The 288,358-nt window shown below is 49.1% G+C and overlaps 2 protein-coding genes across 2 annotated transcripts; one reads left to right on the top strand and one right to left on the bottom strand.

Annotated features, from left to right (window-relative positions):
• Nucleotides 1-2,981: 2,981 nt before the first annotated feature.
• GABBR1 (gamma-aminobutyric acid type B receptor subunit 1) lies at nt 2,982-211,151 on the bottom strand. Its single transcript, XM_048487278.1, is given in 27 exon segments — nt 2,982-5,534; nt 8,384-8,527; nt 10,933-11,061; nt 12,745-12,872; nt 13,744-13,837; nt 14,864-14,971; nt 19,861-19,977; nt 21,125-21,257; nt 21,597-21,747; nt 22,610-22,687; nt 23,056-23,119; nt 24,396-24,638; nt 25,450-25,641; nt 26,576-26,641; nt 37,090-37,191; nt 44,446-44,607; nt 44,610-44,624; nt 45,877-45,942; nt 45,944-46,017; nt 46,911-46,926; nt 49,870-50,030; nt 68,448-68,480; nt 74,538-74,726; nt 78,686-78,889; nt 107,872-107,950; nt 144,367-144,446; nt 210,655-211,151. Coding segments are annotated over 26 exon segments (3,027 nt in total). The 5' UTR covers nt 144,400-144,446; nt 210,655-211,151; the 3' UTR covers nt 2,982-5,288.
• A 65,803-nt stretch (nt 211,152-276,954) lies between these two features.
• On the top strand, nt 276,955-288,115 carry LOC125427727 (zinc finger protein 567-like). Its single transcript, XM_048487280.1, has 4 exons — nt 276,955-276,978; nt 279,106-279,232; nt 285,572-285,682; nt 286,830-288,115. The coding sequence occupies exons 1-4, from the start codon at nt 276,955-276,957 to the stop codon at nt 288,113-288,115; spliced, it is 1,548 nt and encodes a 515-aa protein (XP_048343237.1).
• The last annotated feature ends 243 nt before the right edge of the window (nt 288,116-288,358 follow it).

The following is a 288,358-nucleotide window of genomic DNA, read 5'->3' on the forward strand; positions in this document are numbered from 1 at the left end:
GGGATATATTCACTTGTTAGTTGGCAAGTTATGTTTTGGGTCTGCTCTTAAATTGGGTTTGGGTCGGACGGTAATTTACTGAAATTTTAGACACCAGTAATCTGTATACAGGTATACAAGGAAGAATGATCAAAAATACAGTGCCTGGGAGGGGCGTTTGGACAATGGAAGCATTTTAGTCCATTGTCAGGAATGCTAAAAGCGCCAACCATCTTCTTTGCCCCCCCCCCTCTCATTTCTACTACTGCTGGGCACTTTCGAATGGCCTTCTTCAGGCTGACCTTAAGGTCCATTCATAAGTTTCCCTTCCCTATTCAGAAGTTTATTCTGCATTTCCTAATTTACCGAGATATATCAAGGCTGCCCAGTCCACAAAGCTGCTGTGAAACGAAAGCTTGTATGTACTGTCCTATCTTCCAACATGAAATGCCCCAAACAAAATACTTCCAGTTTACCTAGATCCCAATGTCATCAGGCTTCCTGCTTCCTGAGTCTAGCAGCCCTGAGCTCTTTTTATGTTACCGTACTTAATTCTAACCAGCCGATCCTGCTGCCGTATTGACTGTATTACGATTGGTGCAGAGCTTAGCACAGGCCATGCCTTGCACACATGTCCAGCTCTTGGCATCTTGGTATAGGTGGGAGGCAAAGGTAACTTTTCTGGTTAAAGATAAGACCGGTTTATTCTAAGTCTTTCTCGCAATGTTTAATCCAAGCACAGCTTTTCCTTCTGGGGCTGAACTCTGGAAAACTTGGTTTTGCAAACTGGCAGCAGAAAGCAACTGTGGGCATCATACAAAACTGTCTCAAGCCCTGCCCTCCCCGGAGCAGTTTTGCACATAAAAATGAATAAAGCAATGCATTGCTAACTAACATGCATATGCCAAGGCAGTACAGTACAGTAAACCTTTATTAGGCATAAAATATGCCAAGGCATAGAAGGAGGGGCCGAGCCAACTTGATGGGTGGATTGTATTTTGATTCTCTGCTCTGTTCATTTGTGAAATTCAAATGCCAAGAGGAATGCAGGCTCACACTGGAGCTGAAGAACCTGTTGTGGGTTTTATTTTTTTTATATTACGCTTGCCTTCTCCCATTGGAGTCTTGGGGAACAGGGCTGAGAAGTTCTTAGGTAGCATCTCAAGGCTTTTCCGCATATTTAACTTACTCATTGTCTTGACAGTTGATCCATAAGCACTGGAATCAGTTTTGGCAAAGTTCTATTTCATGTCTGTCTTCCCTGTACGTTGTCACAGTTGTGATCTCAGTTTATTTTTTTCCACACCTGCCTTCAATAATGAGGATTTTCAAGGGTGGGTGTCATCACTGTCAAAACACCCCACTCTCTTTTAAACAAGATTAAAATATCAATATATCACTGAAGCTTTGTAACAATAAGCTTTGGAAATTCTCTGAATTCCCTGCTTTCGTTTAAAAAATAAGAAATCAGTGTCCAAGCCAGGGGTCCTCAAACTATGGCCCTCCAGATGTTCATAGACTACAATTCCCATGAGCCCTACCACTTGGCCATGCTGGCAGGGGCTGATGGGAATTGTGGTTCATGAACATCTGGAGGGCCATAGTTTGAAGACCCCTGGTCCAAGCCATTCTCTTGTGGAGATAAGCCCTTTTCCTTCTATCTCCTTGAGGAAATGCCATTTTTTTTAAAAAAAATCACTCATCTGGGAGGGGAGGGAGTGGTTTGACTGAAAATTATTGAGAAGTGGGCAGTACAAAGAAAACTAACAGAAACTATGAGCATGAAGGGAAAAAGCCAAGTATCAGAATAAAAATGGTCTCAAAAGGACCAGGAAAAAGCTTGGGGAAGGGGAACAAAAAATCCGAAGTGAAGAACTAAAGGCACAATAGTGCACGCAGGAATCAGGGCATAAACCGAACCACTGCGGGGCTGGAACCTACTGAAAAATCCCCACGTGGAATAGCTCTCTGTTTTCCCAGTATCAATAAAAAGGTCAAAAGGTCAGCATTGCAGCACTGCTTAGCATAGACATCAAAGTCTTGAAAGGTGCTTCTCATTAGCTGGCTTCATATCCTTCATTGGTGCTACATGAGTGAATTACTTGCTTTCTCTGTTGTGGTCAACTGCAAGTTGCTATTCCATCCGAACCGATAACCTATGATCTGTGGTTGCCCTGCAAACCAGGATTGCAACCTGGGGATGCGCCGATTCACATGTAACAGCAGGCCATGGTTTGCCATGAAAGTGGAAGCAACTAACTAGGTTGTGGAGATTGAAGGGGTGTAGGGATCTCAAGAAGGAGCCGGCAGGGTTCCCATGACTCATTCACATCACACCAAACCATGTCTCAGCATTAGGTCTGAACCAAGCTATAAGGTCCCAGCTTCCAAGTTTTAGTAAAATAGTTTCCTGGAACAGGACTGGGAAGCCCACAAGCTGCTACAAGCCATGGATGAAGCAACAGACAGTCAGATGGTCAAATAATCAGATTTGGTATGAATTAGTTCTTTCTCAATGTTCTATCAGAAGTGCTTTGTCAGAACTGGTATTTTCTTTCATCTGAGAAGTTTCTTTGAAACTGCCCTCTAGCAGCACAAGCAAACAACTTATGCTGGGTGGTGGCCCATGGGTGGCTCAAAACGTTCTGATTTGCTACTCCCCAATGATGCCCATAATCTGTTATGCCTATGCCTCAGGGGTAGAACTGCCTCTTGTTTCTCATTCCTGTCCTCTCCAGCTTTTAACTAGGAGTACTGAGCAGAGAGAAGACAGACAGCAGTGGCTCTAATCTTAGGGCATTCCTTCTTTCTACTGCTGATTGCTTTGGGCATTCCTTCTTCCTATGCCCCTGATTGGTTTGAAGGGCATTCCTTCTTCCTATGCTCCCGATTGCGTTGAAGTCGTGCTGGCCACTCTGCCTCTACGGAGGGGACAAGAGCTGGAGAGGGGGTGCAGCGTACCATAAGACAAAAGCGTAATCCACAAAGGACAGGAGCCCAGGTTTCAGACTGTATTATTTTACTGGAGAATGTCTGTATGCTGGATGGGGAAGTCTGCCAGGAGTTGAGGCTCCCCCATCCTCAACCACGGCAGCACCTGTTATTACTCCCTCCACATTTACTGGGATGATAAAGTGCTCGAAAAGGGGGAAAGTGTGGGGAGGAACTGGCACCAATTACGTGCATGCACAATGCATACACATGCACACACGCATACACACGCACGGCTGAGGCAACTCCTCGGGCTCGGTGGAAGGTAGCTGCTGGACCAGCTGCTTAATGTTCATCTGTGATCCTCTTTGTCCTTTTCTCACTCTATTGACTTCAGCTCCCTGCATTCCTTTAAGGGGGAAGAGATGAAGGCATTTGTGGTGAGTATGTCCCTGCCCAATGGTCCAACTCGGGAGGGTCAGGCTTCTGAGAGAGAGAAAACGATGCTGTTTGCGCAGCTCAACAATCCCATTGGAAGTCTCTGTCCATCCCACACTCTTTGGAACTATGCCTTTCTTCTTCTTTTTTTTAACAAGGGAGACTGATGCTGGGATCTTTGCCTGATCACCACCTCTAAATGTAAAGCCAAGACAAGTCCCCTTCTTATTAGGGAAGCACCCCTGAACCTCAGTTCGAGAAGTTTGCAGCTACCTGGCGAGTATATATAGGAAGTCTCAAGATGGCAATGTGCCTTAAGCCTCATCTCTCTCTCCCCCGCCCCATCATTCCTGCGCACCGTGGATCCCATTTAATGTGCAAATTAATCTGTTTCGAGTCACACGGTCTAACTCGATTTTACTATTGCCCAGGAACATCAGGGGGTCCACACAAAGTCTGGCAAGTGGACAATGGGTGTGTGGGTGGGTGTTTCTGGTGGCCAGTGTGAGTCACCCAATCAGAGCAGGCACTAGTTTGACCATATTCAATTGCAGACGTGCCACATGTCCCAGTCTAGTTCTGCTACACCAAAGTGCTCCTTTCCAGTTGTGCTGTACAGCACGACTGTGCTTCAGACCAGTTCGGTCCACGACTGCAGGGAACTATTTACGCAGAGGGGTGTATCTCTGAGCTACAGTGTCTGTTCATTCCTGGCGACAGGCGATTGACAGTATGGCTGTAAGTACCTCAGTGTGGCTGCTATGCTACAACTCAATTGTACATGTAATTGGCAGGGTTGGGCACTCCATTCTAAAGCTGTGGGCAGACATACAGATGTTCAGCAACAGCCTCACTGCATGTCTGTAAGTTGTCTTTGCAGGATCAAGTTTGACAACCGGGAGAGTATGAGGGTGGTACTTTCAGAAGGAACCAGCTTTGTGCAATGCTGACTGAAAATCCCTAAATTGTCGCCCTTTTTCTCAAAGCAGTGCTGACTGGCATTTTTGTGTGTGTCCATCAGAAAGATGATTTCCCCGCATGTCGAAGCAGATGTCAAACACAAGAAGAGAGTAGCCATGCTGCTCTGCAGTGGCAGAGTGACATTCAAGTCCAGAAGCACCTTAGAAACTAACAAGTTTTTCAGACGGCAAGCCTTCAAGGGTACAAGCTTTTCAAATCTTATACCCCAAAAACCTTGTCGGTCTCTTGTGCTGCTAATGGACGAAAAGAAAAGAAAATGCCATTAAAAAAACACTTCCAAACAACCTTCACCATCCAAGTGCTTTTGAAACAAGACAAATGGACAAAGAGCTCATCCGACAGATGACGACATATGTCAGTGCAGAAGATGGAGAAAGCAGATTTGCCCTCACAGTTGCCTCTTCCACATCTGCACACATTTGGCTTCTGATTCTATCTATGTATGTGGCCTGGCTGCAGAAATCACTGATTATCTAGATAAATGCACAGAAAAAGAAACCACAGGAGGCCACATGCCAATGTCTCTCTCTCTCTCTCTCTCTCTCTCTCACACACACACACACACACACACACGCACACACAAACATGAAGAGCCGCAGAACCTTTCCCCTTGATGGACCATGTTTCCAATGGCTACCCCTTCCCTGATAGGAACACTTCAAAGTAGTCCAGCGTGCGTACATCAAGTAGGGGGTGACCCTGCAATCCACTACTTCTAAAATAAAGTCCTCCATAGAGTTGGTACCTGGATTCCAGGTTCCAGGGATAGGCAAGTTGATAGACACAAAGGTTATTTTACAAAGACCATAGGATGTTTTGGCTTTTTTGTTGTTGTTGTTTTTTTAAAAAAACTCCCCAGTCCTACCCACCAGCATCATGAGCCTTCGGCCTCCCTCCCCCCCAATCCCAGCTGTGCAGGCACCAGCCACCTTCTCCTTTGGCGCTTCCTGCAAGGTCCGTCACTTGTAGAGCAGGTGGACGCGGCTGCCGTCACAGTTGTTGCGCCCCAGCTTGTCCGCTTGTTCGGCCACGAGGCAGCGCACGAGAGGCAGGCTGGGCTGGTAGAGGTTGGGACCCGTGGCTGCCGAGGCCGAGGCCGTGTTGTTGAAGTGGTTGTCAGCTGCGCAGTTGGAGGAGCGTCGGCGTGACCGCAGCTGCTGCCGCTCTTTGAGTTGTTGTTGGAGCTCAGAGACGCGCTCTTGCTTCTGTCAGGGACAAAGGCAGGAGGAGTGAAACGGGGCTAACAAACCCCTGCAGCACTCCAGTGTGGGTGACACAGCCCAGAACTGGGGTGAGGAGGGGCCTGTTCTCTCTACAAGCGCAGCCAGGTAGTGGTTGCCTGGCAACCAAAGCAGGAGTCATTCTATTGGCCAGATGAGCATCAATCTGGGTAAAGGGATAGATACCCTAAAACAGTGATAGTGAACCTTTTTCAGACCAAGTGCCCAAATTGCAACCCAAAACCCACTTATTTATCGCAAAGTGCCAACACAGCAATTTAACCGGAATACTGAGGTTTTAGTTTAGAAAAAACGGTTGGCTCCAAGACGTGTGTTTCTCGGGAGTAAGCTTGGTGGTAGTCGGTGGCTTTTCTTTGAAGCAACCGTGCAACTCTTCCAACGGATGAATCACGGCCCTAGGAGAAGCTTTCATCTGTGAAGCAAGCCCCATTGCCAGCAACCTGAGCTTTACTCTCCAGGTAAAAGCGATGCAGCTGGTTAAGTTCTTCGATGAAAAATCAGTGGGTTTAACCAGCCGCTTAACAGGGGTTACGCTTCCACACTGCTTCCCCAAAACTAGGTCTTAGGTTTAATGCTAATAATCGAGCCCAGTGGCCCAGGCCAGCCTAGATGTGTGTGTGTGTGTGTGGGGGGGGGGGACTCTGTTTGCACGTGCCCACAGAGAGGGCTCTGAGTGCCACCTCTGGCACCCGTGCCATAGGTTCGCCACCACTGCCCTAAAAGATAGACAAACTAATGACAAAGAGGAGGCTGAGGGTAGGGAGTGTTAGCTCAAGAAAGCAAAGGGCTGGTATAGCGCTGCTGGTTTCAGGGTATAAGATGGGATGCTGACTGAAAGAAGTAGGTATAGTTAGCCCGGAGAAAAGAACTCGGGGGGGGGGGGGCGTGGTCACGCTCTTCAGACATCTGAAGGGCTGTTAACCTGGAAGAGGGAAAAGATTCCCTTCTCTTGCAGCTCCCAAAGGCAAGACTGACAGTCCCATCCAATGCCGAGGGCCAAAAGGGATTTAGGGAGTGATGCAGACACGCACTAGCTCATTTGCCCTTCCCCAAGGTGGCAGATGAGCCGGTGATCACCTTAGTGGGCTCCTTCCCAGGGTTTAGGGCTGGGAGCACTGTATCCCGCCACCTGGACTTACACCACCCTTTTGATGGTGCAAGTCTTGTAAGTGCTATGGTGCTCTTTGGCAGCAGGGGAGTTTTGGAGCACTGCCAGAATGCCCTCTTGGAGGCAGTGGGGCAGCACTGCATTGGCATTGTGTCCAGTGGTGGGATTCAGCAGGCTCGCACCACTTAGGCAGAACCGGTGGTTAAAATGGTGCTGGTAAACAACCAGTTGTTAAATTATTTGAATCCCACCACCGGAACCGGACGTTAAATTAAATTTAACAAGCCTCTGGCTTGGAATGGGCCTGCCCATCTAATGAGATGAAGTTCCAAGAAGGTGGATTTCAACTGAACGTTAGCAGAAACTTCTTGATTGCGAGAGCGGTTTGACAATGGAATCAAAAAGGTCAGTGCATGATGGGCTCTCCCTTGCTTAGAGGTCTTCAGAGAGCCACCTGTCAAACAGTCTTAGAGGTCTTCAGAGAGCCACCTGTCAAACAGTTTTGAGTTTCCTGCATTGGGGGGTGAGCTTCCAAATTGAGGGCTGAACATCTAGGGCAGGGGTCTGCAACCTGTGGCTCTCCAGATGTTCACGGACTACAATTCCAATCAGCCCCTGCCAGCATGGCATGCTGGCAGGGGCTGATGGGAATTGTAGTCCGTGAACATCTGGAGAGCCACAGGTTGCAGACCCTTGATCTAAGGTTCAACCTCTGGTGAACTCACTACAGGTTTGACTGCATCTTACATGGCTGCTGCCAGTCGAGTTCCTCATCTCACCCCTATCTTCCCAATAATATTTGGCCAGAGAAATTCATGGTGTGAGGGCACCATGATTACAATTTTTCTGCCCAGCTCATTGGCTTCAATTTGTAGGGGGCAGGTAAATGTTTTTGGGGAGATGTGTGTGCATGTCTGTATATGAACATAAGAACATAAGAACTAGCCTGCTGGATCAGACCAGAGTCCATCTAGTCCAGCACTCTGCTACTCGCAGTGGCCCACCAGGTGCCTATGGGAGCTGACATGCAGGATGTGAAAGCAATGGCCTGCTGCTGCTGCTGCTGCTCCTGAGCACCTGGTCTGCTAAGACATTTGCAATCTGAGATCAAGGAGGGTCAAGATTGGTAGCCATAGATCGACATATGGGGAGCAGGGGATCAGCAACAGCTAAGTGTCCCTGTAATTGGTAGTTTTGGCACAGGCTGTTCTAGGCAAACCCCCTCCTTCTCCCAGCCTTAGGTCCCAACCTGTAGCATTGTCATAAAGATGACTGAGATAATATATGCAAAGATCTTTGAACACTCAGGAAAAGAGTTGTACAAACTAACTTTACAAAGCCACAATGTACACTGAGTCATACACTATTTCTAAAAAGTCAACAAAACCACCCTCACAATCCTGGTCTTTACGTGGCACAAACTTTAGCTCTAGGAAAAAAAAGGGATAACAACAAATGCTAGGAAATGTAATAAGGAGCCACAGTTAGATAATCACAGACCTGGGAAAAACAGGTTCGAATTCCCACCCTATGATGAAGTCCCTCAGCCAGTTTATCTCTCTTATCCCACCTTACCTCACAGGTCTTCTTTGAATGACAAACAGAGGAAGGAAAAGAGAATGCACGCTGACCTGAGTATTGTGAAAGAAGCCTGTGATAGAAAGATGATAGGATATTCCCCTGACTTCCTCCCTCCCTTCCTCACCTCAGAGATAATCTTTTCCAGTTCGCGGTTCTCCTTCTCCAGTATCCGCGATTTCTCTTCCTCGTTGTTGTTGGTGGATGAGCCTGTCTTCATGGTGTCCTGTTGCTCGGACTGCCACTCGCCCCGGGTGATGAGGCGCCGCATCTGTCACAAGACCCAACACTCAGCTGTGTGTCCACTGCTCATTTGAAAAGGCAAGAGCCTGAGCCCAACAGTCCGTGGTAGGATACAACTGGGTCGCACTGGTTCGGTAGAACCGGTACCTAACTTTTTGTTGAGTTTGGCAAACTGGTTGTAAAAAGCGGCTGTCTGCTAAAAGCCCTGTTGTTCCCTCTACCAGAGAAGCCAAACAACCTGCCTTCAGGAGGAAGGAAGAAGGCCAAGAAGAAAGGTTCTGCTCTATTGGCAATGAGTTCTCCTTGGGGCTCAATAACAGCCCCCTTCTTAGCCTCTTCTTCTCCTTCTGTCTCCCATCCATTGGTCCTTATCATTTCCAGCTAGCCATGTTTACTTCCAGCCAGGCTGATAACGCCCCAGAGATGCTGACTAATCCTGGCAAACATTCTGCATAAAACCCTCTGCATAAACCTTTTCTTTTCTCCACTGGCTTTGAGTTTTATCCTGGGTCACTCTGAAGTGCTGGCAAAGACCCAAGTTCCCAACTGTGACTTTCTATATTACTTAAATAACAAAGGCTAAGAAACAGGAGACGTAACCTGGACAGCCTTAGGCTAGTCTGATCTTATGAAATCCCAGAAGCTAGGTAAAATTATGTTGGCCCTGGCTAGCATCTGGATGGGAGGCCCTCCAAGGAATACCAGGGGTATGATGAGGAGGCAGGCAATGGCAAACCACCTCTGAATGTCTCTTGCCTTGAAAACCCTACGGGGTCACCATAAGTCAACTGTGACTTGGGACGGAGGGAGGGAGGCAGGAAAGGAGACTAGGCATCCCTGTGACTGCATTTGTCCTTCAGACGGTAGTAGAGAGTGCTGTCAAGTTGAAGTCAACTTGTGGCAACCCCTCGTGGGCTTTTTAGTGCAAGAGGCATTCAGAAGAAATGTGCCATTGCTTTTCTCTGAAAAGGAACCCTTGACTTCCTTGGAGGTTTCCCATTCAAGTACCAACCAGGTTTGATCCTCCTTAGCTTCAGAGAACGGAGGAGATTCAGCTGGCCTGGGCCATCCATTCTTACTTGACTGCAGATAAATAAGTGGTAAAGTGGTGCTGGTTAACCTCAACTAGATGCCACTGTGACTGCTAGTTACCATACCATGTGGTTATTAGCTCCTTGTTTTTATATTGAATTTAATAAAATACCATATGGCGCCCCTGCTCGATTACATCTAGATTACCTTCCTATGGAGGAGTCCGGCTGCTCCCTAGGGGAGTGTTTTAAGGAAAAGGGTTTACCGGGCGCCTTCTATTTTGGTATTACCGCTGTTTTTAATGAAATTTAGTATATTTTAACGATGGAGCTTCGATGGATTGCTGTTGTTTTAATTATATAGTTTTGCTCCCGAACTTGTTTTGTATTAGTTTTGTTGTACACCGCCCGGAGCCCCTCAGGGATAGGGCGGTATAAAAATCCAAGTAAGTAAGTAAGTAAGTAAGTAAGTAAGTAAGTAAGTAAGTAAGTAAGTAAGTAACTAACTAACTAACTAACTAACTAACTAACTAACTAACTAACTAACTAACTAACTAACTAACTAACTAACTAACTAACTAACTAACAGGCTGGAAATGAGACACACAGATTGGAATAAATAAGAAAGCAATCCCTAGCCATGGTCACAGGCCCCTACATGTTTATTCAGAAGCAAGCACTGAGGTCAATGCAGCTTACTCTCAAGTAAGTGTACTTAGGTTCAGGGCTTCTGCCTCAGTATAACACAACTACATTATACAGCCCGTCTCAATAAACATTGGGGCTAGAAACTTGGTTTTGTTTGTATGACACTTGAGATTCTTAGGACTCGGGTTCTTCATTTTATTTTTTTATTTATTAGATTTGTTAACCGCCCCTCCCATATTTGGCTCGGGACGATGTACAACCCACAGTGTAGTACATAAAAGCTGTTCTGAATAAACCCATAATTTAAAAACAAAACAGTACCCAAATAAAGATAAAATAACCAACATAGTCCATAAAATCAGAAGTTAATAAACCGGATTACACTAAAAGCTGTTAAAAAAAAAAAGCAGAGAAGAAAACCTATCTATGGGCTGAAACACCTAGCCCTACGAGAGACTGGTCGTCAGGAATCAGAAACTGGCCTCAACGAAATGCCTGGCGGAACAGTTCCGTTTTGCAGGTCCTGTGGAATTCCGTGAAGTCCCACAGGGCCCTGATCTCCTCTGGGAGACTATTCCACCAGGAAGGGGCCAAGGCTGAAAAGGCCCTGGCCCACGTTGAGGCCAAATGGACCTCCCGTGGGCCAGGGGTAATAAGCAGACCCAAAAGTCCTTTCAGTTGCTGGATAGCATGCTACAAGTCAACCACTCCCAATTCACAGCTTGAACGCGGCTGTGATCCCCTCGATGGTTACCTTGGGCACAAAGAGCACGACCAGGGTGATGTAAGAGGAGAAAACGATGGCTAACGAGGCAAAAGCAAAGGATGCATCCTGTTTGCTCTTGAGGATCAAGGTCACGGGGGCCGTGATGAGACACAGCACCTGCATTAGGAAGAGAACCAGGAAGGCTGGAGAGTTTTGCACGTTGCATGCTGAAATAGCCATCAGGAGGAAGGGTGGGCAGCAGAGAGATGGCCACATGTGCAAATCAGTGTTTGTAATTGACTTTGCCTTGTAGCTCAAGACAGATAACAGCATTCCTCTTGTACCTCTCGAAGACAAAAGCCATGGAAGCAACTTATCATTGCGCTGCTGAGAATCGAGGCAAAGAAAGAAGGAATGATGTGCACAGGTGAGACAGGGATTTTAACTACCTAGCAACAGAACTGCTGGATCAGACCCCAAAGTCCATCTGGTCCAGCATCTTATTTTGCACAGTCCTCAGAAAGCCCACAAACCAAGAAAGGAGGTACACAGCTTAGCAGAGGTAGTCAACTTATGGCGCTCCAGATGTTCATGGACTACAATTCCCATCAGCCCTCGCCAGCACGGCCAGTTGGGCCAATTGGGCTGATGGGAATTGTAGTCCATGAACATCTGGAGCACCATAGGTTGGCCACCCCTGGCTTAGAGAGATCCCTTTGGAGCTCTATGCAGTATGCGTGAATTTTCCTCATCACAAACAATTTGCTGTTACCTGCAATCTTAGCCACTTTAGTATTCACCTCAACTCTCAGGTTATCTGCGATCTGTTGAATACAGGTGACCAAGATGAATGGACCTTATTCACATAGGTTCAGAATCCAGAAACACAACGCACACCCCCGAAAGTCAGGGATGAGGAAATGTACAGAAAATATGACATGAAAGAGGCTGAAACACAGGGCATAGCCACAGTGTGCTTTTGCTAAGGACTGGGAACACGGATGTACAGCCATGCAGGCAGTGGTGGGATCCAAAAATTTTAGTAAGAGGTTCCCATGGTGGTGGGATTCAAACTGTGGCGTAGCGCCAATGGGGCTGGGCAGGGCACAATGGGGGCAGGGCGGGGCATTCCTGGGCGGGGCTGTGGCAAGGACGCAGCCGCTGCGCCGGTCCTCAGGCAGGAAACGAATGCACGCAGGCGCAGGCTGCCACGCACGCCGGTGCACCTCCTGCTAGACTGCTTCAAGTTCTGCGCGCTACTGCTGAGAGGAGGGGCGTAACTAAGGCAAAAATCACATGGCAAAAACCACCAATTAGTAACCCCCTCTCGGCACACACAAATAATTAGTAACCTACTCTCGGGACCCTGTGAGAACCTGCTGGATCCCACCTCTGCATGCAGGTGCCCCCAGCACTGATCTCTACCAGTCCACACCTCAAGCCAGGAAAAGTGAAAAATCAGGGCAGTTTTCGTGTCTTTCCACAAGAAAAAAAGTTAGACAAAACCATGCCCTTTCCCCTCCCCCTGGAGACCTGGGGGTCAGGATGTGGCATTTTCAGCCCTGTGGCTAGGTCTGTGTTGGGAAATTCCTGAAAATTTCAGGGTGGAGCCTGGGAAGGGCATAGTCTGAGGAGGGGAGGGACCTCAGAGGGTATAATGCCACCCATCCCCCTTGCCAAAGCAGCCATTTTCCCCAAGAGAACTGATCTCTGTCAATGGGTGAGCAGCTGCAATTTGGGGAGATCTCTGGGCCCCACCTGGAGGATGGCAACTCTACCCATGGCCTAGGTTCAAATTCCCTCCCTAGTTATTAACCCAGACATTTCTGTCAGAGAGGCAAACGCCACCGAGCCACTCACAGCGACGTTGTAGATGGCCATGCCCACAGCACGGTGGTCGTTAATCTTCTCTGTAGAGACGCCCTTGGTCTCGTAGGCAAGGAAGATGCCGAGAAGCAGCAGCAGCCCCTTGAAGCCATAGAAGATACCTGCATGGAGGCAGAAAGGTGGACATCAGCGGCAAAGACCAGAAAGGAAATATGGCAGTGGAGGACGCTGGGTGGAGGTGCCTGGAGTTGGCACAATATCAGGCTACAGAAGCGGCAGATTTTGCACGGCAGGCAGGTGAGTTTCGCTGTCTGGGTCAATATGTAGAAGGAAACATCTGAATACACCAACCCCCATAATTCAGTGACCCTAATACAGCAAGGAACCTCCAATACTGCTGAGACAGTTGTTCAATATTAGCCTCACGGATAATTGAGGCTGTTAGTGCAAAATCAGGATGAACGCATGGCATTTTTAGTGCAAATTATACACAAGCCTCTCCATCATCTGCGCTGCGCGTATCCCACAATTCCATGAAACGGCCGGGCACAGAACATGACGTTGATTTAAAGAAAAGGAAAGAAAACAAGTTTCCACCTTATGGGAAATGCAGAAGCCAGAGGAACCGAGGAGAACTGGAACTATCAGTGGGTGGGCTTTCAGCTACCCTGTTGTTCCTTGACCCTTCCAACTGGCAACACGCATATACAAATGGTGTCGGTCAAACAAATCTATGCAGATTTGTTCCATTTGTGCAGAGGGCAAGATTCCGACTTTCCTGGCGAGAGGCTGTGGGATAGCTTGGTACTTTTCATTTTGATTCATTTTATTGCAGAGTTCTCACGTTCCCCTCTAGCATCAATCCCAGTTGGTAGCCAGCAGTAATGACTGCCGTCTGTCTTCCTTTTCACAGCCCTGACGGCCCTGGAATGGGGAAGGATGGGGTTGCTGGAGGAGAGGAAAGGCTGGAGGGCTTTAAATACTGGGGGGAGATGGACGTTGGAAAAAGCCCGACTCCCTCCGGAGGCTCACCCAGCCAGGTGTTCATCTTGCTGGAGCTGCAGTGCTCGAGTTGCGGCAGGATCAAGACGTCAATATCGCTTTTGGGCTCCTCTTTCGTGAATTCCTTCAGGAGATGTGATGGAGACGTTGGCAGAGGCCGGGCCAGGCAGCAAGCGAAACATGAGTTAATGATGAGTCAACAATGTTGGTTAGCATTGCATTACAACTGAGGAGAGTGGCGGCAGGCCCGTGCCTCAATTACACCCGGAGCAGGGTTGCGTTAGAGAGCTGCCATTTAAAGGGTGGGGCGGGGCACTTTTTAAAAAGCGGTTTATTGGCCCAGCTCAAGGCAGCTCACCCCATTAGAATCAGAATATCTAAAGTTAAAGCCCTTGGGAAGAAGGAAAGATTTAATGACTGTTCTTTTGTGCGATTCTCCCGATGGGCCCCTAAACTGAAAACAGCGGCGGCAGGACTGTGTTCTGCTCTGCTGGGGAGCACCATTAAAAGAGGATGCTGACAAACCAGTGCGGCTTCAAAACGGCACCAGCAGAAAGACAAAGGGTCAAGAGGAAGAGGATGAGAGGACTAGCAACCTGGCAGTTCAAGGTTTTTAACTGCAAACATGAAACCTCGTAAACCTTATCGAACAAGGAAGCTTATAAATGCCAGTGTCTGATGGATGATGGTTAATTACTGGCAAGATGAACTCCCAAAGTCTCTCACGCACCATGTTAACAAATGTCATGGCCACCTTCACACCCATTGGGAGGATGTACTTTCAATGCTCTTCAGCAATCACTTGCAACTAGATTGGAAAGCCCACTTGTAAACGATTGCTAATATACAATGAGAGTGCATTATGCAATATGTGTGAAAGTTGCCACGGCGAAGCATTGCCACAAACAGCATGTGTGTTTGGAAGGAGAGAGGATTCTTAGCAGTGAGCAGAAAGGCACTTTGCTTATTCTCAGAGGCCCTTCTCATTATTACTCCCTGTTCTTAAGGATTCAGTCCTGGTACTGAAAACTGATCCTACAGCTTAAGCCCTGGATCAAATGACGTACAAATATTTCATCTTAGGAAAAGTCACTCGATTAAATCCACTGAAGAGAAATCTTAAGTCTGCCCCGCTGTTCAAGGATGTTACCTCTATGGTACGTTGAAGAGGGTCAACAATTTGCCAGATAGCCAAGATGACAACGTCAAGCCCGACCAGCAAGCCAACGGTGGCATATAGCTTCCAAGGTTCCAGAGTCTGGAAGAAACAAGAGAACAGTTGGGGGAATGGGCTGCTCTGGCACCCCAAGGAGCTCAACGGGGTATTCTGGAACACAGGAAATGGGCCTCTTCCACAGGAAGTTACCAAAGGCCTTAAATTCCTGTGCTTTCTTAGACATCTGAATATTACCACAGGAGAAGTTCTGTTGATACCTCAGTTGAAATACATCATCTAATATAGCAGGACATGAGAACTCTCTCTCTCTCTCTCTCTCTCTCTCCATAAATATATATATATTCTCTCTCTAAATATCTATATATTTTCTCACGACCAGGACATAAAGAGGACAGCCCTCCCCGTTTTCAGACCCCAGAACTTGGCATGCAGAGTATGGTGTCTCTGAACATTTAGTTAGATCTATTCATTAATCTATCAGATGCCTTTGACAATCACCATATTCTGTGGCAGTAAATTCCTTAAGTTAACTCTGTGTTACACTAAGCAATTTTTTTAATTGCCACCTTATTTTTTTGGATGACCACCAATTCTCTAGTGTGCGAAAGAAGGAAAAACAACCCAAGCTGTATCAGCTGTGACTCTAGGGTCAATTCTGGATAGGACCAATGAACTTCATCCCCTCAAAAGCCATGAATGTCCTCTGTAGCACAGGAAGACACCTGTTACCACAGGACTGTGAGAACAGTTCCATTGAAAGACATAGTGTATGTGAGAGAGATCTACTCAGTGCCTTGAACAAATCAATTCTAACAAATCATGTGAATGAAAGAGGCACATACAAAGTAGGTCAGATCCAGCGCAGTGTTTCTTGCAATGCAAGGGCTTCTTCCGCCCACAGAGTGTGACATTCTGGGCTTCCCCCTCCTGTTTTCCAAGGGGCATTCCAGGCTGCCACTCAAGGGGAAGGCTGAGAAAGCTGCTCTCTGCAGGTGGAAGATATTGCGCCTGCGGAAACCCGTGTTTACGGAACGGAGATTCTTCCTCCAAAAATAAACACTGAGCCAAATTATTTTTAAAAATGGAGAAAAAGAAATATTAGCAGTACTGAGGGGTATAGGCCAAGCATTATTAACTCATGTCACGCACAAATCTAACATAACATCGTATTAGTCAACAACAATCTGGAGTTCACACTCGAAGCGCTGGTGTGAGACAATGAAGGGATTCTGCTAAAATCACAAATCGGGAACAAATCCCCCCCCCCCGTCCCTCCCACGCCTTCTAGGTGGTACATCGCCATGGATGTTAATCACCTTAAGGCTAGACAGGTTCTTCCTTTAACTAGAATTCATTATCAGATTCACAGCATGGCTAAGAATCCTGGCTACGGAGAAACCCATTTAGCAAGTCACAATTAACGCAAGGGGCTTATGTAACCCCTCAGGCACTGAAGTGGCAAAGAAACAGATTTCAGCGGGTTGGATCCCCGCTGCTTGTGGCGGTACTTTCCTCCAGAATGAGGAGTCTACCTTTGATCGAAGAGGCTGTTTTATGGGCAGAAAAGCCTCTTGAGCCAGAGGAAGATTCCTGGAACTGGAGGGAAGCACCACTGCCAGCAAAATAAATCTATGGAAGTTGACCCACTTTGTTTGCATTGGTTAATTGCTGGGCATGTCTGCTTTCTTTCCGCCCCCTGGCACGTTGAGATCCAAGACGTATGTCTTCAACTAACTGTGAATGAAAGCGCCTTAAGGAACGAGGGTTCTTTCCCCCCCCTGGAAACTGGGTTTCTTCGCCATTATTTTAATCCTGGTTAAGAATTCCAGTTGCTAGGAAAGAAGCCTGCTTTAGTTGGCAAAGACACCCAGGTAACAGAAAGAAGGAAAATTAGTCACAGAAAGCTTCAACCTCTCAACGCATCATTCCAGAAAGGATGATTAGCTGGGTTCCTGACCCATCGCAAACAAAGTTTGTTCATGACATATAGACAAAGCCTAAAGCCTCATTAAAGGTGGAAGGGGGTGGAATTTCCTTCGAGGGAAGGTCAATGGAATGCAAGGGCATTGTTGGTCTCGTAACCACAGAGCTCCCACACCCCTGCCATGTCTTCCCTTACCTTGAAAAGTCACATTTTCTCCCCCACACCACCCTGTCCCACAACACTAATGAACTTTCCCTACAGATCTTACATATTATGTTCTTAAACATTCCAACTTTCCGTTATTAAGAGCCCCGTGGCGCAGAGTGGTAAGCTGTGGTATTGCAGTCAGAGCTCTTCTGACGACCTGAGTTCGATCCCGACAGAAGTCAGTTTCAGGTGGCCGGCTCAAGGTTGACTCAGCCTTCCATCCTTCCAAGGTCAATAAAAGGAGTACCCAGATTGTTAGATGACTGGGGAAGGCAACGGCAAACCACGCCATAAACATAGTCTGCCTAGGACAGGGGTGGGCAATTATTTTTTCCATGTGGCCGCATAAGAAACAGAAAATATTGTGGAGGGCCGGGTCAAAAGGCAGGGGGACGAGGTGCTTTTGAAAGCCCCGCAGAAGCCGGCAGCCAAGGCAACCGGCTTCTGCGGGGCTTTCAAAGGCGCCTCGCTCCCCAGCATGGCAGGGGGGCCAGTCAGGGTCATCCGGCGGGCCGGATGTGGCCCACGGGCCGTATAATGCCCAGGTCTGGCCTAGGAGATGTGATGTGATATCACCACACAGGTAATTAATGACCCTGTGCTTGCATAGTGGACTATGCCGAACATCAATATGTTTATGAAAGCAAACCATCTCCTTAGAAACCAAGACAGCTGTATCATGGAGCAGTCTTAGTGGCCCAAAACTCAACACTATATCCATTAATTTAAAAGTCTTATGTCCCCCTTTATCTCAGTATACACACAAGGTCGCTAGCAAAGCAAAGCAACCGCATGTTGCAGACAAACCCCTCCCACCACAATATAACAATCAAGCATCAATGGGATAAGAGCAGCAGAGCCTATTCTAGGGTTGCCAACTCAAGGTTAGGAAATTCCTGGAGGTCTGGGGCTAGAACCTGGGGAGATTAGGATTTAGAGGGGTGTGTGTGTGTGTGTGTGTGGGGGGGGGAAGGATCTCAACTGGGCATGAGATGCCACAGTGCCCACCTCCAAAAACAGCCATTTCCCCCAGGGGAATTATCTCGATAGTGTGGAGATCACTTATAATTGTGGGGGGATCTCAAGGTTTTACCAAGTGATTGGCAACCTGAGTGCCAATCTCATAAAAACCATTTGACCTTCCACCAACAGTCTCTGAAATAAAACTGTTTTACAAGCTGTCACAAGCGTAAAAAAAAAAAAGGAAGGTGCTCTCTCTACCCACTCTGGTAAATCAGTCCCAAGGACCAATCCGAGCGCACAGAAAGCCCACAACCTGATTGTTACCAGAACAATCTTAACAGAGAGTAGCACAAAGAAAAGGCTGTCTCAGCAGCACAACGGGACCATGGATGTGTATCGATAGAGGAAAATGTAGAAAATGGCTGAAAACAGACTGTTTTGGCTTTCATCGTAGGATGGTGAGGACAGTCCACATTATGGGAAATAAACTTTTTTTTAAAAAACCCATAACCTTAATTCTACTTTCTGTTGAATTTACATTGCAATAACTGTTGAATAACTGTTGTTTGACTGTTGTTTCATCACTGAAACTCCAAATGTGACAGGCGAGTTTCCCTTTCTCCGATGCTCAAACAAACTAGCAACGAAGCCTAGAAGTGGAGCAATTCTTAAGCTTAGATGCACAGAGCAGACCTTCTGTTTTCCCAATGCCAACTCCAGAGCAAACTTTCCAAACAGGAAAGAAAAAAAACACCTAGTGGAAGGGGACTTTCTAATCTGGCCTGGTGAAAAGAATCACAGGAGCAGCAATTTCCTCTGCAGTACAATTTCCTCTGCAGTATAAGACACTAATCTCGCAAATACTCCAAAGCTGCATAAAGCAGTAAATCTCTTGCAAACAGTATCAAATGTGAACATACTGGGGTGGTGCTGACTTGCTGGGAAGATATTTGTGATATAATGATAACACTAAAGGAAGATAACAAAACTGTAGCTCATGTACTCAGCTGCTGTGAAAAGATGGCGCAGACTGAGTACAGAGAGAGGCACAGCTCAGTAGCCCAGTGGTTCTCAACCTTCCTAATGCCGCGACCCTTTAATACAGTTCCTCATGTTGTGGTGACCCCCAACCCTAACATGTATCCATTTTACAGATGGAGAACACTGATGCAGAGAGTTTTAGGCGACCCCTGTGAAAGGGTCATTCGACCCCCAAAGGGGTCGCAACCCACAAGTTGAGAACCACTGCAGTAGCCAAAATGATCTACTGGAGTTTATGCAAGAATTACAACATTAGTACAGCTAAAAACTGGTGGGAACACTGTCCAGAGAAAGTAATGGAAAATGAGAAGGTCAAGATCTTGTGGGACTTTCGAATCCAAGTGGACAAAGTGTTGGCACATAATACCTCAGACTTCACAGTGACTGAGGACACAAGGTGACATCAATACCTGGTGACAGCAGGTCGTTGAAAAAGAACACGAGAAGGTTACTAAATACCATGATTTGAAAATCAAGATTCAGAGACTATGGCACAAATCAGTTAAGGTTGTCCCAGTGGTAATCGGCATTCTGGGCGCCATTCCGAAAACACCAGGGCGGCACTTGAAACATCTTCAAATCGCCAAAATCAACATCTGTCAGATTTAGAAGGCAGCCTTGCTGGGATCTGCATGAACACTACACTGATACATTAAAAAACCCTAGAACCCTGGGTGAGGCTTGAGTTTTGATGAAAGGCCAGCAACAACGAGCTAAAGAACCGGCAGTAATAATAATAGTGGTTTTAAACCTCTGTATCTCCAGAACCCTTCTCAGTACTTACAGTACCAAATATATTCTGCTCCAGACAGATAGCAAACACACAATCCCTCACCTTCCGTCGGTCTTTCTTTTCTTCCTTCTTGGTGAAAACCGTATGCACCCACCAGATCTTGGTGAACATGCTGCCGTAGCCCAGGCCAAAACCTAAGCTCAGAAGCCAAAGGCGAGCCTGTGGGGAGAGACAAGACCCATTCAAAGAGCACCGTCTACTGCCAGATTTTACCTAGCGTTGCTAAGAACAGCCAAGTCTTCCCACAAAGCATCGGCCGGAAGCCAAGCTGGAAGACAGGATAGCAGACATTTGTAAAATATAATCAGTAGATAAGGTCACTTCCAAATGCATATAAAATGTGGGTGGGGGGAACCATGTTAAGCACAGAAGGGGGAAGATGAACCACACTCTCATCACACACACCCCCAAACGGTTTCACCATAGATTTCCCCCCCCAATGGAATTCTGATGCCAGAAGAAAATTCCATTGGGACGCAAAAAGAGGAAAACAGGCTCGTGGAGAAGGCCCAAACCTCCCCTGTCTCCCACCATCCTGCCTTCCATCTCGGAGCACAGCGTTTCACGATTTCCCCTTCCCCTTTTTATCCTCACAACAATCCTGTGACACAGACAAGGACACAAGAGCGTGACCGGCCCACGGGCGCACAGATGGCTTCATGGAAGACTAGAGACTTGAACTCGGGCCTCCTAGATTCTAACGCAACATCCTTAACCATTACACCACCCTTAACCATTACACCAGCAGTGGCGTAAGAGGTTAAGAGCTCATGTATCTAATCTGGAGGAACTGGGTTTGATTCCCAGCTCTGCCACCTGAGCTGTGGAGGCTTATCTGGGGAATTCAGATTACCCTGTGCACTCCCACACACGCCAGCTGGGTGACCTTGGGCTAGTCACAGCTTCTCGGAGCTCTCTCAGCCCCACCCACCTCAGAGGGTGCTTGTTGTGAGGGGGGAAGGGCAAGGAGATTGTCAGCCCCTTTGAGTCTCCTGCAGGAGAGAAAGGAGGGAATATAAATCCAAACTACTCCTCCTCCACCACCCTGGCTTTCTAACATAGCACTTATGACCCCGTGCTGCCATAACATACACTTTGCCTCACAATTTCAGCCTCATTCCAACCTTCCCCCTGTTCCATAACTCCTCCCCTCAGCCCCCAACTCTCTCCGTTTTGATTCTTCTCCCATCCTATGAGAGACATCTTGGTTAGTTAGAAAAAACCTTGTAAAGCACTGTAGGCCAGAGAGGCCCCTCATCGGACTCTAGAAGCCCACACCGCTCAACCTGGAGCAGCTCAAACGTACCTGGCATACGAAGGGAAAGAGCCCGATGCTGATGTGAAGGCCATCAAGTCCCAGAGGGAAGACGGCCGCCTGTGCCATGGCGCAACCCACTGCTGTCATATTGTTGAGGTACGGCTGCGAGTTCTGGATGTACCTGTGAAGGGATGGGAATCATCAGAGGCCCATCTGCAGAGGTTCGGGCCTAGCTGCCTTTGCTTTACCGATGCATGCCAATCCCTCACGCCCAAGTGACAAGAGAACACCAAACTGAGGTAGCTCCACAACCTTCTACACCTCAGATGCCACGTTGGCATTGAGAAACTGCAGCCAGGACCCTGCATAGCAGGCAGGGGCTGAGGGCCAGGAGAAGACCCAGCATGAAGGCCATCCCTGGAAATGACTTGAGAGTAGCTGCTAGCTTTCAAGGAGGGTGTGGGAAGAGCGGAGGCGTGGGAGGAGGGGGCCGAATGTGCCTGGGAGGGGAGTCACCCACCTGACATGTCCGTTGTAGATGTTGAAGGCCAAGCAGATGATGGCCAACAGGATGCCCAGACTGGACAGAACCGAAACAGAAACGAAGAGCTTCTGGGACAGGTACCGGAAAGTGACGATAACTTTTGTGTAATCAGAAGGCTGGCTACCCCCTGCAGGATGTTGGGGAGAAGAGAATCACTCAGGAGCTGCTCCATTACCCACCGCCGGATCCAAGAAGACTCTTGTTACTTGTTCTGGCTTCACTACTTGTCTTGGCAACCCTGGAAGACTGATTCGTTTTGGCCTAGGGGTCTGCAACCTGCGGCTCTCCAGATGTTCATGGACTACAATTCCCATCAGTCCCTGCCAGCATGGCCAATTTGTAGTCCATGAACATCTGGAGAGCCGCAGGTTGCAGACCCCTGGATTACCATCCATTGGATGTTTCTGCAGCATCCTCCTTGAACGTTTCAACAAGTCTTATGCTACAGCTGGTGGTGTTCTTCTTTACCATGCTTTTAATGTTTCTAAGGTTCAGGGATCTCTGGTGCACACCCAGCGAAGAGACTCCTCCTAATACCTTGTGCACTGTTGATCTAAGGGACCTCTCAGTGCCTCAGACTTATACTACACTCCCTGGTTCATCGCTACACTATGAAACAATTTACCGTACTCATTGATAAGATATTCTTGAGCACAGGCTTTGCCCAACGTTTATTAAGTCTCTTTCAGATGGTCTGAATCTGAGCTGAGATCACAGTTTGCAAACAACAAACCCCTGTGCCCTGACGTTCCCCAGTGATTTGGGTTAAGATCCCTAGCTGCAAAAATCCCCCTCCAGAAATTAGATGTGTGTTTATTTAAAACTTTCTGTTCGTCAAAGCAGCCAACACCACCATATCTAGATCTTCAAGCCACCTATGGAAAGAGACCTTCTCACCCTCAGATCTGTTCCATGGAGACTGAGTCCCTCCTGCCACAATTACCTTCTGCCTCTCGTCCCTGCATGCAGACATGCCCTCTGTCTCTTACCGATCCATTTGACATTGCTGTACCAGGAGAGGTTGTTCTTGGTGCTGTCATAATAGCCGATCTTCTTATAGACGCCATCTGTCGGCAGAGGGAGGGCATTTCAGAAAGGGGGAGGGTCAAAGGACACCGTCCCTCCCACCCTGAGCAAGGCCAGGTTGGGAAGAGGGAATGAATTACCAGCTGTCAACCCAATGAGTGGTGGAATTAGTAATCAAGCAAATTTAATAATAATAATAGCAGGACGAAGCGACAGGATAATTGTGGGCTCAGGAAATCACGCATGGTACAGCCCAGATATGTCGTAGCCTCTCAAAATCAAATAGCTGTCAACCGCACAACCAGATCCATGCAGATGGAGCCACCAAGAGTCACCCAACTGCAGAAATGTGCCAGGAAACAACTCCAGAAAACTCCAGAAAACTCCTGATACAATAACTGTAACTCACCTTGTAGCTGTTCGATGAGGGTCCAGGCCATTCGAGAGCCGCTAGCATCAAAGACCACGTGTCCCTGACAAGAGACATTAAAGGGAGGCGTGTTGATGTCATTTCTCAAAGGTTCAACCGCACAGCTGAGCGGGAGGAGTCTTGAATCCTCCACTCGCTCTCTCCAGAAGAAGCACCACAAAAGAGGAGGATGGTTTCTCATGCAGGACATCTCTGATTCTGCTCTTACCAAACGTTATGCACGTGTGCAGAGCCGGGGGGGGGGGGTGCTAAATGCAATTTTGATTCTTAAGACTCTCTGCTTTCATTTTAAAACTAAAGTTTAGGGCAAGACAAGGTCCTGCAGACGAATCAGGGCAACGTCCGACGTATTTCTGCCACAAGCCCCTACACCTCACACAAGCGCACACCCATCTCTCTCCTCTTGTTCTTTGCAAGCCCACCCATCAAAAACAAACCTGCATTGTGTAGGAAACACTGTGTGTAGAAAACATAGTCATTTACAGCAAAAATAGGCTAATTCTGCATAATTAAATTAGTTACATAATTAGGATGGGAGGGGGTAGGCACATCTATATCTGTCCTGTTGCCATTCTGTACCCAACTACCCACATTCTGTACCCAACTACCCACATTCTGTACCCCACCCACCCACAAAGTTCTGGTGCTGACCTTTAAGGCTCTGAGCAGTGTTGGGCCTACATATCTTTGAGACCGCATCTCCCCGTACAGCCCTCAAAGACCCCTCCATTCTTTAGAGAGGAATTTTCTGACGATCCCCGGCCCGAGAGATATCCGGTTGACTTTGACGAGAGCCAGGGCTTTTACGACCCTGGCTCCAGCCTGGTAGAACAAGCTACCGAGTGATGTCAGAGGCCTGCGGCTGCTGTAGCAGTTCTGCAGTGCCTGCAAGACATGGCTGTCCCACCAGGCCTTTCCCACCTAGCCAGCCAGATCAAATGGAACTAGATCATCTCTTTTTGGCCGGGGGGGGGGGGGGGGAACGAGGGAGGGAGAGAAGGGAAAAAGGTGATGATGGGGATTATTATTTATTAGCTACTGCAACTGGTTTCTGACACCTACCAACTATTTTGTATTGGAGCTTGTTTTATTGTTTTAATGGTATTGTTTCAATAGTTTAATATCGGATTGGTGTTTTTACTGTAATGATTTTAATCGGTGTATAATTTGCTGTTACATTGTGATTCTGCTCTTGTGGGGATAGGGCAGGATATAAATCCAATAAAATACATAAAATAAAATAAATGAACATTCTGCCATTTTGTACCCCAACCACCCACATGTATAAACCAGGAGATCAGAGTGAAGGGGCCACTCACTGAGACTCCTTCAAAGGCTGAGGAGTTGAGCGCTCGATAGATCTCATCCGTAATGGTCCGGTTATTGTAATTGAAGTCTTCCAGACGAAGGCCCTTTTTCACCAGCTCAGCAGAGGTTTTGTTCAGCGCGAGGGCCAGGGCCCAAATGGCATCGTAAGCCAGAGGTGCCTCTTGGAAGCCGCCTGTCTCCTCGGGAGATTTCTCCACACGCTTTGTCAGTTTCTCTATGAACTCTTGCGATGTCTGGAGGGAGCAAAAGATAAAGCGGTCAACCCTTTGTGCAGCGTCCCCTTTTTTGCAGGAGTCAGCTTCAACGCACGTCACAGAGGCAGGGATCTGTTTCCTTTGTAAAATGCCATATGCATTTATAGGCCATAGTAATACAGTGGAACCTCGGTTTTCGTTGGTAATCCGTCCAAAAAGAATCGATGAAAACCGAAACCGATGAAAACAGAGGCAAATTTCTCCATAGGAATCAATGTAAATCCAATTAATCCATTCTAGGCACTCCAAAAAAACATACCAAAAACACATTAAACATGGTGTTTAATGCTGAAAATGGTAGCAAACAATAACACTAGGACCAGCTTCAGAGCCAGTGGACCAATGTCGCACCAGAAAGCTGTCCAAAGAGGTCTGTTTCTGACGCCTCTTTAAGATTTGTCTGAAATGGGGCAAGACATTGTCATTAAACAAGTTGCAGACATGACCTGCAACAGCTTTGTCCGGGTGATTTTTCTCCACAAACCCCTGCACTTTACTGCAAATCGATGAAAACCGAGACAAATTTTTCACTGAAAAAACGATGAAAACCGAAACCGATGAAAACCAAAGGCAATGAAAACCGAGGTTCCACTGTAAATAGAGCATCTGACAGCGTTTCTCTTGCCACCAAACAGTTGCATCCAGTACTTACATACTTGAGAATGAAAAAGAAGACTTCCTGGACCTAGCCAGAGAGATTCACCTTCCAGACAGTCATGGGAATCTGCCACATTTCAGAAATAGAACCACCAGTATTCCCCAAGCTTCTGGTCCCGTGGACCTTCCTCACCATATTGGAGATGCTGCGGGTGTTCTCTGGGTTTAACATGACGATCTCGGTGGTGATGTGCCCCTCCACAGCCTCCCTCATCTCCTCCTCCGTGCAGTTAATATTTGCATCCTTGATGCGGAACCAGTTGTCAGCATACCAGCCAATCAGGAACCAGACATACTTCTTGCCAAACAAGCGTTCCTTATATACCTGTTCCCAGTGCCACAAAAGAGGACAAGAGAAGAGTCAAGCAAAGAACAGAGAAATGTAATCGAGGACAGTTGTTCACCACTGCCTGTTTGCCTGCCTGCTCTTCCCTCTTGACACTCAGAAGTTTCCCAGTGGTTTCTCCCCTCCTGCGTAATGGGAGAATGGAAAAAGAGGCTTAGGGGGGGTGCCTTAAACTGACTTCTGAATTGGATTTCTAGTTCATTCCTATCCAGGCCTTATGAAGGGGTGGTTTATGAATGCTGTAAATGGACAGAACGAAAAAGGAGGGAATACTAGCTAGGCATTATGGGTACTACCAGACTTTTCTCTCTCACCGCTGGCTATGTAGAAGAATGCCTACGCCAGCTTATGATTTCTCCCAGGAGTCTGTCCTCATTACTTTTTGAAAGGAAATCATGTGGTGGTTTGTCCCACTTTTCAAGACACTCGATTTCCAACGCGCGCGCGCGTGTGTGTGTGTGTGTGTGTGTGTGTGTGAGAGAGAGAGAGAGAGAGAGAGCGAGAGAGAGAGAGAGAGAGAGAGAGAGAGAGAGAGAGAGAGAGAGGCACCAGAACAGGAAATGTCTCTCAGGACTAACTAGAGAAAAAAAACCGTGTATAACAAAACCAAAATTGACATTTTTAAAGGAAAAGAAGCTGGGGGTGGGCTGCAATTTGGCAGGGGGAAGCAGCAAATGGGTGAGTATGTTTGTGTGCTTGAGGAAGAAAGGGGAAGGAGCCATCACATACTTAGAGAGGACAACTGAGTCAGGACATGACAATCCCTGAGGAAGTGCTCCGCTGGGAAGCCAATTTAGTGGGCAACAACATGCCTCCAGGGGCCCTGGGAGGAAGTAATTGAACAATGGCTCTCGTTGCATCCTCTGTCACTCTTGGAGGCAGCCTAACAAACTGCCACCGACTGAGCACTCACCTCACAGAAAACCTTCCGGGCCTCAGTCTCATAGAAGAGCCCGACAATGATGCGGGCATCCTGGCGCTAAAGGAAGAAAAGCAGATCAGATGGCCAGAAGACATCCCCACAGAGACAGACAGCTCCAAGGGCAATGAAATATTAACTATGAACATGTGAACATGCAGTTCTTCTGTGTCTCTTTCTCACACACACACATACCAGATATGTGTACTTGTTATATATAACAGAGAAGAACTGTTAGACATATATAACAGTTCTTCTCTCTCTCTCTCTCTCTCTCTCTCTCTCTCTCACACACACACACACACACACACACACACACACACACACACACACACACACACACACACACACTAATATGCCACTCTTCCCCATAGGGCTCAGAGCTGCTTACATTTAATAGATTACAATAAAATACATTAATAAAATACATTAAAGTAACAGTCCATTAAAGTAACCCTATAGCTGGCGGCGTTCCTCACAGCCCCCCTCCCCCCCCTTTCCTGAGGAGAGACTGACTGACGTTATGTTGGAGGCCAGTTGATGTGAAGGCCTCAACCAAATGCCTGGCGGAACAGCTCCGTTTTACAGGCCCTGCGGAAGTCTTTCAAGTCCCACAGAGCCCTGATGGAAGTAGGGAGAGCATTCCACCAGGCTGGGGCCAGAGCCATAAGAACCCTGGTCCCAGTTGAGGCCAGTCGCACCACAGAGGGGGGCCAGGGGTCGCCATTAGATTTGCCTCCACTGATCGGAGGACACGTGTGGGGCAATAGGGGGAGAGCCAGTTCCTAAGATAAGAGGATCCCAGCCTGCTAATGACCTTAAAGGTTAAAACCAACACCTTGAACCTGATTCGGAACTCCACTGGCAACCAGTATAACTCGCGGAGCACCGGGGTGATATGCTCCTGCAGCGAGACACCAGACAGGAGCCGTGCCACTGCGTGTTGAACCAGTTTTAAGTGCCGAATCAAGGATAAGGGAAGCCAGCGTAGATAGAGTTACAACAGTCCAGTCTAGAAGTGACTGTTTTATGGATCACTGTGGCCAGGTAGTAGCAGGAAAGATACAGAGCCAGCTGCCGTGCCTGGCGAGGGTAGAAAAATGCCACCCTTGCTGTATGGGCCACATGGGTCTTCATTGACAAGGACGGCTCCAGGTGGACCCCCAGGCTCTTGACTCAGGTGGCCGCTTTAAGGGCCACCCTGTCCAGTGTTGGCAGCTGTAACTCCACCAGTTCCCCCTTTCCCTGAGCTACCCACAGGACCTCCGTCTTTGCTGGATTTAGTCTCAAACTACTCTGCCTCAGCCAACCAGCTGCTGCCTCCAAACAGTGCTGGAGAACCGCTGGGGTGGCAGCTGGCCGGCCCTCCATCAAAAGAATTAGCTGAGTGTCATCAGCATACTCAGCCCAAAGCCCCGCACCAGCTGAGTAAGGGGATGCATGTAGATGTTCAATAACAGTGGGGACAAGAGAGCTCCGTGTGGTACCCCACATATGATAGAACTCCGTTGGGAGGTCCTGCCCCGCATGTCACCTGCTGTCTCTGACCATGGAGAAACGAGGCCAACCAGCATAAAACTGTGCCCCGAATCCCTGCGTCAGCGAGGCGGTGGGTCAAAAGATCATGATCGACCATGTCAAATGCTGTGGTAAGATCTAATAATACCAGCAGTGCTGACCCGTCTTGGCCAAGCAGTAAGTGGAGTTCATCTGTGACGGCAACCAGCACAGCCTCCGTCCCATGCCCAGCATGGAAGACAGACTGGAAGGGATCCATGTGTCGTCCAGGAATGTCTGTAGCACCTCTCTGTGTCATTCAGCACCTCTCAATTACCTTGCCCAGAAACGAAAGATTCATAACAGGGCAGTAACTGGCCGGATCACTAGGATCCAAAGAAAGTCTTTTCAAGAGTGAGCGGACCACTGCCTCCTCCAGCCAACCTGGGAACTCTCCTTGCTCAAGGAAGAGATTGATGATATCCAACAGGTGGCCTCATAGCCCCTCTAGACTGGCCTTTATCAGCCAAGAGGGGCACGGATCCAGAGGACAGGTAAGTAGATCTAACAGCAGCTACGAACCTGTCTACATTGGTCTGTGAGAGTAGAGAGAAATGTTCCAGGATTGAACTTGAAGACGGCCAAGGGGCCTCCAGTTCGCTAATTGTATCAATTGTGACAGGAAGATCTCGGCGGAGCGTGGAGATTTTATCTGTGAAAAAGCTTGAAAATGCCTCACAGCTTATGGCCAAACCCTTATGTTTTTAGCCCTCGTTTGGGGCGTTAATGACCGAATTATACAAAACAATTGTGCTGGGCGAGAGCATGCGGATGCAGTAGAGGAGGTGAAGTAATCTTTCTTGGCCTCCTTTATCGCCAACTCATAGGCTTTCATAAGCATCCATAGGTTTTCATAAGCACTGTTTTTGTCCGAGCGCTCATTTCCTTGAACACAACTCCTCTGTATACCAGGGAGAACGCCAGGGACGAGAGTGCAGAGGATGGTGGGGAGCAATTAACTCAATGGCATCCGACACCCTGGAGCAGAGGTGTTCAAACTATGGCCCTCCAGATGTTCAGGAACTACAATTCCCATCAGCCTCTGCCAGCATGGCCAAGTAGCAGGGCTGATGGGAATTGTAGTTCCTGAACATCTGGAGGGCCATAGTTTGAAGACCCCTGGAGTACCAGCCATCAACTTGTTCATCAAGGATGCCAATGGGCGTAGGGTCCCGCAGAGCATTCTGGAAACCAACTGGATCCGTAAGTCTCTGTGGGTGAGCTAAAATCTGCTTGTTGCCTAGACTGGGGTAGGACGGTAACTCCACCCGAACCCTCAGGGCGAAATGGTCGGACCATGGCACTCTATTAAGAGAGGATACAACCATATCTGTTTCCACCCCAAAAATCAAATCCAGGGTGTGACCTGCCTGATGAGCGGCACCAGTGTTGACAAGAGAGAGGCCTAGTGTCGCCATGGATGACACTAGATCCCCAGCCACAGGGCACGAGGCTGCATCCACATGGATGTTGAAGATCCACAGGACAATAAGACTGGGGAACTGCAACGTCCACTCTGAGACAGCCTCCAGCAGCTGGGACAGGCTGCCTGCCAGTGCGCTAGGCAACCGGGACACCAGAAGGACAGCCAGCCCCTCCAAGGCCCCCCACATCAGACCAGCACATGTTATCCTGGTGATTGATGGTACAGGAATCGCCTGAAAGGGAATAGAATTGTGGATGAAGATTGCCACCCCACTCCCCGCCCTGTGTTCAGCATTGGTGAAGGCACATGGAACAGGGGTGCAGGGAAGATTTGCTCTGAGCGTGCTCAGAGCAACTGTCTCGCCCTTCTTAATACAGGTTTCCGTGATGCAAGCCGGGTCCATTCACTGGTCCTCGAGAAAATCCCCAAGGAGACTGATCTTATTGTTGATCTTATTGTTAGATATCTAGCAGAATTCAATAACCTTACTGAGGCACGGTGGCAGAAAGTCACAGATCTGAATAAGAAATTCTGCACTATATACAAACAGGGAAGACACACAACTATCCTCACAGTCAGCACCCCGCCCCCCCCAAACATCAGGGATATGTATCTCAGGCTTTCTCTCCCCAATATGTTCCCAACTATAATGCACATATTCAGCCTTGAATCACATGACACACTGACGCTCAGAAAAAGAATTACCCTCCCATTAATCCAGATGCACAATCTACTGTCCATCTTCCGATAATCTTGGACACGCTTACTTGACTTACTTGAGTACACTCAAATAAGCATATGAGAGATAGTTAGGTTGCTTACACCCAAACAGGGATGCCAATCGCTACACCCAAGTTGCTTACACCTCCGCTTGCTTACACCCAAATAGGGTTGCAGGTTGCTTATGCCCAAATAGGGATGCCAATCGCCAGGTGGAAGCAGGGAATCCCCTGGAATTACAGCTCATTTCCAGACTGCAGAGATCAGTCTCTGGAGAAAATGGGTGCTCTGGAGGGTGGAGTCTGTGGCATTGCAACCCATTGAGGTCCCTGTTCCCCACCCCACCCCCCATGTTTAAGGTGACCAGATGGTCACCTTTGTAAACCGGGACAGGGTAGGTGGCCATGCGCGCAGCCGCAGGAGTGCACTGCCTTCTGGGGCTTGCCGTTTCCCGTCCTGTGACAGGGCAGGAAACGGCAAGCCCCAGAAGGCAGTGCGCTCCTGCGGCCGCGCACGCGCGAGGCTGCCACGCTGCCTTGCGCCCCAGAAGGCAGTGCGGCAGCCTCCCAAAAATCGGGACAATTTAAAGAACCCGCGGGATGCAGGACAAATTGTTTGAAGGCAGGACTGTCCCGCCAAAAGCGGGACGTCTGGTCAGCCTACCCATGTTCCACCCCCAGTATCTGACGTGCAAATGTCTAAGCTGGGTTTTTCTGACCGCAGAGTGTGCCAGTGCAAATAACAATAGATTCCAGAGAAACAAAAAACCAAAAAAACCAAACACTTTTCTTCACACAGTGCATAACAGACTTCAGAGTTGCCAACCCCCAGGTGGTGCCTGGTGACATTCCGCTATTACTGTTGATCTATAGACAACCAAAATCAATTATCCTGGAGGAAATGGCTGCTTTTGAGGGTGGGCTGTGTCTGGCATTAGACACAGCTGAAACCCCTCCCCTTCCAAAACCCCACCCTCCCTGAGCTTCACCCTCAACCTTTCCAGGTATTTCCGAACCTAGAGCTAGCAACCCTAAACTCAGTGCCTAAGACAGGTTGATCCTAGTAGCTCAGATGGCTTCTTAATTGACAGATTGGCAGAGGATTAATTTATTGATGGTTATAACGAAACGGAACCTCTGTAGACAGCGGCAGAAAACCTCTGAGTATCGCATCCCCAAGTCAAATAGCAGGGAATGACAAATAACTGGATGCCCTTGCTTGTGATTTTTCAAGGGAACCTGGTTTCCTCTATTGGAAACATGCTGGCCCAGATGGATATGTGGTTTGATTTAGCTTCCCAACCTGGATCTAGCAAACTTACCCCCCCGCCCCGAGGTGGGATCCAGCAGGTTCTCACCAGTTCCCGAGAGTGGGTTACTAATTATTTGTGTGTGCCGAGAGGGGGTTACTAATTGGGTCCGCTTTTCCATCACCACGCCCTCGCCTCCCCGAGAGGCAGACTGCCTTTGAACGTGAAGGTTCCATATAGCAATTGCGACTAATAATGTCACTCCCTGAACTGGGTGAATCCCTTTCAGGTACTGCAATTCATTGATTCTCAGCCTTTCGTACCTTTTATCTCACCAGTCTCTACCAAAGAACCTGTGTGTTTCACCATTGCTGTGTTCAGATTTGTGAGTTGGGGCATTTTCTATAATGTGATGATGATTTAGAAATGACCTGGTGCAAAAAAAATGTGGTGGGGTGGCTGCCCAGGGGCGGGGGGCATCTCAGGTTTTGCCCAGGGCTCAGGTTTGCCTAGGTACGCCTCTGCCCCCTTTGCTGAGGGGGGGCTGGCGAGGGAACCTGTTACTAAAATTTTTGGATTCCACCACTGCCCCCCCTTCCCCTGACAGTATCCAGGGGGAAACTGACAACCCTACACTCAAAGTACCATGCAAGTTATGCCAAAGCATTCTTTCATACACATGGGGGGCGGGGGGGCATGTATTACAACCTGCCAACATGTCTAAGTAACAAAAGCAAGGAAATATTGGATTATGATTTATGACCAAACACAGAAGATACTGAAAGTTAAGTTTGTATTAGATCCCAAAAGTGTGTTATTAACTGTTTTACCAAATAAATGCACCAAAAGTGTAGAATGAACTGTTTAAATATATACGGTGACAGCGACCAGAATTGTGTCTGCATCAAGATGGAAAGCAGCTCATCACCAGAACTTATGGAACAGCTGGACAAACGAACAGCATATTCAGCAATAGCCAAGTTAATATCCTTCCACAGAGTTTAGAAGAAGCTGGAAGGGGTTTGGGGGCTATACCGGGGGTAGGGAACCTTTAACACTCAAAGAGCCATTTGGACCTGTTTTCCACAGGAAAAGAAACACTTGGAGCCGCAAATAATTTTTGACATTTAAAATAAAGATAACACTGTATATATTGGGGTTTTTTACCTTTTACTCCGCTCATTCTGAGAAGCGCATGGGTACGTCCCGTTCTGCTGCCTGCAGGGCGGAAAGGATGGGGCCAGCAGCTTGGCCTCGCGGGCCGCCAGGAAAGCGCCCGCCCCGCTCAAACGGGGCGGGCGAGAGGGGAAGCCCGCGGTGTGGCCCAGCCGGCCGCGGGTATTTGGTGCGCCCCGCCCTGCTGCCTGCAGGGTGGGCAAGGATGAAACCGGTGGCTCAGCCTTGCCGGCCGCCAAGAAAGCGCCTGCCCCGCTCCAACGGGGTGGGTGAGAGGGGAAGCCCGCAGCGTGGCCCAGCCGGCCGTGGGCAGTTGGTGCGCCCGCCCTGCTGCCTGCAGGGTGGGCAAGGATGAAGCCGGCAGGTCGGCCTCACTGGCCGCCGGGAAAGCGCCTGCCCCGCTCCAACAGGGCGGGCGAGAGGGGAAGCCTGCAGCGCAGCCCAGCTGGGCGTGGGCAATTGGTGCGCCTGCCCTGCTGCCTGCAGGGCGGGCAAGGATGGGGCCGGCGGCTTGGCTCGTGGAGCCGTAGTGCAAGGGCAGAAGAGCCGCATGCGGCTCTCGAGCCACAGGTTCCCTACCCCTGGGCTATTCAAACCAAAGGCTCAGACAATTTGACACAATAAAAGTTATATCTATAAGCACAAAATGTTGAACTAAGATTTCAGATCCTATTTAGACTTGAACATTTTAACTGGAATTTAAGATGCTGTAAGATCAGGTGATAATATGTGTAAGCAAGCTTCACATATTATATTAATTGTAAACCCTGAATTTTAATTTTATGAAAATAAAAAAATATATAACAGGGATAAGAAAAATAGCAGTCTACTCTAGACCAGCCTTAACAACGACCCCAAGTACAGCTATAAGAAGAAAACTCTTTCTCTTCCCTGCTGGCCTGAATGTGTCACAGAAATCTCTGCGTGGTTTACTGTAGAAGGAGCATAAGCTATGCTTGACTTGTCTCCCAGAATTCTTTGTTTCTGCCGCCCAGCATGTGCGTTCTTAAACTGATAAACGGCAAGGTTGGCCAATATATCGATTCTGAGATGCTATCACAGCACAATGAACCAATGTGAGAACTGTCATGCTGATTCAAACCACATATCCATCTGGGCCAGCATATTTCCAACAGAGGAAACCAGATTCCCTTGAAAAATCACAAGCAAGGGCATCCAGTTATTTGTCATTCCCTGATATTTGACTTGGGGATGCGATACTCAGAGGTTCACTGCCGCTGTCTACAGAGGTTCCGTTTCGTTATAACCATCAATAAATTTATCCTCTGCCAATCTGTCAATTAAGAAGCTATCTGAGCGATTAGGATCAACCTGCCTTATGCACTGAATTTAGGGTTGCTAGCTCTAGGTTGGGAAATACCTGGAAATGTTGAGGATGAAGCCCAGAGAGGGTGGGGTTTCGGAAGGGGAGGGGCTTCAGCCAGTGGTGGGAACCAAAAATTTTAATAACAGGTTCCTGCTCGCCAGGTTTAATGTTATGCCTTCTGCCTTGTTACATGGCAGATTTAATAAGCAAGAAAAGGCTAAAAGATGTAACAATGGCTCAGTTGAAACTCTGGCCCACCAATTACTTCACTGTCTCAGATTCAAGGAAATCAGACCCAAGTATGTGAATCTTACTCCTTTACATTTACCCGATCTCCCCGATTTAATTAGATTACACTACTTGTTGGACAACCCTGATCCTTCTCTCTGTATGATAGTGGCAGACTTTCTCCTGGAAATTACTAAACGCCAGTAGATTACCTTCGATCTAACATGTATTTCCTGTATGGTATATGCTTTTTAAACTGTTTTTATTATTGTTGTACTGCTGAAACAATAACAGGTTCCGATGGTGGTGGGATTCAAACAGTGGCGCCGCCGCACACACACACCTCCAGTCCCTATTGGGCAGGGAGGTTGCTTTAGTAACCTCATCTTGGCACTCAGAACAAATTAGTAACCACTTCTAGAGAAGTGGTGAGAACTGGTTGGATCCCACCTCTGGCTTCAGCAGTGTCTAATGCCAGACACAGCCCACCCTCAAAAGCAGCCATTCCCTCCAGGATAATTGATTTTGGTTGTGTGGAGATCAACTGTAATAGTGGGAGAAGAAGGTTGGATTTATATTCCCCCACCCTTCTCTCCTGTAAGGAGACTCAAAGGGGCTGACAAACTCCTTCCCCTTCCCCCCCTCACAACAAACACCCTGTGCGGTAGGTGGGGCTGAGAGAGAATTGTGACTAGCCCAAGGTCACCCAGCTGGCCAGTGTTGTACAGGCTAATCTGAATTCCCCAGATAAGCCTCCACAGCTCAGGCGGCAGAGCAGGGAATCAAACTCGGTTCCTCCAGATTAGAGTGCACCTGCTCTTAACCACTACGCCACTGCTGCTCCTTGGTCGCCAGGTACCACCTGAGGGTTGGCAACTCTGAAGTCTGTTATACACTGCATGAAGAAAAGTGTTTTTGTTTGGAACCTATTGTTACTTGCACTGGCACGCTCTGCGGCACACCCAGCTGAGAAATTTGCACGTCGGGTACTCTGGAAGAAGCCCAGGAGCGAGACAGTCTCTTGTTTTTTTGTGTGCCGAGCTGGTGCTGATGAAACCGGCGTTTCATCAATGATTAATAAGCCACATTGTGCCTGTTTATCTGATACCATTATTATTAACTAGCAAAGCTGCCCAGCGAAGATGCTGGTCTCCTGCGGGGAGTGCCACACGTGTGCTCTGGCACCACAGGGTCCCCATCTAAGGACGGCAGGCAGCAGCACACCTGGAGCAACAGGCAGATTTTTGACCCAGCCAAACTGAGTTCCCTTGTCCTGGTTCTCTCCCAAATCTAGAGAGGAAATAAGCCCCATGATTCTGGGCTCCGCTGCCAGACACCTACGGGAACGTCAGCCCTCTGCCAAAGAAACGGCTGCGGCTGGTGATGTCATGCAGCTGGTGGCAGTGGCTCTCCCCAGGGCAGGATGGGAGCCTGCCCAAGTATTAGCTCATCTGCCACCAGAATGGTGGGCCCGGCAGCCAGCAGAGAGCTGCAATGGATGAGTGAATGGCGGCATGGAAGAATCTTTCCTGGCTGGGAGTGCAAGGCAAGGAGGAGCTGGCTGGCAGCAAAAGCCGGTTCTCTCTCTGGTCACCACCACTTGTACATGCACCCAATATCAACTGCTAGCAACTAGCAGAAGGCAGGGGGGTCCCTCCTTCTAGAGGCTAATACAGCCTCAGTGATTTCCAACCAGGATTCCATGGTACCATGGGGTGCCGTGAGCACATCCCAGGGGTACCACGGCAACACTACCGGCCCCCTTCACTTTTGCAGTGTCTTCTGCCGGTGCCAGCAAGGACATGGAGCTGGCCCAGGGGGCAGGACTTGCTGTAAGGTCAGCAGCCACTTCCTGCCCCACAGTGCTTCCCTTCACCCTGGAAGAAGGTAGGGGGGTGGTGGCAAGCAGGGGCACTGAGAGGGGAAGGTGGGGGGATGGCAGGGGTACCGTGAGATATGAAGAGTGAGGTCAAGGGTACCGTGATGTTGAAAATGTTGGGAAACACCGCTCTAGACCTTCAAGACCTTCATGCATGCTTAGCACAAACAGACACGCACCATGAACACACATTGAAAACTGACCCTCCCTCCAGTCACTCACCCTGCCCTGAATCACAAATTTGTTCCATCAAAATGTCACTGATATCCCCACCCTGCAACCGCCTGATGACTCAACACTGAATTCCAAAGGCCGGCCCAAACACCACTCTGGAAGGTTATTTGAGTTTGGACTTTGGGGAGTCTACAATAAGTAAACAGTTCTACAACAGAGAGCCAAGAATATCTTTTCTGTCCCAGCAAACAGGAATACTTCTTCTGCACCCTTCTTACCTGATCCATGGTGGGATCCAAAAATTTTAGTAACAGGTTCCCATGGTGGTGGGATTCAAACTGTGGCGTAGCGCCAATGGGGCTGGGCAGGGCACAACGGGGGTGTGGCCAGGCATTCCTGGGCGGGGCTGTGGCAAGGACGCAGCCGCTGCACCGGTCCTTGGGAGGGAAACGAATGCACGCAGGCGCAGGCTGCCACACATGCCAGTGCACCTCCTGCTAGACTGCTTCAAGTTCTGCGTGCTACCGCTGAGAGGAGGGGCGTAACTAAGGCAAAAATCACGTGGCAAAATCACCAATTAGTAACCCCCTCTCGGCACACACAAATAATTAGTAACCTACTCTCAGGAACCTGTGAGAACCTGCTGGATCCCACCTCTGCACCTGATGCATAGGTGACATGAATCGGAGGATCCTTCGGTGGGTCTTGGAGATTGTAATGGGACACAAGGGAAAAGCCCCCCCCTCTCCAAAGCCAGGCACATTTCTCGCACCTTGAGATTCTTGACAGGCACAGCAGGGTCCGAGAAGAAGCTCTGACGGAAGGTGATCTCGATGCCGGCCTCTTTGACTCGTTCTTCAAGGTCATCTAAAGTCTGTGGGAATGCAGAAGGAGGCATCATGACAGCATCGCAGTTGGCAGTGTGAATTCATTTCGGGAGTAATGTTCAAGCAAGGGAGACATCGCAGTTAGGAGTTATTTTAACACGTTTTTTTAATCCATGGTATCACATTCTCTGCTCTTCCAGTGAAGTAATTCAACACCTGTCAGAAAACGCTACATTCCAATAAACCTCAGTTTTCATCTGTGAAAAATTTCTTGGTCCCTCTGGCCATGAAAATCAGCTTGAAAATATGGAGGACTGGTTAGTAAATTTCGTGTTCTATTTTTCATGGCACCGGAGCTTTTGCATAACTTGGCAGAAAATTTGTACTGATCTTAAGTGCAGAATATACCTGCCCCAAGGTGACACATGCTTTTGCTTTAGTGGCAAAAATCATGCAGAGAGAGCTAGGATTTTGGATTCAGAGCGGGTGTTAGGGTGAATTAATGTTTTGGCCTGAGGCTGGGGGGCGGCCGGGGGAGGGGGGCAGTTCTGCTTTAAAGAAAACCGAACTGCACACTTGGAAAAAGCACACATGTCCGGCAGTTAGAATTAGTTAGGCAATTAGATCAGTAAAATGGAACTAGCAAGATAAATTTTGCAGACAGCAGAAGGGAACTAAAGATGGAAGGCACAAAACAGGGGAGACTTGGGGATAATTACAAACTGAAGAAAGGGGACCAGAGCTGCAGAGGGTGAAGATTCTTCCCATGACCACTGGAAGGCCGATCCTCTTCTGGTCCCCCCCCCCCCGCCCACTTGTATTTGTTTGGCAAGCAGAAAACAGCACATCTTTCAGCAGCAGAAGCTGCGAGGAATTAGGTGACAAAACCAGGTAAAAATAACAGACACGACAGGGATCAAAATGGACACGGCACTGGGAGGAGGTAGTGACTAGATCTCGCCACATTTTTAAAAATGCTAACATCAGTAGTTCAGACCCCTGTTTGAACTGAGGCAGACCCCTGTGTAATTCTGGCATCAAAAAACCCCTCTCCCCAACCTGCAATTTGTCTTAAAACATAGATGCCAAACTCGCGGCCCTCCAGATGTTATGGACTACAGTTCCCATCATCCCCTGTCAGCATCATGCTGGCAGGGGGTGATGGGAACTGTAGTCCATAACATCTGGAAGGCCGTGAGTTTGACACCTGTGTCTTAAGAGGTGAGAGTGCACTGGGCAGAGAATTAAGCCCCTTCTTCCTCCCCCCCGCCCCACCCCGCGCTGTGGCCTCCAATCCAAATATAGCCCCTGATCATTGCATTTTTAAAACAATGGATGAGTTCAGCCATGGATCTTCTAGTGTCTTTCCCGTTTTGAAGGAATGTATTGTAGCACACTTCTAAACAGACGGTGAAGACCCCCTCTGTGGCCCACGTTCTTTCTCTTTTCTTGCAGCCATAAGGACTAGACACTTGGGCCACCATCCAACATAAAAACGTCAACAGACTTCAAAATCAATGACACTGAGGGTACTTAAATCCGTGACGGGCTGTGACTAGAACAGTGTGAAACTGCCTTATATACCAGGCTAGAACAACAATCCATCTAGCTTGGTCTTCTATGAACATTGTCCAACAGCTGAGATGCTCTAAGGCAGTGATGGCGAACCTTTTCGAGACCGAGTGCCCAAATTGCAACCCAAAACCCACTGATTTATCGCAAAGTGCCAACACGGCAATTTAACCTGAATACTGAGGTTTTAGTATAAGAAAAATTGTTGGCTCCGAGGCACGCGTTACTCGGGAGTAAGCTTGGTGGTAGTCGGTGGCTTTGCTTTGAAGCAACTGTGCAACTCTTCCAATGAGTGAATCACGACCCTAGGAGGGTTTACTCAGAAGCAAGCCCCATTGCCAGCAACCGAGCTTATTCCCAGGTAAAGGATCGTGCTTTAGTTCTTTGCATGAAAATCAGTGGTGTTTAACAGCGCTTAAGAAGAAGAAGAGTTTGGATTTATATCCCTCCTTTCTCTCCTGCAGGAGACTCAAAAGGGCTAACAATCTCCTTGCCCTTCCCCCCTCACAACAAACACCCTGTGAGGTAGGTGAGGCTGAGAGAGCTCCGAGAAGCTGTGACTAACCCAAGGTCACCCAGCTGCCGTGTGTGGGAGTGTACAGGCTAATCTGAATTCCCCAGATAAGCCTCCACAGCTCAGGCGGCAGAGCTGGGAATCAAACCCGGTTCCTCCAGATTAGATACATGAGCTCTTAACCTACACTGCTTCTCCAAAACTAGGTCTTAGGTTTAATGCTAATAATCGAACCCAGCAGCCCAGGCCAGCCTAGATGTGGGGGGGAACTCTGTTTGTGCGTGCCCACAGAGAAGACTCTGAGTGCCACCTCTGGCACCCGTGCCATAGGTTCGCCATCACTGCTCTAAGGACAGAGCTGAAGACGAGGGACCCCTTTAAAGCAAACCTTGCTTTACTACTACCAAGCCATAGTAACCACAGAGACACCACCCAAACCCTTGGATTATGCTCCTGGGTCTTTGTTAAAAGCCACACTTCGTATCTCAGTTGTTAAAAGCAACTCCAGTCTTATTCATTCCTGAAAGACTCTGGTTAGGCCAAGAATTAAAGAACACGATTTAGCAATCGGAAGAATTGCTGAGCCCTGAGGGAGCCAGCGGAAATGTACCATGATGAGATGGAGGGCTACAGCCATTTGCCGATCACATACAAAAATAGCCTCATTTGCTTAACATTTGCATTAATGCGACGGACATTGGGAACACAGCTGGTAGAAAGACTCTACTTCTTCTCAAGTGGCATTTGTGCAATTTCCCTTGTCTGGAACTACAAATGGCAGCTCTTCTCAGGACATCTTGGAAAGAAGTAGCACTTAACTGTGATCTCCGATGACATTTATTAAGATTCAGTACGGAGAAAAAGGCCTCTCAAACGTGCATCTGAAAGAGAGCAATCCAGAGGCATACTAATGGCATCCCGTCCTTTCCTTCTGTTGCCTTATTTTTCTTCCCCAACCAATCCCTCCATCTGTTCCACCATCCCCTCTGCTGCAGCGATGGGATTCAAATAATTTAACAACAGGTTGTTTACAAGCACCATTTTAACAACCGGTTCTGCCGAAGTGGCGCGAACCGGCTGAATCCCACCTTTGCTCTGCTGTCTAGCTTCAGAATGTAAGCTCCTTGGGGCAAGGACTTTGCTCTTTTATTGGCTTATATTGCTCTTCAGAGCCCGGTTTCAGATGTTGGTCTGAAGAAAACGAGCAAGATTCAAGTCTAGTAGGATCTTAGGGACCTACAAGATTTCCAGGGTACAAACATTCAGGAGTCAAAATTCCCCTTCCCAGACCTTCGACTCTTTCAGGCTCATACCCTGGATATCTTGTTGGTTTTTAAGAGGCGACTGGACTCAGCTGTTTCTCTTAAGATGGCTACCAACATTGAAAGTCACGCCTAAGTCAAAATATTGGTCCCTCTGACTTAGCATCATATGCTCTTTTTGTCAGGAGTTCACCAGGTTGCAGGCAAAAAAGCTCATTTTCAGTACAGTGGAACCTCAGTTTTCATTGCCTTCAGTTTTCATCGATTTTTTCAGTGAAAATTTTGTCTCGGTTTTCATCGATTTGCCTCGGTTTTCATCAATTTGCAGTAAGGTGCAGGGGTTTGTGGAGAAAAATCACCCGGACAAAGCTGTTGCAGGCCGTGTCTGCAACTTGTTTAATGACAATGTCTTGCCCCATTTCAGACAAATCTTAAAGAGGCGTCAGAAACAGACCTCTTTGGACAGCTTTCTGGTGCGACATTGGTCCACTGGCTCTGAAGCTGGTCCTAGTGTGATTGTTTGTTACCGTTTTCAGCATTAAACACGATGTTTATTCACCAAAACATGTGTTTTTGGTATGTTTTCTGGAGTGCCTAGAACGGATTGATTGGATTTACATTGATTCCTATGGAAAAGTTTGCCTCGGTTTTCATCGGTTTTCGGTTTTCATCGATTCTTTTCGGACGGATTGCCAACGAAAACCGAGGTTCCACTGTATTCTGCCACTGAAGAACCTTTGGCTGGAGATGCCAAGAACTGAGCCTAGGAAACTTCTGCATGCAAAACATCAGCCCTATCTCTAAAATATAGTCACTCTGCGCATTTTTTGTTTTATATGGGTCAAGTTGTTCATTTGTACAATGATTCATCCTTAGCAGACGTCACGTTTACACAGGTCCTAATGAGAACTAGAACTTTCCCCTCAGGATTCTAGCACGGAACTCCAGACCTCAGGTATCACAAGCAACCACGTTGCCCAAGCATACATCCGATAAAGAGACAATAGTTAGAGGCGAGCTAACTAATAACCACACAAGCAGGATTCTGTTTCAGTGCCAAATCAAACAGCAACAGGAAGTTAACGAACAAACTTGCTAGCGTAGACGGAAGACAGGCCCTCACGCTGCGTGAGCTATACATTTCGAAATCCCGCTGAAGGCTCAGAGAGGATTCACCCAAATCATTTCGATTAGACTTAACAACCCCTCCTGATCTTTTAATCAGGACTGTGAGACCATGTAATGCGCGCTGGGGAAACAAACACTAATCTCCCATCAAACTAGTGTTTGCCCATGGAATAAATCAGCATGTATAATTTCTTTGGAGAACAAGACATGAGTTCGTGCCCATTTGAAACCTTCTGGCATGGGGGACTGGTGATAAAGATCAGGGAAAGAGGACAGAAGCGGCTTGTTGAGTTAGAACGAGGAAGAGGGAAGGAGTGTGGAGTCCCGGCATTGTTCACGAGAAGCCCTTCCAAGGTCACCTTTCATTTCTCAAACTTCAACAGACTCAGTTGCCCGTTTCTATTTTTTTTTCTTGGAAACCAGGAGAGCCAGTGACTTGAGAGTCACAAAAGAATCCCCTAACTTCCAACCTATCACGAAGCTGTGCCGATTGTTTATCGTTGTGACAATTGTTCATGCAGGCAAATGTGTATATGGCAGTTTGGCCTGTCTATTTCAAGAAGGTGCATGTGCGTGTCACATCTCTTTGGGTTCCTTGCGGGATCCCTGCCCACCTGTGCTGTGTGGTACAATTTCAAAGACGGGGGACCAACTGTGCCTTCAAAAGCAGCATCTTGCATAGCCTGCAGGGGGTGCAGCTTTTAGGCTAGCAGCATCAACATTTCAGGGTATCTTTAGGAGACTATCCTGATGATACCAGCCAGGTTTGGTGAAGTTTGGTTCAGGGGGTCCAAAGTTATGGATTCTCAAAGGTGTAGCCCCCATCTCCTATTAGCTCCCATTGGAAACAATGGGGGATGGGGGTACCCCTTTGGGAGTCCATAACTTTGGACCCCCTAAACCCAACCTCACCTAACTTGGGCAGCATCATCAGGAGAGTCCCCTGAAAACTCCCTGAAGTTTTGGTGCTGCTATCCTCAAAACTGCGCCCCCTGCAGGCCAAAAACTGAAAAACACTAAAAATACAAAAAACAAACCTAAACTTTTTGCTGCCCCCAGTGCACTGCGCACCCCCAGGCCCCCTTGTAATGAATAGCAGCCATTTATTTAGATGGGGTGGTGGTGGTGGAATAAAGGGGTGCACCCAGGGACACTATTGCTGTCAAAGCAAAGCTGTCCCAGCTCTTGGGGACCCCAAAATCTGAGGCAAGGGGCTAATTTAGCCACCTCTCAACTCTGCCCCAGGTTGCTGCAGTGTATTTGGTCAGCTGAGGAGCTGGTGGGGCTAAAGAATCATAGAGTAATTGACTGTGAAAGCCCCCCTCCCATAGCACAACAATATGGCGCTGCTCAGCTTGGGAGGGAGGGAGGGAGGGAGGGGGAATGTCACCCCCTGCTCACCAAGTCCTGAGTCTCAGAAAGCTATCACTGGAGCACAATTTTACATATTTATGGAATTTATATCCCACTTTTCTGCCTTCCAATTGTTCCATACCAGGAATCAAAGCAGGACGGAAGGGTATGTTAAGTACTGTCAAGTCGCTTCTGACTTATAGCCAACCTATGAATTAACAGCCTCCAAAATGTCCTCCCATTCACAGCTTGGCTCACGCCTTGCAAACTGAGGGCCACAGCTTCCTATATAGACTCAATCTATCTCATGTCGGGTCTTCTTTTTTCAACTTTCCCAGTATTAGTGTCTTTTTTAGTGACTCTTTTCTTCTCATGATGTGACCAAAGTACAATAGTCTCAGTTTGGTCAAGTTCGCTTCTAAGGAGAGTTCAGGCGTGATTCGCTTTGGAACTCACTTATTTTCTTTTTGGTGATCCATGGTATGCATAAAACTCTCTTTCAGCACATTTCAATGCAATCAACTTTCTTCCTGTCCACTGTCTGTCAGGGCAGAAGGGGGAGGGTTTTTTAAAAGCTCTCCTTCCCTATGCTCTCTTGGAGAATTGGGATGACAGGCAAGTGGGACCGGCATGTATACTTGAAGTCACAGGTGTCAAACTCGCGGCCCTCCAGATGTTATGGACTACAGTTCCCATCATCCCCTGCCAGCATGATGCTGGCAGGGGATGATAAGGAATCCATACATCTGAGGGCTAATGAAACCTGTATTCCTATGCACAGCATTATACCTTTTCACAGGTATAATTTTTCAGGGGCCGGGAGGTTAATGAGGATTGGAGGAGACCCTTTTCCTCTTATCATAATGCATTTCCCATTCCCACACTCTTTCCCTCCAAAAGGGTTAGAGAACCCCTAAAAGGGTGTCGTGTCCGGTAGATGCTGTGAGACATGAATATTGCAATCTTCATCCATTCCCCCCATGACACTTTAAGTGGTGCTGAATCATGCCAATTCTTTTTCATTCTCCACTTCTCCTGCACCTCCACCCCCTCCAGCCAACTGCCTTCAACATTCCGCTGGGGGCAATGAGCATGCTCAGTCCTTGTCGAACTTTTTTTTTTAAACAGTGTATGTATGCATGTTCCTTTCCTCTTTTAAAAGTTAGGAAGGCACTATTATTCTGCACTTAACACACAGACATTATCCTGCATACCCGGGGAATCCCCTGCATATGCAGAAGCCCCTGCCTCATCCACGGGTGGCCATGTTTCATAGATTCACTGATAGCCACAGTACGACCAAGAACACTATTAGAAGGAGTGACCAAATGCAAGAACAGTGAATAAATCCCCTGAGTTAGGGTGGGCATTACCAATTATAAGGTTGAGAACCAGCCCTCTAAATACAACTCAGGGCCCTACTGAACATCAGAGAATGCCTGAAAGGTTACTGAAAGGATGGGGGTCCATACCGAGGTGAAGACCTCTGTGGTCTGCTGGATGGTAGCGATCTTGGTCCAGCCCCACTGTTTGAAGAGCTGCACACGGGTGGGGTTGTGGAGTTAATGGCTGAGGATCGTCTTGGGAAAAGAAGGTAGAGCAGCTGGCGATGCATAGGAAAGCCCGATTGAAGCTTTGAGCCATAGGACAGCTGGAAGGGAAAGAGACCACAGCTGAGAAAGGAAAGGCGCTTAAGACACTCCCCACAGCGAGAGCCCTGCTCAGTTAAAGCCTGGGAGCCCATTGTCTGCGCTTCCTATAGTGCCAGCCCAGATGTTTCTAAAAGGCCACGCCAGAGATAGTTATAAAGACAACAGTCATCACCGGTTAAGCCTTCCGGGATCCAAGATTTCCCTACAGGCCTTTTCTCTTTATGCTAGTCGTTACATGCTTGGTCCTGCCCTGCAGATATGAACACGCAGCTGCAGACTGCTGCTTCGTTTCTACTGACACTGGCAGCTTCATGTAGGCGTAGCTAGGGAAAAATGGAGCCTGGTGCAAAATCCTGAGGTTCCTTTGGCTGCCCCTCATGTTCGTTTTGTTTTTGTATTTTTGAGTGTTTTTCAGTTTTAATAACCTGCAGGGAGTGGGTTTTAGGCTAGCAGCATCAAAATTCTCAGGGGCTATCTTTAGGAGACTATCCTGAAGTAATTACCAGCCAGGTTTGGTAAAGGATTTGGTTCAGTGGGTCCCAAAGCTATATGGATTCTCATAAAGTGTAGCCCCCCATCTCCTGGCCATTAGCTCCCATTGGAAACAATGGGGATGGGGAACACCCTCTTTGGGGTCGCAACTTTGGACCCCTGGCTCTAAACCTCCTGCTGGGCAGTATCATCCAGGAAGTCCTGAAAACTTCTTGAAATTTTGGTGCTGCTAGCTAACTTCTGCGCCTGCAGGCAAAAAACTGGAAAACATAAAATACAAAATAAACCTAAATTACATGCTTTTAGTGCCCAGTGCCAGTGCCCCAGGCCCCTTGTGGCTCCTTGCTCACCAGCTTGGCAAAGCTTTTTTTTACTCCTGGGACCAGGGGGGGTCTTTCAGATCACCTAGTGATTGATTCTTCAACTGGCGATGGCTGGGATTGAACTTGGCACTTCCTGTATGCAGAGCATGAACTACTATTAAGCCACAGCCTCTGCCTTTGAGGCCTGCTCCATTCCCTCCTCACCCTAAAACTGAACTGGGTTTTCTAGCTGGTTTGCTCTGGTCAATCCATCCCCTAAGAGTCTGCATTAACAGTACTATAGAATTCTGCACATGCTCCCAGGCATTCTCATGGTACAATTCCAGGAAAGAAATACTTTGCCTCACAGAGCTCTGACTGCAGTCTAGACTTGTGTGTCCCACATGCCCTCCACCATCACTGCATAAACACGCGTACACACGTGAGGAGTACTCACCACAATGAGGTTCCACATGCGTGCAGCCTCAGCCACCAGAATTGGAAAGCGGCTGCAGCCCGACATAGGACAATGAAATCTTGATAGGGTGGTTGTACAGCAGCTCATACAAAATTTGGTAGCTATTACGCCAGGGATTCGCTGCCAGGGGTTAGATAACTTGACAAATCACCTTTTAAGGACAGCAAGGTATCCCTTATGCCCCTCGATCCCCACACGTGTCACACTATGAACAAATCCAGGTGTTCCTAGAAAAGGGGCGTCAAGGCAGCTGATGTTTCTGCTACTTGTTAGTAAGTTTAGAGCCAACTGCATAGCAAATGCTATATAGAACACAGTGGCAATCTATATCGGGACAGGTAAATCTTATCAACAGGTAGTGCAGAAGAGACACAGAAGAGTTTGATGACCAGGGAAATTCGGGCATGATGAAATGCAACAAGATGCAGAAGGATTTGCTAGCAGGGGAGGAAGAATGAGCAGGTGACAGAGAGAGACACCAAGGAGCCAACCACACATTTATTTATTTATTACATCCTTCTCCCCACTTTTCTTCCCTTGAAGAGCTTCAGGTGCCGTGCAAGGGTTTTCCCAGTCAGTCTTTAGCCCAGGCAGGCTGGGCCAGATCCTAGCACGGGGGGCTCTACTGGCCTGTGGCTCTCAGATGTTATGGACTACAATTCCATCAGCCACGGCGTAACTGGCTGATGGGAATTTATCGAATCCTGGCTATCTGGAAGCCACAGGTGGAAACCTACCTAACTGGAGTGACCTAGAGTGAGGTGCCTTCCGCCCACACTGGGTGGTTAGCTTTCTTTTTTCCACAAGGACTGCGACCCTTCCGAGACTCTTGTCCATGAAGAAAAAATCAGTAAGAGGGATCTATGCCGATCCCCAGTTGACCTGAGGAGTGAGACTGGAACTGTTTGGCTCAGATGGATCCTCCTCCTATGAGTGAACCTGCCCCGTTCTAATCGATGGCACTGCTCAGATCTTGATTCCAGAGAGGCCCGGAAGAGTCCTCCTTCACTTACCTCCTACAGAGACAGTCTGCGGTGATACGCAAAAGGTCACTGACCCGAGAAAGAGAAGAGCGTGCGTAACATCCAAGGCTGGCCCACAGTTAGGCGGGGCAGCCATCAAAGGCGGAGTGGGTCAGCCTACCAAATAAGATCAAAAGGTCTCATCTAATATGGGCCAATTTCCCCAAAGAGTGGCCAGCCAGAGGCCTTGCCCCATAAAGCTCCAAAGCAGGGCATGATGGGGGATTACCCTCCCCGTTTGTCCCTGACATCTGCTATTGGAGATGCTGACTGGAAAGACGGAGATTCCATTCTTAGCTCTCATGGTTAATAGTCTCATTCTAATACTGTGGAGGGGGGGATACGGCAGAAGGCAACCCAAAGCACGGAAGAGATGATCTGCTGGCTTTCCCAACAGCGGGTAAGGGTGCTTGTGCCAATTCACCCTCCACCCCCTAGAGACCCCCCCCAACGCTTTTTAAAATGTCTCTCCTTTGCTCTGAAGATAGCCCCTGCCTCCCCACACTCCGACTGACCCCCTGCCCGGCTGTCTCTCTCTCTGGACCAACGTGCCAGCCACCCCACCCCACCCTCTCCTCTCCCACCTCCTTCCCAATACTGCTCCTGGCTGTGCGCCGCCACCACAAGGGGATGATGAATTATTCAGGGCATCGCCCGGGAAAGAGGATCAGTTTCCGCAAGCAGCCCCATCAGCAGCTGCCCGCAACCCTGTCAAGCGCCAGAGTGGGGGCTTCAATGATAAGGGGGGCCCTGGAATGCGGGATAGAGGGGTGACTGGGAAGCACAGAGTGGCAAAAGGGGGAAGGGGAGCGAGAGGAAAAGATCAGGCATGGCAAGGAAGGGGTGCACGCATGTGTGGGAGGAGGGACAGTTGACCAGATAGACTGACAGATCAGATAGAGTCTGTGATTGATGGACAGGTGGCTGGATTCAGGGACAGCAAGAAAGCTAGGGAGGGGCAGTCGGACTAGAGATGGAGAAGAAACAGAAGCGGTTGTGGAAACAGACACGGAGGACAAGGGAATAAAGCCAGGCACTGAAAAAAAGGGACATATTGCGCTTTGTGGAATTGGCACCTTGAGCAAGAGAGGAATGCTGGGATGAGGAAGCAAAGGAACGTGGGTAAAAGAAGACGCATACAGCACAGACAGCTGGGAACATGGAAGGGTGCAGAAATGCGGATTCGGGCAAGAACATGGGGGACAGCCAGAAAGAAAACAGGAGAGCACGTGTTTTTCGCCAGGATGGAAATATGACAAGATGGGCTTGAGAACCAGTTTGCCAAAGTCGGTACAAGGGTCTGAAGGGCAGGCATGTGCAGGGAAACTTGAGCTGCAAACTCAAGAGTGGTGACAAGTGGATAATTCTTGGAGTGCCCCCCACCCAAATACTCTTGAAGCCCAGTGTGAATGCAACCGATCCTCAGGTATCTGCCATCAAAAAAAGGGAAGCAGGCGAGTAACTTCTGAGCAAAGACTGCAAAGAGTCCCCATGTTCACCTGCATCAAAGGAAAATGATTTCCTGCCACAAGGAGACCCGGGAACTGCACTTTGACTGCCTTCAAGGAGATCAGAAAACCAGGAGTCAAAAGCTGAGTTTTAGCCCAAGGGTTTCAGATGGGGGGTCAACAGGTAGGAATTGGAGACCCACCAGGATCTATGGGGGCAAAGGCAGGCATGAACATGCAAGGGATAGTTCCAAAGCAGGCACAGAACAACAGTGTAAAGGAGGGAAACCAATAACGGAGAAGAAAGCAGGGGAAAAAATTGACAGGATGACCGCCATGTGGTTCATCTTCTGAATCTAGTCTGACAGAACTTGGTCATATTCCGAGGCTGGAGGCTGAGACCTGACCTCTCAGCCCTGTGACCACATCAGCTGCGGAAAGGGACTCTGGGGCCTGTTGTGCTATGTCAAAAGAATTGACAAAGTGCCATTTTGTCTCGGAGGCAGCCTTCAATTTTTACGCACCTCTGACTTGACAGACCTTACACCCCTCCATCCCCCACGTTCCTTAGACCCTTCCAGAGTGGTGCCGAGTGGATAATTCTTGGAGCCCCCACCCCACACCGCTCCCCCCCCCCCCTTGGATGCATGGATATCTCCTTATTAGTGCTCTCCAAAATCCCACCTCTCAACCCCCTCCCCCGCCCTTTCACGTTCACTCTCCCAATCTCTTGAGAACAGGCTCATCCCAGCGTCCAAAAAGCGCTCCGGGACCCTCTGTCCATGCTCGGAAGCATCTATGTGACTCCAGCAATCCCTCCCTCCTCGGATGGTCCTGCAGGCTTTCAGCTCACCTTCCGATCACGCTTTACAACAAACTCTTCTCATGCCGCCCGGCCCTGTTCACGCTTCCAGCGGAATCCCCCCTCCTGGGTCCCCTTCCACTTTCCTGTCACCTTGCCGTCTGTTGGCTCAGCGTCACCCTTGCCGGAACACGCTGCAATTCCCTGTTCCGATCCTCACCTTTTGCCCTGGGGGAGACCCCTTCCCCTCCTTCCCCTTCCCTGCCAAAGTCCCTCTCCCCAGGTCTTGCCACCCCTTCTTTGCCAGAGCAGAGAAGCCTGGAGCATCCTTGAGGAAAGGTGCAACCCCTCCACCACCCCAACCCCATCCCATCCCCTGCCGGAGCTCCTGAAGCTCATCTACCGCTGAATCCCTGTATTGTCTTTGGGGACCAGGACAAGTGGGGTGCTCAGCAAACAACCTCCAAAGTATTCCAGCAACCAGTCATTCCCTCACCTGGCTGTGGCTGGCCCCCAGAAACAACATTCCCACTCGGGCCACCCAGCTCTGCAGCCAATCCCCCCCAGGTGTATGAGGTGGTGCTTGCTTAATACCACTTCTTAGCTCCCAATCCCCTCTCCCCAGCTCTCCTCCTGCAATGCCCCTGGAGCCTGGTGCCTCCCTCCCCCCCAAGGGCGTGTGGGCGGGTGGGGGTCTCACCTCGCTGTCGCGGGGGTCGAGGCGCAGCTCGTAGTCGGGCAGGATGTCCCTGCGGCTGTTGACGTCCTCGAGGGCCATCTGGGCGGCGGGCAGGCAGGCTTGGCCCCCGGGCCAGCCGCCGGTCATGGGGAAGAGCGCGCCGATGTGCAGCCTCTTCTTGCCTGCGCCCAGCGGAGGAGAGAGCAAGAGCCAGCCCGTCAGCACCAGCAGGGCCGTCGGCGGGACCCCGGCGGGGCGCGGGCCGGGCAGGGCCATGGCGGGGCCGGGAGGGGGTCAGGGGCAGAAGCGCTGCTGCTGCTGGGGCTGCTGCTGCTGCTGCTGCTGCTGGTGTCGGGGGCAGCGGCCAGGGCGCACGGCTGCACTGCGCGGGGGAGCCGGCTCCTCCATGGCGCTGCCCGGCGTCGGTGCTGCAGTGAGCCAGCCAGCCAGCCACGGAGCCGGGCGGGCGGGGGGCGGGGGGGGGGGGGGGGGGGGGGGAGGGGCGGGGGGCTGATGTCAGCGCCGTCCAGGGCGCGCGGGGAATTGCAACCAGCCCACCGCACCACCCCGAGCCCAGGGGACAGAGGGGGGGAGGGGGGGGATGGGTAGAGACCCCGGGGGAAGGAGCGGGGAGGGGGAAGTGCTGGAGTTGCAGCGTGGGAGAGGAGGACAGAGGGGTGAAGGCACCTGGGGACGGAGGGGCAGTTGGCCAGGGGCTTTGGCACAGAAGGAAGGAAGGAAGGAAGGAAGGAAGGAAGGAAGGAAGGAAGGAAGGAAGGAAGGAAGGAAGGAAGGAAGGAAGGCAGGCAGGCAGGCAGGCAGGCAGGCAGGCAGGCAGGCAGGCAGGCAGGCAGGCTGGTCAAGAGGGATGAAAGGAAGGCAAATGAAAGGGGAAAGCATAGAAAGAAGAGTTCTGGGAAGAGATGGCACAGGGCAGGGGGCGAAAAGGACAGGCATGGCTGAAGAGGTGGTGGCCAGAAGATGGGAGGTCAGGTAGGGGGGAAACAGATGAAGGGAACAGAAGGAATGAGAGAGAGAGAGAGGAGAATGGGGAAAGGGACCCAGAGGGTCAAAAGGAGGAGATGGAGACACGGATGGGCTTTAGATGGTCCAGAGTATGTCCTTCTTCACTCAATGCGTTGTAGAATGCACTACTGGTGGGCATCATGATGAGATTAAAAGCGGTAACGATAATAATCAAGGGACGGTGTAAAGTTTAGGTGGAGGAGGCCATCGATGACTAAAGAGGACCTCCACATTCAGAGGCGGGAAACCTTTTAATGCCAGCGACAGGAGACAACATCAGGGGACAACCTGGGCCTTTATGTCCCATTTGTTGGCCTTCGAGGCTAACTTGTTGGCCGCTGCATTAAACGGGATGCTGAACTGGATGGGACAGTAAGTTCTAATCCACCCGGGCTGTTCTTATGGAGAAAGGGTGGGTCTGAATGGAAGACAGAAAGGGGCATATCTCAGACAGGTGGCTGATCCCTCGAGAATGGGAAGAAGAACAGAAACGGAGAGATGGGCAGAAACAGGGAGAATGGAGAAAAGAAAAACCAGTGGAGGAGCAGAGAAAGAGCCAACGGTGAGGTATGAGAGGAGAAAAGAATTGGCAGAGACAGGAGGCTAGACTTAGGCCCAGAGGTGAGGTGAAGGGAGGCAGGGAAGGTGCAGGAGCAGGGGTAGGGAACCTGGAAACCTCCAGATGTTCAGGAACTGCAAGGTATGGCTACCAGCATGGCCAATTGGCCATGCTGACGAAACTGATAAGGAGTGTAGTTCCTGAGCTATCTGGAAGAAGCCTGAATCCACCGAAAACAGAGGCACAGGTGTAAGAAGTATGACAAGAGGCGATGGGAGAAGGGCCAGGAGAACAGTGATGTGAAGAAAGAGGCAGGCCGAATGGGAGAAGGTTGCTTGTGGTGCTGGCAGGACGGAGGGGGAAGAAATGGAGACCAAGCTGACATGCAGGGTTGACGGCTAGAAAGACGGATGCGTTTGATAGCACCTCTGACCCAGAAGAAAGCACGGCTGCAGCGTCAGAAGGGCAGAGAGCACTGGCACAAGAAGGCAACAACAGGCACAGCTCATGCAAAGAGGGCAAACACAGTAAAAAGAAGGTGGAATGGTGGGGCTTCACCCAACCACTACGGCAGGGGATGAGTCATGCTCCAAGCAGCAGAGTGCAGAGGGAGCAGTGTCACAGGGTTGCTCTTCATGCTTCCCGGTCGCTCAACAGAAAACTCTAAGAGTTGCTGCGGTAGAGAGATAAAAGGGGCAGCCCTAAGACACTGAGCCAGGTCCGTCAATTAGTTTCGATCCCTGTTTGCCCGGGGCAGTTAGAGGAGGATGGAGCCAGGTTTCTGAGGTCTGTCAGAGAGGGCACCAGGAAAGGCAAAGATTCCCGGGTCGCTCTCTGAAGAAAGGCAGTTGGTTCAGAAGCATTTTTCCGTGCATGCTTTTTTTTTTTGGGAGTTAAGCCTTCAGTCCTCGGCTCTTTTCCCAGCTCTGGAAAACAGGGAGGAGGTGGTGTATGTCACCAGCTCCCCTCCCTGCTGCTTGCTGACATTTTCCTGGCACAGACACATGCGGAGGTGGCTGAGAAAGGAACGGAAACAGGGAACAAGAATGAAAGAGCTTCCCTGCAGATCAATGCGCTTTCCGCCAGCCTCTCACTCGCATCCACCTCCCTGCTGGGGTGCTGAGGCTTGGGGACAGGAAAGGGCATGCCAAAAAATAATAATAATTGTCATAATAGCAACCTGAACGGAAGCAGAAATTAGCCACTCTGGAATCTTGGCTCCCGGGAGCTGCCTGCTGCCTGCTGGATACCTTTCGATCCCCGGGTTTCACCCAGAGCTTTATCTGGAGGAACCAGGAGTCTGGGCTCTCTCGTGGCTTTGGCTTGGCATGGGATTAGCTCCCTCCCCTTGGGTTCCCCACCCCCAACCTTCTTCTCTCCAAGCTATAAATAGGACCTCTCCTTAGAAAGATGAGGAAGCATGTTTGTGTCCCAGAAGAAGATGAAGATTTGCTTTTTAGACCCCATTTTTCTCTCCTGTAAGGAGTCTCAAAGCAGCTTGCAATTGCCTTCCCCTCCCCACAACAGACACCTGGTGAGGTAGGTGGGGGCCGAGAGAGTTCCGAGAGAACTGCAACTAGCCCAAGGTCACCCGGCAGGCTTCATGTGTAAGAGCAGGGAAACAAACCCAGTTCATCAGATTAGAGTCCACTGCTCTTAACCACTATGCTACGCTGCCCACAGAATGATGACTGTGTTGGGATGGGAGGGTGGGAGCACAGAGCTGCCTCTGGCCATTTTGCAGCCGCAGGGTAAAGTTTTAAGCTGTCGGTCCCGAGCACATACCCAGAACACACTTGTTTGCCAAACCATCACCGTTCAATAAGGGTGATGACACCTTCAGTCACAAAGCATCCTGAGGACAGGGAGGAGATGGAGGCTGAACAACCTCTTGGGCCTTCCCATGTCTCCGAGGAGCATGGGGGTTGGGAAGGCACTACAATGGGGTATAATGCCATAGAGCCGTGGTGGCGAACCTATGGCACTCCAGATGTTAATGAACTACAATTCCCATCAGCCCCTGCCACCGAGTAGAGGGCCAAGAGTGGCCCATGCTGGCAGGGGCTGACAAATTATCGATCCATTAACATCTGGAGTCTCCTCGGGATTATACCACTGCCATCGAGTATACCTTCCAAAGCTCCAGGTGAACTGATCTCTATGCCTGGAGAACAGTTGTAAAAGTGGGAGATCTCCAGTCACCATCTGGACTGGTTGAAAACCCTGCGGGAGATGGAGCAGCTATGGCTGTTTCCATTCCTGGTCCTGTTGTCTGCCTCCAACTATTGGGCAGCTCCTCCATAGTCAACAGTATGAGTGACAGCAGCATAAAAACGTAAGAAAAGTCCTCCTAGCTCAAACCAGTGATCCATCTTGTCCAGCACCCTGTCTCACACAGTGGCCAACCAGTTACTCTGGAAGGCCAACAACAGAGCATAGAGGCTGAGGCCTTCTCCTGATGTTGCCTGGCACTCAAAGGTTTGCTGCCTAAAGTTGCCTCTAGTCACAATGGTCCTTGTCCACTTGTCCTTCATGAATCTGTCTAACACCCCTTCAAAGCTGTCTGTGCCAGTGGCCATCACTATATCATCTGGCAACAAATTCCTCAGCATCTTGCAGTACTGAGGGATGTATAGTTATGTGTTGGTCGTGGGGTACACAGGAGTAAGCCAAGAGTTTTCCCAAATGGTTAACTGTAGGTTTTCACATTGTATCACAAGGAACAGCCCTGAAGCGTGTGTATTTATTGGTTTATTGAAAGAAGGGTCAATAAACCAATAAACGGTCCTTACTAGCAGTCTTTAAGCTGGACAAACACATGTCTGAAGAAGAAGAGTTGGATTTATATCCCCCCTTTCTCTCCTGCAAGGAGACTCAAAGGGGCTTACAAACTCCTTTCCCTTCCCCCCTCACAACAAACATCCTATGAGGTGGGTGGAGCTGAGAGAGCTCCGAAGAACTGTGACTAGCCCAAGGTCACTCAGCTGGCATATGCTGGAGTATGCAAGCTAATCTGGTCCACCAGATAAACCTCCACAGCTCAAGTGGTAGAGTGGGGAATCAAACTCGGTTCTCCAGATTAGAATACACCTGCTCTCAACCACTACGCCACACTGGCTCTCTGGGGTGCTCTGGGCTGATCCTGAATTGACCAGGGGGTTGGACTAGATGGCCTGCACGTCTCTACCAACTACATGATTCTAAGGCTGTGCTTACTCATTCCTAGATGGAGATGGTAATTGAGCAGGAAATGCAGTGCCACGACCAATGGTGTGCTTTCAGAGAAGCCCATCAGACAGGCAACTATCCCATGAGAAAGAAGGAATGACCTCATCAGCGGTCTGATGTCAAGAAATGGATGGGCAGATTCAGTACGGTCTGGGGTACAAAAGGTCAGTCCGCTGACTTCAGAGCTAGTCAAAGTGTGCATTAGAAATGGAGCAGGAGAGAAAGGAGCTCAAAACCTTCCTGAGTGGTTTCCTGTCTCTTCCACAGGAAGGCCCGCCTCCTACTGCAAAGGATGCTGAAGCCTCTTGCCATTTCTTGCTTTACCACATGAATAGATTATTTCATTCCTGGGCAAGGCTGCTGCCAAAAGTGAAAGACCTGGTGCATATTTACGATGTGGAACTTAGAGACCTGGGGACACACTGACATTCCCAATGGGGGTGCCACTGCTGCAAACAGCCTCCCCCATGACAGATAATCTGTGCTGCAGCCATAATGAACATAGCTGTTTGCTACATGGAATACCACTGTCCATTTGCAAGTCTCCATAGGGATCTGACCAGTGGTGGGATCCAAAAATTTTAGTAACAGGTTCCCATGGTGGTGGGATTCAAACAGTGGCATAGCGCCAATGGGACTGGGCAGGACACGACGGGGGCGTGGCCGGGCATTCCGGGGGCGGGGCATTAATAATTTCTCTGTTACTGTAAAAAACTCTTACTGCAAAAAAAAAGTTCCTAATTTCCAGCTGGTATCTTTCTGTCCATAATTTAAACTCATTGCCAGCAAAGTCCTATCGTCTGCTGCCAACAGAAACAACTTCACTTCTCCTCCGAGATTGACTGCCTGTCAAATACTTAATACTTTCAAATACTTAATTTTGTTTCTAGAAATCAAAAGAAGGATACTTTCCTTAAACAAGGAACTTTACCATATTTCTAAAACATGTTTTTAAAACAGCCCAACAGGGAGAATTATCCCATTTTCTACCTTCACTAACCAGCCACACAGGAAACAACAGGACTTCATGGTTTTTGGACCTAATGGAATTTCTAACGGAAAAGCGGACCCAATTAATAACCCCCTCTCGGCACACACAAATAATTAGTAACCCACTCTCGGGAACTGGTGAGAACCTGCTGGATCCCACCTCTGGATCTGACCCACCGCAGTGACTGCAGGTGCTTGGAGTGACGGATGTGGCGAACAAGGTTGGGATGACAGCCCTCCACTTGCTGAGTCACCGGATACGTTGTGACTGGGACAGGGAGCTATTGTCTCGGGAAGGATGTTCCTGATAGGCTGCCTGCATGCTCTGACGAAGCACCTCTTATCAACAGATTCAAATGGACGGAGTCTGTTCTTGCCAGCACAGTCCCGTCCCAACAGCATTAAGGGTTAGAGTACCCAATAGAAAAGCATTCCTTATTTACAATGCAATTCTGGGCAGCGTTGTACCCTTCTAAGCACATTGGCTTAGAAGGGTGTACTCTCCTGAGGATAGCACTATCAATTCATTAGTCCCACGTGGTTCCTGCCAAGGAGGTCAACCTGGCATGCACAAAGCTCTTTTATTTTCCCTGTACAGCAATCCTGTGAGGTAGGCTGGGCTGAGAAAAAGAGGACTTCGGGCATTAAGTTTCACGGAGCGTGCCTTTACGCATTAGTTGAACCTACGCCTCCAAGATCCGAGATAAGAACCTCCTTTAGATGTCTCGCGTCAACTGCACATCTGCTACTTTACGCTGCTCCTTCCTAGGCCGGCACAATGGGAGAAGAGAAAGAATGAACGGGACGAATGGAGCTAATTATACGCACACAGTTCTGAGGGAGCCTATAATGGGTAGCTGTCAATGGTAACCATTCGTCGTAGAGTTGAATTTAGAATCCAGCTTAGGAAAGCCGGAACATAAGGACCCCCTGCGCGGCTCCCGATTCAACCTATTTTGCTCCTTTGTACAACCAGTGAGTCCTGCTACTCAGGGGTCCAAGAACCTCTGAATCAGGTCAGAATCTGGTTGAGCAATTAGAGGCTGAGAGGCTACAGAGGAAATGGAACCTTGCCAACCCCAGAAGAGGAGGTTGGCTCACTTGTGGTCACCGTACTGACCAGGGCTCAGAAGTTCATTCTTTGAGGTCTCCTCTGTATGATCTAAGAGCCCCGTGGCAAGCTGCAGAACGGCAGCCAAAGCTCTACTCACAGCCTGGGTTTGATCCCGAGAGAGGTTGGTTTCAAGTAGCCGATTCAAAACTGACTCAGCCTTCCATTTTTCTGAGGTCAGTAAAACGAATCCTCAGCTTGCTAAGGACAAAGTGTAGGTGAGTGGGGAAGGCAAACCCTGTAAACACGGTCATGATGTGATGTCAACCCCATGGGCCAGTAATGACCCAGTGCTTGCAGGGGGGACTACCTTTACCCCCATAAAACGATATAGAAACTTGAACCACCATTGGGGAGCATGAGATAAGATAAATGATCTAGTTGAAATGCCAATGAGGGCCTGCTTCTGCATGCATTGTTTTGGGAGCGGAGCCACCCAAATTCGTGATCAGAATGCTTGCCCGGAGCAAGCGGGCAAAGATAGTTGAGGAAGATGGAACAGGTATCCTTAAGCCGATCTTCACCTATACCAGTGATGGCGAACCTTTTCGAGACCGAGTGCCCAAACTGCAACCCAAAGCCCACTTATTTATCGCAAAGTGTCAACATGGCAATTTAACCTGAATACTGAGGTTTTAGTACAGAAAAAATGGTTGGCTCCAAGGCACGTGTTACTCGGGAGTAAGTTTGGTGGTAGTCAGTGGCTTTGCTTTGAAGCAACCGTGCAACGCTTCGAATGGGTGAATCACAACCCTAGGAGGGTTTGCTCAGAAGCAAACCCCATTGCCAGCAACCGAGCTTACTCCCAGGTAAAGGATCACGCTTTAATTCTTCCCATGAAAATCAGTAGGGTTTAACAGCACTTAACAGGGTTACCTACACTGCTTCCCCAAAACTAGGTCTTAGGTTTAATGCTAATAATCTCCCTGAAATAATTACACGATTATCACATGACAAACTCTGTGCATGTGTGCCTACAGAGAGGGCTCTGAGTGCCACCTCTGGCACCCGTGCCATAGGTTCGCCACCACTGACCTATACAGTTGAAAACAAGCTCATTTTGATCAGAGGTGGCCAGATCTAGTGCAAAAGGACATGTTTCAGAATGGACACAGCTACACTTTGATCTGCTCGCTGCAAGAGTAGCTAAGCTTTTCATTAAATTTGGACCACATGCAGAATAATGCACTTTCAATCCACTTTCAATGGGCTTTGCAGCTGGATTTCACTGTGCAAAATCCGTCTGCAAACAATTGCGAAAGTGGCTTGAAAGGGCATTATCCTGCATGTGCAAAAGTGCCCACTGTGCTCCAAGGTAGAAGAGAAAACTCTCCACCCAAGAGATCAAGTACTACGTGAGTATTTGAGTGTGTGTTCTCCAACACAGCACGAGTAAAGCTAGGCATGCCTGTGAATGCCTGCTTCCCCATTGCTACCAAGAATATCTAATCTCTGCCACTGAAATTGAATGACTGGCTGCTGCCAGAGTGACCCTACGAACCATCAAAGTCAACCTACTTTTTCATTTGCCGTTGCTAGGGTAGTGTGCTGTGGTGGTTAACAAACCGGTTAAATCCAGCCAGGATTGTGTGTGGTTTCTCTTGATTCTGTTGGAATCCTGAAAAGATCCTGGGGGTCTGTGAACGACTTAGAAGAGTTGAGCACAGTGTAAATCTTGTGCTTCATTTAAAAATTTCCAGAGCTTCTCTGGTAAAAATAGTTTTTGAGAGGAGGGTTGAGGGAAAATCTCGTCACGCAGTCAAGGGGGGTCTCATTTGTAGCTTCGTGGTAGAACCTTGGTAGCTGTGTGTGGGTGGACCAATTAGAGACTTCCTCAAACCCAGCAGGCTATTGAAGAAGTGGAATGTAACCCTGAAGACCACCCTTTGTACTACGGGGAGAACTAAGAAAAGACTAGCATGACACACAGCTTTCATCAACTTTTTCCCAAGCGAATGCTCCGGAGTAAGAGAACAAGGCTGGAAAGGCGGAACTGGTCCGCGAAAGCAGATTCCAGAATGAACCTGTTAGCTTTGGACTGGCCAGTTTTATCACACAGTAATGCAGCTAACTCTCCAGGATCTGCTGGATCCCTGTATCTCTGTGGCTGATGATGCAGGAGGCCCCTGCGGCACACTCACAACTGAACCCCGGCGTGGCAAACTTCCTTATACGAGGACATACAAGGAAGCTGCAATGCGCCTACTGCTCTTGCTCTGGCCTTTCCATGCAGAAAGCAAAAACACTTCAGGTGTGTACCTGATGCCATGGCAGGGCAGAGAGGAAGTAAACTCCCCTGTCCGTAATCGGCCTAGGTTGCTCAGATCTGTATCATAGGCCTATAGTGCTAGAGCAGTGGTGGCGAACCTATGGCACGGGTGCCAGAGGTGGCACTCAGAGCCCTCTCTGTGGGCACGCACAGAGTCAGGCCCCCCCACACATCTAGGCTGGCCTGGGCTGCTGGGATCGATTATTAGCATTAAACCTAAGACCTAATTTTGGGGAAGCAGTGTAGGTAACCCTGTTAAGCACTGTTAAACCCCTCTGATTTTCATGTGAAGAACTAAAGTGTGATCCTTTACCTGGTTGCTGGCAATGGGCCTTGCTTATGAGTAAACCCTTCTAGGGTCATGATTCACCCGTTGGAAGAGTTGCACGGTTGCTTCAAAGCAAAACCACCGACTACCACCAAGCTTACTCCCGAGTAACGCACGCCTCGGAGCCAACCGTTTTTTCTAAACGAAAACCTCAGTACTCAGGTTAAATTGCCGTGTTGGCACTTGGCAATAAATAAGTGGGTTTTGGGTTGTAATTTGGGCACTCGGTCTCGAAAAGGTTCACTATCACTGTACTAGAGACTTGCTGATATATCAGTAACAGATGCATGAATGGCAGCATGTGAACATTTGGACTGTCAACGTCCATGCTGACTGCTAAAAGCTCTCTGGAGGTGTCTTTTACATCACTTTTTAACTGGAGGTGCTGGGGATTGAACATGGAATCTTCTGGATGCAAAGCAGATGCTCTACCATTGGGCCATGGCCCCAGCCCTGGAACAGGGGCTGCTTATCTGCTTCTTCAGGGTGTGAACTGTGATCAAGGAATCCCTGTTGAGAACATTGCCCTTGCCATGAACTCACTGGGTAACTTCAGACAAGTCCCTGTTCTCTCATTGTGCTATCAAGAAAACAAGGATAATCCAGTCTGTTTCATTTGACTGCTGTGAAATCATGGGGATAAGTGTTGAAAGCACTTCACAAACGGTGAAATGTGCAATACAAATTAAGTATGACTGCGGCTTTTCAGAAATGTGCTGCAGATTGTCCCCATTTAATGTTACATGAAACCACCGAGTGAGATAATTCATGAACTCTGGAGTTGAGTGTCATCGATATGGGGATGACGCTCAGCTTGTAAGTCATTAAAGAACAGAACTGACGTTTAGTAGCCATGGTCAAGTGGAGGAGGCAGAATACATTGCAGCTGAACCCATACGAGCATGTGACTCTAGAGCAGGGGTCTTCAAACTATGGCCCCCCAGATGTTCATGAACTACAATTCCCATCAGCCCTGCCACTTGGCCATGCTGGTAGGGGCTGATGGGAATTGTAGCCCATGAACATCTGGAGGGCCATAGTTTGAAGACCCCTGCTCTAGAGTGAGACGCGGATGTTTTTGAGGAGATGGATTTAGGATAGAGAAGGTTATCATTTACATGTTTGATCAGGTTAAGCCCCCTGGGGTATTCCCAGATTCAGGACTATGTTTTGAGATACAAATAAGAGTTGAAGCCAAGTCTGCCTTTTCCCACCTATGCCTTATTTGGGGGCTCTTCCCTGTGCAGGTCAGATTGGGCCTTGTTGTGCTGATTCATGCTTCAGCCTCTTCAAGGACTGACTACTGCAACACACTCAATTTAGGGCTGCCATTGAAGACAGTTCACATGCTTCAGCTGGTGCAGAAAGCTACTGCCCACTTTTCATTTGTTATGATATAGCACAGCGATGTTCAACTGATTTCATGTCAGCTGTTCTGGCTTTCAATTCGCTTCTAGGTTTAATTCAAAATGCTGGGATTAACCTTTAAACCTCTTCATGGCCTCATGAACCACATACTTGAAGAACTATTTCTGCTTTATATGAACCCGCACGCAAAATCTGGCCAGCAGGCATTACAGCTTGATTCTCTCCATTTTTCATTTGTTTTTATTTTTAAAAGTCTCATCTGGAGCCTTTTCAATAGGTGCAACCACATCCTTGGGAAATGGCTTCCAGAGATGGCGAAGGGAAGCTGACTCATTGGTCTGCTTTTGCAAAGACATAAAGTTCTTTCACTCCATTAGCTTCTAAGCGGAATCTAACATGAATCAGGCTGCTTCGTACCCTACTGCATTTGTGCTTCTCCTGATATTTTATCGTTGTTTTTCTGCTTGCTTTAAAGTGAGCTTGAATGGAGGAAAAGCGGTACATCCCTCTATTCACTAAAAAAGCAGTACATCTCTCTGTACAATAATGTTCTCACTGGCAGGAAGTTTCGAGAAACTCTGGATTTTAAAAGCAGTGGATAGAAGAAAAAAGGAACAGCCACTGAAGGTGTGCTTCCTTGATTTTCAAGAGAGATTGTTGGAACAACTAAGATTGGCCAGCAAAGAGTTGTGAACTGATCAGAAGAAGCTCTCAGCCTGGCGTGATCACAACAGCCATCCCTAGAATCCACAACATATAGCGTCCAATGCTCTATAAAGGATGCACTAATGGCCGCGTAGGAAAGTGATCTAATAGCTTTTCAGACGTACCTTCTAGTAGGATTTTTTAATCTCGACTACAGGCTTGACATTTACCACCGCAAAGAAGATGATAGCATCAGAAAACAGAGGACAGAGTGGAACATGTGGTCCTCAACATGTTTGTGAATGAAGAGAGCTATCTTGGGAACCTTGGAACTTTAGAGATCCTGTTAGGGCAAGATTCCCAAGAGAGTGTTTTTAGTGTCATGACAAATGATGAACAATCCAGCCATTCGCTACATCCACTGGGCAAGGTAGTGAAGAGCTAACGGCATCTGTCACCTTCCTTTTTTTAAAAAAAATCAGTGCATCAGGGTTGCTGGAGAAAAAGGGACTTGGATGTCCCAGACTTTTTTTTTCTTCCTCAAAATTATAGCTTTTTGTTTGTTTGTACAACTATAAGAACATAAGAACGAGCCTGCTGGATCAGACCAGAGTCCATCTAGTCCAGCACTCTGCTACTCGCAGTGGCCCACCAGGTGCCTTTGGGAGCTCACAGGCAGGATGTGAAAGCAATGGCCTTCTGCTGCTGCTGCTCCCGAGCACCAGGTCTGCTAAGGTATTTGCAATCTCAGATCAAGGAGGATCAAGATGGGTAGCCATAGATTGACTTCTCCATCAATCTGTCCAAGCCCCCTTTAAAGCTATCCAGGTTAGTGGCCATCACCACTTTCTGTGGCAGCATATTTCAAACACCAATCTATCTGCTATCAAACTATCAAACTATCTGCTCAAATCTCTTCTGGCATCAAAGTACCACACAACCGAATGGCCATTTCATCAGGTATGACTTCAAGGGCAGCTTTCATAGTCATAAATGCTAGAAACTTACATGTAAAAAGGCACATGAGAATTCTGCGCGCGCTGCCATGTTCTGTGCTTTTTTTCTTCCCTGAACTTGTGCATAATACACCCAGACCTACACACCTAAATATAATGTAGCCTAGTTGTGATCTTGCAGACAAAGTCTCCGATCTAAGATTTAAGCGCCTCGGGACATTTTTAAATTGACATCAGGAAGCAACAAGGCTGAAGGGGAACAAATTACCCCAACACAAAGAGCCCTGGTCTAATAGGATCCTGGAGAAGACAGGCAAAGTTCGTCGTTTGGAGGAAATGACAACGTTTCTTTTCTCATGTCTAGGAGAGTGGAGAGCGAGGACTTGCGGTTCAGGTCCCCCTGCATAGAGATTTGCTACAGCTTTTTGACAAGTTGGTGTTGGACAATAAAATATCCAGACTCCTCAAGGCCACTCCAAAGGAGATGACTCACAGCCAGAGGGAGTACAGTTTTTCGTAGCTTCCCGATTCCCAGCAGCAGAGGAGAAGGCACAAACAGTACATCAGAGATCCAGACCGCAGAAGTTCCAGCACGGGCAACATGTGCGCTGAGGGAGGAGCTCATCTCTCACTTGACAGCACCAAAAATTATGATCCAGAGGGAAAGAACACAACAAGGTGATAATATCCGCGCGACGAGCTCCAGACTGAGCGCGCATGCAAATGGGACCTGAAGGCAACTGTGACCACACCAGCGATGCTGCACCAGAAGTGCTAGTGATCAAGAATTCTGGGCAGGTGTGCCCCACATTCTGAAGAAGGGACGCTGCCCTTGAAAAGCAACAGGTAAGAGGCACGAATGGCACATGGAGGGAAGGAGGGAAGATACAATTCTTCCAGGGTACAACAGGAGCTGGCTGTTGCTGAAACTTTAGTGGATAAGCAAGGAAGGGAGAAAGAATGGCTTAGGCCAGTGATGGCGAACCTATGGCACGAGTGCCAGAGGTGGCACTCGGAGCCCTCTCTGTGGGCACGAGCACACAGAGTTCATCATGTGGGGGGCGGAAAATCACCCCGCACACACACACATATCTAAGCTGGCCTGGGCCGCACCGACTTTGCACTTTATCGATGCGCGAACCATGAGTGAGCAGAGGAGGATTCGGCTAGCAGGCTCCAGCCCAGTTGCCTCAGTAGCTCACGGGTGGCTGCCCTTTGCCCGAGGGGCTAGGAGGCAGAGATGCTAGAGAGGCACAGAGCGGTGCGCACGGGACTTGCTGGAGGCTAGAGCAGGCTGGCCCCTGCTCGAGCGGGTGGGGCGGAGGAAGAGAGAGCGTTTTTTTCTAAACTAAAACCTCAGCATTGAGGTTAAATTGCCGGGTTGGCACTTTGCGATAAATAAGTGGGGCTTGGGTTGCAATTTGGGCACTCGGTCTCGAAAAGGTTCGCCATCACTGGCTTAGGCCCTTTACAGCATGAATTATGGCTTTTTTTTAAAAAAAAAGAGATTGTTCGCTTTTTTAATACAAACATACTTTTAAAAACAGGAGGGGGGCAGAAGCTTACAAGAGAGCTAAATATAAGTTAGAAAGAGGTGCCTCCCCTCAAAGTCTGCACGGATACCACAGTTCCTGACCCCTAAGCTCCACCCTCTGACCCTAGAAGCCTGAAGGGCTCGCTGTTTTGATCAAGTTGTACACATGTTGAGGATTACTCTTGACTGCTGCTTTTCATATTTCGGAACCAAGCTCCGCCACTCCAAAAATAGACGTGGTGGCGAACTCGCTGCTCAAAGCTCCCGGGTGTTCAAACAGGAGCCGACCTCTGTTCCGGTGACAGAATCTTTTACATTTTAATCCCAGGCTTCCTTCAAGGAGTTTAAGGGAGAATACACGGCTCTCTCATTTTGACAATACTGTGAGGTGGCCGAGGCTGAGAGCAAAATTAGACATGGCGGTGTCTCTGTAGCCGCCCCAAAGTCACCATCACCATTTAAAAGCCATTTTAAAATGCTGCAAGGGCCCAATCCTAACTGCGAACTGAGGAGATGTTGTTGGTGTGCAGCCATTTCACTACGTGAGAGGAGGAACAAGGAGGAACAAGACTGACATGCTACGTGTCGTTTTAAAATCACTTTAAAATGGCGACAGCGTCCTTGTGGCAGTCATGAGGATGCTGTCACATCTAGTTTGGCTGTTCAAGAGAGTGACAGTTATTTAGCGAGCTTTCATGGCTGAATGGGGATTTAAAACCAAGCCTCTCTTTTCCTAGGCTGTTGGGGTTCTCTCAGCAGGGTCTCAGGTCTGCTAACACCACAGAATTTCTGCCTTGAGAAGTCCTCTGAGGAGATGATAGTGAAGGGACTTTGTGAAGACAAGATGGAATATTCCATACTCAAAAATCAGGTCATAACGAACTTTTAGGGGGAGGGAAAATGACAAGTTTGGTCCTAATTTTTATAAGACTTTTCTTAGCCAGAATAGTCTGGCAAGTAACAGAGCGGACTGTGGAAAGAAGGGGAAGGTTAGGAATATAGTCCCACCCAGGAACAAGTTGTGCCTGCACTTCCATCCATAGAGTTTCAGACAGTTCATGACTGGAATGAAGATTATCAGACCTATGTGGGATCACTGGGGATTTGTCTATGTTTCAACATGCAGACAGCGTAGAAAATCACAGCACACCGATTTAGATCCTTCCTTTCAGCAAAAACCTTCACAAGTCAGAGCTCCCTTCATCAGATACATGAAGTGTACATCCATAGCATACGGGCTATAGCACAGGTTTGCCAATTCTGGTTTGGGAAATTCCTGGAGACGTAAGGGTGGCACCTTGGGAGAGCTGAGTTTGAGGAGACGGCTCAGTGAGGAAGTGATGTCACAGAATCCATCCTCCAAAGTTGCCATTTCCTCTAGGCAAACTGATACCGGCACTCTGGAAATTACTTGTAATTCCAGAACTCATGGCCTCACCTGGATCTTGGCAACCTTAAGTAATTTTATCTCTTACTAGAATGCTCCTCTAGTGTACCTTACTAGGATTTTCAGGTCTCTCCTGGCAACCAGTGGAAGCTTTAGAGAAGCAGGTTGTGGAGTGGCAATCTGCACCCCCCTGCATGATAACATCACTTCGGGCTTGATCCAAAGTCTTTAGCACTGCACCCAGGAGGCATTCAAGCACTTGTCCCAAAACTCTATGGTATATAGAGTTTTTGGGGAAAGTACTTGTCCCAAAACTCTATGGTATATAGAGTTTTTGGGGAAAGTACTAGAGTTTTGGGGGAGAGTGCTAGAGCGCGCCATTCCTGGTGTGATGTCAAGTTGGAAGTGATGTCATTGCACAGGGGGCGCAGATTGCTCCCCCCCCCCCGAGTGTCGGCAGGCAGCGGCATGGATCAGCAGGCAATTGCCTGCCATTTGCAGGCAGCTGGGAACCCAACCCTTATGTCAGTGGCCCCAGGAATATTTGGGGGGGGGGGCAGCATTGAGAAGTGTGGGGAGCAGAATAAATGAAAATTGTACTTTCCCCTTCAGCAAGCAGAAAGCAGACTTGGGGTCAATCCCTTGTGCATAATGCTTAAAACTGGTGCAGTGCTTTTCCTAAGTGGTGGCGAACCTTTGGCACTCCAGATGTTATGGACTACAATTCCCATCAGCCCCTGCCAGCATGGCCAATTGGCAGGGGCTGATGGGAATTGCAGTCCATAATATCTGGAGTGCCAAAGGTTTGCCACCACCTAAGCACTGCAAACCCTTCTCTTACATATTATTTCAGGAGTCCTAACATCTGTACACTAATGCTAAGTTACAGAGATGGCACAGGAACTATCGAGAAGATTCTTCCATTCAGGATCAGTAGTATGGCAATAGCTGAAGGGTGAACTTTAAGTAGGGATTATTAATTTTTTTTGCAATGCTTTGTAGAAAGCATCTAGTTCATTTTTATCCCTTCCTTCATCCAAGTAGCTCAGGGCAGTAGACGATTCTCCCTTCCCCACTTTGCCTGCACACCAGCTCGACTAAGTAGGTCACGCTAAAAGAGAGGGACAGGTTACCATTTTGACCACAGTCTGGCGCTGCACTCACTGTATAGAGAAATGGCTCTTATGAAGATTGCAGTGAGGGAGGACCAAAATTCCCCTAAAAACAAAAAAAAGTTTGCAAAGCTCCCTGTGAGGATTGAGGGAGGGGAAGTCTGAAAGGTCATGGTTTGCTTAAGCCTTTCATCCATCCCCTTTTGTGTTGTATGAAGTCAGAAGTACCCTAGTATGTGGACCAAGATAGTATGTGGACCAAGCACATTCAGCTCACATCCCTGTCTGCATCTTCAAACATAGACAAATCCCCAGTGATCCCACATAGGTCTGATAATCTTCATTCCAGTCATGAACTGTCTGAAACTCTATGGATAGAAGTGCAGGCACAACTTGTTCCTGGGTGGGACTATATTCCTAACCTTCCCCTTCTTTCCACAGTCCGCTCTGTTACTTGCCAGACTAGGGTTAAGATAGTATGTGGACCAAGCATAAAGTCCTGTTGTTTCCTATGTGGCTGGTTAGCGAAGGTAGAAAACGGGATAATTCTCCCTGTTGGGCTGTTTTAAAAACATGTTTTAGAAATATGGTAAAGTTCCTTGTTTAAGGAAAGTATCCTTCTTTTGATTTCTAGAAACAAAATTAAGTATTTGAAAGTATTAAGTATTTGACAGGCAATCAATTAGAGGAGAAGTAGTTGTTTCTGTTGGCAGTAGACGATAGGACTTGCTATGATGAGTTTAAATTATGGACAGAAAGATACCAGCTGGAAATTAGGAACTTTTTTTTTACAGTAAGAGCTTTTTACAGTAACAGAGAAATTATTAGTGCCCCGCCCCTGGAATGCCCGGCCCTGCCCCTGTCATACCCCACCTATCCCCATTGCCGCTACGCCACTGTTTGAATCCTACCACCATGGGAACCTGTTACTAAAATTTTTGGATCCCACCACTGAGCGGTTCCTGTGGGCAGCAGAGGATAGGACTTGCCAAAATGTGTTTAAATTACAGACAGAAAGTTACTGTCTGGATATTATGGAAAAAAATAAAGTGAGAGTTATTGAACAGTGGAATTGGCTACCTGAGGAGGTGGTGAGTTCCCTCTCACTGGCCGTCTTCAAGCAGCGGTAGACAAACATTTGTCCGGGATGCTTTAGGCTGATCCTGCATTGAGCAGGAGGTTGAACTGCATGGCCTGTCTGGCTTTTTCCAACTCTATGATTCTATGATTTAATAACACCCTTCATAACCAATATACAGAAAATAAGCTTGCCAGGGAAATAATAATTTGCTTAGCCTTTTCTCAGCTTTTGCATGTGCAAGATATATATATATATATTTTCCCATCGGGGAACTCCTGTAATCTGACATGCAATTGGAAGAGTCTAATTATTTGAATCAGCTGTTTCTATGAGTTATCTTACATTTCAGTCGCTATCTCAAAAAGGCATACGTTGGTGTCCGGGGGGAGATGTGAATTTATTTCGATTTGATGGCTTAATTATTACCCAGCAGAGGATTAGATATGTCACAGTTCTTTAATCAACCTTGCTTTCCTATGCAAGTAACCAGCAACCAGTCTCAGCTTTGCCTGGGGCAAGAGGGCCTCTGGCTGATTTTGGCCCCACAGCAGGAGAAGCAACACAAAGGCACCCTGTGGTCACGGCCTGCCTGTTGCGCCTGCTGCTGCACCAACCTGTCGCTCAAGCTTGGTTCTGGAAGCGTTCCAAACTGCATATCATCCCAGCCCGGGTATGTAGGTCACTCTGAGATTATGTGGATCTGCATGTGTTCTCTCAGGATGCTAATATACCTCCCTGCGACAAGCTAGGGGAGCCATGCGTCAGAGGAGTCTTAACTGTTCCCCTGGGGTCTGGATCCTTTTCATACAGGGGTCAAGGCCACCCTCCGCCGACGGTGTCCCTTAAGATTAGCTGGATCTGTTGAGCAGAACTGGGAAGGGGGGCTCGTACGTCAGACTCAAACTGGAGGGAAGTACGCAAGACAAGCTCGACAAGCAGGAGGAAGGAAACTGAGATTTGTGGATCTGAGAGAGCGGGATGAGGAACAACTAGAACACAACTCACCCAAACCAGTCCTGGAAATGGAAGGACGCCACACTGTAGAAAGGAGAAAGAGAGAGAGAGCAATCAAACCTCTAAGAAAAATCAGGGTACTTCCTTCATTTCCCAAACAGAGCACTGTCACTGCTTTTGTATGTCAGATTAAATAATCCAGATTGCAGCCCTCCCTTGAACACCTCGCAGTTTAATCAGCCCACAGCCACTAAATGTTGATTAAAAAAAGTATAGAGCTACAAGCTTAATTGGTTTAGTTGCTGGATTACTCAAACGGAAGTTTAGTTGATTCATCAGCAAAAGGTAATTTCAATTGGTTCTGGAAAACTGTTATGGGATAGGCTGAGAATACATGTTATATTGATTCTTTCTTGGGAGCTATTTTTGGTTATGATACATTATGGGCGAGACTACAGGCAAAAGACAATTGAATTTGTTTGTCGGAAAGATTTATATCCTGCCTTCAAGAGCCACGGAATAATTAACAGCGCTCTAACAATAATACGAAGAGAAGCCACTCTTGAAAAAGTTATCCCTGGATCCTTCTGATCCAGCCAAGTACTGTCCCAGTATATAGTCTTTCATTTCGGGGTAACGTAGTTGAGAGAATGATGGTCGTTTCCCCACTTACCTCGACCACCCTTTGCTGCGCACTACTCCCAGCGCGCATCATTGCTGGCATGCTCCCGGGCTTCCCCACGACCCCACGCTCTGCGCGGGGTCATCAAAAGGCGCCGTTTTGAGGAGTGCCAGGAATGACGTGCGCTGAGGGGGCGCAACAGCGGCAGCGGTGGGGCGGCTGCGTTGTCATCGCCCCTGTAGTGGGGAGTTCCGGGGGACCCCGCGCTACTTGGGGAGAGTAGCGCGCAGCAGCAGGTAAGTGGGGAAACGACCGACAGCAGAGCAGCTCCAGGTTTTCCTGGAGGACATCTTTAAGGTGACCAGATGGTCACCTTTGGGATCCGGGATGGGGAAAGTGGCCGCGCGCGCAGCCGCAGAAGCGCACGGCCTTCTGGGGCTTGCCGTTTGCCGCCCTGTCACAGAGCGGCAAAAGGCAAGCCCCAGAAGGCCATGCGCTCCTGCGGCCGGGCACATGGGAGGCTGCCGCACTGCCTTGCGCCCCAGAAGGCAGTGCAGCAGCCTCCCAAAAAATCGGGACAATTTGCAGAACCCGCAGGACGTGGGACAAATTGTTTAAAGGCGTGACGGTCCCGCCAAAAGCGGGACGGCTGGTCAGCCTAGACATATTGGCTCTGGACCCTTTTCAGTCTGGTTTCTGGCCTGGTTGTGGGACAGAGTCCGTGATGCTCACCTTCACAGATGATAAACATAGACATGGATCAGGGTGGGACAGTACTGCTGTTGTTACTCAATCTCTCAGCAGGATTTTAACACTGTCAATCCTGATCTTTTAATGGATCACCTAGCTGAGATATGCAGGGCAGTTGTTCAATGGCTGATCTCATTTCTCCAGGACTAGGGAGAGGGTCTCGACTTGATACACTTTGGTCCTCTCCTCAACACTGTTCAATATCTGCGTCCGTCCCCTCGCCCAGCCAGTCTGGAATTTTGGGTAGGGTATCATCAATATGCTGATGACACCCAACTGTATCTGCTGATGGTGAAACTGTTAAAGTACAATAATCTGAAATTGAATCCTTAAAAGACAGAGATTCTGGTACTCAGTGACATACCAGAAAATGGCGCCTGGGGACAATACCTGGTCTGGACGTGCCCCCCCCCCCCCGCCTCTCCCCCTGTGCCCCACTTACCTTAGCCAGCGGCTGCTCCAGTGGCAGCGGTCTCGGCAGTTGCTCCGGCTGCAGAGATCCCGGGCCTGATGGGCTGGGTTGAAGGGTGCCCGGCGGCAGCCCAATCAGGCTGCTCCTTCAGCTGGTGGAGCCCCCTGCCCGAGCCGTTTGCTGCTGAGCCACGGCCACAGGCCGGCTCCTGCCCGTGAGCCGGCCTGAGGTTACGGCTCACAGCTCAGGTAGGCACCTGAGGCCGGCTCCTGCTGACAGGGAGGCTCGCTCTGGGGCAGGAGCCAGCCTGCAGTCACGGTTCAGCAGCAGGCGGCTCAGGCAAGCACCGCAGTCACAGCTGGCCTCCTTGTCAGCAGGGAGTGCAGGAGACGGCCTGTGGCCATGGCACCCACCTGAGCAGCACAGAGAGAGCCACCAGGAACCGGTTGGGTCCTGCAAAAATGCAAATGCAAACGGTGCCTGGTGCCCCCCATGTGATCAAATGGCATGCACCTGGGGACAGGGGATACCCCGGATCCTCATAAGCAGTTCACCATTGCTGAGACTAAGCCGGAGTGGCCCAGGGCATGAACGCCAGCTCTTGACTCGATAGGGTTCAATATATCTCAGCAACCCTCGCTCTTCCCTCTTCTTGGAGGGCCAAGTCACAAATACAGTCAGTATGGTGGTTTTCCACCTTTGCCAAGTCCGGCAGCTGGCTCCCTACCTGTTGTCCCCTGACCCAGCCATAGCAATCCATGCAATGGTCTCTTCCAGATCAGACTACTATGACTTGCCCAAACCAAGTTCAAGGTTTTCGGTACTGACCTTTAAAAACCATAAATACCCTGGGACCGTTGGACCTACAGGACCGCTTCTCCTGCTTCACCTCTCCTGACCAAAGAGCATTACACTCAGCTGGCAACAACCTTTGGTAGTCCCTGGAAGAAATATCTAGCTGTCCTCAAGGAGCAAGAAGTCAGGCCCACGCCAGCAGTAGCAAGAAGAAGGGTGGTGGTGGTGGTGGGGGGGGGGGGGGGATCAAGGCACTGAATAAATCCTTCATTGCTGGTGAAACTCTCTGTCGAATGAGACCCAGGCCTTGTGGGACTTGGCTCACTTTGCAGGGCCTGTCAGTTGGAGATGTTTGAGGGCAGCCACAGTTTCACGGTAGTTGACCTCCCTTTCCGTCTATGGTTGAGGGCAGCCTATGGTTGAGGGCAGCCACAGTTTCACGGTAGTTGACCTCCCTTTCCGTCTATGGTAGAGGGCAGCCTATGGTTGAGGGCAGCCACAGTTTCACGGTAGTTGACCTCCCTTTCTGTCCTGTTCCCTCTCATCACCCTTATTTCCTTTTTTCTTCTCTATCCATGCTGCAGTCTGGATCCTATTCGATCGGATTGATTCTATGCTTCCCTTCTTTTTTTCACAGACCTTCTGCTATTATCTCCTCAGACCCATCTCACCCTATTATTCCCCAGTATTTTCAATTTGGCATAATGAGAGAGTCGTTTGGGTGCCGTTTCAGCCTATTTACGTTTTAAAGGTTTTTTTTTTATATTCATGTGTGTATTTCTGGTCGGTTTCTGTGAAGAAGGTTTTTTACTTGGCCTGACTAAAGCCATAAACTATGAGACCCTGGCCCCGTAGAACAGCTATAAAACTGTGCTTATGTTCCTACCAAGGAAATTAGGTTGTTCCCGGATCAAATTCTAAAACCCAACCTGTCAGACCAAGAAGATTGATCTGGCACCCAGAAGAAGAAGAAGAAGAAGAAGAAGAAGAAGAGGAGGAGGAGGAGGAGGAGGAGGAGGAGGAGGAGGAGGAGGAGGAGCAGTTTGGATTTATATTCCCCCTTTCCCTCCTGTAGGAGACTCAAAGGGGCTTACAATCTCCTTGCCTTTCCCCCCTGACAACAAACACCCTGTGAGGTGGGTGGGGCTGAGAGAGCTCCCAAAAGCTGTGACTAGCCCAAGGTCACCCAGCTGGCATGTGTGGGAGTGCACGGGCTAATCTGAATTCCCCAGATAAGCCTCCACAGCTCAGGTGGCAGAGCGGGGAACCAAACCCGGTTCCTCCAGATTAGAATGCACCTGCTCTTAACCACTACGCCACTGCTGCCATGTATAAGTCAGATCACAGGGATGGGAAGAGATTCAGATTCATTCAGATTCAGCCGTCAGACTGCAAAGGGACATGCTGGTGCTTTATCTTAAAACTGAACTGGAGTTATTTTTTGGCATTTTTTTTTCTTTTCCTTTCTTTTCGTTCTTTTCAATAAAACCCTGAAAAAGCCAGCACTTTCAGAATATCTGGCTAAGAATCCTGTTCTCTCGGTTAAGTTATAAGGAAGAGGTGAGGCCACACCCCACTTTCTTTCACAGTTTCTTAATTTGTTGTCTAATGTATATTATGTTTGTTGTTAGCTGTCCTAAGCCTGGCTTGTGCTGGGAAAGGGCACACAAGCACAAGCAGACATACAAACAACTTTTAATAAACACAGAGATAGAAATTTGGCAGTAGGGTGCAAAGGCAGCTAATTTATTCAACTTCAAAGCCCTGTGAAATAATATTCTTGATTTGCAGTCTAAATTGCAGTGACAAGGGAGCCGGGCGAGTCACTCGTGGAAGAAAGTCCTCCAGCAACGGCGCACGGCAGCATTTGTTTATTGGATTACAAATTATTTCACACATCCCACAACGTTTCCAAGAAAAGAACCTACACTGAAATTCTGATAATAGGCAAATATATTTACATTGAATCAAGGTAAATTGTTAATCAACTGAAAATGCTTTTAAGCAAACATAGAAACATTGGTTCTTACTGAAGTGCACCTACTGAACATAAGAACATAAGAACAAGCCAGCTGGATCAGACCAGAGTCCATCTAGTCCAGCTCTCTGCTACTCGCAGTGGCCCACCAGGTGCCTGGGAGCTCACCTGCAGGATGTGAAAGCAATGGCCTTCTGCTGCTGCTGCTCCCGAGCACCTGGTCTGTTAAGGCATTTGCAATCTCAGATCAAAGAGGATCAAGATTGGTAGCCATAGATCGACTTCTCCTCCATAAATCTGTCCAAGCCCTTTTTAAAGCTATCCAGGTTAGTGGCCATCACCACCTCCTGTGGCAGCATATTCCAAACACCAATCACACGTTGCGTGAAGAAGTGTTTCCTTTTATTAGTCCTCATTCTTCCCCCCAGCATTTTCAATGTATGCCCCCTGGTTCTAGTATTGTCAGAAAGAGAGAAAAATTTCTCTCTGTCAACATTTTCTACCCCATGCATAATTTTATAGACTTCAATCATATCCCCCCTCAGACATCTCCTCTCCAAACTAAAGAGTCCCAAACGCTGCAGCCTCTCCTCATAGGGAAGGTGCTCCAGTCCCTCAATCATCCTCGTTGCCCTTCTCTGCACTTTTTCTATCTCTTCAATATCCTTTTTGAGATGTGGCGACCAGAACTGGACACAGTACTCCAAGTGCGGTCGCACCACTGCTTTATATAAGGGCATGACAATCTTTGCAGTTTTATGATCAACTCCTTTCCTAATTATCCCCAGCATAGAGTTTGCCTTTTTCACAGCTGCCATGCATTGAGTTGACATTCCCATGGAACTATCAACTAAGACGCCCAAATCCCTTTCCTGGTCTGTGACTGATAGCACTGACCCCTGTAGCGTGTATGGGAAGTTTGGATTTTTTGAAGACCACTAAACGTATATTAGCACTGTTATGTTCCAAAAATCAAGGGGGTTACAGTAGGCTTGCTAACTCCAGGTTGGGAAAATCCTGGAGATTTAGGAATAAAGTTTGGGGAGGGTGAAGTTTGGACAAGTGAAGGGGTTCAACAGGGGTACAACATACTGCCCTGAGAAGTCTGCTTCCAAAAGCCGGCTTTTCTCCCAGGGAAATTGAGCTCTATAGTCTGGAGATCAATTGTAACTCGGGAAGTTCTCCCGGCCTGAACGGGAGGTTGGCAAACCTAGACTCAGGAAGGCAAAGAGACACTGTTTTTCCTGCTCCTTTCCCAACATTGTTTAACTATTCCATCAGACCCGGAGTGTTTTGCAGCTTCTATCATTTAAAAGGGTTCCTTCTTTAAATCCTCTGCATCAGAGACTAAAAGCTGCATGGCTCACACAATAGCATTAGATACTGCTATAATCATGCCAGTTCAGTTTTACGTACATAATATGAAGATCCCCTTATTCTTCTCCTAGAAACCTCTGCAGAAAATACACAGTGACCTCTGAAGGAAGATTCCACTGCCCACAAGAGCCATCTGCTCCCCATGTTACAGTCCGCCATCCCCCCCTGCTCCCCAGATTATATCCCCACACCAGCACTGTGACTTACATTCACAGACAGGCTTTGCAGAACTCCAGCGGCCCAACTTGGTACAATTGCTGCGAGGATTGCCCACCAGGTGAAAGCCAGCATTACAGCGATATTCCACCCAGGTACCTTCTACAGGCACGCGCTCTATTGCCCGGACATGAGCTTGCCCATTCTCCAGGCTCAGGTGCATCTTGGGACAAGTCCGTACTGTGAAAGAAGGAACATTCATGTCAGAACTATAACCAAATAGTTCGTTCTTTCGTTCTTTTCCTTCCTTCCTTCCTTCCTTCCTTCCTTCCTTCCTTCCTTCCTTCCTTCCTTCCTTCCTTCCTTCCTTCCTTCCTTCCTTCCTTCCTTCCTTCCTTCCTTCCTTCCTTCCTTCCTTCCTTCCTTCCTTCCTTCCTTCCTCTTCCTACCTACCTGCCTGCCTGCCTGCCTGCCTGCCTGCCTGCCTGCCTGCCTGCCTGCCTGCCTGCCTGCCTGCCTGCCTGCCTGCCTGCCTGAGGGTATATATCCCACTCTTTCCCATCCAATCTTGGGACAAGTCCGTACTGTGAAAGAAGGAACATTCATGTCAGAACTATAACCAAATCGTTCGTTCGTTCGTTCGTTCGTTAGTTCGTTCTTTTCCTTCCTTCCTTCCTTCCTTCCTTCCTTCCTTCCTTCCTTCCTTCCTTCCTTCCTTCCTTCCTTCCTTCCTTCCTTCCTTCCTGCCTGCCTGCCTGCCTGCCTGCCTGCCTGCCTGCCTGCCTGCCTGCCTGCCTGCCTGCCTGCCTACCTACCTACCTGAGGGTATATATCCCACTCTTTCCCATCCAAAGATGAGCTCAGAGAGGCTTACAAAATAAAATACAGTACAGAAATAAAATCTCTTTATATAGCAATAAAATCCCATCAAAATTATTTCACGGCACCTTTATGATTAACATATGACAACTGCCTGGGTTGACTAACCCAGGAGGAAGAACCCAACCATAACAGGCCCCGCAGCCTAGCTAATCGCATGATGCTAAAAACAATAACTAAAAAAGATAAGGAAGGGTCTTAAAAGGGGAGGAAGTGGGTAGGGAGACCATCAATGATATAACTGTTGCTGCCTCAACTATAGGTTTGGTGGAATATCTCCACCTTACAAGCGTGGGCCTCGATTGATAGAGATTTTCACCAGGCTGAGCGTTCTGGCTATGGTTAAGGACAGCCAGACGCTTCTAGGCCAGGGACCCCCAGCAGATGACTTCCAGTACAGCGCAAAGCTCTCTGGGGGTTGTAGTGAGAGAAACAGTTCTATTGTTATAACAGTCCCAGATGGTTTAGGGCAGTGGTGGCGAACCTATGGCACGGGTGCCAGAGGTGGCACTCAGAGCCCTCTCTGTAGACACTTGCAGAGCCCCCCACACACACACATCTAGGCTGGCCTGGGCCGCTGGGCTCGAGTATTAGCATTAAACCTAAGACCTAGTTTTGGGGAAGCAGTGTAGGTAACCCTGTTAAGCTCTGTTAAACCCCACTGGTTTTCATGCAAAGAACTAAAGCGCGATTCTTTACCTGGGAGTAAGCTCGGTTGCTGGCAATGGGGCTTGCTTCTGAGTAAACCCTCCTAGGGTCGTGATTCACCCGTTGGAAGAGTTGGACGGTTGCTTCAAAGCAAAGCCACCAACTACCACCAAGCTTACTCCCGAGTAACACACGCCTCGGAGCCAACCGTTTTTTCTAAACTAAAACCTCAGTATTCAGGTTAAATTGCCGTGTCGGCACTTTGCAATAAATAAGTGGGTTTTGGGTTGCCATTTGAGCACTCGGTCTCGAAAAGGTTCGCCGTCACTGGTTTAGGGTTTTAAAGGTTAGCACCAAAACTTTTAACTTGTTCTGGTACTCAACTGGTAACCAGTGTAGCTGGCAAAGTACATTCAGGACCAATTGACATTTCCAGAGCAACCTGAAGGGTAGCCCTGCGTAGAGAGTTACAGTAGTCTAACCTGGAGGTGGCTGTCGCATGGATCACAGTAGCTAGCTCAGTGCGAGACAAGTAACATAGCCAGCTGCTTGGCCTGGTAGAGATGGGAAAACACCACTCCAGCTGTATTCGTGACCTAGGCCTCCACAGAAAGGGAGGCATCCAGGATCACACTCAGGCAGTGGTGGGATCCAAACATTTTAGAATCAGGTTCCCATGGTGGTGGGATTCAAACTGTGGTGTAGCGCCAATGGGGCTGGGCGGGGCACGACGGGGGCATGGGTTGTCATTCCGGGGGCGGGGCATTCCTGGGCGGCAAGGACGCAGCCACTGCGCCGGTCCTTGGGCGGGAAACGAATGTACGCAGGTGCAGGCTGCCACGTACGCCGGTGCACCTCCTGCTAGACTACTTCAAGTTCTGCGCGCTACTGCTGAGAGGAGGGGCATAACTAAGGCAAAAATCACATGGCAAAATCACCAATTGGTAACCCCCTCTCGGCACACACAAATAATTAGTAACCTACTCTCGGGAACCTGTGAGAACCTGCTGGATCCCACCTCTGCACCCAGGCTTTTGATGGGAAGTACAGGTGTCTGTTCAACCTTGCCTAAATTCGGCAGCTGAGATCCCAATTCTAAGTTGCTCCTGCCTAGCCACAGGACTTCTGACTTGGATGGATTAAATGTCAGCTGGCGCTGTTTCAACCAATCCACCCTGGCCCTCAGACATCTGGCCAGTTTATCTGAGATCATATCCGACTGGCCTTCCGTCACCAGATATAAATGTTCAAGTCTCTATTCTGCCATGAAAGCTTGCTGGGTAACCTAAAGTCAATCTCTGTCTCAACCTACCTTCCAGGGTTGTTGCTGTAAGGAACAAACAACAACGTGAGGGAATAACAATCTCATAAACCACATGAGGTCACCAGGGGGGAGAAAAGTGGGGTATAAATATTCCAATAAATAATAATAAAAAAAAACCTGGGACACATGTTTAGGCTAAGAAATTGACCAGCAAGTTCAGTTTTCCCCAACGCATTCCCGACCTATTCTGACCCAAATCACAAAGGGGTCCAGAGTGTTAACACAGATCTCCTGCTGATCGCCTCCCCATAATTCTCTGGTCTGACTAATTGAAAAGCAACAGTAGGCCAGTACCCTTCGTTAGGACAAGCTAAAGCACCACAAAACAGTGAGCAAACTTCCAAGTTCCCCAGAACTCCTCTTCATGCTAGAGATGATAAGCAAAAACAAATTGGGGCAGGGGCAGGGGGAGAGAAATCTGTTGGAAAGGCAGAGCCTGCAGGTATTAAGAAGAAGAAGAAGAAGAAGAAGAAGAAGAAGAAGAGTTTGGATTTATATCCCCCCTTTCTCTCCTGCAGGAGACTCAAAGGGGCTGACAATCTCCTTGCCCTTCCCCCCTCACAACAAACACCCTGTGAGGGGGGTGGGGCTGAGAGAGCTCCGAGAAGCTGTGACTAGCCCAAGGTCACCCAGCTGGCGTGTGTGGGAGTGCACAGGCTAATCTGAATTCCCCAGATAAGCCTCCACAGCTCAAGCGGCAGAGCTGGGAATCAAACCCGGTTCCTCCAGATTAGAATGCACCTGCTCTTAACCACTACACCACTGCTGCTCTCTTAAGAGTGTATTAACACCCTTAAGGGAGCAGAAGAATAGTTATTCAGGTGTAATGAGGTTGGTCTGCAGCTGGATGCAAAAAAGGATCCCAGATTGCCCCGTTGGGGCAAAGATGGGATGGCAGCTTCCCCTGTGAAAGCAGACAAGTCACCCATTATTTGGATGTGCCTGGGGCAGATATGGGGCAAATATAGGTATAAATAAGGTTGGCTTTGCCTTCTGGTAGTGCTTGTGTGCCTTTAATAGCTGCAAGTGTGGCAGGAATCCAACTGGGCAAGCTTTCCATTACAGCACCCTGTAAAAGCCATATATCTTTCTGCCAGTCATGCTGCTATTAAAGGCACATGGACAGTAGAAAGGGAGAGCCCCCCCGCCCCATACAAGGTCTAGGAAGGTTGTCCAAGATGAACAGCTCTGATCTATCCAGTAATTCCCAAGCCAGAACCTCTTGCCAAACGGCCCCTGCCAAACCCACTTTCTAGCAACCTGAGGCTCTTTCCATGCAGTTTTCATTCATACGTTTGGGAGGTGCGGTTGAATGCCTGCTCCCCCTTCCAAGCCCCAAAAGACTCACAGCAGCGGCTCTCCACATCGCTGTCGGTCCAGGTGCCGTTTGGCAAGCATTTGCGCACCTTGGGCCCCACGATCTCACGCTCAGGGCGGCACACGTACTCGATCTCATAGTCAAACGGCAGGAAGTGGGCCATCTTCACCTGTTCGCGGGTCAGGCCTCGGTAGCGAATCCCACCGTCCCAAGGAGGGAAGATGAGTTTGCAGCCTGGATGGGGGCGGGGGAGCAGGCAGAGGGAAAGAAAAAAAAGAGGGGTTCAAAGCAGCTGCAGAGGGAACGTCATGTTGTGTCAGCCAAACAGAACTCACATCTTTTCATGTCTGTATGTAAAGTACCATCAAGTCATAGCTGACTTATAACAACCTAATACAAAGGGAAGGTACAGTGAAGTAATTAGCAGGGCCTTAAAGGGACTGCACCCTCAAGAAAAACGTGCAATTCAATACACCAGAGGCATAGCTAAGGAAAATGGAGCCCAGTGTAAAATCTGAGTTTTGCTGCCCCCCAATGTTCGTTTGTGTTTTTTTGTATTTTTTGGTGTTTTTTCAGTTTTTGGCCTGCAGGGGGCGCAGTTTTTAGGCTAGCAGCATAAAAATTTCGGAGTATCTTTAGGAGACTATCCTGATGATACTAGCCAGGTTTGGTGACGTTTGGTTCAGGGGGTCCAAAGTTATGGACTCTCAATGGTGTAGCCCCCGCCTCCTATTAGCTCCCATTGGAAACAATGGGGGATGGGGCACCCCCTTTGGGAGTCCATAACTTTGGACCCCCTGAACCAAGCCTCACCTACCTTGGGTGGTATGATCAGGAGAGTCCCCTGAAAACTCCCTGAAATTTTGGTGCTGCTAGCCCTGTAGGCCAAAAACTGAAAAACAGTAAAAAAATACAAAAAACAAACCTGACATCTTTGCTGCCCCCCCCCCCGCCCCAGGGGGGAGCCCGGTGCGACACGCACCCCCTATCCTCCTTGTAGCTACGCCTCTGCAATACACAGAATGAAAAGTACACAAAACACATGTGTGAAATATCCAGTGATGTTTAAATGTATTGTAGTGTTAACTTCATACCAACTTAAATCTATTGTAGCATTCGTACCACCAGAACATAAAAGAGCAAGTGTAATCTAATACGAAAAGGAAATACAAAGACTAGATTTAAATCAAATAAAGTCCTAGTCCAAACACTCCAATAGGTCATATCCTGTTCTGAAGGGAAGGTCATGAGAGTCATTTTGTAGATTCATCTCTTTCATAACAATAAATCTTCACAAGAGAATTTTCATAAGCAAATGTCACTCAGCGTAGGCACCCACTGTCTCATAGTTTCAGCTATGGCAACCTGGCATGAGGCTTTCAAGGAAGAGACAAGGAGAGGTGATTTGCCGTTGCCTGCCTCTGCCTAGCAAACCTGGACTTTCTTGATGGTTCCCCATCCAAGTACTAACCGTGGCCAACCCCGAGATTCGAGCCCTATGGGGGAGAGCGGCATATAAGTTTGATTAAATAAATAAATTGGATTAGCCTTGGCCATCCAGATCACAGCTTAATAGGTGTGCGCAGCATCAACGTAGGGCTGAATTCCCACTGAAAATTTAATCTGGATCAGCCATTCTCAACCAGGGTACCATGGTACCGTGGGGTGCCGTGAGCATGTCCCAGGGGTACCGCGGCAACACTACCGCCCCTCCCCCCTCATTTTTGTGGTGTCTCCCACCGGTGCTAGCAAGGACATGGAGCTGGCCCATGGGGCAGGGCCTGCCACAAGGTCAGCAGCCACCCCCACCCCCAGTGCTTCCCTTCACCCTGGAAGGGGAAGGTGGGGGGTGTGGCAAGCAGGGGCAATGGGAGGGGAAGGTGGAGAGTGGCGGCAGGGGTACCGTGAGATATGGAGAGTGAGGTCAAGGGTGCCCTGACCTCGAAAAGGTTGGGAAACACTGATCTAGGTACAACCAAGTTCTCGAGGGAACCTGGATATTTTGGGTGACTATCCCAGGATTAATCGCCAGTGAGGAAATCACCTAAATTTAAAATATCCTTGACATGTTTGAAGCTAAACAACCGGGATTTTTCCCTTTCTTAAGCACAGCTATTAAAGCGTGATTTATTAAAGCAATTAAAAAAGATTCATACACATCGAACCACTGAACTATCGCTCCAGCGCTCTATCATTAATCTATCAACAGGAAAATTAAAAAAAGAGGGGAAATGGAAGAAGAGAGGGGATGGAGGAACCTGGCAGGCCAAAGGTTGAAGGAGACCATGCAGGGACGTGGATAAGGGCCAGGTGTTTGGAGGAGAGGGGAAATAAACACCGATTCAGTATGATCGCATGCTCAAAGGAAGCTGGCTTGGAAACGATTCAGGGGAAAACCTTGCAGGAAAAGCGTTTGGGAAACCAGAGGAGGAAAAGTTAGGAGAAACATTTCCGTAATCAAATGGATCCAAAAAACCGTGCGGAATTCTAATAATAAAATGTTGCTTTTGGCAGGAGGAAACGTAGTAAAGGACTTGTGCAGAACAGGCCAAAGTGTGGATTTAACGGTTCATCTAGGTCCGGAGGTTCGCTTCCGAGGCCTTTTCCTCTAATAGTAGCTCTCTCTGTCTCTCCCCACTTACTGAGAAAACACCTCTGCAATTTAGAAGAAGGTCATGTGGAATGCCTTCTGATCATAGGGCAGAAACTACAATCTGAATCAAAACAATGGACTTACTCAGAGGTGGGATCCAACCAATTCTCACCACTTCTCTAGAAGTGGTTACTAATTTTTTCTGAGTGCCGAGAAGGGGTTACTAAAGCAACCTCCCTGCCCAATAGGGACTGGAGACGCGTGTGTGCGGCAACGCCACTGTTTGAATCCCACCACCATCGGAACCTGTTATTAAATTTTTTGGATCCCACCACTGGACTTACTCAAGTAAAGCATATGGTATCCATTGGAGCAGCAGTAGCGTAGTGGTTAAGAGCATGTGTACTCTAATCTGGAGGAACCAGGTTTGATTCCCCGCTCTGCCGCCTGAGATGTGGAGGCTTATCTGGGGAATTCAGATTAGCCTGTACACTCCCACACACGCCAGCTGGGTGACCTTGGGCTAGTCACAGTTCTTCTGAGCTCTCTCAGCCCCACCTACCTCACAGGGTGTCTGTTGTGTGGAGAGGAAGGGAAAGAAGCTTGCAAGCCCCTTTGAAGTCTCCTTGCAGGAGAGAAAGGGGAGATATAGATCCAACTCTTCTTCATCTCCTTCATTGACCACTGCCCTTTGGATCCTGATTTAGACGTCACGGGAGTTATTTCCTATCTATCCTCCATATAAGTCATTGAACGGAGAAAGAGTGAGAAGCCCAAGCTGAGAAGACCTGGGTTCAAATCCTTAGCCATAAAGCTCACAGAGCGATCTTAAGCCTATACCGCTCTCCCTCAGTGCAACCAGCCTGAGTTGTCGCTAGGACAAAATGGAGGCCCGTCCATGCAACGCCTGGGCTCTTTGGAGGAAAGGTGGGAGAAGAATGCAATAAATAGAACTTCTACACTGCAGACACCCAATTCCCGAGAGGCCTCTTCCCATGGCAAGCACAGAAACACATGGGAGGTGCTGATCACCTAAACTGCATCAGCCTACATGGGGGGAGAAGAGAGTTTGATCACACACACGCTTGCAACCAATTAGCGAGTCAAGAAAGCAGAGGAGTGGTAAAATTGTCCTGGGCACACGGGCGAGCGTTGGAAACAGATGGTGACTCCCCACATGGGCGCAGGCCCACAAATTACCACTTGGTAAATGGCCATCTGGATGCATCCATAAATATAGCACATTATTCTGCACTCCATTCACAACAAGGGAGAGAGATATCAAGATGGGGAAAGACAGCACATGGGGGGCGGGGGGGGGGAAGGGAGAACAGAAAACCAATGTGTTGAAGCGGACTGAAGACTGTATTTCAGTGGTTCTCGACCTTCGTAATGCCGTGACCCTTTAATACAGTTCCTCATGTTGTGGTAACCCCCAACCCTAACATTTATCCATTTTACAGATGGAGAACACTGATGCAGAGAGTCTTAGGTGACCCCTGTGAAAGGGTCATTCAACCCCCAAAGGGGTCACAACCCACAGGTTGAGAACCACTGCTGTATTTGATCTGCAGAGACCTGTGGTTTCAGCCCCATAGTGCTATTGGGTGACTTCGGATAACTGCTCTCTCTAAGCTATGAAGACTTGAAATATGCACATATTCCCATTCCCATATTGTGTCTTCGAAGACACATCCCTCAAGACAAGCGAACAACAAAAGGAAAAACAACACGTGCATCGAATCGGCAGTGAAAACAAAATTTATTCATGTACTTTTTTAGACAGAAATTGTGGGTGGGTGAGCTGCAGACAGAGGAAACCTCCATGGGAGCCGTCTGCAAATGGTGGGCAGTATGGAGAATCCCATACTAGCAAAAATGGCGGGCAGGAGTTGCAGTGAAATTGAAAGCAAAAGCTCTAATGAGGTGGGTAAAAGAACCATTTTGGGGTGAATCGCTTTATTTTCTTGTGCACTGTGCGGGAGAAAAAAAACCAGCACAGTTCTTTTTAAAACATTTTATTTGTGTTGTGCAGAATAGACCTTAGAGCAGGAGCTCATGCACAGACATTACAGCAATATCAATCAGTGTAAAATACATAGTATTCCATTGGTTAGAATTATGTTACAAAAAGCCTTTAATAACTCTGCAGCTGGGGTTTTAAGGGCCATGTGAGGAAAGCGTGCGCGCGCACACGCACGCACACACACACACACACACACACACACACACAAGTGGTTAAACTACTAGTCCAAATGTGAAATGAAAATTGCCTCTTTAAATAATCTAGGATATAATTCTTGTTCTTCAAAGGAAAGATGCTTACGTATAAGAATACAGTGTTCCTTTCATTTATATTCAGACACCGCGACAAACTCCTGCTAGTGTGCCTAGCAACCTTACGCTATCTAACTTGGACTCAGTCAGGGCTAGAAGCAATTAGCTGGAGGCAAATTGCCAATTATGGCTGTCAGTACTTTTCTGGTGGGCTGTTGGTCTGGGGCATGGGGACTGCTAGTCTCAGTTCTCTGCCTGAGCTAGGATAGTCCCTTGTGAGAAGGACACCAGCCAAGCAAGTTGTGTGCCGAGCATAGAAGGCATGGCCCGGATGAGTCAAGCGCAGTGTGAGGAAGGCACTGCCTGTGCACGTAAAAAGAGCTACTGCCTTGGCCCTGCCTGGTTGAATCACCTGCATAAAAGGCACTGCCCATTGCTGCTCAATGGGCGGTAGACCTGCCCTCCGCAGTCCCAATGCATTTCAATGGGAATCCTGCCTGGTTGAATCACGTGAATAAAAGGCACTGCCCATTGCTGCTCAATGGGCGGTAGATCTGCCCTCCGCAGTCCCAATGCCTTTTAATGGGAATCCTGTGAGCGGTTAAGATTCTAGTATGTGTGTCTGTGTATCTTCAAACACAGCTTCTCCAAAATCAAAGAAAAAGGAAAACTATATATTGCCAGAATCAGCAGGAAGAGCTGAGTACAACGATGTATCTTCGGGCTGAAAAGGCACCCAGGATCAGAGCCTGCGGAGCCAACGTCCTGGGACAACCTTCAGCAAATGGAGGCAGGCAGAATCCCTTCAGCTGAACACAACAAGTGCAAGTGGAGGGTGAAACTTACCAGAGAGCAAAACAATCTGGTGGGGAAAACAGGGTGCCTCCTGAGCTCTGCATTCTGCACACCCAGGCAGGAGAGGTCTTATGGGTGGCTTAGGGGGGAAAGGTGCACTTCATGGGATGGCTTGAGCAGAAATAAGACTTTCTAAGGACGTATGGGGAGGGGGGAGCTGTGAGGACTTCCTCCCCATGATTTATGGAGGAGAAGTCGATCTATGGCTCCCAATCTTGATCCTCCTTGATCTCAGATTGCAAATGCCTTAGCAGACCAGGTGCTCAGGAGCAGCAGCAGCAGAAGGCCATTGCTTTCACATCCTGCAGGTGAGCTCCCAAAGGCACCTGGTGGGCCACTGCGAGTAGCAGAGTGCTGGACTAGATGGACTCTGGTCTGATCCAGCAGGCTAGTTCTTATGTTCTTATGTTCTTATGATACCTTTTTTTTTGCATCCTCAGGATGTCTCACTTGTACTGTGCAGAATGGACCCCAGGAGTTCCTGACTTTAAAAAAAAAATCTTTCTGCTTGGAACTTGGTGCAGTCTCAGTGTCAGGAGGCCTGTTATAATGGGTTTTGCTTTTGCTACTTTCTAAATGCACCACAGGGGTGGAAGGTTGGAGGAATGGGTTAAGTATGAACATTTCTAACTGTCTTTCCACTGTTTCTGTAGGATGTTATGCAGTGCCAGGTGGTGCCCAAGGTCACTGCCTGACCATCTCACGTTATCGTTCTTATAGTAACTTTTAGGCGCTTTCCCAGGCTGGGGAGGGTGCAAGTTGTTTTAACTATAAGGTTTTGCGCGGGCAATTCTCAGTACTGGCTTTGACCAGGGAAGATCCAACACCATTAAAACGATTGTTCTTCAACAAGAGTTTGCAGTGTTTTTGGGATTCTGACACTCAGGATAGTTTCTGGATCATATTATCAACAAACGTGTAGCTAAACAATATTTCAGAGGCCGGGCGTTCTGAGAAAGGCACTCACTCCTCTGAGATAAAATCAGAAGGAAGCACTTCATGCACGAACCTGCACATGTTGGGGCAATGTTTTGAAACTGTTTTCATCTTGACGTGACCACAAGAATCTTAAAAAGAGCCTAGCTCACTCAGACCAACTATTTACTTAGTTCAGCATCTTGTCTGACTTACAAGCAGCAACCTTGAGCGTAAGAACATAAGAACAAGCCAAGCTGGATCAGACCAGAGAATCCATCTATTAGTCCAGAGGTAGGGAACCTCTGGCGTACCAGATGTTCGAGAACTACGAATTCCCATCAGCCTCTGTCACCATGTAGCCAATTGGTAGCCATGCTGGTAGGAAGCTGATGAGAGCTGGATTCCTGAACATCTGGAGGCCGCCTGATCTGAATCCCATCTGCTGCTACTCCCAGTGGCCCACCCAGGTGCCTTTGGAGGCTGCACATGCGGGAGGTGAAAGCAATAGCCAACTTCTGCTGCTGCTGCTCCTGGAAGCACCTGGTCTGCTACAACTGAGCATTTGCAATCTGAGATCAAGGAGGGATCAAGATTGGTAGCCATAGATGCGACTTCTCCTCCATAAAATCTGTCAAGCCCTACTTTTTTAAAGCTATCAGGGTTAGTGGCCATCACCCCTCCTGTGGCAGCATATTCCAAAACACCAATCCACCGCGTTCGTAGAAGAAGTGTTTTCCTTTTATTAGTCCCTAATTCTTCCCCAGCATTTTTTCAACAAATGCCCCTGGTTCCTAGTATTGTGAGAAAGGAGAAAAATTTCTCTCTGTCAGCATTTTTCTACCCATGCATAATTTTATAGACTTCAATCATTATCCCCCTCAGGCGTCTCCTCTCCAAACTAAAAGGAGTCCCAAAGGCTGCAAGTCTCTTCTCCTCATAAGGAAGATGCTCCAATCCTTCAATGCGTCCCTCGTTGCCCTTCTCTGCACTTTTTTTCTATCTCTTAGATATCCTTTTTTGAGGCATGTGGCTGACCAAGAGACTTGAACACAGATACTCAGAATCTTGGAATTACGCTGCGATGTCTTTATAAGGGCATGACAATCCTTGCAGTTTTATTATCAACTCCTTTCCTAATTATCCCCAGCATAGAGTTTGCCTTTTTCACAGCTTGGAGGTCCAACAGAGCGCAAAAGCCAAGATGTCCTCCTGATGCTGCCTCCTACCACTGTTATTTGGAGGTTTGCTATGTCTGACTATAGAGGTTCTTTTATTCACCGTGACCAGTAGCCACAGAGGAAACTCTCCTCTGTGAATCTGCCTCTCTATCTTCTACAACTATCTATGCTCAAAAATGTTGGTTATGTGATGAAGGTCATTTTGCTTTTGTAAGGCAAGGTGTGAGCAGTGGGCTTAGGGCCAAACTACGCTGAGGGTTAAACTTACATCTGGTTTGAGTTGGAAAAATGGTGCAAGGCTGAAAACACCCCCCTCCCCACATGCCATGGCCCCAATCTGAATTGGGGTCTTGTGGCACTTAAGGACTTAGCTCCTAGCAACTATCACTTCATTGAGGAGAATTAGAGTCGGGTCAGGAAAATCCCAATCCAACTCTTAAAGACATGTAACATTTTGTTTGGCCCTTGCCAGTAAGGGTGAGAATCAAGTTTACAGATTCCAGAGTAGTCTGGCAGTTGGTTTTGGCAGGAGCAAGCAGCATAGACCGGAACAATTACCTTCAAGAGCAGTACAATCCATTTAAGGTACCAAGAGCTCTTTAGAACCCTATTGTGGTGTGAGTGCCATTGATTTTGTGGAACGCCTACAAGAAACCTATCAGGATTTTATTTGGCGAGTACTTTACCTCAGGCCTTATCTATAACGTGACAGGATTTTATTTAGGGTTTTTAACCAGGTGGCAACATTTAGTATTAAAATAATGGGTTGATGGAAAAAAATTTTTGACTGACAGGTCGGATATGGCATTTCTAGGAATCCATTTCACCAGTGCAGTTGTTGTCGAAAGTACAAGCAACCTTGAAAGTACAAGCTCCCTGGAGGAGGTACAAAAAGAGGGATGCCAGCAATAGAACTGCCATTCAAGACTCAAAAGAGGAGCACAGACTGGGAACAAGGAAGGCTCGGTATGGGTGTGTCGAAGCGCTGAAATAAAAGAACTGCAGACACTGCTACAGAGCAGAAGACAGTAGAAGCACTGCAGACACTGCCACAGAGCAGTAGAAGTGCTGCAGAAAATGCAGACAATGCCACAGAGCAGCAGAAGTAATGCAGAAAATGCCAAAGAGTAGTTAGGCAGGCTAAGGCAAGAGTAAGCGGGGAGCCTAAGCGCCGGAGCACGCTTCATGCTTAGCCCTGCATCCCCTACTGCCGCCCGCATGTCCCGCCCGCATCTCAGAATGCCCCTGCCATGCCCCGGATCGCCCCTGCACTGGCCCCCACACCAGTGTGTCATGCCCCCATGTCCCCTTGGCATTACGCCACTGCACTGAAGACACTGCCACAGAGCAGTTGAAGCACTGTAGACACTGCCATAGAGTAGCAGAAGCACTGCAGACACTGCCACAGAGCAATAGAAGCACTGCAGTCACTGCCACAGGCCACAGAGTAGTAGAAGCAACTGCAGGCACTGCCACAGCTCAGTAGAAGCACTGCAGTCACTGCCACTGGCCACAGAGTAGTAGAAGCAACTGCAGGCACTGCTACAACACAGTGGAAGCACTGCAATCACTGACACAGATGCCTACAGACTCCTCCTGGTCCTCGTCTCCTACTTTGAATTGAAAAGGCCTAACTAATGGTAGAAAGTGTAATCGAGTAGGAGTGTCAAGACAACAGAGGAACAGAGATGGCAACCCTGGACTTCCTTAATGGTCTCACATGCAATACTGACCAGTACTAAGCTGACCCTGCTTAGCTTTCCAAGATCTGATGAGACCAAGCCCGTCTGGGTCACCCATAGGGTTCGAGATTCTGAGGGGGGAGCCTGGAGAGAACAGGGTTGGGGAAGGAGGGGGACCTCAGCCGGATGCAATTCCAGAGGACACACCCTCCAAAGCAGCCATTTTTCCCCCCTGTGGAGCTTGGTTGTCCAGAGATCAATTGTAACAGCAGGAGATCTCCAGATACCACCTGAAGGTTAGAACCCCTAGTCATCCAGGCCAAAGGGCCTAACTACATGTGATTTCCCCACCCTCTTCCCGGATCCTCCCGATCCAATGTGCATTACAAGTTCAGTGCTGAGTGAGCGTTCCCATCCTAGGAGTCAAGCTGCATGTGTAGCAAAACGAAGTACAAAAGGGGAGGGAGGAGAATAGCAAATGAAATTGCTGTGCATGATGGAACTGCCCAAGTCAGCAGGCTGCACCGAGCTTAAAACGGAGCTCAATAAATGTTATTGTAATTAAGTTAGGGTGTTCTGGGAGCAGGAAAAAAAAATTGCTGCAAAGGTTTCTGGGACCAAGATGCCACGATAACTCTCCCTTTGAAAGTACAACAGCCAGCAGTATGTGTGATTGTACAGGGCTTTCACTGAAGCAAATACTTTAGTTGTATGGCTGGTTGAGCAAATAATTAATTGATTAAATCTGCATGCTGTTAAAACGATTGCAAATGAGTTGTATCAGGCATAATCTTGGAGAAGAATAGAGGTTCCTAAAGGGGGCCATTATAGAATTTATAAAAAATTGTGCACAGGGTGAAAATGGTGGACAGACAGAACTCTCCCCCCCTCCCTTTTCCTGAAATATTAGAATTCGGGATCACACCATGAAACTGATGGGCTGTGGATTCAGAACAAAGACTAAATACTTCTTCACGTACTACATAACTAACTTGTGGAACGGACTGTTACAATAATGTTTTTTCAAAGGGGGATAAAACCATTCCTGCTGTGATCCGGATAAACCAGGTGAGCCTGATCTTATCAGAGGGCTAACTTACCCTATGTCAGTGATGGCGAACCTATGGCATGGGTGCCAGAGGTGGCACTCAGAGCCCTCTCTGTGAGCACGCACAAACAGGGGGAAATCACCCCCACCCACACCATACACACACATCTGGCTTGGCCTGGAGCGCTGGAGGCTCCGATTATTAGCATTGAAGCCTAAGACCCTAGTTTTTGGGAAGCGGTATAGGTAACCCTGTTAAAAGCTGTTAAAAACTCACTGATTTTCCGCAGCGAAAAGTAAAAGCACAATCGCTTTTACATGGGAGTAAGCTCAGTTGCTGGCAATGTGGCTTGCTTCTGAATGTAAACCCTCCTCTAGAGATGGAAGTGATTCACCGGTTCGAAGAGTTGCATGAAACAGCTTCAAAGCAAAGCCACCTTCTACCACCAAGCTTACTCGGTAATGCAGCCTCAGAATAGCCATTTTTCCTAGCTTCTAAAACCTCAGTATTCAGGTAAAATTGCCATGTTGCGGCACTGCGATGTAAACAAGTGGGTTTTGGGTTGCAATTTGGGCACTCGGTCTCAAAAAGGTTCGCCATCACTGCCCTATGTCCTTTAAAAGAAAACATTTGCCTAAAAGCAACGTGTTGAATCAGTGCGGCAAAACAGTGCTTCTGAAAACTTCAATGGTAGAAGCTGATGAGTAAAATTGTAAAGTGTACCGTTGAAAACTCCAGCAAGACCCAATCAACAGAAATCTGGTGACTCTTAAGGTGACCCACTCCGCATTGGGAAATTCCTGGTGATTCGAGTGTGAAGCCTGGGAAGGGCGGGGCTTGAGGAGGAAAAGAACCTCATGTATTTTACATTTACAGGGTGTACGCCGCCCTGAACCCTATGGGGAATGGGCGGGATAGAAATGCGGAAATAAATAAATAAATAATAGGGTATGAAAACCCAAAATTTGTCCTTTAAAGGAGCCACCGGGCGATTTCCCACTGGCGATTAATCCTGGGATAGTCACCGGAAACATCCAGGTTTCCTTGCGATCTCCCCACTGCCGAACTGCGGAACACAGATCAGTCCTGTTTCACCAGCACTCCTCTACCCCTTATCACGGGATTTTCCTAGACCTGCTTGTATATGCACCTTTTTGAAAAAAAAAAACACTAACCGGAGATGGGGGCTACACATTTGAGGATCCATAACTTTGGCCCCCATGAACCAAACTTCACCAAACCTGGTTGGTGTCATCAGGAGGGTCTCCTAAAGATATTCTGAAATTTTGGTGCTGCTAGCTTAACAATTGCACCCCTGACAGCAGGCACCCCCCTCCCCCAAGGATAAGGTGACCAGATGGTCACCTTGGCGAACCGAGACGAGGGGTAGGCTGACTTTCTGGGCTACCTGCGTTTCCACCCTGTGACAGGGGCGAGCTGGCACAAAGCTTTATTAACTCGCTAGGCATGTGCACTTGATTGCAGGAGTGCACTGCCTTCTGGGGCGCTGCCGTTTCCCGCCCTGTCAAAGGGTGAAGCGACAGCATGAAACCTATACCTCGCGACGCCTGCAGCGCTGAGGAGGCTGCCGCACTGCCTTGCACCCCAGAAGGCAGTGCGGCAGCCTCCCATAAATTGGGACAATGGAAGGAACCCGCGGGATGCGGGACAAATTATGCGAAGGTGGGACTGTCCCGCCAAAAGCGGGACGGCTGGTCAGCCTACCCAAGGGGCAGGCCTAGACGTCTTCACTAGAAACATGCTGCAGTGAGGATGTTGGAACCTGGATAAAAAGGTGCCGATTCTTTTGAAACTTGGTTGTATCTAGATTAAATTTTCAGTGGGAATTTGGCCACCTTCTCTATGGAAAGTGATCTCTGTAGTCTGGAGATTGGGTTGTAATTCTGGGAACTTATGTATTCCAAAGCTTAGTTGCAATTCCGGACGCTCCCAAAGCCTCTCCTGGCAGCTGACAACTCTATTTCTCATGTAGATGGCCTCTTCTATTGGATCGGGGCAGTTGAGATCTTAAATTTAGATCTTGAAAGCCTGAGGGTTGCCGTGACCTTGAAATTTAGCAAAGTAAACAAAGACAGGCAACTGAAAAACCCTAATCAGAAACGACTCTGGAAGTGATGATATTAAGAGCTCTCTTGCTGTAGCCAACCCGAGTTCGAGTCTCGTCAGGCGCTTTGTCTCCGGCAGCCGTGAGCCCCAGGGAAGTTGACAAATAAGGCATAATGGAGAAAGCCTGTGGTTTGAGCCCAGCATCTGACAATTATGTTCGCTGCAAAGGAAGGCAAACGGCTCAGCAGCCAGCTCCACAAAGGAGCCTGTGGTATAATTAACAAGCATTCAAGTGGGCTTCATTTCTAGACAAAGCGGCAACAAACCGCCACACGCAGTTTCATATTCATTAAAGTCATTTATCCTCAAAAGTGTGAAAGAGGGAGCGCCGGTTTCGGCCTGTCGGCCGGCTTTGTCGAGTTCTGAAAAGCTCGGACTCCCATCTGGCCTGCTTCTGAGCAAGGCCTCAAATTGCGACCGTGTGGAATCTGAGACAAACATGCGACCTTATCAAGCCCAATCTCTCGGCGTGATTGTAGAGCAAACAAAACGGCGCTTTGGAGGGAGAGGCGAGAAACCAAGGGTGCAGCATAAAGGCTGCGAGGAGGCTGGTTCAGTCCTGATAATCAGGAAACGGCACAAAACTGAACTGTTCAGAAGCGGTTTGGAGAGCGCATAGATGTGGCAGGCATTTCTGCGGAGCTCTGGGAGCTGGATGTAGCCCCTATTCTTTAAGTGCTTGCCTGGTGTTAAGGTTGTTTTTATGGTAATTGCTGTTTCAAAGCCACATTTTTTGTTGTTGCAGCATTCTTTAGTTTTGTTGTTACACCACCTCGGGTTCTTTCATAGAGAAAAGTGGGGTAAATTGTTGGAACGACAATAAAGTTAAACGCGCAGCTCCTGGTTGCTACCCACCCACGCACCCACGTGCTGTAAATGGGTTTCTTTTTCGCTCCGAGCTGATTAAAAGGAAAAAACTATCAAGTATTACACCACAGACCTTGGACGAGAGGTCCAAATAAAAGAGAAGGTGGGAGGATATGATGTTGCTTTCAGTCTTATTCGGCCTTAATGAGGTTAGTGATCCATAGCGTTTCGGGCCTGGCCCCTGGTCATAAGAACATAAGAACACAAGAACTAGCCTGCTGGATCAGACCAGAGTCCATCTAGTCCAGCACTCTGCTACTCGCAGTGGCCCACCAGGTGCCTTTGGGAGCTCACAGGCAGGATGTGAACGCAATGGCCTTCTGCGGCTGTTGCTCCCAAGCACCTGGTCTGCTAAGGCATTTGCAATCTGAGATCAAGGAGGATCAAGATTGGTAGCCATAGATCGACTTCTCCTCCATAAATCTGTCCAAGCCCTTTACCAAAGCTATCCAGGTTAGTGGCCACCACCCCCTCCTGTGGCAACATTTTCCAAACACCAATCACCGCGTTAAGTGAAGAAGTGTTTTCCCTTTTATTAGTCCTAATTCTTCCCCAGCATTTTCAATGAATGCCCCCCTGGTCATTTGTTTTGGTATTCAAAGAAAAAAGAAGAGTTTGGATTTATATCCCCCCCCCCCCCTTTCTCTCCTGTAAGGAAACTCAAGGTGGCTTACAAGCTCCTTTCCCTTCCTCTACCCACAACAGACACCTTGTGAGGTAGTGGAGCTGAGAGTTCTGAAGAACTGTGACTAGCCCAAGGTCACCCAGCAGGAGTGTAGGAGTGCGGAAACGCATCTGCTTCTAGTGTATATTCTGAAGGTGTTGGGGTCATTTTGACTGAAAGTTGCCCGGAAACTATAACAGAAATGAATGTGAAACTGACAAAATTATAGCCCTGGATCCCAAGCTTTTCTTCTGCTTGTCTAGCTCCAGTTTCCATGCTGGAGGAACTTCTCCACTCCAAAGCATGTTCCTCCCATCTGCTCATGGAAGACCGGGGCTGCCAATCAACCAAGAACCACCTCAGGCCAGAGGGTCATGCAGCAGAGGAGTACCACCTCAACAGTGAACTGGATGTAAACTGAAGGAAGACTTAGGAACCAAATTATAGTTTCATAATTTGTTCATAGGTTCCCCTGATTTCTTGGATGCTAGTTTATTCCTTGACAGCAAAAAAAAAAAGTTCATAAAAGACCATTGTTGTTTTTCTTGGCAGCCATGGCACACTCAATGCCAGAGGCGTATTGAGGAAAATGGCGCCCGGCCCCTCCCCTCCCCCACTGCCACCCACCCTTGCTCCTAGCTGGCAGTCCCTTCTGCCCTTCCCTCTGACGAGGCCAGAAGCGACTGCCATCCCTGGCACTCCTGAGGACCTGCTTTTTTATAAGCACTTTGAAGCTGGGAGTGGAGGGCTCCCGGGGGTGGCCGGCTGCCCCACCCCTGGGAATATGGCCACGCCTCCCCAAGCCCCACCCTCAGTGCTTATAAAAGCAGTCTCAGAGGCCGAGTGATGGCAGTTGCTTCTGGCCTCCCGGGGGGAGGGCAGAAGGGACCGCCAGCTGCTGGCTGGGAGCTGGGAGCAAGGGGGGATGGCAGGGGAGCGGGAGGCAATAGCCTGGCACCCTTGATCCTGCCCATGTTGATGATGACGTGGGCAGGATCGATGACATCCAAAAACGGGATCTGCTGCTATTACCAACTAATCTTCGGACAACAGAGATCAGTTCCCCTGGAGAACATGGCTGCTTTGGAGGATGGGTTCTATGGCAGTGTACCCTACTGATGCCCCGCCCCTCCTCAAACCCCACTTTCTCTAAGCTCCACCCCCAAAAATCTCTGGGTATTTCCCAACCCGGAACTGCAACCCTAACCAGACCCCACACTTCAGATTAATACAGTTTAGTTTAGATAAGCACGCCACCCACAGCTTCTAATCTGCACCCCTTCCTCACCTCCCTGACATTCCCGGTTGTATGTTTTCCACATCTGGGAGTAAAATAGCAGGAAGTGGAGAGTGCAGGGGAAGCACTGACAGGAAATGAAAAGGTCACATGCCCCTCCCCATCCCCCCACTTTCCCCTTTAAACTGCATCGTTTCCCTGATTCTTTCTAGGAATTTGAAGAACTGCATTTCCAGACCCAATTTTTTGCCAGAAATCTAGTTCTGCCCTTTATTAACTAAAATGGCAATTTTTCTGCCTGACAGGGCTCCTTTGTTCAAAAAGTACACCTAAAAGGAGCAGCAGTGGCGTAGGAGGTTAAGAGCTTGTGTCTCTAATCTGGAGGAACCGGGTTTGATTCCCAGCTCTGCCGCCCTAGGCTGTGGAAGGAGGCTTATCTGGGGGAATTCAGATTAGCCTGTGCACTCCACACACACACCAGCTGGTGACCTTGGGCTAGTCCACAGCTTCTCGGAGCTCTCTCAGCTACCCACCTCACTGGGGTGTTTGTTGTGAGGGGCAAGGGGCAGGGAGATTATGTAGCCCACTGAGTCTCCTACAGGAGAGAAAGGGGATATAAATCAAGCTACTCCTCCTCCACCCTCCACCTCCACCTCCACCTCCTCCTCTTCTTAGGTCTTCGATCTTAGATGGCTATTTCTTCTTCTTCTTCTTGGCTGTCTTCTTGGCTAAAAGGGAATTTTTTGATAGCTTAATTTCAATCTGTCACTGTATTGTGGTGATCCGGCAACTGAATGGCACAAAAAGATTCACTCGCTGATTTCTGCATAGCAACCCTCAGTTGGGGGCATAGGGACAGCAGCCACCCCACCCCACCCCGCACTCAAAGATCATCACAGGTGTCAAACTCGCGGCCCTCCAGATGTTATGTACAGCATTATGCTGGCAGGGGATGATGGGAACTGTAGTCCACAACATCTGGAGGGCTGCAAGTTTGATACCTATGGATGAAACGAAGATATTCAATGACTTGAGGTGGAAACGGTTTCAGCTGTTGAATTTCTGCCAACCATACTGCTATTTTGTTGTAGGCCACCTTCAGTCCTTAAGACAGCCAGGGCGGGTATACTGATTACAGTGCTATATTAGAACCAGCCCGACCCAACCCTTACCCTGCCGTGGTAAGGTTTCCGAGCTGGGTGACCTTGGCTCAGTCATTCTCTCTTCGCCGAACCGGCCTCACAGGGTTGTTGTGAAGATAGTATGCATGCCGCCCTGAGCCCCATGGAGAAAAGATGGAATAAAACAGTTTCTGAGGAAATATTAATGGCCCAGCAGCTCTGCTAGAAGGAAAAAGATGGCAGCCTAGTAAAACTGCAGCCACAGAGAGAGAACATCTTCCCTCTCTCCCCTTCCTGCCTTCGCCCCCCAAATGGCCTGCATTTCATTACATTTCTTTATCATATTATTCTTGACTTGGTGCATGAATACGGATGGCTTATTTATAGCCAGATGCTGTCATTCTTACTAGCATTCATACAAGGTATCTTCAAGTACTGCAAATTGTTGTATTTTGCGGTGCCGTTCTGTTTACTTGTCTTTCTACATCTTTCGTCATTTCTTATAAATGTGTGTGTGTGTGCCAAGTTATGGCCACCCTATGAATCAGATACTTCCAAAATCTATGAATGTCCTTGCTTGGGTCTTGCAAGGTGGGGGGGGGAGGGGGGTCATTACAGCTTCCTTGATTGACTCCATCTCACGTTAGGTCATCCTCTTTTCCTGTTGCCTTCCACTTTTCCTAGCACGGTGGTTTTTTCTAGTCTTCCCATAACGCACAGGTGTCAAACTCGCGGCCCTCCAGATGTTATGGACTACAGTTCCCATCATCCCCTGCCAGCATCATGCTGGCAGGGGATGCTAAAGAACTGTCATCCAACTAACTGGAGAGAAACAGTTCCTGTCTCCTCTCGTCGACAAAGTACAATAGCCTCAGTTTGCTCATTTTAGCTTCCAGAGAGAGTTCAGGCTTGATTTGATTTAGAACCCTCTTATTTGTTTTTTATTATTATTATTATTATTATTATTATTATTATTATTATTATTATTATTATTATTATCATCATCATCATCATCATCATCATCATCATCATCATCATCATCATCATTAATACTACTACTACTACTACTACTACTACTACTACTACTACTACTACTACTACTACTACTAATAATAATAATAATAATAATAATAATAATAATAATAAAAATAAAAATTTAGTATACCGTCCTATCCCCGAAGGGCTCAGGGCTGTCCATGGGATCTGTATAACTCTTCAACGCCACATTTCAAAGAAACCTACTTTCTTCCCGTCAGCTTTCTTCGTTGTCCATCTTTCACACCCATACATAGTAATAGGGAATACTACGATATGAATTAACTTGATCTTGGTTTCTAGTGACACTAGCATTTTAAAAACAATTAGTTCCTCCATGGCTGCCCTTCCCAGTCTGTTTCCTTCTGATTTCTTGGTTGCAATCTTCCTTTTGGTTGATGATTGAGCCAAGGAATAGAAATTTTTAACAATTTCACTTTCTTCGCATACACGCTACAAGGGTCAGTGCTATCAGTCACAGACCAGGAAAGGGATTTGGGCGTCTTAGTTGATAGTTCCATGGGAATGTCAACTCAATGCATGGCAGTTGTGAAAAAGGCAAACTCTATGCTGGGGATAATTAGGAAAGGAGTTGATCATAAAACTGCAAGGATTGTCATGCCCTTATATAAAGCCGTGGTGCGACCGCACTTGGAGCACTGTGTTCAGTTCTGGTCGCCACATCTCAAAAAGGATACTGAAGAGATAGAAAAAGTGCAGAGAAGGGCAACGAGGATGATTGAGGGACTGGAGCACCTTCCTTATGAGGAGAGGCTGCAGCGTTTGGGACTCTTTAGTTTGGAGAGGAGACGTCAAGGGGATATGATTGAAGTCTATAAAATTATGCATGGGGTAGAAAATGTTGACAGAGAAATTTTTCTCCCTGCTTTCTCACAATACTAGAACCAGAAGGGGCATTCATTGAAAATGCTGGGGGGGAAGAATTGGAACTAATAAAGGGAAACACTTCTTCATAGCGTGTGATTGGTGTTTGGAATATGCTGCCACAGGAGGGGTGATGGCCACTAACCTGGATAGCTTTAAAAAGGGCTTGGACAGATTTATGGAGGAGAAGTCGATCTATGGCTACCAATCTTGATCCTCCTTGATCTCAGATTGCAAATGCCTTAGCAGACCAGGTGCTCAGGAGCAGCAGCAGCAGCAGAAGGCCATTGCTTTCACATCCTGCAGGTGAGCTCCCAAAGGCACCTGGTGGGCCACTGTGAGCAGCAGAGTGCTGGACTAGATGGACTCTGGTCTGATCCAGCAGGCTAGTTCTTATGTTCTTATGTTATGTTCTTCATCCGTTCCTCAGTAGGCAATACTTGACTTTATAATGGTTAACTTTCTAAAAACGTATCATCATTGTGACTAATAGTGTGCACTGGAGAGCAAGGGAGTGGGGTGGAGGGTGGGGTGGGTGGGTGGAGGGAAAATGTTTGGGGCAAAGCTGTGCTCACTGGCAAATCTCGGATGGCGAAGATCATTGAAGTCGAGCTTAAAATGATATCACTTGGCGTGGGTAGAATGGAAATAGAAAGCAGGGCTCGGGGAAATACACCAATCAATCAATATGGAACCTTTATTGGCATATAAAAGTAACAAGGTTATTTTTGAAAACGTAGGTCGTTTCCCCACTTACCTCGACCAAAGGTTGCTGCGCACTACTCCCAGCGCGCATCATTTCTGGCGTGCTCCCAGGCTTCCCCACGACCCTGCGCTCTGCGTGGGGTCATCAAAAGGCGCCGTTTCGAGGAGTGCCAGGAATGACGCGCGCTGAGGGGGCGTGACAGCAGCAGCGTCAGGGCGGCTGCGTTGTCGCCGCCCCTGTAGTGGGGAGTGCCGGGGGACCCCGCGCTACTTGGGGAGAGTAGTGTGTAGCAGCAGGTAAGTGGGGAAACGACCGTAGGCACAGCAGATAGAAATACACCTGCACAAGAGATCTTGCTGCGATGGACATTCACCCTAGCCATGCAGCAGACACCTCGTGCATAATAGGCCCCAGTCTTGCAGGGTGAGAGAAAAGCCACTGAATTCTGAGTTGCAGGGAATTCAAAGATCCAAGTTGGCTGGATGGTCTCACTCTTACAGTAGCCAGCTCTGGCTTGGGAAATTCCTAGATGTTTAGAAGCGATGCCTGGGGAAGGCAGAGTTTGGAGAGGGGAGAGAGCCCAGGGAGGATAAAATGCCACCGAAAACACTTTCCAAAACTCGCCGCTCCTCTTCAGGAACTGATTGTTGTAGTCTGGAGATCAGCTGTAATTCCAAGAGAACCTCACACCCCCTCTGAAGGCTGGCACAATGGAATATCCTCGCAACATCATAATCACGACACCACAGGGTCTAAAATAAGTAAGTGCATTCATGTGAAACTGCTGAAGTGTGTGAATTATTAATAAACTGCCTGGCATTAGGACGGATCCTGTGGGGAGTCCAGTTGGTATAGACAGGTCTGCCCCGTGATCTGGAATGGCCTTAATATAGTCACCATGCTGAGCGTTAATCTTTCCTCCTAGAGGTGCATGGCAACCATGCCCTTGTGGGTGAAAGCAAGAGACACTTGCGGGGACTCTACACTATGCTGCGTGTGAGCATAAGAGCACTCATGAATTGGCCGAAGCACCGAATTAAGACTCATGGATGACTGAACCACACATCAGAATTCATTTCTGCTGCAGTTGGAAATACTGGAGTAACTAGCAGATCCAATGTTCTCTCTCTCTCTCTCTCTCTCTCTCTCTCTCCCTCTCTCTCTCTCTCTCTCTCTCTCTCTCTCTCTCTCACACACACACACACACACACACACACACACACACACACACACACACACACACACACACAAGGATTCTTTCCCCTCGCTGCTCCCTCCCACTAAAAAGACAGGCCAGTTTACAGCAAGATCCAATCAAACGAATAATAAATCTGAGTGATTTATTGTTCTTTTGATTGGATCTTGCTGTAAACTGCGGGAGGCTGAGGGCTACTCCTAACTGTTGACATATTGGTAAAATAGGATTAACCTCAAATCTAATCTAGAAGAGTACAGGGAGAGACACGATGAGCTGATCTAGTTAGGAAAGTATAGAGAAGATATAGAGGTCAGTCAAATGTATTAGTATCTGTAAAAGGAGGGGCATGATGAAACATTAGCATCTACAGGGAGTGAGAGATCCTAAATTCTTGTTCGTTCTTGGGGGGGATAAGAATAATAGTATTGAATGTCTGAATTTTCATGTTGGATTCTCTCTGCCTTTGAATGGGCTTTTGGGGGCGGGGGGTGGAGAAGGGTGAGCTTTAGATCAGCAACAGAACATGCTCCGGAAGATTATTACCCTAGGCTTTACCAAACTAGATTTGACGTTAATCGCATTGAACCTATCTCTCCTCGCCCGCTTACTATACTTTTGATTGGATTTGGTTTTAAATTGGCTTCTGTTTGTAACATCACCCTCCTGCTTTTGGCTGTTTGTAGCTTTAAATAACAAATGGCAAAGTCAAAGGGCACTTCATGCAATTGACGAAACGAGCCCTGGCTCACAAAAACTTATGCTGGAATAAATGTTGTTGGTTTGCAGCACAGTCTGAATGACTTTCAGCTGGTGAGGTCTGCTCAGACCACCCTATCAAGACTCAACTGTTGCCCTTTTCTGGCTGCTGGTATGAAGCCAGGCAGGGTTGGTTCAGTGGGTCCAGGAGGTAATAAACACCTTTTGGCAGGAGAGTGGAGTTCCAACCACTTTGTGAGAGGCAGTCATGAGGTCTCCTTTGAAGAAGGCATCCCTGGGTAAATCTGACTTAAACAAGGGCAAGGTGTTTTACTGAGTGGTGGCTACACAGCTTCAGGCGAGATTGGAGGAGATGGATTATTTGGGCCCATTTCAATTTAAGATTCAGGCCTGGGTTTGGGATGAAAATAGTCTTGGTTGCCCTAATTGATGGTCTTGCCAAGAGAGGGACAGCGGAGTATATCACTGTAGATTATCCTGGACTTCTTGGGAGTATTTGATACCATCAATTATAGTATCCTTCTGGAAAAGATGGCTGAGTTGGGAGTAGGGGGAACTGTGCTTTAGTGGTCCCAGTCTTACTTGGCTGGCCTACACCAGTTAGGAGATGAGGTGCGACTGTTAGTCAGTCCTGTGACATTTAAACCTGTAGGGTCCTGTAGTGTCCTTTCTTGTCCCCCATGCTGTTCAATTTCAACATGGAACTGCTGGGGAAAGGCCTTCTGGGAATTTGGAGCAGGGAGCCACCAAAATTTGAATGACAACCATCTCTAATGTGTCCTTAACAGCTGGGTCAGTGGCGTATCTGCCCTGGGACAAGGGATAACCCCTGTCCTTGAAGCGCAAGTAATCTGGTCACGTGGAGGGCCCCCACGTAACCAGATGTCTTCGCGAAGATGACGAGGCAGCAGGAAGTACTACTGTCTCATCTTCGGGCTCCCTCAGCCCTGCCCACATTGTCACCCTGGGAGGGAGGGGCTCAGGGCATGGCCCTGCTCCCCAAGCCCCGCCCCCAGCCTCCGTGCTTTTAAAAGTATGTCTCTGGAGGCTGGCAGTGGCTTCTGCTCTCCTCAGGCTTTGCCCTCTGGGGAGGGTAAAAGCAGGGCTGCAGGGGGGGCTCGGGGGGGGGGCCCCAGAGAAGGTTTGTCTCCTGGCACCATTTCCCCCCCCCCCCATATGCCTCTGGTTCCTGGACATGGTAATGGGATGGCTGCGGGTCAATAAACTGAACTGTACACCAGACAAAACTATTGATCGGTGACCAAAGCTTTGTCAAAGGCTTTCTTGGTTGGAATCAACTGGCTGTTCTGGGTTTACCAGGCCTGTGTGGCTGCAGTCTAGCAGATTTTGCTTCTGCTGTTTCACCCGTATGTACGGCAGGCATTTTCAACGGCACATCACAGTAAGATGTGGCTCACGGAACGACTGTGCCAAGGAGAGGAACAAATCTTACCACAACATACTTCTGAAGATGCCAGCCACGACACAAAACGTTAGGAGCAAAAACTACCAGATCAGAGCCACACGGCCCAGAAACCCCACAACAGCCCGGGACAAAGCTGCTTGAAGGTTAAGGAATCAATCTTTCCTGAGGTGGCTACGCTCCTCCTGAAATAGCAGGTACATAGCTTAGAGCAGTGATGGCGAACCTATGGCACAGGTGCCAGAGGTGGCACTCAGAGCCCTCTCTGTGGGCACTTGCAAACAGAGTCGCCTCCCCTCCCCACATCTAGGCTGGCCTGGGCTGCTGGGCTCGATTATTAGCATTAAACCTAAGATTATTAGCATTAAACCTAGTTTTGGGGAAGCAGTGTAGATAACCCTGTTAAATGCTGTTAAACTGATTTTCATGCGAAGAACTAAAGCGCGATCCTTTACCTGGGAGTAAGCTCAGTTGCTGGCAATGGGGCTTGCTTCTGAGTAAACCCTCCTAGGGTTGTGATTCACCCATTGGAAGAGTTCCACCGTTGCTTCAAAGCAAAGCCACTGACGAGTAACGCACGTCTCGAAACGTTTTATCTACACTAAAACCCCAGTATTCAGGTTAAATTGCCATGTTGGCACTTTGCGATAAATAAGCGGGTTTTGGGTTGCAATTTGGGCACTCCGTCTCGAAAAGGTTCACCATCACTGGCTTAGAGGGTGTTTGTCTATTTATTTAATTTATACCCCACACCCTCTCCCCATAGGGCACAGGTGTCAAACTCGCAGCCCTCCAGATGTTATGGACTAGTTCCCATGCTGGCAGGGGATGATGGGAACTGTAGTCCATAACATCTGGAGGGCCGCGAGTTTGACACCTATGCCATAGGGGACTTGGGGCAGCTTACATTTAAAAGACATTAGAAATGCAATAAATACAAACAAAATGGAAATAAAAGCAATAAATCGAACAATAAAACCAATTATGTTGCTAGATCTTGGCCTGCAATAGGAGGCCTGGATGGCCTCTCTTTATCAGCTATGGCTGACACACCAGATATTGTTGCTCGTCGGCAAGCATGATCTGGCCACACTGATGCATGCTATGATTGCATCTAGATAGGCTTGGCAGGTGCCCACGGCAGGCAAACTCCTGCAATTTTGGTTGCTGTCTGAGTACACTCAGCTGGTCAGAAGCAGTCTGCCTAAGCAGGATTCAGTCATGATCATCATTGGCATGTAATGATATTGTTTCTAGTGTGACCCAGAAGGGCTGGCACCATCCCAGCCTGATGTTAGCACCCGTAGAGGCTTTGGGCAAATGCTAGAGTGCTACCGTCCTGGCATGACTCCAGCACTTCCAGCTAGCGCCTGAAGTGACATCATCTAGTGGCGGTGACAATCGCTGAGCCCAATGCTATGTTCCTACCTCCCCTCATTTTTGGCTGGTTGCCTGGCAACCCTGCAGCCAGGTTGCTTGCTGTAAGGCACTCTGAGTGGGGCTGCATTTGAAGATGGTCCAGAAACTTCAGCTGCTTGCAAATGTGGCAGCCAGGTTATTGTCAGGATCAGGACATAGGGGTTGTTATCACCCCCATGCTGAAAGACTGCACCAGCTGTCCATTTATTTCCAAGCACAATCCAACATTCCAGTTCTTACCTTTAAAATCCTAAATGGTTTGAGGCCAACGTATTTGTAGGACTGCCTATTCCCATATTATCCACCCCACCACCCCTCTCTGTTTCTCCTTCAGATGTACAGAGACAGGGATTTTTCAGTAGTGGCAGCCATCTTGCCTGTGGAATGTCCATCCCCCCTGAGGGTCATGTGACACCTACCTCTCTTAGGCCCCAGGCCAAACCCCTGTTATTTGCTCCTGCTTTTAAGAAGAAGAAGAGTTTGGATTTATATCCCCCCTTTCTCTCCTGCAGGTGACTCAAAGGTGCTGACAATCTCCTTGCCCTTCCCCCCTCACAACAAACACCCTGTGAGGTAGGTGGGGCTGAGAGAGCTCTGAGAAGCTGTGATTAGCCCAAGGTCACCCAGCTGGTGTGTGTGGGAGTGTACAGGCTAATCTGAATTCCTCAGATAAGCCTCAACAACTCAAGCGGCAGAGCTGGGAATCAAACCCGGTTCCTCCAGATCAGAGTGCACCTGATCTTAGCCACTGCTCTTAGCCACTACGCCACTGCTGCTCCTGCTCAGCCAGAGTGCACCTGCACTACGCCACTGCTTAACACCACCCCTATAGTGTGCTTTTAGTCTTAAAGCCGGTATTCATTTTAATCTGCTCAGAGATCTACCTTGTCATTGCTCCGGCTGGGTTTTTTAATCCTGGCTTTTAATTAAGGATTTTTAACGTTTGTTTGTTTTATTTTGTTATGTTTAATCTGTAAACCCACCTTGAGCAGTTCCCCTGGAGAGGTGGTGTAAAAATTTCTAAATACATGCAAAGAAATAGGCTTGAAGGTGTCGCTGGGCTCCTGTTGAGATTTGCTGCAACAAACAAGCATAGATACCTCCCTGTGAAGTAGGCTAGGCTGAGAATGTGATGAAAGGTCACCCGGTAAGCTTTATATTTATTCCCAGGCTGATGGGAATCGTAGTTCATGAACGTCTGTGGCACCAGAGCAGAGGCGTAGCTGGGCCAGTGCGCACTCTGGCTCCCCCCCCCGGTGCGGCGCCCCCCCAGCTCACCCCTCCCCCCACGGTGCCCCCCCCCACTTACTTTGGAAACCAAGCAGGATGGAGAACAGGGCTTTTCCCCTCCAAGCTTCAAAGGCCCTGGTGGGAACTAAATTTCCCAGGAGACCCTGGGAAGTGTAGTTCCCACCAGGGCCTTTGAAGCCTGTTCTCCAACCTGCTCGGTTTGTAACGTAAGTGTGGGGGGCCACCACGGGGGGGGGGGGCGCCGCAGGAGGGCCGCAGGTGGAGGGGTCTGGGGGAATTTTCTGCCCCCACGTGACCCAAAATCGTGCACCCGGTGTGTGGCGCACCTCCCCGCTCCCTGGTGGCTTCGCCACTGCACCAGAGTTGGACACCCCTGCTCTATCCACTACCCTGCACTGGCCAGCCTGATCTTTTGAAAGTACAATCACAAATCTGGGATTGTCCCTATAATCATCCAACAACACTACCATCTTATCTGGATATGGCTTCTGCTCATTGACCTTCATCCTGCCCATTCCTACCTCCGGACATCCATTCCAGACACCCTTTGCCTCATTTGGCTGTGCTGAAAAGTAGAAGTAGAAATGTGCATTACCCTAAGTATCCAAGTGGTCTCTACCAGCAGTTTCATATAGACATTAAAAAGTATGAGCAACAAAACGGAAGTTTGTAGGATCCCATACCATAAATTTACTCTTCCTAGGAGTACAAGGCAGCACACATGACGAAGAACTGTTTATTTTCTCCTTATAACCCTCCTCTCTCTCTCACACACACACACACACGTGAGGGCAGTAATATTGAGAAGGTATGAGCAGCATTCACCAAATACAGACTGAAAAATCACACAGTGGCTTGTGTATATTACAAATATTTTTTCAGTGTATAAACATACATAAAATGCAATTGCTATTACTAAATCTTTACTCTCATTACAAATATCTCCAATGGGAGAACTTCAGTAACACCGATGCAGTCAAACAACCTCCTTCAATGTTATCAACACAGTTCACCTCAATAAAGGCTTATAACCTCACCTGTTGTCTCTTGTCATAGATGACTGCATGGTTGTTTGACTGCGTCGATGTTACTGAAGTTCTCCCATTGGAGATATTTGTAATGAGAGTAAAGATTTAGCAACAACAATTGCATTTTATGTATGTTTATACACTGAAAAAATATTTGTAATATACACAAGCCACTGTGCAGCACACGTGTGTCACATGATTTTTCGGTCTGTATTTGGTGAATGCTGTTGGGGGCACACTTATTCTATTCAAGGTATGAGCAGCCCCAGGACCCCTCAGAGAGAGTCATGTGACACATGATGAAGGGAATCTGTGATTAGATTCTCCTATAACCACAAAACTAAATGGAAGGGTGTCATGGATTGGGTCTGGGTGCTAGGGAAACGAAGGGTGGGTGCTCTTTGCTGACATCTTTTCAACCAAGAATCCCCTCCCTGAAAAAAGACAGGTGCTTACATCATACTTTTTCCCCCTGATCAAGGTTTAGGCCCCTTCTGCACATACAGAATAATGCACTTTCAATCCACTTTCAATGCACTTTGAAGCTGGATTTTACTGAGCAAATAGCAAAATTTACTTTCAAACAATTGTGAAAGTGGATTTAATGTGCATTATACTGCATGCGCAGAAGGGGCCTTAGAGCAGTCTGCAGTGGCGTAGCGCCAACGGGACTGGGAGGGCGCGACACCCCAGGCGTGTGCCAGTGCAGGGGCATGGCCGGCGCATGGAGGGGGCGGGGTGTGTGTGTCAGGGGCGCAGGGTGCGTGCGTGCCCCAGGTACAGTTCCCCTTTGCTCCGCCCCTGGCAGTCTGAGAGAGGGGGGCATTTTCAATCTAATTCCCACCATCGCTAATGCCATGGTTCAAATATAGGTTTGCAGAGGAGCCACAGCTGCTTTGTACAGCTAAATGACCCAAAATGGGGGTGGAGGGGGCCCGCTTTGATCACCTGTATCTTATATACTTTAGCACCAAGATTCATTGCAAAAGTAGGACCAGACTTTCCAGATCCAGAACACTAGATGTTCGAGGTAGAAAAAGCCGGTGGCAGGATCCACAGCTGCCGAACTGGAAAGTTCTCTTGTGTCCCAAAACCTATAAATGTTCCTTTATCTTGAATTTTAAAAAATTCTCAGCGGCATCACGGTTTTCTACAGGTCAAGCAGCGATCTCTTTTTCATCCTCAAAGCAACAGAAGTTAAAAAGATATCCCCATTCTAGACGCTGTGCTTGTGACCACACTGAGCAGCAATCCCAGTCCAGGGTTGCATCCCGACATGGTTGGATGTTGTGCTGTCTTTGCACTACAACAGTCACAAATGGACTCTCCTGTGTAGGCCAGCCAATCCGTTCGGGAATGATTGCTATCGCACTCAAACAGGGAGCGGGAGAAGGAAGATTCTGTGACAGGGCTGACTGATATGAAGCACTAGTCTTCCCCCCACGGCTTTTTCCAAGTCCTGAGAAAGGAATTGATACAAACTGGTGCAAACTTATATCTAGATAAGTAGTAGAAGAAGAGTTTGGATTTATATCCCCCCTTTCTCTCCTGCAGGAGACTCAAAGGGGCTGACAATCTCCTTGCCCTTCCCCCCTCACAACAAACACCCTGTGAGGTGGGTGGGGCTGAGAGAGCTCCGAGAAGCTGTGACTAGCCCAAAGTCACCCAGCTGGCGTGTGTGGGAGTGTACAGGCTAATCTGAATCCCCCAGATAAGCCTCCACGGCTCAGGCGGCAGAGCGGAGAATCAAACCTGGTTCCTCCAGATTAGATACACGCGCTCTTAACCTCCTACGCCACTGCTGCTGAATAGGAGTATAGTAGCCTGAATAGGCCAGTTTAGCCTGGGCTATTCAGAGCTTGGAAGCTAAGCGGAGTTGGCTCTGATTTGTCATTGGATGGGAGACCATCAAGATAAATGGGGGCAGCTAAACAGATGAAGGCACTGGCAAACCACTTTTGTTGAGCCAGTATCAGGACCACTGCCTGTCAAGTCTTGCGTTGGCTTTTCCCCATGAAATTTTGAGCAAAGAGCAGTGTCATCTGGGACTGGGGAGTGTTGGATGGAGCGTGGGTAAGACAGGATTTCATGCATGGACTGCATCATTATGCAGAGTCCCATTGGATCAAAATGCTCCCATCTCATGTTGAGCAAACCACCTCTGAACAGCTCTTGCCTTGAAAACCCTATGGAGACGCCATAAGCCAGCTACGACTTCACAGCAATAAATAATTTTGTACTTTTGCCGCCCTTCAAAGAAAGAAAAAAAGGAAGGGAAGGAGGGAGGAGCTTTAGGCTATTCCACCTCTTGAGTCTAAGCAGTTAAGGCAGCATAGAAATGATTTTAATAAATAAACGCAAACAAACCTTGACTTGGATTAAGCAGCAGATTCTTGCATAATGTTCATTAACAGCATAAAGTTCATTAAGGAGGCAAAGTAAATTATATGCTGCATTTTTGCAAGGAATGTCCCTGGCTAAACTGTTTTCGGAAGCTTCATGCTCTCCAGTTGCAAAGGGCTCCGTTTGGGTCAGGACCACGATATGTACACAGAGGGGATTTGACCTCCCCCACCCCCATGCTGTCTTCCTGATCTGAAATAGCCGTTGTGGATGTGGAATGTGTTGCTTGGCCTTGCATGTGCGGCACCTTAGAGGAGCGAAAAGCACCCATCTGAGGCCATTTCAAGTTGTGACAATGGCACAGCCTGAGGTCTAAGGTCTTCTCCCTGTGTGCTGTGGTCCTGAGATGAATGAGGCTTGCATTTGCCTAGGAAAAAATGGAACTTCAGAACACACCTGCTCATCTCACCTGGGGGCATCCCCAGAGCGTAGTTAAATCCTTAATTTGCGGTTTGATCTGAAATGATCTAACTACAACCTTTCATTATTTCCATTAAGCGTATGATATGTTTGATCTCAAGACTTGAACGTACCAGAGTTGGTATTGGTAAGGACAGGCTGGGTGGAGAAGTGAACTTCTTACCTTCAGTGATGTTCAGGTGGAATGCCCCATCCCCGGTTTGTAACATTTTCAGCAAACTCAGTTCTAGGAGGAGCAGCATCTGAGGATGGGGAAAAGAGAGGTTGCTACTGGGTGGAACAATTGCATTTCAATATCTGTTCTAGAAAGGGAATAAACTCTACAAAAAATAAAAGTTGCCAACAGGCTTGGAAAAAATGTCCTGTCTCTTTTTCAGAGTCGGTCTAATGGATGGAAATGGGCAACTGAGGCCCCTTCCGCACACGCAAAATAATGTGTTTTCAAACCACTTTCACAAACTGTTTGCAAGTGGATTTTGCCAATCCACACAGCTTCAAAGAGCACTGAAAGCAGTTTGAAAGTGCATTATTCTGCATGTGCGGAATGAGCCTCATGAAACTTTTCATGGTATGGAAGTAAGGAGAGTTTGGATTTATATCCCACATTTCTCAACTGTAAGGAGTCTCAAAGCATGTTACAAACTCTTTCCCTTCCCTTTCCCACAACAGACACCTTGTGAGGTAGGTGGGGCTGAGAGAGTTCTTGAGAGAACTGTGACTAGCCCAAGGTCACCCAGCAGGAATGTAGGAGTGATGCTCACGTGGAGGAGTGGAGAATCAAACCCAATCCTCCAGATCGGAGTCGGCCACTCATGTGGAGGAACGGGGAATCGAACCTGGCTCTCCAGATTATAGTCTACCGCTCATAATCACTACGCCCTGCTGGTAAATAACACCAACTGGGACATAACATCCCATTAAAGCTGCTTTCAAAGCGAGATGACTCCCCCCCCCCCACGCAGTTGGCAACCCAGCTAAAAAAAGAATCATCACTCCCTGCACCAAGATCCCCTGCATTCTGCACACATTGCGAATATGATGGGTATGAACTGTGCCAATTAGGCACTGTACATTTCCCCCCAGTTCTTCACAAGATAGTGAGGTTCTGGCAACCCATGGAGGCCTACAGCACCTCAGTGGCAGAGAACACACTTTGCTTGGCACCAGAACGGTAAGAGTTGGCCTTGCAGCACAAAAGGTCTTGGGAAGCAGGGCAGAGAAGGGAGAACTGCTGCCCGTTTGCCAGCTGGGACCGAGGTCTGAATTCAGTAGGCCTGCCTCTGAATCTTTCCATGCATCACTAGTATTTAAATATTACTGAAGAACAGAAAGATCTCCCTCTCGCGCAGAGTCCCTGCTACATCAAAACAACATTCAATATTAAGTCGCTTAATATTGCAACATTTAAATGCTAAAATATTGAAATCGGGTCCGTCCGCCCCCCCTTTTACGAATGTAATTGTTGATTCTGCCAAACTGGCACATTCCCGTACTTTGTCTGCTCGTTCCATTCTAGCCTGAATGTTTAATTGTCTCCAACATCTGGCATATACAAGCCAAGCAGCTGTTACCATAAACAAGACCGGTTCTTTATCTTGAGAATCAACACTTCCTTTAGCACTGTATGCTAATCGAGGATCAAATTGTAAGATGGCAGGGTGTGGGGAGGACAGGGTCTTCAGTGGGACATATATATAGATATATATTGCCATAAAGACCATCATTCAAAGCAGCCATTTTTCTCCAGGAGAACTGACCTCTGTAGTGTGGAAATCAGTTGTGAGTCTGGGCAACATCCAAGGCCCCACTTGGAGGTTAGCAACCTTAGACCAATGGTCCATCTAGCCCTTCATTCATTCATTCATTCATTCATTCATTCATTCATTCATTCATTCATTCATTCATTCATTCATTCATTCATTCATTCATTCATTCATTCATTCATTCATTCATTACATTTATAGGCCGCCTCATTCCCAAAGGGCTCGAGGCGGCTCCCAACACGGCTGTTCCCGACAGCAAATAATACAACATAAAAGTTAAACCATTGAAACTCAGCAGCAATCAATAAATACATTAAAAACAACCATGATTGTGTGTAAAGTCACGGCTATATACACAGTTTTTCCCTGAAAATCTACCAAGGCCAAGGAAAAAGAAAAGGAAGAAGAAGGGAAGGGGAGGAGATAGGCAGGGCCCATGGTGGATTTTGGGCCCAACCAGGTGGTCCAGGCTGGCAGTTTTGATTTTTTAATGGGAAGACTGGCACTGGAACTGCTTGACCGGCCCCTCCAAAAGCCGGTGGAATAGCTCTGTCTTACTGGCCCTGCGGAACTCACCAAGGTCCCGCAGGGCCTGGACAGCTGGAGGTAGAGCATTCCACCAGGCAGGGGCCAGAGCCGTAAAGGCCCTGGCCCGGGTTGAGGCCAGCCATGCTGGCCTTATGCTGTGCACGGTCACAAACCGGCTGCCCCAAAGGGCCAACAAAACAGGATGTGGAGGGCCAGGCCTTCCCCAGGCATTTCCTCCTAGCAATCCTCTCTGCCTCCACGGCTGACTTTTGAGTTAAAATGGAACAGCCACTTCTAACATCACAGGCAGTGATGTTATGCAACCGTCTGTCGAGAGCACCAAAAGAAGCATACATGGGAATGCCAGCTTGTAGGTGGGAGCTGGGGATCCCCCAAGGATTAAATCTCATCCTCAGACAACAGAGATCAGTTCCCCTGGAAAAGATGGATGTTTTGGAGGGTGGACTGTGGAGCGTGTACCCCATGGAGGTCCTTGTCCTCCGCAGGCTCCGCCCCCAATTTCCCACCTGGATCTAGCAGAACAGAGATAGCTAGGAGTAGACAGGACAAAATACATGTGTTATGTGAGCCAGGAACAAATACAGACATTTAACGTAGCCGGAAACAGAACCATGTAATCCTGGTTTAGTCCCGAACTGCTTTGCTGTTTCTAAACACCTCACATTCAATGACACAATTGAGGACAGAGAAGAAACAAGAATGATGTATTGAACAGTCTGAAAATGTAAGGGAGAGCGTTGAACTAGCGAGAAGGGAGCACTGCCGCCCTCTACTGGCTGCTCTTCTAAAACAGCAGGATTTTCTTCATTACTTTGATTCTGCCACACTCTAGTGGTTATCGGGATTGCTACACACGACAGGGACATTCAGTTTTTAATATTTTCATGTATTTGTTTAAAATATTTATATCCTGCCTTGTTTCTTTGGACTCAAGAAATTTTTCATCACCAAGGCTGGGGCCAGCCAATGTAAAATCTAACGTCTCTAAAGGCGGAATGGGATGTGTTCACACATGCCAATTCTTTCCCATACACAGACGTGCAGATTATCGGATGGGTGGCCGTGCTGACCGCCAGTCAGACTCTGCAACCTAGGGGTAGTGTTATTATAGTGATAGCGGAGTCAGAAATGATTTATTCTATTTCTGATCTTGCTTTTAAATAAAGATGGAACTATGTTTTATTTCTGTATAAGTTAGGTAGGAACAAATTGTAATAGGTAGAAAGTCGGAATTGTAGCTATATTTTGTATTTGTGTCTGCATGGAACCTCCTTTGCTCAAGGCAGGAATCCACCCCTGCTCCACCTGGGCACGACCCTTTCGTTTGCTAAAACTATGAATGGACGTTTGACACAAGGGACCCTGGAAGAAGTGCCTCCGTCCGCCTTAATCCCACCAGCAGGCAGATAAGGGTGCCATCGTCGTTAGGTTTCGTTTCCTGACCCCAAACACCCAAAGGACTCTTTTGTGTTTTTCCCGCCTGTGCCTATGTCATTGCCTCGCCCTGCTTCGGCCATGAAATTCAAGAAGGGACTGGCCACTGGACTCTAATTGGTTCCTGTGTGTGTGTAGATGAATGATTGGTTCCTGTGTATTTTGTGAATGAATGAGTGTAGGTTGTCCTGTACCCTCCCGGATTCCCGGGCGGGAGATCGTGTATAAAAGTTGTTGTAAAGCTGCTAGGCAGCGCAGTTGCCGTGGTGTGGAGGTGCTGACACGTAGGTCAGCATCTCAATAAACTCATTTCTATTTTACTATACTCGCTGTGTTGGGTCCTGTTTCTGTTCCTCTGCGCTGCCGAGAGCTGGTTGATCTGGGAGAGTAAAAGTTACCCAGGCAGCGCGGTAACAATAGCATCCATCATCTGTTAAGGCTCCATTTCCATCTCAACTTTATTTTCCTTCAGTTTTATTTCCATCTGCCTAGTAGGGCCAAAAGGAGAATGGACATGCATGTTCCAATATGACTGCAGTAGAAGAAGGGGAGTTGGCTTTTATACCTCACTTTTCTTTGTTGTGAAGAGTCTCAAAGCAGCTTACAATCACCTTCCCCACCCCACAACAGACACCTTGTGAGGTAGGCGGGGCTGAGAGCATGATGAAAAAGCTGTGATTGGGTCGAGGTCACCTAGCAAGCTTCATGAGTGGGAATACAAATCCAGTTTCCCAAGATTAGAGTCTGCTGCTCTGAAGCACATTGCTTCTCTGGCTCAAATGCACCTCTCATTAAAAGTGCATGCAATGCAGAGAGAAAGCATCCGCACACGTGTTCTGAGGGGCTCTTGGATGCAGGTCGGTATTTACTCCCACGGTTTTTACTAAAGTCTTTTCACTTGGATCCGGGTGGATACCCCTATTATTGTGAAGTATTTAATGGCAATAAGACTCTGGAGAGCTTTGAAAACTATTCAGAAACAACATGTTAAATGCAACAGCAATCTATATATATATAAAGCTAACAGTGTTTTTGTTGATGATAGTATAACTCAGTAACTGCTGGGCCAATTCCTCTGAAAATTCCCAGCCACTATAGTCAGCCAGGTGAGAGTGTTTTTAGATGTTCACATGCCTGAAATTTCACACCCGGCCCAGGTAAAATGCCTTTTTCCTGGTGCTCCATGGTGAAGGACATGCAACCAGCTGCCTGTGTGTAACTGTATCACCCCTTAGAATGTTAGATTGCTGCTTAGAGATGTTAGAGCTCAGATGGCCGAAAAGATATGAGCAGTGGAAACGGTTACATAGGCAGTAACGTGCTCGAGGTGGGAAGTTAGAAACACATACACACATACACACCGGAGAGGGAAGGGAGGGAGAGGGAGGGTGGCATACCGCGAGGGAACAGAGGGAGAGAGAGGAAAGGGACAGAGGAGGCATGGAAGGAAAGTAGAAGTAAGGAATAGGAACAGAGTGAGGGAATTTGGCAAACAGGGAGGCAGGGGGCTCAGCATCTTGATATGACCCACCCACCCTAGCAGAGGAAAAGGGAAGGGAAGGAGGGGGAGGGGTGGCATGCAAGGGGAAAGAAGTGAGGGAGGGAAGAGAGTGAAGGGTGACATGCAAGGGACGGGAGGGATTCCCTGAATACTGCGGTTACAGTTAAGAAAACCAGGCACGCATTACTCAGGAGTAAGCTCGGTAGAGCAACCGTGACATACTTTGAATGGCTGCATCGTGCCCCTCAGAGGGTTTCCTCAGAAGTGACACCCATTGCCACCAACCAAACTTACTCCCAGGTAAAGGATCATAACCAGCCAGCCTAGATTTATGGGAGCTGTGCCTTTCCATCCCCCCACCCCCCAAGGAATGTGGGCACACACATCAATGACATCGCACAGTATCAGGCTGCATGTTTGCATGAGCACGTACTGCTGGCCTCTGCAATTGATTTGCTGCCACTGTTCCCTTCCCATTTCACCACAATAAGCCACAGCAACGCATGGCCGGGCCCCGCTAGTTAGTACTATGCAAACACTGCTCTGTTCAGATGACAAATTACAGATGGTTTCCAGATGTTAAACCCGGAGAGGATCCATAAGATAACTCCCATGGAGAACAAAAGACTCCCAAAGGGTTATTTCTGCAAAGGAGTTTTGCTACACCTGGGCGGCAAAAAGATCCTGCAGTATCTTGGAGAATCCAGATGGTGATATACCTAATATGGGCACAACTCCTCTGGTTCCCCCCTTTGAGTCAGCCACTCTAACAACAGTCCTGCTATCTGACAGCTTTATAGACGAGGGTTGTTTACCTGACTTGAATATGTTTGTGTGTTTTTTTCTCTCTGCTTCCTACAGCATCATGGTTTTCCAATGACCCCCCCTGGTTTTCCCTGTATCGCCTGCAATCTTTCTCAGACCTGTTTTGCTGCAATGTGTCAGGAAAGATCACAGCAATGCTGGGATGGCACCCATGTGGACAGGAAAGCCCAAATCTTCCCACTCCCAGCCACAATGGGACCTCTTTCCCTGCCCAGTCTCCATAGCAACCATTTTCTTTGTATCAGGAGAGATTTTTGTTTAATTGGCAGTTGAATGGTGTTTAACAAGCTGTCTGTCAGGTTCTTTGCATTTCCAGTTTTCTTGTTTCTTTTTCAAAGCCTGTAATTCATTTCCCTGTGGAAATATCAAGAGAAAGGCAACTCTCTGCCATACAAGGGAATAGAAACCAATCTATTTCAGCGCACCTGACAGACATTGTGTTTGAAGCAGTATTCAAAATCCCGGAAGGTATTTGGGCTCAAATGATCTACGCCAAATAGAATTGCACAGTTGTATTTTCTATACCAGGGGTCTGCAACCCGCGGCTCCGTGTGGCTTGGGTCCTCTCAGCCTCCTTCAAGAGTTGCCCTAAGGATTAATGGGAAAGAGTCCCTGTTCCTAGAGAGGCACAGCCCAAGACGGCTATCCCAAGCCACTTCCTGCTTTCCTGTCCCAGCTGCCTGGTTGGCTGATAATGGTGATGTACCACTTTATGGATTTCATAACACACTATAATTGTTTATATAAAGTGTAAAGGTAAAAAAACAATGTATATAGTGTTATCTTCATTTTAAATGTCAAAAAGCATTTGCGGCTCCAAGTGTTTTCTTTTTCGTGGAAAATGGGTCCAAATGGCTCTTTGGGTGCTAAAGGTTGCAGACCCCTGTTCTATACACTTGAGGACCACCTCTCTCCTGAGGATTTGGGCTCATGTTAAAAATGATCTATGCCAAATAGAATTGCACAGTTGTATCTTCTGTACCAGGGGTCTGCAACATCAAAATAAGAACCTCCTAAAGTATGTGATTGTGGGGGAGGGTTATAAAGGAAATCCCAATAATTTTTGTGTGCCAGGGCTCTTTTTCTCAATGAAGCAAACCAGTGCATTGATCTGCTAATCAGATACACGTAGTGGTTAAGAGTGGCGGACTCTGATCTGCAGAACTGAGTTTGATTCCCCACTCCTCCGCATAAGCAGTGGACTCTTTATCTGGTGAACTGGATTTGTTTCCCCATGAAGCCTGCTGGGTGACCTTGGGCTAGCCACAGTTCTTTCAGAACTCTCTCAGCCCCACCTACCTCACAAGGTGTCTGTTGTAGGGAGAAGAAGGGAAGGAGGTTGTACCTCCCCCCCCCCCCAATTCTCCTCCTGTAAGGAGACTCAAAGGGGATTAGAAGTTCCTTCCCTTCCTCTCTCCACAACAGACAACTTGCAAGGTAGGTGGGGCTGAGGGAGTTCTGAATGAAGTGTGACTAGACAAGGTCACTCAGCACAAATGTGTGGGAGTAAGGAAACAAATCTGGTTCACCAGACAAGACTCCACCGCTCAGGTGGAGGGAATAAAACCTAGTTCTCCAGATTAGAGTCCACCTGCTTGTAACCACTACACCACGCTAGCTCCTGGCTATAAACCAAATCAAGCCTGAATTCTCTCTAGAAGATAAAATGACTAAACAGAGGTTATTATACTTTGGTGACATTATGAGAAGTCACCGGAAAAGACAATTGAGCTAAAAAATATTGAAGGCAGCAGGAAAAGAGGAAGACACAACATGAGATTGATTAACTCCATAAAAGAAGCCACAGCCCTCAGTTTGCAAGACCTGAGCCAGGCTGTTAATGAGAGGGCATTTTGGACAGCATGTCATTGATTTATAGAGTCACCATGAATTGGAAGCAACTGGATGGCACACACACAAGAAAGTCAGAATTCTGAATGCCCAAAGGCACACATGGATCATTGTTGTGGTCCTAACATAGAGAAGGAGGCCCTGAGGTTACAAACCTCCAGAGGGAACCTGAGGTTCTCCTGGAATTACACCTTATTTCTAGACTGCAGAGATCAGTTCCTCGGGAGGAAAAAGGCAACTTCAGAGGACAGACTTTGTGGTATACCATAGAGTCTGTGAGAAATGGAAGTTGTAGAGTGATGTCACATCCCCAATGAGTTTTCTCCAAACAAGGGATTCCCAAGGCACTGCCCCAAACCTCCTAGAATTTCCTAAACCAAAGTTGGCAATTCTGCACCTGCCATTTGGCAAATACTACTGCAGAGAAGCCAAGTTCCCTCTCTGGTCCTCCAAATGCTGCTTTCCCCTCCCTTGCATATGCCATAATCATGGAGGATAGTGCAGATAGCCCTCTGATCATAGGCGTGCCTGAAAACACTGTAGAGTATTGAAGAATTTTGCAGCTATTGTACAACTAAATGCTTTGTGAATATCCCTTTGTTAAGTTTGCATATAGACTATCTGAAAACACTTAACAACCTTGCCAATCGATTAAATATAATTGTAGGAGATGATTTAATGAGCTCTGTGTCTGAAATTCAGGAAGCCCCTAAGACAGTGGTGGCGAACCTTTGGGACTCCAGATGTTATGGACTACAATTCCCATCAGCTCCATGCTGGCCATGCTGGCAGGGACTGATAGGAATTGTAGTCCGTAACATCTGGAGTGCCAAAGGTTCGCCACCATAACCCTAAGAATACCCGCATTGTAAGAATCCAAGCACCTTATTTATTATGCAAAATATTGTCTTGCATGCAAAAAAGAAACATCAGCTTCAGCATCAAATAGCTGGCACTATTCAGACATCCTAGGGATAAATCACAACCTGTGCATTGCAACTGGTAACTCTGGCGCACCAAATGTATCCTGGGAGGCCTCTGAGGATGCCACCAGTAGACATTACAGGATTGTGCATTAAAATGCCTAAACACCATATTCCGGTTGCTTCCACGCAATGTGGCTTCCCCAGTATGCTGTCATTTCACTTTTGATTGATTGATATTTAATTTATATGCCGCCCTCCCCCGGAGGGCTCAGGGCGGTGTACAACAGCAAAAGCAATATACAATAATACACAATATCATAGGAATATAAAACCATAAGGCTAGCAACTAATTCAATAGCCTCCCAGCCCAACAATTCAGACAATAATGCAATCAGGTTGACAACAACAATTATATCAACATATAAGAACACAAACATTAAATATAGCATGTCAGAGCAACAGCAATATAATAATCACAGACTCACAACAACCTAATAAATCACGTAGTATCCTTTTCCTTTTTATTGGACCCTATCCAATTTTTTTCTGGTTATCATTGGTACTGTCTCCTGATTGAGCATGGGCAGTAGCAGCTACTGCCTTCCTTTAAAAGCATTCTATAGCAGGGAGAGCAAAAAATGTGGAATGCTGATGGAAGACAACTGACAAGGGAAAGAGGGAAAAGAGCCAACAAATGTGCCTCTAAATTCAAGGCAATATGCAGGACGACTAAGAGCATAATCCATGGGGGAAGAGAGGGGGGGAAAAATGAATCATGGATGCAGCATGAGGGTGCACTGGGGCTGATGCTCCTAACACCGAGGGGCAAATACACCAGCAGGGGCACAGAAGTTACCGCAATGCCGGTGCTCTTGCAGGAGTCCATGTCAATGGGGGGGGGGGGTGTCCTGGGAGCAGAGCCAACTTTAGTAGGCTTCCATGGGGCTTTCAACCCAGGAATACCCCCCTATGCCTCCTGGCAATCTATATCATGTTAATAGCAGCATAAGCTAAGGAAAAAGAATGGGTGTGTGTGTTTGGACTTTCTCATTTCTGTCTTCCCTGTGCCTCTCTAATCCTCTTTGGAGACAGTGTGACATCCCCAATCACCATAAAACTGCACTCCCTCTCTCCCCCATGGAGACTCCCAGCCAGTGGTGGGATCCAAAAATTTTAGAAACAGGTTCCCATGGTGGTGGGATTCAAACTGTGTTGTAGCACCAATGGGGCTGGGCGGGGCATGACGGGAGCGGGGCAGGGCATTCTGGGGGCGGGGCATTTTTGGCTGGGGCTGTGGCAAGGACGCAGCCGCTGTGCCGGTCCTTGGGCGGGAAACGAATGCACGCAGGCGCAGGCTGCCACGCACCTCCTGCTAGACTGCTTCAAGTTCTGCGCGCTACTGCTGAGAGGAGGGGCGTAACTAAGGCAAGAATCACGTGGCAATATCACCAATTAGTAACCCCCTCTCGGCACACACAAATAATTAGTAACCTGCTCTCGGGAACCTGTGAGAACCTGCTGGATCCCACCTCTGCTCCCAGCTACTAGGTGAACTATAGGTGGACTATACTGAAGTAAATACACAAAGAAAGATATTCTGGTACTTAAAGTTCAAATACAATCATTCCACTAAATATCATGGTGCACAATCTACCACAAAGTGCTGGATTGTCACTGGTATTATCAGAGGTGGTATAATTATCATGAAGCAAAATAAGATGGTAGATTTGAAGCAGTGGGGATGCAAATAGGACAATGTGGAAAAAGCAAATATTTATGGTCTGCTGCACTTAAGATAAGGAACTACCCTATTCATAATCTGATCATTAGCCTACCTATGCTAGTCCTGCCTACTCAGACAGCTAAGATTTGGTTGAACATGGCTCCAGCAGGGACAAAAGAGAATCCAGGCAGAAGACAGCTGGCATCTAAGGAAGGCTGACTCAAACACTAACCTCCTCATTCCTTTCCACACCCTTAATGGAATGCAAGATGAAGAACAATGGGTCTCCTGTCAGAAATAATTACTATAAGGACTGATGTAGCTTTTTCCCATTGGGAAATACCCCTTGAATAGAGCTATTACTAATGGACCCCTTGCAGCACCCATCCTTCAACAGAGAAGGCCACCAACGTTTTGCCTCCCCTTGAAAATATGTAAGGAACTGGATTTATACCCAGCTGCTTAATGCGACTTTTAAAAATAAGTTTCTGAGAACATGCAACACACTCTGCCAATCTCATCAACATACGGTTCTCATGAGGCGCACGCATCATCATTGTCTCACGATACCTTTCACTGTATGGTTACGATTCATGCGCACTTGGCAAGTTATCATGACCTAAGTTTTGAAGCTGGAGTTCGACCTAAGATTCGCAGACATTTTAACCACTGGGATCGACGTGGTTTTGTACCAGCTTCACCCTGTGTAACGGTCAAATTTCCGACTCCAGTTGGGAACTTCTACTTTTTTCAGGGAACCATGCTCGAACTCAGCTTCGATTCCAGTAAAGTGTGAAATTTCTGGTGCCAGGAGTCCCCCATTCAGCCAATCACAGCTGAGTGTTTCGGGCAAGCGTACAGCTAGAGAACCGCTGCGGCGAAAATCTCACCTAATTTTTTCCCCTCTTCTTTCTTGCATTCAAAGCAATGGCTGGTCGCACAAACGAGCGCATCAATGTCTCAATGGAAACCAATGTTGCGGCCCAATCAAAAAATGCCACCTTCGTCCCTCCATTCCTGTGGCAGTTTTTAAAATAACGTGTGTGGGGATAGACGGAACATGGCCATAGAACAGTAGCTAATCGGAACGGAGCGGCGAAGAGGCACAGGATGATTCTTCCCTCCGAGCTGGGATCAAGCTGGTTGCAGTAAGGAACAACAATGGCTTTGGCCTAGGTTAGTACCCTTCTCAGGGAACTGGGTCGAACCTATTTTACTCATGTGCGGAATCGCCCTATAAGTTAGCAAGTAAACTGCGCCCTTCTCTCAGTACACACTGACTGTGCATTGCTCTCTGCTGCTTGATCTTCTGGACAAGTAACTTGCTGCAACAACAGAGTATCCACATGGGGGTTTCCTCTGCATCTTTCCCCGGTCATCTCCTTGCGCCTGCCATTCCCCATTCTACTGAAGGGCTCCTTGCTATTTTTTAAAAAATCTGTATTTGCTATCATGCTACAGAGGATGAGTCACCAACATGGCACCTGTGGGCACCATGGTGCCAACTGGCATCTTTCTGGTGCCTGCCAAATGTTTTTAGAAAATGGATGGGTCCAGGTGGGGCTTTCCCCCAGCAAGGCTGCTTGATTGGCCAATAGAGATTTGACTGGCTTTGCAAATTAAAAAAAATGTTGCTTTGGCAGCAACTGCCACCACAGCACAAGGATCTTCACTGTGTGACTGAATGGAAGCTGCGTCAGCCATTTTGCTGCTGGCTTTGTCTCCAATGATAGTCATTTTGTGGCTGCATCCTTTATACCTTGTTAGGTATAGAAGATGGGGACTACACCTTTGAGGGTCCATAAATTTGGACCCCCTGAACCAAACTTCACCAAACCTGGGTGGAATCATTAGGAGAGTCTCCTAAAGATCCCTAAAAGTTTGGTGCTGCTAGCTTAACAATTGCACCCCTGACAGCAGGCACCCCCCAAATTTTCCCAGATTTTCCTTTTAACCCCCCCCCTTTGGCATGGATATAAAGGGAGAATCTGAGGTTCCCAGTTTAAACATTGAAAGTGATGCTGTTTCAGGGTGGGGGAGAATCAACCCCAAAATAGTATCATTTTCCAATGTTCTATAAACTGGGGATCCCAGATTCTCCCTTTAAGGTGGATTTAAAAGGAGAATCTGGGCTCCCCAGTTTACGCACCATTGAAAATGATGCTGTTTGTGGGTGGATTCCAGCATCACTTGTTTAAACTAGGGAGACCAGATTCTCCTTTTAAATCCACCTTAAAGGGAGAATCTGGGGTTCCCAGTTTAAATAGCATTGGAAGTGATGCTGTGTTCCCCAATTGTGGGGACTGGATACAACACTATAAAATGTTTTCACAGCAGTTATAAAACATTTTGAAAGTATTTTGAAAATGTTTTCAAAAATTTTTATTTCTGCTGTGTGGCATGGCCTAATGCTGTGTTCAAATTTGTGAGTTGGGGGCATGTTCTATAATGTGATGGTAACTTTGAAACAACCTGGTGTAAAAAATCATTGCTTGGTCACAGTGGGGGAGGGCGTCTGCCCATGGGGGGGGCGCCAAACTCCAGTTTGCCTAGATGCACCACTGGGCATAGCTACAAGGGGACCGGGTGTGTGTGTGCGCATTGCACCATGCATGCACCTGGGGGGGGGGGGCATCAAGCTCAGGTTTTGCCCAGGGCTCCAGTTTGCCTAGTTACACCACTGTTCCCCACTTTAAAGGGGACAGACTCCCACCATTTTGGGTAACACAGTTGGAATGAGGCAAATATCACTAATGTTCTACAGACAAGGTGCCATCACTGAGAACATCCTGCTTCTCATTTCTTCCTGCCTCACCTCTTCAAGTGAGGTCTTGGAAGAAGGTTCAGGTGGTGGGTGGGGCAGTACAGATGAAAGCAATTCTCCAGGAACACCTGTCTCAAGCCATTTAGGACCTTATAAGTAAGAGCTAACCCTTTAAATTCTATCTGCAAACAGACTGATACTCAGAGAAGAAATAGTCAGATGGGGGTGTGTTATGTGTGGCATTCCTGAGTACCCTATCAGTCAGAATCTTGATATCACAGACAGCCCAGACTCATGGAGTATAACAAGGGTAAGCTGGATGCCAATCTTAATTCAGGGGCATTGATACCGAGAGTTTGCCTAACACATGACATCAGTCTATCCCCTCCCAAATTAAGCATGCATAGCTTCAGACAATGCCTTTCCTGAAGGCACAGCCACTTGAATCTGGTTCACAACAACCCAACCTTGAGATTGTGCACCACAAAGAATATGCAGATGCCCACACCCTGATTTCGTCAACAAACTAGCTAGATAGCCCTGTGCCTTTTTCTCCGAAATGTTAACTTAATCTTAAACCTCCTGACCAGCTACTGAAGAAGAAGAAGAAGAGTTTGGATTTATATCCCCCCTTTCTCTCCTGCAGGAGACTCAAAGGGGCTGACAATCTCCTTGCCCTTTCCCCCTCACAACAAACCCCCTGTGAGGTAGGTGGGGCTGAGAGAGTTCCGAGAAGCTGTGAGGCAGGAAGAAGCTGTGAGGCAGCCCAAGGTCACCCAGCTGGCGTGTGTGGGAGTGTACAGGCTAATCTGAATTCCCCAGATAAGCCTCCACAGCTCAGGCGGCAGAGCTGGGAATCAAACCCGGTTCCTCCAGATTAGATACACGAGCTCTTAACCTCCTACGCCACTGCTGCTCCTAAAGGTCTTCAGACTTTCAGTTTCTTTGTTTTTGATTGATGAACTTGGACTTGGAATGTCCCTATTTTTAATTTCTTCAGCCCTGCCCAAAACTCACCATGTCTTGACTACTTCCAGGTCTGAATCCAATCAGTTCATTTCCCTCCTTGTACCTGTGAGAAGTGCTGGCTGCTTCCCTCGCTCTCACTTCTGGAATGATAAATATTACCCTCCCAATACCTTGGTCAATTCCTGCTGTCACTCATATCTGCTGTTTCCTAGGCCCCTTAAAATTCTCTCTGTGTGTATTTGCAACTTGCAAGTGTATTTTTATTATTTTAGATCCTGTAACGAAACTGTAACCCTTTTCTGTCAGTCCTAGATTCGAGTGGATTTCTTTGGAGAATGACCTCTGTAAATATCAGTGGAGATTCCCTGCCTGCCTCTTGCATTGCAGGTCAGTTTTCAGCTGTGCTGTACTGGTACCACACCCCTAAAATAGTGAGTGTTACAGCCCAATGGGGGGGGAGGGGGTAGTTTCACTGCAGCCAGGCACGGCATAGTCCCGTTGCCTCCAAAGAGGTTCCTCGTGGCACGCACAGGAAAACAAAACCAGGAAAAATGGGAAAAAACCTTCTATCAAGTTTTCAGTTGCTATTTGTAAAGTTTCTCGAACCTCCTTAGGTTCCTAGAAGTTAAAGAAACATTCTTTCTAAAACACCAAAATTAAACATGACTTCACATTAAGTTGTGTGTGTGTGAATTATTGTCGATTTCTTACGTATGGTGACCCTATGCATGAATGACCTCCAAAATATCCTGTTGCATCTCAGTCTCCTTCCGATTTCTTGGTTTTGGTCTCCCTTTGGCTGATGATGGAGCCAAGGAATAGAAAATCTTGAACCATTTCGATTTCTTCATTATCAACCTTGAAGTTGTGTAATTCACCAATAGTCAATACTTTCATCTTGAGGTTCAGCTGTAATCCTGCTTTGGCCCTTACAACTTGGCACTTCATCAGAAATTGTTTCAGGTCTTCAGCTCTTCACTTACATTTGCCAGTAATGTGGTGTTCTCTGCATATCCCAAATTGTTAATGTTTCTTCCACCAATTTTCACTCCACCTTCATCTAAATTTAATCCATCTTTCCTTATATGTTCTGCATACAGATTAAACAGATGGGGAGATAAAATACATTGTTATCTAACACCTTTGTCAATTGGAACCCATTCTGTTTCTTCATAGTCTGTCCTCATAGTAGCCTGTTGTCTAGAGCAGTGGTTCTCAACCTGTGGGTCGCGACCCTTTTGGGGGTCGAACGACCCTTTCACAGGGGTAGCCTAAGACTCTCTGCATCAGTGTTCTCCATCTGTAAAATGGATAAATGTTAGGGTTGGGGGTCACCACAACATGAGGAACTGTATTAAAGGGTCGCGGCATTAGGAAGGTTGAGAACCACTTGTCTAGAGTATAGGTCACTCATCAAAACAATCAAATATTATGGCACGCCCATTTCTGTTAAAACCTGCCATAGCTTCTCATGAGTCACACAGCCAACCCTTTGCTGTAATCTGTGAAACAAAAGCTGATTTTCTTCTGAAATTCTCTCATGTGTCCAGTAACCAATGAAAAGTTGTACTGTGATCTTTAGTGTTTCTTCCTTTTCGGAATCCAGTTTGGAACATTTGGTATTTCTCATCCCATATGTGGTAAGTCTTGGCTGTAAGATTTTGAGCATCGCTTGACTTGCATTCCCTTTCACTTAGCAATGCAAATATGTTCTTTACATGTTCTTTTCCCTTTAAACTCTTCTGGAGTGTTGTTGAGATTATATTTTGGCACTATGAATATTTTGGTGTTTTTCTTCAGCTGTGTTTCAATTTTCGATATTAACAATTTACGGTCTGTACCACAATCAGCTCATGATTTTGTTTTAACAGAGAGAACAGAGTTTCTCTATCTTCTGCTTCTGATTATGTGATGTATTTGATTTCATTATTGACCGTCTGGTGATGTCCAGATAACTGGATATGCCAAGGATTGAACCTTGAGCTTCTGTGCGCAAAGCAGAGGCTCTTTCATTGAGCCACAGTCCCTCTTTTGTGGAAGATCTGGGTGTGACTACTTAGAAACACCTTGCTTTGTGTGCTCACCTAGCAAGTGCCTCTTAGGAACCTGGCCACCGAATTCTTAAACAATTGTTGCATCTGCAAGCTCTTCAGAAACATCTCCCTGTAGAGGACATTACAGTAGACCGAGATGGATGACCAACCAACCTCTGAAAGGAGGGAAGTTGTTAGGGACCTGACAAGGGATGGTAACAACCTGGAGAAAAAAAAATCCTGCCCTCTTAGAGGCTTCTTGATATTATGCTAGCTACCAAGTGATGTTTTTACCTTCATAAGAACATAAGAACTAGCCTGCTGGATCAGACCAGAGTCCATCTAGTCCAGCACTCTGCTACTCACAGTGGCCCACCAGGTGCCTTTGGGAGCTCACATGCAGGATGTGAAAGCAATGGCCTTCTGCTGCTGCTGCTCCTGAGCACCTGGTCTGCTAAGGCATTTGCAATCTGAGATCAAGATTGGTAGCCATAGATTGACTTCTCCTCCATAAATCTGTCCAAGCCCCTTTTAAAGTTATCCAGGTTAGTGGCCATCACCACCTCCCCCCCCCCCCATGCCATGGCCCCAATCTGAATTGGGGTCTTGTGGCACTTAAGGACTTAGCTCCTAGCAACTATCACTTCATTGAGGAGAATTAGAGTCGGGTCAGGAAAATCCCAATCCAACTCATAAAGACATGTAACATTTTGTTTGGCCCTTCAACGTAGGTGAGAATCAAGTTTACAGATTCCAGAGTAGTCTGGCAGTTGATTTTGGCAGGAGCAAGCAGCATAGACCGGAACAATTACCTTCAAGAGCGGTACTTCTCCTCCATAAATCTGTCCAAGCCCTGTCCAAGCTATCCAGGTTAGTGGCCATCACCACCTCCTGTGGCAGCATATTCCAAACACCAATCACACGTTTTCATACCATGAAAAGCTTCTGCTGCTGATTTCCATACACAAATAATCTGTTCAAGATAACAGAACAAATGTTCATTTGGCAACGTTAACTGGAGCTGAGGCTTCAGGGTTTGGTCCTTTGGCCAAGGCCTCAGGATCCAAGGCCTCTGAGGGGAATGTGGTGGCACAAGGTGAGCCCTTTGGGGTGGACCCTGGCGCTTGCAAGTCACCATCAGACAAGGACCCTCCTCATGGGTCCAGGTCTGGTTTAGGAGGGCTTCTGCTGCTAAGGACAGGGTTTTCCTGTAAAGCAGGAATTTTGAGAAACAAGATGACTTAGAGGAGACATGACAGAGATTTAGGCAGAACTAACACAGAGAAATATTGTTTCTCTTTATCATGATGTTATCCTACCGGAGACCAATGAAGCTGATGGACATAGATTCAGGTTGGACAGAAAAGTACTTCTTTATACAACAAATGCTTAAAATGTGGAACTCACTGCCAGTGGAATTGGTTTCACGGAGGATACCTCTACCAATGGCTGTTTACCGCAGTGACCAAACCAGAAGGGACCCTCCACATTCAAGAGGGCAGAAAGTAAGCCTCAAGAGCTAGGAGGTAATAGGGGAGAAGGCCTTGGCCTCTATGCCCTGTTGTTGCCCTTCCAAAGGAAATGGCCTTCTGTGAGACAGGGTGCTGAGTACTTCCCAGCTGCCTGTTAATAGTAGGCAATCACCCACTGATTTGTGCCACTGCCCATTGAGACTCAGCTGATTGGTAAGTGAAAGCAGGCTCATGAAAGAAGCAGCAAGTGGGGGGAGATCTTTGCCCCCTGCACAAAAATATCGACATTGGATTCCTTTTGGTTGACATGGCAGCACCTGTATCATACTGGGATGACACTCTAGATCTGGAAACCATAAACTTTTGGGGCAAGTGATCCCCTCCCCCATCACTGTGATGCTGCCACCTCTTCAGCAAACTGGAAGTGACATAATCATTCAGGAAACAAAGATCACCGCTCTCGAATGCCCCTCCTTAAAGCCCCCACCAGTTGCCAGGAGGAATCTGGAAATATTAGTGCTGGACTAGACGTACCACTGGTCTGATCCAGTCAGGCTCTTTTTATGTTTTTATAAATGCACAATATGGACCAAAAAAGATGTTGCTCTGACTGAAGAGGGTCAGACTGCCCCCTGATGCCACCTGGCCTCCAGAAAGAGGCTAGAGCAGGCTAGAGAAGAAGGCTCTTCATTAAAAGTCCCCTCCACCCCCAGAAAATTGCAGGGAAAATCACCACTTGGAATGAAGAGATGATTATGTGTTCAGCTGTCTGTCATAGGACGTTCCCCCTCCTCGCCTGCATCTTTGACAGACTCATGCCCCCCCCTCCACAGATTGTGTGGGCCCGCCCATCCCAGGGCAGTGTGTATTGTTCTGGCATTCACATGTGGAGGGGACTCTGGGATGGGTTCTTCTCCCGAGTATTCCAGGTCATGCATTTGTATCTGGATAAGTTAGCTAGGTGCCAATAGTATAACTGGGGAGGGGCTCAAGAGGGCTGGAATCTGGGTGCCTCTTGGCCAGGTCACCTGGGGGATGCATTGCCGATCCACCCCCTCCCTCACAAGTGTGGAGCCAACAGTATAAAGCCGGAGCTGGTTAGCCCGGCTGCTCAGTTTGATCCTGGGCTCAGCATGGCTTGGCTCGAAGCCTGCAGCTTAAAGCTGGACCCAGCTAAGCTGCGCCCAGCATCTAACAGACCTGCCCCCCCCCCCCAACATCATGTGGAGTTGTGTGGGCGGTGAGAGACAGTGCTGGCCAGCTCAGTGTTTAAGTGTCCCCTTGTTCCCAAATGCCACAAGGAATTTGTGGGCAGGGCACAGTTGGAAGGAGGCGGTCGGCAACACGATCCCCACATGGCCTGCCCAAGGGATGCCTCGGGTGGGCTTAGCTATTGTGCTTGACTTGGGCAGCAGTTTAGGCAATTACACCCTTGCTTGGTGTCATGTTGACGCCATAATTACAAATAGTGCAAAGACACCAGCCACCCAGGATGGTCCTGGGAATTGCAAATCTCATCAGAAGGTGATTCCCTCGACCATGCAAGTCCTGGGGGCCATCTCCTGGGAGCGGGCCCACCAAGCTCAGATGACACCCAGCCCCAACATGGGCAAGGGTGCCCCAAGCTTGTCCTGATCCCCCAGCCCAGTGCCCTTCCCACACAGGTTGGGTGGACAAACCTTTTAGGCAACTTCCCCAGGCAGGGTGGCTGGACAGACATATGCGGCCTGGGACCCTCGTACCTTCGGGACCGCATTACCCCATATGTCCCTACTAGGCCTCTGCGTTCAGCAGAGACCAATCTGCTGGTAGTCCCTGGCCCCTCAATGATGCGGCTGGCCTCCACGTGGACCAGGGCCTTTACAGCCCTGGCCCCTGCCTGGTGGAACACTCTTCCTCCAGCTGTCCGGGCCCTGCGGGATCTTGGTGAGTTCCACAGGGCCTGTAAGATGGAGTTGTTCACCAGCGGAGTTTTAGATTGATGCGGCAGGTGCCCCTGCTACCTCCTCCTCCTCCCTCTTCTTTATCTTTTTTGGGTCCCTCACCATCTATGGGACCCGTTTTCTTCTTTGGGAGGTTTTTTAATGAGGGTTATTGCGGACATTGTTTATTTTTGATCGCTCGTTTTAAACTGTTTTAATGTATTTAAGGGTTATTGTATATATGTGATTTATGTTGTTCACCGCCCAGAGCCCTTCGGGGGTAGGGCGGTACAAAAACCCAAACAACAACAACAACAACAACAACAACAACAACAACAACAATAATAATGGAGGAGAAGTCAATCTATGGCTACCAATCTTGATCCTCCTTGATCTCAGATTGCAAATGCCTTAGCAGACCAGGTGCTCAGGAGCAGCAGCAGCAGCAGAAGGCCATTGCTTTCACATCCTGCATGTGAGCTCCCAAAGGCACCTGGTGGGCCACTGCGAGTAGCAGAGTGCTGGACTAGATGGACTCTGGTCTGATCCAGCAGGCTAGTTCTTATGTTCTTAATCATCATCATCATCATCATCATCATCATCATCATCATCATCATCATCATCATCATCATCATCATCATCATCATCATCATCATCATCATCATAGGTGCCCCATGCCTCTGTGACAATATCAGCCACCCCATCCTCTGGAAGGGGCTGCTGGGAGAAGGAAGATCCTGGTCTGCAGGGGCCAGCCCTTGGTAGTTGTTCTGTCCTACTGCCCTTGGCACTGGGATGCAGCTGCTGTGGGGATGGTTAAACTGTTTGGGCGATAAAGTGTTGTAGGTTTACCTACGGGCCTGACCTGATGTGGAACCACTGTTCACCTCCCCATCTTGCCTAGCCATCCATAGGTTGGGGCAGCCATCTTATTTGCCCTGCTGGCAGTCTGGTGAGAGGCTGAAGTCTCACTGGTACCCCCTGCTGGTGGAAAAGTGTCCTGGCACTCTCTGGCTCCCCCTGCCTGGCTGCCACCTTCCCAACCCCCATGGATGTACCAGGGCCCTTGATGCCTGACTACAGATCCAGAGGTGTAGCTCCAAGGGGGCCAGGGGGTGCACAATGCACTGGGCGGGCGCCTCTGTGGGGGTGTGACGAGGGTGTTCCAGGGGCGTGGTGGTGGCGTTCGAATTCAGGGCAGGGGTGTTCCAGAGATTGGGGGCCTTCCAGTGCATTGGGGTGCTTTCCCCCCTTGCCATGCCTCTGCACAGATCCCCTTCCTATCAAAAAAGGACTTTCTCGTTTGTGGGAGACGCACAATCCCCATGGTGTTTCTTGGAGCCCCCCAGATAACTGTGGAGTGGGTGATGCATGCAACCTCAAGTGGCCGGCCACCCACCAGGACCCTCCCTGTTCCTCACCCACCTCTAACTCCATCCCTCCCCCTTTCCCTAACAGAGACACTAGGATGAAGCAATTAGGTACACAGAACGTTTATTGTCTCCAAACCACTGGCTGCTGACCAGCCTTGCTCTGCACCACGGATGATTGGCACGGTGCCTGTTGTGCAGCAGCGGTAAGCTAATCCAGCACCAACCACAGAGCCAGGCTTCCTTGTATGCTGGATGCCTCCACAATGGGCCCAGTTGCTCAGCCCTGCAAACAGTAATGGGCACAGCATATGTCAGGAAAGGTGGGAGGTATCATAGAATCAATTACAAAGTTGGAAGAGACCCCAAGGGCCATCAAGTCCAACCCCCTGCAATGCAGGGACACACAATCAAAGCACTCCTGACAGACGGCCATCCAGCCTCTGTTAAAAAATCCTCCAAAGAAGGAGACTCCACCACACTCCTAGGTAGTGCCTTCCACTGTCAAACAGCCCTGTCAGGAAGTTTTTTCTGATGTTTAGAGAGAATCTCTTTTCCTTCACCTTGAATCCATGACTCCTGGTCCTAGTCTCTGCAGCAGCAGAAAACGAGCTTGCTCCCTCACCATCAGGACATCCTTTCAAATATCTAAACATGGCGGACTTCTGCGCATGCCTGACTAGAGGAAAGTCGTGCTCCGGGGCTCTCCTGGCTGTTTCAAAGAAAAAACCCAGCTAAACGAAGAAAATACTGATTATTCACAGTGGAATTTATATAGACGGAAGAATAAAAAGATTCCGGACGGCTGTGAAGGTCAGGAAAGCTGGTGAGTGCTTTATTTTTCTTTAAAAAGCTAGATAAACAAGAGCCATGCCACCGAAAGATTTAGCCACAAAACAGGACTTGGCAGAATTCAGATCGGAGATGAAGGGCACAATTAATACTTTTGAATACAGTTCAAAAGAATTTCCTGGCAACGGGCAATGATATAAAAGAGATTTAAAAAAACAACTTCGCTCTCTGAATAAATATCTAAACATGGCTATCACATCACCTCTTAACCTTCTCTTCACCAAACCAAACCAAACATACTCCCCTAATGGAATGCACCAGGAACCCTCCTAGTCTGCCCCAGGGGTCTCTTAAAGCCAACGGGTGGGTGCTTTCACCAAGCGTGCGCTATAACATGAATGGTTTCCTTTTGTCCCATAAGACCCATGCTTTCAGCACTAGAATCTCTGTTCTTAATTAAAATGCTCCTATGAGAGAATTGGCATTGTGAAACCTGTAATATATTACTTCCCTGTTGAAAACTGTGTAAATGACTTACAGAATGTTTTTGACAAAGAAGAACTCCTGTCTGCTGACAAGCCACCCCATCTCCTTTCAAATACAGCTGCAAGACACACCCTGATCCTGCAATCAAGTGCCATCAACTCCAAATATCAGGAGCATCAACTTTTTCAGATATTATTGAGTGCTACAAAAAACCCTCTGCGGGTTCTAATGGGACAGTCGTTAAGAACCAGGATGTCTAGATAATTGACCAATAAAACAAATCTTGTAATCTTAAGCATTTCCATCAACAGTGCCCATATCTCGAAAATGATTGTATGAAGAAGAAGAAGAAGAAGAAGAAGAAGAAGAAGAAGAAGAAGAAGAAGAAGAAGAAGAAGAAGAAGAAGAAGAAGAAGAAGAAGAAGAAGAAGAAGACGGCCGGCCAGCGGCAGGCGGAGGAGGAGGAGGAGGAGGAGGAGGTGGAGGAGGAGTTTGGATTTATATCCCCCCTTTCTCTCCTGCAGGAGACTCAAAGGGGCTTACAATCTCCTTGCCCTTCCCCTCTCACAACAAACACCCTGTAAGGTAGATGGGGCTGAGAGAGCTCCGAGAAGCTGTGACTAGCCCAAGGTCACCCAGCTGGCATGTGTGGGAGTGCACAGGCTAATCTGAGTTCCCCAGATAAGCCTCCACAGCTCAGGCGGCAGAGCTGGGTTCCTCCAGATTAGATACATGAGCTCTTAACCTCCTACGCCACTGCTGCTCCTTAGTTGGTTGTGGTGGGTTTTCCGGGCTGCGTGGCCGTGGTCTGGTGGATCTTGTCCCTAACGTTTCGCCTGCATCTGTGGCTGGACATCTTCAGAAGTGTATCACAGAGGGAAGTCTGTTACCCACTGTGTCCACTGAGAAGGGAATGTTTTAGTGGGGTATAAATTTTCATGTTCCCGGGTGGGGAACCAGTCAGTAAGTGTTTGGGTGGAACTTGCTATGCAAAGGTGTGCTTGGATTGTTACTAGAGTCACTCCTCCCCACCTTTCTTCCTATAAACCCCCCTGCTTTTCACCAGTTTGGTGATCCCCTCCCATTGCTACAGGAGATGCTGTTGGACTCAATAAAGTTCCGCTGAACTCTTCTCAAGCCTCTTGCCTCCTGGCATTCCCTGTCCCTCTTGCCGGGAGTTGGGTGAGCCTGCCTGGTGCCTTCTGGGGTAACAGTTTTGTACTGTTGGTTCAACCGGCAAGCTCCACCTTGGATCAGGGGAAGGGAGGGAGGAGGAAAAGCCTGTGCGGTTGCTGCAGCAGTGATTTCGGGTGGTGGATTCAGGAGCCTGAGGATTCCCCTGTCCAGAATCCAGAGCCCCAGCATAGTGGCGTAATGTCCACTGGGCAATGTGGGCAGCTGCCCAGGGCTCAGGAATTTTGCAGGGCATGCTCCTGCGTTGTTATTTTTTGGGGGGTGTTTTTTCACATTTGGGCCTGCAGGGGATGCATTTTTAGAGATATTGACACCAAAATATCAGGATATCATAAGGACCCTGTCCTGATGACACCCCCCCAAGTTTGGTGAAGTTTGGTTCAGGGGGGCAGCCTCTATCTTCTATTTGCTCCAAGTGGAAACAATGGGGAATGTGGCACCCCTTTTGGGAGTCCATTAACTTTGGCCCTCCTGAACCAAACTTCAGCAAACTTAGGGGTGTCATCAGGACGGTCTCCGGAAGATGCCCTGAAATTTTGGTGTCACTAGCTTTAAAAATGCTGTTTTTTGTGGAACCCAGGAGGCTTCATGTGCTGGAGCAATGATACCCTGAAATTTTGCTGCAATTATCTCTAAAAATACGCCCCGTACAGGCCGAAATGCAAAGTTCAGATCCTGCAGAGTTCGGAGGAAGCAGGCTCGGGCCCTTGGCCCTCCAAGCGCCTCTGAACCGGCTCAGCTCGGCCTGATCCACGGATCGGGCTGAGCTGAGCCAAACTGCCAAGCCTTGCTGTCTGTACTCCGCCTCTTGTCAGCCCTGCTGCATCCTTGGATGGATCTTTGTGGGGTGGCGGGACTAGCAGTCAGGGGTGCACGCGCACCTGGCCGACCCACTAACTGCGCTGGTCTCCCCTGGATGCCGCTGCTGCCCACCACTGCCCACCCGCTCCCCGCCTCTCATGCCCTTTAAGCCGGTGAGCCTACCATTCAGCCAGCAGGGGAGAGCCACAGCCACGAGGGAGGAGGGCGGGAAGCTCCACCTCCTTCCGCCACCCATGGGGGGGCATCAGGTTTTGCCCAGGGCTCCAGTTTTCCTCGTTACGCCCCTGCCCCAGCATGGGATCCACAACGATTTTGGGCAGAAGGTCCTGGGCGGGGGAGTTGCCCAAAAAAATGTGCCCACCCAGCCTGTGTGACAACCCACTGTTCAAAATTGCTGCCCCAAAAGTGCCCTTATCACACAGGCTGGGTGGACAAACTTTTTGGACAACTCCCCCGCCCAGGGCATCAGGAGCCTGAGGATTTTTCCTTACCCAGAATCTGGCACCCCAGCACAGCCTCCACAACCCTCTCTCTGTGAGGAAGGGCCAGGGTGGCCATGTTGGGAAGGCAGTTTCGGGTGGGGGTTCTGGGCTATAACATCTCAGGAGCCTGAGGATTCCCCCACCCAGAATCCAGAACTCCAGTCACGCTGGGGTGGCAAAGTCAGGGTGGAAGGACACCTGGGGAAGACTGGCACAGGTGGAGGAGGTGGAAGGCAGATCAATGTTCTTCCAGCTTCCTGCTCCTGGGGGGAAGGAGGGAGTAGTAGTAGTAGTAGTAGTAGTAGTAGTAGTAGTAGTAGTAGTAGTAGTAGTAGTAGTAGTAGAAGAAGAAGAAGAAGAAGAAGAAGAAGAAGACGACGACGACGACGACGAAGAGGAGGAGGAGGAGGAGGAGGAGGAGGAGGAGTTTGGATTTATATCCCCCCCTTTCTCTCCTGCAGGAGACTCAAAGGAGCCCACAATCTCCTTGCCCTTCCCCCTAACAAACACCCTGTAAGAGGTGGGGTGGGAGCTGAGAGAGAGCTCCGGAAAGCTGTGACTAGCCCAAGGTCACCCAGCTGGCATGTGTGGGAGTGTACAGGCTAATCTGAATTCCCCAGATAAGCCTCACAGCTCAGGCGGCAGAGCTGGGAATCAAACCCAGTTCTTCCAGATTAGATACACGAGCTCTTAACCTCCTACGCCACTGCTGCTCCCACCCCTCACATGGCTACAGTGGTGGGATTCAGCTGGTTCGCACCACTGCAGCAGAACCGGTTGTTAAAATGGTGCTTGTAAATAACCAGTTGTTAAATTATTTGAATCCCACCACTGGACTGGCACCCGTGACTCCCACATCCTGCACCCCCCTCATGATACCTATGAGGCCAAGACCCTTAGCATTCATGATTTATATCCACTGTTATCCAAAAGAAAGGGAGGGGGAAGTCATATGTAGCTTGTTCTTGCAGCCACTAGAGGGCAGCATTGTCCTTTCCGTGCTCAACCACTGTTCTACTCGGCAAGGAGAAGAATATATACCTACAGGTACTCATCATGTTTCCTGAATAGCTTTATATTAGGCATGTCCAAGTGTTGTTGCTTTTCATTTTATTTTTATTTCCAAAATGTCAGTCATTTTTGTTTTCGTTGGGAAATACATTTTGGGCTATAACATCTTCATTTCCCAACCAGTCAGGATGAAATGTTCAGCTACTGCCTTTGTCATTATTATTAAAAAAAATCCTTTGTGGTTCATTTCAGAAAGATTGGGAACAGAGGCCCAGTTTTACAGGTAGGTGAAGTCAACATTCATTTTGAGCTGTAATATATTTGTTTCCCCTGTAACTGAGAAGACATTCTAAGGAACTGTATTCCTTATCCAAGGAAGAAAAAGTTGTATAGGCATATTGGTCATAAAATCCCTCAACAAGCAAAAAAAGACTTGTAATACGTTAAAGTGGGTCCCCTGGGGGCACAAAATACTGCTTTCCAGCCCACCAAGATTCTCCATTGTAGGCTTCATGTTTAAGAGATTTTAAAAGACAGTAGTGTAGAAAGCAGTTCTCTTTGACCATAGTATAAAGGGCTGATCTTGCTGACTTCCAATGTGAAACGCCAGCAGGCTATAAACTTCTTTATTGCTGTGGTGAGGGGTGACAGCCTTCCCACACAATTTCGGGTTTTTAACAGCCCTGGAAATATCTCTCTTAAGGCTGGCCCAGACAGACATTTGGCATCTCCTGAAGATAAGCTGAATTCACAGGGCCAACCCCAAGAAGCAGACAGCATTACAGGGTGGGCACTGGCTTGCATTTGGTAGGCACAATTACCCAGTGGTCAGAGGGAAGCATTTGGCACCCCAAGCAGGAGACAAGCCTTACACAATGGCTCGCATTGGCACCCCCAGGCTGCCAGGCAGAGTTAAGAAAGACAAACATTGTCCTTGCACCCCTGAAGATAAGCAGCAACGCAACATTTGTTATCTTCCAGGAGACAAGGAGCAGGGCAGACAGAACACAGCTGGAATATAGGAGTTGCCTCCCCTAATTTATTTATTTATTTGTTTATCGACTGATAGCCCCCTTCCCCCCCCCCATCCCAACCCAGACATCTCTGTTTGGGGGGTTGGCTCCTGCTCTAGAAGCAGGCGGCACTCCCCATCTGTTGCTCGTTCAGCACACAAGACAAGGTGAACGCTGGGTAGTATAGTGAAGGCCAGCATGGTGTCGCGGTTAGGGTGCTGAACTAGAATCTGGGAGAATCATAGAGTTGGAAGAGACCCCAAAGGCCATCAAGTCCAACCCCTTGCCACGCAGGAAAACACAATCAAAGCACTCCTGGCAGATGGCCATCCAGCCTCTCTTTAAAAGCCCCCAAAGAAGGAGACCCCACCACACTCTGAGGTAGTGTCAATCAGCCCTTACTGTCACGAAGTTTTTCCTGATGTTTAGGTGGAATCTCTTTTCCTTCACCTTGAACCCATTAGTCCTGGTTCTCGTCTCTGGAGCAGCAGAAAACAAGCTTGCTCCCTCACCAACGTGACATCCCTTCAACTATCAAAGCATGCCTATTATGTCAACCTTCTCTTCACCAAACTAAAAATATCCAGCTCCCTAAGTCTCTCCTCATAGGGCCTGGATTCCAGACCTATTACCATTTTGGCTGCCCTTCTCATTTTGGTTGCAGACCCAGGTTTGAATCCCCACTCTGCCATGGAAACTCATTGGCTGACCTTAAGCCAGTCATACATTCTCACCAGAGGTGGGATCCAGCAGGTTCTCACCAGTTTCCGAGAGTGGGTTACTAATTATTTGTGTGTGCTGAGAGGGGGGTTACTAATTGGGTCCGCTTTTCCATCTCCACGCCCTCGCCTCCCCGAGAGGCATGCTGCCTTTGAACGTGAAGGTTCCATATAGCAATTGCGACTAATAATGTAACTCCCTGAACTGGGTTAATCCCTGTCAGGTACTGCAACTCATTGATTCTCAGCCTTTCGTACCTTTTATCTCACCAGTCTCTATCAAAGAACCTGTGTGTTTCACCATTGCTGTGTTCAGATTTCTGAGTTGGGGCATTTTCTATTATGTGATGATGATTTAGAAATGACCTGGTGCAAAAAAAATTGGGGGGGTCGTGGTGGGGTGGCTGCCCATGGGGGGGGCATCCAACTCAGGTTTTGCCCAGGGCTCAGGTTTGCCTAGGTACGCCTCTGCCCCCTTTGCTGAGGAGGGGCTGGCGAGGGAACCTGTTACTAAAATTTTTGGATCCCACCACTGATTCTCACCCAGGGTTCTTGTGAAGATAAAACGGAGCTGGGGGACAAATGTGATAAGCTGCCTTGGATCCCTATTGGGGAGGAAAGTGGGGTTGTACATATCCAAGTAAATTGGTGGGAAACAGTTGAATAAATGTGGGGATGGCAGGCAACCCCAAGAAACAGGCATCCGCTCCAGCTGGTAACGCACGGAGATTATCCTGCTCCCTGTGAGTTGAGTCACAAGCAAATACACACCATTATAGCTCACAGGGTGGTTCCCGACATTCACACCTTCTTAACTAGCAGGGGGTCAGCAGCGACAAATGAATATTGATGCCTGTTCTTGGAAAAAGCTCACTACACAAATCAGGGCTCATCTGTTACACATGTAATGAAACAAGACAGGAGACGGCTGCTCTTCCTTTCAACCGCAGGTGGAAAGATACCATTGTTTAAAATGCCACTCTACGTTTGACTGCTGCCCTCCATTTAAAAACCCCTGTCAATAGACAAGCAGCACAGAAGGCAAAGGGCTAGGCGAATAGTTTACTCCCTCTTGAGTTTATTTTCCATTTCATGACTTGAAAAAAAACAAACCAAAAACCTGGCAAGGATTCATACTTGTCGTCTACTGAAATGCGTTTCAATATTCTGCTGCTTTGTTGTCCAGTGGAATGGGAGCCGCTATAAGCAAGTTCTCTAGAGAAGCAGCAGATACCTTATATCCATGGTGGTGAACCTATGGCACTCCAGATGTGCATGGACTACAATTCCCATCAGCCCCTGCCAGCATGGCCAATTGGCCATGATGGCAGGGGCTGATGGGAATTGTAGTCCATGAACATCTGGAGTGCCATAGGTTCGCCACCACTGCCTTATATACTCGCGTATAAGTCTGCTTTTTCAGCACATTTTTTGTGCTGAAAAAGCTCCCCTCGACTTATACGTGAGTGAGGGTCCCATTTAACTCTTGTGTGGCGTTCCCCCCTCTCCCGTCTTCGCTCTCTCCTGCCTTCTTCTCTGCCTCCACCCTTTCAGCTGCTTTCTCAGCCTCCTTCTCTGCTTCACTCTGCCCTGCCTTCCCCCTTTCAGCCGCTTTCTCTGCCTCTGCCTTCTTCTGATCCCTGGCTCTCGGCAGGTGACAGCCAGTTGACCTGGGTGAGCTGGACAAGCTACGGAATGGAGAGGTCAGCAGCAGAGACCCTGGGATTGGGTGAGATGGGGGAGTCAGTGGCAGAGACCCCAAAATAGCGCTCGACCGTATCTATTTTTATTTTTGAAATTTACCAGTAGCTGCTGCATTTCCCACCCTAGACTTATACTCAAGTCAATAAGTTTTCCCAGTTTTTTGTGGTAAAATTAGGTGCCTCGACTTATATGCGGGTCGACTTCTACATGAGTATATACGGTACATTTTCCAAACAAACCAGGCCTGAGTGGCTGGGATTGGGAATGCCAGGATTCATGTCCCCAGAACACCATTGGACAGACCTGATGCCTGCCACGTTCTGTTAAGACTGGCCATGCTGGCAGGGGCTGATGAGAATTGTAGTCCATAACATCTGGAGTGCCAAAGGTTCGCCACCACTGGTCAGCTCAAGTCAAAGGGTTACCGTGACGATAAAAAAGGATGCTGCCCCGAACTCCTCACAGTGGGGGTAGGCATAAATATGATGCCTAGGCCAACATGGCTTAGCGGTTAAGGCGGCAGACTCTAATCTGGAGAGCTGGGTTTGATTCCCCACTTCTCTACAGGAGTGGGGGACTCTAATCTGGTGGACCGGGTTTGTTTTCCTGCTCCTCCACGTGAAGCCTGCTGGGTGACCTCGGGCTAGTCACAGTTCTCTCAGAACTCTCTCAGCCTCACCCAGCTCGCAAGACGTCTGTTGTTGGGAAGGGAAGGAAGGCATTTGTAAACCAATTTGAGATTCTCTAAAGGTAGAAAAAAAAAGCAGGGTGTAAAAACCAACTCTTCTTCTAAACGTTGTATTAACTGAACCAGGGAAGAGGTTCCGCTTGCATTCACCTCTGCTCCCTCAACCCGATCCAAATCTGTTCATGTTATTTTTTTGTAAAGCTCTGAGCTATCTTTTGAAAGAATCCGCTTGTTATATCCTCACCTTGTCAGACAGCATGTTAATTTCATTTTTTAACACATTGTCTATTTCGCTTTCCCCTGTTAATTCCGCTGGAGCTGTCTCTATTCCTGACAACTTGACAGCTGGGCTTCTGTTCAAACCAAGGCCGTTAAATTCAGCCGGGAGAGTCCTGTAATGGGGCATTTCTCTGGAAAAGAAACTGAGGCAGTGATGCAGATGGGAACGCTGGGGCTGAGAGAACAATTACTTGCCTCAGTCCAGGACTAGGCTAGGCTTACCCACCTCAAGTTGGGGTCTAGAGTTTTTCTGGCATTATAACTAATTTCCAAGTCGCAAAGATCAGTGTATTGTCGAAGGCTTTCACGGCCGGATTCAACTGGTTGTGGTGGGTTTTCCGGGCTGTGTGGCCGTGGTCTGGTGGATCTTGCTCCCAACGTTTCGCCTGCATCTGTGGCTGGCATCTTCAGAGGTGTATCACAGAGACACAGTGTGTAACAGACTTCCCTCCGTGATACACCTCTGAAGATGCCAGCCACAGATGCAGGCGAAACGTTAGGAACAAGATCCACCAGACCACGGCCACTCAGCCCGGAAAACCCATCGAAGAGATCAGTTTCCCTGGAGGGCAACTTCAAAGGGTGGACTCCATGATACACCATAGAATTTGAGAGAACCAGAAGTCCTAGAGTGTCATCACCACCTTGCTGGTGTCATCGCCACCCTGCCCTCCCCCAAACTCCCCTCTCCCTAGTCACCACCCCAAAATCTCAAGGAATTTCCCAATGGCACACCCCTGTTCATGGCACGAGTCAGATACGAACCAGGGATTTCCTGACTGATCAGCGGCAGGGTAAATGCATGCTGAGGCCTGTGAGGTGGGTGTGTGACAGAACAATCAAATACATGCCAGGTTTCATACAGATCCACTTAAAGGTCATTATGTAACGGCTGGTGGCCAAGAAAGGGAGTGATTCCAGAGACTTAAGGGCTGTTGCCCAGATGGTGCAAGATAATGGACTGGAAGAATGAGAGGAAAGGTTACATTGAGGGGAAATTCACACATCGATTTCAGGCTCTGGTTTTCCCCCCAGTTCAAGTAATTCAATGTTGGTTTTCAATGGAGCTAACAATATTAGGTTGTTACACCAGGTCAGTAGCCCACAAAACATCTGTGATTCATAATTTAATTTTCAGAAAGGCTGCTGATGCATCACCAAGGTGTGACAGGATACTCAGCCTTGGCCCAGGATCCTTCTAACAGGATTTCCAGGATGATTCCATCCAGGGACGTAATGAGGCAAACTGTAGCCCTGGGCAAAACCTGAGCTGGATTCCCCCCCTCCATGGGCGGCCACTCCACCACGACCAATTTTTTTTGCACCAGGACATTGGTGCCTGCAGGGGGTGCATTTTTAGACATATCAGCACCAAAATTTCAGTGTATCATCAGAAGACTGTCCTTATGCTATCCCACAGGTTTGGTGAGGTTTAGTTCAAGGAGTCCAAAGTTATGGACTCCCAAAGGGCGTGCCCCATCCCCCATTGTTTCCAATGGTAGCTAATAGGAGATGGGGGCTACAGTTTTGAGGGTCCATAGCATTGGCCCCCCTGAACCAAACTGCACCAAACCTGGGGGGTATCATTAGGGAAGTCTCCTGATGAGACCCTGAAATTTTGGTGCCACTAGCCCATAAACTGCACCCCCTGCAGGCCAAAAATGTAAAACCACTAAAAATACCCAAAAACGAACCCTGCATTTTGATGACCCCCACAAGGTGGTGCCCTGGGCAGCTGCCCACCTTGCCCAATGGGCATTACGCCCCTGATTCCAACCTTTGGTTGCTGAACAGGAAGGGTAGAAGAAGGCGACGACTGTTCGTCTGAACACTCACAAGGATCCCTGTTGTACAGGCCCCTGAGTATTTAAGGCTAGATGGTTTGGCCATAGAGAGCATGTTCCTTACACCAGTGCTGCAGCGCTGATCCAACTCAAGAGCAACGAGCTGCTTGTTAGTTCTAAGGAACACATCTGGAGAGCCAGTCACAGATTCTTCTGTCCCACGTTTATTGCAACTAACTTCCTCCTTTAGTTTCACTTTCCCTCAGATGGAATCAGAACTAATGAACTAGACTGGGAGCACCCTGGGGTGTCAACAAGCTAGAGGAAAAATGTCCTGTCCCTTTAAACATGAATGATGTCATTCGCCTCTGTGCCATTAAAACCTTCAAGTGCCTATTTCCACAGGTAATATCTCTCTTAAAGGGGCAAGACATTTTTTTCTCCAGATGGTTGGCACCCCTGGGAGCACTGTGTCTTTTGCACAGGGCAAAAAATAAGTCACACAAAGGTTGTTTGGGGTGCTCTTTCAACTCCAGAAGCACCCGCATGAAGAAATGTTTGTGTTACCATGGAGTTGGGGGGGGGGGAGGATTTGCAGGGTTCCCATACTCTTCTAGATATTTTGAGAATATGTTCTGCATGCAGAAAGTCTCTGGCATCTAGAGTCTGGGGTAGCAGGTTTGGGAAAGACACTTCTCTTACTGAGACCCTGGAGAAAGGAATGATAGGACCCAAGTTTATGTAAAGAAGAAGAAGAGTTGGATTTACATCCCCCCTTTCTCTCCTGCAAGGAGACTCAAAGGGGCTGACTATCTCCTTTCCCTTCCCCCCTCACAACAACAAACATCCTGTGAGGTGGGTGGGGCTGAGAGAGCTCCGAAGAACTGTGACTAGCCCAAGGTCACCCAGCTGGCATGTGTGGGAGTGCACAGGCTAATCTGAATTCCCCAGAGAAGCCTCCGTGGCTCAGGTGGCAGAGCGGGGAATCACACCCGGTTCCTCCAGATTAGAACTTAACCACAACGCTTTTAACCACTACGCCACTGCTGGAAGAGGAAGAGTTGGATCCAACCCATTGTTCTGCTGGGAATAAAAGGAGAAAGGGGTCTCCTTTGACTTAATATATAAAAAAGATGTGCATAGCCATGGCAGCTGTAGTAAAGAGGATCATTGGACAAGTCTAAGCAAAACTGCAGGCTGGATCCAACCCTATAGCTAAACAAATAGTATGAGAATCTGTCTCACACACAGCAAGCCATGAATTTAAACAGATCTCTACTTGTAACATGGATTTCCCAGTAAATGGGACCTGGAGTCTGGTCAGCGTTGCGGAATTGAAGCTGGTCTAGGTCTGGCCACCTGCGCAGACTTTGCTTCAATCTCCACAGAAGAAAAGCCTCGCTATAAATAAATAACCAGCCTTCCAGCATGTTATTAAAGTCGCACGGCGGAACTGTAGCCAGGTAGCCGCTGCTTCCCCCAAATGCGTCCAATGCCTGAGCTCTCTCCGTCCCGGCGACGGCGTCTTGCCTCTGTTATTTGCCAAATGAAATGTCAGGGGCTTGTGTGTTCCCTTATCTTTCAGAGGCAGACCTTTTGCCAAAAGAGAAGAAAAGGAAAGAAGGGGAGATAAGGAGGAAAGCCCGGCTTGCGGAAGAATCCAGATCTTAATCAGCCCTTCTCAACTATCGGCTCAAGGGAACATTGCCCAAGATGAGAGGAATATGCCTGGCCGGAAAGACAGATGTGCACGGCGACTGGTTGCCTTCTGCAGTGCCCCGGGAGAGCTTCAAAGAGGATCGTTGCTGTATGGGAGCAGCCAATGAGTCGAGCGGACGAGGAAGGAAGTAGTGTATGTTTACGTGTGAATCAGCCCTTTCAGCAAGGTGGCATGTTGTTCTCTTCTGTGCCTGGGCAATCATCATATGTTCGGATCAGTGGGATTTTTACACCTTCTGCTCACAGCTTTCTATGTAGGACAACTGTAGCAGCCATCAGGCATCACTTTTTTTCCGCATTCCATTTTGGTATACAGGAAACTGTTTTCTGAACTCTGGGAATTACCAATGGCGTAGTTAGAGGGGACAGAGGGGGCAGGTGCCCCAGGCGCCATTTTCAGGCATAAACTGGGAGTGCAAATTGGCCTGTCCCCCCTGCCCTCCCCCAGCCACAGCTGCCAGCCCAATGGCCAGCAACGCCCTCTACAGTCCCGGCTCAGTGACCCCCCCCAGAGCTGTCCTGATGTGGCTGCCCCCACTCCTCTCCCTTGCTGTCCAGTTCTGCCTCTGCCATGCCACCCCCCAGCCTCATTGCTCTCTGGCTTTGCCCTCTGAGCAGCAGTGACGTAGTGGTTAAGAGCAGGTGCATTCTAATCTGGAGGAACCGGGTTTGATTCCCAGCTCTGCCACCTGAGCTGTGGAGGCTTATCTGGGGGATTCAGATTAGCCTGTGCACTCCCACACACGCCAGCTGGGTGACCTTGGGCTAGTCACAGCTTCTCGGAGCTCTCTCAGCCCCACCTACCTCACAGGGTGGGGCAAGGAGATTGTCAGCCCCTTTGAGTCTCCTTGCAGGAGAGAAAGGGGGGATATAAATCCAAACTCTTCTTCTTCTTCTTCTTCTTCTTCTTCTTCTTCTTCTTCTTCTTCTTCTTCTTCTTCTTCTTCTTCTTCTTCTTCTTCTTCTTCTTCTTCTTCTTCTTCTTCTTCTTCTTCTTCTTCTTCTTCTTCTTCTTCTTCTTCTTCTTCATCCCAGTTTTGATGTCCCATCACCATTCATATCAGCTGGGAAGGCCAAGGAAGTGCGAGGGGCAGGAGGATGAGAAGGAGGCAATGGAGGGAAGGGGCTGCTCTCACTTCACTGGGGGAGTATTTTCCCTCTCTTCTCCTCCAACCAGGGCCAGAGCAGAGCTGCCTCCCTGCTCTGCCCCTAAGCTCGAACAGGCAACGCCTGAGAAGGCTCCCCAACGAGGCCGAGGTGGCCATGAGAAGCGGAGGCGCACGGCCACCAGTGGCAGAGTGGCAGGAGAGGTGGCAGGCAGGCTAGCAAGGGGGCCGCTGGCCAAGGGGGAGGCAGGCAGCTCCCTCCAGTGCCTGGGAGTCTCCTCGCCAAGTGCCAAGCAATTTAAAAACACTCTCCTGGAAGAAGACAGCATAGACTTGCCTCTGTAAAAGCTTGTATACCATCTTCGATCAACCTCTCTTCTTTTCTCTCTTCTCTTCTCCTCTCCCCCACCCCCCCAAACCGGGCTGAAGCTCTCTCTCCTTCCATAGTTAAAAGTCTATTGCATTGCTTGCAATGTTTTTTTTTAAGGTTTCTGTTTCTACTTCATCAGGTTAAAAGTGAGAAATAAACTAAGAGTGAAATGGGGGTGGAGAAGCACAGCATCGTTCCCTGACTCTTGAGCCTTGTGGACCGGGGAGAGGGAATGGGTAAGATGATTCCACAGGGAGGCAAAGATCTGTTTGCAGCTCTGCAGGTTGTGGAGCTTTTTATGGAACAATCAATTCCTTGTTTCATTTTCTTCTCGGTCTGCCCACCCCCTTTGCTTCCTTCAATGCAGCAACCCAGAAGAGAGTTTGAGCATGAGAGCAGCAGGACGGAGCGGTTCTGGCCGCCCCCCTTGTCTTTGCTTCCTGTGCTGTTTGCTCTCTGAACATGAGGAGCCTTTCCGGGCATCCCGTAGGGCCGTGGTGGCAAACCTCTGGCATTCCAGATGTTATGGACTACAATTCCCATCAGGCCAATTGGTCATGCTGGCAGAGGCTGATGGGAATTGTAGTCCACAACATCTGGAGTGCCAAAGGTTCGCCACCACGGCCGTAGGGGAAGATCAGGGGGGCTCTGTTCAGGGGGGCGGAGCAGGGCGGGGCTGCCTACTCTGGGCTCCCTGGAAGGGCGTGTCCCCTCAGAGCATGGGAGTGTGAGCAGAGGGGGCTGGAGGAGACCTGCAGGAGAGGTCCCAGTTTGGAGAGAGAGAGACTCAGAGCCCATTGGTTCCCAGACCCAGTCAAAGTCAAGTCTGGAGTTCCCCTCCTCAGCCTCCCACGCCTTCAGCAGCTCATCTCAGACTGCAAGGGCTCTACAGCCTTTGAGAATGGTGGGTCTCCCAAAGTGTGCTGGGGGGGAGGGGGCAGTGGCGTATCTGCCTATGGACAAGGGAGGGCCCTTGTCCATGGGCACAATGATTTCAGTCACGTGGGGGGCACCAAAATGTCTCAGCCCTGCCTACTCTGGATGGTGGCCCACTGGTCCCGCCTCCTTTAACCTTTAAGGTGCCTTTAACCCTTCCTGCCATTTAACTTCCGAAAATCTGGAGCTCCAGTGGAAGGGAGGGGAGCATTTGGGGAGGGGGAACGAGGCACTTTTCAACAGGTAAATGGGATGCACAAACAGGGTAAAACAGCTCCGCTCCGACTGCACACAGCCGCCCCCCCCCCCAATGCTTTTCATGCGGTCCCCATGTCTTCATTCTGTTTTTTTCTAAAGAAAACATGGATTTAAAGGAGCCCAGAACTACATGCACCACGTACTTTCCCCCTTTGCATTCTCACGTTGCCTGATAGCCACGCACTCGGCATACCTTTCTCTTAGAAATCATGTCTCCCCGGAGCATGGGCAGGATGCTCTGGATCCAGGCCTTCTTAGCTTCCACGTCTAGCCCTGGTGTGGTAAAGGAGAAAAAAATTGATGTTAAAATCTAAGGATAATCTCCTTCCATGATCACAAATACATGTGAAGAAAAAGAGAAGGGGAACCTTGTGTCACGGCAAGGGCGGGGCCATAGATCTGGAAAAAGTGTGCATGAAATGACTGGATCATGCTTCTCCTGGACCCTCCCTGGGTTCACATGACCAGACATCAGAGGTGGGATCCAGCCAGTTCTCACCAGTGGTGGGATCCAAACATTTTGGTAAAAGGTTCCCTCTCCAGCCCCCCCTCAGCAAAGGGGGCAGAGGCGTACCTGGGCAAACCTGAGCCCTGGGCAAAACCTGAGTTGGATGCCCCCCCCCCATGGGCAGCCACCCCACCACGACCCCCCAAATTTTTTTTGCACCAGGTCATTTCTCAATCATCATCACATTATAGAAAATGCCCCAACTCACAAATCTGAACACAGCAATGGTGAAACACACAGGTCCTTTGATAGAGACTGGTGAGATAAAAGGTATGAAAGGCTGAGAATCAATGAATTGCAGTACGTGAAAGGGATTAACCCAGTTCAGGGAGTCACATTATTAGTCACAATTGCTATATGGAACCTTCACGTTCAAAGGCAGCATGCCTCTCGGGGAGGCGAAGGCGTGGAGATGGAAAAGCGGACCCGATTAGTAACCCCCTCTTGGCACACACAAATAATTAGTAACCCACTCTTGGGAACTGGTGAGAACCTGCTGGATCCCACCTCTGTCTCACCTCTTCTCTAGAAGTGGTTACTAATTTTTTCTGAGTGCCGAGAAGGGGTTACTAAAGCAACCTCCCTGCCCAATAGGGACTGGAGGTGCGTGTGTGCGGCGGCGCCACTGTTTGAATCCCACCACCATCAGAACCTGTTATTAAAATTTTTGGATCCCACCACTGCCAGACATGCACAGTGAGTTCTGCACTGGGAACTGGATCCAAAGGAACACATTGACTTTATTCAGACCAGGATGGCGGTAGGGGAAGAAGGCTTTATACTTTTCCCCATGCTCGTTTCTTGACCTGAAATGTGTACCATTAGAGAAACTTAGCTGCACCCTTAGACCAAATACTGTACCCTCAGACCATTTCAGGGAGGGAATGCAGCTCAGTATCTCATCAGATCTCAGAAGCAAAGCGAGGTCGATACTTGGAAGAGAAACCACCGAGGCAGACTCTGCAGAGGAAGGCAACGGCAAAGCGCTGCTTCTCACTCACCTTGAAAGTCCCTCGCTGAGGTCACCATAAATCATTTGCAACTTGACGGCATTTTACACAGACCCACACAAGACCATTTGGGGTGCTTTTAAGTACACTTGACATATACCTGAATTTCTTGGCTGTCAACCCACAAGCAGCAGAGTAAGTACAGTTGTCCCTTCCGTATCACTGTGGTTTGGAGCACAGTGCCCTGGGTGATCTGGCAATCCATATAACATTTTTGGCCCTCCCTTCTATCAGAGAATAAGTCTGATTCTCCTTTTTATTTTAACTCTTTAAAATAAACTGTGTATGTAACCCCCATGCTCAGAATGGGTTGACCCAGAAAGGGGTGGAGACTCAAAGCAGCAAGAGGCTGCAGAGCTCATGTAATTTGGAGGAGACAAGGCTATCAGACTCGGGCCTTGATTGGTATAAGCCCTTAACACCTTGTTAAGGTAACTGCAACGTTGTTGGGAACTAGTGGGAAGGTAGTTGTTTATTTTTGCTATGTTGTAAATGTTGGAGTTTATTGTTTCAGGGTTTTTTTATGTTTGTAATGGGTGAAAGTTCTCCTGGAAACCTTCATCATGTTGAATCCTGGCATTACAAGACTGTAACTAGAAGGACTGCAACCTGAACAGGACCTTGAAGTGTGATGTTAAATGTTGATGTTATATGTTATATGTTAAGAAAGTAAACCATTTTGTTTTTAAAATTTGTTGTTGCAAACTCATTCCAAGTTCTGCCCCACAGAACCCACAGATAGAGGTTACATGTATATTTATGATATTAAAATATAAAAATATATTGATATTATACAACACTATACATATATTATATACATTTCTGAGTTTCTAAACTTTTTCTGTGTCGTCTGCTGGCCTTTGCATGTCATCTGCGGCTTCTGCAAAACTCCCCCCAAAAGTCCCGTTTAATTTCTTATGCTGACCCGCAATATATCAAAACTGCAATGGGGGAAAGTCATGATGTGGCAGGGATAAACTGTATAGGCACAATTTTTCCACACGTCTGCCCTCGTTGTGCATTTTCACAGTTGTGAAGTTAATTTAGTTTCTTCGCCATGTGCCTTCAATCATTAGGATTTTCAAGGGTGGGGGGCTGTTGTTATCGGTGGAGTCACACAGCCCCAGCCCTGGGTATTTTTTGTACATACTTATATCAGTAGATCCAGAGCCGTAGCAAGGGGAACTGCACCCAGGGCATGTGTGTGCCCAGCACCCCTGCTACACCCCCGCCCCAAAATACCCCTGGAACGCCCACGCCACACCCCCACAACAATGTGCACCTGGTGCAAGACGTCCGCCTCCCCACCCCCTGGGTGCTATGCCTCTGAATAGATTGCTATCATGACTGATTTTTTTAAAGGCACTAGAATATTGCCAAACTCTGTAATGGTAGGTCAAGTAGGTTTTTCTAAATTCCCAATTGTTGTTTTTAAAGTAAGCCTCTATCCTCTTCCCTTGTGGAGGGACAGTTTTTTTTCTTGAAAACTCTGCAAAAGTTTTCGCAGTGAATAAATGGCCGAATAAATCAGAGCTGAAACATCTGGTAAGGAGCAATTCCCAAGCAAATTTAACAAACTGACATTTCCTTGCAACAATTGAAACTATGATTCTGCTAATTTGACGATGGACCGTGTTTGCAGTTGTTGATGCTATTGGGTTTAGGGGGGCGGGGAGGAGGCACAGTAGAGTCATATTTGGTCTATGTGATTCAACATGGTGATTGTGCGCCACATGGGCATGCCCTGAATCATTTATGCCGAGTTCTATCATCCCCTGGAACTTTCCCAGCGAGCTGGTGGGGCCCAGATCTCTAACCAAGGAGCCAGGCATAATGGCAGGCCACAGAGTGACAGGCCCCTAAGGGATGGACTGGTTATAGCAGACAAGCACTAGGCGAGACCCAGGTTCAAATCCCCAGTCTGACATTTATAGTTGCCAACCTCCAGGCCTGGGGATCCCCTGGAATTATAACTGCTCTCCAGGCAGCAGAGATCAGTTATCCTGAGGAAAATGCCAATATAATATTATTGATTGTTGTTTTAATGGGGATTTTATTGTAACTATTGTTTTATTGTGTTGTTCACCGCCCAGAGCCCTTCGGGGGGAGGGGCGGTATGTAAAACCAATTATAAACAAACAAACAAACAAACAAACAAACAAACAAACAAACATGGCTTCTCTAGATGGTGGACTGTATGGCATAGTACCCGACTGGGGTTGCTCTCCAAACTTTTCGTACACCTTTGGGGAGGCTGGCCGCTGATGCCTCCCCTTCTTTTATAACATCAGTGGATCCTTTATAACATCAGTGGATCCTTTATAACATCAGTGGATCCTGCCATCCCCCCCCCCTCTTTTTAGGAGATTTGATTGTAGGTGCCATCTGTTATGCTGATTTAGTGTGCTGCGTTTTAATAGGGTGGGGTTTATTTTATATAGAGCCAAATTAATTAATATTTAACTTATTTTAGTCTTGATTTTATTGTGCTCTATTTATGCTTGTTGTTCACCGCCCTGAGCCCTCCGGGGAGGGCGGTATATAAATATAAATATAATCAATCAATCAATCAATCAATCAATTAATTAATTAACAAACAAACAAACTCCGCTCCCCCCAGCCTCCACTTCCAAATCTCTAGGAATTTCTCAGCCCAGAGTCGGCAGCGTGTTGGCGACGTGTAGCTTATTGAGTAACCACAGTTGTTTTATTCTTGAAACATTTACCACCTGTCTATCCCCATACCATAAGACTAGCCTCTCTGTAAGACTAACTTCTCTCAAAGGTGGCTTAGGATTGATGATCAATTGTCAGGGGAGATACTTATAGGAAGGGGAGCAGGAAACAGGAATCCGACAGAGGAAGCAAAGGTCAGCTCCAACAGGCAGACTGGGGAGGAAAGCATCTACCTGATGGTGCTGGGCAGGGGCGTACCACCTATGGGGACATGGGGTAACCCATGTCCCTGGGCGCACATAGACCTGGGCCCCAGCACCAGCTCCAGGTGGTAGACCTGGACTCTGGTGGCGGCTCCGAGTGCTAGAATTGGATGCCAGTGTTGGCTCCAAGCAGTAGACCTGGACGCCAGCACAAGTTCCAGGCAGTAGACCTGGACGCCAGTGTGGGCTCCAGGCGGTAGACCTGGGCTCTGGGCGGTAGACCTGGGTGCCTGTGGGGGGGGGGGGGGGGGGGGGAAAATTCAGATTTTGTCTCCGGGCTCCATTTTTCCTAGATTTTCCTTCGGGGCTGGGCTGGGACTGGAGAATGAAGAGTACTGGGACAGGCCCTGTTAACCAGGAAGTGGAACACAACTAGCCAGGGCAACTGCAGAAGGGCATCTGGGATCTGTACGCCCAGCGGATGCCTTGTGAAGTGGGCAAACACAGCTTACTCAAAGGGTAGTGAAGAGCACACAGAGACAGGTAGGAGCAGCCATCAGCCACAGTAGGAGGGAGATGAAACACGGCAAAGGCCTGGTCGATCGATTTCATCCCCAGGAGGCTGATGGCTTTGTACACTTCAAGTGTTTCTGTTTATCAAAGTCTCTTGTTTGTAATGGATGCCTCAGTAAACTTCTGTCTGTTTCCCACCCACCCATCTACACGCACACACCCCAGTCTCTTTTGCTGCCTGGAATGTTGTTTTGAGAACGTTTTCTTAAGCACAATAAAACTCTTCTGAGTCTACTGAGCCCTGACCTGGATGGCCCAGGCCAGCAGGCCGAACTCCTGAAGCTAAGCAGGGTCAGCCCCAACCAGAACTTGGAAGGCAAACCGCCAAGAAAGTCCAAGTCCAAGGAAAACCACTTCTGTTTGTCTCTTGTCCGCCCCTTGGGGGCGCCATAAGTCAGCCGGAAAAGGTAACGCGAAAGGTCGTGACTGACCAAGGGGAGCTGTAACTTTGTGAGGGGAAAAATTTGACAATAATTTGCTTGGAAAGGTGTGATTTTGCTCAGGACTGCAGTGTTGCAATCCAGACCCATCCTTTTTAGTCTCTGAAAGTCAGAAGGTGAATGTCATTCCTCAGGAAACAAAGTCTTGTTTTCATTTTAACCAAACATTCCGCCTTCTGCAGGAGTGGAAGTGGATGAAGCGGGCTGTGGAAATCCAACCTGCATTATCTGCCCACTTGCAGCAAGCCTTGGACTTCTGACCCCCCCCCCCCCCACACACACACACACCCCGGCAAAGGCTTTCTAAGCTGAAGGAAAGGCAAGGTGCAAATATTATATTTGTGTGTGTGTTTTATATATATAAGTATGTGTGTGTGTGTGTGTGATATATATGTGTGTGTGTGTGTTATATATGTGTGTGTGTTATATATATATGTGTGTGTGTGTGTGTGTGTGTGTTATATGTGTGTGTGTGTGTGTTATATATGTGTGTGTGTGTGTGTGTGTGTGTGTTATATGTGTGTGTGTATGTGTGTGTGTTATCTATATGTGTGTGTGTATATGTGTGTGTTATATATATCTACACACACACACACATACACACACACACATAACTTTAATATACTTTTATTAGTTGGTATATTGGAAATTATGTATGGTAATGGTTCTGTTTAAAATGATTTTTCTATAACCTTTAGTCTGATGGAAAAGATGCCTTTTTGCCCCGTAGCTGGTAGAGATAGAAAACAAGAGACGGTGGAAAAGAGTGCAGGGTATTGGACAGGAGAAACAGATTTCCTTTGTTCCTTCCTCAAAACTGAAAATGCTTATTAGTAGTTGAACGGGGTCAGTACAAAAGACACATTTTATGTCAGAGATTCGTAAGACAGAACAGTTCTAAGCATTTCATTAAATAGTTTCACACCGCCCACCAAATAGTTTTGAGTTCCCCCTAGTGATTTAATGAGAGGGCACATTGACCAAATGGTTATGTTGAGACTATTTATTGTTTCTAAAATACATTCACATTCCAGGATTTGAGATAGGATAAGGGAAGTGTAAAAGTAAAAGTGTCAAAATGCCCTTTGGAAAGGGTAAGAACCCTTTGTTGTGCATGTTTTCTGACAGTGATGTATTATCTGACATGAAGAAATCTTTCTGCAGTCCTATAAGAAGTGTTGATTTTCTTTGTTCAGGTGTCCTCTTTACCTCCTTGCTGAATGAGTTTTTAGTCTGGTATAATAAAAACCTTTATTTAAATATTATCTGTGGCTCTTGCTTTCGCCTGACCCCAGGGTGTGGTAACACCTGCGGAACGGAGAACGGAGAAGGCACCATGCTCTGTTTCCCATTGTGGTCTAGCCACAGACTATATTATGAATGCCTCCCTTCTCTTTAGCTCTGAGTAGACTCATCCCTTCCTTTGAGTTCCACAGTCAGGTCTGCCCCCTCTTTGCTCACCTATAATGTGGCTAAGGGAGGAAGAGGTAAAGTCCACACATGCTGTATTGGTTGAGATCCACCTTGCCTTTTGCATTTATATCCCAGTTCAGACAACTTAGGCACTGAATTTGTGTATATACAGGTATCAAGCAGCTATATTAAGGGCAGAAGGAAATGGGGAGAGGAACCTGAATTGAAGAGGAGGGAGGAAAGATAGATGCAGCACAAGTGTATGGCAAAGTACATACAGGACTATGGTATGTTCCGCACGGGCCAATGGACCCGGGTTAAGGACGGTAAAAACCCGGTTTTGGGGGGGGGAACTTCGCACGGATCCCACCCCTAAAGCGAGTCTGCCTCATGTTATTTCCCCAAACCCAAGTTTTTTGAGAATTGCACTATCCACGAGTCTTTTTAAACATCCCGGGGTGCAGCCACTTGTGAGCGAACTGCCGGATAGGAGGAGCTTTATTCAGCTGTGCTTTCCTTAAAAAAAAAAATTCTCCTCACTTCTGTGTAGCCACAAAGGTGCAAACGGTCGTATCATGGTATTGTGAGACATCAGCATGGCTGTGGTGGTTCACGTGTGCATGCCTGCGTAGCTATGCATCGTTGGGAGGTAAAGAAAAAAAAACAGATGCACCTCCGTGCGAAGGCGCAACAACAACCCGCATTGTTTCCGCAGGCTCCAATCGCTGCCTACACAGATGCGTACGAACACAAAAGCAGGAAAGCGGGTTACTTTATCCTGGTTGCAACCCACTATATATTTGCTGTGCGGAAAAGGCGTATGAGGAGGGTTGAGAAAAATTAGTATTGCCTACCCAGAGCAAGGGGGAAAGGGGGCAATTTTATTCACAAGGAGCAAACCTGTATGGCACACACTTACTCAGGGGTATGTCCTAGTGAACTCAGCAGGGATCTCTTTTGAATGAACAGACATAACCTGACATAACAGCATCTCAGCTGCATGAGCAACAATCATCTCATGGCAATGCCGTTCCTTTGGAGATGCTTGAGACCTCTTGGATGTAGGTGTGAGGAGCTTATAATAATTCCATTAAGACAAGACAATGCACACAGATTGCATAACATGACAGAGAATTTTTTTTAAAAAAAAAACTACAAAAGCAGCAAGCAGCTAAAAGATGAGTCACTTAAACACAAGAGCAAAGATTGTTTTAAAAATAGCACCATCAACAGCAAGGTAAAAGCTCAAGCCCATCTCAGAGGAGGGGGAATGACTGGAAAAGTGGAGAAAATAAAAGCTTTTTTCGCCTGTCTCCTAAAAGATTGCAGCTTCACCAGCCTTTGTAAGGAAGGAGTGTCGAGGTTTGGGGGGCACCACCACCGAGAAGTCTCTGCCATAAGAATACAAGTGCCCTGCAAGGTCAGACTAGTGGCTCATCTAGTTCGACACCTCGTGTCGCACAGCAGCCAAGCTGTTGCCCCAAAGGGCCAACAAAACCAACCACAGGAGTCAAGGCCTTTCTCTTTCAGATTCACTGCCTCAGGATGTGGAGGTTCCCTTTAGTCACTGTGACGAACAGTCCTTGATGAGATTCTCTTCCATGAATCTAATCCCCTTTTGGAGTCCGGTGTGCTGGTATGCTCCACTGCCCATACACCTCACCTCTGACTGCAGTGATCTGGCTCATACCGGAGGTGATCCATCTGGTCCCAGGCCATGCGGGGCTTTAGAGGCAATTGGGCAGCCCAGAAGCTGAACAGCAGCCCGTGAAGATTTAAGTGACAGGCGGAAAGGTGCCAGCTGGATATGGGGGTTGGGGGTGGGATTTACAGCAAGAGTGGTTCAGCAATGGAACTGAATGCCTAGGGAGGTGGTGAGCTCCCCATCACTGCCAGCATTCAAGCAGTGGCTGGACCACGCTGGTCAGGGATGCTGAGAGCTGATCCTGCATGGAGAATCATGGGGGTTGGGCGGGGTGGCCAGTATAGCCCCTTCCAACTCTATGATTCTAAACTCCAGGCAGCTCTGCTGCTGCCCTTTGAACCAACAGATGCTTGTGATGCATCTTCATGACAATACATGGTGTGTATTGTATTGTCTTAATGGAGCTTACAGTACGCTCCTCAAGCAACCTATATCGAGAGAGCTCAAGGCTCTCCAAAGGAACGGCATTGCCATGAGATGATTGCCACTCAGGCAGCTGAGTTGCTGTAATGTCAGGTGATGTCTGTTTACTCAAAAGAGACCCCCACTGAGTGCCTTGTAGTTAGGGATGCCAACCTCCAGGAGGCACAGAAATCCCATCCTCACCCCCGGAATTACAGCTCATCTCCAGCCTACCAGGCAGAGGCGTAGCTGGGCCAAACTGCACCCGGTGCACAGTGTGTTTTTTCCGCCCCCCGCCCCCGGCCCCCTGCAGCACCCCTCCTGCCCCCACCCCGCCCCCCTTCCCACACTTACCTTAGTTCCTTTTCTTTTTCTAGTACTTTTTCAGACTGAAAAAAGTGGCCTCTTCACAGTTCAGGCTAAAAACTGCCTGAGGAACTATACTTCCCAGGAGACCTTGTGAGCCCCAAGGTCTCCTGGGAACTGTAGTTCCTCAGGCCATTTTTGAGCCTGAACTGTAAATAGGCCACTTTTTTCAGCCTGAAAAAGAAAAGGAACTAAGGTAAATGTGGGAAGGGGTGGGGGGTGCTGCACGGGGGGTTGCAAGGAAAAGGGAGAGGGGCCAGGGGCAATTTTCCACCCCCAGGTGTGTGCCTGGTGCAGAACGCACCCCCTGTCCCCTTGCCATTCCGCCACTGCTGCCAGGTCAGTTCTTCTGGAGAAAACGGATGCTTTGGAGGGTGAATCCATTATCCCTGTCCTCCCCAGACTCCATTCCCAAATTTCCTGGAGTTTCCCTACCTGGAGCTGGCAACTCTATCCCCACTTATGTCGGCAGGTGCGTGGGACCTGGCAGTTGTTCTGCTTGGATGTAATCAGAGCAAGGATCACTGTGGACAGATCATGCCCCTGGAGGAAGGGTCCTTTGCTGACAGGTATTCTGTGTCAGAGGGTAGATCCTGCACATCCTTTGGCAGATCCAGGTGCAACAGCACTCACCAAGGTGCAAACCTGCTCCATAAAGGGGTGAAGCACCTTCGCCCAGAGCAGGCTGACCCCCGTGGGCTTTATCGCCCAGAAAGTGTGAGGGGACATTCTCTGATGGACGGGATGAATGTGGAAAGCCACTCCTAAGCCAAGTTTGACCATACTCTTGCAATAGCCAGCCCAGCCTTGCTTTTACATGCTGATGGTACCAGGCACCACTGCCCTTGAGCAATGGCATCCTACGCCAGGGGTCTGCAACCTGCGGCTCTCCAGACGTTCATGGACTACAAATCCCATCAGCCCCTGCCAGCATGGCCAATTGTATGGAGGGCCTTCTTGGTATGATCCACAGTTCTACTGTTATGACAGCAATTGGTCATGCTGGCAGGGGCTGATGGGAATTGTAATCCATGAACATCTGGAGAGCCGCAGGTTGCAGACCCCAGTTCTAGGCCGAGCAAGGGCTTGCAGAACTGCTACCAGGCACAGCAAGCAATACTAGGTTAGGTGGAGAGTGGTCTGAGAGCCAAACGACATGTTAGGGGTGAAAGGAGCCGGGACACAGGTGCTCAACCCGACTCATTGTCACATGGAAGAACTTGGGAATTTATATTTGCTTCTGGAGCGCTGCAAAGGGAAAGGAGGGGCTTCCTGCTTCTCTTCTGCTCCGTTTTCACCAGTGGAAAAGGCCACGGGGAAGTTCTAGAGAAACAGGCCCACAGGCCCTCTGCAGCTGTTTCCGCAGGTAAAAACTGTGGTAGGGAAGCCCCTGCAGCATTCTGGAGCTGAATGGGGCAATGGAAGGCCTTCTTGGTATGATCCACAGTTCTACTGTTATGACAGCAACTCAGGTCATGAACTCATGTCTCAATTCACGTCACACATGACGTGTACTTTCAGTGGTGGGATCCAAAAATTTTAGTAACAGGTTCCCATGGTGGTGGGATTCAAACTGTGGCGTAGCACCAATGGGGCTGGGCGGGGCACGGCGTGGGCGTGGGTGGGCATTCCGGGGGCGGGGCATTCCTGGGCGGGGCTGTGGGGAAAGGACGCAGCCGCTGCGCCGGTCCTTGGGCGGGAAACGAATGCACGCAGGCGCAGGCTGCCACGCACGCCGGTGCACCTCCTGCTAGACTGCTTCAAGTTCTGCGCGCTACTGCTGAGAGGAGGGGCGTAACTAAGGCAAAAATCACGTGGCAAAACCACCAATTAGTAACCCCCTCTCGGCACACACAAATAATTAGTAACCTACTCTCGGGAACCTGTGAGAACCTGCTGGATCCCACCTCTGTGTAGTTTGGCTCTGAGTCTAAGACAGCTTTGTATGCTCGCATGCTCCACACCTTTTTGAACAGAACAGGACAGAGCTCAGGTGCCTAAATACTTTGCTGCTTAATACATAAACATGATATTCTTCCTGCTCTACTCTGGGAGGTGTAAAAATAACAGTGTTTTTTACTCGCATGGCTCAATCTCATCAGATCTCAACTGCTGAGCAGTTAGCCCTGGTTAGCACTCAGATGGGAAACCACTAAGGAAGTCCAGGGTTGCGACACAGATGGTAACCCCCCCCCCCCTTGTGTTCACCTCATGCCTTGAAAACCCTGCAGGGTCACCATGTCAGCTGCAATGTGATGGCACCTTCCCCGCAAAGATCACAACGGTGTCAGTTTAATTGAACACGGTTTCACTGGCCTGGAGGCTGGTTGCCCGCTTCTGCATTCCCTTGCAGATGGATGCTTACGGGATTGCTTTCCTGAGTCAAAAAATCCTTCTCATTCTGGATTCATTCATTTGGACTCTGGTCGTCCTCACTGAAATGTGTAGGTCACAATTGAGACCTCAGTAGGGCAAACACTGTCTCTATACAGTTGTTTCAGATCAGAAATACACCAACCTACCTGCCTGCCTATCTATCTACATCTGACTTATGGAAGCTCAGTGGGGTTTCAAGGCGGATTTTCAGAGGTGGCCTGTCATTTCCTGCCTAGGAGGTTAAGGGCTCATGTATCTAATCTGGAGGAACCGGGTTTGATTCCCAGCTCTGCCGCCTGAGCTGTGGAGGCTTATCTGGGGAATTCAGATTAGCCTGTGCACTCCCACACACGCCAGCTGGGTGACCTTGGGCTAGTCACGGCTTCTCGGAGCTCTCTCAGCCCCACCTACCTCACAGGGTGTTTGTTGTGAGGGGGGAAGGGCAAGGAGATTGTAAGCCCCTTTGAGTCTCCTGCAGGAGAGAAAGGGGGGATATAAATCCAAACTCCTCCTCCTCCTCCTCCTCCTCCTCCTCCTCCTCCTTCTTCTTCTTCTTCATGCCATAACCCTGGTATTTCTTGGAGGTCACCCATCAAAAGACTAGCCAGGGTCAACCCTGCTTCGCTTCAGAAGTCTGATGAGGTCAGGCTCGCCTGGGCTGTCCAGGTGAAGGCATCAGAAAAATGGCATGGACTTTTAAAAAATGGCTTAAATTCCCTTCTGCACGGTGGTGCTGATCCAAATCGGGGTCCCACCTGCTTAAAAACTCTTGAAATCTCATCCGTGGCACACCCAGCCCCATAATTGTTGGTGTGTTGCTTCCTTTCCTTTAATGCTCTTTAAAAATGACACGAGGTCATTCAGGTATCTCAGAATCAGCGTGTTCAGAATCAGAAGAGGATCAAAATGTCACAGCAAGATGTCAATTACTGGGTTTTTTTAAAAAAAAGCCCAGCAAAGCTGTCTTGAAGAACGGGACATGGTGCATGACCACAGGCGACTGAGACGAGGAAAACGGCGCCAACACGTTCAGGAGTTGCCACAATGTACACCTTCCCCGACACCAGGCGGGCAAAGGCACTTTTAATGTGATCCTACCCAAAAGATTATTTCCAGCCAGATCTCGGAGGCGTCACAACAAAGGGTGAGGGGGGATCATAGAAACGGGACCAAGAGAGGAAGTTCTCATGAGGCTGCTCAGGAGAAAACAGCCCTGCAGTTAATGAAGCTAAAGTGGAGCAAAATGGCTGTGGAGGAAGATACAGAGAGCAGCAGATGGAGACTGCCGTGCGTGACCCGGAACAGCTTGTACAGGATCAATCTGTCTGGACGTCTGATATGGGGTAGCGGATCTCTTGTTCTTTAGGAGACCCCCTTTGCCTTCATCCTTGCTATGTGCGCATTTCTACTTGCATATCTCTAAATAAGGCAAAGACACCCACATGCCCTAAACCTCTTTCCTCCAAAGGGAACCCACCCAGGTCAAGAGCTACCCCTGGAGAGTCTCATTGCTCAGGGAAGCAGAGCACGCCCGGCGGTGCCATTTGAGGCTCTTCGTTGCACAGAGGCACTCGAAACAACAAGTATTGGGTGGGGGGGGGGGAGTTCTGTTTTTCATATTCAGGCTTGTTGCCTGGCCACCAAGTTGTTTCGAAAATGGAACGAGGTCTCTGGGCTGGTTACATTAATTGGATTAAACTCCGAGTTGGCAACCCGCAGCACAGCTGGGCCGTAAAGCATATCGGTGTGACAGAATAATGGGGCAAGCCTTTGAACACGGTTGCGGCTGCACAGGGATCTGCTTTAATGATCGGAAGGGAAGTGGATGGAAGGATTTATTATTTGGAGGACGGGCCACGTTCCCAGAAGCCTTGAGAAAAATATAATATGGGTACGATTCCCCCCCCCCTCCCTTGCATATCATTACAAAAAAAAATCTCAGAAATTATAGCTCTGACATCTGCACCTTGGAATACATTAGTAGAATAAAAATACAATTAAGGGGCAATCCCTATCCAAGGAGTAGATGGCAAAGTTCCCATTGATTGTAATGGAACTGGGCTGCAATCTTAATGTATTAACACTTAAAGAAAATGGAGAGATTACAAGCAGTCAGCATGGCTTTATTAGGCACAAATCATTCATGTCAGACTAACCTACTTTCCTCCCTAAAGCTGGTTGAGAAGAAAAAGGAAACACAGCTGGACTTTTGACCTAGTCTCCCACGGCATCTTGAAAGGAAAGATGGATCAGAAGCAATGAATGTTGGGCACCCAAGTGGGTTTTGGGAAGAGGACGCATATTCAAAGAGTCGTCATAAAACAATCCGTGTTCAACATGAGCAGAATTCTGCGGGGAGCGGGGCTGGCTCCGGCGCGGTCCCAGGTTTCCATTGACGACACAAATGAAAAAGTACAAAGGTACATAAATCAAATTCCCAACTAACAAACAACCAGGAGGGATTGCAAACATGTTACAGGATAGGCTGAAAAAGGATTCTGAACTGATCTGTCTTTTTTTGCTTGTTTTTAATTGGACCCTACCCTCAATGGCCTTTTTTTCGCATGCATCACCTACTACATCTGTTCCCAGTGGACAAACCTTGTGTCTTGGAAATATTTGCTGTGAAATTATTCTGCACACCTCCATTCACACATACGCTCCTTTCCTGGTCTTGGCTCTGCCCCTGTGTCTTGCCAGGGGGGTTAAGGGGTGGGAGAGGTTCTGTAAAGATATGCCACTGTGTCCCCCCCCCCCCCATAGGTGTTTTAGCATTAATGAGCAGTTATGTTTTAACATGGCAATTCAAAAATGTTTCAGGTTCCATTTTGGGTATTGAGAACTACCCACCCAAAATGGAAACCAAAACAACTCCTGGAGCAGGTGCCATTACCTGAAGGAACAGAAGCACATAACTCCCCCACACACAAAGAGCCACATTTTTCACCGAAATTTGATCTGCAGTGACGCAAAGTATTACTGCATCCCCCCTCAATTACGTGCAGCAATTACCCCTAGTACTCTTTTTAATCACCCCATGTTTAGCATTCTATCTCTGATGCAATCACCCCAGCTTCAAAATTGCTCTCTGCCCTTACGTTACATCACAAGTTCAACATGTAATTGACAAAGCTGGTCCAATTGACCATGCTAGTTTGTATCTCTGCCTAAACCTTAAGATTGAACATTTTATGTGAAATTAACAAAGCTGATCCAATCAGCTATGCTAATGTGTATCTCTGCCTCAAAAATTCCTTTTGAAAATGAAGAAGTGGGGGGGAAGAGAAAATGGGAGGTTGGGCAACTACATGGGGCATGGACAAAGGGCAGGTGTTTCCACAAAATGGAAACAAAACAAAAAAACTACTGGTGCAGGCACTATTACATAAAGGAACAGAAACACAAAGCCCACCCAGTTACATGCACAAAGTACCACATTTTCCAGTCAAATTAGAGCTGCAAGTAACACATGATCAGAACACATGATCAGAACACATGATCGGGACCGCATTACCCCATATGTCCCTTCCAGGCCTCTGCGTTCGGCAGAGGCCAATTTGCTGCTAGTCCCTGGCCCCCCCTATGATGCGGCTGGCCTCCACCCGGGCCAGGGCTTTTATGGCCCTGGCCCCTGCCTGGTGGAACACTCTCCCTCCAGCTGTCCGGGCCCTGCGGGATCTTGGTGAGTTCCGCAGGGCCTGTAAGACGGAGTTGTTCCGCCGGGCTTTTGGAGTGTCTGGCCGCTGATGTGTGCCCCCCTCCCTCCCCCCTTCTACTCTAGTTCTTGTTCTAGGGTCCCTCCACCATCTACGGGACCCCTCCCCCCTCCTTTGCGGAGGTTTTTAAAATTGGATTTTGTTGCTGACGCTGTTTTATATGTTTTATATGTTTAAACGCTGTATCTATTTTAAATTGACTTGATTGTATGTTTTAAACTGTTGTTCACCGCCCAGAGCCCTTCGGGGGTAGGGCGGTATAAAAAACTCAAAATAAATAAATAATAAATAAATAACAGTGGCAGTCCTTTCTCAATTTCTTCCTGCAGGAGCAACCTCCCTTGTCGATTTCCCTTGCTCCTCCTACCAGAGCAATTTCCCTTGTCAATTCCCCTTGCAGTCACAGTATATCTTTGCCTCAACATTACATAGGTATTGCAATATGACAGAGAATTTTTTTAAAAATCCTTTCAAAAGGCAGAAGACAAGGGAGAGAAGAAAATGGCTGAAGAGGAGGTTGGACAACTGCACAAGAGGAACGGATAAGGGCCAGATCTTCGGTGGGAAGCAGAAATAAAAACCATTTCAACACAATTTGATGTTCAAGGGTTCAAGCTGCCTCAGGGGGAAAATTAAATTTGCAATAAATGTGCTTGGGAAAACAATGGAGGAAAAATGAAGAGAAAACATCCCCATAGCTAAATGGTGGGTGGGTGGGGGAATGTGTGGAATTCAAAGGGGGAGAAGTACAGTTTGGCAGCAAGAGCCGTTGTAAACTATTAATGCAGAAAAGGTCGATGAGTTAATCTCCCGAAGCTGCCTTCTACTGAGGTCTGTTTTGTGTCTCTGACTGGCAGCAACTCAACAGGGACGCAGGCAGACGCCTCGCACGTCACCTTTTGCCTGATCCTTTCCCAATGGAGATGCCGGGAACTGAACCTGGGAGCCTCTGCATGCAAAGCAGATGCTTTGCCAGTGAGCCACGGTCTCTTTGCCAGGGTAGCAGACCTAGATCTCCTCTCTTATCCTCACAACCCCGTGAGCTAGGATAAGCTGAGACAGAGACAGACAGCATATTACCTAAGGTTACCAAATGGCTGAGTAGAGCCCATCATTCTCAAAGCATAGCCCAAGTCTCTAACTACTATATGGGGTCGCCAACTTTGCATTAGGGAATTCCTGGAGATTTGGGGCACAGCCTGGAAAGAGCAGAGTTTGGGGAAGGAAGTGACCTCAGTATGGTGTAATGTCCAGGGAAACTGGTCTCTATAGTCAGGAGCTCAGTGTGGTATAGTGGTTAAGAGCAGGTGTACTCCAATCTGGGGAACTGGGTTTGATTCCCCACTCTGCCACGAGCTGTGGAGGCTTATCTGGGGGACCAGATTAGCTTGTGAACTACAACACATGCCAGCTGGGTGACCTTGGGGAAACTGGTCACAGTTCTTCGGAGCTCTCTCAGCCCCACCTACCTCACAGGATGTTTGTTGTGAGGGGGGGAAGGGAAAGGGGATTGTAAGGCCCTTGAGTCTCCTTACAGGAGAGAAAGGGGGATATAAATCCAAAAAAGGATAAAAAATAAATCCAAACTCTTCTTCTTCTTCTTCTTCTGTGGTAATTCTGGGAAATATCCAGGCTGTGCCTAGAGGTTGGCAACCCAACTGTTATACCACAACAGCTCCAAAAAGGATTTCAGAAACAAGTCATCACTAGCTATCATTTAAAAAAAATCTTACTCATTGGCAGCAGGGCTGCAACAAAAGATTTAAGGTTTCCCGTTGTTTAAAAAAGGCAACGCTTCCAGAAAGACATGCACGACTTATGCATTTCGGGTAGCTTCAAAGTTCTGTGCACTTTTGTTGGGCATGCATTATTGAAGGTGGACTGAAATTATGCACTAATAAGCTTGATGAGGCCTTATTGATTGATTAAGTGCACTCTTTCTAGCACTCAACAGATCCCATAATGGAGCCGGTTGGTTCACGGCAGGGCTTCAGGCTGGGTCTCTGCAAAGCGAATAGAATGAGTTTTGGAGGTAAGGAATGTGATGGGGTGATGGGCTTGGGATAGTGGGGAGAGGTTAAGAGCACCTGATATTTGGAGGCTTAGGGCCATGGTGGCGAACCTTTGGCACTCCAGATGTTATAGACTACAATTCCCATCAGCCCCTGCCAGCATGACCAATTGGCCATGCTGGAAGGGGCTGATGGGAATTGTAGTCCATAACATCTGGAGTGCCAAAGGTTCGCCACCACTGGCTTAGGGCATTTTGATGCCTCATGCAGCAGTAGCTGCTCACCGTTCTCTCTAGCTCACAGCTGGAGCCATCAGTCACTCAAAGATGAGCTGGTGTGTACACCTGTTCAACCTCCAGTATCTGGAGGGGTCAGATAGCAGGTGATGGGAAAGACCTCAGCCTGAGACCCTGAAGGCCAGCAATACCAACCTTGCTGCACCAAGGCAGCATAAGACAGCTTCCTGTGTTCTCTAAGGATCTCTAAGGAAGGGCCTTTCTCACAATCAGCTTCTTCCAGCCAATGCATTATATTTCCAAATAAACTTCCACTGGTTGTGAGTGCATGCAAATAACAGGTTAAGTATCTAGACAAACAGCATCCATTTTGAGTCAGATTAGTTCCCCGCTTAGATTTTCCACAGCCCCCTTGTATTATCCCAATGCTGGCTATACAAGATGTTACATTGCTGTACTTACTGGCCAGGTGAGCTCACCTGTTGCTAAGACACAAGGTCATATTAGGAAGGGAGGGTCAAGGCAAAGGTCTACCCTGGGAAAGGTGATGCAGAGGTGGAAAATGTGACCCACTGGGAGAAATGTATTGTCGAAGGCACAGTGTGTAACAGACTTCCCTCTGCGATACACCTCTGAAGATGCCAGCCACAGATGCAGGCGAAACGTTAGGAAGAAGAAGAGAAGAGTTTGGATTTATATCCCCCCTTTCTCTCCTGCAGGAGACCTCAAAGGGCTTTCATAATCCTCCTTGCCCTTTCCCCTCACAACAAAACACCCTGTGAGGTAGGGTGGGGACTGAGAGAGCCCGGAGAAGCTGTGACTCAGCCCAAGGTCACTCCAGCTGGCGTGTGTGGGAGGTGCAAGCAGGCTGAAATCTGAATTCCCCAGAGAAGCCTCCCACAGCCTCAAGTGGCAGAGTGAGGGGAATCAAACCCCGGGTTCCTCCAGATTAGATACACGAGTTCTTAACCTCCTACGCCACTGCTGCTCCTTAGGAACAAGATCCACCAGACTATGGCCACACAGCCCAGAAAACCCACCAGAACCAACACAGGGAGAAAGTTCTAGACTAACCAGAGTCCTCAGTTTTAGGCATGGAGATCCCAAGTTGCAAGTGTAACCCCTATGTTCAGAAAGGGGTGGAGACTGAAAGCAGCAGGAGGCTGCAAAACTCATGAAGCTGGAGAAAGCAAGGCTACCAGGCTGGGACCTTGAGTTATTTCTTTTATAAACTCTTAACACCCTGTTTAAGGGTTTTTGTGTGTGAATGGTGAGAGTTCTTTTGGGGACCTTCATCATCTTGAATCCAGTACACCAAGCTTCTGGAGTTTCATGAGCCACCCACTTGCAGGAAGAAATGGACTTGGCATTACAAGACTGTAATTAGAAGGACTTGAAATGAAACTTGAACAGGACTTTGAAGTGTGATGTTAAATGTTAACGTTTGATGTTCTACGTTAAGAAAAGTCAGCCAATTTGTTTAAAAATTCGTTGTTGCAAACTCCTTCCAAATTCTGCCCCACAGAACCCATAAGCTGAGGTTACACAAGCACTGGGGATTCATCGTTCCTGGAGCAATGCAGGCAGTTAGAATGGAAGAGGCATCTGGGAATTTGAGGCCAGTCCTGGACTTGGGGTTCCAGATCTTGCTGGGAAATACATGGAGGCTTGTGGGGTGGGTCCTGGGGGAAACAGAGTTTGGGGAGAGGAGCAGTGGTGGGATCCAAAAATTTTAGTAACAGGTTCCCATGGTGGTGGGATTCAAACTGTGGAGTTTTGCCAATGGGGCTGGGCGGGGCATGATGAGGGGGTGGCTGGACATTCTGGGGCGGGCAGAACTTGAAGCAGTCTAGCAGGAGGTGCACCGGCGTAGAACTTGAACGGCAGATCTGGCAGAACAGGTTTGCACTCAGGGCAGAGCTGGCCATGGGACTGGTGCAGTGGCTGCCCCGTCGCAGCCACTCTCGTACCCAGTCCTCTTTGGGCGGGAAATCGAATGCACGCAGGCGCAGGCTGCCACGACCGTGCACCTCCTGCTAGACTGCTTCTGAAGTTCTGGCGCTACTGTTGAGAGGAGGGGTTTATTAAGCAAGTAAAATCACGTGGCAAAATCACCAATTAGTAACCCCCTCTCGGCACGCACAAATAATTAGTAACCTACTCTCGGGAACCTGTGAGAACCTTCTGTATCCCACCTCTGGAGAGGAGGGGCCACTGTGTAGTACGATGTCATAGAACCAATTCTCCAGAGCAGCTACTTTTCCCAAGGGGCCTGATCTTGGTCATCTGGAAATTAATTGTAATAGTGGGGGGATCTCCATGTGCTACCTGGAGCTTGGCAATCTCTTCCTACACAGATCACCTTGCATGGCACTGCGCTGGCCAGCTGGGGCACGGCCACAGGGAGGAGGAACTGACAAATGAGGACTTCCGGGGAACGTGGCACTTCAATCCGTCTGAGCTCTCAGTAGCTCCCGGCTACACTTTACTGAAAGGGGCGATCAGCTGTCAATAAAGCAGACTGGGCCTACCTCCCCAGTGTCTTTGGGGACCTTTAATTCAACAGGTGAACTAGTCTGGATTCATTTCTGACCCACTAGTTTTGGTAACATCTGGGATCAGTAAGCGTAAGCAGCCTTTCTTCCATTTTTCTCCCCCTGGCCACCTTTAATCTCTTACTTTTTTTTTCCTGCCTGTTTTATTTCTTTGTTTAAGTGTTCCTTTTTCTTTATTGGATTGACAGCAAGATTTCCAAAGTACCGAGGGATTATAATATAAACATTAACAAAAAATAAAGAAGCCTTTTTTATTTTCTTGTTATTATATTCTGAATTGTAACTGGTGTTCCTTTAGTACAACTCGTTATAAATGTAGATCCATTCACTGTTTCCTTTTTTACCTTCTTTTTCTGTATTGTGCTTTTTTGCGGAAAAAAATGATTGAAAAAATCTATTTAAAAAAACAATAGAGGAGCTGATAAAAGAGTGGAATAGAGAAAGGGAGGGTAGAGCTACCATGTAGACTGGAGCAGTGGCAGTGGTGGGATTCAGCCGGTTTGCACAGCTTCGGCAGAACCGGTTGTTAAAATGGTGCTGGTAAACAACCAGTTGTTAAATTATTTGAATCCCACCACCGGAACCGGTTGTTAAATTGTTTGAATCCCACCACTGAGCAGGGGGATATGGGAGTCAAAAGGGAGGAGAATGCTGGTGTAACCTCTATCTGTGGGTTCTGTGGGGCAGAACTTGGAATGAGTTTGCCACAACACATTTTAAAAACAATATGGTTTACTTTCTTAACATATAACACCAAACATCAACATTTAACATCACACTTCAAGGTCCTGTTCAGGTTTCATTTCAAGTCCTTATATTTACAGTCTTCTGATATTGTCAAGTCCAATTCTTCTTTGCAAGTGGGTTGGCTCCTGAAGACTTCAAGGGCTTGGTGACCAGTATTCAACATGATGAAGGTTTCCAGGAGAACTCTTACCCATTACAAACACAAAAAACCCTGAAACAATAAACTCCAACATTTACAACATAGCAAATATAAACAACTACCTTCCCACTAGTTCCCAACAACATTGCAGTTACCTTAACAAGGTGTTAAGGGCTTATACAAACCAAGGTCCGAGTCTGGTAGCCTTGTCTCCTCCAAACTACATGAGATCTGCAGCCTTCTCCTGCTTTTAGTCTCCACCCCTTTCTGGGTCAACCCATTCTGAGCATGGGGGTTACATTGGGAGATGGGAGGAAACTCAGCTGGGCATAATGCCACAGAATTCACCTTAGAGGAACGGATCTCAGCCAGATGGAGATCAGATGTAATCCTGGCCAATCTCCAATCATCACCTGGAGGGTGGCAGCCGTAAGTCAAACAGAGAAGAGCCGGAAGGAAAGGGGGGGGGGAATGGTAGAGCCAGTGCCAGAAACATCCCAGAGGAAAGCAGGGTCTATGTGTGGGAAGCATTCTTCCAGGTGGGTGAAGTGGACCACACTCAGGACCACAATTGAATGAAGGAAACTTGAAAGAAATGCCACTGAGCACCTAAAGGGCCCACAGGTACGACGTGACCCATCTTGGCAGAGGCGTATCTAGGCAAACTGGAGCCCGTGGACAAAACCTGAGTTTGCCCCCACCCCCCAGCATGGGCAGCCACCCTTCCCCACCACGACCAAACAATGATTTTTTTCACCAGCTCACAAAACACCTCCCACCCCCAGCAAAACATGCATGGCTCTCTCCCCACCGATTCTCTTTCCTAATTTTGACCTCACACCAACCCCATGAGGTAGGTTGTTCGCCTGAGAAACAGCTCCAAGCCAGTGCAAGTGGGTATTAAGCATGTAAATCTCTCACAAATTACCCCCAGCAAAACATTTACCAAACAAATGTCAGCATCATCTCTCACAAAACACCTCCAGTGGAATCCACCCCCAAACAGCATCACTTTCAATGTTTAAACTGGGGACCTCACATTCTCCTTTTAAGTCCACGCCAAAGGGATGGATTTAAAAGAAGAATTTGGGGAAATTTGGAGGGTGCCTGTTGTCAGGGGTGCAATTGTTAAGCTAACAGCACCAAAATTTCAGGGTATCTTTAGGAGACTCTCCTGATGATACCACCCAGGTTCGGTGAAGTTTGCTTCAGGGGGTCCAAAGTTATGGACCCTCAAAGTGTAGCCCCCATCTCCTATTAGTTCCCATTGGAAACAATGGGACTCCTTTTGGGAGTCCATAACTTTGGACCCCCTGAACCAAACCCCACCTAACTTGGTTGGTATCATCAGGAGAGTCTTCTGAAAAGTCCCTGATATTTTGGTGCTGCTAGCCCAACAACTGCGCCCCCTGCAGGCTGAAAACTGAAAAAACACTAAAAATACAAAACACACACAAATGAACCTGATATTTTTGTGGCCCCCCCACTAGGGGGCGCCCGGGGACATACGGGGCCCCATGTCCCCTAGGTAAATACGCCACTGCAACTCGGTATGTGGTCCCTCTCCCTCCAAGGGCATCACAGACTGGCCAGCAAGCCATGAGCTGAATTGCTGGGTGTCATTTGAGCATAATCTGAGACAGTAAGATTTGGGATGAGATGGCCTCATATGTTCTTCCTTCAATCCCACTGCCCCCAAAACCCAAGGAAACAATCACTCGGCGCTAGGCCTGTCTGCGAGATCACTTACCACAGATTAGTGCTTCCCTAATGTGCTCCAGCCACCTTTTAGCTAAGCAGCGTTAATGAGGATGAAAAGGCAAATTGCCCCCAGACTCTTCATGCATATTTATTGGAGAGATTCTGTAATCCCTGTATTAATATTTCCTCCACAACGAACTAACCTGAAGCATTTTCATAATCACTACGGCAGATTATTATCCCCTGCCCTTTGAGTGTTCTCTGGAAACGAGGTAAAAGTCACCCCTTTTGTCGCTTTTTAATCCTCCTGGGCTGACAAGAGAGAGGTTAAAACGTAGCTGGGGATAAAGCAACAGAGCGTTAATCTGTCCACAGAAACAAGGATGGCAGCCTGGGAGAGCCAGCCTGTGGCTTTTGGCTGCTCGGATTGTTTGTCTGTGCCTTGGCGGCGGCGGCAGCAGTGGTGGCGGCGGTGGCGGCGGCGGAGGGGACGGGGGACAAGAAGCCAAAACAGATCTCAGAATCCCATGGGGCCCATGGGTTGACTGAGAGCCAGTGTGGTGTAGTGGTTAAGAGTGGCAGACTCTAACCCGGAGAACCGGGTTTGATTCCCCACTCCTCCACATGAGTGGCGGGCTGTTATCTGGTGATCCAGGTTTATTTCCCCGCTCCTACATTCCTGTTGTGTGACTTTGAGCTAGTCACAGTTCTCTCAGAACTCTCTCAGCCCTGCCTAAGGGGTCTGTGGTAGGGAGAGGAAGGGAAAGGAGCTTAAAAGCTGCCTTGGGTCTCTTTACAGGAGAGGAAGGCAGGGTATACATTCAAACTCTCTTTCTTCATCTAGAACAGAAATTCCCCCTCTGTAGAATTTTATTTAAATGTCTCTAACATTTGTGCCACGACTCACTCCATTCAGAGAACACGACCTTGTTTTTGGAACAGGAGCATGTCTGGTGTGGTTTTTTTTAATTCAATGGTGGGTCGGTGCACTCACTGCATATTCAGAATTTTATGACCCACAAAACAACTGGGCTGTTTTGTTATCACAGTGTGAAACCTTGGTTATCTTATTTTTTTTTCCCAAGAAACATGTACTTTGTATTGGTCAAATACAGTGGTGGGATCCAAAAATTTTAGTAACAGGTTCCCATGGTGGTGGGATTCAAACTGTGGCGTAGCGCCAATGGGGCTGGGCTGGGCACGACGTGGGCGTGGCCGGACATTCTGGGGGCGGGGCATTCCTGGGTGGGGCTGTGGCAAGGACGCAGCCGCTGCACCGGTCCTTGGGTGGGAAACGAATGCACGCAGGCACAGGCTGCCACACACGCTGGTGCACCTCCTGCTAGACTGCTTCAAGTTCTGCGCGCTACTGCTGAGAGGAGGGGCGTAACTAAGGCCAAAATCACGTGGCAAAATCACCAATTAGTAACCCCCTCTTGGCACACACAAATAATTAGTAACCTACTCTCGGGAACTTGTGAGAACCTGCTGGATCCCACCTCTGGGCAAATGCCACTAGACTTTAGGGGCTGGAGAGATCCTTCTACCACCAGTGGTCCAAGGATTTCCTTCTGGATCAGAACCAAAGCCTGCCACCAGAGGCATATCTAGGGAAAACGTAGCCCAGCGCAAAATCTGAGTTTTCCACACACACACACCCCACCCTTTCCCGGTATGGGCAGCCGCCCTCCCCCACCACGACCAAACAACTTTTTTTGTACCAGGTCATCTCAAAGTCACCATCACATTATAGAACATGCCCCAACTCACAAATCTGAACACAGCAATGGGCCATGCCACAGGGGTGTGGGGGTGATTTTCCACCCCCACATGACTAAATGGCTACACCCTGGGAACATTTGACCCCATATGTCCTCCTGGGCAGTATGCCCCTGCCTGCCACCCTGTTTCCCAGTCAAACGAAAAGCTGACAAGCAAGGCACGAAGACGACAAGCAGTCGTCTGTTGTTTCTCCCCACAATCTTATTTTCAAAGGTATAATGCTTAAGAACATAAGAATATAAGAAAGAGCCTGCTGGATCAGACCAGAGTCCATCCAGTCCAGCACTCTGCTACTCGCAGTGGCCCACCAGGTGCCTTTGGAGCTCACGTGCAGGATGTGGAAGCAATGGCCTTCTGCTGCTGTTGCTCCCAAGCACCTGGTCTGCTAAGGCATTTGCAATCTCAGATCAAGGAGGATCAAGATGAGTATTATTATTATTATTATTAAATTTAAATTTATAGGCCGCCTCATCCCCGAAGGGCTCGAGGCGGCTCCCAACACGGCTGTTCCCAACAGCAAATAATACAACATAAAAGTTAAACCATTAAAACTCAGCAGCAATCAATAAATAAATTAAAAACAACAAGATTGTGTAAACACATATATACACAGGCGCCCGATCTAAGGCCAAGGAAAAAAGAAAAGGAAGAAAAGGGAAGGGAAGGGAAGGGAAGGAGATAGGCAGGGCCCAATGTGGAATTTGGGCCCAACCAGGTGGTCCAGGCTGGCAGTTTTGATTTTAATGGAGGGCAGTGGAACCGCTGCCGGCCCCTCCAAAAGCCCGGTGGAATAGCTCTGTCTTACTGGCCCTGCGGAACTCGCCAAGGTCCCGCAGGGCCTGGACAGCTGGAGGTAGAGCATTCCACCAGGCAGTAGACATAGATAGATTTCTCCATCAATCTGTCCAAGCCCCTTTTAAAGCTATCCAGGTTAGTGGCCATCACCACCTCCTGTGGCAGCATATTCCAAACCTCAATCACGCGTTGCTTCTGAACATGGAGGTTCTGTTTTGCTTTCTTAGCCACTGACAGACTTGTCTAAGCTCTTACCACATCGCAATGAATCCATAAAGCTACTTTACAGTGTGTCACGTGATCAGTCCCTTTCGCTCAACATCATCTACCTCTAAATGTCACCAAGTCTCTCATGCAGAGCAAGAGGTTCTCCTGTACCTGCTCCCTGAAACACTGAAGCGGAGACGCCGGGCACGCCAAGCTGATGCGCTACATGTGCTGAGTAAAGAAAAGGCTGGGTTTTTGCAAGGTCGGGTCGTTTCGGTAGAAAGGTACAGGCAAATGAGCCTAAGGACTAGGATTTAATGATAGATCGGATGCTCCAGATGAGAAAAAGAAACTTTGAAAGAGAAAGCAAGAAGACGACGGCCAGACAGTTATCCTAATGGGAGGCAAAGAACCAGGAAGGGGCTTATCGAGGGTCAAGTGTGAAGCAAGGCTGGGTAAAGCAAGAGCAGCATTTATGAGCTGCATGTAAATTGGGGCTTTGTTGGACAGGATGGGCCACAGGAAGAGACGGTTCTAAACGAGAGACAGCCTTATTAAGTCTGTGGCGGCAGAAGCTGGAGTCTTGCGGTATTGGCTGTTGTGAGTTTTGTGGGCTGTGTGGCCATGGCATAGTAGTTTTTGCTCCTAACCTTTTGCCAGCATCTGTGGCATCTTCAGAGGCATGTCACAGTGAGATGTTTTTCTCTCCATGGCACAGCCAGGACTAACAAAGGCTGTCTTCACAAGGCCAAGATTCCTCATTGTGGCTTGTCGAATGCCCGTGGCAGTGGCAACCAAGTGCCCACGCGTGAGAGCAGCAGTGGCGTAGGAGGTTAAGAGCTCGTGTATCTAATCTGGAAGAACCGGGTTTGATTCTCCGCTCTGTCGCCTGAGCTGTGGAGGCTTATCTGGGGAATTCAGATTAGCCTGTGCACTCCCACACACGCCAGCTGGGTGACCTTGGGCTAGTTACAGCTTCTCGGAACTCTCTCAGCCCCACCTACCTCACAGGGTGTTTGTTGTGAGGGGGGAAGGGCAAGGAGATTGTCAGCCCCTTTGAGTCTCCTGCAGGAGAGAAAGGGGAGATATAAATCCAAGCTCCTCCTCCTCCTCCTCCTCCTTCTTCTTCTTCTTCATCCCCTTGAGTCTTCCCATCCCCCACTGTTGCCCCCTTTTCCTGATTATGCTGTAGCATAACACTATCGCAATACCGTGACAGCTATACTGCTGTAGTCTCATGCAATTGCCATTTAGAAAAAAGGCTGAAAGCCTTCCAGTGAGGGTTGGGTGGCTGGAGACAGTGTGTGTGTGTGTGTGTGTGTGTGTGTGTGTAAGAAAGTGAGGGGGGGGGAGAGAGAGAGAGAGAGAGAGAGAGAGAGAGAGAGAGAGAGAGAGAGAGAGATTTGGATATGTCTAGCTTTCCGATCACATGGTGCGAAAACCTACCGTGGCTTCAATTTTGCTAGAAAGACCGGAGCAAAGTACATTTGGGAAATACCGGAGGAAACGGTGGAAGGAGACAGAAGGTGACTGATTGCAAACCATCGTTTTGTGGTTGCTCTGAAAGAACCGCTGCGGCCTGGGCACTTCCACACCTACAGAACAATGCACTTTCAATCCACTTTCACAATTGTTTGAAAGTGGGTTTTGCTGTTTTGCACAGTAAGATCCAGCTGCAAAGTACACTGAAAGTGGATTGAAAGTGCGTTATTCTGAATGTGCGAAAGTGCCCTCTAAGAACCCGTACAGAGCAGAACACCTGCGTGGAAGAGCTAACATTTTATTACAGCTGAAGCATTTGTAGACTAGGGCCCAACTCCTCACCTCTTGTGAATGGATCCTCATGATGTAGTTATTTTATGTAGGTGGTTTGAAAAAAAAATCAGGGTCGAGGGCCACAAAATGTAGGAAATACAGAGGGTAATGTAACCAGAGGTGGGATCCAGCAGGTTCTCACAGGTTCCCGAGAGTAGGTTACTAATTATTTGTGTGTGCCGAGAGGGGGTTACTAATTGGGGCTTTTGCCACGTGATTTTTGCCTTAGTTACGCCCCTCCTCTCAGCAGTAGCGCGCAGAACTTGAAGCAGTCTAGCACGAGGTACACCGGCGTGCATGCATGCCTATGCATCTGCTTCTCACTCCATAGACACGCAGTGGGTCTGGGCCCCTGCTACAGCCCCGCCCTGGAACGCCCTGCCCCCAGCATGCCCGGCCATCACTGGCCATGCCCTGCTCCAGCTCCCTACTATGCTAATGGCCACAGTTTGAATCCCACCATCATGGGAACCTGTTACTAAAATTTTTGGATCCCACCACTGAATGTAACTATATACATTCCAGCTCTCATCCAGAAAACCACTCACTAATTCTGCTAAGCTAGTTTCAATTCATAACGGATGGGGGAGTCACAGGTTTCGTTCAGATAATCGCAATTATGGTGCAGCAAAAATCCTAGGAGTTGAAGGTGACGCGGGACTGCTGTTTTCAGCAGTAGCTCTGTGTGCTATCCAGCAGCCGCTCAACTCACTGCTGGGTATGATGGATGCTTCTGGTGCCTGAAACCAGAACAGAGGGAGGCTGGAGGCTGAGCATTTCAATGTCACTTTCTACTCAGACTGGAACGTTCTTGCAACACGGAAGGGAGCGTATCTAATTCAAGTGCCACCGGAATGAGTGAGCCCAGCCATTTACAGAGTCCCTTTCTGAGCTCTGTTGATGATACTCAGGGTCTCATCCAATCCACACCCAAATATAATTCTATACGTAGCCTGATACTCTCCATATTTGGAAATTCTGATGTGCACGATGGAGTTTGAATTGCCAGCTCCTTTTTCTCGAAGGATATGGAACTGATACCTTTTGTACCACTGCTTCTTCTTTGGATGGTGGCCCAATCCATCCTGTGCCCCCTGTTCTGTTGTAATTTCTCCCAAGTAAATGTGCAGAAATATTGCAGCCTGAATCAAATACAAAGGGGGATGCCTATTGGTTGATGTGGCTTGAGATTATTATTTAAAAAAAAAAAAAACCCTGCAGAGGTCATTTTTTCCTTCTTTTTTGGTGCATGCAATGATCCTGAAGGACAAATTAGACATGATGGTGGAATTCTATCATGGCAACTTTAAATGTGAAAACCTGCCACTGGGGACCCAAACGAAATCAGGAATTTGGATCTGGGTGAAACAGACCACTCTTCCCACGCACGTGTCTCCCCCATCAAAAATATCTCCCTTGTGCTACTAAAGCCCCAACAGAGAAAAGGGCTGGTACCACAAACTGCAGGAAGTACAAAGTAAAATGTAGTTACAGACAGAGCCCTGGGGCGATTTTCCACGCCCCCAGGTGTGTGCCCGGTGCACGGCGCACCCCCCGTCCCCTTGTAGCTCCGCCACTGGGACTAAATAACGTCATTTGCTCTATCCCGGGCTTATCCATTTGCTCATCCTCCCGTGTGATTTCTGCCATCCCAAGTCAACAAAGCCCTTCGGCTCTCTGCTTTGGATAAACAGGAAGTCTCCAGGGGAAAGAATAACTAGATTCAAATCTGACATTAAACACAACAATATTCAGAAGACAGTGGGCTGATCTTTTAATCTTCCAGGATATACTGATGCTGCTCTAAAAGTTTGTGTCCTCCTACAGAGAAACTTCAAAGGGAGAATCCAACATGAAAGCGCTTTGTATCCTGAATTCCTTTTTTGTAACCTCCCTCCAACCTTCTGACTGGGGTATAAGGATTCAGAAATCTCCATTCCACCTCATATCTGACAAAGAGAGCTTTGAATCCCGTGAGCTTATACCCCCAAAATTTTGTTGTTCTGTAAAGGGCAACATAGCTAAAACTCACCCTGTATTTTCTACATTGCTCAGCCCTTTGACCCTGCTGTTTACAATCTTTGTAATTTTATATGCATACATGTGTGTGAAGGGGGTGTACGTTGAAATGCTCTGTCATTAAAAAAAATCTTCCTCCACATAGAAAACCAGCTGAACCATCCTTCTTGACATGCTGACTTTCTACTTGCAGAGAGGTTGTTTGCTCCTTTTCTGTTCTGAGACTATGTGTTCAAACTTGCAACACTCCCCAACCTCACCCTCAACTTGGAACCAAAGTAAGGTAACCAGAAGGTCACCTTTGTGATCCGGGACGGGGGGGGAGGCGGCCGCGCGCAGCCGCAGGAGCGCACTGCCTTCTGGGGCTTGCCGTTTGCCGCCCTGTCACAGGGCAGGAAACGGCAAGCCCCAGAAGGCCGTGCTCCTGCGGCCACGTGCGGCCGCTTCCCCCCCCCCATCCCGGGAAACGGCAAGCCCCAGAAGGCCGTGCTCCTGCGGCCGCAGTGCGGCAGCCTCCCCAAAATCGGGACAATTTGAAGAACCCATGGGACGCGGGACAAATTGTTTAAAGGCGGGACTGTCCCGCCAAAAGCGGGACATCTGGTCAGCCTAAACAAAAGAAGCCAGGAAAAGGCTGAGTACGGCACTCGCTGAATGACAGTACTGGTTTCTGAATTGCTAAACGTTAAGCATTTGTAGCGTGGAGAAGGCAGAATTCTTTGGCATCCATTTGCCTTGCCATAAATCTGGAATTGTCCACTCAGCTCCAGCATCTGTCTCGCTCATTTCTCAAGCTCTTTTCAGATGGTGTTGTTGCAACTGTGAAGTCAACTGACACACACTCCTTTTTGCTTCGTTTGCTTCACTCCTTTTTGCTTCATTAGCTGCCTGTGTCAAATGTTGCCTACATGCTCTGAGCAGACTCAGACCACATCAGGAGGAAACCGGCCTTCTCTCTCAACCTGCCACAAAGACCTGCAATTACCTGCAACGTTATGCACACAGTTCTTCAAACATGCTTATTCCAAAATAGACATGAATTTTTTGTGTCAAAAAAGAGTAACATGTGAAGTCGAAATATCTAAGAACAGATGAGGCGAGCAGTGGATAGAACAATCTCTGCAGTAGGGCTAGCAACATTCAGTGGGAGTGGAGGGTGGTTTTAAAAGCTGCCACTCCCCTAAGAAAGAATCTGGGGCATGTTGGTAAGGGGGGAGAGTTATTTATATTCTAGGTATAAAGTAAAGTTGCCAGATCCCCCTGGCCACCGATGGGGAAGGGGGGTGGGGTGTTGCCAGATCCAGGTTGGCCGACTCCACACTTCAGGGTTGATTCCGCACTTTATTTTATTTATTTATTTTATTAAACTTATAGGCCGCCTTATCCCCGAAGGGCTCAAGGCGGCTCACAATATGGCTGTTGAATCGAACAGCAAATCAACAGCATAAAACACTAAAAACAATAAAACCTAAGCAGCAGTTTACAATGATAAAAGCTATAAATTAAACAACCCGATTTATGAAACAAAGTTGTTTAAAACTTGCGTTACCATCCTAAGTTTGAGCTGAGCTCGACCTAAGTGCTCTGCACAACCACTGGGATCGATGTGGTTTTGTATCAGCTTCGCCCCGTGTAATGGTCAAATTTCCGACTCCAGTTGGGAACTACTACTTTTTCAGGGAACCACGCTCGAACTCAGCTCGATTCCAGTAAAGTGCGGAATCTCTGGTGCCAGGAGTCCCCCATTCAGCCAATCACAGCTGAGTGTTTCGGGCATGCATACAACTGGCCAATCAAAAAACGCCACCTTCGTCCCTCCTGTGGCAGTTTTTTTTATATAACGTGTGTGGGGATAGACGGAACATGGCTGTAGAACAGTAGCCAATCGGCACGGAGCGGCGAAAAGGCACAGGATGATTCCGCCCTCCAAGCTGGGATCAAGCTGGTTGCAGTGGGGAACAACAATGGCTTCGACCTAGGTCAGTACCCTTCTCAGGGAACTGGGTCGAACCTATTTTACTCATGTGCGGAATCGCCCCAGAGCAGCCAATTTCTTCAGAGGAACTAATCTATAGTCTGGAGATATGCTATAATTCCAGGGTTGCCAATATCCTGTCCCTTTAGCAGAGGTTTAATATATGGATGAGCAGCTGCAGGTTTTCAAGGCAAGCAGGTAAATAACATCCCATTAAACATTAATTAAAAGAACAGGACCTTTTTGCAGGCAACCTTATGATTGAACCTGACTTTACTCCCAGAGGTTACCCCAGCAGCCAGTATTTTTGAAATGGAAAATATCCATGGATGTAAGAAACACCCTTTGTTAAAAGCCAATTTCGTAGGTCTTTGGTTGTTGTGTTCTACGGCAAAAATCTATTGGTGGGCCCGGAAGGAGTAATTGCTAGTTACAGTTCCAGGACTTCTGTGTTTATTTGGATTACCAGAAAGGACTTGCCAAGAATTTAGGCTGAATTTGCAAAAACTGTGCGAGTTAGATATTGGAAATGTATTTTTTCCCTCCCAGTGTGGGATTCAGGACAGCTTATAAATCATCAAGAGAACAAAATGTTAAAACAATACATTAAATACCATTAAAACCCTGACACATCTGTTTAGAAGAAAACCCAATAAAAATAATGGATGGCCCCACTCTTTTATATTTAAGAGGTGAAAAAGTGAATTGTTGCTAGACAGGCAAAGGGAGGCTATAGAGAAATAAGCAGCTTTAGTGATAACTTGGGGAAAGTAATGGACTGCAGGGCTAATCGTTATCCTTTGTTACCACTGACAAAAGTAGAGACACTCAGGTCCTTTCTGCACATGCAGAATAATGCCCTTTCAATCCACTTTCACAGTTGTTTGCAAAGTGCATTGAAAGTGGATTGAAAGTGCATTATTCGAAAGTGGATTGAAAGTGCATTATTCGAAAGTGGATTGAAAGTGCATTATTCGAAAGTGGATTGAAAGTGCATTATTCGAAAGTGGATTGAAAGTGCATTATTCGAAAGTGGATTGAAAGTGCATTATTCGAAAGTGGATTGAAAGTGCATTATTCGAAAGTGGATTGAAAGTGCATTATTCGAAAGTGGATTGAAAGTGCATTATTCGGCATGTGTGGAAGGGGCCTCAATGCTGCACACTCTGACTTGTGAATTTGAGAATTGTACAATGCAAGCTGGGAGGCACAAGGAATCACAGGGTGAGCAATAACTTTGACCCCTCCAGCTCCGAATTTCTCCCTCCAGGATTCTCTCAGGTCTCAAGAGTTGGGGTAGGCTAATTTCCCCTCCATCCTGTCTCCCCTTTTAACTGAACCTCAGCTGCCCTCAACATCCCATTCCTCTCGGCGTACACTCAGTCCTCACTGGGGCCTTTTTGTGTCTGCTTGGTTTTCCTTTAGGATCTTTTACGAAGGCATCACTTTCTGCACAGTTGGGTAGTCCCCCAGCCCCAGCTATCCAAAAATGCCGACACCGTCTGTGGGCCATGTCCTGTTTTGCTGCTTTTGATGGGATCATATGCTTTACTGTCCAAAAGAGTGATGTGGGAACGTGTTTCGGGCTATGAATAATGACACATGAAATTAAACTGGCAATCTGCAGGTCCCCTCAGATCAGCCTGGATGCACACCAGGCCCGCCAGCTTGCATGAGCGATCACCTGCCCCGTGGAGCCCGGCCATAGCTAGACGGGGGTTGGCTAGATGCCTCCGGAGGCCCCCAGCCAACGCTTTGCTTCTCTGCTTTCCCAAGCCCCCAGCCTATCTTCATAATCATTTCGCAAAGCCCCAGCACTGACTCATGGCTTCGTGGCTCAGGCTGGCACGGAAAAAAAACCCAACGAGACACGGCACACTTGACTGCCCAAGCAGAGGGATGCGTCCCTCGGGACCTGGCCAGCTGCTGCTCTGAACTTAGTCTTTAAAGCTGCCCTGGGAATATGAAGTCTCCGAAAAAGACAGGCCTGGCAGGTGGAGGCAAACAAGCAACTGTGCCTTGAACAGCAGCTCGGGGAGGGCGGCCCAGGAAGCATCACCGCAATCCGAAGCAGAGAGCACTAAGTGGGAAGCCGTGTTCAGCCGGCAGGAGCCGAGTTTCCCCCCACTGAGGGAGGCTTCCGAGCAGCCAGACATCCCCCATTCATTATTCATCTCACAGCAGGGATGGGCACCGGAGAGCGAGCGAGAAGCAAACAAAAGAATCCCCAGCCTGGATCCTCCTCGTGGAAGGTTCTCCCAGGGCTTAACCGCCAGTTTTTAATTGATAGGGTTCTGATCTCCTTATATCCCCAGGATAGATCCTGGGGATGAACCATAAAGAGCCAGATTGGCATCCCGTACAAAACAGATCTGTCCATTCCCCTTTGCCACCCAAATGCCACACGAAAGCAAACTGCAGGACTTGCTGTCTACAGGAAAACGGCTAACAATTGATTCTCTCTCCATTGATTTGTCTCTTATTCCGCTCCTCAGATTCAGGACTTGCCTTTCCTCCAACATGATCGGGACTGTGTAAATCAGTGGTCCCTGATATGGCAATAGGATTGCCAACTTCCAGATCTCCAGGGATTACAAATGATCTCCAGGTGACCTTAAGAACATAAGAACGAGCCAGCTGGATCAAACCAGAGTCCATCTAGTCCAGCACTCTGCTACTCGCAGTGGCCCACCAGGCGCCTTTGGGAGCTCACATGCAGGATGTGAAAGCAATGGCCTTCTGCGGCTGCTGCTGCTGCTGCTCCCGAGCACCTGGTCTACTAAGGCATTGCCATTTGCAATCTCAGATCAAAGAGGATCAAGATTGGTAGCCATAGATCGACTTCATAAATCGGTCCAAGCCCTTTTTAAAGCTATCCAGGTTAGTGGCCATCACCACCTCCTGTGGCAGCATATTCCAAACACCAATCACACGTTGCGTGAAGAAGTGTTTCCTTTTATTAGTCCTAATTCTTCCCCCCAGCATTTTCAATGCATGCCCCCTGGTTCTAGTATTGTGAGAAAGAGAGAAAAATATCTCTCTGTCAACATTTTCTACCCCATGCATAATGTTATAGACTTCAATCATATCCCCCCTCAGACGTCTCCTCTCCAAACTAAAGAGTCCCAAAAGCTGCAGCCTCTCCTCATAAGGAAGGTGCTCCAATCCCTCAATCATCCTCGTTGCCCTTCTCTGCACTTTTTCTCTGCACCAAAATCAGTTCACCTGGAGCAAATGGCCATTCTATGGGATTATACCCCAGGGAGGTCTCCCTCTCACCAAACGCTGCCTTCCTCAACCACCACCTCTAAAATGTCCAGATATTTCCCAACCTGGAACTGGCAACCCTATGTGGCAACCATAAGTCTCTTGGTACCCATTTGTTTCTTTCCCAAAAACACCACTCCCCAAAGCAAAGAGCTTGTCCTGCATCTTTATCCTGCACCTGACCCCTGCCGAAGCACCTTCATATTAATTATCTGCACCCTGGCATCAACTCTTCCCCCCCCCCCCCCCCAGCTATTTGAGATGCTTTTCATTCCCCCATGCGCAAGCATTCGTAGCGCAACCAGTTCATGTTGTAAACACCGTAGCCCTTTTCGAGCATCACATTTCTGGCAATCCAGTCTTGAAAACCAGAAGGGACCCCACACAAGTCTCTCATGACACGTGTTTGCCCTTTTGTTTGAAAACAGCCATTTACATATTTTGCATGAAGATGTATCCTCCAAAAAAAATCTGGGTTGAGAGCACTGCGTGCCATGGCTGGAAAACACCTTGCCTGTTTTGCACAAAAGCAGCAATAGTGCAGACTGAGCGGATTGTGCACAGTGCATTCAATATGTGAGATAAGAGCGCCAGAGACACACCGCCGGAGAACAGCCGGAACTCAGCCTATTCAACGTGACATAAGTAATCATAATTTGCTCCTTAATGGTTCTGGCCAAGCAGGTGGGAATGAAAAGAAAGCAGGGCTGTGATGGGGGAAGAGACAGAGAGGGAGGCAGAGATGCTCGGCTGGGTGTGAACCGGAGCACACTGGGGTAGGTCCAGCATCTCTCTCGCTCTCTAACTAAAGATCTGACGACAGGTGGTTGGTCTGCTGCCATTTTGGAAGTGTCCCTGTGCTTCGGCCAGCACTCCACCAGTATAGCTGTGAACAAACTAATCAAAAGTATCCAGCCCCAAAGGAATGGGCTACCCCTGGAACATCTTGCTGTGGAGCAGAGGCGTAGCTGGGCCAAACTGCACCCGGTGCGTATTCTACATTTTTCGCCCCCCCCCCATGCTCCCCCCCGCGCCGCCCTACCTTTCCCCTTCCCCCACTTACCTTAGTTCCTTTCCTTTTCCAAAACTTTTTTCAGGCTGCAAAAGGCCTGTTCTCAGTAAAAACGGCCTGAGGAACTATACTTCCCAGGGGACCTTGTGAGCCCCAAGGTCTTCTGGGAACTGTAGTTCCTCAGGCTGTTTTAACTGAGAACAGGCCTTTTTCAGCCTGAAAACGTTTTGGAAAAGGAAAGGAACTAAGGTAAGTGTGGGAAGGGGGGTGAGGGGGCGCAGGGGGGGTTGGGGGCACCGCTGGGGGAAGGGGGAGCGGCATGGGGGCGTGCGCCCATTGCACGGCGCCCCCCCATCCCCTTGTAGCGCCGGCTGGGACATGTAGGGAGACATTGCTGCTAACTTCCCCTTGAGAATAATGTTCTGCCCTTTGGGTGGAAAGTGGATATCACGCTTTGTGCTAATAATTTCTTATTAGTGACTCCTGGTGGATTCCACACAGAATGTCTATAACAGGTTGCAGTCATTGTAAAGGAACCTGTTTTCCTTTTTCCCATTCACATGTGTGCCCTTCACTCATTCAGGCAGCGACTGGAGCCCGTGGAAACTCGTGCCTTCGCAAGGAGACACTTCTCTTTTTAAAATTTTTTTCCTGCAACACATGTGTATCTATGCAGGCATGCAGAAACGAACTCCTGCAGCCATGCCGATTCTCCCACAATCCAGTGGCCACATCTGCATAGCTGCACATGCGCAACACGCAAAAGGAAAAAGAAACAGGGACCTCCCTACAACAGTTGGGCAATGGTGAACATGTTGCTGTAGATCTATATGGCAATCGTACTCACTTCCTTGGGGAGAAAACCTGCTTGGAGGACATGGCACACTGTCGAGCGCTCAGAGAATCTGCCCACCATGTGCCGGGCAACCAGCACAGAATGGCGGGTGGGCGGATTCCCCCTGATAGTGGATGGCAAAGAACATGAAGCGAATGGGTGGCAGGAAGGGGAATAAGGCATCTCCTGCCTGTTGTGTTCACATGGGAGTGCCTCCAACCCAAGGTTCTTCAAAAGGATCTCTGGTTTAGCCATTTTCAAAAATCCTGGGTTGAGGGGAATAAAACGGGCCAAAGTCATTTTGGAAACGGGACCCATGCAAATCCCCCCCCCCCAACAGTTTATATAACATCCTACTCCTGTTATATAAGAACATAAGAACAAGCCAGCAGGATCAGACCAGAGTCCATCTAGTCCAGCTCTCTGCTACTCGCAGTGGCCCACCAGGTGCCTTTGGAATCTCACGTGCAGGATGTGAAAGCAATGGCCTGTGGCCTGTGGCCTGTGCTGAATCCACCCCTATAAGGTTTTCAAACAAAGGTGGTTTGCCATTGTATTGTCGAAGGCTTTCACGGCTGGAATCACTGGGGTGCTGTGTGGTTTCTGGGCTGTATGCAGAGGTGTGATCCCACAGGTTCTCACAGGTTCCCGAGAGTAGGTTATGTAGTAGTGCACTGCCGACCCAGCAGTGCCGTAGTAGAACGTTGGGACGCCAACGGACCTGCGGCCTTGCCGGTCGCATCGCACCCCCACTCCTCATCCCCCCATGAGTCACGGGTCGTGAACTGTCTGGCTCAATCACCGGGCGCAGGGACAATGGTCTTGCCCCCAGGTGAGGATTAGGCTCCAGACGCTGTGACAGCTTCTTCTCCTCAAGACGTAGCCAGATGAGATCATGCATCACCTGATGATCTCCCGACCTCCCGCTCTCCCGGAACTCCCCCCAGTCCTCCCTCCTACACGCCCCCGATAGAGTAACAATAAAAGGTGCCAGGAACCGGCAGACGGGAGACTCGCTAGGAACACGGACCTCCGGTCTCCCGCTGCTGGCGATCTCCACCAGATGTTATCTCCGCGTCTCGTCTCGTTCTTACGCTGACCGCGTGGGTCGACTACAAGCTGGTGCCGAAACCCGGGAATCCTCGAACCTCCACCCTGCTCACCGTCGCCTGGGAAAGGGCCGCGATACCGAAGTCCGCTGGATCGGCGCATCCAGGGACCACCGTTTCGGTATCGCCTGTCCTCTGGATCGGCGCATCCAGAGACACGCGTCCTAGGACACTCTCTCGTCCGACGGAACACCGGTGAGTATGGGAGCTTGCAAAAGCAGGGCTTATGACAAGCACGTTGACGAACTGAAAGCGTTAGCGAAATGCGGCAGGGTCCCCGTAAAGAGAAGGGAGCTGCGCAAATTGGTTGAGGAGATTGAAGCTCAGTGTCCATGGTACCCAGAGGGGGGGACATTGAATCTTAAGGACTGGGAAAACATCGGGCGCACTCTTCGCACAGAGCCTCGCGCGCCGATGTCGCTGCTACTGACGTGGAGACAATGTTTTGTCGCCATCAGCCTGCAGACCTACGGCTCCCTTGCTGTAGGCCGCCCTCCTTTCGATCTTTCACCTTCAATTTCAACCCCGGAATTTTCTCTATCCACTAAATTGGACGCCTGTCCTCCTTCTGCCCCCCTCGCTCCTTCACCCATTTCAAACTCTCCCGCGGCTCAGCCGCCCCCTCCCCTTGCTCCGCCTTCATTTTCCGAAGCCACTGCACCTCCGTCAGCGCCACGTAATGGCGCGGGTTTCAAAACTCTCGCAGAACGTATTAGCCACGATCTGCAGAAGAAGGAAACCCTGACGGAAGACGATGCCGATATTCTTGCATTGTGCCCCATCCACTTCACAGATACCGAGGAGGATGGCATAGTTCGGCGGGTTGTCGAGTACCGCCCCCTGAGCTATAATATCCTTACCGAGCTCCGCAAAGCAATGCGGGACGTAGGAGTCACTAGCCCCTACGTGAGAGGCATGCTGGAAGCCATCGCAAGGAACCACCTAATGGTTCCAGATGACTGGAAAACCACCTTTCGCATGCTCCTGAGCCCTGCGCAATTTGTGGTCTGGGAAAGTGAGTTCCGCCAGCAATGCTTCAACAGAGCAGCCACCTCTGGCGGCGCCTACACCGCCGCTCAGCTTTACGGCTTCGATGCTTTTGCCAACCCCAACGATCAGATTGTCCTACCTGAGGCCACCCTTACGGTCGCCTCTGAGTGCGCCTATAAGGCATTTATCAAAGTCCCCAATGCCGGCCAGCCATCCCAGAGTTTCTCCTCCATCCGGCAAAAACCCCAAGAGCCCTATGCTGAATTTGTGAACAGGCTCCAGGAAGCGCTCAAGAGGCAGGTAGATAGCGAGGAGGCCCAAAACGAGCTCCTCATGCGCCTCGCAAAGGAGAACGCTTCCATGGAGTGCCGCAGGGCAATCACGGGCCTAGGCAAAAATCCTGAACTGGCCGACATGCTTAAGGCTTGCCAGGACATTGGATCCTCCGCCCACCAAGCTAGTCTCCTCGCCGCAGCACTCTCCACCGGCGGGAGACAGTCCCAGGATGACTGCTTTAACTGCGGCAGACCCGGACACTTCCGAAGGGAGTGTAGGCAGCCCGGCGGGGGGGCCTACAACCCCGATGGAGGAGGGTCCTCCCCCAGGAGGAGAAGGCCACCAAAAACCCGGTGCCCACGTTGCCAGAAGGGCTTCCATTGGAGAAACGACTGCCCGTCGGGAAACTCCCGCCCGGGCGTCTCCCCAGCCCAGGACCAAGGAGGAGAGTACTAGAGCAGACCCAAACGCCAAGGCCCTTGCCAAAACCACCCCCCTCTCGTGGCATCTCGCTCGCATGCACCCAGCCCATCTCCTTTAAGTTCCCCCACGAGGTTCTTGTCGCCCCAACCCAGTATGACGAGCCCATCCCTACCGGGACAATTGGGCTGGTGCTGCCAAAGGCCTCCGCCGCTGAACAGGGACTGTTCATCGTCCCCGGAGTGATCGACTCCACGCACCAAGGACCCATCCACCTCCAGGTCTGGACAAACATCCCACAGGAGCTGCCCGCCGGAGCCAGCTGCGCTCAGCTGATTCTCTTGCCCCATGCGCTGCCCGCTGCCAACCCAATAAAGGCTACGAGCCCCAGCAGCCAACATGGCGCAGCCTACACCACCGTCGCAGCGGTGGAGACACCTGTCGGGAGCTCCCGTCCATATCTGGAGCTCGCCATAGAAGGATGTAAGTTCAAGGGCCTGGTGGACACCGGCGCTGATGTTACTGTCATCAGAGCAGCCGAGTGGCCCGACCAGTGGCCGACCGAGGCTTGCCCGCACATCTGGGGGGTGGGGGGGAGACAAACCGCGAGACGGAGCATCCGCCCGCTCACGGTCAACAGCCCAGGACTCGAGCGGCAGCTCACAGTCCGCCCCATCGTTCTAGACATCCATGTCAATCTCTGGGGAAGAGACCTCATGAGTCAGGTTAAAACGACTCTGGTTTGGGACGGGTAGAGCCGCCACAGGTCATTGATCCCAATCTTGCCCTCCGAAATTATTTTCTAACTCCCACAGGAAAACTGTTTCCCTCTCCCCTCCTCTTCTCCTTCTGTTTTTCGACCAGTAGAGGCGGGAGGGCCAATTGGCTGACTGGCCCTCCCTGGATTAAAATCTGGGCCCGTCCTGATACCGCAGCACTGTCAGGACAGGCCCTAAACTAGGGGGGTGCTGCCGCACCAAATTCACCCATAAACCGGCTTGGGCACCCCAACAAGGTTGCTCTCCGGTTTTCTGACTTATTCCGGCCCTTGGCCGAGGCCGCCCCTTAAGGAGCGGTCTCGGCGGGCGGCATTTCCCCGAGATAATTCGATCACAAAATTTAGCACCATCCAGCTTCCTGCATTAGCCACCAAGGTCACGGTAAGTGCAACTCCCTTGCAAAGAAACCCCCCCTTCCTTTCTCCTTTGTGTGTGCGAGGAATTTGCCTCTAATTGCCTGATTGCTTCATTCCCCGGATGCACCCATCCCCCCAAAAGGTGCTTCCAAAGCCCCCTTTGTGTTGCTGATTAAGCATGCATACCCACAATCCCCCCAGGACTCGCCTGTTCCCTCCCCCGTCGAGGCTCGGACCCTCGCCCTGACGCACCCTGATGACGCTCTGAAGCCAATTCCCGCCAGGGTCGCCTACCTCCTGCCCTCCCTGTCAAACAACTAAAGAAAGAGGAGTGTAGGCGGCCCCCAGGAGGCTTGCATTAAAAGCAACCTTCACAGGCTGCAAAACAAGCCTTCTTCCTTCCCATATTAAATCTAAACACTAACTCGATCCCAATCTCCCGCCATCCGCTCTAGAACTGAGCCTGGCGGGACCCGGCCCCCCCCCGTAACCTGGGAAAGGGGGGTGTGTTTCAGTCCCTCTTCCTACAGGTTCCCGTGGACTCCGATTCGCCATGACAGGCCAACCCATGGAATGGCGCCAGGAGGAAACCAACCCCATCCCGGAGATGGAACGCATCTCCCTAGAGGATCCCGCCCAGCGATCCCAGCAGGAACGCCGTCGCCAACGCCCAAAGACCCGAATGACCTGGGGAGACGTCAAGGCGACCACCAGCCAGGCCCTAGCGCTGCTGCGCCAGCAAGACCACCCCGAGACGCCCGAGAACCTCTGTGCCGCTCTCTTTGCGATCATCACCACCAACTCAGCGACCACCATCCTTTGCCTGCTCTGCTGCCTCCTGCCGATGGCGATCGGCCACCCCCTGGCAAGCTTTCACCAGACCAACATCTGGGAGCAGTTTGCTGCCGCTGCCAACGTCTCATCCTTCTGCCTGGGCCAGTACCTAGGAGTCGGGAGCCTGCTGAGCTCCTGCCTGCTCCCCGTCTGCAAAGCACCCGGAGACTTCCTAGCGGAGTCTGGGCTGAGCCCCTTCATGAATGCCTCATCCATCAGATATTCTATGAGCGCCGACTGGGGACCCGTCGTCCAAACCCTCCCGGCTGGCGCTCTTTCCCTTGTCACCAAGACGGTCGCTAACCACGAGTCCAACACCTGCGCCCGCATCACCGGCGCAGCCGAACGGGGAACCGACCCGGGCCCGTTCGTCGGCTCGGCCAGTTGGAACTGCACACACATGGAGGACATTCCCCCCGTGTTCGGAAACATCCTGCTCCCCAGGGGCTGGTTCTGGACCTGCGGGGAGAGGACGTTTAACTACATCCCCGCCCGACTCCCTGCCGGAACTCTTTGCTGCCTCAGCCGCCTCACCATCGTCCTACCCCAGGCTCCACCCCGGGAGCCCGGACGCCGCCGCCGCCGCTCCGCCCTGCCTTTCGACCCCTCCTGTCGGAGCGACGCGGTCGCCCTCTCCGAAGCGGAGTTCGTCTCCCTCGCAACTTCCCTAGTGGGAGTCCCCGGACTCGCTTCCTACAATGCTAAGACTATTGGCCGGCTGGCCTGTGCCCTTGCGAAGTCCATCAACTCTACCTCCACCGCTCTGGATGCCCTGGCCTCCGAGCAGCAGGAACTTCGTCAAGCGACCCTAGACAATCGTGCCGCTATTGATTATTTGTTGTTGTTACATCACCAAGGTTGTGAGAATGTACATAATATGTGTTGTTTTAATCTTTCTGATAATTCCCAGTTGATCCACATGAAAGTGCGTGAGCTGCAAGAAGTTGTATCTAATCTGAAGTATGATGTTTTGCCCCATTGGTGGTCAGCCCTCTGGAGCTGGCTGCCGGGAGGATGGTTGAGTGCTATTGTACAGCTCTGCATTGGTTTAATTGTGTGCCTTGTTATCGGATCTTGTTTCGTTCAATGCGTGTCTAATATTGCCTGTAACGTGTGTAAGAAACCCCTCGCATTTCCCTTACCCCGCAACCAAGTTCTAATGTTGCACAAGCAGCTTGGCCAACTTGACCAAACGGCGGAGGAGACAAGCGTCCCTTTAAATCGCCCCTTAGCGTTTCGGCCCCCCGTTTTCTAAAATGTAAAAAAGGAGGAGATGTAGTAGTGCACTGCCGACCCAGCAGTGCCGTAGTAGAACGTTGGTGGGGGGGGGGGGGGGTGGGGGGGGGGGGGGGTGGGGCGGGGTGGGGTTGGGGGGGGGGGGGGGTGGGGAGGGGGGGGGGGGGGGGGGGGGGGGGGAGGATGGTGGGGGGGGGGGGGGGGGGGGTTGGGTGGGTGGAGGGGGGGGGGTGGGGGGCGGGGGGGGGTGGGCGGGGGGGGGAATAGGGGGGGAGGGGGGTGGGGGGGGGAGGGGATAGGGGGGGGGGGTGGTGGGCGGGGGGGGGGGTGGGGGGGGGGGGGGGTGGGGGGGGGGGGGGGTGGGGGGGGGGGGGGGTGGGGGGGGGGGGGGGTGGGGGGGGGGGGGGGTGGGGGGGGGGGGGGGTGGGGGGGGGGGGGGGTGGGGGGGGGGGGGGGTGGGGGGGGGGGGGGGTGGGGGGGGGGGGGGGTGGGGGGGGGGGGGGGTGGGGGGGGGGGGGGGTGGGGGGGGGGGGGGGTGGGGGGGGGGGGGGGTGGGGGGGGGGGGGGGTGGGGGGGGGGGGGGGTGGGGGGGGGGGGGGGTGGGGGGGGGGGGGGGTGGGGGGGGGGGGGGGTGGGGGGGGGGGGGGGTGGGGGGGGGGGGGGGTGGGGGGGGGGGGGGGTGGGGGGGGGGGGGGGTGGGGGGGGGGGGGGGTGGGGGGGGGGGGGGGTGGGGGGGGGGGGGGGTGGGGGGGGGGGGGGGTGGGGGGGGGGGGGGGTGGGGGGGGGGGGGGGTGGGGGGGGGGGGGGGTGGGGGGGGGGGGGGGTGGGGGGGGGGGGGGGTGGGGGGGGGGGGGGGTGGGGGGGGGGGGGGGTGGGGGGGGGGGGGGGTGGGGGGGGGGGGGGGTGGGGGGGGGGGGGGGTGGGGGGGGGGGGGGGTGGGGGGGGGGGGGGGTGGGGGGGGGGGGGGGTGGGGGGGGGGGGGGGTGGGGGGGGGGGGGGGTGGGGGGGGGGGGGGGTGGGGGGGGGGGGGGGTGGGGGGGGGGGGGGGTGGGGGGGGGGGGGGGTGGGGGGGGGGGGGGGTGGGGGGGGGGGGGGGTGGGGGGGGGGGGGGGTGGGGGGGGGGGGGGGTGGGGGGGGGGGGGGGTGGGGGGGGGGGGGGGTGGGGGGGGGGGGGGGTGGGGGGGGGGGGGGGTGGGGGGGGGGGGGGGTGGGGGGGGGGGGGGGTGGGGGGGGGGGGGGGTGGGGGGGGGGGGGGGTGGGGGGGGGGGGGGGTGGGGGGGGGGGGGGGTGGGGGGGGGGGGGGGTGGGGGGGGGGGGGGGTGGGGGGGGGGGGGGGTGGGGGGGGGGGGGGGTGGGGGGGGGGGGGGGTGGGGGGGGGGGGGGGTGGGGGGGGGGGGGGGTGGGGGGGGGGGGGGGTGGGGGGGGGGGGGGGTGGGGGGGGGGGGGGGTGGGGGGGGGGGGGGGTGGGGGGGGGGGGGGGTGGGGGGGGGGGGGGGTGGGGGGGGGGGGGGGTGGGGGGGGGGGGGGGTGGGGGGGGGGGGGGGTGGGGGGGGGGGGGGGTGGGGGGGGGGGGGGGTGGGGGGGGGGGGGGGTGGGGGGGGGGGGGGGTGGGGGGGGGGGGGGGTGGGGGGGGGGGGGGGTGGGGGGGGGGGGGGGTGGGGGGGGGGGGGGGTGGGGGGGGGGGGGGGTGGGGGGGGGGGGGGGTGGGGGGGGGGGGGGGTGGGGGGGGGGGGGGGTGGGGGGGGGGGGGGGTGGGGGGGGGGGGGGGTGGGGGGGGGGGGGGGTGGGGGGGGGGGGGGGTGGGGGGGGGGGGGGGTGGGGGGGGGGGGGGGTGGGGGGGGGGGGGGGTGGGGGGGGGGGGGGGTGGGGGGGGGGGGGGGTGGGGGGGGGGGGGGGTGGGGGGGGGGGGGGGTGGGGGGGGGGGGGGGTGGGGGGGGGGGGGGGTGGGGGGGGGGGGGGGTGGGGGGGGGGGGGGGTGGGGGGGGGGGGGGGTGGGGGGGGGGGGGGGTGGGGGGGGGGGGGGGTGGGGGGGGGGGGGGGTGGGGGGGGGGGGGGGTGGGGGGGGGGGGGGGTGGGGGGGGGGGGGGGTGGGGGGGGGGGGGGGTGGGGGGGGGGGGGGGTGGGGGGGGGGGGGGGTGGGGGGGGGGGGGGGTGGGGGGGGGGGGGGGTGGGGGGGGGGGGGGGTGGGGGGGGGGGGGGGTGGGGGGGGGGGGGGGTGGGGGGGGGGGGGGGTGGGGGGGGGGGGGGGTGGGGGGGGGGGGGGGTGGGGGGGGGGGGGGGTGGGGGGGGGGGGGGGTGGGGGGGGGGGGGGGTGGGGGGGGGGGGGGGTGGGGGGGGGGGGGGGTGGGGGGGGGGGGGGGTGGGGGGGGGGGGGGGTGGGGGGGGGGGGGGGTGGGGGGGGGGGGGGGTGGGGGGGGGGGGGGGTGGGGGGGGGGGGGGGTGGGGGGGGGGGGGGGTGGGGGGGGGGGGGGGTGGGGGGGGGGGGGGGTGGGGGGGGGGGGGGGTGGGGGGGGGGGGGGGTGGGGGGGGGGGGGGGTGGGGGGGGGGGGGGGTGGGGGGGGGGGGGGGTGGGGGGGGGGGGGGGTGGGGGGGGGGGGGGGTGGGGGGGGGGGGGGGTGGGGGGGGGGGGGGGTGGGGGGGGGGGGGGGTGGGGGGGGGGGGGGGTGGGGGGGGGGGGGGGTGGGGGGGGGGGGGGGTGGGGGGGGGGGGGGGTGGGGGGGGGGGGGGGTGGGGGGGGGGGGGGGTGGGGGGGGGGGGGGGTGGGGGGGGGGGGGGGTGGGGGGGGGGGGGGGTGGGGGGGGGGGGGGGTGGGGGGGGGGGGGGGTGGGGGGGGGGGGGGGTGGGGGGGGGGGGGGGTGGGGGGGGGGGGGGGTGGGGGGGGGGGGGGGTGGGGGGGGGGGGGGGTGGGGGGGGGGGGGGGTGGGGGGGGGGGGGGGTGGGGGGGGGGGGGGGTGGGGGGGGGGGGGGGTGGGGGGGGGGGGGGGTGGGGGGGGGGGGGGGTGGGGGGGGGGGGGGGTGGGGGGGGGGGGGGGTGGGGGGGGGGGGGGGTGGGGGGGGGGGGGGGTGGGGGGGGGGGGGGGTGGGGGGGGGGGGGGGTGGGGGGGGGGGGGGGTGGGGGGGGGGGGGGGTGGGGGGGGGGGGGGGTGGGGGGGGGGGGGGGTGGGGGGGGGGGGGGGTGGGGGGGGGGGGGGGTGGGGGGGGGGGGGGGTGGGGGGGGGGGGGGGTGGGGGGGGGGGGGGGTGGGGGGGGGGGGGGGTGGGGGGGGGGGGGGGTGGGGGGGGGGGGGGGTGGGGGGGGGGGGGGGTGGGGGGGGGGGGGGGTGGGGGGGGGGGGGGGTGGGGGGGGGGGGGGGTGGGGGGGGGGGGGGGTGGGGGGGGGGGGGGGTGGGGGGGGGGGGGGGTGGGGGGGGGGGGGGGTGGGGGGGGGGGGGGGTGGGGGGGGGGGGGGGTGGGGGGGGGGGGGGGTGGGGGGGGGGGGGGGTGGGGGGGGGGGGGGGTGGGGGGGGGGGGGGGTGGGGGGGGGGGGGGGTGGGGGGGGGGGGGGGTGGGGGGGGGGGGGGGTGGGGGGGGGGGGGGGTGGGGGGGGGGGGGGGTGGGGGGGGGGGGGGGTGGGGGGGGGGGGGGGTGGGGGGGGGGGGGGGTGGGGGGGGGGGGGGGTGGGGGGGGGGGGGGGTGGGGGGGGGGGGGGGTGGGGGGGGGGGGGGGTGGGGGGGGGGGGGGGTGGGGGGGGGGGGGGGTGGGGGGGGGGGGGGGTGGGGGGGGGGGGGGGTGGGGGGGGGGGGGGGTGGGGGGGGGGGGGGGTGGGGGGGGGGGGGGGTGGGGGGGGGGGGGGGTGGGGGGGGGGGGGGGTGGGGGGGGGGGGGGGTGGGGGGGGGGGGGGGTGGGGGGGGGGGGGGGTGGGGGGGGGGGGGGGTGGGGGGGGGGGGGGGTGGGGGGGGGGGGGGGTGGGGGGGGGGGGGGGTGGGGGGGGGGGGGGGTGGGGGGGGGGGGGGGTGGGGGGGGGGGGGGGTGGGGGGGGGGGGGGGTGGGGGGGGGGGGGGGTGGGGGGGGGGGGGGGTGGGGGGGGGGGGGGGTGGGGGGGGGGGGGGGTGGGGGGGGGGGGGGGTGGGGGGGGGGGGGGGTGGGGGGGGGGGGGGGTGGGGGGGGGGGGGGGTGGGGGGGGGGGGGGGTGGGGGGGGGGGGGGGTGGGGGGGGGGGGGGGTGGGGGGGGGGGGGGGTGGGGGGGGGGGGGGGTGGGGGGGGGGGGGGGTGGGGGGGGGGGGGGGTGGGGGGGGGGGGGGGTGGGGGGGGGGGGGGGTGGGGGGGGGGGGGGGTGGGGGGGGGGGGGGGTGGGGGGGGGGGGGGGTGGGGGGGGGGGGGGGTGGGGGGGGGGGGGGGTGGGGGGGGGGGGGGGTGGGGGGGGGGGGGGGTGGGGGGGGGGGGGGGTGGGGGGGGGGGGGGGTGGGGGGGGGGGGGGGTGGGGGGGGGGGGGGGTGGGGGGGGGGGGGGGTGGGGGGGGGGGGGGGTGGGGGGGGGGGGGGGTGGGGGGGGGGGGGGGTGGGGGGGGGGGGGGGTGGGGGGGGGGGGGGGTGGGGGGGGGGGGGGGTGGGGGGGGGGGGGGGTGGGGGGGGGGGGGGGTGGGGGGGGGGGGGGGTGGGGGGGGGGGGGGGTGGGGGGGGGGGGGGGTGGGGGGGGGGGGGGGTGGGGGGGGGGGGGGGGGGGGGGGGGGGGGGGTGGGGGGGGGGGGGGGTGGGGGGGGGGGGTGGTGGTGGGGGGGGGGGGTGGGGGGGGGGGGGGGTGGGGGGGGGGGGGGGTGGGGGGGGGGGGGGGTGGGTGGGTGTGGGGGTGGGGGGGGGTGTTGGGGGGGGGGGGGGGTGGGTGGGGGGGGGGGGTGGGGGGGGGGGGGGGTGGGGGGGGGGGGGGGGGGGGGGGGGGGGGGGTGGATGGTGGGGGGGGGGGGGGGGGGGGAGGTGGGGGGGGGGGGGGGGGGGGGGGGGGGGGGGGTGGGGGGGGTGGGGTGGGGGGGGGGGGGGGGGGGGGGGGGGGGGGGGGGGGGGGGGGGGGGGGGGGGGGGGGGGGGGGGGGGGGGGGGGGGGGGGGGGGGTGGTGGAGGAGGAGGAGGAGGAGGAGGAGGAGGAGGAGTTTGGATTTATATCCCCCCTTTCTCTCCTGCAGGAGACTCAAAGGGGCTTACAATCTCCTTGCACTTCCCCCCTCACAACAAACACCCTGTGAGGTGGGTGGGGCTGAGAGAGCTCCGAGAAGCTGTGACTAGCCCAAGGTCACCCAGCTGGCGTGTGTGGGAGTGCACAGGCTAATCTGAATTCTCCAGATAAGCCTCCACAGCTCAGGCGGCAGAGCGGGGAATCAAACCCGGTTCCTCCAGATTAGATACACGAGCTCTTAACCTCCTACTCCATTGCCTTCAAACACCTTTTCTTCCCCCTCTGCAAGAGAGGTAGGTGGGGCTGAGAGAGTTCTGAGAGAACTGTGACTAGCCCAAAATCACCCAGCAGCTTCATGCTGAGGAGCGTGGAATCTAATTTAGAGTGAGCTCCCCACATCAGACGCCTTGTGAGGTAGGTGGGGCTGAGAGTGTTCAGAGAGAACTGTGACTGGCCCAGGGTCACCCCAGCAGGCTTCATGTGTAGGAAACAACTCCAGTTCACCAAATTCAAGGCTTCATGTGTAGGAAACAACTCCAGTTTGCCAAATTCAAGTTTGCTGCTCATGTGGAGGAGTGGGGAATCAAACCCGCTGTTTCTCCAGAGTAGGCTCCACCATTCTTAACTACTACACCATGCTGGTTAGCCATCGTCTGCCTCCACACCATGACCTTGGTATTCCTTGGCGGTCTCCCATCCAAATACTTGCCAGGGTCAACCCTGCTTAGCTTCTGACATCTGACGAGATTGGGCTAGCCTGGATTTTCCAGGTCAGGGCTTAGAATCCGGGGTTAATAGCTGAAAGCAGTCTTGGCTGCCTTCCCCAGTTTGGACAGGGGCTACAGTGCTGACGGATGATATTTCTTTTTCCTAGGTTGTTTTTCCATTTGTGGTCAACCCCCACTTGCCCTTTGGAATAAAACATTCAGCTATTCGTGCTGAATTATGTTTTCCTCAGTTGAACAGAAAGCTATGAAGGAGCAACTGAAATCAGAAAAACTTCATGGAAAGGAAAGGTGACCAGATCCCCCCACTACCTCACACACATATACAAGCGTCGTGGTATAGTGGTATAGCAGGTGGATTCTAATCTGGAGAACTGGGTTTGATTCCCCTCTCCTCCACTTGAGTGGCAGAGGCTTATCTGGTGAATCAAATGTGTTTCCACACTCCGACATTCTTGCTGTGTGACCTTGGACTAGTCACGGTTCTCTCAGAACTCTCTCATCCCCACCTGCCTCACAAGGTGTCTGTTGTGGGGAGAGGAAGGGAAAGGAGTCTCCTTACAGGAGAGAAACATGGGGTATAAATCCAACCTCTTCTTCTTCTACAGTTGTTCTTAAACTCTTTTTATTGCAAGAAATCCTAATCCTGTATCTCACGTCTACTTTGGCCTTGGTACTTTTTCAGTCTCTGAATTTATTCCACAATTAGAAAGGAGGAGATAACTGAAGGTTTGGGAAATTAAATCCTTCACGCTGAGTAGCAATCTCTACTTGGAGCTATTGCTGTTCTCCCTGAGGTGTCCTACAAAAGTCCCAGTTAAAAACCCTCTGAAACTTGAGTCAAACTTGAAGAAAATTTCATGTGGAGTTTGTCAAAGGCACTTCCTGCAGAATGTAAAGCTGAGCCGTTTATGTTGCACTGCCAAGATGTACAACACTGTACAGATTATATAAGGACAGGTTCCTGCCCCAAGGAGTTTCCATTCCAAAACTGGACACAGGAGAGGCAACAGAAGGAGGAGAGGGAGATGGTGGAACGATCAACAGAAACAACCATTATAATATTTATCCAACACCCCCAAATGGTGTTGGAGTAATGGTCTTTAGTAAAACCAGTAGTTGCTATTGACTTAAAATATGAATGAAATTTTAAAAATAATTTGGTTACCCATTTTTCCTGTTTATTTTGGATAATACCTGATCCAGGTGGCCCAGGCTAGTCTGATCCGATCAGATTTCAGACGCATGGAAAACAGGATCTGCCCTGATTGGTACTTAGAAGGAACACCACCGAAGAAGTCCAGGGCTGCTATGCAGAGACAAGCAATGGTAAGCAATGAACATCTCTTGAGAGCCAATGTGGCGTAGTGGTTAAGAGCAGGTGCACTCTAATCTGGAGAACTGGGTTTGTTTCCCTACCTCTGCAACGTGAGCTGCGGCAGCTTATCTGGTGGACCAGATTAGCTTGTGCACTCCAACACATGCCATCACATGGGTGATCTTGGGCTTGTCACAGTTCTTCGGAGCTCTCTCAGCTCCACTGACCTCACAGGGCGTTTGTCCTGGGGGTGGAGAAGGGAAAGGAGATTGTCAGCCCCTTTGAGTCTCCTTACAGGAGTGAGGGGGGGATATAAATCCAAACTCCTCCTCCTCCTCCTCCTCCTTATTCTTGCCTTGAGAATTCCTTAAAAAGGTAAAGTTTCCCCTTCAGTCGTGTCCGACCCTGGGGTACCACTGCGAGCAGTGATTTTATAGGCGAGCCTCTTTTGTGGGGTAGTTTGCCATTGCTTTCCCCAGCTATTCTTTACTCCCTAGCTATGAGCTACATACTCATTTACTGACCAAGAAATGGATGGATGGCTGAGTTGACCTATCTGACCCACAGGGGGCTTGAACTCCTGACCGTGTGAGTGGCAGTGCAAGCACTTAACCACTACGCCATGCGGCTCCTCTGAGAATTCCTTGGGGTTGCTTAAATAGACTGTGACTTGCCCACATTTGCCACAACCTCTTGATGATGCCTGAGAAGCATACGCACCACCTTAAGCAGCTCTCCAAGGTTTCAGGCAGAGAAAAGTTTGTCCTAACAACTGGTCCCTGAGGACAGTTTTGAACAGGAGACTGTGCTGAGCATTCCCTGAGAACTGCCTCCCAGTTTGGATGCAGGGAGTTCCAACTGGAAACGTGTTTACCATTGAAACCAACGGAAACCACTATTGATTTTCTTACAGTGCAATTCTGAACAGAGTTACATCCTTTCAGGCCCAGCAACTTCAGTAGACTTAGAAAAGCCTAACTCTTCTTGGGACTGTCACGTGATGACTTTGTATATTAAATCACCTGTTCTGAGTTTCTAAAAAGTATTTCTGCCAAATATGATCCCTTCCCCACCCCCACCCCTTTTTTTGGCATGCTCCAGTTACATACTTCTGTATGATCAAGGCTACATTCTGACACTGAAATGTATACCCTCCAAAATCATACCTTTTAGACAGTCCAATCTAGAGTTATTAATCCAAATCAGAAAGCCACCCCATGTGGGTAGTAAATCGCTAGCATAGATCCTCTGTTCTATACATACACAAGCCCCGTGAAAGGATAATAGAACCCCCTGAGAATACTTTACCAACCTTGAGAGCACATAAAAAAGGCTGTTTAAGGAGGTTTTAAAAGCTAATGAATCTATTCAATAGAACCAAGAATACTGAATTTCAAGGGAAAGTCCAGTTTCCAGCCTTGCTCTTTAGGAGCCTGCCATAAGTTTGCTTGTTCCATAGGAAGGTGGAAAGGATGTCAGGTGTATGCCACAGTGCAGTTACTGATAAGGCCGCTGGCCCATCTCATCTGGTATTTGCCTTTGCAGACTGCAGCTGGCTCCCAGGGCACTAACTACAATGGCACTTTTCCAGGATAGGGCTGCCAACAACCTGGCCAACCGATGGCGCTCCAGATGTTCATGGACTACAATTCCCATCAGCCCCTGCCAGCATGAAGAACTGGAGTGCCACGGATTGGCCACCCCTGACCTAGAGGAAAAACAAAAAACAATACTCCCCTTAATAAAGACTTAATAGATGTAATTTACCAGGTGATGTTATTTACCTCCATGCCATGATAAACTCCACCTGCTGATTTCCTACACATTAGCCTCTACTAAAGGTACAGGCCATTTTTCTGCAGGACAATGGGCAGTGGGTTCAGGACAGTAATGAGTGGTTAAAATGTGACATTGACTGAGATTGCAAATGCCTTAACAGTCCAGGTGCTCGGGAGCAACAGCCGCAGAAGGCCCTTGCTTTCACATCCTGCATGTGAGCTCCCAAAGGCACCTGGTGGGCCACTGCGAGTAGCAGAGAGCTGGACTAGATGGACTCTGGTCTGATCCAGCTGGCTTGTTCTTATGTTCTTATGTTCTTATGACTGCCAGCAGATAAAGTGATTAGACAGATTCATAAAGGAAAGGTCTAACAGTGGCTAGCTGCCATGGTGGCTAAAAGAAAGCTGCACGATCAGAAACAGTAAAGCTCTGACTGGCCAGCAGAATGTATGAGGCAACACTGGGGAACACCTCTATGCCCTGTGTAGGCCTTCCAGAGTCACTGGTTGGCCACTGTATGAGACAGGAGGCGGGACTAGATAGAACATTAGTTGGATCCAGCAGAGCTCTTCCTCTTCTTATAATCCTGTTGGCAACTATTCCCGGTGATCACGTCTAGCTGAGTTGGCAGATGTCTTCTAGGATTCTATGCCTCCCAGGTAAGTAGAGGATTAATTTGGATTGGGACTGCAGCATGTGAGGTGAGGAAGACTAGGTCTCCACCATTTTCACAGTAACGAATGATCCCCAAGGATGCTGTTTGTCCTGCTGGAGCCTCCTGAAGGCAACGTGTGGTCTCTGAATGCTTTCAAATGGAAGTGCCAGGAACTGAACCCTATTGTTGCCAGTGGACCTAAGTGGGAGTGAGGGCTCTATCCCTTTAATAAATAATTAATGCCTGGAAAACAACCATCCCATTCAGCCTCAGTTAAAGGGACAGTACAGTGTTCCCTGAGTCAGAATCATAGAATCATAGAGTTGGAAGAGACCACAAGGACCATCAACCCCCTGCAAAGCAGGAACACACAATCAAAGCGCTCCTGATAGATGGCCATTGAGCCTCTGTTTAAAAACCTCCGAAGAAGGAGACTCCACCACACTGTGAGGTAGTGCATTCCGCTGTCAAACAGCCCTTACTGTCAGGAGGTTTTTCCTAAGGTGGAATCTCTTTTCCTTCACCTTGAACCCATCACTCCTGGTCCTAGTCTCTGGAGCTGCAGAAAACAAGCTTGCTCCCTTACCAACATGACATCCCTTCAAATATCTAAACGTGGCTATTCCCAGGCCCTTAAAATGCAAAAGGCTTTGAGAATAGTGGACGAGATCCTAGCATTGTTTCAGCCGATTCTGTTGGGCGAGTGCCTTTGTCTGACTGCACATGGCAAGGAATGTGGTGCTGCTGAGTGAATGCTTGCTTCATGTCTCACTCACAGCAACAAATGCAATAGAAGGGATAAGAGTGGCCATCTGATTAAAGAAATCAGTTGTAAGTTCTGATCAATTGATAAAATCTGCCTGTTTTTGCATATTATTGAAACAGGCATTCCAAAGAGGGGGAATGTTTTTTAAAAAAATCTGATTCACACTAATTTATTATATTTTCTATTCAGCCTTCAGCTGCAGCCCATTGGCTGAGCATGACTGCCAGCCTCTTCCCCCAGGGTGAGAGGCTCCCACACCACGCCATCTGCTTTTACTGCATAACTTGAGTGATGCCATCTTAGAAGAGGCATTCCATCGTGTCTGAGACAGATGTGGATGTCGAAACATCTGTTCTAACATGGGCCCTACATCTTCCAGTTTTTGTAAGTCCTTATGTTAAAGACTGCCCTGACCTCGACGGTCCGATCTCATCAGATCTCGAAAGCTAATCATCAGCATAAACATAAGCATTTATTGTCATTGTGCACGCCCAATGAAATTTACAGCAGCATTCCTCGATGCACACAATTTCAGACTCATACCCCATCCTCACTTTCCCCTTCCTCCACCCATCCCTACACAGCCCCAAACACATCAACACCTAAGTCAGCTGAGTTTTAAAGAAGCAGTAGCCACAGCTCTAGAGTAGAAGCTGTCTCTAAGCCTCTTTGTCCTAGTTTTGATAGACCTGTATCGTCTGCCGGATGGTAACAGTTCAAAAAGAGAGTGTTCTGGATAAGACGGGTCTCTCAGAATATTTTTGGGCTTTCTTTAGGCTTCGGGAATTATAGAGTTCTTCCAAGGAGGGGAGAGGGCAGCCGATAATCCTCTGTGAAGTAGTGATCACCCTTTGGAGCGCCTTCCTATCTGCCACTGTGCAACTGGAGAACCATACACAGATGCAGTAGGTTGAGACACTCTCTATAGTACAGCGGTAAAAGGACACCAGGAGTTTTCCATTCAGTTGTTGTTTCCTTAAAAGTCTCAAATAATACAGTCTTTGCTGGGCCTTCTTAACCACCGCGGCAGTCTCTTGATGGCATTAGATGTTCATATCTACAGGATGGCCTCTCCTGATGTGCTCCTCCACAACAGCTTCATTCATCTGAGTAGGGCCTTCTGCAGGCAAGATCAACAGCTGCCCATACATAGCCTTTCTTGGCTGTAGTTCCACCTTGTAAAAGGCCTCCTTGAGATGGTCAGGAAAATGCCCTTCTTATCAGCAGAGTTTAAAGCGGAGTCACTCTGGGAAGATGAGAAGGTCTGTAGTCTTCTTGCACTCACTGCAACCTTCTAGCACTCCCGGAAAAGAATACTCTCCACACAAGATGTTCTTTCCATGGGAAGGTTTTACTTTAGCAGCTGCAAGGTTACACAAGTCTATGCTATACAAGACTATAAGACTGTACAGAACTCTTCAGCAAGAACACAGTGAACACACACACTGAGTTTAACACTCTGAATTTAGACTATACAATGCATTGCATCTTATACATCCAACAAGGATACTTTTCCCCTGCCCCGGCAACAGCCTCTCATTGGTCTAGTCACAGGTCGTTTCCCCACTTACTATCTGCTGTAAAGCTGGCCACTCTCCTAAGTGTAGCACGACCGGTCCCGTGGCACTTCCTGACAGAACTATGCAGTGGGCGGGCGTTAATGCAGCTACAATTCCCGATCGCTTCGGCGCTCAGTGCGCATCATTCCTGGCGCTCCTCGAAACGGCGCCTTTTGATGACCCCGCGCAGACCAGGAGCGTGCCAGAAATGACGCACGCTGAGAGTAGCGCGCAGCAAAGGGTGGTCGAGGAAAGTGGGGAAACGACCACAGTTGAACTCACCAATCATGTTAAAGGTTAACTGTAGCCACTTGTCCCTAGACTGACTGTCTCCTGCCTCTGGGTTGGGCAAACTTCTGCTGACTAGAAGATGAATCTTTTGTGAACCTTTCTCTTTTTTTATATCATGACACTTCTGCCTTTCTGCAAACTATGTAGAATTGTTCAAGAAAGGAAATAAGGCCATATTATAATGTGATGGGTTCAAGAAGGTTCTTTGACAGATGAAGAAGGACTGCTGACTGCACTACTGTGTATTTGTTGTATTATTATCCTGCTCTTTCTGCCACATTCTCTACTTTGGAATACCATTTTCTGTGTTGACACGTCTTGTCTAATGCTCTATGCTTTCTTTCCTGCTTTTGCAATCCAAGTCCTGTTGCGTTTAGTAGCAGCCTCATCCTATCAATTGCATTGACTCCTGCTGTAATCTGCCCGGAGTCTCAGTGAGAAAGACGGTCTAGAAATACATAGACAATAAATAAAATCCTCATGTGATGGATTCACCTGATGCACACCGAATCTTCAATAGAGTAAGGATTAAGCCTCCTAACACCTGATTGGAATGCAGAGGGGGGAGGGGAAAGGGGGAAGCTGACACTTTTCAGTTGAATGGGAGCTAGCAGCCAAAGGACTGGGTGGTAGGAAGGAATGTAGATGTGACAGGAGGGAACGTATTAAATTAGATCCCTAAGGGGGGAAGTAAATACTGAAAGGTAACCGGGTTCCAGGATGCCTAGTAGAAGGGGTGCTTGGTGCTTTCCTGAGGGTGGGGGTTGGGCTGCCTGCTAGGCCTCGTACCACCAGGTGCTGGCCAAGGCCATGCTCATTGCTTGCTATCTTGTTGTCTGCATACTTTCTCATGCTGTTCTCATGTGGGGGGGAACGTGGAAACATATTACTGTCTGCTGCGCGGGGAAAGCCAATCCTGGCTTTTCCAAGCTGTCCTCCAGATCACGAATAAACCTCTGTTCTTTACATGGAGTTTGTTTCAGTTTTGGGGATCTGACACCAGGTTCCAGGAGGGCAGAGAAAAGGGTTTTGATAAGGAGTGGGGTATCAGAACACCTCACTGAAAGCCCATGATTTGAGATACTTCCAGGGTGAAGCTATTCTCTAGGGGAACCAAGAATCTCAGTATTGTCCTTTTGTACTGTTCTCTCAGAGGTAGGTTATTTTAGGTATAAAAACTCCATGCCTAAGTGGTCAGGCGAAGAGTCACAGATATTTGAGCTTGATACGCTTGCGGCTTACCTTTATCTGGGAAGAGCAAATAAACTGTAAACGAATTTGTGTATAGTTACTTAAGTTCTGAAGAGAAGAATATACCTTCTGAATTACTGAACATACCTTCTCTGAATGTTAAAAGGAAACTGAAAGAAAAACCCCTTTGCTATTTATGCCTGTAGAACAAACTCCTAGATTCTGTTTAGCTCATGTCTGTCTTTGGGTGGTGGCCTTTTATAACCAAACTCATACAGAAAGGGACTAGTGTGACTGAAATTTCTCAGAAGGAAATCAGTAGGAAGTAGTTAATTATTCAGGGAATTTCCTTACTCCTCTCCTATACAGAGGAGGAAGAAGAAGAGTTGGATATATATCCCCCTTTACCTCCTATAGGAGACTCAAAGGGGCTTACAATCTCCTTCCTCTTCCTCCCCCCCTCACAACAAACATCCTGTGAGGTAGGTGGGGCTGAGAGAGCTCAGAAGAACTGTGACTAGCCCAAGGTCACCCAGCTGGCCTGTGTTGGAGTGTACAGGCTAATCTGAATTCCCCAGATAAGCCTCCGCAGCTCAGGTACACCTGCTCTTAACCACTATGCCACTGCTGCTCTTTGTTAGGAATGTATTACATCTCGCAACCCCCTGACTCTAATCTGGTGAGTCAGGTTTGTTTTCCTGCTCCTCACTTGAAGCTCAGGCTAGTTACAGTTCTCACAAATGATGCATCCATACACTCAAGCCGTGAGTGTCCCTTCATTCCTGTCAATCTCAGACTCAATCCTGTCCTATTTCTGAAAAATTCTGCAGTACCCAGAGGTGCAGGAAAGAGTCCTGCTGGTTCCTGGCAGTGGTCCATCAAGTCCAGCATCCTGTTTCACACAGTAGCCAATCAGGGGCATCGAATAGGCCATAAAGACCAAGGCAGTGGTTCTCAACCTTCCTAATGCCACAAAACTTTAATGCAGTTCCTGATGTTGTGGTGACCCCCAACCCTAACATTTATCCATTTTACAGATGGAAAACACTGATGCAGAGAGTCTTAGGCGACCCCTGTGAAAGGGTCGTTCGACCCCCAAAGGGATCCTGACCCCCAGGTTGAGAACCACTGGACCAAGGCCTTCTCCCAATCTTGCTTCCTAGCACTGGCATTCAAAGGTCTGCTTTCTCTGAATGTAGAGGTTCCCTTTAGTCACTGTGGCTAGAAGCTACTAAGAGACAAGTCCTCCATGCAGGAGTCAGTTGCCATCTATGCTTGTAGTCATCACTGTATCCACTGGTTGTGAATTCCACAACTTAATTATGTTACGTCTCAATCCTTGAATCAATAAACAGACTTTGGACTGTTGATCCAGTAGTGTTTATTGGAAAGGTAACGAAGCACCCAGTTTGCAAGAAGCCAGTTCTGCTAGACCTGGCTTTCGTGACCCCCTTTATCCAGAAATGATCCCCCTCCCATTTTCCCAAAGAATGTGAAAAAGAGTTACACTGGAGTCTAAGCGCCCCAAGGTCAGACAGAGGTAAAGCCGCCTGGCCTCCTACCCCTATAGAACAGTGGAAACATCCCATTTCCCATGGGAGTAGAGAGTGTCAGGGATAAGCCTAGTTTTCTGCCAAGCGTGTGAAACCATAAAAGCAAGATCAAGGAAAGAACGTTCCATTACCGGAGTGGTATCATATAGCAGGCAAAGCACATACATCTAAAAGCAGTTACATTGACAGGAATACATCTCAATCACCCAGATTGTCATACAGACAATCACTGTCTGTATATTATGTAGCCATGGTATGGAACTAGAAATGCATCTCAATCAACTAGGTGCCATCCCTGACAAATTACTCTTTGAGTAAAGAAGTACTTATTTTTGTTTTTCCTGAATCTACTGCCCATCAACTTCTTTGGGTGCCCCTGGATTTTAATTATTATGGGAGAAGAAGACGAAATTATCTCTATCCATGCCCCCTTCGTACTTTTGTAAACCCCTATCATATCCCCTCCGTCATCTTTTCCTAAACCGAAAAATGCCAGACTTCTTTCTTGTAGTAGAGTGTAGGGTGGTCAAACAGCCCCTGCAGCAGGTTTCTATTCCCCTTCTTCCCGGCCAAGGAAACATTCTTTCTGGTGTGAATTGTGGGAGACGTGAAACAAACCTTAAGTAACAAAATGATGAATGAATTATCTGCGCTGGGAAACTCCTTATAGAGGAGCTGCTGCACTACAGCCATTTGGTAGCCTCCTCAGTTTACTAGTTAATTATTATTATTATTATTATTATTATTATTGTTGTTGTTGTTGTTGTTGTTGTTGTTGTTGTTGTTGTTGTTGTTGTTGTTGTTGTTGTTGTTGTTGTTGTTGTTGTTGTTGTTGTTGTTGTTGTTAATTTGATTTAATATACCACCTTATCCCGGGGGGCTCAGGGCGGTGCACAACATAAAACATCATATATAAAATCATTGTAGTATTGGTAATATAAATATAGTTAAAAACAACAATTATTTCCTAACATAGCGTCCCACAAACCCTTGTTTAAACCCTCCCAAGAAAAAACTAGTGGGTCCCACAGAGGGGAGGAGGCAGGGGCACCCTCAGCGGCTGGTCTCTCCAAAGGCCCGGTGGAACAACTCAGTCTTACAGGCCCTGCAGAATTCTCCAAGGTCCCGCAGGGCCCGGACAGCTGGAGGGAGAGTGTTCCATCAGGCCGGCGCCAGAGCCGTAAAGGCCCCGGCCCGAGTGGAGGCCAGCCGCGTCATCGAGGGGCCAGAGACCTCCAGTAAGTTGGCCTCTGCTGAACGCAGAGGTCGAACCGGGACGTATGGGGTAATGCGGTCCCGAAGGTACGAGGGTCCCAGGCCGCGTAAGGCCTTAAAGGTCAAAACCCACACCTTGAAGATGTGGATTAATCTATGAATAATGAAGACAACACCCTGGATGGCCCACTGTAGCCCAATCTCATTCGATTTCAGAAGCTAAGCAGGGTTGACCCTGGTTAGGACTTGGATGGGAGACCACCAAAGAAGACGAGGGTCACTCTGCAGAGGAGGACAAGGGCAAACCACCTATGTTCATAGGGACCCTCAAAGGTTGGCTGTGACTTGGCAGTACTTTCCACCACCAAGGATAGCCAAAATCCAAGAAGCTACTGAAAAACCAAAAGACTGTGCAGTCTAGCTTCCCACCACAAGGAGGAAGCATCCACCCATCAGCCTACCCAGTCTAGTGAAGAACACCACACATGCAGGATCCCATGGGCCCTCCAAAACAAAGGCCTCTTAAGCATGTTTGGCCTCTTTGGGTCAAGCATATATTACATTTGGGTCAGATTCTCAATTGCACACATTTCACCCTCTTCAGAACACACTATGTTGCAGATCAGTGAACCGCCTTGGTTTCCAGGAATGGGCAAATCGTGATTTTCCCCCCTCTGCCTATGCAGGGAAAGCAAAGCAGAGCAGCATGCATTTCGCTCTGTTCGACTTTTCTGCTCCTGCTCACCTTCCCCCTCCCACACAATAGCAGCTCCACCAGCATTTCCGGGAGATTGGTAGGGCTCCGTTTTTGTTTTTGTTTTTATTTCAACTTCTTTGATCTATCCCAGGAGTGATAGATCAAGGAAACAGCCTTTTTATTTAAAAAAAAATTCAGAAACAGACGGCGAACAACTGCGCAAACCCAGCAGCAAGAGAAGCAGGGGGCAGGCAAAATGGGGGCTAGGCTTGGGGGAAGCAGCAGGGCACTTCCTCACATGTAAACAAGGGAAAGCGGTGAGACCCCACTGGGAAGCCCACAGCCATGCTGGAAACTGTTAATTTACAAAGGGCCTAAGAGTGGAAGGAGGAATCGTTGGCATCATAACAGTCACAGTAGCCCAGATGATGTTCCACTAGTGTTAGCCACATGGACTGCAATGCTATGCAGAGTCACTCTAGTCCCGTGGTGGCAAACCTTTGGCACTCCAGATGTTATGGACTACAATTCCCATCAGCCCTTCCAGCATGGTCAATTGGCAATGCTGGCAGGGGCTGATGGGAATTGTAGTCCGTAACATCTGGAGTGCCTAAGGTTCGCCACCACTGCTCTAGTCTAATCCCACTGATTTAGATTGGAGTTAAACACTGCATTGGACTGCACTATCTAAAGTGTTGATTGCACATTTCCTAACATGCAATGAGTATGTACTAGCAAGCCATGGTCAGCTGAGTGTTTGGGAATGTTCCTGTTCAAATGAGCACTAATGCACTGAGTTGGTACATGGGACGTGGCTTTTGGGTTGATCTGCCACCAGACGTGAAAAATCTAGTCATGTAAACAACTTCTCACACACATGCAGAGTTTCCCTACCCATACAATCAAACCTAAAACACGTCTTGTCTTACACAGCCCTTCAGTCTCTATAGCTCAGCCCTCCTTTACTGCTCTGGTTGGCTACTAGTTTAGCCAGCGCACTCTTTGGAAAAGGAATGTGGTAAAAAGCCAAAATCCTGACTTTCCCCATCCCACAATACTCTGCGAGCAAGTCCCTATGCCACAACCAACACCCCTTTTTTATACCTAAGTTAGCAATTGATTGTCACTTCACAGATGCCACTTAAATCCATGAAGTTGCTTTATGTTGAATCAGGCTCTTGGTCTATTACCGTATATACTCGCCTATAAGTCGACCTGAATATAAGTTGAGGCACCTAATTTTACCACCAAAAACTGGGAAAACGTATTGACTCGTGTATAAGTCTAGGGTGGGAAATGCAGCAGCTGCTGGTAGATTTCAAAAATAAAAATAGATACCAATAAAAATGTTTTTAAATATCTATTTCAAAGAAAAACAGTATGGTATCAACAATAACTTTAAAAGTTCTGAAGTGGAATATAGAACTCTCAAAGACAGTATCTCTTCAGAGTTTCATAGGGAAGATGCTCAACAAGATCCCCCTTTTAAAAAGTCCCAACAGGTTCTCCTTCAGCACAAATAGCTTATCATTACACAGTGAAGATGCTTGCGTGGCGATGGCAGCCGCTGCCCCAAAGCAAGTCTTTTTTGCAGTCTGCAAGCTCAGCCGTTCATTTGCGTATAAGTCGAGGGGGACTTTTTTCAGCACAAAAAAATGTGCTGAAAAAGTAGACTTATACGCAAGTATATACGGTAAATGAATCCACCATGGTAAAAGAACGTGGGGGTTAGCGCACCAGGAACAGCACAATGAGTTTGCACTAAATATAGGCTCACCTGTAATGCATCAATCACAACATCCAGGAAAAGTGTGTTGTGATTATATATTCATCAATATGAAACTCAAGCAATAGGCACCACCGTGTTTCCAGTGACGAAATTAATTGAATAATGGAAGGCAATTTCAAATGCACACTCGGTGTTATCCAACAACATACAATGGAGTGATGATAACAAAAAACCACAGAGCTAGTCAGTCCTCCAGATAAAATCTGACTTCCAATATAGACTTCAAAGGCTTGTGGTTGTGTCAGATGAATATTTTTGTAGAACGTCACATAACATAGCTGTTCCAAGTAAAGTTTCAAGTTGGATAATGAACTGTAAAGCGTTCCTCAAACCAGCTGCACAAGTTGTCCCAGTTGTTTATTTTAACTGGAGCTGCTGAGGCTTGAACCTGGAACCTTCAACATGCAAAGCAGATGTTCTACCACTGAGCCACAATCCTGCCACCCAAAGGCCTCCAGACCCAGGGCTACCATTTATCATTTTGTCCACTGCAGAAGCTGATAGTTTTTTCAATAGTCCTCCTCTGGTCCTGCTATCTGGGGAGTTTTTAACCGAAAGAACAGACATTTGAAGCATCTACCTGGAAGATGTAAAACCCCCATTCTATTTCAGGCTGTGAGTACACATCGCACATGCTGCACATCTGTGTGTGCATATATCGTGCCATCACCCTTAGGTCGACAAAACCATATGCCAGCTGACTAAAATGGGCATAAACCAGTGGTGGCGAACCTTTGGCACTCCAGATGTTATGGACTACAATTCCCATCAACCCCTACAATTGGCCATGCTGGCAGGGGCTGATGGGAATTGTAGTCCATAACATCTGGGGTGCCAAAGGTTCGCCACCACGGGCATAAACATTCATGTTCTAAACTTGGGATAATGGAATGTCCTCACAATCTTTACGGTGCTTATAAGACAGCATCTGGTGAGCAACAAATCCATGCAAGGCTTCGGCACGGGACTCTAATATGCGACTCTAATTTATGCAAGACAAGATCAACAGCAGGTAAATCTGGTCATCATGGCCTCATGACTTTGATTCAGGCACTTTGATTCAGGCATGTATACATGTGGGCCAGCCGGGGCAGTGGAATGTGAACCAGGAACTCAGGTTCAAAGTTCAGCTATGATGAGGGTTCTCCTTGAGGAGCACAGGACCATTGGGAGGTGCAAGTTCCAGGGCAGGATAGGACCTTGAGGTGGGCAGAACATTCCTCTCCCTTTCAAGATGGGTTAAAGATGGGTTAAACACCTCCTGGCTGATGACCCTCACTGACACACACTGATTTTGAATTTCATCCCCATTCTTTGCACCATGCCACCCTGAATTGGGGAGGAACTGTGGGATGAATTGTTGTTCTGTCCTCTTTCTATTCCCATGTGCAGGGTTGGTAGGTGCGATCAGAGGAGCTGTCAGCTCGTTCTCTGTCTCCTTTCCAATTCAGGAAGTCTAGCTAAGGCCCCAGTGCAAAGAGATCCCAAGAGCTACCCCTAACTATCCATGAGAATTTTGACATTTTTTTAAAAGTGGAACAGATTATTGGTGTTCGTTCAGGAAAGTCACATGGTAGAAAAACTTCAGACAAAGAAGCCATTTCTCAGAAACCACTTTAACCCACAATAGCATTTTCAGATAATCAAAAAAAAAAGGGGGGGGAGGTCAAAATACTGTTGCAAAACTATTGTCACTGTAACTTCCACATATCTGGCAGAATAAGATTCTGGACCACAGTATTAATGTTTGAATATTGACAGGCGTCAATAAAAAGTCAAATCATGTAAAGGAAAACAATGGAATGTGTTTTGATTTCAATTTTAGAAGATGCTTTAAAATCCAGTAAATCCCATGGCAACACAGCAAGCCACAGAGACAGATATGCCTCTGAAGATGTGGGCAAAACATTAGGAGCTAAAACCGGCAGACCACAGCCACACAGCCCAGAAAACCCACGGCAGTCAGTTGATTGCGACCATGAAAGTCTTTGACGTTATGCATGGCCGTTCTTCCTCATTTTCAGAGCAAGGTTCCTTTTTCTCTTCCATGTGAGTGACTGAAGTTCAACTCTCCTTAGGACTGCATGATAAGTTGCTTTAAGAAAGCCACTCCCTCTTAACTTCAGCGCCTCCTTCCCCACAGCACCCCATCTGCATGTGAATACTTTCCTACCTAACAAGGTTGTTGTCCGAAGAACGTAAATCAGGGATGTACCCTGAACACTCAGCGGTGTTATATAAATGCTAAGCATGGCTACTATATATATGTCACACCTGGATATATATATAGATAAAACCAAGAAAAAAAATGCATTATTTTGAGCTCATGGCATAAAGAAATCAAGAAGTTGGATCATTCATGTATCTTTGATGGGAGAAGTCAGCGACTTTCCGCAGGGCTGCAATAACTCAGGAGAATGGTGCAGAGGGTGTTTCATCTCACACGAAACTGGTGCAGAAGTTGGAGAAAGAGGCGCCAAGAGAGGGTCCCGTGAAAGATCAACAGGACTCACAGAGGCAAGGAGACAGTTGGCCGCCCAGAGTCCTCAGGCTTGTGGGCAGCCAAGGCAGAGCAGAGCAGAAAAGTGGGGCCCCAGCAAAGCTGCTTGCCTGCCCCTCCTGCCAGCTGCTTTGCCTCCCGACCCCAGCGGGGTAATTAGCCCGGGCACTAATCAAAGCTGACAACAGTCTCTAAGCTGGTTGCTTAGCGACATGATCTGCCACAGGGCCTGGCCAAGGAGAGAGGCTTCTGAAGCTAATTCTCCCTTCTCTGCCTGCCCTCGGCCTCTCAATTCCTCTTGGGGTCCCCACTCAGCTGGGCAGGTGTTGCTGAGTGGAAATGCTCCGCAGTCCAAGTCCTGCTGGCAAGGGGGATTCCACTGAGGTTGGAGCACCACAGGCTTCAGCCGGGCACTGCTGGGAGGCAGCTTGAAGCTCTGGTCTCCAGTGGGGCAGGCTAGAAGGAAGCTCTGAGCATCCCTTTGCCCTCCCCCTCCCACTGTAGCATCCCAGCAGCTGACAGCCACTTACCCTTGAGGCCCCCAGAGACAGAAAGAGAGAGAGATGTGATCAGGGCCGAGCCTAAGACACATCCGCTCCCAGAATCTATTTAGAGACCGAGGGAATCAAACTCTCGCCGTGGGAAATAGCAAACGCTAATCAGAGAGCTTCGGTGACTTGAGCCACCTTTTGGTTTTGTTTTAGCCATTGAATATTAATGGCTTCTGTCACCCTTTCCCCCACACTGAGTGCTTTACAATCCCTTCCGCATTTATCCTCATGAACAAGGCCAGGCCAAGAGGCATTTCGGCGACACCCCTGAGCAGAGAGTTCAAAGAGCCTGGCCCACAGTGCCTTGGAAATGCTTGCAAACAAATACACGGGGAGGTCAGCATCATTACCCCCAAACTGGAGATGAGGTGTGGGGGAAGGCAGAGAATCCGGCTGCTCACCTGAGGGCAACTGGGGGACATACAGCAGAAGCAGGATTGTATCCCTACTTTCTGGACTGGGCACAGCTTGTTCTTTAAATACGCCGAACTGCTTTATGCAGAGTCAGACCATCGGTCTATCCAGGTCAGCACTGTTGGCCCAGACTCGCAGCAACTCTCCACTGGGGGCTTCTACACCGCCTATTATCCGATCCCTTTAACCAGTCATGTCGGGGCCTGAACCTGAGACCTTCCTCATGCAAAGCAGACACGCTGTCACAGAGCAACGGCCACTCCCCTTGCCAGACAGGTGCCTCAGCAGAGGAGCAACCTAATGAATTTCACAGCGGGTCATACCTGCCTCTACTGACAGGAAAGCCAGCCTCTGCAGTTTGCCAGGGATCTATCTCACTGGCCTCTTTCTGCCTGCTGCATCTTCGGCACCACTCCTCCCAGCCCCTTGAGCCACCCCCCCAAGTCTCAGGCCACACTCTCCTTTGCAGTCCTAGCCTTTGGGCTTTGTGCACAGATTCGGTGGTACCTGTACCACTGATCCTGGAATCCTCTTGATCTGTCTCCATGCAGTTACCCCTGAATAAGCACTTGTTCAGTTCTGCTGAACAGTTTCTAGTCAGTGCCTAAAGGTGTGCTGGAGGCGATGCAGAGAGGTCAGATGTGCACAAGCCAAGAGTTTCTAGGCACAGGAAGACCGAGGAGGACGGTATAAATAAGGGAGTTCTTGGCTATCAAGGAGTTAGACAAGGAGGCTGAGTTGTGGGTTGGTGGGGAGCAATCTTGGAGGTGGGCTTGGAAAAGTTGTTGACAGGGAGCAACATGATTACAAATAGCACAATGCTTTGTGGAGCCAAAAGGGACCCAAAGACCACATAGTTCATCCCCTATCCTAAAGCAGGTTCCTCCCTATGGTTACCACCAACACCCACAACTACGTATATAAATCCTCTTTTCTTTGGATTAAAAAAGCAGCATCCAAATCCCAATAGTTTGCAAGCTGAAAAGGGGAGCCCAAAAGGTGCCCTGGTATCAGAACTGCCAACCTGACCCAGGAAAAAAAAAGCTCTGGTGCTGCTAAGTTAAGCTGTTCTGAATGGCTCGTGCCACATGCTCAAAAGAAATTCCTGAGATAAAGGGAGTGCTAGCTCCTTTGGGAAAGGCACAGTATGGGTGACAGAGACATGGGGCAGGGAAGTGGGGAGGAAAACAGGAGGAGGAGAATGCCAGGCAGAAAGGCAGGGCAGGAGGAGATCAGGATAAAAGGAGAAGAAGGTGGCACTGGACCTTGGTGTGTAAACCTCCTGCTAAGTCCTCCCCTAGTAATGGACCCTCCCTTCCCCATCTGGGTCTCCAGAGGGCAGAACCTTTTTTGGTGCATAGCAAGTCAAGCAAAAAAAATAGGTAGTGGAGCTGTCTTGGTCTTTCCTGTTAAGCTGTCTCCCTGGCCTAGCTTTGGGGAAAGGCATCTATCACCCAGGCAGGCACCAGACATAAATCCAAGCCTTGCTATAAAGCACCAGCTCTGTAAATTGTCTCCTGGCCCATGGGAAGTAAAGGGAAGGGGGGGCGGGGGGGGACTCTGGCATTTTGCCACTCGGGTAGTATCAAGAACTGATGCTCTGATCCTCCCAGCCCAACAACCCTCTTGCCCAACCCTCTGTGCCCCCCCCACAGCGCTCTCCCCACCTAAAGAAAGCTCCCTTCATCCAACCTGTCCCTGTTTCCTGTCAATTAACCCTAGACAATCCACTCCCTCCCCCCCCCCCAATAATAAAAATACAGTGGGTGTGATAGCAGGAATGGAGGACTGTCTCTCCCCCCCCACCCCACCCCACAATTCATTGTAGGCCAAAAGGAATGAAGTCCTACCTCGGGCGCTATCCAAGGTAGGCAAGATTCCGCGCCAGGTGTGGAGGATGGGCAGGGTCCCCTTGGCGACCAAGACAGGCAGAGATCCTAGAAGAGGCGAGATCCAGATCAGCGATGATTGCCAATGCCCACCGCCGGCAGAGCCATCCCGGAGGCAGAGAGCCCCAGGAGCGGATAGATCGGCGAGAGGATGCAGGAGATGGTGGAAAGGGACAGCCTTCTGGGTGATGGAGAGGTCCCAGCTGGGAGAAATAATCAACCTCGGCGGGGAGCGAGGAAGCCAGGGACGGCGGCGGGCAGACCCCAACACTAGATCCGAAGCGATCCAAGTGAGGGAGCCGGGGGAAACGCTAGCGGCGGCGATTGGGATCTCCTAGAGTAGCAGCTGTGGACCCGGCGGAAGGGGAGCAGATACCGCCCAAAGACAGGAGGCGGAGGATGCCCGGTGCTGGGAAAGGAAGGGAGGGGTGGGCCCGGCTTGTCCGTCTCAGCCCGCCTCCTCCGCTGGCTGGGGCGGCTGCCGCTGCTTTCTCCGGCGAAGGAGGAGGTGGATGGATGGATAAAAGGATGATGATGAAGGCGGGGAGGGGCCTGTGTGTGAACGTGACGGTGTGTGTGGTGTGTGCGCGCCTGCGTGTATCTCCGTATTAATGGGGCAGGAGCAGGAGAGAGTCTCCCCGGCTGCGCGGTGGGGCGGCCAAGGGGAGGGGCGGCCAGGTAAACCGCCAAGTCGCCCAGCTGAGCTGGGGGGAGCTGTCCAGGGTGCTGAGTCCGGGGTGTTGGGGCAAGGGGGAGCTGTCCAAGGTGCTGAGCAAGGGAGCCGAGCCAAAAAACACCCCTCCAAGTCGCCAAGCTGAGCCGGGGGAGCTGTCCAGGGTCCTAAGTGCAGGGTGCTGAGCAAAGGGAGCTGCCCCGGGTGCTGAAACCCGGGAACGAAGCCCGGGCGGCTGCTTGGCCGGGGTGCGCGGCGCGTTGTCTGCGCGGGAGCGTCCGCCTGCACGGCGGGTGGGTGTAACTGGGGATGATGGATGGTGTGAACGTCGCCCAGGCAAGCGGGCAGCGGTGCCGCGCCTGACTGCGCCTGAGTGCTTCGGGGGAGAGTCTTTGCGTGTGCGGATAAGCGGCGTCGGCGAGCCGCTTTCGCAGTTGCCATTTCCCAGGGGTGTGTGTAGGAAAGGAGAGTGCCCTTAGGGATGAGCGGGGAGGTGGGGGTTGGGGGCAGCCGCTGTGTTTTCACACGATGCCAACGCCTTGGAGAGCCGTCGCTTGTTGTGATGGTCGTTGAAAACGTGGCAGGTGTTTTTCCCCCCTATAAATCCTCCTAAATTGATTCCCCTCCCCCCTCCTTTTTGAAAGCAGAAGGGAGCTGGTATTCAATAGGAGGCTCAGACGAGCGGTCTTACTTTCAAAGGCAGATCCCGGCAAGGCGGGCGACCACCCGGGTCCACAATGGAAAGGAGAGCACAATGGGCGCTTTGGGAGGCGGCGCCCCCGCCTGATGAAATGCCTCTCGCCAAAGTGCTGGTCCGCTTATCTCCCCGCTGTCAGGTGAAGACCTTTTTTTACCTCAGACTCGCAGGCAGCATTTCCCCCGCTTTTCATCTCCGGCAGCGAGATTTTAGATGGCTCCCCGCAGGGCTTCCTCTGCCGCTTGTTCTCTGTTGTTCTTTCCCTAACTGACTGGGCAGTGTGCAATCGAGGTGTAAGCAGCACTGTGGAGTGGCCTCTGCCCAAAGCCACTGAGTGCAAATGAATGCTTGTGTAGGGCTTGGGGTGGCTCTCAGGGAACATTGGGGGAGGGGCCCCATGGGGAGCATGCATCGGTGGTTGGGTGCCAGTGCCTATGGCTTGCACCTCTGAGGGAAGCTTCTGCTGACAGCCCCCCTCTAGTCAGCCTCGGTAGGTTAGCGCTGTCTGTGCCCTGATGCCCTGATGCCCTGTGACAATGTGGCTCCGCAGCTGTAGTTCTTACCACAACTAGGCTCTGCAAGTCCTGCCTGGCTCTCGGCAGCTCCGCTTACGAGCTCTCTGTGTGAGGTTCCCTCAGTCTGTCTGCGTCCTTTGGCATCGATTCCGGGCGCACCATTTGGTGCCACACTATTTCGAGTGCAGACACATTGACAAAAATCCGAGGTGCTGAAAACGGTACACGCCAAACGCACGCGGATATGTAAGCCAATCCTCCTCCTCTCCGCTCTTAGCCCACCTTCGCAGAACTTGGACAAGCTCTTTTGCCTTTCCAAAGGACACCCTGAGGATCCAGTCACACAGAGCTTCGAGGGGCTGCTAATCGAATCTCTCCACCCCCTCCCCGCAAAAGGGTCAAGGATGCCATAACCCCATTCTGTTTTCCATCTGCCTGTCTCTACCCTGGGAATCACCACCCACCATCCTTAAAGGATTAGGCAGATTGGTGGATTATCTGCTCCTGGAGGCTGATGGGCCCTGCTAAAGAGAGACCACAAAGGGGCTTTCATTAACCACTCCCTCTCTGCCCCCATTTGCAGGAAACCAGCAGTGCAGGGGTGGGGGCGGCGTTATGATTCCCCTAGAGATTCTAAGGATCTCTCTGGGACAACTTCTGAGTAAGTGGGTAAAAATATGAACAAAAATTAAATCTATTTTTCATTTAAAAAAAATTATGCCGTACTTTTCTTCTCAATGGGGATGCAAAGAGACCTACAACAACATTCTTCCCTCCTCTGTTTTATCCTCACATCAACCCAGTGATATAGAGCTGAAAGACAGTGATTGGGCCCAGAGTCATCCAGTGGACTTCCATGGCAGAGTCAAGATTTGAACCTGGGTCTCCCAGCTCCTCATCCAGTATCCTATCCACTGCACTTCACCATCTCTCCAGCTTGTGGCCTCAGCATGTGCATAAATCCTGTAACAACATTGATGGGGTTATTTATGTGTGGGTTTTCCACCCAGTTGCTGCCCTGTCAGAGGAGGGGGAAATAACAGTTCATTGAGAAAGATGTGGCCACCCCATTTATTTAATCACACCACTGTTGGGTGGGATGACAACTCTGGGAAACACCTCTCTGAAATGGTCTGTACGGGTGTAAAGAAAGCACTGGTGGCACCATAATTCAATCTCTTGCTCATAAGGAGACATGGCAACTGTCATGCCTCCACAGAGGCTTTTGTTATTTCCCCGTTAAGCCTCAGTTTCCCCATAGTTAGCATGGTTTTAGTTCATTGTTAAGTCTTCTAAGGGAGGGTATTTTATTTAGCCTCGGTCCCTTTAAGACATTTCCCAATAGGCAGTTTCCTTTCTTTACCCAGCAATCCCCTGTTTTAGTTCTAGCCAGTCAGTCAGAGTGAGGTGCTAATGGTAGTTGGAAACCAGAATATTCGTGATGTCCATATTATTATATGGTGGTCCATAGAGCACAAGTTAAGTTTAACAGCAGTTAGAACTGGACAAAGCCTGAAAGAACTGAAAGGAAGCAAGACTCAGTGGACTTCCTTGAAAGCAACCAAGAGAAGACACTAGGGCCTGATAGTAGGGTAGTCAATGAGGAGTTCCTCCTCAGATAAATATGGATTCACAATTCCCATCAGCCCCTGCCAGCATGATCAAGTGGTAGGGCTCATGGGAATTGTAGTCTATGAACATCTGGAGGGCCATAGTTTGAAGACCCCTGGTCTACAGCTTCAAACCTGCTCAAGACAAGCAAGTACTCTGATTAGATAGACCCAAGGGAGGAGTTAGGGTCTTGTTTCTCTCCAGTAATAAACCCATTGTAAGAACTGTTGAACCTGGCTTGTGTCTTCCTCACTCTGTCCTAGCCAAGTACAGGGCACCTCTAATAGATTCACTTGGGGGGCAGGACAGCAACCAATCTAGTCTTCACTGGAAACCTTCTCAGAAAGGAAGTCCTGCAATCTCCCGTTGTACCTGGTCCATAATTCAGCAATTTATATTCAACTACAGGTGAGAACAGGAGGGCTAAACGAGACATCACACAGCAGCCATATCGATTCTTCACCCATTTACCCCACTTGAGTAGTTTCCAGTTGGGAATTTGGGCCTTTCTCCAGATAAACAGGATCCATAATTCTATCAGTTTTCTATCAGCATGGCCAATTGGCCATGCTGGTAGGGGCTGATGGGAATTGTAGTTCCAGAACATCTGGAGAGCCACAGGTTCCCTACCCCTGATCTAGCACCTTTTTATCCTGCCCTTCCCACCAAGGAGTTCAGAGCAAGATATGAATTGCTTTCCTATTAGCGACATGAAACTGAGAGAGAATGACTGACTGACTACAAATCACCCAGGGAGCTTCACGGGTGAGCGAGAATTAGAACCCAGGTCTCCCAGATGGACAAAGCAGGAGAAATCTCATTTTGATAGCAAACCAAGGGAATGGAGTTCTTTCTCTCCCTCCTTCCACTGCCTCTCTGAGCTCCATTGCTCCAGGCAACTTTCTTCCCAGCCTGGCCCATTTCCGGTTTCAAGATGAGCTGGAGGAAAAGCACCTGCGGCAAGAAGAAGATCGCTCAGGGAGGTGAGGCAAGTGAAAGTTCTCCTTAACACGCACACATTGTTTTGAAAACCAGACTCTCCCTTAGCCACCCCACCTGAGACATGACTGACGCCATCTAGCCACCATAGGGCAGCCTGTTGTGTTACATGTTTGGCTGCAGAGGTCCAGGCACGTGAAGATCCAAAAGGGACCTGCCTGGTCTGTAGGGTATAGCTGTACTCAGGAACAGCTTGAGGGCAGTTGCTAAATCCGGCCTCTTCCCTTCGGGAGTTTAGTGGCTGAAGTGAGAAATAGCCCCCCCTCCTCTCAACTGTATCCGTGAAAGCACAGAACTCCAAAGGAGCTGCTAAGAATTCTTGGAACTCTGGGACTTGGGATAGTAAAAGAATTTAATGCTTTACTATTCCATGGGCTGCACACGTATGATCATATGAACCCTAGGAGCTGCCTTATACGGAACCAGACTCTTGTTCCCTCGAGGTCAGTGGCGTCTGTTCTGACTGGCAGCTGCTCACCAGAGAATCAGGCAGAAGCACTGGACATCCCCCACTGCCTGGCCCTTTTAACCACAGATTGGACCTGAGACTTCTGCATGCCAAGAAGAAGAAGAGTTTGGATTTATATCCCCCCTTTCTCTCCTGCAGGAGACTCCAAAGGGCTTACAATCTTCCTTGCCCCTTCCCCCCTCACAACAAACACCCTGTGAGGTAGGTGGGGCTGAGAGAGCTCTGAGAAGCTGTGACTAGCCCAAGGTCACCCAGCTGGCGTGTGTGGGAGTGTACAGGCTAATCTGAATTTCCCAGATAAGCCTCCTTACAGCTCAGGGCGGCAGAGCTGGGAATCAAACCCGGTTCCTCCAGATTAGATACATGAGCTCTTAACCTCCTACGCCACTGCTGCAGACACTTTGCTTCGGAGCCACACACCCCTCCACCAATCACACAGCACATCCTCATATTACTTGCTTGCCATTTTACACAGGCTGCTTGCAAAGGGCCATGATGTCATAGCCTGAGACGTCTTTATTCTTCTCCCCCCTCCCCCTGCCATTTTATTTTTCTCTCTCTTGCTCTTTAACATCCAGCCTGATAAAGAGGTCTGGAGAACTTGAAAGCTAGCGTATTGTTTGGCCAAAACAGGAGTCCAGCATTGCCATAAAGATGAGCAGGAGGCCCTGCAGCTAGGGTTGCCAAACTCCAGGTGGCAGCTGGTGATCTCCCTCCAAGTGATCTTCCAGCAACAGCGATCAGTTTCCCTGCAGAAAACAGCCCTCAGCTGGTGGGCTCTATGGCAGTATGCCCCATTCCCAAACCTCACTTTCTTCATGCACCCACCCCTAAGTATCCCCACTATTTCCCAAACCAAAGCTGGCCACCCTAACTGGAGCATGAGCGTTCGTGAATCAGATTCACGGAAGCTTATGCTGAAATAAACCTTGTTTGGCCTCCTACTGAATTCTGCTGGCACAGATTGACATGGCTGTCCCATTAGGAATTAGTGTATCAATTGAGTTCATCTTGGCTGGTCTTAATAACAAATTATATGGCTTTTGGTTTGTGTGATTATGGCTTTCTGCAGCATATAATCGCACAAATCCTTACTCCAGCCCTGTGAGGTAGGCTAGTAAGGCAGATACCAAGGGACCGAGGTTTACCTAAGGCCACCAATTGAGCTTGTGATGTGTTTGAACCAGCAGCCTCCCAAACCACAACTCCTTGCCTTAGCCACTATGCTCCACCACGTCCTCAGTGCCCACTGGCACTATTTCCCTTTAGCGCCGGTCTTATAAGAATAAGTCTTATATCAGCATCCTTCACAGGAAGGGGTCAATAGATGCTGGGCAAGGCAGGGTTAAAGCACCAGCCGCCGGCTCCCACTGAGCACTGATCCAGCATCTCCAGCTCCAGGAGCGCTTTGATCAACAAACAGCCAGCGCCTCTGATCCCACACACAGCAGGCTGGTGACTGGAACAGATGGAGTGGGCAGGGAACAGGCTCACCCTGGGATGAGAGCTTGAGTTGCTCCCCCTGCTGTCCCCCCCCCTGTTCCCGGCCTTGCCCTCCCATTCGTGCACTTCACCCGAGCCTGAAATATGCAGAAACAAGTTATTAATGCATTTGCATCGGTCCCTCCTGCTAAAGGGCAAGGGGGGAGGGTGGCGCAGGCTGGGTCTGAATTCCTACGTGCAAGTGATTCCCATGTGGGAAATGGTGCATAAACCATGTGGCAGTTGTACACATAGGAAGACACATGCACACAGGCATACATCTGTATTACGGATGACAATCGAGAAGAGAAGAGAAGAAGAGTTTGGATTTATATCCCCCCTTTCTCTCCTGTAGGAGACTCAAAGGGGCTTACAATCTCCTTGCCCTTCCCCCCTCACAACAAACACCCTGTGAGGTAGATGGGGCTGAGAGAGCTCTGAGAAGCTGTGACTAGCCCAAGGTCACCTAGCTGGTGTATGGGGGAGCGTTCAGGCTAATCTGAATCCCCCCAGATAAGCCTCCGCAGCTCAAACAGCAGAGCTGGGAATCAAACCCGGTTCCTCCAGATTAGATACATGAGCTCTTAACCTCCTATGCCACTGCTGCTCCTACAGGCAGAAGTCATGCTCGCTTCCACACAGCAGCGAATTAATGCTGGAAATGGATCTGGTGAGAAATGCTACTGGCCAAATGGCTAACATGGGACTTGGGAAGAAGTCAGGGCCGCACCAGCAGCAGCACAAGTGCAGAAGAAAAAAGAACTCAAATGCCAAGGATAAATCTCTTCACCTGTTACTTCCCTTGGTCCTGATATTATTTTGCCTATCACCTAGACATAAGACGCTCCAGTTCAAATTCCTTCTCTGACATTACCTGACAGGGTAGCCTTCCCCCTTTCAGTCTTGCATATGCTGAACATCTCAAAAGGCCTTTGATTGAATTAGATCACTGGACCAACCAAATCAGCACTGTTGATGGCAGCTGACAGCAGCTCTCCAGGGTCTACAGCAGAACAATGTTTATTCCCGCCTTACCTGAGCTCTAAGAGAGGGGGAAGCAGCCGCACTGTGCACCTGAGGTAAACATTGACATCTCTGACTGAAGGATCTCAGATGTAGGAGATATGACACTCGCTCAGTGCAGCAGCCCAATTATATTCAGAGGCTCCCTAATGGGAACATATCTTACCCCTCTTAAAACACCTCCAATGATGGTTCATTTGCTTCCAAGCCCAATTGGTTGTAACTTTTGAAGTCCTTCATAGCTTGGGGGCCACATTTCTTGAGGGGACCACAGCATTCCACACACATTTCCTGGATCTTCTAAAAGTTCCACTGGACTCGGCTTTCCTTTTTTTCCCCAACTCAAGATGTGGTGTGTCTGGCATCAGCTTGCCAGGAGTCTGTGCCTCTTTTTCTGCATTGTAGTTCCCTCGTGGCAGCCAGGCTCCCTTGGAGGTGGTGATGGGAATGCCACCTTTCAGGGAGAGTAGCTCTCTGCAAACACTACAAGCCGGGCCATTTCGCTAGCCGGGCTTTTAACGGGCCTAATCTGCAGACACATGTTTCTGAGGTTGTGCTTTTGTTGGTTTTAAACCTGTGATGCTTTTAATGGCTTAATTCTGTCAGTTGCCTTGGAGCTTCTTCATGAGGAAAAGTGAGGGATAAATATTTTAATAGGTAAGCCAGCTGTGGGGGAACTGGGGTACAGTAACAGAGTACCTGCTTTGCATGCAGAAGGTGAAATGTCCAATCCTCAACATGTCCAGTGCAAAGGATCAGGTAATACCCATGTGGAAGGTTACTGAAATCCTGGAGAGCAGCTGCCAGTCCGAGTTTACAATCCTGATTTTGATAGGCCAGGGATCTGACTCAATACTCAGTACCATTTCATATGCTGAATGATATTTTCCAACCTGAAATCCTGCTAGGCCTCTTGCCAGAGAGTCACCTAGAACAGGGCTCCGCAACCCGTGGCTCTCCAGATGTTCATGGACTACAATTCCCATCAGCCCCTGCCAGCATGGGATTTGTAGTCCATGAACATCTGGAGAGCCGCAGGTTTCAGACCCCTGACCTGGAATATCCGATGGATTGAGCTGATATAAAACACATTCTTATCTACATAATATCTTCCATTCAGAGATGATGATGGAATTTGAGGTCATCTACATGTTAAGAATGGACCCTGGGATGCAATTCTGCTAGATTTCAGTGCTTGCGTCCAAATAATAGTCTCATTCTAAGTATGTGTACTCTGAACTCCACTGATGTCGATGCAAGCGGGCATGATGCATAGGCCCTGTCACTCAAAAGTAAGCTCTGTTGGACAAAGACAGACCTATTTCCAAGTAAACATGCATACAGTTCAGTTGTGTTATCTATATGATTCTGTCCAGAGGCATAGTTTGGTCCAGAAATGCTCAAGTGAAAACATAAATGGGCATAGTGCAGTTTTGCTTGTGCAAGATCTTGACCAAGGCTTGGCCCTGCCTTCCCTGTACATTATAGAGGCCGGACATTGGTTGCAGAAGATCTTGTGCAAGCAAAATGCAAGTGGAGATACAGTAAGTGTGACAGCACAAGCACAGCTACCATGGCTATTTCCTGCATTTTTGCTAACTGCGAAGGACTGCAGCTTCAGAATCTTTGCCATTTTTGTATGTAAATACCTAAGATAAGAATGGTATGTAATACATTTTTAAATGCTGCAGAACCCATGAAGAATGAGACTCTGCCCACTCCTCGACAGTTTCCCCCACATCTTGCTTTTCCTTCAGAATACACTGTAGATTCCTGTAGAATTTAACATGATGCCCTGGAAAACTTACTGCACTGGTACACCTGAATGTTGAGTGACATTCCATTGCAGCCCTCAGTTCTATGTGTGTTTGAAAGAATTCCACTTCAATTGATTTTTATTTTCTTTAAAAAAAAACACCCCTCCAAGCATTTCCAGGTACTATAAAATGGTTTGATTTCCTGGGAGGGGAAAAGGAAAAGTTCTTTTTTTCATGCTTGCTTCATACGTTCCCTCGTGTTCCTGTTGGCAACCGAAGCATGCAAAGAGGGAGGGGGTAAAACACAGGCAGGAAGAGATTCTACAACACACCAGCAACGATCAATCCAACATTCATTCAAACAAGGTCATCAGTATCATTATGGAAGATGAAGTCTGTGGCTCTGTCCCTGCAAAGTCTTTGCACCCCTGACTGCCAACAAGCTGCAAGAGGAATAGATTGCAAGACTGTCCAGGGAGGTTGGCACAGTGCAGAGGTCTTTGGAGGGAGCGTTACTGTGAAGTGAGAACCGGGCCTGGCTTCGTCCCACACAAGGTGTGGACGCATGACACACTTCACTGTCTCTCAGACTTCACTCCCCATCTGTTCAGCAGAAATCATGGTGTCCCACCCACACAAGGGTGGTTTCAAGGACTAACACATTAAACATTCCTTCCACAGGAGTACTGGCTCCACTACGCATCCCCTCCAGCAATTGCACGTTTCCAAAAACCATATTGGCCAAGGGCAACCTGAGTACGGGGGTGGAAGTATCGCTAATGAGGGAGAAACAACGTGACACCTGGATGCTTATCCCTACCCAGGCTGGCCGTTATTCCCATGCAAATCCCTCCCCACTCCCATCTTCCCTGCAAGCATCTTTACTTCCGGTCTTTGGTGAACAGTTTCAAAAGACTGTGTGTGTGTAAAGTTACCTCGAGTTGCAGCTGACTTATGATGACATACTAGCAGTCCCACCCCCCCACCCCCGAGCAAGCTCCCCAGCTCAGATTGTTTGACATCGCTGCTGTAAGGTTTTCAAAGAATGAGATAAACAGAAGAAGAAGAAGAAGAAGAAGAAGAAGAAGAAGAAGAAGAAGAAGAAGAAGAAGAAGAAGAAGAAGAAGAAGAAGAAGAAGAAGAAGAAGAAGAAGAAGAAGAAGAAGAAGAAGAGGAAGAAGAGGAAGAAGAGGAAGAGGAAGAGGAAGAGGAAGAGGAAGAGGAGGAAGAAGAGGAAGAAGAGGAAGAAGAGGAAGAGGAAGAGGAAGAGGAAGAAGAAGAGGAAGAACCTGTTGTCAGAGTAGCAGGTATAAGAAGAAGAAGAGTTTGGATTTATATCCCCCCTTTCTCTCCTGCGGGAGACTCAAAGGGGCTTACAATCTCCTTGCCCTTCCCCCCTCACAACAAACACCCTGTTAGGAAGGTGGGGCTGAGAGAGCTCAGAAGAACTGTGACTAGCTAGCCCAAGGTCACCCAGCTGGCGTGTGTGGGAGTGCACAGGCTAATCTGAATTCCCCAGATAAACCTCCACAGCTCAAGTGGTTTGCCAGAGGTGGTTTGCCATTGCCTTCCTCTGCATAGTAATCCTGGCATTCCATTGTGGTCTCCCATCCAATGAGGACGGACCCTGCTTGGCCTGGACCACGCAGGCTAGAGAGGGATTTACAGGGAAGTCTGAGCAGGCAAGAGAAGGGTTCAGCACTTTCCAACTTCCCCCTTCAAGTGTTGTTGTTTTCAGAATGCATAGATCCACCTTTAGCTTTTGCAACAGCTCAGTTGCAGCACATTTGTAAACTGAAGGTGGGTGCCAAGTTCAAGTCCTGGGATTTCCAGTAAAAAAGGCTAGATCATATGAAAGACCTTGATTCAAGACCTGGGCAAGCTGAGTCCACAATACTGACGTTGATAGACCGAAGGTCTGAATCCGTAGAAGGCAGTTTCACATAAGTTCAAACACCAATTCTTGTAGCATAAGGCTAAACACCCCGATCCAATTAGAGGTTTGATGCACATGGAAACCAGCTTCTCCATATGTCTCCTTCTCTGCATGAGAAGCTGTGTGCATAAACCACACTTGCTCAATATACAGTTCTCCAATCGACCCCAATAGCCCTGGATAACCCAAGCGAGGCCAGTCTCCTCAGACCTCAGAAGCTAAGCAGGGTCAGGTCTGGTTAGTGCTTAGATGGAAGTTCAGGGTTGCTACACAGAGACAGGCAACGTCAAACTACCTCTGAAACGCCTCCTGCCTTGAAAACCTACAGGGTCGCTTTGAATCAGCCGTGACTTGACGGCACTGTCCACCGCCAATAGACCCAACTGACAGGCTACCTTGTTTTAAAAAGCTTCAATGTTGCTGATCAGGAGGGGGAGGAGGAGGTGGGAGTCAGACCTCCCCTCCCCAGTAGCAGTTCAGGTTGTGGGGGAAGGGGTGACGAGGTGACATTTTAAAGAAGGACTACATGTGCCCAGCCTTGGCTCCTCCACAGGCGTTCTGCTGGATCGGAGCCGAAGACTGTCAAACACTTTTCAAGTTGCGCCAATAAAATGACTGACAGAGATAATAAAAGATGCACAGCACAAGTGTGTGTGTGTGGGGGGGGGAGAGATTTCAAAAAGTAGCAGCCCCCGCTGCGAAGGACATGAGGGGGCTAAAGACAGTGACATAAGAGCACAATAGTTCTTAGGCAGTTTTTTTCCAGCCTGCTCCGTGTCCCAACAGGAATGTGTCTGGGAGCCCGCATGTTGTTAGTAGTGCAATAAATCAAGTAAGGGACTGGGTGTGCCAGAACTCCCCAATGGGAGCAGGAGTTCTTTCAGAAGCCCCATCGACAATTAATACTCTTCAAGGAGTCTTGCTTCTCTTTGATATTTTGCCTGTGACAGATGTCTTGGTGGCCCTGAGGCAGTAAATTGCGCCTGGATTGGACTACTGCAAGAGGGGGAGATTGCCGAGCGGAATCCATCTCCATACAAAATAATTTCCCCTGTGTAGAGAAGCTGATATTACGGAGAAGGTCAGAGATCCATGTAGAAAACTAGATATCAGGGAAAGAGTGCCCTGTTTTAACATTCTTCCTGACCTTTAGCTTTCTACATGCAAGGATTTTTTTTTAATGTGGAGGTATATTTTTAACGTGGAGGTATATTTTTTTTAACGTGGAGGTATATATATAGCAGATGCAGTCGAGAACATGTTATCTGAAATCAGGATAGAAACATTCTTCCTGACCTTTAGCTTTCTACATGCAAGGATTTGTTTTTAACTTGGAGGTATATTCTATCATACTAGCTCAGAGGCCGAGCGAGGGGAAACTCTGCCTGGGCCGCCACCCACCCCCACCCAGAATGCTTCCAGAACGCCCCCGCCACAGCCTGGTCATGGCCCTACCCGGGGCATCACACCCTGCCCTGCCCCATTGGCGCTATGCCTCTGAACTAGCTCCCACCTGCAGATGCAGTCAAGAACGTGAAATCAGGATAGAAACCTGCATAGACTGTGATGCAACTGCACAAATAGTCAGTCGTATTTTGTATTTCCTCCCCTTCCCCTTCCCCGACATAGTTCAAGCCAACATACATGACGCTTCCCTCCTCAGCAACATTCCTGCAACAACCCTGCAAAGTACATGAGTCTGAAAGAGACCAATTAGCACAAGTTCACCCAGTGAGCTTTAGAGCTGAATGAAGATTTAAACTCAGGTCTCTCGAGGCCTATTCCAACATGTTAACTATTATAATAGTTAGCACATCCAACCAACTCACTTGCCGTAGGTACATGCTTTGCATCGGGAAGCAGATACGTGAGACTTGGAAACACCCCTGTGATGCCAAATTGGACAAAAGGTTTCCAGATGTTGAGTTCATTCCCATTAGAGATATGTATGTCAACCCTTTTTAACCCTGCTCACAAGTTACAGTGAATGCATATTAAGTGTACACTTCATCGGTCTTTATATGCGCGTTGAGTAACGTTACAGTCAATGCATGCACAGCTTGAACATGTGATACATGCCCCACATTTATCCAGGTACTGCTCCTAAGTTTCATTTGTTGTGAATCCATATTGGCTATTACAAATGTGTATGCATGTGCAGGTAGGATGTACATTGTAAAAGGTAAACAGGGCTTTTGCTGCAGGGAAATGCCAGTGTATACCCAGGAAGTGTCTTTGCTTCAAGAAGTGTGGAGTGGCTAAAAGGTGATAATAACCCTTGGTATTTTAGAGAAAATGTCCTTTACACAGTTATAGGTTGATAAAACCAATGAAGGATCTCTGCTTGGACAAACAATTAGCACCACTAAGTGGCGCAGTGGTTAAGAGCAGGTGTACTCTAATCTGGAGGAACTGGGTTTGATTCCCCGTTCTGCCGCCTGAGCTGTGGAGGCTTACCTGGGGAATTCAGATTAGCCTGTGCACTCCAAAACATGCCAGCTGGGTGACCTTGGGCTAGTCACAGCTCTATGGAGCTGCCTCAGTCCCACCTACCTCACAGGGTGTTTGTTGTGAGAGGGGAAGGGCAAGGAGATTGTAAGCCCCTTTGAGTCTCTTATAGGAGAGAAAGAGGGATATAAATCCAAACTCCTCTTCGTCCTCTCCTCCTCCTCCTCTCAAACCACTCTGTTCTATCCTAGGGTGGGTAGCCTGTCAGTCAAATGCATGATCTAGAAGACCCCAGTTCAAGTCTCAGTCAAGTCAGGGATTCACTAGGTAACCTTACACAGCTTACTGCTTTCTAGCCATGTTCCTCCATCAATAATACAAGGCCTGCAGCCCGAATATAAGAGGAGCTTGTTCAACTGGAGCAAAAATCTATCTACTCCAACCTCCTATTTCCTCCAACCAGGAACTTACAAACCTATCTGCCAGCCTACTTTTCAAGTTGTTTTTGAAAAGGGGGGGGGGGGTAAGTCTTATTAAGCTAATGCTTGGGGACTGCTCACAGAAAGGCAAGCACTAAACCAATTGTAAACATTAATCTTATTCCCAGCATTAAATGCAGCCAGTCCCCAACTTTCTTTTCCCCAGGTGGCAGCTGAGGCTCTGGGTATGTTGTGTCAGCCAGGACAATGCATTCTAAGGAGTCCTTGCTAGCATCAAAGGACCTTTGAATCAATTTGAATTGCTCCCATTCATCATCTGGTCCTGCGCCGCACAGCAAGAGCTTCGGAGAGGAGGCTGCTTCTGCATACTGGGGGCTCTCAAACTTACCATGTTTTTCAAGGACTGCTTGCCAACTTCCAGTGCTTTTTCCAGACCTTCTTCCAAAGCAATTCCGTGTTGCTTTTCCCCTCCCCGACATAAAAAAACAGGAATTGCACATCAGTTAACTGTCAACAAGCTGTTTTTCCACAGCCTCTACTTCAACTGGCAGCAAGGTCTTTCATACCCCCTTCTGTCGGATCCTTTTTTAGTTAGCAGTGCTTGAATTTGGAATCTTTCGTACGCAAGGCACGTCCTCCACTACTGAGCTAGGGTTGCCAACTGCAGTCTGGGATTTTCCTGGAGATCTGAGGGAATGCAAGAAAGGAAGGGAGATCAGCAGGGATGGGAAGAAGAAGAAGAAGAAGAAGAAGAAGAAGAAGAAGAAGAAGAAGAAGAAGAAGAAGAAGAAGAAGAAGAAGAAGAAGAAGAAGAAGAAGAAGAAGAAGAAGAAGAAGAAGAAGAAGAAGAAGAAGAAGAAGAGGAGGAGGAGGAAGAAGAAGAGGAAGAAGAGGAAGAGGAGGAAGAAGAGGAAGAAGAGGAAGAGGAGGAAGAAGAGGAGGAAGAAGAGGAGGAAGAGGAAGAAGAGGAGGAGTTTGGATTTATATCCCCCTTTTCTCTCCTGTAGGAGACTCAAAGGGGCTTATAATCTCCTTGCCCTTCCTCCCCTCACAACAAACCCCCTGTGAGGAAGGTGGGGCTGAGAGAGCTCCGAGAAGCTGTGACTAGCCCAAGGTCACCCAGCTGGCATGTGTGGGAGTGCACAGGATAATCTGAATTCCCCAGATAAGCCTCCACAGCTCAAGCGACAGAGCTGGGAATCAAACCCAGTTCCTCCAGATTAGATACACGAGCTCTTAACCTCCTACGCCACAACCTCCTATGCCACTGACTCTGTGGGCACATGTGGAATTCTGACACGGCGTGGCAAGCACACCAAGAAAATGGCTGCCGCAAAATGGCTGCCACTGCAGGTGAAGCTAGCTGCAAAATGAGTGCCACAGCTGAACACAGTGCAGATCTTTGTGATGTGGTGGCAGCTGCTGCCAAAGCAACATTAAAAAAAACATGCGCAGCCAATCAAATCTCCAATAGTCAACCAGAAGCCTTGCGGGACAAAAGCCCAATTTGGCCCTGCCTACCCTCTACAACCAACTGGCAGCCTCCAGAAAAGATGCTGACACGCACCGTGGCACCCACGGGCACAACATCGGGGACGCCTTGATATACAGCCTACCTTCCAATGCTGCTGTTTCCTCCAGGAAGATTTATCTCTGTAGTCTGGAGGTCTGTTGTACTTTCAAGAAAATCCCAGGCCCTGTGGTTTCTCCAGCGTCTATTTTTTATAAAGGTCATAGTCTTTATGGTGATGATAGCCTGAAAGTGTGTCAGCGATACTTGGTGAGATCTCAAAAACAGAAGGGGATGAGTAAGCAAGGGTTTAGTATAGAACTCCCTGTCAAGAACCCCTAATTCAAGGGATTTTCAGGATGGGGCAGCAACAAACTGTTATGGAATATTTTCTGCCCAAAAATACTAATGCACAAGGCAGTCAGCAGTAAGCAGTTTATTGTAGTCATGACTGCAGACGTGGAGAGAGGGCACCTTGGTGGGTGCGGCTCTCTAAAGTTTGTGGCGCAGCACAGCTCATTTTTAAGGCCCCTGCTCTGCCTTCTTGCCCACCCCTCAAGTGGACACGAGGTTCACAAACTGACCAATCAGCTTTTAACACATATCCCCTTGATACATCAGGGGCTTTCCACATGCAGGCATTAGCTAAGCGAGCATAGAATACTTTTATTAGGAAATCAGCTAATTCTATATGTGACACAAACATGCGTCAATATCCTGTGTTTCTGGCTACCACAGGCCTCGTTCCATGTTCTTTCCTCTCTTTAGTTCCTCTTTTCTCTCTGTCTCATTTTCCGTAGTGTGACCTTCACACTGTGACCTTCACACTCAAGATACACATTTTTCCATATCAAAACTAAATTACACACCCCTTGGGTATGAGTCTTCACTGCCCTCAGTCCTTTTCTCTACTCAAACAGTTAACAATCAACGGGCAATCTCCTAGCCTTCCTGGGATTAAAGTCAAGAAAGTGAGTTTTGCAAAACAGTTAACCTGGTAGGTATAGCCACGCAAGCCTGGATGCTGGAACTAGATTGAAGCCACCTGAATACAAAACACCACAAGGCATCATTAAAATGATTTATTAAAATTGCGTAAGGATGTTACTAAGAAGAACAGTGAGGATTAAAATAACAAAGGAGAAAGCCAAAAGAGTAACTATCCAATAATATCCTTGGTTCTTATTACCAAAGGTTATCCTTCCAGCGGAAATCCTCTAGCAATCAAAGTCCGCTCTTACCCACTAGCCAGCATGGACAGACAGAAGGCCTGGTGGATAGAGCAGGCACAAAATCAAACTGTCCAATGGGGACTGAGAAAGCAAGTACCAAGAGCAAAACTGGCCTGAAAATGCTAAAGTTTATGGGGTTGGTTGGCCTGAGTTCATTTGACCAATCAAATCTGTGGCTGGTGATGTCAATTGACTGCATAACCCGGTTACTAGTCATGTGGCCCACGGGAAGGGGGTCAGAGTGAGGTGGAGTAGTGGGGGCTTATCTGCGGCTAAGCCTGCCCAGGTCTCACAGGTGTCAAAGCTCATGATTTCATCTTTGCTCTGGGTGGAATGTGGCTCCCCCCCCCTTCTCATCCTTGGAGACTTAGAGAGGAGTTGGGATAGCAGCTGCTTCCTCCAAGCACCTGGGCTCCTATCTCAGTTATAAAAGGTCACAGATTGCTGAATCTCAGCAGTTTTTTTCCAACTGAAACATTTCTATTGTGGGCCTTTATGGCGTAACGAGGAGATGGATTTGTTTTCCCTGCTCCTCTCCATGAAGCCTGCTGGGTGACCTTTGGGCTAGTCACAGTTCTCTCCGAATGTTCGCAGCCCCACCTGCCTCACAAGTTGTCTGTTGTAGGGAGAGGAAAGGAACGGAAGGCATTTGTAAGCCACTTTGAGACTCCTGAAAGGTAGAAAAAAAACAGGGAATAAAAACAACTCTCCTTCTTCTGAAGCCTGAACCAATTTGGGCGAGAACAAGAAAATGCACTAAGAGGACTTGGTTTCTTGAACCTCCCCCCCCCCCAAAAGAAACAACCCAAATGATATATAGCATGCATATCATACAGGCCGGAGATCTCCTGAAATTACAACTGATCTCCAGACTATGACGATAGGTTCCCCCTGGTAAATGGGCTACTTTGGAGATTGGATTCTGTGGCATTATACCCACTGAGGTCTTTCACCAACCCAAACACCACCCTCCACACCTAAATCTCCAGAAATTTTCCAAACCGGAGTTGGCAAACCACATAGCACCACTTAAACATTCCAGATCAGGAAACAATGAGGCACTCCTTGCCTCATTCCATGGTCCTGATCCCAACTGGGCCCATGTGTATCTGGGACGCACAGAGATTATGAACATGTTTCTCCATCCGATCCAGGAACTTCCCAAGGAAAACATAACATACAATTCAGATCCAAGACATGCTGCTGCCCTTTACTTTCAGCAACGAGCACAGAATTCATCACTGCAGATATTTGCAGAGGGCAGCCATGTTGGTTTGCAGTGAAAAAGATAGATTCAAGTCAAGTCGCACCTTAGATCAGTAAGATGTTTAGGGTATGAGCTTTCAAGAGTCAAAGTTCCCTTAATCAGATACCAGTAGGAATGGAGACCACCCCCAGCCTCTTATCTCCCATTCAGAAGGTGGAAGGTGTTAGAAGAAGAAGAAGAAGAAGAAGAAGAAGAAGAAGAAGAAGAAGAAGAAGAAGAAGAAGAAGAAGAAGAAGAAGAAGAAGAAGAAGAAGAAGAAGAAGAAGAAGAAGAAGAAGAAGAAGAAGAAGAAGAAGAAGAAGAAGAAGAAGAAGTAGTAGTAGTAGTAGTAGTAGTAGTAGTAGTAGTTTGGATTTATATCCCCCTTTCTCTCTGTAGGAGACTCAAAGGGGCTGACAATCTCCTTGCCCTTCCCCCCTCACAACAAACAACCTGTGAGGTGGGTGGGGCTGAGAGAGCTCCGAAAAGCTGTGACTAGCCCAAGGTCACCCAGCTGGTGTGTGTGGGAGTGTACATGCTAATCTGAATTCCCCAGATAAGCCTCCACAACTCAAGCGGCAGAGCTGGGAATCAAACCCAGTTCCTCCAGATCAGAGTGCACCTGCTCTTAGCCACTGCTCTTAGCCACTACGCCACTTTGGAGTTAGAAGGCAAAATGTACTCAGCTTGATTAGAGCAGGGGAGTACAGTGCACACAAAGGAAGGACCTTCCTCTATGCAAAGTGCCTCTGGATATCAGGGTAGTTGTCAGAGTGGCAGATCTAATCTGGAGAACCAGGTTTGATTCCCCACTCCTCCAACACCATTTTGGGTGCCCACCAAGCGTTTTTTTAGAAAATGGGCTGGTCAGATGGAGCTTTTCCCCAGCAGTGCTTTTGATTGTTTAAAAATGTTGCTACCACCATAGTACAGGGACCTTCACTATGTGATTGAAGGTGATCTGCGACAGCCATATTGTGGCTGATTCTCCCAGGGCAGCCATTTTGTAGCAACCAATTTATGGCTGCACCCACCACACCGTGTCAGAATTCTAAACGTGCCCACAGGTTTAAAAACCTTGGGGATCCCTGATCTGCAGGTAAGGAGATATATTTGCATGCTTTCAGTAAAGGCTTATATTTACTTGGGTATGGGTGTTTGGCATGCGAAACATTTCTGTATTCTGCAACAGGAATGGAAAATGAATAGCAAGCACAATTATGTAAATGCCCATGTTTTATAGTTTGTTCTTTACAGAGTCGTGATTGCAAAGAACACGGATTTGTGTTTATGTGCAAAGAGTTAGAAGCTGAGAGAGTGAGGAAAAAGTACTTTGCCGATGAAGAAAATGTGTGGGAAAGACACGGAAATTATGCAGGATACATAAACCACAGACTCTAACCATAAGGAAGTCCTATCAAGAGGACTTTCCCCACTCTCCTGGATCCCCCCTATGCCACGCGCTGCTCTCAGTGCGCGGCATCACAGGCGCGCGCCCAAGCGTCCCCACGACAGGGTCATCAAAAGGCGTCGTTAAGAAGAACTCCTGGGATGCTGCGTGCTGAGGGGGCGTGACAGCGGCAGCGTTGGGGCGGCTGCACTGTCGCCACCCCTGTCGTGGGGAGTGCTGGGAGACCCCTCGCTACTCTCCACAAGTAGCGGGGGGCTTAAGGTAAGTGGGGAAAAGCCCAAGGTTGCCTCTGAAATCTCATCCCATCCTTCACATTGCATTCAGGCTATTCTTCGAAACCTCAGGGACTAGAAACCTGAGGTGTTTTTTTTCCCAAGAAGTATATTTTCTCAAGTAACTAACTTTTGCACAAAATACATTGTGTGGGAAACCAGTGAACTCTGAGTCAATCGCAGTGACAAACTGCAGAAAATTTCACAGAAACTTGAAATTTAGCAAACGTTTCATTATCTGATCACTTAAATCACAAACCTTTTCAAAATCACTCGACACTGTGGGCAATGTTTCATAAGACAAACCTTAAAATATTCCAGATGCATTTTGAGTGTATGTACAGTGCAGCCGATAAAGAGCGTGAGGTGGAAAGACCCAGGATGAAATCTCAGCTTTACAAATTCACACTGTAGCCGCTGTGCCTTCAGCCTGTATTGGAAAATGTGAAACTCATCAACTGGATGCTAAGTACTATGTATCAATTTGCTAAATTCAATATTCCTATACCTGGTTTCCTCGAAGACAATTGTAAACAGAACTGATGATGCTGAAAACAAATTACATGTTCAGAAAGCATAGAACTCTTGCAATCAGTGTTCTGCCCCCCAAGTGAATCTATTTTTGGTGCCCTGTACTTGGCTAGGACAGGGTTTGGGAGACACAAGCCGGGTTCAACAGTTCAACAATAGGTTTATTACTGGAGAGAAACAAGACCCTAACTCCTCCCTGGGGTCTATCTCAGTGGTGGGATCCAAAAATTTTAATAACAGGTTCCGATGGTGGTGGGATTCAAACAGTGGCGCCGCCACACACACGCACCTCCAGTCCCTATTGGGCAGGGAGGTTGCTTTAGTAACCCCTTCTCGGCACTCAGAAAAAATTAGTAACCACTTCTCTAGAGAGAACTGGTTGGATCCCGCCTCTGGTCTATCTACATCAGAGCACTTGCTTGTCTTGAGCAGGTTTGAAGCTGTAGACTGTGTCTTCTCTTGGCTGCTTTCAAGAAAGTCCACTGTGTCTTGCTTCTTTTCAGTTCTTTCAGACTTTGTCTAGTTCTAATTGCTATTAAACTTAACTTGTGCTCTACGGAGCACCACATAATAATAGGTACGTCACAAATGTTCCAGTCTCCAGCTACCCTTGGAACCTCACTCTGACTGACTGGCTAGAACTAAAACAGGGGATTGCAGGTAAAGAAAGGAAACTGCCTATTGGGAAATGTCTTAAAGGGACAGGGGCTAACTAAAATACCCGCCCTTAGATGACTTAACAATGAAGTAAAACCATGCTAACTATGGGGAAACTGAAGCTTAATGGGGAAATAACAAAAGCCGTTGTAGGGGCATGGCAGTCAGTGTGGTGTAGTGGTTAAGAGTGGCAAACTCTAATCTGGAGAACCAAGTTTCATTCCCTACTCTTCCACATGAGTGGCAGATCTAATCTGGAGAACTAGGTTTGATTCCCCACTCCTCCGCATGAGCAGTGGTTTCTAATCTAGAGAACCAGATTAGAACCCCCACGCCTCTACATGAAGCCTGCTAGTTGACCTTAGGCACTAGTTAGAACTCTCTCAGCCCCACCTACCTCGCAAGGTGCCTGTTTTTAACAAACAAACAAAAAGCCTTTAATGGCATATTAAAAAACATTACAGTTATGAAAGCAAGGTGCCTGTTGTGGGGAAGGGAAAGTGATTGTAAGTCACTTTGAGACTCTTTAAAAGTAAAGAAAGTGTGGTATAAAAGGCCAACTATTCTTTTTCTTCAAATTTGGGCTTGGAGAATTTGTTTGAGAATTCCCCCAGAGATAACTACACTCAGTGATGGGATCCAAAAAATTTAGTAACAGGTTCCCATGGTGGTGGATTCAAACTGTGGCGTAGCGCCAATGGGGCTGGGCGGGGCATGACGGGGCGGGGCTGTGGCAAGGACGCAGCCGCTGCGCCGGTCCTTGGGCGGGAAACGAATGCACGCAGGCGCAGGCTGCCACGCACACCGGTGCACCTCCTGCTAGACTGCTTCAAGTTCTGCGCGCTACTGCTGAGAGGTGGGGCATAACTAAGGCAAAAATCACGTGGCAAAATCACCAATTAGTAACCCCCTCTCGGCACACACAAATAATTAGTAACCTACTCTAGGGAACCTGTGAGAACCTGCTGGATCCCACCTCTGACTATACTAGTATGAAAATGTTTGCTTCAGCAGCTCATAGGCACTCAGACACAGACAAATTTAAGCACCTAATCAGGGGAGCAAAGTTTTTCTTAGGCACGTGTATCTGCTGTGACACGCAGTCCGCTACCGGGCACACATCCTGTGTCTTCCTTGGTGAGTACAGCCTGGGGCCCAGCTCTGTAAGTGGCTCCCACCTGCCATGTCAGGCCGCTTGGGAAGACATAACAGGACACAGCGCCAAAGGGTGTGCAGAGATGGGGCCCACTGAAGCGAGAACAGGCAGGCAAGCACACACCAAGAGCGTGCCAGAGAGGCACCATTATTCACCCTGTTGTCAGAGCTGTTCAGTGACACCCAGTTTCTCCCCGGGGCTCCCACTGGCTCCAATGCCCCCACTCTACTGCATGCAAAGGAACACAGCCCTGGAAGCAAACAGGGCTCCAAGGAACGATGGGACATCTGAGAGCTAGAAACCGAGACTGAACTAGAGTGACTCAAGGTCGCAGCATCAAGCAGGCAGCATCAGTAGAAGATGAAGTCTATCTTCCAGCTGCTCTCCTCTTACCCACCAGGCTGGAAACAGACATACACCCCTCAAGCTTTCTAGACATCTTGCAACTCATGCTGAAGTTACACGTGATCTCAGAAAACAAGCACTTTTCCCCAGTGGTGGGATTCAAATAATTTAACCACTGGTTCTGGCGGTGGGATTCAAACAATTTAACAACTGGTTGTTTACAAGCACCATTTTAACAACCGATTCTGCCAAAGTGGTGCGAACCTGCTGAACACTGAAGAGATAGAAAAAGTGCAGAGAAGGGCAATGAGGATGATTGAGGGACTGGAGCACCTTCCTTATGAGGAGAGGCTGCAGCGTTTGGGACTCTTTAGTTTGGAGAGGAGACGTCTGAGGGGGGATATGATTGAAGTCTATAAAATTATGCATGGGGTAGAAAATGTCGACAGAGAGAAATTTTTCTGTCTTTCCCACAATACTAGAACCAGGGGGCATACATTGAAAATGCTGGGGGGAAGAATTAGGACTAATAAAAGGAAACACTTCTTCACGCAACGTGTGATTGGTGTTTGGAATATGCTGCCATAGGTGGTGGTGATGGCCACTAACCTGGATAGCTTTAAAAGGGGCTTGGACAGATTTATGGAGGAGAAATCGATTTATGGCTACCAATCTTGATCCTCTTTGATCTGAGATTGCAAATGCCTTAGCAGACCAGGTGCTCGGGAGCAACAGCCGCAGAAGGCCATTGCTTTCACATCCTGCATGTGAGCTCCCAAAGGCACCTGGTGGGCCACTGCGAGTAGCAGAGAGCTGGACTAGATGGACTCTGGTCTGATCCAGCTGGCTTGTTCTTATGTTCTTAACACTGCTTTTCTCTAAGACAGGCCTGGTTCGCACATGAAGGAAAGCGGAAAAAGCAGCAGAAACTTGGGATGCTTCACACAGCAGTGGATTCTCTGTGTTCCCTCATTACCAGGGCAAATGCATGTGCACAAATGTCTACATGGGAGTTCTGAGCACACGTCCCTTATCAAATCCCATTTTCTCTGCTATGTTATCAGAGGGCTTTTTAGAAATCAATAATTGCTGGAAAGAAAACATAGCACTTTGTTTTTATGCATGACAATGGCAGCAAAACTATTCTATGCACGGAAGTCGAAAGCTGCAGCTATTCCTAGAATTGAAGAATGGTGAGTGAAGGTACCGGAGTTGGCCAAGACTGGAGCAGCAGTGGCGTAGGAGGTTAAGAGCTTGTGTATCTAATCTGGAGGAACCAGGTTTGATTCCCAGCTCTGCCGCCTGAGCTGTGGAGGCTTATCTGGGGAATTCAGATTAGCCTGTGCACTCCCACACACGCCAGCTGGGTGACCTTGGGCTAGTCACAGCTCTTGAGCTCTCTCAGTCTTCAACCCACCTCACAGGGTGTTTGTTGTGAGGGGGGAAGGGCAAGGAGATTGTAAGCCCCTTTGAGTCTCCTGCAGGAGAGAAAGGGGGGATATAAATCCAAACTCTTCTTCTTCTTCTAAAGTTAACTTCACTACCTAAAGCAAAGTACTTAGTTAAGTGCATGGACATTTGGAAATCCCTGATTGAATATCTAGCTAAAGGAAAAAAAAAATTGATGACTAGTGGTTTTGAAGGTTAAGGATTGTTAAAGGAAGATCCAATAGAGAAAAGTAAGGCTTTTTATTAATAATAATGATAAAGGTTTAATTTCATTTTGATGCTTAATGGCCAAGTGTTGAAAGTTTAGTGTTTAAGGGTTAATAATCGATTTAGAAGAAACTTCAGGTCTACATGAAATAATTACTTTATAATTTGGTGAATTGCTGTCTTCATAGGCATTTTTGACCTTAATTTTGAAGTACAAATAAAAAATTGAAATGCAAAAAAATCAACAGAATTATAGAGCTATAGCCATTGCAACATTTTAAAGTCCTCCAAAGACCCTCTGCTGGCATGATAGGGAAACTGGTCATCAGCAAAGGGCCAACAACAGGAAAGTGTCACTTTTAAAAGGTTGACTTTAAAAAGGTGGGACCTTTAAAAAGGTTTACTTCCCTGTCCAGACAGCATGATAACTTGCTCAATCAGGACTGCATTATTTTCTTTTTAAAAAATTGGAATAAAGCAGTTTTCAAAAAGCATATGCTGAAGACAGGCAAAAGATGGTTGATTGATGGTGTATGGGGGGGGGGGGATGCTCAAAAACCTCAAAAACAGTATTCTTGTTATGCCCCCCACAGAGGCTTTTGTTATTTCCCCATTAAGCTTTAGTTTCCCCATAGTTAGCATGGTTTTAGGTCATTGTTAAGTCTTCTAAGGGAGGATATTTTAGTTAGCCCCGGTCCCTTTAAGACATTTCCCAATAGGCAGTTTCCTTTCTTTCCCCAACCATCCTCCGTTTTAGTTTTAGTCAGTCAGTCTGAGAGAGGTGTTAAGGGTAGTTGGAAACCAGAATATTCGTGACGTCCATATTATTATATGGTGGTCCAAAGAGCACAAGTCAAGTTTAATAGCAGTTAGAACTGGACAAAGATCGAAAGAACTGAAAGGAAGCAAGACACAGTAGACTTTCTTGAAAGCAGCCAAAGAGAAGACACGAATGGACTTCGATAGACTCAAGGGTGGAGTTAGGGTCTTGCTTCTCTCAAGTAATAAATCCATTGTAAGAGCTGTTGAACCTGGCTTGTGTCTCCCCCATTCTGTCCTAGCCAAGTACAGGGCACCTCAAACAGATTCACTGGGGGGGCAGAACAACTCTAGTTTGGAAGTAAAGGCAGAGGAAAACCACCATATGGAAGCATATGGTGGTTACCACTTCAGGCTGAAGATGGAGGATTAGATTCCAGAACACTGACCAAGCCAATGGCGTGTTGAGTCCTTTTCTTGTTTGTTGCTGATTGGGCAGCAAGGCCATTCCATCCTCACCTTCAATGAAGTGACAGGAGTGGGCGGAGCTTTGCTTCTGGCTGGCTTGAATACAGCTAGTTTGCATGTATGCCTGTGGGCCTGTTGCAAAAAGCGAGGTTGGCTCAAGGAAAGGTGACCTCCCTCTTTGGAAAAGCAAACATGAGGAGACAAGGAGAAGCATGACGGCTCAGGGGTCTCAGCCAGGATGGCCTTACCCATAAGATCGAGGCTGCACAGAACAGAGGAGGTCCCACCAAGAGTCTACATTGCAATTAGCCCTGGGGTTTTGATCTGTGTGAGCTGCAGATCCTCTTGAGCAATGAAAATAAAGTTGGCCCTTGGATCAATCCAATTTTGGTGTTGCATCTCCACATTCCCCATCCATGGACAAAGAGTTGCTGCTTTATTAGAGTTCCAGAGAGCTGTCTGAGCTCCGGAGCCTATCTGAGCAAAGGCTCCGGTCTTGATCCTGGGTCCCTTTTCCAGGGTTTGTTGCCTTTTGAAATGCATGTTTTGCCCCATGTGCCACAAAGCAAAAGTGAAGATGGAGGAAGGACGTACTATTTCAAAAATATCAAGAACAGTCTTATGGCAGCTTTGTCTGTCACATTTTAGTATCGTACTCTTTTTCTCCAGTTAGCAACAGGAAAATGTTCTTGGGAACTCGCTTGGCAGCAGCTTAAGACTGGGAATAGGCCTCCTGTTTTGAGCATTTAAACCTGGGGTATAGCCAGAGGCATAAGTCTCGGAAAGGAACTCAGTGTGTGCATTACAAACAGGACAGAGTGGCCCGGGGAAAACTTTGTACTTAGAATACCTAAGAAGAGTGCTGCGAGCTCAGAACAAAGATCCATTCTAGTCCAGCAGCTTGCTTCTCACAGTGGCCATCCATATGCCCCTTTGTAGGAAGCTTACACACTGGCCATGTAGTTAATGCCTCATCCCTGCTGTAGCCTTTCAGTAACTGGTCGTCAGAGGTACACTGCCTCTTTCCATGGAGGTTCCACTTAACCATTTTAGATTTATCCTCTGTGTATTTCTCTAGTTTTCTTTTGAAGACTTCCCGCTTCGGGGTCCTGACCTCAGCTGGAATGCCACGAACTAATCCTGCATCATGTGAAGAATATGTCTCATAGGGTAATTGTGAAAACAAGAGAGCCAAACAGGCTGCGGGCTGAAAATGGCAATGGTGATGATTGACACTGAACTTCCCAAATAGGCTTCAGGCTTTCCTCTGCACCAAAGTATGTGGTTATTGTACTGTCGAAGGCTTTCACGACCGGAATCACTGGGGTGCTGTTAGGTTTATTATGGGTTATAGCTTAGCATTCTTCTCCTGACGCTACCTGCATCTGTGGCTGGCATCTTCAGAGGATCTGAGAATCTGCATCTGAGAAGATGCCAGCTACAGATGCAGGCAAAACATCAGGAGAGAATGCTGCTAGAACACGGCCATACAGCCCGGAAACCACAGAGCACCCCTATATGGTTATTCATGGGCATTTCAACACACGCACTCACATAATCATAGAAAACAAAGAATCTGAGTTTCTGGTTCCTGAGATTCGTACTGTGAACTTTTCTTTTGGTGAGTGGATATTGGGGGATATTTATTACCATGAAGACTCACAGGGCTTCTTCAGTGGTGGCACCTTCCCTGAAGAAAGCCCTCCCCCTTCAGGCTCACCAAGCACCTACCCTGCTATAGGCTGTTTTGGCCATGGGTGAGCGGTAGAGCATCTTGGGTGCTGTGTGGTAGAGCATCTGCTTGGCATGTGGAAGGTCTCAGGTTCAATACCCCAGCAATGCCAGTGAAAAGAGTCAGGTAAGAGGCAATATGAAAGACCTTTGCCTGAGACTCTGGAGGGCCCAACGCTGATCTTAATGGACCAACCGTCTGAGCCAGCATAAGGTAGCTTCATGTGTGCTCTGAGCTTTTAATTAAGGAGGTTGATCTTTTGACATTTTAACAATCTGCTTTTAGCCTGAGAGTTGCTCAATGCCGTAAGCTGATTTTGTGTTCCAGCTGGGTTTTGGATGCTGATTTGGGGCTAAAAAAAAAAAAAAATCCCAATAATCAGAAAAAAAATCCAATAACTGACTCCAGTAAACTGCTTGGGGCAGATTCCCTGGAAAGGCAGCTACAGAAATGTTCTAAATAAAGCTACGCCAGGCAGCTTCTGTACTGGTGGAAAGTTATAAATCCAAACTACTACCACTCCCCCCCCCTCCTCCTCCTCCTCCTCCTCTTCTTCTTCCACCTGTCTTAAGCAAGAAAGCCTTTGAACTTTCAAGTGTTTCATCATCTATTCAGGGGAGTTCTGACACTTCCCTTGCCCCAGTCTCTTGAAGCAGCCGTTTCCCTCTCCACATGAATCAGAAAGCTTTTCCGGTGATTGACAAACCTCAGTATATAGTGAGATGGCAGTTAATTATACTCTTTTTAAAAGCTGGTGACATTGGGGGAGGGGCAGCCGTGGAGAAAGGCAGCCAGGAAAATGGTGTTGCATCAGCGGTCTCCTGCCCAAAAGACAGTAAGCAAGATCTGCCCTAGGGACAAGGGTAATCCCTTTGGTCCCCCTGGGCTTCGCTAATTTTTTTTTTCTGGTCATGTAGGGCATGCCAAAATCAGCCTCCCTTGATACGTGACCAGGAAGTCCTGCTTGTTTACGGTCATTTTCGGAAAGTGCCTCGCTCCTATCCGAGGCATGCAAATCCTCACCAGAGACAGCAGGGACTTCCTGTTGCCTCTTGGGGCTTGCCCCTCAGCTCCTGTTCTGGACTCCCCCCCCCCCCTCCCCTTCCTCTTCCCCCCCCTGCCGGGTTGGGTTCCCCAGTCGGTGTAGCCTTGCTAGTCTCTCTTGACCTCCCCCTCCGGCAGGCCAGAAGAGACTGCAAACCTGGCCTCGGAGACTCAACTTCTTGATAAGCAATTCGAGGCCGGGGGTGGGGCTTGGGGAGCAGGAAGTCCCACCCCTTCCTGCTCCCCAAGCCCCACCCCTCCAGTCTCAATGCTTATAAAAGAAGGTCTCCGAGGCCAGGACTGCAGTCTCTTCTGGCCTGCCCGGAGGGGAGGTCAGAAGAGACTGCAGGCTGCCCGCTGGGAGCCCAGCTGGCAGGGGGAATTGGGGGGGGAGGTGGGCACCCTAGACATTGCCCATGTCCCTGGTGACATGGGTGGGGTCAAGGGCAGTGGGGGCAGAGCCTGGGGGCAGGGCAGAGCCTGTGGGCATCCTGGAGACAATTTGTCTCCGGGTGCCATTTACCCTAGGTATGCCTCTGCCAAAAGATCATACCAAAGCACATTTAGAAGAGATTGCAGCAATACAGAGGGAAACGTGGAAGGAGAATACTTAGGGAACAAAACGCAGATGTTCCAAAAAACTTTGCTCCAGCTTAGACACGAAAGCGGAGCAAACCCTCCATGTGGAAGCAGCCATTTCCTCTGGCTCAAGTGGGAAACTACAAGTGGCTTGTAGAACTGGCAACTCCGGATTGCCAGTTCTGGGTTGGGAAACTCCTAGAGATTTTGGGAACTGAGCCTGAGCAGGGGAGGGACTTCCACAGGGTATAATGCCACAGCATCGTCCTTTCAAAGCGGCCAACGTAGTGTCCTGGTTGAGAGCAGTGAACTCTAATCTAGAAATCAAGTTTGTTTCCCAACTCCTCCACATGAGTGGTGGACTCTTATCTGGTGAACTGGATTTGTTTCCCAGCTCCTTCACATGAAGCCTGCTGGGCGACCTTGGGCCAGTCACAGTTCTCTCAGAACTTTCTAAACCACACCGACTTCACAAGAGAGCTGTTGTGAGAAGAGGAAGGGAAGCCGTTTAGCAGCCACTTTGGAACTCCTTGCCATTGAGAAAAGCAGGGTCTAAATCCAAACTCTTCTTCGTTTCCTTGTGAACTGATCTGCATTGCCTGGAGATCAATTGTAATAGCAGGAGCTGCCACCTGAAGGTTGGGAACCTCTGAGAGTTCAGACAGAAAGCACACTTGAATGTCCTTCCTGCAACCAGCTTGCTGCTGTGGGCTGTCCCCATCTTCATGCCGTTAAAGGGCTCCTGTCCATTCCCAGATGAACATAAGAACATAAGAACTAACCTGCTGGATCAGATCAGAGTCCATCTAGTCCAGCACTCTGCTACTCGCAGTGGCCCACCAGGTGCCTTTGGGAGCTCACATGCAGGATGTGAAAGCAACGGCCTTCTGCTGCTGCTGCTCCTGAGCACCTGGTCTGCTAAGGCATTTGCAATCTCAGATCAAGGAGGATCAAGATTGGTAGCCATAGATCGACTTCTCCTCCATAAATCTGTCCAAGCCCTTTTTAAAGCTATCCAGGTTAGTGGCCATCACCACCTCCTGTGGCAGCATATGCGGCATATTCCAAACACATGAGCTGAACTGTGGTTTTACAGCAACAGGGAAAATTGGGGTACAAATATTTAAATGAATAAATAAGGGAATTGGAGGGGGCGGAGTTCCAGATTGTTCAGGGCCCACCAAACTCACTAAGCTGTCTGCGCCTTTGTTAGGGGCGGACAACCGCATCTGGGGAAACTCATAGAGATTTGGGGGCAGAGTCTAAGGAGTGTGGGTCCCAAGGGAACTTAGCTGTGTACTTTGTGATTTCAGGGGAACTCCAGGTCCCGCCTGGAGGTTGGCAAACACAGCCTCTGTGCAGCCACAACAAGAAAAATGGCAGGAGGGAGCTTGGATGGAGGAGGCAGAATTACCAAGCAAGCAAGAACAGATGTGCGTGGCCCCTGCTACTGCTGTAGCAAGGGGGTAGTTTCACACACCCCGTGTAGCTGCAGTTTTATAAAAACAATGAGAATACTATGTCTTATTTTAACGAAGTATATGCTCTGCTGGACGCGTTCCAGATGATTTCTCACATCATCCAACCTGCCTTCACCCATCGCTGGTATCTGAGGTACTACGCAATTGATGGGAACAGATCCTTATATTTCACGTGCCTGCCTGCATTGTGTAACGTGCAAAAGCACCACGTATCTTTTCAAAAATAATGTTTAAATGCCACGGGGACCCAACGCTGGTTGCAGCCACCCACCATACTGACATATTAACGTCTAGTCCAGGGGTAGGGAACCTTTAACACTCAAAGAGCCATTTGGACCCGTTTTCCACGGTTAAAGAAAACACTTGGAGCCGCAAATAATTTTTGACATTTAAAATAAAGATAAAACTATATATATAGGGGTTTTTTTTAACCTTTTACTCCACTCATTCTGAGAAGCGTATGGATGCGCCCGCCCTGCTGCCTGCAGGGCGGGCAAGGATGAAGCCGGCAGCTCGGCCTCGCCAGCCGCCAGGAAAGCGCCCGCCCCTCTCTAACGGGGTGGGTGAGAGGGGAAGCCCACGGCGCGGCCCAGCCGACCGTGGGCAGTTGGTGGATGGGGCCGGCAGCTCGGCTCATGGAGCCACAGTGCACGGGCAGAAGAGCCGCATGTGGCTCTCGAGCCGCAGGTTCCCTACCCCTGGTCTAGTCCCAAAAGGACAAGAAGAGTTTCCACAGTATATTCCAGAATGTTTCACATACCTGCAAAGCCAGGCTTGCTTTGTGCACATTTGAGGGACAGCTGCTCATACCTTTTTGAGTAGCATACCTGTAGGATACATGTTATTTGCCCCCTGAAGGGCAACAGGTATGTTTAGTATATATAATCCTGTCAAGCAAAGTAGCAAGCAGAAATGTGGATTGTGCGGCACATCAAATTAGAATAGTTATCTCTCAAAAGACCAGCCGTCTTATCTCAGAAGTTCATAAAAACATAAGGAGAACTTTACTTAAACTGAGAGAGAAAACATACAGTATATCATTTGGTTTAAGCAGTATACAGAGCACAGAGAAACATCTTTCCTCTTAGGCTCATTCGGCACATGCAGAATAATGCACTTTCAAACTGCTTTCAGTGCTCTTTGAAGCTGTGCAGAATGGCAAAATCCACTTGCAAACAGTTGTGAAAGTGGTTTGAAAACGCATTATTTTGCGTGTGCGGAAGGGGCCTTAGTTAGTCAGGGAGTCTCAGATTGTGTGTGAGGGAACAGAACACTACCAATGGATTTAACTGTCACCTTTAGAATGTTTGTGCAGCTTCCCAGAATTCCCTGCTGCTGCTGCTGCTGCTGCTGCTGCTGCTGCTGCTGCTGCTGCTGCATGCAAGCAAGGCTGGAAATTCCAACAATTTGCCCCCCACGTAAAGTACCTCTAAAATAAATGCTTCCACCGACTGACTAGCCATTGGGTTGCCAGCTCTGGGTTGGGAAATACCTGGAGAATTTGTGGGTGGAGTCTGAGGAGGGAGGCATTTGGGTCGGGACAGATTTCACGGAGTTATACTGCAATAGAGTTCAACTTCCAGACCAGCCATTTTTATCCAGGTGAACTGACCTCTGTTGCCTGGAGACTGGTTGTAATAGTGGGCAATCTCCAGCCACCACCTGGGGGCTGGCAACCCTAACACACATATTTTAAACGTTCTACTACATTCACACCTCAGGTCGACATCCAAGACATTTTAAGTTTACCCCCAAAATGGAGTGTCTAAACCAGGGGTCCCCAAACTACGATGGGCCCGGGGGCCAAATGTGGCCCCCTGAAGGCATTTATCCGGCCCGCCAGGCATGGCGGCGATGGCTCCATTCATGTGCAGTGAGGGCTCAAGGGAGAGGAGGAACCGGCCCCAACGGCTGTTCATTGCAGTTACATGATGGCACCCCCAAATCTCCATGAATTTTCTGACCCAGAGTTGGAAACCTTACATGTGGCAACGCCTGCTCCGCCCTTCCCTCTCGGCTACTCCATGTGTTGCTTTCAGGCTTTCTGTTCCGCCTCACTCCCATTGGCATCAGCCAGGCTGGCGAATCGCTCACTGGCTGCTAGAGAGGAAAGAACCCAGGAAGATACCTGATCCTGGGTTAGATGGAATGTTTTTTATGCCTAATAAAGGTTTACTGTGCTGTACTGTTTCATTGGGAAAGTTCTGCTTTTTGTTTTTACAGGGGAAGGTATTCCGCAGCCTCCCCAACAATATTTGGAGCCCACCCTGTACTTGACATATTTTGGTCACTGTTCTAAAAGTAGACCATGACAGAAAGGCTGAAAGGTGAAATCAAACATTTCACAATCATTTGTGCATAGGAATTTGTTCATAGTTTTTTTTTAGTCTGGCCCTCCAACAGTCTGAGGGACAGTGAACTGGCCCCCTGTTTAAAAAGTTTGGGGACCCCTGGTCTAAACTGAAGCGATCTATCGTCTCCAAGAGACTGATTTCATCTCCTGATGACTTCCATCCCCTCTGCACCACTTAAGCTGGAAAAATAATTCAAAGAAACCCAGTCTGGCATTTTCTCAACTGCAGGCCCTGCTATTCAACTTCCAGAACAGGCAACCCTGAGTCGGCAGGAGAAGGTGCTCTTGGGCCATCAGAAATCCGGCGGTGCGCCCTCATTACCCACAGTCCGCCATTCGGGAGGAAACCGTCACAGCCGACTGCCTCCCCTCAGGCCCCAGCGAGCAGTTAGCCCAAATCAAGTCTCTCGTCATCTGTGTGAAAAGAAAAACCAGCGACAAGGCTGTGTGCTTTGTAACTTCCCAGGGGAAAGCAAGCACCAGTCAGGCGGTTTCCTTGCTCCAGGGCCCCCGAAGTGCTGTTCCTCAGCAGTTCTCTGTCCTTAAAACTCTCTCCCGCTCGCACACATCCACATCCACACGCTGCCTCGAAGGAAATTTCTGTCTCCTTCGGTTTCCTGCTAGGCCTGCACACCATCTGCTCCCAGACTCCCACACTTTCGGCTCCACCTGGACTCTGCTCCCCCAGGTCTAAGCATGCAGAGTCATCCCACGAGAGGAGCCGTTGCTCTGGCAACTGTCGCATTATTTTTACCCTCATGTGAGGCAGCTGGGCGAGACACCGTCAGTGCCCCCACCCCCGTGCTCCCCTTCCACCAAAGATGGGTCACTCCTTTGAGTCACGGCCGGAGCATCTGTATCAGACCACCCACCCACCCTTGGTCCACACCAATATTTTCCAACAGGGAGGTTCTGAGGACAGAGAGAGCCATAACTGTTTATTAAGGGTTACCAGCCTCCAGGTGGGACCCAGAGATGTAACAACTGATCCCCAAACAACTGATATCAGTTCCCCTGGAGAGAATAGCTACCTTGGAGAGTAGACTCTGTTCCAATAGCTGCTCTGAGCCTCACCTTGGCACAGGGAGAGTGGGACATAGAATGAAACAAACAAATAATAAAATTATACCCTCACAAGGGTCCTACCCAAACCCCACCCTCCCCAGGCTCCACCCCCAAAATATCCAGGTATTTCCCAGCCCAGACCTGGCAACCCTAAGTTTACTGCTTTCTGCACACCGCCATTTTGCCTGTAGCTCCAGTCAGGTTGGCACGGAGGCAACCATGAGGCAAAACGGTCTTAAGGCCCTGCTTCTCCACCCCCCTCCACCGCCAATACAGAACCAGCATGGGCTAGTATGGTCTGAGCATCTAAGATGTGGAAGATCTAGGTTTGCATCCAGAGGTGGGATCCAACCAGTTCTCACCACTTCTCTAGAAGTGGTTACTAATTTTTTCTGAGTGCCGAGAAGGGGTTACTAAAGCAACCTCCCTGCCCAATAGGGACTGGAGGTGCGTGTGTGCGGCGGCACCACTGTTTGAATCCCACCACCATCAGAACCTGTTACCCTGTTTCCCCAAATATAAAACATCCCTGGAAAATAAGATGTAGTTAGAGGTTTTGCTGAAGTGCGAAATATAAGGCATCCCCCAAAAGTAAGACATAGCAAAGTTTTTGTTTGGAAGCATGTCTGACGAACAGAACACAGAAAAATAAGACATCCCCTGAAAATAAGACATAGCACATCTTTGGGAGCAAAAATTAATATAAGACACTGTCTTATATTCGGGGAAACACGGTATTAACATTTTTGGATCCCACCACTGTTTGCATCTCCCCTCTGCCATGGAAACTCACTGGGTGGCCTTGTCTCAGCCTAACCGACATCACAGCATTACGGTTGTGAGGACAAAATGGAGGAGGGATCTTGTTGAAGTTGCTTTGTGGAGAAGGGAGGGGCATAAATAAAGAAAGGGAAGCCAGAAAACATAGCATTTTAACGACACCAGCGCATTAAATGTGTCATACAGTTTAGTATGCAGAGCTGAATGATAAATCCATTCACCACCAAGAATGCCAGTCCGTTAGACAAGCAAACGGGCTGCCGGTTTCCCTCAGTTAAGGCACTGTCTGAAGGCCCAGGGGTAAAAGGTCGGATGGGTGCAATTTGAATGCTAATCTTAAACAAAATTGGGAGCCTTCAGTTTCAGGCTTTGGGGAGACAATGGCTGCCCCCTTCTTTCAGTCCCCCAAAGCTATCTTAGTATGTGGTTCCTCTCCGCCCGGTCCATCTCAGCACTGTTTCTTCCCATGAATTCCACCAAGAGCTCCCCTTACAAGTCTCTTGTCAGGCAAAGTGCCACAGTCGTCAAAGCTCAAGTATCCTATTCATGTGCGGAACTCCAGTTCTCTTCACAGCAACTGCATATCCTGTACTTTGCTTCTATCTACAGTATCTACCTGGCCATTAAGTATTTCCTTGCCAAAGTGACTCTAATGGGCAGGGAGTGGAACTAGGCCAGCAACGCCCTCTCCCTGCTCTGTCAGCATTTCTTTCCCCTTAAAAAAAAAAAGGAAGAGGGATGCCCATTTGTTGAACAAAACTGGACCCAACGTTGAACAAAACTGGACCCAACAAAACTGGACCCAAGAGGGCTGATCTCCTGCTGTTACAATTACTTTCCAGGCAGCAGAGAGCAGTTCACCGGGAGAAAATGGCAGCTTTGGAAGGTGGAGTCTATGGCTCATTCCGCACATGCAGAATAATGCACTTTCAAACTGCTTTCAGTACTCTTTGAAGCTGTGCGGAATGGCAAAATCCACTTGGAAACAGTTGTGAAAGTGGTTTGAAAACGCATTATTTTGCGTGTGCGGAAAGGGCCTATGACATTACACCCCACTGATGTCTTTCCCCTCCTCAAACCCTGCCCCTTCTCAGGCTACCCCCCCCCCCCCACACACACACACAAATGCCCAGGTATCTCCCAATCTGGAGCTGGCAATCCTAAACCAGTGGCTGGTGAATGACTGGAAATTTGTTTCAAATTGTGAGATTTCAGTCTTTATATTAAAGCACTCTCAGTTTTTGAACAAACTTCGTAACTACTAATAACAACCGTTTAACAACTGATTTACAGAGCTCCCAGAGGCCTCTTCCGCACATGCTCTTTCAATCCACTTTCAATGCACTTTGCAGCTGGGTTTTACTGTGCGGAATAGCAAAATCCACTTGCAAACAATTGTGAAAGTGGATTGAAAGTGCATTATTCTGCATGTGCAGAAGGGGCCTTAGTCTTGGCCTTTTCTTATTCTGCTCAGGCACTAATAATAGGGTTGCAGCCTCCAGGTAATAGCTAGAGATCTCCTGGGATTAATGGCCACTTTGCAAGGCGGACTCCATTGCATGATACTTCACGGAAGTCCCTCCCTTCCCCAAACCCAGCCCTTCTCAGGCTCCACCTCCAAAATTTCCCAACCCAGAGCTGGCAATCCTACCAATCGAGGAGAAACAGAAAATGAGGGTTACACTTACATATTCCTGGCTCCTCCCAGGAAATACAGCATAATCACGTATTTTCCATATTGTGTGCTTAAAGTGCCATCCAGTAGCAGATGACTCACAGCAACCCTGTAGGGTTTTCAAGGCATGTGACGTTCAGAGGGGGTTTGCCGCTGCCAACTTCTGCATGGCACTGGCGTAATGCCCATTGGGAAAGGTGGGCAGCTGCCCAGGGCATCACCTTGTGGGGGGCATCAAAATGCAGGGTTCGTTTTGGGGTATTTTTAGTGGTTTTCCATTTTTGGCCTGCAGGGGGTGCAGTTTTTAGGCTAGCGGCACCAAATTTTCAGCGTATCATTAGGAGACTGTCCGTATGCTACCCCCCAGGTTTGGTGAGGTTTGGTTCAAGGAGTCCAAAGTTATGGACTCCCAAATGGGGTGCTCCATCCCCCATTGTTTCCAATGGGAGCTAATAGGACAGTGGTGGCGAACCTATGGCACGGGTGCCAGAAGTGGCACTCAGAGCCCTCTCTGTGGGCACGCACAAACAGAGTCGTCCCCCCCCCCACATCTAGGCTGGCCTGGGCCACTGGGCTCGATTATTAGCATTAAACTAAGACCTAGTTTTGGGGAAGCAGTGTAGGTAACCCTGTTAAGCGCTGTTAAACCCCACTGATTTTCATGTGAAGAACTATAGCATGATCCTTTACCTGGGAGTAAGCTCGGTTGCTGGCAATGGGGCTTGCTTCTGAGTAACCCCCCCCCCCCCTAGAGTCATGATTCACCTGTTGGAAGAGTTGCACGGTTGCTTCAAAGCAAAGCCACCGACTACCACCAAGCTTACTCCCGAGTAACACACATAGGAGCCAGCCGTTTTTTCTAACAGCTAGAGGCCTCCAATTATTCAGGGTTAAGAGTACGTTATTGGCACTTTACTGTATGAATCGTGGGTTTGGGTTTGCAATTTTAGGCACTTTCGGTCTCGAAAAGGTTACATACATCACTGTAATAGGAGATGGGGGCTACAGTTTTGAGGGTCCCTGCTTTGGCCCACCTAGGGCTAAACTGCACCAAACTTGGGAACATCATTGGGACAGTCTCACGGTGAGACCATGAAAGTTTTGAGACTGTCTTACTCCACAGCATACAACCCCCATTTGACAACAATGCAGAAAACTCAATGCAGAACAAAGATTCTTGGAGCCAAATTTCTAGGATGTTCTTGCAGGGGGTGCATTTTTGGATGTATCGGCACCAATAATTCAGGGTATCATCTGGAGATGATGGCACTCCCCAAGTTTGGTGCAGTTTGGTTCAGGGGATCCAATGTTATGGACCCTCAAAGGGTAGCCCCCATCTCCTTAGCAAAGAATGGGGGATGGGGCACCCCCTTTGAGGGTCCATAACTTTGAACCCCCTAAACCAAACTTCACCAAACTTGGGGGGTACCATAAGGACAGTCTCCAGATGATACCCTTAAATCTTGGTGCTGATATGTCTAAAAATGCACCCCCTGCAGGCACCAATGTCCTGGTGCAAAAAACTTTTTTGTCGTGGTGGAGTGGCCGTCCATGGGGGAGGGGGGGCATCCAACTCAGATTTTGCCCAGGGCTACAGTTTGCCCATGGCTGCCTCGTTACGCCCCTGCTGCATGGGCTAAGAGGCTTCTGAGAGAACTGTGACTGCCCAAAGGTCACCCAGCAGGCTACACGTGGAGGAGTGAGAACCCAATTCTCCAAATTTGAGTCCTGCCACCCTTAACTTCAACAATATGCTGGCTCTCTTTCTCACAATACTAGAACCAGGGGGCATTCATTGAAAATGCTGGGGGGAAGAATTAGGACTAATAAAAGGAAACACTTCTTCATACAACGTGTGATTGGTGTTTGGAATCTGCTGCCACAGGAGGTGGTGATGGCCACTAACCTGGATAGCTTTAAAAGGGGCTTGGACAGATTGATGGAGGAGAAGTTGATTTATGGCTACCAATCTTGATCCCCTTTGATCTGAGATTGCAAATGCCTTAACAGACCAGGTGATTGGGAGCAACAGCCGCAGAAGGCCATTGCTTTCACATCCTGCATGTGAGTTCCCAAAGGCACCTGGTGGGCCACTGCGAGTAGCAGAGAGCTGGACTAGATGGACTCTGGTCTGATCCAGCTGGCTTGTTCTTATGTTCTCTCTTTTTCCATATTGCTACATCATTAATGGCCACTGTCCACACATGGGCTTGCAAGTGACAATGTCTCCTGCTCTCAGCCAGGGTGATACAATGGACTATACTCCACTATTTCAGACCACTATTCATGGCTGTTCCTCTATGTAAAATAAAAACCTGTGTGAACTATGGCAAGCAGGAAGTGTTATATCCCCGTCCCCTTCTGCCAACCATTATGGTGGTGGATTCTCCAGGTGGGTGTCATTCAGTAGATTCTCTAGGTAGCCGCCTTTTTGCGTAAGTGTGTGTGGGGGATTCTTAGGTGGGGAGATTCTCGAGTGGGGAGTCCTTCGACTCTACAACTCTACGATTCTTACAATATCTCTATGACTCAAGGCAGCTTACAATAATATATTACCAGTATATCATTCCAGATAGACAGCGGGTCTATCATGGGTGTGTGTATGTATGTGTTTTGCTATCAAGTGACAGACAACTTGTCATGATATATAAAAAAGAGTGAAAAGTTCATTAAAAGGTCATTTCAAGTTAGCAGAAAGTTTGCAAACCCAGAGAACGGAGACAGTCAGTCTAGGGGCAAAAGTAGCAAAGATTAACCTTGAACATGATTGGTGAATTCAACTGTAATTCTAGACCAATGAGAGGCTGAGGCCTGGGCGGGGAAAAGTATCCCTGATGTATGCATTTGTATATGCTGAGTTATGTTGAGATAGAGACTGAGTTGAGTTCTGTATGTGTTGAACTTTGTTATTGCTGAAGAGTTCTGTGTAGTCTGATAGTCTTGTATAGTTAGATTTGTGTAACCTTGCAACTGCTGAAGTAAAAGCCTTCCTATGGAAAGGACATCTTGAGTGGAGAGTGTTCTTTTCCAAGCATGGAAGAAGGTTGCAGTGAGTGCAAGAAGACTAAATACTTCTCATCTTACCAGAGTGACTCCGCTTTATGCTCTGTTGATACAACTTACGGCAACCCCATTGGGTTTTCTGGGAACAGACATTCAGAGGTGGCCACTGCCTGCCTCTGCATCATGGCCCCGGGCTTCCTTGGTGGTCTCCCATCCAAATGTGGACCAGGGCTGACCCAGTTTAGCTTCCAAGATCTGACGAGACTGGGCTAGCCTGAACTCTCCAGCTCAGGGCAACTTAGTACTAGCCAGTTTCATGTATTCAGGTTGAAAGTCGTGGCCTGCTATATTTTGTGCTGACTGAATCCTGATAAAATATGCAAAGCTAGCATTTCCAGCAGGCCTCGGGGAAAATGCCCTGTTCCTTTAACAAAGGCTTAATGTGTGCAAATGGGCCGCTGAAGCTTGGCGTGGCATGAAGGTCAGTAACGTTCTATTAAGCCCCTGTCAAAGGGACTGGACACATTTCTCTAGGCCTGTTGCCAACCCTGTGTGTAGCTGAACTCAGTGGTGTCCTTCCTGCAAGGCTGGCTGACTCCGGGCTTTCAGAAGCTGGAGGCAAGAGATCCGCAATAGGCCCACCTACACCCCTTGCGTAGCTGCTTGACAAGGCAGAGGAGCCTCAGCAGAAACAGTTTGAGATCTGCACTGTAAGCCCCTTGGGGCAGTGACCTACAGCTGCCCACTTGGCTTTAAAGGAGGCTTCATTTGCCGCTGTTCGTTGGAGATAATGTTAATGCCATGTAAACCCTCACCTTCGCATTGCTGCACTACTACAAAGAGAGAACTGCAATCAACTGACCTTCAGTGGCGTATTTGCCTAGGGACATGAGGTACCCCATGTCCCCGGGCACCCCCTAGTGGAGGGCACAAAAATTTCAGGTTCGTTCGTGTGTGTTTTGTATTATTTGGTGTTTTTTCAGTTTTCGGCCAGCAGGGGCGCATTTTTTAGGTTAGCAGCACCAAAATTTCAGGGATTTTTCAGGAGACTCTCCTGATGATCCCAACCAAGTTAGGTGAGGTTTGGTTCAGGGGGTCCAAAGTTATGGACTCCCAAAAGGGGTGCCCCCATCCCCCATTGCTTCCAATGGGAGCTAATAGGAGATGGGGGCTACACCTTTGAGGATTTAAAAGAAGAACTCAGGTTTTGTGCCCGGGCTCCAGTTTGCCTAGATACGCCTCTGCTGACCTTTAACTAACTTCAGTAAATCAGGTGACTCTTAGAAGCACAAAGACCAGAGAAAAGGTTGGCCACCTCGAAGGATATATGCTCTACATGTATGCTTAAAGGTTGCCAACTTTTCCCACGTTGGGTTTCCCAGACCATATGGCCATGATGTAGTAGTTTTTGCTCCTAATGTTTTGCCTGCATCTATGACTGGCATCTTCAGAGGGAGGCAGAGGCGGAGCGAGGGGAAACTGTGCCCGGGGCACGTGTGCAACTATGACCAACTGCCAGGGGTAACTTTTATAGTGATTTTAGTGATTTCAGCATTGGTAACCAAAGAACAGACATGGAGGTGAGATTCTTTCTATAGTAAAGAATTTTTACTGTTGAACAGAGTTTCATTCAGTAGAGAGTGAATTCGGCAGCAGCACCAGGCAGGGCGCAAGGCCAGGCCTGGCAAAAGGCACCCCAACAGGGTACATGCAACACAATTTGTAGGGGAAAAAAATCAAACACATAGGGGGAGGGCAAATAACAAAAGGTCCTATTTTCTTACTGGCTGAAGGCAAATCCAGAGGTGGAGCAGGAGTCTTCCCTGCTGTGGGTGATGTCATCAGTGGCCCAAGGCCTTGGACCTTATCGACTTAATCCCTTCAGGAGACAAAAGGTGGTAGCCAAGGCTTAAGGTGTTCTTCCTGGGTGTGGCTGGTAAAGACAGTCACACAAGTTCTGCCCCCTTTTGTGATGGTACACGAGTCCTTTATGTTTCAATTGCAGGAACATTAAAACGGAGGGTGTAGCTTTTCGTGAGTCAAGTCTGGATGCCTCCAACAGTCACGTACATGATGGAGACCTTAGAAAATAAAAACCTAACTAGACAAACTACCTAAGCAAATATGGCGAAATGAACAGAAAAATAGAAACACAATAAAATGTGCGCTTCTTTTATTTTATTGCGGGTGACACGTCCTGCGCCCCTGCGGCGGCGGCACCCACTCCCGCCATGCCCCTACTGTGGCTCCACCTGGGACGTCATGCCTGCCCCGTGGGCGCTACGCCACTGGAGGAAGGTCACGGTAAGATGTGCTGTGGAGAGAAACACACCTCATCATGGCATGCCTCTGATGAAGCTAGCCATACCATGTTTCCCCGAAAATAAGACAGTGCCTTATATTAATTTTTGCTCCCAAAGATGCGCTATGTCTTATTTTCAGGGGATGTCTTATTTTTCCTGGTGTTCTGTTCGCCGGGCATGCTTCCAAACAAAAACTTTGCTACGTCTTACTTTCGGGGGATGCCTTATATTTCGCACATCAGCAAAACCTCCACTACGTCTTATTTTCAGGGGGTGTCTTATATTCGGGGAAACCGGGTAGGTGTGGGTGAAACATTAGGAGCAAACAATACCAGATCGTGGCCCAGACAACCAAACACCCAGTTGATTCCGGCCGCAAAAGTCAACCACGAACCATTTTCTCACTGTTCTCAGGCAGTGCCTCTTTATCACCCAATAGCACAAAGTTATCTGATGGACCGGAGCAGGTGTGTGGGTGGGGGGGGGGAGGCGAAGGCAAATCAGCAGCCCCAACTTTTAAGAACACCTTCCCATCACCTTCCTTTCCCTTTTTAAGCATCGGGAAAAAGACTCAGGTGACCTGAAAAGGAATCAGCAACCTTAAAAACAGAGGAAAGGTCAACCTGTCCAGAAGTCTTCATTAGCCCAGCCTAGGGAGGCTTTCTCTTCTTGCTTTTTGCGGTGGAGGCAGCCCTCCAAGGCGGAGGCGCCAAGCCGGTTTTCCCGGATGCCGGGGGCTCAAGACCCGGAGTCACAGCAGTGCTTCCTTAAGCTTTCAAAAACCTTCCAAGCGGCGGGCCCCCGGCTCAATGCTGACTCTCAATTATTCATGAGGCAATTAGCATTTCCCTTTTATGCTCCACTTAGCCCTTAACTGCAAGTCTGCCTTTCCCATCATCAGGCCCAACCATTTATTTGCTGAGCGCACGAGTTTGTTAAGGCGGATGTCCCTGTTCCTTGCCTCGGAGCGAGAAAGTCTCCTACGAATCGGGTGTAGACACTGCTGTTAATAGGGATGGTTTTGCTTCACTCCCTACAGCCTGAGGTGCCAAAGTGCACATTTACAGCGGAGATCTGTGGCTGAACCTCGGGTACATTTTTTAAAATCATAAAAAGGCAACTGCAGCAGGGACGATGATCCTCGATGCCAGAGGAGGGCATGAATAGTCCCAGAAGAAATCTATTAGGGTCACCGACAGGCCCGGAGGAAAATATCCTTTCCTTTTAATAGAAGTTCAATGGGATGTTGTTTAACCAAATTCTTTGAAAGAAGCTTCAAGTGCCCATTCCCTCCCAGCAAGATTCTATTTAAATAATGGGATTTGTTTTCTCCAGGTTTGGTTGTTGGCAACCCTATTACATATATTCACCTACTAGCTTTAATGGAGTGGCGAACCCTGACACGGAGTTGCCAGAGGTGGCACACTCAGGAAACCCTTTCTGTAGACACTTTCGTGCACTGGGAGTCTGTCATCGTAATGGAAGTGAGGAGAAAAAAAATCCCCTACGCCCTCACACACACACATATCTAGGCTGGCCTGGGCATGATCATTTACCTGGGAGTAAGCTCGGTTGCTAGCAATGGGGCTTGCTTCTGAGTAAACCCTCCTAGAAGAAGAAGAAGGAGGAGGAGGAGGAGGAGGAGGAGGAGTTTGGATTTATATCCCCCCTTTCTCTCCTGTAGGAGACTCAAAAGGGCTGACAATCTCCTTTCCCTTCCCCCCTCACAACAAACACCCTGTGAGGTAGGTGGGGCTGAGAGAGCTCCAAGAAGCTGTGACTAGCCCAAGGTCACCCAGCTGGCATGTGTGGGAGTGCACAGGCTAATCTGAATTCCCCAGATAAGCCTCACAGCTCAGGCGGGCAGAGCTGGGAATCAAACCCGGTTCCTCCAGATTAGATACACGAGCTCTTAACCTCCTACGCCACTGCTGCTCCTACGGTCGTGATTCACCCATTTGAAGCGTTGCATGGTTGCTTCACCAAGCTCTCTCCCGAATAATAATACTGAAACCTCAGTATTCGGATTAAATTGCCGGGTTGGCACTTTGCAATAAATAAGTGGGTTTTGGGTTGCAATTTGGGCACTCGGTCTCGAAAAGGTTTGCCATCACTGTACTAGCAGCTCCATTGATGCGGGGCAGTACAACATTGGAGCCTGTCTGTTTTCCATTTGCACTAGACTACTGTAATATGTGAGAGCCAGTCTGATGTAGTAGTTAAGACGTCGGGCGAGGATCTTGGAAAACCAGGTTCAAGTCCCCACTCTGCCATGGAAACTTGCTGGGAGACTTTGGGCCGGTCACACACTCTCAGCCTTGATTCTGGCAAGTATTTGGATGGGAGACCTCCAAGGAATGCCAAGGTGGTGACATGGAGTTGGACAAAAGCAAACCACCTCTGAATGTCTCTTGCCTTGAAAACCTTATGGGGTTGCCATAAGTCAGTTGTGACAATGGCAGAAAGAAAGAAAGAAAGAAAGAAAGAAAGAAAGAAAGAAAGAAAGAAAGAAAGAAAGAAAGAAAGAAAGAAAGAAAGAAAGAAAGAAAGAAAGAGTGTACGGGAGCTTGTCTTTTGGTCCCTGTTGTGTTAGACTAGTGCAGCATGGAATCCTGTCCATCTTTTTCTCATTGGCCTTATGGAATCTTGGAGAAGGGGGAATTCCTAGCAACAAAACATCATGGAAGGAAAGAGCTCCCTCTCCTCATCTATACTCTGTTCCACAGAAAGATGATAGTACAGTCAATTAAGGTGAAGCAGTTGAGAAAATTGTAAGCTTCCAAATTAGAATACAGTCCCAAATGAACATGGGAGTTATTCATTTTCATGTATTGCCTTTGTCAAAACCTTTATTTTGTGCATTATTGAATATAGCACTTTGTTTGTTTGTTTATTATTCAAATTTAATATACCGCCCCATCCCCGAAGGGATCTGTGGAACTTTAATATAAGAACACTGGTAGGCACTAGGACCCAGGCAGAGCATTCTGCAACAAAGAAGGTCCGCCATGCTTTGTTCTGAGGCGGAGGAATATACAACCCTACTATCATCTTTCTATGGAACAGAGTTTAGCATCTTGGCCCCAATCCAAATGTCCCACTCATTTATTTGAAAAAAAAAACCTGGAAGAGCCAATCACAATGCACAGTAAGTTTAACCTTACTAACCCCATTACACAGATGACAAAATAGAGGCAGGGAACCGTCCAGTTGGAAGCCCTGTCTCCAAGCCAAGAAATCTTACAACATAGCAATATATTAAGCTAGCTACCCAGCAGGCCCAGTCGATGGCAAAGACCAGAATGCCCTTCCCTTCAACGTGCAATCCCCACAAGTGGAATTTGAGAGAGAATTCTCCCTGGGGGTGGGGGGGGGGGGGGGAGAAGGAAAGCCAACTGCTGGGACCCAGGTGATTTTTCCTTCTTCCTGACACATGTGTGTGTGTGTGCGCGCGCTTGCGCTTGAAAATCTGCATGCAAAATGCAGATTTTATAATCCTAGGGCAACCAGGATGACCTGCCTGGCATGGTGTAGCAGTCAGAGTAGTGCAGTAAAATCTGGGAGCCTCAGATCCAAATGCGTATCCCACCTTGGATACTCATTGGGCCAGTTCTCTTTCGTGGCCTGATCTACCTCACTAGGCTGTTGCTCGGAGAATAAAATGGAGGAGGAGAGGACTTCCTCATTGAGCCCCCACTGGGGGAAAGCAGCAGGCTGTTATAAATAACTGACATAAGATTGTAACAAACAGTGTTAGAGCAAAGCAGCCATCCAACTTACCAGGAAGGAAGTACATGGACGGCTGCCTTCATGGGCCCCTGCTGGTGGCCAGCAGCAACCAGAGCTGAGCTCCAGAATCTAGACCAGGCCTGCAGGGAAAGCCAGTAGTTAGACTGTCAGGCTAGGGTCTGGGAGACCCATGTTTGAATCCCCGCTCTGCCATGAAAACCTCTGTGTGACCTTGGGCCTGCCACGCTCTCTTTCTCAGCCTAGTCCACTTTGCAAGGTTATTGTAGTGAGAGTAAAATGAAAGTGGGGAGAATGATATCATAAGCCACTTTGGATCCCTACTGGGCATAAATATGCTGATGAATGAGGAACAACTTAGCTCTCACCCTGCAGCAGCAGCAGCAGCAGCAATGACGAGGATTCCGTTCACCCCTTCCCAGGTGCAGCTATGTCGGAGGCGGCAAAGGGGAGCAGAGGCCCACTGCTGATGCGGCTGGCCAAGTCGGAGCCGAGAGCCCCTCACCCTCCAGCATCAACTAAGGTTGACAACTGGCCAGGGGAGAAAATGCCCTGTCCTTTTGAGAGACGGCACGGTCAGATTAGGATCTGGGAGATCCAGGCTTGAATTCCTGCTCTGCCATGCTGGGCCAACCAGGCACTATCGCAGGGTTGTTGTGAGGATAAAATGGAAGACAGGAGAGCAGCACAGGCCTCTTTGGATCCCCATTAAGGAGAAAGACAGAGTATAAATGAAGTCAATAAATAAATGGGAGGCTTAATATGAAGAAATGGGCCACTGAACCTTGCAGGGGGTGGATGCAAACAGCATCACCTGGTACTCACTGCTGCTGACCAAACTGATGTTGAGCAGAAAGACAGAGGCACCAGTTTAAAGGTTGGTCAGTTGAGGTCACTCTGGTGTGGTTGCTTCTGAGCCGCTTTAATCTCTCCACCTGCCTGTGCTGGGCAAGGTCTCCGGGCAGCCACATTCTCCTGGCTTTTTCCCTTCCGCACGCTGCCTGGGGCACTGCCTGTGATCGATTCCTGCAATCCATGCAGGAAGATGCCCCTTGTAAAAGAGATGATGTAAGCCCCCTCCAGGGCCTCCTTACCTTGACAAATGGGATGATGGACAACCTCCCGCAAGTGATTGGCGAACATCGCCAGATCGGCACCATCCCGAGACCGCAACATCCTGACTCCAGTTTTTTAGAGGACAGGAACCTAATGCCTTTCATTAGCTGCTTGCCAAGTTTAATAGAAGAGGCAACCAGACAGCCCCAGAGGAACAGATGCAACCAGAGGCATTGTGTAAACAGCGGCTCGAAAGCAAGAAATGCATCCCATCAACAGTGATTAACTCGGCCATTAAATACGCGGCGAGTCCCGCTTTTACTGGCTGACACAGCTGCCATTATGATTTCCACAGTACATATTTTATTGTGCTTAATCACCCACTAATATTATTATCGCCCTGCACCCATTCTTGAAAGTTGCCACCTCTTCTTCTGGAAGCCCAGCTGTTCTTTTCAGAGTTGTGTGAATTCAACAGGTGATGCTTTTTTTCCAACGTGGATGGAAATCTATTTATTTATGTATTTATTCCATTTATACCCTGTCCTACACTGAAGTTCGTGGGCGGCTTACATAACGTTACACCTGTTGGTTTTCTGCCTGCATGGCAGGGGAAGAAAGGGGTGACCCTATTCCCATTCCACTTGATATTACTTTCTCTCATCACTGCAGCAGCATGATTTGAAAAGCTGCTCCTGGTGAAATTCTGCATTCTGCCAGATCTTCAAGCTGCCAGAGTCTTCTTGGGTTCTAAAAGGGGTACGCTTGTGGCCAATAAGGGTGCAGCACGATCTCATCTGTTCTCAGAAGCTAAGCAGGGTCAGTAGAAGAAGAAGAAGAAGAAGAGTTTGGATTTATATCCCCCCTTTCTCTCCTGCAGGAGACTCAAAGGGGCTTACAATCTCCTTGCCCTTCCCCCCTCACAACAAACACCCTGTGAGGTGGGTGGGGCTGAGAGAGCTCCAAAAAGCTGTGACGAGCCCAAGGTCACCCAGCTGGTGTGTGGGAGTGTACAGGCTAATCTGAGTTCCCCAGATAAGCCTCCACAGCTCAGGCGGCAGAGCAGGGAATCAAACCCGGTTCCTCCAGATTAGATACACGAGCTCTTAACCTCCTACGCCACTGCTACTTGGAAGAGAGACCACCAAGGCAGACTACGCAGAGGAAGATAGTGGCCAACCCCCTCTGCTTCTCACTCGCCTTGAAAGCCTCTCGCAGAAGTTGCAAGTTGACAACACCTCCCTGCATGCATGCTGCCAAGAGGGGGCGACAGAACAAAACTTAAGTAATTATAGTCCTGATAGGACTTTTAGTGGGAGCTTGTCTGCCTGGCACAGGGCTTTGTCTGTGAAAGAGGAAGGCAGAAGTTCTACGGGTGTAACCTCTCTGTTGACACACACAGCTGGGACAAACTGTGCTCTCTGAATGTTACGCTGCTTCTGAACCTAAAGAGGGATAGAAGGTTTCCAGCTCCTGCGCTCAGCTGTGCTTCCGGAGAAACAGGCTGCTAAAGTGAGACTGGAGTCCAGAACCACCTTAGCCTACTATTAGTTCTCAAGTATAGCTCACTCAAGCAAAGTGCTTCGCAAGGCAAAGCGAAGACAACTGTCTCACAGTCCAGGGTACACTGCAGCCTTATATCTGGTTTACTGGCCTATCACAGTCCATTGCCAATCAATCCCAGAATGAGGCTGTCAGGTGTTACCTGCCAGTTAGCTGTCAGTTAGATTTTGATGATCAGACACATGTTACATCAGTGCTCTGACAGGTCGATAGGCACCGGTTTGGTTTGCTTCGGGACCTTTTGAGCGCGGTTTCAAGGTCCCCACTGCCATTTCTGCTCCCTTGGTCCCATAAACGCAGCAGCCGCACAGGACTCCCACTGTCAGTGGATCAAATGTGTGCGATCCGCTCAGGGGCTGTCCTGATTGGCTGCTGCGTTGTGCTGGGGTAGGAATTTTTTTTAACTTTCAAACTGATGGATCCACGTCTCCGCGAGCATGCGTGGGAACGTTTTTAAGTGAATGCAAGGTAGACACACACTCCCCACCCCCCTCCAATTGCCTCAGATCGACATGTAGACGTGTTTTTGTGTGAAAATTTAAAAAGGCTGCATGCACATTGCGCACACCCTTCCATGGCCTGATTGGACAGAAGGATCACGTCACTATTAGTGGCGGGAAACCCAAACCCGGAGTCACCCCCCGGACTTCCCCAATGCTCCGTGCTCGGTGCGTGGTTTTGAAAAAGGTGCACTTCCGACCAGGATCCGAAATGACGCACGCTGAGGGGTAGGAGGAGTGGCAGAATCAGGGTGGCTGCGTTGTCACCACTGGCGTAGTGGGGAGTGTTCCAGGACCCCGGGATATTTTCCGTGAGGAGCGTGCATCAAATGGTGAGTGGGGAATCGACCTATGACCATCCAGTAGGTTATCAAGGCAAGAGACAAATGGGATAGTTTGCCAAAGCCTGCCTCTGTGTCACAACTCTGGACTTTGTTGGTGGCCTCCCGTCTAATCAGAGCCAACCCTGCTTAGCAGCCAAGATCTGACTAGATTCCTCTAACCTTGGTCAACCAGGCCAGCACCCCTCCCTCTGATCCCCCCTCCCCTTAAAAGATGCCTGCCAATTCAGACCTCTAAAAAAGCCCTGCTATCGTGGGAATATGTGAAGAAATGTATCAATGCTGAACATGCATTGTGCAGCAGCAGTGGCGTAGTGGTTAAGACCAGGTGCACTCAGGTGCACTCTAATCTGGAGGAATCGGGTTTGATTCCCAGCTCTGCCGCTTGACCTGTGGAGGCTTAATTCGGGGAATTCAGATTAGCCTGTGCACTCCCACACATGCCAGCTGGGTGACCTTGGGCTAGTCACAGTTTTTTGGAGCTCTCTCAGCCCCACCCACCTCACAGGGTGTTTGTTGTGAGGGGGGAAGGGCAAGGAGATTGTCAGCCCCTTTGAGTCTCCTTACAGGAGAGAAAGCGGGGATATAAATCCAAACTCCTCTTCTTCTTCTACATGATACTCTGACTAACATGGATAAATGTATAACAATGAGTGTTACTTCTCTGTAAATGAAGGTCTTGATTTCGTCAATGGATTAATCTGATTTGCAATGGCTTTTAGCTATAGCAAGAAAGTTTTGTTGAGTGATGTTGTAAACTGCTGCAGCTCCCCATTGGGCAGAAAAGTGGAGTGTATATACCTAAAGAAAGAAAAAACAACCCAGTTCGGAGGGCTGGTGACCTTCTAAATCCCCAAATGCCTTTGCCTATTGAGGCCTCACCCAACCTGGGTAGCCCAGACCAGCCGGATGTCATCAGATCTTGGAAGCTAAGCAGGGTCAACCCTGGTTAGCATTTGGATGGGAGAGCACTAAGACAGCTCAAAATTGTTATGCTGAGGCAGGCAATGGCAAACCACCTCCGAATATCTCTTGCCTTGAAAATCCTACAAGACCGTCGTAAGCTGGCTGCAAATTGACCGCAAAAAGAAACGGCAGCAGGGAAAAAAAAACACCCATCCCAAGATGGATTGACTCAATGAGAAGATGGATGGGCTCAATGAAGAAAACCACAGCATTCAGTCTGCGAGTCCTGAGCCAAGGCTGTTAATGGCAGCACATTTTGGAGGCCAGTAAATCATATGGTCACCGTAAGTCAGACATTCATATATACTTCGGCCTATATATACCGGCTGAGCTCTCAGGCCTTCCCTTGCCTGATAAAGAGAGAAACAAGCAGAGGCGTAGCTGGGCCAAACTGTGCCCGGTGCGCAGTCTATATTTTCCGCCCCCCATGGCCCCCCTGTGGCACCCCCCCCCTCCCCTCGGCAACCCCCTTCCCCCCTTCCCACACTTACCTTCGTTCCTTTCCTTTTCTTAGAACTTTTTCAGGCTGAAAAAAGGCCTATTCACAGTTCAGGATTAAACATGGCCTGATGGGAACTATACTTCCCAGGAGACCTTGTGAGCCCCCAGATCTCCTGGGAACTGTAGTTCCTCAGGCCGTTTTTAGCCTGTACTGTGAATAGGCCTTCTTTTCAGCCTGGAAAAGTTCTAGGAAAAGGAAAGGAACTAAGGTAAGTGTGGGAAGGGGGGTGGGGGTGCCACAAGGGGGTGCCACAGGGGGGAAGGGGGAGGGGCCTGGGGGCAATTTTCCACCCCCAGGCATGTGCCCGGTGCACAGCGCACCACCCCCGATCCCCTTGTAGCTCCGCCACTGCTTGCCTGAAAAAGAGCAAAACAAGGTTTTCTCAGTTATGGCATCCAGGGTGTAGAATGTTCTTCTCTTCGGGGAAGGTCTGTGGCTTACTGGTACAGAGCATGAAGGTCCAGCCTCAATTTCTGGCACTTCCATTCCAAAGCCACAAGGTGTTTGGCCAGACTCCCCTATCCCTGGAATGCTGCAGAGCCGCTGCTGTCCGGAGCAGAGGACTCTGTGCTGCATAATGGAAGATAATTTCCGACATCCCTCACGCTGCTCCTATCTTATCTTTCTCATTGTTGTGCTACTGTGCATACTGCTGTTGTTATCTAATGGCCATTTATTTTGTGCTGCTCTGAACGATTGTTCCTGTTTGATTTTATATGGACATCAATTTGTAAACTGCCCAGAGTTACAATTTCTTTACCGAACAAGAGGGGCTGTAGGTATTTCACGTAAATAAAATGGTTAAGAGGACTAGGGGGGGGTGGGGGGGGGGGTTTAAACCAGAAAGTGAGCTCCTGTTTCCAAAACTGACTGAATGCACTCAGTGTTTAATGAATTACACGTACCATCTCACTGTTCTCCTGCTGCATTTAAGTAACTTAGAAAATGTGAAGAAGAAGAAGAAGAGAGAAGGAGAGAGAGAAAGAGAGAAAAAGAGAGAGAGAGAGAGAAGAAGAGAGAGAGAAGGAGAAGAGAGAAGAAGAGAGAGAGAAGAGAGAAGGGGGGGAGGAGGAGGAGGAGGAGAAGGAGAAGGAGAAGAGGAGAAGGAGAAGAAGAAGGAGAAGGAGAAGAGGAGGAGGAGGAGGAGAAGAAGAAGAAGAAGAAGAGGAGGAGGAGGAGGAGGAGGAGTTTGGATTTATATCCCCCCTTTCTCTCCTGCAGGAGACTCAAAGGGGCTGACAATCTCCTTGCCCTTCCTCCCTCACAACAAACACCCTGTGAGGTAGGTGGGGCTGAGAGAGCTCCGAGAAGCTGTGACTAAAGAAGCTAATATGTGAATTGTGATGGGGGGAGTCCTTTCTCCTCCAGAGTCCATCCACTAAATTTGTAGGCAGACTGAACTCAGCCTGTAGCTGTTGAGTCTAAAGCGCTGCAAAGCTGCCACCAAGCAGCTGCAGAAATGGAAGCAAAGACACCCACCATCCTAATAAGAGGTAAACAAAAGGGAAGAAAATCGTGCCTTCCCTTGGGTCTTCTACCGCTGTGTCTCAGCACAAGATCTAAACACATCGGAAAAGTGGGTGGATGCGAACAAGATGTAATTCAACAGGGATAAGTGCCGAGTTCTACATCTGGGTGTCATGGGCCATCCCCTGGAGAGTGGTGAGTCTTCAGGGGATGAGCAGAGCCCAGTAAGCCGAGACCAGGTTGGGAACCAACAAGGAGCAGCCAGGGCCCCTGCAGGCTCTACAGCAGTGGTTCTCAACCTTCCTAATGCTGCAACCCTTTTAATACAGCTCCTCGTGTTGTGGTGACCCCCAGCCCTAACATTTATCCATTTTACAGATGGAGAACACTGATGGAGAGAGTCTTAGGCGACCCCTGGGAAAGGGTCGTTCGACCCCCAAAGGGGTCCCGACCCACAGGTTGAGAACCGCTGCTCTACAGGGTGAACAACAGCCAAGTCAAAACTCAGAGCCAGAAGAGCCTGCAGACGCAAGTCGTGCATCCAGCCCTGCTCCGGCTGCAGAGACTCAGGCACCTAGCTCACCTGAGCCCACATGTCAGCAGAGGCAGAGACAGAGGGAGTTGTTGTGTGTTAAATGAAGAAGTGTGTGCCTGCTAGCTCAGAGAAGGCACCTTCTGCAGCAGGGGGAGGCAAAGTCTTCACAGGATGAAGCCTGACATGTTGGAAGAGCCTATATCAAGCAGGTTCACAGAATATCTCAGCCTGCTCGTGACTGCTGCAACGCTTCCTCTGACTTGTGGATTCTGTGCAGTCTGACCCTTGGACTTCTGATGCTGAAACCTGACTCTCGGACTGGACTCAGCTCCCTGCTGTAACCTGATATCTCTGCCTGGCAGCTCAAGCCGGGACACTGGGTAACAAAAACGAGGAAATACACGCCTGAGGAGTACCGTGGGCAGTGAGTTAAATATGAGCATCCAGCAAGATGCAGCAGCAACAACAACAAAAAGGTTAACGTGATCTTGGGGTGTATCCAGTGGTGGGGTTCAAATAATTCAACAGCCGGTTCCGGTGGTGGGATTCAAATAATTTAACCACTGTTTGTTTACAAGCACCATTTCAACAACCGGTTCTGCCGAAGTGGTGCGAACCTGCTGAGTCCGACCACTGGGTGTATCAACTGAGTCACAACCAGAGGTGGGATCCAGCAGGTTCTTACCAGTTCCCGACAGTGGGTTACTAATTATTTGTGTGTGCAGAGAGGGGGTTACTAATTGGGTCTGCTTTTCCGTTAGAAATTCCATTAGGTCCAAAAATCATAAAGTCCTGTTGTTTCCTATGTGGCTGGTTAGCGAAGGTAGAAAACGGGATAATTCTCCCTGTTGGATGGTTTTAAAAACATGTTTTAGAAATATGGTAAAGTTCCTTGTTTAAGGAAAGTATCCTCCTTTTGATTCCTAGAAACAAAATTAAGTATTTGAAAGTATTAAGTATTTGACAGGCAGTCAATTAGAGGAGAAGTAGTTGTTTCTGTTGGCAGTAGACGATAGGACTTGCTATAATGAGTTTAAATTATGGACAGAAAGATACCAGCTGGAAATTAGAAACTTTTTTTTGCAGTAAGAGTTTTTTACAGTAATAGAGAAATTATTAATGCCCCGCTCCAGGAATTCCTGGTCACGCCCCCGTCATGCCCCGCCCAGCCCCATTGGCGCTACGCTACTATTTGAATCCCACCACCATGGGAACCTGTTACTAAAATTTTTGGATCCCACCACTGGTCACAACACCAAATTGCATGATGTCATACTCCCACAGTCAGGCCTCACCTGAAGTATTGTGTGCAGTTCTGGAGGCCTCCCTTCTAACAAGGATGGGGACAGAGTGGAGCGGAGAGGAGAGCAACGAGGACAATCAGGGGCCTGGAGACCAATCCCTTTGAGGAAAGGCTGAGGGAATCAGGAATGTGTCGTCTGGAGAGGAGAAGATTGAGGGAGGACATGATTGTTCTCTTTATTTGAGGAGGGCAGGGAGCTGTTCCTATTGGCAGCAGAGAATAGGACTCACAATAATGGTTTTAAATTATGAGCAGTATGGTTCTGACAGGATATGAATAAGAGTTGTTCAACAGGTGCTCGGGAGCAACAGCCACAGAAGGCCATTGCTTTCACCTCCTGCATGTGAGCTCCCAAAGGCACCTGGTGGGCCACTGCAAGTAGCAGAGAGCTGGACTAGATGGACTCTGGTCTGATCCAGCTGGCTTGTTCTTATGTTCTTAACACAGGAATCAGCTACCTAGGGAGGTGCTGAGCTCCCCCTCACTGGCAGCCTTTAATCAGCACCTGGACAAACACTTTTCTGGGATGCTCTAGGCCCGTGGTGGCGAACCTTTGGCACTCCAGCTGTTATGGCCTGCAATTCCCATCAGCCCCAGCTAGCATGGCCAATTGGCCATGCTGGAAGGGGCTAATGGGAATTGTAGTCCATAACAGCTGGAGTGCCAAAGGTTTGCCACCACTGCTCTAGGCTGATGCTGCACTGAGCAGGCGGTTGGACTAGATGGTCTGTATGGCCCCTTCCAACTCTATGATTCTACGATGCCCCTCCTGAAAAACTTACACTGATTTCCTGTCCATTTCTGGGCCAGGTTGCCCAAACTCATTAGTGTTTCCTTCAAAGTTCTGCGTGGCCTTTTTCTTGTCCCTTCAATGTCTCTTAGCCTGTTTTGACTTGCTGAGGGGGCTCAGGGCAGGGGACAGAGCTTTCACTTCTTTCATTGTCGCCTCACAACAACCCTGCCAGATCAGATCCGTACATTTTGAAGAGGGGCAAAAATTAAAATTGATGTCCCCCATATATCATGTACATATTTTTTCTTTATATAATTTGCTGCTGCTGCTGTCCCCCTCGGTGTGCTGCCTGTGGCAGGTACCCCCCCCCCTGCCTTTCCTAGATCCAACCCTGCAACCCTGTGAGGTAGGCTAGATGAAAAGAGAGTTACCAGCTCAATGGTGACAAATGAACTTGATGGCTAAGTAGGGGTTTGACTCCCAAGTCTTAGTCCCACACCCTGACCCTTCTCTCTGCTTGTTCCTCCTGAACATGGAACTGCCTCTTCCGTGTGACGTAGGGTTGCCAAAAGCCTTGGGTGCTAGTTCTTTACATGCAGGGAGGTTTTTTTATTTTACCACTGGAGGGCTTCAGACACGTTTCCTCCCCCACAGGATGAAACAGTACATTTCTGCCAACTCAGGCTTCTACCACCTCTCTATGAATACACCGACAGCCTCATTCATCCAACCTATTTAAAAGCCAGCTTGTCCTCCTAGTCAAGAAGGGCCCAAGGCCTGCAGTAATGTAGGTGAAATGCTTTGAAAGCGCTCACAATGCAACACAAATGGTAAATATCCTATTCCCTGAAAAGGAGGGGGGGGGGAGAGAAACACGCTCCCAGGAATCTGGGACAATGGGACAGAATGCAGCCCCGTCTGAATCCTCCCTTGAATTATCACAGCTCGAAAGTCATCCACTTCGGTGAGTATCTAGGCCAAGCGGCAAGCAAGTAAGTGACATCTCAGCTGGCTGCCCCCCCCCCCCCAGCAATTTAGCTATAAGTGCTGCAGCTTCAAAAGAGTTCTAGCCAAAACGCTCGGCTCTGCCTCCCACCCACCCACCCGACCGATCAGTTCTGTTTACATCCCAGCCCACCTTGACTCGCCTCGGTGTTAAAAAACCTTCAAGTAATTGACTGCACTGACGTGTGCCGTACGATAAAGGCAACGGCAGGATTGTTTATACCGAAGCCGAGCGAGGTTTGGTCTTTTTGCTGATGGCCTTTGATGTGGTTGGGTGTCACTGTGATGCGCGGATTCTCTAACGCAGGTCCAATCCAGCCTGGTGCAAACGACCCACCCTGCGCATTGACACACTGAGGTTGTGGCTGCGTGTATACCCCCTTCCCATGATTTGTTCTGTGTTGCTAATCAAGGGAAGGGGTATACACACAGTCACATCCTCAGTGTGTTAGTGCGCAGGGTAGGTTGTTTGCAGCACAATCGTGTGCAGGCAGAGGGTGGGGCCGGCATGTTCATGTCCACACTGCTTTCCCACCAGGGGCGGAGCAAGGGGAAACTGCGCAGAGGGCACGCCCCCACCCTGTGCCCCAGAATGTCCCCCTGCTGCCGTGGCGCCCGGGGCATCATGCCCCCCCATCCCATTGGTGCTACACCACTGCTCCGTACACAGTGAATCAACGCACATGGGGGATCATCTATACTTGGCTTCTGCGCACAGTGTACACTTGATTTTTCCTCATACGTGGGTTCAGTAATTCTCATGTTAAATGTACAGGTGATTGTAACCACGCATTTATCCAGATAATGGTTCTAGGACTGCCAAACACGGGCAGCCAGTGGGGACTCAGGCAAGGAGAGGAAGTCACATAAGTGACTATGGCTTTGATGGTGTGATGGCAGGAATTTGGAAGGGCGTCATCACATTGGGACGAAACACTAGGATTCCACAAAAGCGTTAGTCTAGTGCAGTGGTGGCGAACCTTTGGCACTCCAGATGTTATGGACTACAATTCCCATCAGCCCCTGCCAGCATGGCCAATTGACCATGCTGGCAGGGGCTGATAAGGTATGTAATCCTGTAACCTAGATATCAAGGACCATCATCTCAGTCCTGAATCAAGAGTTAGCCATCCACTTTGTCTGAATAACCAGCATAGGATCTGAGAGACCCAGGTTTGAATCCCCACTCAGTCATGAAATTCTCTGGGTGATCTTGGGCCCTACCTCACAGGGTTGTTGTGAGAATAAAATGGAGAGCCGAAGGATGTAAACTGCTTCGAGTCCCCATAGGAGAGAAGGGGAAGGGAAAATGAAAATTTAACAATACAATCCCATACGATCAAAGCAACAGCCCATTTTCCTGGCAATCCCCACCCCCCACAGCCCTATCAAGCAGCAGCAGCAGTCACTCACCGCTAGGCAGGAAGTCCTTCATCCAGTGGTGAGATTCAAATAATTTAACAATTCCGTCGGTGGGATACAAATAATTTAACAACTGGTTGTTTAACAAGCGCCATTTTAACAACCGGTTCTGCCGAAGTGGTGCGAACCTGCTGAATCCCACCACTGCCTTCATCATTCCTCAGTTTCATTTGTCACGTGAACTCACATTGGCTCTTTCTTACAAATGGATGAACAAATGGACATGCAGGATGTACATGCTTTTAGTATAATAGCGAACTGACTTCTGTAAGTAGCCTTCTGTGAATGAACTGGCGGAACCCTCACAATCTAGCCTCCACCCTCTCGCGCAGCCAGCTAAGGCAGTGTTTCCCCTGCTGCAGCCAATCAAAGTTTGCCATTACATCTGATCCAAAATGATGGTTTGTGTTCTTCCCTGCTAACCAGGATTCCGAACTGTGACTGAATCCTGGCTTGTAAACCTGGTGCTCAGACATCAAACCAAACCAGGATTTGCCACAAAAGCGAACGCTTCTCGTTAAATCGCCACACACGAGGAGAGAGATGTGTGAGGGAAATGCACAAATCTGAGAATTGCCCTGGGCTCATCCAATGCTAAAATGGATTTATAATTTAAGTTGAAGCAGAAGAGGGCTCTCTGACTGGAAGCAGGCCAACGTCTTTTACATTTCTTGGGCATGTCTTGGAGTCTGGCCTAATTCGAAGACACTTAATCCGGTAATCCTGCTGAAGTTAAATAGGTCTGGGCCTAATCTTGATTTCAAGAACAGAAGGAGATGAATGTACCAAATAATTCAATCAACGTACTTCAAGTATCACTTTTTTTTGAGAACCAGTTATCTGTGACCTTTGAAAGATAACTGAGTACAACATTCCTTGGAATCGGCTCCTAGTTTCACTTGGTTGCCTAAAAGAGGCCGTGTGACAAGAAAGCTTTTGAGTTGATTAAAGAGACATTAATTACTGCTTACATGTTAATAGCTGGCTAGTAAAAGAGCAGCAATCTTCCTTCTGCAAATGAATGGCTAAATTAGGAGCTGTGGAAGAAATGAAAAAAGGAATTAAGTTTACTCCAGTTCAAAGCAAACCGAACAGGAATGGACACATTTAAATTAGTCTTTACATACATTTTGGATACAAATCCACAATCTGAGTCATTTTGAAGCAATGTCTATGCTCGCTGGGTAACAGTAACAGAATAATTGCATGAGAAGCCTACCATTTGATCTTGCCGTTGTAAAGAGATGTTTGCAAGGTAATGTAAGCGTATTTAATTCCAGCAAATTTAATATGGACAATGCCTCTTTAAATTCTTTCTTTTTACTTTCTCTAAAACTAATAGCAGCTTTTTTCTTTTAAAAGGGAATGTACGCATTTGTGTATGTTTGCTTGCAGTATTATAAGGATTTTTCAGGGTTTAGGATTTCGAATCAGGGGGCCCTGACACCATCCCTTCAATAGTTATTTACAAAGAAGCAATTTGCAGACCGTCATGTTCAATTCCATGCCATAAAAGTCTTTGGGTCCTGATTTCTGCAGATCCAATCTCTGTTAAATGCACAGGAGCAAGTGAGGTGGTTGGTTTTTTCTGGTGAGTTGGCAATCCTTTTTAGATTACCAGCAGATGGATTATCTCACACACAATAGAATCATAGAGTTGGAAGAGACCACAAGGGCCATCAAGTCCAACCCCCTGCCATGCAGGAACACACAAATCAAAGCACTCCTGACAGCTGGCCATCCAGTCTCTGTTTAAAAACCTGCAAAGAAGCCGAGACTCCACCACACTCCAAGGCCATGTATTCCATCATGGTCGAACAGCCCTTGCTGCCAGGAAATTCTTCTTAATGTTTAGGTGGAATCTCTTTTCCTGCTCCTTGAATCCATTACTCCATGTCCTAGTCTCTGGGGCAGCAGAAAACAAGTTTGCTCCCCCTTCAGCATGACATCCCTTCAAATACTTAACCATGGCTGTGATGTCACCCTTTAATCTTATCTTCTCCAGACTAAACATACTCATCTCCCTAAGCTCATAGGGCATGAAGCCTAGACCGTTTACCATTTTGGTTGCCCTTCTCTGGATCTGTTCCAGCTTGTCGATATCTTTCTTGAATTGCAATGCCCAGAACTGAACACAGTATTCCAGATGAGGTCTGACCAATGTAGAAGAGAGTGGTACTATTACCTCCCTCGATCTAAGCACTATACTCCTATTGATGCAGCCCAGAATTGCATTGGCTTTCTTGGCTGCGACATCACGCTGCTGACTCATGTTCAGTTTGTGGTCTACTAAGACTCCCAGATCTCTTTCACATGTAACTGTTGTCAAACCAGGTGTCGCTCATTCTATATTGACCTGAGCCCTCCGGGGGAGGGCGGTATATAAATATAACCATCAATAAATCAATCAATCAATCAATCAATCAATCAATCAATCAATCAATCAATCAATCAATCAATCAATCTGTGGATTTCATTTTTTTCTGCCTAAGTGTAGTATCTTACATTCATCTGTGTTAAAATTCATTTTGTTAGTTTTGGCCCAGTTTTCTAATCTGTCCAGGTCATTTTGAATTCTGATCCTATCCTCTGGGGCAGGGGGTCTGCAACCTGCGGCCAATTGGCCATGCTGGCAGGGGCTGATGGGAATTGTAGTCCACGAACATCTGGAAATCTGCAGGTTGCAGACCTCTGCTCTGAGGAATTAGCGATTCCTTCTAATTTGGTATCATTGGCAGATTTGATTAGCATGCCTTCCACTCCATCATCCAAGACACTGATTAAAAAAATATTGAGTATTACTGGGCCCAGACAGAGTCCTGTGGCACCCCACTAGTCACTTCTCTCCAGGATGAAGATGAGCCATTGATGAGCACCCTTTGAGTTTGATCAGTCAGCCAATTACAAATCCATCTAACAGTAGCATTGTCTAGCCCACATTTGACTAGTTTGCTTGCAAGAATATCATGGGGCACCTTGTCAAAGGCATTATTAATCAAGATATGCTATGTCCACAGCATTCCCTTCATCTACGAAGCTTGTCACTCTATCAAAAAAGAGATCCTGGGAAATGTAGTTCCCACCAGGCCGTGTGCAGCCTGGAAGGGAACGGGCAGGCCTCTTCTCCAGCCTGCTCGGTTTGCTAAAGTAAGTGTTGGGGGGCGCCGCAGGGGGGGGTGCCACGGGGGAGCATGGGGGGAAGGGAGAGGGGTCAGGGGGGAATTTTCTGCCCCCCACGTGACCAAAGCTGTGCGCCCGGTGCATGGCGCATCCCCCAGTCCCTTGGTAGCCCCACCACTGCCAGGTCATCATTGTTGATTAGGAACAGATCTAAAATAGTTGATCCCCTTGTTGCCTCTTCCACCTTCTGGACCATGAAACTGGACCATGAAACTTGCAAGGCAAGTGAGGAATTTGTTGGACCTTACAGCATTGGCAGAGTTTGGCTCCCAACAAATGTCAGGATAACTGAAATCTTCCATTACTACTACTTCTCTCCTTTCTGAAAGTTTGGTCACCTGTTTCAGGAAGGCAGCAGTGGCGTAGGAGGTTAAGAGCTCGTGTATCTAATCTGGAGGAACCGGGTTTGATTCCCAGCTCTGCTGCCTGAGCTGTGGAGGCTTATCTGGGGAATTCAGATTAGCCTGTACACTCCCACACATGCCAGCTGGGTGACCTTGGGCTAGTCACAGCTTCTCGGAGCTCTCTCAGCCCCACCTACCTCACAGGGTGTTTGTTGTGAGGGGGGAAGGGCAAGGAGATTGTAAGCCCCTTTGAGTCTCCTACAAGGAGAGAAAGGGGGGGATATAAATCCAAACTACTACTACTACTACTCTTCTTCTTCTTCTTCTTCTTCTTCTTCTTCTTCTTCTTCTTCTTCTTCTTCTTCTTCTTCTTCTTCTTCTTCTTCTTCTTCTTCTTCTTCTTCTTCTTCTTCTTCTTCTTCTTCTTCTTCTTCTTCTTCTTCTTCTTCTTCTTCTTCTTCTTCTTCTTCTTCTTCTTCTTCTTCTTCTTCTTCTTTTCCTGACCTGAATCTATTGCCCATCAACTTCATGAAGTGTCTCCATGTTCTAGTATCATGAGAGAGGAAGGAGGAGCTCTGTTCACTCTTTCCACCCCATGCATTCCTTTACAAACCTCTGTCTTGTGTGCACCCCCAATAGCTGTCTTTTTCCTGTTACAACTGCTACACCCTTCCCCAGCCCTTTATATCCAGCCTAGGGAAAGCTGTACCTACTGAATATCAGTCTTAACGCAAAAGTGACCCTTCCACAAAAACAAACCGGGCAACCCCTGACACACTCAATTAACTCATTAACCCATTGATTCGTTTGTGCAACCTGCTGTGCGCAGCCCCGGTCAGTCCCACTGAGCGGAAGTTCCTTTCCTGTCCAGCACTTTCTCCACCAAGTTGAAGGTCAAACTCAACCTGTAGGTTTCTGCCCATTTTTAAAAAACCATTCATCAGAGTAGCAAAGTTGTGGCGCCACCTGCTGACAGTTAAAGAAATAGCCATGGTGTCTGTGGACGTTTCCAGTCAGCTGTCCCTCTCCGACCTCCCCTTTGAGTAGCACGGCCATTCTTTTTCAGGAGGGGCTTTAGTTACTTCTTGGGCTGGGTGATAAAGCCAACATTTGATGACTGAGGCCTGATTCTAAAGGCATAAGATGCAGGGGCAAGTGGAAGAGTGAGGAGAAAAGTCCTGATGACCCACTAGGCCTGTGATACTATGTGGAGGGATCTGTGAGGTATAAAGGCCGGAATAAACTGACTGACCCTCAAGCTCTCCATAGCAGGAAAATCCATAATAACACAGCTACACAGAAAGCTGAACTGTTAGTATTATTTCTGAAAAGACACGGGAGGTCATTATAGAAAACATGTTTGACTGGGACCATCTGCCATGCTTTTGATCCCACCATGATGGGGCTGATTCAGTGGTGGGATCCAAAAATTTTAGTAACAGGTTCCCATGGTGGTGGGATTCAAACTGTGGTGTAGCGCCAATGGGGCTGGGTGGAGACCTGCAGCAGGGGGTTGTGAACCCAGGCATTTGGGGGGTGAACGTCCCTGGGCAGGGCTGCTTAGCAGGGCAGCAGCCAGCTGCCCCAGTCCTTGGGCAGGAAACGAATGCACGCAGGCACAGGCTGCCACGCACGCCGGTGCACCTCCTGCTAGACCAGGGGTAGGGAACCTGCGGCTCTCCAGTTGTTCAGGAACTGCAATTCCCATCAGCCTCTGTCAGCATGGCCAATTGGCCATGCTGGTAAGGGCTGATGGGAATTGTAGTTCCTGAACATCTGGAGAGCCACAGGTTCCCTACCCTTGTGCTAGACTGCTTCAAGTTCTGCGCGCTACTGCTGAGAGGAGGGGCGTAACGAAGGCAAAAATCACGTGGCAAAAGCACCCATTAGTAACCCCCTCTCAGCACACACAAACAATTAGTAACCTACTCTCGGGAACCTGTGAGAACCTGCTGGATCCCACCTCTGGGCTGATTGTGCCCAAAGTTGCCAATAATCGTATCATGGCCTCAGACAAAGGATCTCCTTGAAGGTATTTTTGAGATCTCTGTGTTGCATGTGCTCGTCACATATGTTTATTTTGATATTTATATCCTGCTTTTTCTTCCAGAATGGAGACCCGAAGTGGCTTACAACTACCATTTTACACTGTCCCAGAGGGCTGGCTCGGATGTCCTGATTTGTTTGGGGCCTTCCACTTGTGGATATGGGGGTGTTTGATGATGATATTGCATACTTGATGGGTGGCCGCAGTAGTGGATTAAAGAACCTCTGTTCCCACAATGACCTCACAAAAGCGCGCCAAGGAGTCAGGGCCTTGGATTCCCCTGAACCCCCGCTCTGTGTTCCATAGAGTTTCACAAAACAAACCCATGTGTAGAACTCTATCTCAGATCAACGTGTCACATTTTCCCCAAGGCCATCTCCACCTCAGACGTTTTCTCCAGGGAAACTGCATGAAAGTTGCTCCTTGGGAAACCGCAACCCCGAACTCCTTGGTAGACGGATATGATTAAAATGTGATGAAGAAATCACATTACCGTGATATTTTTTCCCTTTCCTTGAGCGGTGAAGAGTACAGGGGTAGTCCTTATGGATTTAGTGGCACCAGAAGGGTCTCTAGCAGTTACAGAGTTGGACTGGGAAGATATGGGTTTATAATCACTCTCAAGCAGGAAGCTCAGTGTGTTACCTTTGACCTGTTGGTCTCAGTCTTCAAAGAGGTGTTATGAGGATAAAATTGAAGGGGCCAGGAAAATCCAGGTATTCTGCCCTGAGCAACTTGGGAGAGGAAGGGTAGGTTTAGAATGTGATAGATACCTTTGGTATTTTCCCAGGTAGAGGTAAAAGTTGCTCTAGGTAGCATTCTTCCTCTTGAAAAAAGCAGCCCTCCATGCTCCCCTTACCATGCTCCCCTTAGAAGAAGGAGGAGGAGGAGGAGGAGGAGGAGGAGGAGTTTGGATTTTTATCCCCCCTTTCTCTCCTGCAGGAGACTCAAAGGGGCTTACAATCTCCTTGCCCTTCCCCCCTCACAACAAACACCCTGTGAGGTAGGTGGGGCTGAGAGAGCTCCGAGAAGCTGTGACTAGTAAAGGTCATAGCTGAGTGGGAGTGTACAGGCTAATCTGAATTCCCCAGATAAGCCTCCACAGCTCAGGCGGCAGAGCTGGGAATCAAACCCGGTTCCTCCAGATTAGATACACGAGCTCTTAACCTCCTGCGCCACTGCTGCTCTCACAACTTTCTTTTCTACTAATCTCACAATTTAATGTCCAGTTCTGATCTTACAGCAGCATTAGAGTATTTGTAGCTGGAGCCTCTTAAAAACATTTGTGAGGAAACTAGTCTCTAAACAAACCTGCAAGATATCCAGAGATCAACTTTGGCATCTCCTGGAGGCTGTGTCCCCAATTCCTGCCCATTCCAGATGGGTAGCCATGTTTGTTTGTAACAGCAAAGTTAGTAGGAGTGCAGGGGTAACCTAACATTGAAACTGGACAAACTTTTGGTAAGCGTTTAAGGTGCCACTCAACTCCAGGTAGAAACTTTTGGCTCTCTCTCCGATTCTAGGACAGGCCTGTTCCAAAACGTCCACACCTGGCCCCTCCCCTCTGCTGGAGAGATCTCACCTTCTGCAGACTCTGATGGGCACTTTATTCAAGACTGCAGAGAGATTCCCACCTCTATGTCTCCTAGCCATTCATTCCCTTTGTTGAATCCTCTCAGCCAGCCATCCAGGACTATTAACCAACAATCCATTTCACATCCAACCACAATAGGCCTGCCTTTGTCCTCTGTGAAAAGACATTCACAGCTGTTTACATATACCTGTAAAACACCTTATTGCAAGAACAAAGACTAGATTAAACAATTAAATGGCTCCTTGACATATTTTGCCTTATTCACAATCAGTGTGGTTTTCAACACATGTTTTAAAGTAAAATTGAAATTCTGGGCCACGTAGAAGGCTTTTCTAAAAAGTTTAAAGTGTAAAAAATTTTTCCCGTTGTGTGGGAGGAGGGCAAATATGCCAATCAATATTGTAATTTGCGGGGCAATCTGGTCTTCTTCTGGGCCAATACAATCTTTAGGTGACTGGGGAACTCAATCTCATGACCTTTGTACACAGAAATCCAATACTTTTAGGAAACAGAGGTAAAAAGACAATTTGAAATACATGTATGAACAAACTGAAGCCACATTTGACCATCTGCTTTTCTGGGAGGGTAAGAGATGTCTGTTTAATTAAAGGCCACCTTTCAAAAAGTTCTCTGTGGGGTAGAATACCTGAGCAAACTGCAGATGGGTTTTTCTACTATTCGTTGTGAACTCCTGGCCTTCACCATCCAAAAACGTGCACACTTTCCCCATTTCAAACGCGGTAGAAGGTCTGTTTTCAGGAATTTGCACTTGTGCTTAATTTCTCAGCAAGAATATACTAGAATTCACATTATCTTGAAGGACTCACGATTCTGTTGCACCGGTAAATGCTCACCTGAAAATCCCGCCCACAACTCCAGCCAGGGGTTATTCAGTAGTGCCCTCTGCTCAGGGCTTGAAGGCTTTGGGGATTTTGCTTCCTTGTTTTCCCCTTTTTTTGAGGCCATGAAGACTGGAATACAAGTCCACCCTCTTGGCCACTAGAGGTTCCTCCCCTCCCCCTCCCCTCCCCTCCCTTGCCTCCTCCTCCCCTCCCTTCTTTTCTGGATCTTGTCTTGCGGGGTGGGGGCTCAGGACTACACAATCCTACCGTTTTGATCCCCATCTGCAGAAGGTGGTATGAGCTGGAGAGACCCCCCAGGGACCGACTTCTTGGACCCACCAAAGGAAACTTTTTCCATGTGCATGACTTGAACTCTTGAGGTGAGTCAGACTGCTGGGGGGGGGGGGGGGGCTGGGGGTCGACTCGGTCCGCCACTGGAAGCCTTCCAGGGAAACGATCCGGTCACGATCCAGCAAGGGATCCTTGCGGTCTCTCCAATATCTGATCTTTAGGAGCGCTGAAAATAGCAGGGAAAGGAAGAAGCTCCTTTGGATCCAAAGGCTGAATCCCGCGTGCAAAAGTACAGTCTCGTTTAGATTGAGAGCGATGAGATTAAAAATGTCTCAATGACAAGACAAAAGGCGAGGCGGGGAAGGGGATAGATTAACTATAACTGAAAATAAATTGGCTGAGAAGGTGGTGCCCTTTTTCAGGTTCAACCATGTGTGATGGTTTTCATCTGGAAGATATGTGGATCTTTGCCCAGATCATGAAATAATTATACTATCCTTGTTTCCTCCCCCTTATTTATCATAGAAAAGGTTATGTATGTTTATAATTGAGAGCCAGCCTAGTGCAGTAGTTAAGAGCTGCAGACTCTAATCTGGAAAGGCGAGTTCAATTTCCCCCCTCCTCCACATGAAGCCTGCTGGGTGACCTTGGGATAGTCACAGGTCTCTCAGAACTCTCTCAGCCCACGAAGAGGTAAACCACCTTTGAAAATCTTGCTTTGAAAATCCTGTGGAGTTGAAACAGGAACCGGGTTAGCCAAAACCCAACAATAACTTGCCACAACACAAGGAAGCGTAATAAATTGATGAACTGTAAGAACTATTACTCATGTACTAGTCAGCAATCAATGAACAGAAATCATATGAAATATTCAATAAATACTGTATTAACACATAGTCCGTTTCTACTCATTCATAGTCCATTGTGGCAAGCTATTGTTGGGTTTTGGCTAACCCGGTTCCTGTTTCCCCTCCACGTTTACTATCTTGCCCTTTTTTCTTTGATATGGAATCCTGTGGAGTTGCCAGAAGTCAGCTGTGACTTGAAGACACACACGTATATAATATTATATAATCTCTCTCTCTCTCTCTCTCTCTCTCTCTCTCTCTCTCTCTCTCTCTCTCTCTCTCTCTCTCTCTCTCTCTCTCTCTCTCATATATATATATATATGAGGACCCACAAGGGTTTGTGGCGTTGGTTCTCTCATCCTCCATTTTACCTCACAATAACCAGGTAGGTTGTGTGACTGGCTCAAGGTCACCCAGCAAGCTTACATGGCAGTGTAGGGATTCGAACCTAGCTCTCTCAGATCCTGGCTTGACTCATTAGCCACTGAACCACACGACTCAAAACCTTTCCCAAATTCATAAGCCCAAAAAAATCAAATACTGAGTAACAGTAAAGCGGGAGTTTCAATTCTCTACTTTTAAAATTATTACTATCTTGATCCTGGGCATGAAATAATCTGTTTCTCTCTAGATCGTCTGTGGTTAATCCCAGACTCCAAGGAGGAACATGGCAGCTGAAGAGAATTTGCAGGTACTGCTGGGTATGAGCAGGTCGAAGGTTCGAGGTTTAGGGAATTTGCCTTGGGCTGAAAAAGGGGGGCGTGGGTGGGTTATCAAGGAGAGTCTTGTCTAATCTTGGTCTGTCTGCATTGCAGCCAAATGGCTGAGAATGGCCCCTATTGTCACATGAACTTGGAGGCAGGCTGAGAAACAGAACAAAGGTTTATCTGGTTCTGGTGGTTTTTCCTGGCTGTGTGGCCGCGGTCTGGAAAACCCACCAGAACCAGTTGAATCCGGCCGTGAAAGCCTTCGACAATACAAAGATTTATCTAATCGAGGTCTTGTTCCTACAGTGACCATGCACCTATAGAAGGCCTACAAGCAAGGCAGGAAGGCCAATACTTCCCACATTTGCAACCGGTATTCAGGGTATACTCTGAATGTGGAGGTTCCATTTAATCATTATGGTTAATAGCTATATACAGACCTGCCCTCCATCAGTTTATCTATTCCCCTTATAGTATTACTGGCACATTTCATTTATTGGTTTCATATATTCCACCTTTCTCTCCAGTGGGGACCTTTCATTGTTTTCCTCCTCACAAATACTACAGGTAGCCAGGCAGTTTCGGCTGACAGTATTTTGTCGCAGTGAATTCCTTAAATTCTGTATGCAGTGCATAAAGAAAGTCTCCCTTTTGTATCTCCTGAATCAACCGACCGTCAGTTTGAGGCGTGAAAGTTGTGCTGACACAGTTCATTGAAGCTGTACAAGTTCACAGACAAGACATGTGAGACCCCTGATAGGTACCGAGGCAAGGATCATACGCCTCACCAGCCAAGCCTTGATAAGAATGTCAAAAGGGTAAAAAGGCTGGGTGGAATTTTTAACGCAACAAGAAGGAAAGCCATCACAGATATGCGATGCCCCTGCCGTATACCCTAGTGCAGGGGTAGGGAACCTTTAACACTCAAAGAGCCATTTGGACCCGTTTTCCATGGGAAAAGAAAACACTTGGAGCCGCAAATAATTTTTGACATTGAAAATAAAGATAACACTATATATATAGGGTTTTTTTAAACCTTTTACTCCGCTCATTCTGAGAAGTGCATGGATGCGCAGGGCGGGCAAGGATGAAGCCAGCGGCTTGGCCTCGCTGGCTGCCAGGAAAACACCAGCCCGGCTCTCAGCCGAGGCTGGCGAGAGAGGAAGCCCAGCGGCACGCGTGTAGCTGGCGGTGGGCGGTTGGTGCACCCGCCCTGCTGCCTGCAGGGTGGGCAAGGATGGGGCCGGCGGCTCGGCTCGTGGAGCCACAGTGCAAGGGCAGAAGAGCCGCATGCGGCTCTCGAGCCGCAGGTTCCCTACCCCTGCCCTAGTGCAATGCACTAAAAGCAAAAAAAAGAACTAGAAATATTTGCAGAGCAAATAAATCTGTATTGTCGAAGGCTTTCACGGCCGGATTCAACTGGTTGTGGTGGCCACACAGCTCGGAAAACCCACCACACCCAGCCAAATAAATCTGTAGTCTATTTATTGAGAGCGGGTGTAAACTTTTAATCAAAATTTTAAAAACAAGCTGAATTTTGCTTTTCTCTATTCTTTTCTGTCAACAATACAAGTAAATGGTTAAATGAGGACCTGAGGTACAACCGTTTGTATTGAAGTAGACTAGATCCAGCCAGCTTTGTTAGGGGCGGGGGGAACGGGCGGGTTCAAATTGAATGCAGTAAAACATCTAGTTGGGTCGGGCCCCTCCTGAGTTCCACTCCTGGGTAAAAGAAAGAGGGAGCGCTGCGGAAAATACATAGGATGAAATAATATCGAGAATTTTTGATGTTTTTATGTTTTTCAGTCCCTTGTGCAGGTTTCTTCGGGCAGCATTTGTAGATGAAGATCATTTTTAGAACCACAGTTGATTTTTTAACATATAAAGCTCCTTCATCAGTGGTTTGCGCTGTTGGGATTAATTCCTGATTTACCCAAACCCGAGGTACTAAACTGCGGAGTTTGTGAACTGATCTGAATGCTTCTTTATCTACACTGGAAGGCCATATTGTTGTATACAATAAACTGAGGAGGGGAATCTTGAATGTGGGGTTTTTGTTCTTCTGAACCTAAGCACACCCTGACAGTGGAGGGTCACTCTTCCTCCTTTAGGATCCTGAAACCTTTGAAGAGGTGTCCGTGAGTGTCATTGAAGAAAAAGAGTTCCCTTTGGATCCTTCTCTGCTTGCTCTCTCGGGAAACGACGTGCAGCAGTATTGCACCATGCTGTCCTTGATGGGTAAGAGTCACAATTTAGCGTATTTGCTCCTTTAGTTGATATATATATATAAACCCCCGTGTCACTGATTGCCAAAGCAGCCTACCAGAAAAGCAAATGGCAGTTGTTTAAAGCAATCAAACATAATCGCAACAACCTGTTGTCAGAGTAGCAGGCCTAAAAGGCTAGTGATCAGGACCTAAAAAGATCCCTAATCTTTTTAGACCGTTTGGGAACAAATATGACAAAATAGACAGAAAACCTCTATTGTGAGGGCAATCTGACTGTGACATCCATCACCCCATTGATCACCAGGGTTGATCTGGCTGGCTAGGCAGGTATTCCCTACCTACCTCTCTGTTTCATGTGCATCCCTTCTGCCGCTGTGTGCTCAGTGAATGAGGAGCACAATTCCGGATAGAAGGAGCGTGCCGTTCTTTGGTCAAGGGTATACAATAGCTGCACTCCCCTGCTAGACTTCCAAACAAGCCCAAGGTCCATTTGTAGGAGAACATAGGGGAACAAATAACATCTTTCATACTGTGTATTGTCGAAGGCTTTCACAGCCGGAATCACTAGTGTGTTGTGGGTTTTCCAGGCTGTATGGCCGTGTTCCAGTAGCATTTTCTCCTGACGTTTTGCCAGTGGCGGGATTCAAATAATTTAACAACCGGTTCTGGTGGTGGGAATTTAAATAGTTTAACAAGCAGTTGTTTACAAGAGGCATTTTAACAACCAGTCCTGTCAAAGGGGTGCAAACCTGCTGAATTCCACCACTGCGTTTCGCCTGCATCTGTGGCTGGCATCTTCAGAGGATCTGATGGTAGTAATACTCTTTTGAAGTAGGAAGGTAGGCCAAGAAAAGGCATCCCATACTGTTGGGCCGCCACCCGAAAGGCCCTGATGCACACAGAGGCCGGTGTATGGTCCCTCGGCATGATGGAATTGAATAGGGATGCCACCTTCCAGGTGGGTTTTGGGAATCTGCTGGAATTACAGCTCCTTTCCAGACTACATAGATCAGCCCTCTGTAGAAAATGGCTGCTTTGGAGCATGGACTCTTTGGCACTGTACCCCACGGAGGTCCTCCCCAGACTGCACCCCAAATCTCCCTGGAAATTCCCAACCTGGATTTGGCACCCCTGTCGCCCGCCCCCATCCCCTGCCGGTGGCCAGGGGTGACCTGGCAACCATATAGAAGAAGAAGAAGAAGAGTTTGGATTTATATCCCCCCTTTCTCTCCTGCAGGAGACTCAAAGGGGCTGACAATCTCCTTGCCCTTCCCCCCTCACAGCAAACACCCTGTGAGGTAGGTGGGGCTGAGAGAGCTCCGAGGAGCTGTGACTAGCCCAAGGTCACCTAGCTGGCGTGTGTGGGAGTGCACAGGCTAATCTGAATTCCCCAGATAAGCCTCCACAGCTCAGGCGGCAGAGCTGGGAATCAAACCCGGTTCCTCCAGATTAGATACACGAGCTCTTACCCTCCTACGCCACTGCTATATTTGAAGCATGGCCTCATTCATTCAAAGCACAGCTGGAGAGCGGAATAGGTTCAGACATCTTTCTTAGGCCCCTTCTGCACATGCAAAATAATGCGTTTTCAAACCACTTTCACAACTGTTTGCAAGTGGATTTTGCTATTCCGCACACCTTCAAAGAGCACTGAAAGCAGTTTGAAAGTGCATTATTCTGCATGTGCGGAATGAGCCTTACTCAGTAGAGCTACCATGTATCTTGGTGGGGCTGCTAAGAAATGAATGAAAAACCAACATCTACACCCCAACCCATCCCTGTATGCCGTTTAGTGTCTTGTGAGTTATTAACACTGGCAATGGAAATGTGAAATAAACACATTTTTAAGGTCAACAGTTTTTACACACCTTCGATGAACACCTCTCTTAAGTGAAGGGCTTCCTTTCGGCATTCCGGTGTGCATACAGCCATCATAACTCATCAGGAGTAGTTATATAACTAATCTTCAAAATGCATCTGAAATGTAGGAGATGCCTCGTTCGGGCCCTGCCAGGCAGATCCAGCGTGTGAATTTGTAACACTGCCATTCGGGGCACACCAGCTGCTGCGGGTTTTAGCTAGAAACGTTTCTATTTTAAGCACAAGCCCTCGCTTTTCAAATGGAGTTTAAATTTTAAATCCTTAAATTAAAAAAGAGGAGGCAGGTTGGAAAGGAAGAGAAATCCTTATAGGGAGCGGGATGGGGCAATGGCTGCGCCCGGCTACGGCCTTCAGGGGAGGGTTCATACAGGCGTTGATGCTTTCTGAGACACCTTGAAGCCGGGCTGTTGAGGGCGAATGGTGCCCTTTTGAAATGGGTGTCTCACCTTATGTGTAGCAAAGCACCATAGAGTCTTGGGAGAAACAGAGCACAGATTTGTCCATAACAAGGAACAAACAAACCACTAGTCTTTTCAGATTAGTTCACTGTACCCTTTTCAACAAAAAGAACTAAGTAGAATTGTAACTCCGCCCACCACACACGCAAGAGCGTGAGGAGCCCAGTTTTGATTTGCTAAACTTTTTCACCTTTTCCCACATAACTCAGGGATTTGTATGGCTTTCATGGAGCTTCAGGGAGCAGCAGTGTGGCATAGTGGTTAAGAGCAGGTGCATTCTAATCTGAAGGAACCGGGTTTGATTCCCCTCTGTGCCGCTTGAGCTGTGGAGGCTTATCTGGCAAAGTAGATTAGCCCACACACGCCAGCTGGGTGACCTTGGGCCAGTCACAGCTTTTCGGAGCTCTCTCAGCCCCACCCACCTCACAGGGTGTTTGTTGTAAGGGGGGAAGGGCAAGGAAATTGTAAGCCCCTTTGAGTCTCCTACAGGAGAGAAAAGGGGGATATAAATCCAAACTCCTCCTCCTCCTTCTCCTTCTTCTTCTTCTTGGCACACTGGTAAGATCCAATCATACGTTAGCATCTTTTAGGCCCCTCCCGCACATGCAGAATAATGCACTTTCAATGCACTCTGGAGCTGGATTTTACTGTGCGGAATAGCAATATCCACTTTCAAACAATGGTGAAAGTGGATTGAAAGTGCGTTATTCTGCATGTGTGGAAGGGACCTTAGTCTCCCACCAGTCCCTGTGTGGTGTTTTAGGCTAAATGACTTGCCTGCAGCTACGCAGTGAGTTTCTTTTGCACCCGAGGCTTTCGCGTCTAGTCCCTGTGTTCTCTAGCAAGGAGACGGAGATTCTGAAGGGGTGTGGGTAACCCAAAGGAGTCTGTCTGGAGGAAGAGGTTGCTGATGCGGGTGGTGCCTTCCTCCCCACTAATAGTCACAGAAAGGAAACCGCACCAAAAAAAAGAGCCATCACCATTCACCATAAAAAGACAGAAAGTCTGAAACAACAGATCAAAACCAAATCAATAAGTAAGTTCATATCCAACGTACATATCTCATCGTTGTAAAAATGATGTGGTGAAGTGAAGCATCAATACATTATGTATTTGTACTCTGGGAATCTTGCTCAGTATATATTTTGCGCTTGATATGTGGTTATTGATCCCATTTTGATCTGTTGTTCTTTACCATGACATCTTTCTGTTGAGATGCTAACTGCACGGCTTTGTGGCTTCCTTTCTTTGACGGCTGGTCTGGATGTTTCCTCTGCATATCTTTCTTTCTGCATATCTGTATCTTTCTTATCACACTAGCCCACCTGGGTGGATCAAACACTCCCCAGGAAAGAATGTTTCCAAATCTATGCAGGGTTCGGAGGAAAAGAGGTTTATATCCCCCAGTGTTCTGCCATCACAACCCACTGTGGGATCTGCTTTGTTTGTGAAGCAGCAGCGGCGTAGTGGTTGAGAGCAGGTGCACTCTAATCTGGAGAACTGGGTTTGATTCCCCGCTCTGCCACTTCAGCTGTGGAGGCTTATCTGGGGAACTAGATTAACCTGTGCACTCTATCACATGCCAGCTGGGTGACCGTGGGCTAGTCACAGCTCTCCTGAGCTCTCTCAGCCTCACCCACCTCACAGGGTGTTTGTTGGGGGGGGGGGGAGATTTTAAGCCCCTTTGAGACTCCTTATAGGAGAGAAAGGGGGAGGTATAAATCCAAACTATTATTACTACGACTACTCCTCTTCTTCTTCTTCTTCTTCTTCTTCTTCTTCTTCTTCTTCTTCTTCTTCTTCTTCTTCTTCTTCTTCTTCTTCTTCTTCTTCTTCTTCTTCTTCTTCTTCTTCTTCTTCTTCTTCTTCTTCTTCTTCCTCTTCCTCTTCCTCTTCTTCCTCTTCCTCTTCTTCCTCTTCCTCTACCTCTTCCTCCTCCTCCTCCGCCACCACCTGGTTGTTGGGGATCAGAAATACCCTTTCTCAGGCCCCTTCCACACATGCAGAATAATGCACTTTCAATCCACTTTCAATACACTTTGCAGCTGGATTTTACTGTGCAGAATAGCAAAATCCACTTGCAAACAATTGTGAAAGTGGATTGAAAGTGCATTATTCTGCATGTGCGGAAGGGGCCCCAGTGATCACATTGGACGGGTTAGTCCATCCAGTCCACAAACTTTTGCAATCATCAGCTGCGTGCACAGCCAGACCAGTGCAAGAGGATCGGCCCACGCTTCCTTACAGTGTTGCTTGGTGTATGGGTGTAGGCAAGAACTTTAGAAGAGGAACCCTCAAGTTAAAAGAAAGAATTGATGCTACATGAGGGAAAGGCTCAATGGTAAAACATCTCCTTTACATGTAGAAAGTCACAGGTTCTGTCCCGGGCTTCTCCAGTTAAAACAGTCGGGTACTAGGGCTGTATGGCCGTGTTCTATCAGCATTCTCTCCTGACATTTCGCCTGCATCTGTGGCTGGCATCTTCAGAGGATCAGTCACAGATGCAGGCAAAACGTCAGGAGAGAATGCTGCTAGAACACGGCCATACAGCCCGGAAACCACACAGCACCCCAGTGATTCCGGCCGTGAAAGCCTTCGACAATACATAGTCGGGTACTAGCTGATGCAAAAGGTCTCTGCCTGAAATTCTGAAGAGCTGCTGTGAGTCAGAGCAGATCATCCCAGCCTCGATAGACCCACGGTCCGATTCAGCTCAAGGCAGTTTCATGATTTCACATGAGTGCTCGGTTGAATAGAGCCAGGACCTCCAATCCTTTTCAGCCGGCAGGCTCCTTTAGAATAATGGTTCAGCATGGGGAGGCACAACCACAACATGATTGCCACAGAAGGCGGAGCCAAGCACAAAATATCAGGGAGTGGGTTATGCATATCTGTGGTTGTAGGTCTTCAGCATTTCAGGGAGAAGCCTTTTAAAAACAAACATGTCGCCTTAAAATATTTTCTTGCATACGGACAAAATAAGTTCACATAGGGAGGTAGCTAAGGAGCCCTCAACTGGCAGCTACCGGTCTTCATGTTGCAGGCATCTAATGCTCTTACGTGAAAGGAAAAGGGGGAAAAAGTACTTTTTCTCCTGGCTATCTCTTTCCATGAGCTCTTGACTCATAAGCCCAGCCGTTTTTGACCTCCATGGTTACGTGCAACAATGACCTTTGGTGCTGAAGGGTTGGCGGGAACTCCTTGCACGAGTCTACAGTAAGAGAGAGACTCTGGCCAGATTTTGATAGGAATGTGAATGCTCTTTGAAAAGTGAACGTTTGATATTGTGATGTTATTATCAACTTCCATTTGAATTGTAAAAATAAATTGAAACTGGAGCCCACCGGTCCACATTAGAGTCCACTGCTCAGCCCCACCCACCTCACAGGGTGTTTGTTGTGGGGGGGGGGGGGGAGGAAGGCAGTGGTGTGATCCAAAAATTTTAGTAACAGGTTCCCATGGTGGTGGGATTCAAACTGTGGCGTAGCGCCAATGGGGCTGGGTGGGGCATGGCGGGGGTGTGGCCGGGCATTCCGGGGGCGGGGCATTCCTAGGCAGGGCTGTGGCAAGGATGCAGCCGCTGCGCCAGTCCTTGGGCGGGAAACGAATGCACGCAGGTGCAGGCTGCCACACACGCCGGTGCACCTCCTGCTAGACTGCTTCAAGTTCTGCGCGCTACTGCTGAGAGGAGGGGCGTAACTAAGGCAAAAATCACGTGGCAAAAGATGAAAGATACGTGCCATGTGAATCAGTCCGTAGCATTTTCCCAGCATTGCAAGACAATCTTCAGAACCAAACTTCTAGAAACTGTGCTCTATTTGAATAAAATGGGACTTCCTTTCGAGTAGACCTGTTAGGGATTCCTCGCTTAGTTGATCGACCTAACTTTGCTGTCCTGTTGAATTCCCCCACACTCCCTTAATTGGTTTGGGGAGGGGGCTGCCTTGCTCTTTCAAGTTGATGAGTTGAGTTTAGCTTGCTCGTTTTTCTCTTGCTCTTTGGTCGGGCAGAATTTCAGAACATCAAGCCTGGAATGTTCTTGAAAACGGAGCAAGGACAGATGCCTCTCTCACTGGTCACAGTTACAGAAGAATATGAGGTTGCACCGTGTTCCTATGAAGGTGAGCAGTTATACATGTATCCTTCAAACCAAAGCAGTAAAGTAGGTCATTTTTAATCCCTTTTACAGATGAGAATGTTAGATGAAGAGTTGAAGATAATGTAGCATTTTCTTTCTCACTTTTTTTCTCTTTTAATCCTTACTGCGGGGTTTTCCTCTGTCTCTTTCACATGGGGAGGGGTCCCTTGACCTGTCTTGCTTATTTGATTTCCTCATTCTTATGTGCGTACATTTATAAATGACAATCGGAAGGACTGCAAAAAAACTACTTAATTGCATTAAAGTTTTATGGAGGAGTTCAACTTGGAAGGGCTTTGTGAAAAGGAAAGGCACTGGCGTAGCGAGGGAGCAAGAGGGGACTAGAGCCCCAGGTGCTACTTCCTGGAGGGGTGCACTCTGCCCCCCCTTGTAACTCTGCCCCCTATAAAGAATAGTGAAGGGATAGAAAAAGTGCAGAGAAAGGCTACGAGAATGATGGAGGGACTGGAGCACCTTCCTTATGAGGAGAGGCTGCAGCGTTTGGGACTCTTTAGTTTGGAGAGGAGACGTCTGAGGGGGGATATGATTGAAGTCTATAAAATTATGCATGGGGTAGAAAATGTTGACAGAGATAAATTTTTCTCTCTTCCTCACAATACTAGAACCAGGGGGCATCTATTGAAAATGCTGGGGGGAAGAATTAGGACTAATAAAAGGAAACGCTTCTTCACGCAACGTGTGATTGGTGTTTGGAATATGTTGCCACAGGAGGCCACTAGCCTGGATAGCTTTAAAAGGGGCTTGGACAGATTTATGGAGGAGAAGTCGAGCTATGGCTGCCAATCTTGATCCTCCTTGATCTGAGATTGCAAATGCCTTAACAGACCAGGTGCTCGGGAGCAGCAGCAGCAGAAGGCCAAGACAATTAAAAACAAACAAACAAGGCAGCAGCCATTTAAACCAATGGGACAAAGCTAAGAATAAAATCCATTTTCTAAGAGAAACAAGGGGGCAGGGCAGAACTAGGCCTACACCTTCAGTCAACTAAGATCATACACCAAACTAGCAGCAAGGAAAGCAAGGCGAACCTTGTGCCAAAGATGGACACCAAGCGCTATTTTTAAAGCAGTCTTTAACTTATGCCCATGTCCTCTTTGTTATCCAAGCAGGCAACTGGTCAGTGCCATTTGACCTCCCACAGCAAGGCAGCCCAGGGCCGCAGGTGCGAATCCATTATGACTTTTTGTGCCACTCGAAAGGCGATACTCTCCAGGGAAACCCCTTCAGCTGCTCGAGTTTTTCCAAGTCCGAACAGGAAACCGATCTGCAGACAAGCAAGGATGAGTCCGTGGCCTCTGGGGAAAATCTCAGTACGTTCTCTGAGATACAGAAGGTCCGTCTGCTGGAGCAAGGGCTGATGGGAAATTCAAATAAAGCTTCCCCACAAGGGAAAGGCTCTAGGCAGCCAAATGAAATGGATTTTACGGAAGGGCAAGGGTCTGTCGATCTGGCTTCTAAGCAGAATAACGCCCCAAATTCCAGCAGATTCAATCTGCTTCCAGGAAATGGTTTGAGAACTGCTGGACATTGCAGGGATCGTGGTGTTGGGGAAGTTTCCATCCACCAAACAACCCAGCCAGGAGAGAGAAATCGTTCCTGCAGCAACAGCAGGGAAAGGGTGAGTGAGCAACCGTCTTCGGTGGTCCCTGAGAGATCTCACTCTGGAGAGACCCGCTGTTCGTGCCCCAGCTGCGGAGGAGTGTTCAGTCTGAATGGGAACGCCGTTACCCACCAATTATCCCACACTGGGGAGAAGTTGTACAAATGCCCCAGTTGTGGACACCTCTTCGCCTGCAACACGCCAGGCGGTGCTGAACGCCCCCCGGTAACTCCTACGCACGACTGGGAGAGACTCTTCTCCAAGCTGGACCTGAAAGACCATTCTAGACCAAACAAGAATGGGGTCAAGAAGCCCTTCCACTGCCCTGACTGCGGGTTAGGCTTCGTTCACAAATCCAGCATCCCCCGGCATCAGAAGCTCCACAGAAAAGAAAACCTGTCACAGAATCCAGGGCAAGAGAAAAGCTGTAGCCCGACTGAGAACAAACTTTGCAGTCCAACGGCTCAGTCCGGAAAGACGCCCCTTTCCTGTCCTGGCAGCAGGTCCCCCTCGGCAGGCAAAGGCAAGGCTTCCTTTTCTGCTCTGTGCGAGGTGTGCGGGCAAGGCTTCTCCCTCGCCTGCAAGTTCCAGAGGCACCTGGCCGCCCATTGGGCGGAGAAGCCCTTTCGCTGCTGCCATTGCGGGAAAGCGTTCAGGCTCAAGTCCGTGCTGACGAGGCACCTGCTCCTCCACCAGCCAGAGAAGCCCTTCCGATGCCTCTGTTGTGAAAAAAGCTACATTCAGAAATGCCACCTGAACAGGCATTTTCAGCAACATCACGGAGCGTCTGAATGAAGCGAAGAAAAGCGGGTCTTCGTCGTCTGGGCGCCTGAGGCTGATATTGTCCCTGCCATATGATCTTCCTTTGGAGCGTCCGGAGTTGTCACGAGAATCTACTTTCTCCTCCACTTTTCTCTACCTTCTCTTCCTAGGGGTTCGACTAGATTAGTGGGCTCGAATGTCTTCTTTTTTTTTCAAATAATTTTTATTTTTGTCAGAAACGGTTACAGAAAAAGTTCACAGTAATAACGGTAAAGA

Source organism: Sphaerodactylus townsendi, linkage group LG03 (assembly GCF_021028975.2).
Source record: "Sphaerodactylus townsendi isolate TG3544 linkage group LG03, MPM_Stown_v2.3, whole genome shotgun sequence".
Taxonomy (NCBI): Eukaryota; Metazoa; Chordata; class Lepidosauria; order Squamata; family Sphaerodactylidae; genus Sphaerodactylus; species Sphaerodactylus townsendi.

Bases quoted from the DNA above. Each gene is read 5' to 3' on its own strand.
- LOC125427727 (XM_048487280.1), top strand. From the start codon at position 276,955: ATGGCAGCTGAAGAGAATTTGCAG. The intron at 276,979-279,105 runs GTACTGCTGGGT...TTCCTCCTTTAG, and splicing joins CAGCTGAAGAGAATTTGCAG to GATCCTGAAACCTTTGAAGA. The intron at 285,683-286,829 runs GTGAGCAGTTAT...TTATCCAAGCAG, and splicing joins TGCACCGTGTTCCTATGAAG to GCAACTGGTCAGTGCCATTT.